Source organism: Ochotona princeps, chromosome 15 (assembly GCF_030435755.1).
Source record: "Ochotona princeps isolate mOchPri1 chromosome 15, mOchPri1.hap1, whole genome shotgun sequence".
Classification (NCBI taxonomy): domain Eukaryota; kingdom Metazoa; phylum Chordata; class Mammalia; order Lagomorpha; family Ochotonidae; genus Ochotona; species Ochotona princeps.
The window spans coordinates 38,778,907-39,067,264 of NC_080846.1; the positions used below are offsets into that span (position 1 = coordinate 38,778,907).

Genomic DNA, 288,358 nt, shown 5'->3' on the forward strand with positions numbered 1-288,358 from the left:
TTGTTTGTTTGAAAGAGAGATTTCCAGAGAGACAGAGAGACAGAGAGACAGAGAGAAAGATCCATCTGCTGGTTCACTCCCCAAGTAGCTGTAATGGCCAGGGCTGAGCTGATCTAAAGCAAGGAGCCAGGAGCTTCTTCCATGTCTCTAACACAGCTGCAGGGTCCCAGGGTTTTGGGCCATACTCTACTACTTTCCCAGGACAGAAACAGGGGACTGGATGGGAAGTGGAGCCTCTCGGACATGAGCCAGTGCCCCTTTTGGATCTCAGTGGATGCAAAGTGAGAATTTAGCCACTAGGCTATCACATGGGGCCCAGTTCAAATACTTCTAAACAATTAATGGGGTAAACATACGTCCAGTTTTATATACTTTTAATTTATATTAAGTTTGTCTTCAGATATAGCAATTATTTTAGGAGCTGGTATTGCAACATAGCAGGTAAAGCCACAAGCTGCTGTACAAGCATCTCATAAGGATGCTGGTTCTAGTCCTGTATTCTCCACTTCCACTACAGCTCTGTGCTAAATGTTTCCAGTGCTTAGGCCACTCATAATGGGAGACCTGGAAGAAGCTCGTGTCTCCTGGCTTGGGCCTGATCCAGCCCCACCGTTGGAGTCATTAGGGAATGAAACAGCAGATAAAAGATCTCTCTCCCCCACCCCTATCTGTAACTATATCTTTCAATTAAATCATTTTGAAATAAAGCAATTATGTTAGAGATCTGAGTATATTCCAATAATTTTCATCAGGATTTTTGATAATGCACTAGTGAATGTTATAGGCAGAGTGCAGTGAACTTGTTGGGTTATAGCTGAATATGCTTCTCTTTTTAGAATACCTTCCATAACCTTTGACGTGACAACATGCATTATGAATTTCTAAAAGTTATGTGGAAAAAGTAATGTTTTTCTATGTCATTTGGCAATAGTTTCCTTTTTTAAAAATCAATGTTTATCTTAAGGACCCCAAACATGATCTGGAAGATGAAGATAGTTTTAAAAAATTTTAGATTATGTAAGAATGAGAAAATATTGTTAGTTACCTCCACAGACAATAAACTCCAAATTTCAGAAATGAAGTAGTGATTTGAACAATACTAAATTAAATTTAGATTTTTAGTGGAAAAGGTATATGATACAATGTTATTCTTACACATGAAACACACCGAGTCCTCAGAGTAATACACAGTGAATGAAAGGAATGGTTAACCTAAGACGTGCTTCTTGTGGCTATACACAATCACTTCAAAAGGAGAAAGAGACAACATTTGTGAACACTTTCACATCAGTTGGTTAGTGGTCAAGCTGGAACTTGTATTTAATGAACACACTGTGATAGCATTTCCAGAAATAAAAAAAATAGGAAACATATGAAACTTGAGTACCTTTTCAATGGAAATTGAGGGGTAACAAATGAGTTTAAACATGGAAAAACGTAACACGGACCATTGCCTCCAGATTAGGAAACTTTAATAACAAGTTGATCCTAGAAACAGAGGCATTTCTCAAACGTTGGTTACAGAGTATAGCAAGGAAACAAAACCAAGGGAAGAAAATCCGACACAATCTGCTAACTTCACAACTTTGTGTATGAGTAATTTTCTTCACCAAAAGCAAATAATAAAAACACTAAAAGACATTTTTGGGTCCTACATTGTGAAGAAAATTGTTAAGCTGTCACCTGTGATAGGGGAACCCATATGAGTACAAATTGGAGTCTTGTCTCCTCCACAGATTTGTTTGTTTGAGCTCCAGAGAGAGAGAGAAAGACTGATTGATGGTGATTGCATCTGCTGATTCACTGCCTAAAAGGCTGCAATGCAGAAGGCAGAGCCAGGACCTAGCCAGGAGCCATCAACTCCCCATGGGTGCCAGGGACCCAAGCACTAGAAACTGAGGCCAGCCTCCACTCCTTTCCCAGGTGCCTTAGCAGGAAGCTAGGCCAGAAGTAAAGCAGATGGGACTCAAACAGGCACTCATTTACGGTGTCATTGTCTTAGGAGGCAGCTAACCACAAAAGCCTTTAATTATTTTTGATGTATTTCAAAAGCTAATGGCACCCACTTTTGCTCACTCTCTATCGTATGTCTGGATACGCACAATTGGTTTTTGTTGGTGCAAAAGTCCAGAAAGCAAAGTGATTATTCAATTCAGAAAAATGATATAATGTGGCATATAGTGGCAGGGGTTACTAGACATTTAAAACAAGCAAAAATATAACAATATTAAAATGATAATTATAATAATGAGCCTAACAAGAGCAATATTTACTGTGTGGCAGGAATTATTATACTAGAATATATGTTAGTTGATTTAACTATTAAGAAAGTTCTAGGAATTATATATATTTATTATTTTCATTACAGATGAAGAAATGTACTCCGGATAGGTTAAACATATTCTCTGAATTTAGAGATAATGTTTGCCCAAACAAAATTAAAGCACATTGTTGGATTTTCTCTTACCTATAATCATTCTTAAATATTTTCTAAAGATTAAATCTAAATACAAATTTAAATAATTAAGTTTTTAACTCCTAGATGAATCATGTGTCTTTCTCAGATAGTGCAAAACCTGTAAACGATATTCTGAAATCAAAAAGCAATGACCAGGTGCTGCTGGGGGTGGTTAGGCCCTTTCTCACAGAGTGGAGAAGCATTTTTCTTCTGGCAAGATGAAGCTGAAATGGAGAGACAACACGGGAGAAGTTTGATTTGTTTTTGGTTTATCTCAGGAGTTCTCCGACAATCTGCTTAGCTGCTGTTCTATGCAGGGAGACTTTGCAGACCGTGACAAGGCAGTGCGCAGCCAACTCATTTCTTATTTAGGAAATGTGTGCTTAATGGCTTCTGTGTCTGTGCTTGCCTTTGAATCAGATTGTGCAGTCTGCTTGCTTTGGTTTCATTTCATTTGGAATTTGGCAGAAGAGGAGTTGGGAATGAAGACTCCTTTTGTTTTGGTACTCTTCTCTGAACACAGGAACAGGATATGAATTAATGATAACTCCATGTGAAGCCAACACCTTGGTGACTGAAATCTTGATGTGCCTTCATATATTTTATTATGGTAGCATGCAGAGTGATCGTGTTCTTCCTGCTTTCTCTCCCTTTATAAAGGTATTACAAAAAGATAATATTATCATAGTTTAATATTTTTTACAGTTGGTTATATAAGTTTCTCTTATGCTGACAGTATATTTTAGTAATAGCATAAATATGCTTCACAGAGTCAGGGTGATTTAGATCCTAAGATGAGTCTTTCTTTGATTTTTCTCACTTTAAATGTCCTTTACACACTAACTGAATTATAATATTATATCCATATTGATCATCCATCCAGTGTCTACTAATCAAATACATTTTTATGTCCACTCTTATTCTCAGTGGTATACAAATTACATGTACTTAGTAATACTCTGGAGGCATTAACAAGCGTATCTCATTTCATCATCGGAACCCTCAAAACTGCTTTTGAAGTCAGCGAGTCCTTACTATAAATCTTTACTCAGAAATATAACAGTGGATAAGGAATGATCCCAGGGACTTTTGGCATTATTGATCACAGCTTGTCATGATCATTCAGTTAGGGGCTGGATCTTACTTGTCAGAGGATATTGTCCTATTGTAGCTGATGTGAATCTTTCACCTCAAGTTCTTAAGTTTCGAATGCCTGATGTGAATGCTTTGATTTGTTTTCAAAGACATGGAGAATCCTCTCCTCACTACTATGCAGTTAGAACCAGAAAATTCAAATGATTTTAGAAAATGGAAACCAGGTTCTATAACTGATAATGCAGCCACAATAACAGGCCATAATACTTATTGAGTTACTAGCACATGGATGGATATTATTATGTGAACTTAATGCACAGAAAATAACAGAAATGTGATAGAGAATAAAGACACATTATTCACTTTGATCCAGAATAATAATCAAATCACATTTATTGCCAATTCACTCCATACAGTTAACAGCATGAATGTGGATTCTGTATTTTTTTATCATGTACTCCTGAAGTAGAATTTTACCAGACGTCTTCACTGTTACATATCACAGACAAAATATTCCCTAAGGTTTAAGATTATAACGGATGCCAAACTTACCTCAAGATGGGAAATCACACACAAACAATTTTAGAGTTTACATAGCAATTATCTGGCCTGTTGATTTGATTGATTTTTATATATGATACTTGATTTTTCTAATTAAACACTTATCTTTTCATTCAGTTACTTAATAATAAGAAACAGAATAAATAATTCATGAACTACACAAGGAAGCCATTTTAGGACATCTACAGAATGCAGCATTGCTATCATATTCATTATGAATATGAAGAAATTCTAGCCGCTTAATGGCAAAATGTAATTGATAAATTTAAATTCAACTTGGTCTTTCTCGTCTTTGAAGCCCTCATTCATCAAGGCAGGAGCCCACATGGTCATACTTCTACTTTCTGAGTTTATTTTTCAGCAACTGGCAAAAACCACACAGGTCAAAATACACAGATTTAATACCACTTATTTCCAGTAACCTTGCTGTTCTCCATTTTCTCTGGCTGATAAGATCCTGGTCCCTGCTCCCTGTAATGTTATCATCTCTGTTTAATTTCAGAGTCCATTTCAGTGGGACAAAAATTCCCATTGAAATCTTGCCTATGAAGAACACTACAACTGAGCTTCTCTCCAGAAAACTATCTGAAAAAAAATAAAAGAATATGAATGGTCACTAGCCATTTCTTCCATAGCATCTTGAGAAGAAAAAACACTTGAAGGGATATATGAAAGTGTTACACATTCACCTTCAAGACTATAAAGAAAAATCAGCATTAAATAGTTTCATTATTAACTGAAAAAGAATGAATACATCTATGTTAGCCAAAAATGTTAGAAGAAAAAATCATACTAGAGAATATAAGAGAAAAGAATAAAAATAAAATAAAAATAAAAGCAAATATGATAAATTAAAAATATAGAATCATGATAGAGTAATTCTAAGAACTACTATCTTATGACCTGTTAATCAATCCTTCTATACTCTTTGTTGCCATTACTCTTCCCAATACCTGGGAACTGCCATTTCACAGTCAATGGCTATGAGATCAATGTTTTTAGACTCTACATGTAAGATCATGTAATCCTTTCTTGTCTTTCTCTGAGCACACTCATTTCATTTAACATAATGATCTGCAGTTTTTTCCAAGCTCTTGAATATGGCAAGATTTCATCCTTTCATGGCCAAATAGTTTACCATTGTTATAGGTACTAAGTTGTTCCATTAGTCTGTTTTTATGTCTGATCGTGGTTTGTAGTGTATTTTATTTTATTTTATTTTAAATATTTTTTTTATTATTGGAAAGCCGGATATACAGAGAGGAGGAGAGACAGAGAGGAAGATCTTCCCTCCAATGTTTCACTCCCCAAGTGAGCCGCAACGGGCCGGTGCGCGCCGATCCGAAGCCAGGAACCAGGAAACTCCTCTGGGTCTCCCACTCAAGTGAGGGGTCCCAAAGCTTTGGGCCGTCCTCGACTGCTTTCCCAGGCCACAAGCAGGGATCTGGATGGGAAGTGGAGCTGCCGGGACTAGAACCGGCGCCCATATGGGATTCCGGGGCTTTCAAGGCAAGGACTTTAGCCGCTACGCCACGCTGCTGGGCGCTGTAGTGTATTTTAAAGTCAGGTGATATAATGCCTCCTTTTTCTGTGTGGTTGTTTTGGTGGGTTTTTTTGTTTGTTTGTTTGTTTGTTTGTTTTACTCAATGTAGTTCAAGCTATTGGGGACTTCTTTAGTCATATACAAATTTTAGAATTTTTGCTTCTGATTCTTTAAAAAATATCATTAGCATTTTGATAAGTATTGTAATGAATTGATAGAAAACTGGGTAGGAGGAGTATTTTAACAATATTGATTTTTCCAACCCATATCTGCAGAATGTATTCACATTTTTCTTTCCTTTTTCAGTTACTTTCTTCAATGTCATATGGTTTTCTTTTTTTTAATTTATTTATTATTTTTGATTCATTAATTACATTGTATTATGTAACACAGTTTCATAGGTACTTGGATTCTCCCCACCCCTCCCCAAACCCTCCCACCATGGTGGATTCCTCCACTTCGTTGCATAACCACAGTTCAAGTTCAGTTGAGATCCCCCCATTGCAAGCATATGCCAAACATAGAATCCATCATCTTGTTGTCCAGTCAAGTTCAACGGCTTCTTAGGTATACCCTCTCTGGTCTGAAGGCAGAGCCAGCAGAGTATCATCCCGATCAATTAAAAGCTCCAACATACCATCAGCAAAAATTTACATCATTATGGAATTAATTGACATAGTAATGAGTAACCAATATGGTAAAAGTAAATGCGAGTTCTTAACCACCTTCTGTGACCATCTCATTGACATTTCAATTTTAGTTTATACACAACATATAACAAACCTAACATAACATGTTATACATAACATCGTATCATCTTAAATTAAGGCAAACAAACAGATGGCTCTACAATCAAAGAACATTTAATTCATCATGGTACTGCTTTGTTTAAATTTATTCTTAAGGTTTTTTTGGTAAGTATTGACAAAAGTTTTGTTTGCTTTTCAGGTAATTCATTGGTTTTGTATAACAATGTTGCCAATTTGTATTAATATTTATAATGGAATGATAATGAGTAAGATCTTTCAAGGACATTACTTTGAGCCATAAAAGAAAATACTAATATTCTTAACTATATATCGTCATAATTTTACTATTAAACGTTAAAGAAAATTGAAAACATAAGTCAATAAATATTTTAAATATTTGTGACAGACACAAGACCAGCTTCCCTACAATAAAAGCACTTGTATAAATTGATAAAACTTTACTTAAAAGCAAGCAAAGAACATTACAAATGCTGCACAGAACAAGCAAAATAATAACCAATAAACGCGGTATATTCTCAATCTCAATCATAATTAAGAGATGTACAATAAAGCAGAAATGAGCTACAATATGTCACCTGCTAGATAGGTAAAATTAAAATAATTGCCAGACACAGACACATGGTGTGGCAATTAAGACACGATTTGGAACGCTCACTTTTGATATAGGAGTCTCTGTGTTCAAGTTTCAGCTCCACTCTTCCTTCCAGCTTCCTGTTCTGTTGAAATGTGAAAATGTATGTATTATACATATATATAATAATTTATAGACAAAATCTTACAGATTCCTCATATATACAGATAGCATTAAGGGCCTGTGTAGAGGTATAGGACATCGATCTGCTGCCTATGGTGTCCGTATCCCATGTGAGCTCTGGTTTAAGTACCAGTTGCTCTATTCCCAATCCAGCTTCCTGCTGGTGGCCTAGGAAAGTGGTCAAGAATAGCCAGAGGTCTTGGACCCTTGCACCATATGAGAGAGTGGATGTGGAAGACTGGTGGAAGCTCCTGGCTCCTGCTTTTGGATTTGACCAGCTCTGGTCTTTGAGACCGTTTAGGGAATGAGCTAGCTGTTGGAAGATATCTCTCTCTCTCCCTCTCTCTCTCTCTCTCTTTCTCTCTCCCTCCTTGTCTTACTCTCTCTTCCTCTCTCTGATTTTTAAGTAAAATAAACAAACTTAAGGTGGGGAGGAGTGGGGTAGTGGAGGGACACAGACAAAAAAGCCTACCAATTCTATCAAGGCAGAACAATAAAAGTTTCATTTCTAATCATCTTATATAATTTTCTAGTTGAATTTTATCTTTCATTTACCATTGAGATTCAATGTAAAAATTAAGTTTAAAAAACTCTAGGCTATATAAAAATATTACTAACATAACATTTATTTTTCATTTAAAAAGCAAAGCAGGCATTGTGCAGAAAAATATTTCCATATGGCATGCATAAACACCCTGGTGATTGATCCCATAAGAGTTTTTGCACTGTAATATGTTTGAAGACTTGGAGATATTTTTTGTAACATTTCCCATGTTATTACATTTTTCCTATTACTATGATGTTTTTCATTTTTGTTAAACTTTGAAACATAGGCAATTTCCATAACTACTTTTTATGTCATATGTTACACTTAACTACTATGGAACTTTCTTTAATATCCCAGGTTGACACATACCATTTGCCTTAAATTGTTTTTTTTTTTAGTAAGAAGCAAAAAATATATGTATTTATGTGTGTGTGCTTGTGTGCATGCATATCTGCATATGTATGTATATGTATGTGTATATACAAACACACATGCATGTATACACCTTGTAAATACACATACATGCATATGGACAGAAGATATGGGATTTATTTATAAAAATAAAATAATCTATGGCAGAGTAAATGCAGGAGAGGGAAAAATGCAGCTTGAGCAGAAAACGATTTACAAGAGGGAGAATCAATGCAGATTTCAAGTAAAATGGGTGAAACTGAATTTTGATGTCACCACTTCCCCTTCATTTTTGATAGATCTCTATTACCATGATTGGAACTCTAATGATCAACGCATTTGTAGGAAAGTATATATATCTTCCTTATGTGCATCGGAATATTAATGGTTAGGGCCAGAGCGGTAGCTCAACAGGCTGACCCTCTGGCCTTGGAGAATAGTCAAGAGTGATTGAGGTGCTTCAGCCTATGCACCCACGTGGGAGATATGGAAAAGGCTCCTGTCTCCTGTCCTCAGAACAGCTCAACTCTGGCTGTTAGGCCATTTGAAAGTGGCTAAAAAATGATCTCTCTTCTGTCTTTTTTCCCTCTGTAAATCTGCCTTCCAAAAAAATTACATTAAACAGTATGAAAAATCATGTTGAGTTTTTTTTCTAAGAGTGTATGGCAATAGAGACTTTTAAAAATAATCTTTAACAGCATCTGTAGAAAAACATTATCTAATTTTTTCCTTTCCACGTCTAAATAATTCACAAATATTCTAATTTTATCATTTAATTTTCTAAATTTTCCTCTCATTTATTTATGTATTTATTGCATCTTTCTTGTGTTTGATATTCCTCCGCTTACTGACATCTTTTTAAACTAACTCATTAAATTACTCCATCTACAATGTTTAAGATAATACATTTATTATGTATTTTTCCCTAACATATTTTTAACTCCTTTTAATTTCTCTCTTCGTTATTGGAAAACCTGAGCATTTGCGTGGACCTTCCTCACATCTTAACTTTTTTTCCCACCTACTTAGTCACTGTAACATGTCTTACTTACACACACACACACACACAATCACGCACATCCACAAATGCACGCCCACTTAGGCTCATACTCACAGGTTTCAGAGTAGTCACTGTGTTTCACCTTAGTTCTGACTGTTTTTCTTTGTAACACTATTACATACCTGACCTTGCTTTACTTCTCTCATTAAAAGCTTTGAGAGGTGTCAATTTGCTCTTACACATCTACTACAGTACCCAGAATAACATACATTTAATTGCTGATTGAATAAATGAATGGATAATATATTCTGCCAACATGCCTTTATTCTCCAAAGACATCCGAACATATCTAAACAAAGGTTTTACTGTAAGTACTTCTTCATTTGAATGAAGTTGCTGATGCAATCAAGTTTGCTGCTGAGTAGGTCAGTATTTTTCAGTCTTGACTAGTAATTGATTTATAGAGACCACAGATTCCATGGAAATAAGTAACTGAGTTCTCTGGATTTAACAAATATTTTAAAAATATTGATCTTGTATGAATCAGTGCTGAGAAATAACTTTTCGTGGATCGACACGCATAGCAGGAAGAGTAAAATCATTCAAATCCATTTTTGAGTAGAGCAGAAATGTTTTATTTACTAATACAGCATATAACACACATATATCTCAAATGTGAATTTAAAATCATATTTGAGTGAGAAATGTGTGGTTATTGAGTGTATGATATGCCTGACTTACTTAAAATAACAGTCAATATGATACAAAGACCAAAAATGTTTATTTAATTATGACTAGATTTTATCTAGTTGCCATACTCTACTAGAAATTTTAAGCTCACAAAATGACAATATGATAAAAACTCTTTAAGAAATGTATCACTTCATTTCAAAATATATTAAAAATTCATTATGGCATGATAGGCTGATTCATTTGGGTAATCAATAATTAATCAGTCTGAAAGTTTCAGATCCTTTATAAATATCAAAGACTCTTAATAATTGCTTCACAAATCCTGCATAGCATAGTCTACAGACTTCTTGCATCAAGGGAAATGAATACAAGTTAAAAAGATGGGTGCTTTAGAATGAATAAATTAAATCCCAAAAGTTCACATTTTTAAATGTTTGCTCTTAAACACAGTGATATCAGGAAGGTAAAAGTATCACCACTAGGCACAGACAGGGCATATACATGAACGATAAGGTCAATTCCTCTTTGGAAAATATTAGATAGACATCCTACAAACAAACTGGACAGACGAAATAACTTACACAAATGAAATTCACAGCTTATCACTTCAACAGTATATACTCACTCTATTCTTCAATTATGTAAAGATATTAACACTAGTCACAGTTGGGTAGGCATTATGGGTCACCAGTTAAGACCCCAGTTGGGATGTGTGCATCCCATCCCAGCCTGCCAGACTCTCACAGCAGCTTCCTATAACTATGCCAGGGAACAGCAGATGATGGCCCAATCACTGGGTTCCTTCCTGCTGACAACAGAGCAGACTTGAATAGAATTCCTGGCTCTGGCCTTCTATCTAGCCTAGGATAAGAAATTGAGGGTTTGGGGCAGTAAACCAACAGATAGAAGCCTTCCCTCAAGTCCCTCTCTGTCACTCTGCTCTGCCTTTGAAATATATCAATCTTTTTTTTAAGCCACATGGAATTCAATTCCTTTATGGATTCATACTCCAAATTATAAAATCCAAATTTTCAAGATGATTGATATCTACATTACATCCACCAGATGTGCAAGATCCCACACCAAGAACATGCCATACTTTTTCTCATTTAAATTCCTTAATAGTTTACTGATTTACTTTAACATCATAAAAGTTCATTGTAATGTGATTAGATACATATGTAAAATTCTTAACAGGTTCTGCTCTTTTGGAATACTATTTACTTATTTATTTCTTTATTTCTTTATTCATTCATTCATTCATTTAAAATAACATCCAGATTGGTTCATACCCAAGTAAGAAGCTGTAATACATTCCTGGCCTGTAGGGTGGGGAGACGTGGTAGGGGCCTTACTACATGAGACATATTCCATTGTCTTACAGGGTACCCATCAGCAGAAAATGGGAACAGAGTTAGACACAAATCCAGTTCTGTGATGCAGGATGCAGGCATACAAAGCAATGTCTTAACTGTGACAGCAAATGGCCACTCAAGTTCTGCTCTGATTGTCTCAATACTGATAGTATTGAGCCCATTCAGGATAATGAGGATTAGCTGTTTTATGAAATATCAACTGGTTAGTCTTTCAAGTCTTTCATCATGAGTACAAAATGTTTTCAACAACACCTAGACTGGGTTTTGACTAAATAACTGAGAAAATAACCCAGACAAGCAAGTAGACAAATAACTGCTTATCATGGGGAACGTGGTGGAAGCAATATACTCCTACGAAGGGTGCTATGAGAGTATCCATAAGGAATCATATTACATTCATTTTTAAAAATTAAGGAATTCTCTTTCCATACCTTTCAATATAGGTTTGTCCTGAAAATAAATGATAAGGAAACACATGTCTGCCAGTTTAAGACAACAAATTGAGTACACACCTTTTGTCTTCCTTTCCTTCTGTCTCTATTAAAGTCATAATAAAGTAATGTTTTAAAACATAACACTAAATATATCAAGAAAACAAATACATTTCTAGGTGTTTCAGGGAATTAATACAGGAAGAGAAGTTTGCAAAATAGAAGGGATTGAAGGGCAAACGTCAGAAACCGGTCCCAAGGAGAAGAATCTGATAACCAGAAGTACAATCACCAAGAGCAAAGGAAGAGAGAGAGGCATAATGAATATTACTGAAGACTCCCCTGCAAAGGAACACAACCCTTTGCCAAACTGGAGAAAGAATTGGGAAACAACATCCAGGAGGGGCACAGACTCCCAACAGGGTTGATCAAAAGCAATCTGCACCAAGACACATGATAATCAAGCTCTCTGCAATTGAACATAAGGAAAAGATCCTTAAATGTGCACATGATCCAGCTCTGAGATAATAGCCTGGAAAAAGCAGGGGAAGAAAAGACCTAAGTACTTGAGCCCCTTCCTCGGCAAGGTGGAAAATGAATCATGTTTACCTGAAATGCTAACTTTATGCTAAAATGAGTAAAGGATACACCAAAGCTTTAGCATCTTTGTCAGGTTGGGAAAGTGGGGCAGAAACCAAGTACTACACGTTGTAAAAAAATATATATATATATATATATATATATATATATATACACATATATATATGTATATATATATATATACACACACACATATATATACACACATATATATTTATGTATGTACATATCTCCTGGGGCCTGCCCTCAATCCCTCCCAATCTGCCCCCCACACACACCTTGTAGGCTCACCTGAATGACATAAAAGGCCCCCTGGTACCTCACTCTCTCTTCACTCTCCCACCAACCCCATCCCATTCCTGCCCTGCTAGAATAAACCTCGTAAAGTAAAAAATAAATAAAAAATAAATAAAAAAGTCTTACTTTGTTTGCATATGTATGTCTTCTCCGTTGATGGCATGCAATAAAATTTGGAAAAAACAAAACCTATTATGTGAACATGTATATTTCTTTTCTCAGGGATGATAGCATTATGAAGTTTCACTTCTTGCTTACTGCTATATCCTATGGTACATATTCATTTACTATTTTTTTTAATAAAGAATCAATTAAATAATTAACCATTGAGTAGTGCCTTTGTATTCATGGCTTACTAAATAGCAAATGCATCACAATTAGTCAGTTAATTGACTTAATGAAATTAGTTGGTTTTGATAAATGCAGTTAGACCATGGAGACAGAGTGAGCTTATAAGTGTTAGGCTTTTTCAAGAATCCACATTTGGATAGAGTGATGTTAACAGAACATATAAGGATAGCAACAGGCTGGCCAGCAGGACTCTTCCTCTACAGTTGTTCAGCTCCTGTAGGTTGTCGCTAGGAAAAAAGCTCTATTTTCCTTTAAAAAAATTCCTATGATAGTAAAGAAATATTAATTGTTGTTTAATATGGCATGATATACTCTTCTTCTCTATTAACAACATAAAACTTCATGTTGCTTATTAACATGTATTTGAAAAATAACTATACTTGTTACTCCCAAAAGTAAAGTCCAGATTTTGATGAGTTTTGTTAAGAAAGCTCACTTTGGATGATAGAAAATTCATCTCTCCATTAATGTTAGACCTTCTGAAAAATATAGCTTTTAATTTAGTATGTTCATTTATAAAAATAATAGAAAATATCTAGCTTTGCAAATCTTCCAACAGTTAAATTATTAAGAGGATTTTTAACAGAATATATTGCAATGAGGTGGAGATTATTAAGTGATTTAATGGAGTCATTCATTTGGAAGAGAGACTTTCATCTTACAATTAATTTTCTAGTTACAAAAATGCTAAATGAATAAATTGGTCATAACTTACTTGCATAATTAATCATATAACTGAAATGCACAAAGCTCAATGTCTAGTGTGTTTGTTTCTTCATGGCCTATTTTCCGATTAGGCCAAGAATATATGTTATCCATGAAAAATGAAAAGAATGAAGTGCTCCCTGAAAAGTGATATCCCTCTAAGTTTCCCATTTTCTTGACATAGTGCATGTCACTGTTAACAGCACTTACCTGCTCTTTGTCGCATCACATTGCCGTCATTTTAAACGATATTTCCAACCAGTTGAGAGAAAGTGTTGCTGCTGCTAAATGATTCCAATTCTGAAGCAAAAATGTTTTGGTGAATACTTTATAGCTCTTTTCCCTAAGCAGAACATTCTATTTTCCTAAGATAAATTCTACAACTAGTGAAATGCTCCTCAACAACATTGTAAGGGCTTTTTAAAAGATTTATTTGTTTTTATTTAAAAGGCATATAGGCAGAGTGAGAAAAAAATTTTTTTTCTTCCACTGGTAAACTTCACTCCTCAAATGCCCACAATGTGAGCTGAGTTAATCCAAAGCTCTGGAGCCAGGAGTTTCTTCCAGTCTCCCATACGGATGCAGGGTCCCCAAGGCTTTGGGCCATCCTCCACTGCTTTCACAAGCCACAAGCAGTGAGCTGGGTCAGCAGTGGAGCAGTGGGGATTCACACCAGTGTGCGCATATGGGATGCTGGCACTAGCATGTCAGAATTAGGGTGTTGAACCACAAACACCAATACTCTAAGGTGTTGTTGTTGTTCTAGTTTTTTAAACATGATTTTGGCAAAGATACAATGCAACATACCAAAGACTCTTAAGGCAGTAACATCTCAGAATTTTGAGAGACCAACATCACGCTATCGTGGGTTAAGTCATCACCTGTGATGCCAACATCCTGTATAAGAGTACCAATGTGAGTACCAACTGCTCTGGTTTGGAAATATTGCCCTGCTAATGTGCCTGGGAAGTTAACAAAAGATGTCCTAAAAACTTGGGCCCTTGCCATGAATGTGGGAGACCCAGGTGGAGTTTCTCGCCCTTGGATTAACCCTGGCAGTTACAGCAACGGGGAAGAGAACCAGCAAATGGAAGGTATCTCTCTCACTTTAACTATCAAACAAAAATACAATAATTTTTTCAAAATGAAACAATTTCTTTTCTTATGAAAAACTCAGCATACCAAAGGGTAATAAATATAAGAAAGGGAGCCAATCTATTAGGAGTGTGTGCCACTATTTCAACTCAATGTGTGCACCAAGGAAAAGTTTATGGGATGCATGTCTTCACTGAGCACAAATGCAAGCACACAGAGACTGCAGCATGAATAATGCCTCATGATAGTCTGGTGAGGGGAAGGCTACACAAAGCCTATGCTTCAGTTTGTAATTCTTCACAGAACAGGAAAAATAATCGAAATAAGAAAAATAAGCCAATAATCAAATAATGATGGGAGTGTTGGACTTTGAAAAAAACTGGAAAGCCCTTTCCAAAGAGAGATTGTTACAAGTATGATGTTTGATTTTAACATACAATGTCCTGGGCGCAATGCCACAGCCTAGTGGGAAAGGTCAGCACCTGTAGCACCAGCATCCCATTTAGGCACTGGTTCGAGTCCCAGCTGCTCCACTTTCAATTCACCTCCCTTTTAATGTCTGAGAAGGCAGAGGAAGATGACTCAAGTCCTTGGACCCCTGCAAACACATGGAAAACCCAGAAGACCCTGGATCCAGACAGGTCTGGTTCTGGCTTTTGCAGTCCCTTGGGGGAGTGAACTAGCAGAGGAAAGAGCTCTCTGCCTCACTCTCTCTGTGAAACTCTGTTTTTCACATAAATGCATCTTTCAAAAGTATACAATATCCTGACGTTTAATAATGAAATAAAAATGTTTAAATGTCTAAACTATTAAAGTACCCCAAGTGTTGAATCACTAATGCGCAATCTCTGATTTGCAGCTGCTTTATTCAAATACAGCTTCCACTTACTATGAGAAGTGGTTTTTAATAACAATTCTGACCTTTAAAAAGGAAAATTGGAAAGACTGTAACTAATTTGATAGCATAAACTATACTTTCCACATAAGCATAAATATATGCTCATAACTTGCTTTTTATTCCACCATGAAAATGAAAACAGTGAGAAAAGCATTCCTCTAGTGCTTATCACAAAATTGCCATCTATCCCCCTATTTTCCTATTTCTTATGCCTATCCTGCAGTTACAATGGATGAATGATTCATGCACCTCTAACCACTCCACCTGTATCTTGAACCATATTCACTTTCACTGCTCCAATAAAGGATTCCTGGGGAGGGGGAACTCCAGAGAGAGGTGACACAAAGCCTAGGCTTCCAGTTAATCAGCTTTGCTGTAGGATGAGATTAATGGTAGAAGAAAAGAAGTTCAGCAAGAGACCCATGATATGCTTGATTTTTACCATCTAAAATATTGTTCGTTTTGGGATTTATGACAGCTGACTTCAGTTAAGAAAGCTTTTAATAAAGAATTCCTTTTAGCTTTGAAGAAATGATAAATGTATGAGGAAATAGATATTTAAACATGACATAATTCACTCATGTGCCAGCATATCACAAAATGCCCCATAAATATGTGATTTTAAGCACAAGCCAAAAATAACAAATTAGTCTTAAAAAAAACTAGCTCCTCCTCATTTTTAATGTTTGAACCTTAAAATCTTTTTAGGAACTATCTCTGCCCTATCTTTTGGCCCTATATTTTTGTTAACTAAGACCCAGAACCACTTCCTTTTTTGTGTGTGTTAATGGAAAAATTCAAACCATGCAAATTCTGAATCTTTCACAGGAAACTTCAAGAAGGACCCACCCCTAACCATAATAAAACTCAATCATAATAAGTCCTTACACTCATACCTTCCCAGACTGACTTGAACATCTACCCTAAAATCCCCAGAAATATTTCTCATTTGAATATAAATCTTTGTGCATTTTCTAAGAAATGTGCTGTACCCTCAGACACCCCATCAAAACTAGACATGGAGAACATTCATCCAAGACTTCCAGAGGCAGCCACGCAACAGCAGTAGTATGATAGAGAGCACCAAAAAAATCATGTAAATTATATCTGCCTTGAACAAAGACAAAGGAACTGAAAGAAAATGAAAGAACATTTGGAATATAGTTGTCAGCTCACATCTCAACATTTCTGAAGGGAAACTATAGTTGCATCTCATTTATTAATATTAAGTTAGTTATAAATAAAAAATTCTTGGAAGATCTTTCCAGTGACCCTTCTAAAGACACACACATTCTTCAGTAATTCACAAGGTATTTTCACTCAGTTGCCATCAAAGTTCTTAAAAAAAGGAATGAGGTATAATAAAATGACTATATTCCAATGACATTTCATCACCCAAAGAAGCAATTCCCTTTCATATAGAGTATGTTGTTTGTCAGATGCTGTCCAATAGGAAGTACTCTGATTGCTGAAAATATTCACACACTCACCATGTACACTTGCCACATTACAGTTGGTTGCTTGCTGCTGCTATTCGGAGTAGGGCAAGTATGGGGGAAAAAAAACCTTATGTGAGTAATAAGAATTTTAAAGGTTTGTTAAAAGGTAGTGGGGGAGAGAGTCTAGTACAATGGATCAATGGCTAAATCCTCATCTTGCAGGTGCTGGGATACCATATGGTCCCTGGTTCATGTGCTGGCTGCTCCACTTCCTTTCAATCTCTATGCTTGTAGCCCTGGAAAGGAGTAGAGGAAGGCTCAAAGCCTTAGTATCTTGAACCTAATTGGGAGACTAGATAGATAGATAGATAGATATAGGTATAGATATAGATGTGTGTGTATCACATTTTCTGTATTTTGTTTTGGATTTTCATAGCTGATTTGAATTGGCCTCTTATAAACATGGGGGTACAGATAATAATTTTTGCACTGACTTTATATTCTTTTAATTGGTATTTTTATCAGTATCACATTGAATTTGTAAATTGTTTTGAGTAATGTGGTCATATGGTCAAATTAATCCTCCCAGTCCAGAAGCATGGAAGGCTTTTCCATTTCTTTGTTTTCTTCTATTTCTTTTCTTAATGTATTGCACTTTTCACTGTAGAAATCTTTAATATACTTAAATTTATCCTAAGATATTTGTTGTTTGCATTGTGAATGAGACTGACCTTATGAATTCTTTCTTTGCCACAGGATTGTTTGTATATGTGAATCATCCTCAGTCCCAGGTGCTCCACTTTGAATCCATTTCCCTGTACATGTGTCTGGGAAAGCAGCAGAAGCTGGCCCGAGTGGCTGCACCCATGTGGGAGATCTGGACAAAGTCCAGCCTTCCAGTTGCAGCCTGGCACAGCGCTAGCTATGGTGACAATTTGGGGAGTTAACCAGCAGATAGAAAATCTCTCCCTTAATGTCTCTCTCTTCTCTCTCCCTACCCACTTTATCTTTCAAATAGACAAACAAACATTTAAAAAAACAAAGTATTTGGGTTGATAGTATTTTTTTTCTTTTAGAATTTGTTAGGATATTTCTCGATTCTCTCCTAAATTCTAGAGTTTCTGATGAGAAATCTGTAAATATAAATGCAGTTCTTTTTAAATGTATTATAGCATTTCTCTTTTGCACATTTTTTTCTTTCACATTTGAGAAGTTGACTATAATATACAGTAGTAAAGATCGTTTCTATTCGTGTCTATTTGGTGTTCTATAAACTTCCCGTAATCAAATGTCTATATCTTTTACCAAATTAGGGACATTCTGTAATATTATTCCTCTAAGCTTTCCAAGTCATTTTATTTTTCCCTTCCTTTAGGAACTCCTATGACATGTGATTTGGTCATTTGGTCTTTTGATAATATCCTATTGATCTCAAATACTTTTTGTTTTTGTATTTTTATCTGAATGAGATATTTCCAAAAATGTGTCTTGTGGCTCAGATATTCTTTATTCTCCCTCACTGAGTCTGTTAATAATGCTTCCATTTACTTTATATTTGACATGTTGAATTCTCCACTTTTAATATTTCAGTTTGATTCTCCATTAATATCTATATCTCCCAGCAGAATTTCTCATCCATGTCATGTAAAGAGTTCTTTAACTCACATAATTGCTTCTCTGTGTTTTTCAGTAATCTTACAATCAATCTTTTCAATTCCTATTGTTTTCCTTTTGGAGAGTTATATTGTCTTTATGTTTCTTGCATTTCTATGTGTGTAGTTGTTGGTATCTCCTTGGAAGGCTTTGTTCATTTAGCCTGTGCCTTTTTGGCTTACTGTGATGCATGTGCCTGTAGTGGATATCCAGATGTGTGTACTGGGGTTGGAACAGGGTACTCTGTCCAGCATGCCTGGGTGGGGAAGAATCCAGTGTGACAGACAAGGTGGGTGTGGCCCATCTCTTTTTCAGTGAGGACAGAACACAGTCTCAGTCCTTCTATGTGTCAAGGGGGTGTAATTGGCAAGGAAAAGTCCACAATGTCTGTGTATCCTACCCATTCAGGTGCATGAACCACAGAAATGATCTATGTGCTCCACAGTGTGAGTGCACAGCCCTCCTGGGAGACCTTCTCCAGCACCCAGAGAGTTATGAACTTCTGGATTCAGACCCAGGAATTGCTAAAAGACACAGCCACTGCTCATGCTATTCTGAGTTTCCAAATCTATTGAACAGTCACAGAGCTCCCACAGTCATGGGGTACAATAGATCCATTCCCTTGAGACAGCCACCCTTGCTGGAGCTAGCAGCCTGCCAGACAGAGGATGGTTGGTGCTCTGCCTCTGCAAGATTGTCAGTTGCTTTGATATTAGAAAGGAAGGAAGAGGCATGCCCCCCCCAACACACAGAATACCACATGGTGTTCCTTGTACTGTATGTGTCACACACAGTAACTTTATTGCTTAAGAAAGTGCTTTCTAGATGTCCTCAAATAATAGCAAAGAGTAAAGTCTTTGTCAGAGAGGAAAGTGCTTTGCTTAGTGTTTTGAAAATAAACAAGTCCTTAATAATAATAGGATGCTAACAAGTGAAGGATAGGATAGTAAAATGGCTAAATGCTGAACACCATTAACAATAATTGAAAATTCAATACATTATGTGGTAGTTCAAGAAATACGGCTGTTAGAACATCCTGTAGAAAGCTTTTCTGTGGATGTTATTTTCTTATTGAAAAAGAATATATAAAATCTTCTGTGGTTTAGGCAAAGAGCTATTTTAGCTGTCTCTTTTCCCTGCTTTAGTACATCACTCTCTGTGTAATCATGTCAATGACACCAAATTGTAATGGGAATCAAGAGGACAAAAGGCTTTTATAAGGAATAAGACAAAAACTTTACCATTGTCTCTGGACAGCTTTTAATGAGAGGAGTCATTTCTCTGCCGTCTCCATTGGCTAGACATGGCAAAGAAGAATGAAAGGGGAAACATAAAATGAAAAATCTATTGTTTCAGGGTAAAAGCCTTCTTGACTATTCAGAACTATTTCTGGTTTGGTTTTCCTTTTTTACTGATTCAATAAAGCAAGATTAATATGAGAGTATTCTAAGAACCTCACAGAAATGGAATTAGAAGCTCAATTTTTCATGCAAAGAATATACATTTGTACATGTAACAGGTCTTCCAAAAGTTCATAGGATTTTTTAAAATTCATGAAAAATGTTAATTGTGGAAAACTGCACAATAAACATGTCTTCTAATCTCTTTTTCCATAAATCTTTTGAATTGCTCTTGTAAGATTTTCTAGGATTCTAAAATGAAATAATGGCAGACTAAATGAAACAACGGTAATACTGGCTATGGGATAGGATCAAACTCAAAAGAAATCAACATGTTGCTTTTTTTGGCTGTAAAAGTTAATAGGTATAGAGGCATTTGATGGTAGCCTCTTCAGAAATCAGTATTACTCAGTTTCCCAATACTATAATGAAGTATCTGATGTTGGTACTTTATAAAGAAAAGTTCGTCTGTCTCAGAGTTTTAGATGCCAAAAGTACAATGCCAGGTACATCACACCATGATTGATGGCATTGTTACAGGAGACCTTGCAAAAAACAAGAGACAATACTGTGATGCAGTAAGATAGAGCAAGGGGTGCAGAGGCACAAGTTAAGTCTATTTAAAGATAACCTTCTCTCCGGAGCAAATCATGGGACTCAGGAGAACTGGAGAATTTTCTCAACTCATTGTGAGAGCAGTGTCTCCAGGAAGTAACAATTTCCATTATACTCTGTTAAAGGTCCCATCACTTCCTAACTAAGACTAAGCTTTCAACGAATGAACTCGTTGGAGACATATTTAAAATCATATTTAAAATTGCACTGTTATTTCTTGATAGTTTGCAAATTACTTTTGTAAATTAGGTAGATCGTGGTAAATGGACTCCAATCCTGATTCCAGGATAAGAAATCAGCTAACTGCTGTTACTCCCAAAACTTTAGTTGAAAAACAGACAGAAGGCCAAACCCAGTTCATAAAGGAATGATTGTCTTCAACTTTATTCTAGGAAGTCTAAATCCAAACCTGTTTCTTTTCATTCTTGGCCACAGACAAACTGCATCCAGATAGCTGGTAGCCATTCCAAGAGTATGGAAACACCAATACTAGGGAAGTCTGGATCATGTGGCAGATTGGGCAAAAATCCAGCTATTGTTGTTAGTGATATCTGAAATCTGTCTACAGATACACTTTTCAGTTATAAGAATCATTAAATTTCCTTCATTAATGAGTGTATTGGAAGTATTTTTTTTGCTATTGCTAAAGACAACAAAGACTGGAGTCACAATAATTTTAGTCAAATCTCGCAAAATTTATTTATTACGTTCAGAATATGTATGGTATGAGAAGCAAGAGGGACATGGTATTTGTCTCCCAGGAACTTAGAAATCAATGATGCATTTATGGAACTATTTGGATGAGAGAAACATAACCTGACTGAGGGACCATGAGAAGATAATAAAATGTACATTTTCTATTTTCAAGGACACTTTTATGATTCTCCCCCCCTAAAATTCCTGGTTTCTCTTTTTAAAATTAGCTTTAGTCAAACTGTAATTTCAGCTGCCTGATTCACACTGTAGAAATGAAAAGATGTCAGTTCTTCCTTTTCAAAGCCTAATTCAGGACATAGATATACTAGCATGGCTCAGCTAAACAGGCACTCTTTACCAAAGCATTTATCTTGAATGAATATAAAAATTATGGAAGGAAAGATTAGAATTCCATTATTCATCTCCACGAAGCAGCTGAAGTCAACACATTCTGTTACAAGATACACTGAACTTCTTGCTCTCATAGCCTCCAAAACTTTTTCCCCAGTAGTCAATCCTAAGAAGACTGCTTGTCACCCCATCCTAGTCCCATTAGCTGGTTTTATGTGAGGCCAAGGAAATTTCACGTATAGTTGAATGTTAAGGAAGACTCCTAGTGAAAGTGGTGACCAGTTTTATATCTTTAATTTACTATAGCCAAAGAAAATTTATTACAAAACTGGTATGCCTATGGTTAGTTTTAAGGTACCAGGAACAAAATTAAATTATAAATTTCAGATTCTAAAACAGGGAAACATATACAAAATAAAGACAATTAAAAAGCAATAAGACAAGATAGTAGAACTCTAGGTATGGTCTTGTGCTACACCAAACTGGGAAAATGCAAAAGAACTTAGCTCCTACATTCAATCAATGAGAAACAGTGCATTCCAGAAGTGACTGGCAAGAGTAAATGGTGGCAAATAGAAGAAAGGTAGAATCTGAGTAACTGGCTTAAGCTGCTCATACTAAGAATATTTTAATCCATCTGTGAAGAAGGATTTGTGGTGAGTCCAGAGTATTCTTGTGAGAATTATCACCAGGATATAGCATAATAGCAGTAAGTTTGTAATATATGCACATCAGTTAATTTTTAAATACATCTACACATGGTTAGTTCAAAGTTTGTAGATTCATATAAAAGCCCTTCAAAATGTTAATGGAAATAGACCTAAAAGTTAGTATTGTGGCAAAAAATATTTTCCAAATCGAGGCATAGTTTTATTAAGATTCATAATTGTCCACCAGCGGAATTAAAATACTCCTGACATCGAAATCCAGCAACAATCTTTTCTTAAAACAAAAATTGATTTACTTCCTTTTATTGGAAAGGCAGATCAGATTTAGAGGAGAAGGAGAGACAGAGACAAAAATATTCCCTTTACTGATTCACTCTCCAAATGGCTGCAACAGCTGAGGCTGAGCCTATCCAAAATCAGGAGCCAGGAGCTTTCTCTGGGTCTCCCAATTAGGTTCAAGATACTAAGGCTTTGAGCCTTCCTCTACTCCTTTCCAGACCTACAAGCATAGAGATGGAAGGGAAGTAGAGCAGCCAGGACATGAACCAGGGACCATATGGTATCCCAGCACCTGCAAGATGAGGATTTAGCCATTAATCCATTGTACTAGACTCTCTCCCCCACTACCTTTTAACAAACTTTTAAAATTATTATTGTTACTGACATAAGGTCTAGTTTGAGAACCAAACTTGTCTTTATAATTGGCTACTCACTGGAATAACTTGAGGGACTTTCAAATTACTACAGCCTTGGTGCTATCCAAATAGACTTAGACTTCATTTTATCCAAACGGGAACTTAGACTTTGAGATATATAGTTTTTTATCTTTTTAAGGGTTTGTGAGTTCTTTTTCAAAAAATTATTATTTTTCATGTTGCAGTTCCATAGTCTCAGAGACTCCACCCTTCACCCTCCACCCTCCGATAACTCCACCCCTGCTGTTTCCTTATAGAGATTTATATATTGGACTGCGAAACTTTTTGGTGCTGTTTCTGAATGTAAACTCATTTTACGTGTACTCAATGCTCTCATTTAAACTTCTAACCATTCATTCGGCATGTAAATTGCACAAAGCATTATGCCAGGTGCTAAATGAGAGTGGCTCCCTAATGTGAGTCATCAACATGGTGAGAACAAATAACTAAATCGCAATAACCGTGGAAGCCTTTAGATGCTTAGATTCCAAGTCTCCATGCACACATTCAGATTCAGAAGGTCTAGAGTAAGTGGGAAGCATCTGTCGTTTTATTTCTAATCTCACAAAGTGATTTCGGCAGAGTCACTTTTAGGAATTCTGCTGTGTGCCAGTTAAGGATGTAGAATGATATTGTTTCTCCTTTAGGGAGCTTACAATCTATTATAGTGGACTGCATAGTTTCATAAGCAGATTATGGGGAAATTACAGAGAGTACTTTGAAGAATTACAACTGAATCTCTGAGCTTCAGATCTTTCAGATCACAGATTATTCTTGATATTATCATAATACCCTGTGACAATAGTTTACAATCTGGAGTCCGAGATGCCCCAACTGATAATCTACAGATGAAAGTCAGGAGATTCATGGACTGAGATGGGAAAAGTAATGACGTAACTTCATTTTGTTAACCTCTAACTGAAATTCACACTTTTCTGAAATTATGAGTTTAGGCAAAAATCCACAGTGCTACTAGCAATGTCTGAAATCTCAATAGAGAACTTAAACTTCGGCTAACTTTCATCACTACTTCAAAGTTAAAATCATTCTCTTTCTTACTATCTCTTTGTCTCTATCTTTGTCTTTAAACAAATTTTAAATAACAAGAAGCATATTCAAATAGTAATGAAGACAGAGAACTGGATCAAATACTCTCCTCTGGCTCTTAATTCTAGTTTCCTGCTAATGCAGTTTCTGAGAGGCGGTAATGATATTCCAAATGAATAAATGAATGGCAGATAAAGGGATTACAATCCATTATTAGTTCCTGGCCCTCTTTCTGTCTCTGTTTAATTCTGCCTGCTTCTCTCCTTCACCTTCTCTCTAATAAGTAAAAACATAAAAGTTACTATAAAGTCTATGGTTGAAAAATGGTTGATTCTCTACTCTCTGACAGAAAAAAATCACAGAATATTAGAACTGGAAAGAGTGCTATCAATCATTTAATCAATCCATCTTGTTCACTTTATCACTGAGAAACAGAATATACTAAATACTGATGTTGTAGGACTAAGAGCTTTAGTTACTCCTGGCTATTGGCCCCAGGACACTTTCAGATTCCAGAAGTCACCAGCAGTACCTGAATCTGAATTTCTCCATTGTGGTGAGGAAGACAGAGCATCTAAAGATGTGTCCACTGGTCCTGAGTTCAGAACAGTCAGTGCATATGGAAAGAAATGGAGAAGCATGAGCTACCTTAGTTTATCTTGGATAATCTTGCCCTGTTTGCATCACTTGTGAACTTGTGTCAGATTTACTTACCTGATAAACAAAACATCAAAATTTTACCCTCTGGTGAGATTCATTTCTTGTGTAAGACCTGGGATTTTAAAAATTGTCTTCTCTGCCACACACTGGTCATGCATTAGCTGTTTACTCTAAGTAGCAAAACAGACGTGGAAAGAAAATTTCACCCTCTGGACAGTGACTTTGAAGACATACTTTAAGTACCAAAAAAATGGACCAATGAATGCCGTGCTCTCCAGCAGCACTAACAGCAGGCATTAGTCACAGTCCTGGCACTAGAACAGATGCTGGAGCTCTGGAGCATCACTTCCAAGTGGCTAAAACCAGGCTCATCATTTCACTATGTCACAGTTATTTGACATTTCAGGGAAAAGATTACCAATTAGTTTAAGTATGTTAGGCAAAACCGTTGGAAATATTTCCAAATTATTTTCACCTTCTAGCACTGCTGCATGTCTCCAGTTTCTACTTTCCTATATATTTCCTAAGTGTGTTATTATTCAGAGAGATCAAGAGCTTGTTCAAATCATTTGCAGAAATCCCCAAAGCTTTGGCAGCTTCCCGAGCAGTTAATATGAGTAAATTAAGAATCTTTCATTCATCTTCAGAGCTGAAAGTTCAAATTCTCAAGTGTTGATACAATAAGAGAATGCAAAGTATTCGTCAACAAAAGGATCAACTATTGCTTTAAATCGATTTTCCATATAATTGCTATTATATAAGAACACAAACGGCTATTTCATGTATTGGCACTGCTGAATGATATACATTTGAATTTTAAATGCGTTCTTGATCAGCGATGTTGTGTCAGACATGAAAACTGAATTGGCCCACACAAGCACCACCATAGCAGGTAGGTTCAAAGCAGAGACAGAATGCTGCCCACTGGCATGCTGGCACTATACAGAGCAGCTGCTGCCTACTCCATGCTTGCTTTCCTTATTAGACTTTTATTTTCTCCAGCTTGCTTTTCCTTCAGGCAAGACACATGGGTGAGGGAAGTGAGTGATGCTTTCAGTCCACCAGTGTAAAACAGACTATAAGAAGTAATAAATAAAGCTAACAAACTTGCAGGTTTCTTTTCTTAAACAAAGACTTTATAGGACCATTGTAACAGTAACAATGAATATACTATAATTGTCATTGTGGAACAATGACAGATAATGATAATAATGGCTCATGTCTGGGTAGAAGGTATGGGCAGTTCAGGGTGTGGAAGGATCGAGCAGCCAAAGATGGTAACAATGACGATTATGTTCACCCGAGAAAAGAAACTGAAGTTTAGTCTTGTTGAAATGCTTGTTCTGAAGTATGTCACTCTGACGTAACAAAGGCTGAATATACATGCAAAGATGAGTACCTTCTTCGAAATTCCTAGAAGATATTAAAGAACTGCAACTGGCCAAATTCATTCTAACAATGGGGAAAAAGGATAAATAAATAAATCTGAATAGACTTGTCAAAATAAAGGAAAATTTGAATAAAAATATACTTAAGAATCATTTCTAAATGCGCCTCATCTTATGCTAACTCAAAAACATGGCATTATTTTACTGGAAATCACAATTAAAATAAGAATGCAATTGTGCATTCTGTAACACTGATAAAGGGTTCTGGTACGCTGTATATAAGCATGGTGTGTTATTTCTTTGAAATGTTTGTTGTGCTGCATTTTCCCCCTGAGATCAAACATAAGTCAGGTCAACTGGTTGACTATGCCTTGCACCTTTTTAATTGCTCCCTTAGCACATTGTATACATTTTCTCTTTATTATTATCTGTAACAGAAAATACTTCTCAATGAAACAAATATCACATAATCTCAATAAGAATACAGCACTCAACTCACAGCATTTTTTTTTCTTAGCTCAAATTCTGGACACATAATCGTACACTATAAATACTGCCTTGGGAAATGAAAAAGCAGAGCCGTTTGTGCGCTGCACCAACTGACAATGCCAGATGACAGCCAACTGCATAACATTTAGACTAATAAAGCAAACAGAAACCACATTGAGACTCCCATAAATGTGGGAAGATTGCAGGCATATGTTCACCATTCCTTTTTAATCAAAGGTGCTCAGCTTATTCTAGGTATTTTATCTGTTATGTTCTATCCAGAGCATTGCAGTGAACATGACTGAGTACAGAAAACTGTAGGATATTTGGAAGATGTAAGCAGCTTTCACTGTGACATGAGTGCTTCTCTCTCTGTGTCTCTCTTTCTGTCTCTCTCATCCCCTATTGCTATAATTTGAATAATTGGTTGGCACTGTGACACAGTAGGTCAAACCACCACTGGCACCCATTTGGTGACAGTTCCAGTCCCAGCTGCTATGCTGCCAACCAAGCTTCCTGTTAAAGATCCTTGGAAATCAGCAGAAGGTGGGCTAATTACTTGAATTCCTGTAAACCCATGGGGAAGAGTGGAAGGGAGTCAAGCTCGTGGCTTTGGCCTGGGCCAGTCTTGGCCATTGTCTCAGACACAAAACAAAGTCAATACTTTCCATATATTCACAGCTCCCTCATAAACTCTTTCCTGTTTATTCTAACCCTTTTCTTCTTCATCATTGGATAGTCTATGGTCCACAGCCTAGTCGAGAAACCTTGTGCACTTCACAGGATCCGTTACCATTTCCACACAATCAATGAAGACAAGCACCTATTCGTAGAGAAAACGCTTAGCTTAAACCCATATTACTCAATCCTGCTTCACGAAGGAACTCTTCAAATCACTCTTTTGGACATAAACCACTACCATGTTCAGCTTTGACAATAAGGGGTATGAAAATGAGGCTGCAAGGTTGGAGGAGGAGGAAGGGACTTACTCTCTTCTTGTTCTCTCCTGACTTCTGGTAGGCTTCCTGACTGCTGTGGTCTTGAGCAGCATGATATCAAAAAGCTCATTCATGTGGAAGTCAGTTCCCACTCAGAAGATTGAGAAGCTGAAGATTCAAAAGGAGATAGGCGGGCCTGGTGGCGTGGCCTAGTGGCTAAAGTCCTCGCCTTGAACGCGCCGGGATCCCATATGGGCGCCAGTTCTAATCCCGGCAGCTCCACTTCCCATCCAGCTCCCTGCTTGTGGCTTGGGTAAGCAGTCGAGGATGGCCCAAAGCTTTGGGACCCTGCACCCGTGTGGGAGACCCAGAAAGAAATTCCTGGTTCCTGGCTTCTGATTGGCGCAGCACCGGCCATTGTGGTCACTTGGGGAGTGAATCATCGGATAGAAGATCTTCCTCTCTGTCTCTCCTCCTCTCTGTATATCTGGATTTGTAATAAAATAAAAATAAATCTTAAAAAAAAAAAGATCATGTGTTGCCAAGGGTCATACTCCATAAACTCTAAAGATTTGTTCATTTTTATTATAAACATAGATCAGATGTTATGAGAAAAGGAGAGACAGAGAAAAGATCTTCCGTCCACTGGTTCACTCCCCAAGTGGCTGCAACAGCCAGAGCTGAGCCCATCCAAAGATAGGAGCCTTCTGGGTCTTACATGCAGGTGCAATGTTCCAAGGTTTGGGGCCATCCTCAACTGCTTTCCAGGCCACAAAGAGAGAGCTATAAAGGAAGTGGAGCAGCTGAGAAACAAACTGGTACCTATATGAGATCCCAGGGCTTGCAAGGTGAGTATTTAGCCATGGAGCCACTGTACCAGGCCCCTCAGCTATTCTTAATTGGGAAATTTTGAAACTATTTTAAGAGGACTGTCATATTGCTGCCATTTTCATTAGGCTTCCTATTTTACTCTCCATGAAATCTTGTATGTCTTCAGAGATCAATATTGTAAGCTTGAAGAGAGGGTAGGAAACTTCTGTTTTCTATGCTTAGTATATGGATATGTGTTCAACATGCCTGGAAAGACAACAAAGGTGTTTCTTGGCTTTTGCTTTCCTCATTTGTGAACAGCACAATGCTGCAGGATTTCTACCTATAGTGTTTAGAGATAGGGTTGTCCCAAAGGAACATAATGGTAGGAACCTTAATCCACAATGACAGCAGGAAAGAAAACTACAAATAGCAGCAAGAAATGGCAAATTGCAGCTCTATAGAACAAAGAGGGGCGATTGGGAGAACCAAGCAAAATTTTCAAAAACTTGGGAAACTCAGGAGAGTTATATACTAGAATTATACAAGAGTAACACCTTAAAACAATACTCTCTCTGGAGCTGGCTTATTGGCTTCATTAATATCATCAGCCAGGAACAGAGAGGTGTGAAACCCTATGAAGCCACCAAAACGGGAGGGAAAACTCAAAGGCTGAATAATACAATGAAGTGTAGAAGTGCAAGGCTGGTGAGGCTGTTTATTCTGTCGCAATTTCATCACAGAGCAAGCTGATTGCTTCTCTAATGCCTTATATCAAACAGCAGGTATCCTCAGCCTCAAAGGAAGAAATATTAAGCATTAGCCAGCTTGCAGGCTTGAAACATTGCAGAGGCAGAACTGAAAGATTCCTCAGTCATTTATCTTCCTTTCATTTTTTTTTTTTTGCTACCTTTACCTTACAATCCTAAAAACTGAGAGGCATATAATTATAGTCATCCTTCCTGTACAAACAAAGGTAGTTTTCACAAGTCATGGCCAAAGTTTCAGTAGAAACCTACGTAAGTGTTTTAGAAATTATTACACATAAAACACTTCTATTCGCTTGCTTTGCTAATGAATATGAGTTAGAGACTCAAGATGAAGACATAAAGAGCTGTGGCTCTTTGTCTTTCTCTGTAGAAATGCTGAATCAAAAGAAGTTGTAGTTCAGGGGATATTTTCAGAGAAAAGTGTCTTGCACTCTAGAATGGTACAATCATAAATCTCAGAAGAGCTAAGAAGCTTGTTTAGATGAAGAGAAAACATTTTACATAGTTAGATGGTGGATATTTTAGGCACTGTGTGACAGAGTTTCTATCACATATTCAACTCTGTCATTGTAGTTTGTAAATACAAGAGATACTGTGTTTCAGTAACCCTGTGTTTACAAATACAAGCAGACAGCCAGATTGGGCTCATAAGTTACAGCTCAGTGACCTTTTATCTAGTCTGTGCAGCCATGAGACAGAAAACAGAAAAATGAAAACTCCCTTAAGTCGGGAAACAAAAGACTTTTACCATTATGGGAAAAAGTGTGGTGACTCCACATAATATTTGAAAGAGTACTACCAGTAACAAACCCAACTCTGGGTATATATGAAATTAAATCAGTAGGCTGAATACATGGCTTACTCCCATGTTCTCTGCAGCAGTTTCCCCAAACCAAGGGAAACACAGAACATGAGAGTCCTTCAGTGGAATGACGGATAAATAAATAAATATGCATTTTAATTTATGTGTGTGCACACAAATACATACATACATACATACTAAACTAATATTTATAGCCTCAAGCAGGGAGCTGGATGGGAAGTGGGGCCACGGAATTAGAACCGGCATGCACATTGGATCCTGGCACGTTCAAAGCGAGGCCCTTAGCCACTAGGCTACCACCCTGGGACCATTATACCATTATATGTGCCAAATAAAGTAAATATCTACTTATAGGATCCTGTGTTTATTACGGCTCAAATTATATAAGAAATTGCTTGATTCTCCCATTTAACACATTGGCAAAAATTTTGTCATTATACTCCTAGGAGTCCTGTTCTTTCAATTATCCTATTTCCATTCCATCACACCCAAGACACTTAAGGGTTTTATTAAGTGTAATTGAGGGGTAAACCAGACTTCCTTTCCCAGGCTCCAAAAAGGCAATGTCTACCAGTCCACAGTTCCTTTTCTTGAAATTCGTCCTATCAAACAAGTGTGCTATGTGCAAGATTAAACCACAGCCCTCATAACCCAGGCCACGGTGAACTCTCCCCCAAAGTCCAAGTGTGTCTTTCTGAGGCCTCTAATCAAGACAGAGCCTTTCATGGTGGCAACCCGACCGGCTTCATTTTTGGTCTCAATAGGTAACCAACATATGAGGTCTCTAATAGCGTAGCACTGTTCTTAAGGCAGCTACACAATTATTTGTTTTTGAGGAACATAAGTCTAAGACTCTGAGAGACAGTGAGTGTGATAGTTAACATGAAATCTACATTCATACAACTTCGATTTCCAACCTTTTCATATCTATTTTTGCATATACAATACTGTGATTATAACAGCATCTTTCTTTTAGGATTGAGACCAAGAAGAACATATGGAATAATTCCTGACATAGTAATCTAGAGCTTATAATAATAGAAATGAAATACGAAGTAGCAATTTGTGATATAAAAATGAGTGAAACAGACCAACTACTGCCCTCCAACATTTCAAATATAGAGAAATCTGGATTTATTTTTTTAGTATCTTAATTTACAATTTATAGATATTATTTTCATGAGATGCTTTTAAATATTGTTTTTGATGTTTTACACAACATATGGATCCCTATACACACAGACACACATGCAAACTTCCTGGTTTTGATTTTTCAAACTGGCAAACCAATCTGTGAGTTTGAAGTCTGTTCCATTAATTCATTACTCAGTTTCAAAATTTATGGACACAAATTTGTTCAACAATAAATGGTGAACCTGGAAAATAATTTTTAGGAATAAGTCAAATGCAGTGAGCTCCTCACTTTCTTCTACTCTAGCTACAGCTCTTCTTAAGAAGCAGCAGAGCAAGCCAAGTGTGGGACTGTCTTCTTGGAACTATACTTACGAAATACATAAAATCTGTTCTCTTTGTATTAACAAAAATTATGAGACAATTTCCTTTTAAAACACCTATTAATAAAAATGAAAATAACCAAAGCAGGACTTAATAATTCTTTCTTTGCTCTTCTCTTTATTTCACTTAAAAGCAATTATATTGGTGACCACATTGAAATTTAAGACTGCAGATTTAAAATAACTTTTTGATTTGACTTTTATCAATCACCATACCACACTTCCTCAAAGTCAGAGGGCCACAACTGACCATGTCATGTGGCAGGTTTGGGTGAGAGAAAATAACTGGACATTGAGCACCTCAACATATGTCCTGGCGCAGCACATCGTCCCCCTTTGCTCACTAACTGTGCGAACCCAGTGGTCACCACCTTTTCTCTTGGCTTCAATTTCCTAAGCATGAAGTAGAAAGTTAAATAAACGCAAAGATGACCATTTTTATTTGTCCAAATTAATCATTGTCAATGGATGCGAAATATTATTTCTCCATTCATTTATCTTACAAGGAAGTCATAAAAAGGTGAAGAAGTGATTAAAGGAGCTAATTTACCTCCTTCCTGGGGAACACCATCTGGAAAAGGAGAAGCAGCAGGAATGCCAGTCATTTCAACCCTGTGAATCAGCCCTCAGTGTGGAGATTGTTTATATAGTGAGGTTATTTCTGAAATGTCCTTACATTCTTTAGATACCCCTGATATCGCTGTGGCAGGATTGCTTATGGTGAATGGGACCCAGGATCCTTGTTCTCACATATAACCTGTGCAATTCAAGGGGTTAAAATATGGAATTGTTTGGTATCAACCACAATGCTCATTGTGGAAAGTCAATGAAACACACAGATTTCTTCTGTGCTAGACCAGTGGGGCGTAACTGACAAGGGAAGACGGCGGCTGGACATGGAGCCTGGTGCTCAAGACTGCTCTCAGCCTGGGTCTTTTGCAGCCTTCGTCTTCATACCCACAAAATGAAAACTGATACCCGGTCAGATCTCTACTTCATGTGATTCTTATCTGGCAATTCATTCCGAGGTAGAAGTATTTTATCAATAGCAAAAATAGCCATGAGGATAGCAGCTCAATCTTCAGTTTCTGTAAATCACATCATTTTGCCAACTACAAAGGTTCAAAACCGTGGATGAACCCTTCCTTTTCATTTGACTCTATATTAATTAGTCCAATTGTGCTATAGTAAAGGTAAGCACCCCCAAAATAAGTAGCTTGAAGAAGAAAAAAATATGTCTCTTGATTCTAAGAGTTCCAAGGAAACATTTCCTACTCACATTGGAAATAGGGTTGCTTCATATAATTATTCTAGGACCCAGACATACGGAGACTGCCATCTTCAAAATATGTGGCTTCCAGATGGACGGGGGCCTAGGATGTTCAGCCAGAAGGAAGGGATAGATGAAAAAACAGCTTGGAGTATTTTATATGCCATGCCTGGAAGTACATCCATCACTTTGGTTTCTTCCTTTGCCTGGGGCTCAGTCACATAATGCCACTTAGCTACAAGGGAGGCTACTCAGTGTCATCCAATTTTATGCTGCGGAAGAAGGGAGAATGAATCTACTAGGAGAGCTAAGAGTCTCTGCCACAGGCCCAAAAGATGCATTGATCCTTTTGTAAAAGCAAAAGACTACAGGTATCTGACCATTAAGAGAAGTCAGGCAAAGGTGTTTTGTTTGTTTGTTTTTTCATTTAGTTTTTGACACGTCTCTTTTGTTTTCTAACCAAGATTGCAATATGTAGTTATCATATATTTTCTCCACTGATTTCCTAATGCTCTGCTGACAAGTTTCCTATATGTTTAATTATCTAGAGTATAATCCTTCCCAAGTCCCTGTCCATCTTAGGCAAAAAGGAAAAAAAAAAAATCACATTCCACAGATTGCACAGGGTACATACATCGTAACTCCTAGCCAAGCACAACCCTGTTTTTAATAAGCTTGTTGATCAGTGGTGCTAAAATCCAGAAAAAGCTCTTTTTCAAACTCCAGGAACTGAGAGGAAATGACAGTGAATCTGTTCTCTAATAGAAAAATCAAAACACTAGCAAGTGGCTGACACAAATTCTGAACAGAGAGAGATGTAGAAATTTTAAAAAACATAATTCACTCCCATTTTCTCCCCTTGTGGTAATGTGGATTAATTATTTCCTTAGATGGAACAGTTGGAACCCACAGGCTGCACCTTAGGGATGGCTGTGACCACGGGTCAGTGTGGAAAGCAAAGAATTGCAACAAGTTAAAAGTTCTAAAAGGCTTCTCAGCCCATGGACAAGCTCACCACCTTGGATCTAAGAAGAGTCAAGTGCCCCAGTTACATTTTTTAGCACAAAAATAGACACTTTTGTGTGCTTATTGAATTTATATCTTTCAGACACATTCAATACCAACCTTTGTAATAGCAGGTTCCTAATATTTTTGTATGTGGGTTTAAATTTCTTTTAACTCACCTTCTAACCTGCAGTGGTTTGTACAAGATTTGGTATACAGGAACCCTATAATGTTTGGTAAGTGCAATGAGGGGCAGACACTGTGCTGAACAATTCAAAACTCCGGAAGAAAAATGGACCATTTCAAAATGAGCAAAACTTGCAATATGAAAGTAGAATGTTTGGAACTCGTCTCTCTCCTATTGTTTGCTTACAAAGCTCAGTTTTTATAGAAATACCATGAATCCCAATCCTAACAAAAATCATATTACTGTTCATTTTATTGTTTAAACACTACTTTATAACGGTGTTTCTCAACTTTAATACTATTGACACTGGAAACCAGGCAACTTGGGGCGTGATGAAGGGCTGCCCTATGTTTGCATCGTAAGATGGTTTGGATTACACTCTGTCCATCAGATGTCAGTAGCACCCTCCTAACTCTGAGACTTAAAATACCAGCCAACATTGTCAACTATCTCCCAGAAGAGCAATAAGAGCCAGTGTTTTAAGGAAAATGGATACCAATTTTTGTAGTTAGCATTATTTTTCACAAAGTCAGAAAAGACACAACCATACTTTAAGGGCCTTGGGCAGTAATGTCACCTTTTTGAGAAGGCACAGACTCCAAAGCCGTATTATAGCCCTTGAGAAAAATACAAAATTTGAACTGGGGCAAACAGAGCTGTGCTCTTCCCTACCTTAGCACAATTCATCCCTGCCAGCATGACTTCAACAAGGGTAACAAGAGGAACAACACCGCGAAGTGTCCCCTGCTTTAGCTGTATGTTTCCATCTTCAAAAACTATTAAAGTCCCCAAACTATATTATAGCTTCTTGGAATCTTATACATCAAAAAGCATTATTTTTTCTTCCTATAAAATATCTTCAATGAAAAGGCTATGCTTTGTTTATTTTCATTTCTGAAGATCCCACTATTACCATAAGTGACTTAGAAATAAATGTATCCAAACAAAATGACTTCTTATTAAGACTCTCCAGATTGGTCTTCTATTCCTGTAATGGTGCTGACCTCTAGTGTTCAGAATACCTAGATTTTTTTAAAAATTTCATTCTTATTTTCAATTTTTTAAATGGATATTTCTCTTTTATACAAAGTCTATATTGAGTAATAAACACTGAATTTTAAGTGGAGAACTGATATTAGAATAAAAGTTTGAGGACTTTTTAAGTTGGCAATTTTAGAATACACATGTATGTATATCTCTCTATATATAGATACTAAATATCTATATATGTGTGTGTATCCATATACATATATACACATACACCCATTTTGGGAATGGGCATTTGGTGTTGTGGCTGAGATGTTGCTTTGCATGCCTGCCTCCAGTACCTGAGTGCCTGGGTTCAAGCCTCAGCCCTGTTCCCAGGGTCAGCTTCCTGCTCTTGTACTCTGGGAGGCCGCAGGTGGTGGTTCACGTAGTTGCTTCCTTGCTGCTCATGAGAGATCTGCACTGAGTTTCTGGCTCTTGAGCTTGCCCCGGCTTAGCCTTGGCTACTGTGGCCATTGGGGGAGTGAACCAGCAGATGGCACTGTAGTCTCTTTCTTCCCTCTCCACAAATTTAAAACTCTCTCTCTCCTCTCTCTCTCTCTCTCTCTCTCTCTCTCTCTCTCTCTCTCTCTCTCTCTCTCTCACACACACACACACACACACACACACACACGCATCTATCTACCTATCTATACATACAGAGAAAGAAATAGAGAGAGAATAAGTGTTTTCTATGTCTTTACAGGCAATCCCTCTAAAGTTTCTGATCACAGTCCAAAATCGAACTCCTGTCTCCAACCTTCCATTTGTTCAGATGAAAAACCCCTGATGTTAATTTGTCTTCTTTCTCTCATCCTACAAATCCAAGTAAAAACCCGTGGGCTCTCCTGTTTAATAAAACATCAGAATCTAGCCGCTTGCTATCCCCTGCTGCTGTCATCTTGATCCCCTCACCAGGATTAGGGTGGTGACCATCCAGCTGCTGTGCTTTGCGGGCTCGCAGCTAGCCTACAGTGGGAGTCTCTGAAGAGGGAGGAGAGTATGATGACCTTAGAATTGTGCCTATGAAATGCATGAAATCTGTTCTTTTTATATTAATAATTTGAAAAAAATACGAGGTTAAGCCTCAACAGCCACAGTGACCCAATAGACAGAATGAATGTTGTAACAGCATTCCTCTGCTTAAACTCATATAGGCTTCCCACCGTTCTCAGAGAAAAAAAGCTGAAGTCCAGAACCAGTTTTTAAATCCCTACCTGACATGCCTCCTCACCCTACCTCCCTAACCTCCTCATTTACAACACTTTCCTTTTCTGTTTCAGACCAGGCATGCTGATTGCTGGGTTACTTCTTGCAGCATTAAGACCCCTCCCTACAAGGTTTAAAAGCTCTCCTCAGCTTGACTAACTTTAAACAGATTTCTCCTAACCCCGGGGCCCTGACCTCACCTTTCTTGGTGCTCTGCCTTTAGAATTACTTACCATTGTAAATTCTATCTCTACCCTTTCAAATGTAAATCTTTTGAAAAGCTCCTCAGGACTTTCTCAAACCAGGAATATATTTTTTCAGGAACTAGGGGCTAACCCTTTGAAATACAATCATCAAGGGAAACCACAGACCTCATGGCCCACCTTCTGCAAGACAATAGGTGTCTAACTTACTGGATCTTAATTCTAGCTCCTAACCTGAAGATACAAGAGTTTTTAACCTTTCCTTTGGGATGGATCAGTTAACAGACACAGGTGAAGTTGGGGTTCCCTCCATCCCACTCCACCCCAACTCTTAAATTCAACAACCCTTTGTGGACTTGAATTCAGTCGCTCTTGTCCATTTGTCTTCGGTGAAAATTGTCTTTGCCAATGCCACATTGATGTACATCAATTCCTTCAAGCTTGGGTATGTAGCCTTTCCTCTCTAAATGTGTTGGCCCCTACGTATGCGCAAGTATTCTCCTAGGTAAACCTGCTTGATGGTCTTTACCTCTTTCATAGGCTTTTGGTAAAAACATTGGTCTTCATTTAACATGCTGTACTATCAGTGAGCTTCACTGCCCCACATAAAATAGCAAACCTGATCCTTTCTTCCTCCAAGCCCTTAAATGTTTTTCATAACTACCTAATGAGCTAATCAATATCTAAGTTCAACTATTTATTTATACACTGTCTCTCCTTTCCTCCCATATAATGTAAACACTTGATGGCAACATTTTTTTTGCTCTTTTTTTATTTTGTTCATTGATACATGTCCAATATTTTAAAATGTAGTATATTTGAAAATGAAAATGTATCTGTATTCATGCTATACAATGAGATATTTTCAAACATAGATGCATAAGGAAATACAACATAAAGCCAGTTAACATATTCATCACCTCACATTCTTATCATTCTTAGCCATTTTCAAGTATACACTACCATTAACTATACTTATTATGTTGTACAGGAACTCTCCAGAGTTTATCCTTCCTGTCCGAAACTTCCGATCCTTTCAGTAATATCATCCCAGTCTCAGCATCACACATTTTCAGCCTGGTTTCTATGAATTTTTTTTCATATTTCACATAAGAAGAGATGAAAATAGTATTTCTATAAAAATAGGATTAAATGATAAGTGCCTTTTGGTACAAAACAATTTAAAACTTCTGCATAGGGTTTTATCATCATATGCATGTCAATTGAACTTTTGGAAAATCTCCTGTGTGACATACAATATTTGTTATTCTATGGTTTATTTTCCTGAAATACTTTCCTTTGGATTTATCTTACTATTACAAATGACAAGATTTTCTTAGTTTTTAAGGCTGACAAAGATTCCATATTTTCTTTTCCATTCATTCATTGATAGGCCTTTAGGTTAACTCTGTATCTGCTATTGTGAATAATGTTGTAATGACTGTGGGAGAATAAATAACTTTTGACACACTGATTTCACTTCTTTTGGATGCATACCTAGAAGTGGAAACCCTGGAGGCATAATTGTAATTTGTAAGGAATTTACATACGATTTTTCATGATGGTGTTATTATGTATTGTCACCAAGACTGTGTAAGAGTTCCTTGTTGCAACATATTGTCAATACTTGTTACATTTAGCTTTTCTGATAAAAGCTTTTTTTATCATATGGGGTGAGAAATTATAATTTTGATTTGCATTTCCAATGATTAGCCATGTCAATCACCTTGTCAAATATCTGTTGCTTTTTACGTATCTTCTTTTGAGAAATGCCTATGTAGGTTATTTGGCCATTCTCAATTTACGTTGTGTTGTCCTGCTATTTAACTCTTGGATTTCCTTGCATATTACAAATATTAGCTCCATTTCAGATGTATGTTTTATAAATATTTTCTTCCATCCCATAGTCTACTATGTTGACAATCTCCTTTCCTTTTTTTTTTTAAGATTTATTTATTTTATTACAAAGCCAGATATACAGAGAGGAGGAGAGACAGAGAGGAAGATCTTCCATCCGATGACTCACTCCCCAAGTGAGCCGAAACGGGCCAGTGCGCGCCGATCCGAAGCCTGGAACCTGGAACCTCTTCCGGGTCTCCCACGCGGGTGCAGGGTCCCAATGCATTGGGCCATCTTCGACTGCTTTCCCAGGCCACAAGCAGGGAGCTGGATGGGAAGTGGAGCTGCCGGGATTAGAACCGGCGCCCATATGGGATCCTGGCGCGTTCAAGGCGAGGACTTTAGCTGCTAGGCCACGCCGCCGGGCCCAATCTCCTTTACTTTTGGAAAATTTTTAATGTTCTCTAATTTTGTCTATTTTTACTTTGGTGTCACATGTGGAAAAGATAATTACTAAGACCGTATCAAGATTCTTCTGTCTTCTAGGAGTTTGATGGGTCAGGTCTTATATTTTAGTCTTTAATGGATTCTAAAGGGGTAAAGTAAGGATCCAATTCGTTCTTACACTATGATACACAACATCACCAATACTTTTTAGAGAAGACTGTCCTTTCCCTCATGACGTGATCTGGACTCCTTTGTCAAAAATCAGATGACTGAAGATGTCTAGAATTATCCCTAGATTTTGTACTGCTCCACTTTTTAACTGATTATTTTTTTAACTACTACCAAGTTGTTTTGATTACACGAGGTTTGTACTAGATATTGAGGTCAGGCAGTTGGATGTCTCCAATTTTGTTCTTTTTGCTCAACATTTATTTGGCTATTTGAGACTTGTGTGTTTCCATATGAATTTGATTATTTTTCTATGTTTGTGAAAAAGTCTGTGGAGCTTTCATTGGTATTGCACTGAATCAGCAGAACACTGACAGAATATATGAATCATTTTTGAAGAATTAATTTTTCCAATCCATGAACATAGAAAAAACATTTTCATTTATTGTTGCTGTGTTCAGTTTCCCTTGCAAGGTTTTCAGACCTTTCATCTCCTCAGCTAAATTTCTTGCCAAGTATTTTATTCCTTCCATTTTGGTAGATGGGAAATGTTCAAAGAAGTATTTGTTTCATGAAAGAATAAATTTAAAACTAGTGGCAATATAGTGTCTATTATTTACTTAGACACAAAACCTCAGATTGAACTTTAATAATTCAGTTATCCAAAGCATAGAGGGTGCTAACTTAAACCGGCTGAGCAACTTTGTAGGTACCATTACGTATGTCAGTGCATTCCAATTGGGAGTTTATCTAGAATCTCAATACATACAAGGTAAAGTAAGATACATCAAAGGCATGATTTTAAAAACAGATTCCAGTGAGGAAACAAACATTTGATTATCACTGTCCATTGCTTTTGTGTGATTTTCTGATCCAGCAACTCTATTGAAATGTTACTAAACTGACACTTAAGAGGTCAGAGCAATGAATAATATACAGGTTCTATTATGAGTGATAGTATTCTAATGAGAAAGAAAATAGTTTCAAAATGAAATTAGAGGGCTTACTAAAATAGAAATTGAAATGAATAGCTGGAGATTTAAAGGGAAATATTTTAACTTGTGAACTACTAATTAACTGGAAGGTTTAGGACAGAATATAGTTTTGAGTAGAAAACACCTTATCAGAAAAATTTTCTCCCAGAACTTACTCAGTCTCTTATCAAACCTGTTTGCAACTAGATTTCAATTTTGAACTTCTATATGCCTTCCTTGGCATCGCCTAGTTTTAGTAAGAATCCATCAAGTCAGTTTAATCAGAATCCATCATCCGTGATATCTGATGACCCTTGATGGATGAATGATTTCTTCATCTTTCACCATCCCCATAGTGACATTTCATCATACTGGCCTGCCTTCAACAAGAACCACGTTAGGTCAGTTAGGGAGAATTGTCCCTTCTCCTTCATATTTCCTCTTATTCACTGGCCATCCACTGTCACCCTGATCCCTGACTATATAAATCCCCATTTTCTTTTAATGCATTCAGTTGAACCCATCCTCACTCCCCTACTGTGTTGCCTCATTGTTACAGTCCCTACACTTACTGTGATATTCTTGAAGAGCGTAACAACCTGGTACTCATGAAACACTGGAAAGGTTTTCTTCCATTAACTTTCTCTAATATGAGCATTGCTCAAAATAAACAATAAAAGGCAATATAGAGAGTTTTACTATAAATCAGATTTATTTAAAATGGTATATATGGATAATCTTATTGATTCCTATCAATTTTACTATTTCCATTTGCTTACCAGTGGTCAAAGTGCCCCTAAGTAGAACAGTTACCCTTGTACTAGAAAACGTACCCAGATAAACACGAAAGACAGGCCAGCCACTCATCTAAGCCAACAGAATATTTGTATTCCCATCAAAAGATGGAAAGAAGGACAGTTTAAACAACACTGCAGGCCAGGGTCTACAAGAGGCTGCTAGGTCTATGGGCACACTGAGGTAGACAAGGACAGCCAGGAGACCTCAGAAAGAGCTTCATACCTCTGGTGTAACAAAGCTGACATCCTCTCAGAACAATTAGACCACTCCTGCTCTTGGAACATTCTTCCCCATTTTGGGGGTTGGTGGGTGGGGAGTGTGGGGAAGTCGCAAACAACCCAATCCTCTCCTCTCCAGGTGCTAATATAGTCGGACAACAAAGAACAGCATAATTGCCTCTTTCTTCCCCAACTCCCACCCACCACATGGACACAGGAAGGAAAACTGAAACATTTATCTCACCCGCCATCCACCACCTGAGCCTCTCCATCCTAATCAGAATCATCAGAGGCACACATGGGGTTATAACTTTCCTCACTTCTGTAAGTAAAATAAAAATTAAAACAAAACAACAAACACACAAAAAGGAATCAGCGGGTATCATGGGTTAAATTATCACATAAAAATGCGTAAGTACCAGATAATAGAGCTGAAGTGATCAACATAACAAAATGCATTTTTAAATTTTTTTATTAATTACATTGCATTATGTGACAAAAATGCATTTTTTACATTAAGTTCCACTACAAGTCCTCCAAATATCTGCCTAAATAGAACTGCACAGTTAATATCTACTCACAGCTTTCCAGTGAATATTTAAGGACTTCAGGAATATAGACAATATATGATTGCCTCCTCTTACAACAGAGGGAGCTCATTTAACTCCTGTAGCATGAGACTTGGCCGCACTTTGCAGAAACTCTGTTGTCAACAGTGGAACGAACATCTTTTACTTTGAAAAATTACCCTAACTGCTGATCCTGCAGTTGCACATTAAAAAACATTTCATCAAAATGAAAATGTCAGCCTTCCTGGACTTACCATTTTGAAACAACAAAGAGGAGAATTAGTGTTTAGAAGCCTGATCAGAGGTTAAGAACATAAATTCTAGAATTGGAAAGACAGTTCAAATGGAGCTTGGCACTTACTAGCTGTTGACTCCAGCTAGTTACTGAACAACTTGATCTGAAGCTTTCTCATTTATAAAAATGAGGAGGTAAAGAAGTTGTATGTTTGAAAGACTGTCACAAAACTGAAATTAAATAATAAATGCACTTCACTTAACATATTCATGCCATGAAACAAACTCTCCATAAAGCTTTGTTATTACCATTGGCATGGTCACTATCATACTTCACAGGATTGCAATTAACATAGATTTCAATGAAATATGACCTTTGCTAGAGAAATAAATAAATAAGTAATAATAACAGCATCCTGAGTAGAAACTGGTTCACATAGTCACAGAATCAATATAAATGAAGTTTAATGTAATCATCTCAACATGATTTGGAGTAGGACATTTGACATTTTTTCCAACTGGGCTGCCTGTATCCTTATCAGACTATTCCACATTTCAACTTCCTGCAATGCACAGAAGCTGTTGACAACAGCGAAGCTCTCTATAACTCATGTGGCTGACATGAAATGAGCTTCAGGATCCAGGTTTTGGCTCTGCTGAAATTTGTTTGGAGAGTTAATAAGCAAATGACACATCTCTTTGTGTCCATACTTTCATTGTTTTATCTGAATCTCTCTGCTTTTCAAATAAGTTATAAAAATAATTTATTAAATGCAGGTTCATGAAAGATTTTTTCTAAAAGTATGTTATTATACAAATTTCCCAGGGTTGAATACTAGAGAACTATAAATTATTAAATCAGAATTCTAAAGAGAAAAATGAAAACATTTGAAATTCTACCACGACATACGCCTTAATGTTTAACTTTTAGTGGTGTAATATGACAAGTTTGCTTTGTTTTGGGTGTGTTTTAGGATATATTCTTGTTAGGATTATTAGATCTTCATTGGTTTCTGCAACACCAAAAAAAAAAAGGAGGAAAACATTGGTGAGTCCTTAGTCACCACGGACCCTCGGAACCTCTTAACAAGAAGCAAGCAGGTCTGAGAACTGACATTCTCAAACTCCACCTCTAACCCACGCTGAGCAGTAACTTCCACACGTTACATTTACTTTAATATTATGCAAATAAAATATCAGACCGAGCCTTAAAAGTACAGTCACGTCACCCTGTTATATTGAGTAGTGAGTGGTGATAACATCCCAGATATTTCTCAGTCGTAGTAAACAGACATCATTTGTTTACAAACCACACATAGCTCAGACACAACTTAGGTAAGGAACCTCATGATGTGTCTCCAATGCCCATAGCAACCCCATCAGAAAGTCATCATCTCGAACAGGGAAATTAATATTCAGTGAGTTTCACTGTTTTCTCCAAGGTCAAACAAATAACTGGCAAATGGCAGCACCAGGAGTCTCAAAAAAAAAAAAAAAAAACCCTCTGTTTGTGAAGCCTATGTGAGTGTGCTGAATCTATTGGTAATTACACAGCCTTCATGTTAATTGCCCTTAATTTGTTCTATGGCAATTCTTCCCTAGGGGTAAAGAACATAAACATCATCCTGGCAACAAGGGCAATTATCTGCACAAACACACCAAGCGAAGCCAACTCAAAGCAGATTGAATTGGAACCCAAAGTTCTCCCTGCCTTATTGCAGAAGATCTGTTTTGATTAGCTTACAAATGGCACAAATTGTCCTTTTGAGTTCATGCCAAAAGCAAAGAAGTTGTGGCTTATATTTTTGCAAAGCAATTTATACTCCAATTTTTTGACAAAATAATTGTAAGTGGAAAAGACTATGCTAAAATTTTCATTTATGGATCAAATGACAGCTTCTGATGAAATGAGCCAAAACCATTTTCAAAGACTGAACAGACAATACAGATGTATCCTAAGACCACAACTGAAACCAAGCTAACGGGATCCCTCCAAGAAAACTAAAAGAGAATTTAGGTTAATAAGTATGATAGTTGCACTCTAAAATAAGATGTACTTGTGTACAAAGGGCTGATGAATGGAGCAGCATCACAAACAGTGAGAACAGACTGAGTGAGAAGATAAACATAAGTGAAAACACAGCCTCAGAAGTGATCGGTGCTTCTTGTAACTGTGCATTTCTTTATTCGCCAAGTTTCATGACGGGGATTCTGCGTGTTAAGAGAGGAACGTGCTTGGATGCCTCTCTGTTTGCTTTCCCTTCTTCACGCAAATATTGGCAAGCAAAATCAAACACAGTAAAGCTTATCAAACTTTTCATTCTGTGGGAGTATTTTCAAGCTTGTTATGCCTTATGCATACAAAAATAATAGTTTTGTAAGCTTTACTATTTTGTCTGTCACATTTAAGTATTTGATGCATCTGAAATCCACTGGTTATGAGAGCTCATACAATTAACCGTATTGTTCGGCTTTGGGTCACTATAAATAAGACAAGAAAGGAGGTTGATTTTAACTCAGTTTTTAAAAAATTGTTTTTAAAAAAGTCATCTACAGACAGAAATCTTCCATCTACTCCCTACATGAACCAGTGAGCTAAGCTAAATCCATGAGCCAGGAACCCAAATGAGGGCAGGGAGACAACATTTGGACCATCTTCTGCTGCTTTGCCCAGGCCATTATCATGAAGCTGACTTAGGCGTGGAGCAACCAGGACATGAGCTGGCCCCTCTTGGGGATACCAACATCCTAGGAAGTGGCTTTACCCAATAAGCTACAATGTCAGACGTGAGTCATAGTTTTGAAGTAAACAGTCGAAGCTTAGGTGGCTACCACTGGCATCACTGTTTCTCACCTGCTAAGAGTGACATTGGTGAGGCCATAGGGTAGCAATGCTGGAGCATATAGAGAGAAATAACGGAAGAGTGACCCAGGGAGGTGATAGAGCAGCTGGACCCTATTCCAATCCCATAAAAAATCACCTTCCAAGAGCACACTCCCCAGGGGCTAAGGATCCTCCACTAGACCCATGCACAATTACATTAAGTCTATGTTCATTCAATACTATAAATTTATAACTTTGGGTATTAAATTTCTGCCTGATTTGTGAAACAAATCCTGCTCAAACCATAGCAGTATATTTCCCCAACAACATTTACTTAATGTATCACTATGGTTGCCCCATTATATTGTGTTATGCTAGGAATTTACTACTAGAGGACTCTGGTTTGGTACCTGTTATCCAAACCCCATGTATCCATTTCACTTGTCCCAGCCTCCAGTAATCACAATTGAACGTTCAAGTTGAGTTGTGTTTTTTCTTTTTTTTTGGTATTAGAATATATGTCTTTCTGTGTCTCCCCTATTTTATTTCACATGATCTACTACAGCTTTTTTCTGTTTTGCTGTAATTGACAGAAAAAAAAAAAAAAAGACAAAGAGAGCCCCTATTCACCAGATCAACTCTCCCCACTGTACACCAGCAGCTGTGGGGACTGGACGGGGACAGGCAATGCTAGGATTTAGGAACGCAGGCAGAGTGGCCCCTGTGTGACACTCAAGACTTAAGGCTCACTGTGGCATCCCAGAGCCTCTATTAGCAGCAAGCTGGACAGCTGAAAGCAGATAGAAGCAAATGAACCCAGGCACTCTAAAGATGAGATATACTAGGGCAAACACCTTCACGGTTTTTCTTCTAACCAAACTGTATTAACATTTTGAATTTTGTTGAGAAATGATACATGATCAAACTTGTGATTATTTTCTAAGTGATTCATTTATAGGCTTTTTTAAAAAAAAGTTCTCCAGTTATTGAATAGTAGTTTTTCCATGGCTGTGTAATAAATAATGATAAACTTAGTCACTTAAAGGTTGTCAGCATTTCAGAACTATCGAAGCACTAGAGTGGAACCCTCGGAGCAGGCCCCACATCGGGGACCATGGGGTGGTATTGGGTGGCTGTTCCTCATTCCTAAGTACTGAGGTGGCTGGTGCAGTTTCTCTTCTAATTTTCCTCCTTCCCCCAGATACAGGAGGACGAGGGGAAGATTTGGAAACAATGATCTCACCCACACTCCCTTAGTCTTCAACAATTCCTACCTTGGTCAAATATGTAAATATCAAAATTTTTTTTGGAAGACTCTCCTGGCTCCTTGCTTAGGATCAGCTCAGCTCCAGTCATGGCGGCCACCTGGGGAGTGAATTAGCTGACCTAAGATCTGCCTTTCCAATTTAAAAAAATCTTTTTTTAAAAAGCCTGTTTTTGGTTTATACTTTGTGCTCTGTTCAGAGGTCCCTAAGCCTCAGGCAGTAAGACTGCTGTCCTTTCTGGAGGACCTCAACAAGAATCTTCTTCCAAGATCGTTCAGGCTGCTGCTTCAATGCAGTTCTGTGGTTGCAGGGCTCATAGCTCCATTTCTTTGCAGGCTGTCAGCTCGAGGCAACTCGCAGCTCTTACACGTCACTCACACTGCTTACCAAATGTTCCCCCCATCTCTAAAGCCAGCGGGGAGAAGAATTTCTCTTGTACTGTTTCTTTTCCATGATTTTAGTTTTATCTGATTAGGGCTTCCTTGCTTAGACCAGCATACTCAAGATAATCTCCATTCCAGTTCAATCGATTCTGCCACGTATCACTACCTAATCACAGGGCACATGCTCCGTCATAGTCACACTCAAGGGAATACAGAGCACATACATCAACAGAAGGCAGGAACCAAACAGCACAGAATTCTATCTACAACAATAGTCTATGTGTCAACGTGCTGTTTGGTTTGAATCTTTTATGTGTTCATGTTTTTGTTCTCGGTGAGTTGGTTACCCTGTGCAGTGTTGAAGACTTTTTCTATATTTGGGATTTATTAGTATCCCCTTTTAGGCCCAATTTGGCTTTATACATATTTACATACACCACTCAATGCCTACAAACAATACTGTTCATACTTGATTTTAGAAAAAAACTTTTACCCACTTGCAGTAGCCTTATAGAATGTGTTTCTATCATAAGTTTTTACATGATATATCATAACATCAGCTTTCTTTTGATTAATATTCAGTATTATGTTACTGGAATGTCACATCTTTGTTTTAAGTGGATCCCTATTAAACAGCATGCAAATGGACATAGACATTTATATTCATTTCAGTTCTGCTATTTTATTCTGCTTTAATTTTTTCCCTTCCTTTTAATTTCTTTATTCAAATTCCATTTTGCTCTTTTCCACCATTTTTTTGTTTTCCATACAGTTCTGTAGGCTCTGGAATTTCCCTTTTTCCCTCCCCAAATTCCCTCTTTCCCCACTGATTTCCCATTTCATTACAACAGTGTAGTCCTTCATAAACAGTCATAAGTTCATCATTCTGCTATTTAAGTGCATACTGACTTTGTAGGTATGGACAATGGCAGAGATTCCATTTTTCATTTATTCTTATTTGACAGATCTTACAGGGAGAAGGAGACACACAGAGAGAGGTTTTCATTCCCTAGTTCACAGGTGCAGTGGCCAGAGTCGAGCCAATCAAAAATCAGGTGCCAGGAGCTGCTTCTGCTCTTCTGCAGTGTTCATGGGCCCGAGCAATTGATCCACCCTCTCCTGCTGCTTTCCCACACCATAAGGAAAGAGCTGGATTAGAATTGGAGCATCTGGGACTTGTACTGGAATGCTAGCACTGCAGACAAAGGATTGGCTGATGCGCCACCAAACTAACCACTTATTTTTACTTTTAAGTGTTCTGTGTTTCCTTTTAAAATTATTCTGCTCAACATTTATAGCTTTATCAATTTTTCCCGCATTTTCAATTTGTCATTTACCATTAAGCATTTTTGCTTCATCTGGTTCTGTCGTTGACTCATTGACTGTTTCTGCTTTCACTTTTGCTTATTTGTCTTTTAGGATATAAAGTCCATTTACCTGGAACATGATCTTGGCCAATTCCCTATGGTATCCGTTGAGAGGCCTGGGAATAATTATCACTGCTTCATTCAGCTTCCTGGGGCATTGTATTAAAATTTAAGACTCTTCTATAATGAATTTTTTGGCTCAAAGTTTGTTGGCTCCTAATCATGTTAATGAAGTACAAAATTCACCTGAAAAATGTCAGATCTTTATGAATTCTAAGAGGAGATTTAATACTATATCTGCAAAATGATTTTTTCTAGTTTCTTCCTTTATGTATCTTCCATGGGGAAGATGGCTTTTATCGGATTTTCAATTCCACCCCCACTCTCTTCCTGCCCTGGATTATGACATTACTCCATTTGTGAATCACTGGAGCATAAACTCTACGGCACAGATCTGCAGATACCTCAGGGCAAGCTCTGGCTCTAAAGCTTACTTCCTCTGCATCCTTGTACCCTGGCCTCTGAGGAAATCCTTTTCTTTCCCACCTCCTCAGACAAGCACTGGAAAAGACACTTTATACGTAAATATGGCGCTCTTGAATGTGCTACTCCAGGAAGAATTTCTCTGATTCCTGTATCTACCATACAGTTAGAAACTGAAGCCTCATATTTTCCTTCTTGCAACTCATTTTCATAGAAGCTTCAAGGGACACAGTGTTTAGTGTGTGCAATATTCAGTGTTTGCTCGGGATTCTTTCCTTGCAACTCATACTTATCTAGGTACCAACTAACATACCTATAATCTCAAATGACAACAATCTGATATGAGAGGAAAGTAACATTGAAATACTTAAGGAAAAAAAAACACTTAAGAGTTATATTACCTGTCACTAGACATGAGCTATACATCTATTTTAGATCTCAAATTTATTTTGCTCCAGATTTTCTCTATTAGAAATCAGCAGACAGACGGAGAAATTTTGAACAGCTTCTCCAATTCATTCTTTGGTTAACAGCCAAGGACAATGTCATAGATTATTCTTCACAGAAGAGCACACAGATCTAACGATATTTTCCCCCAAGGCTTCCTCAATAACTACAACATTTCCATGTTATAATAATTCCCTGAATCATCTAGGGAGTGTCTAATAAAGGGATGGTAAATTATCTAGAAATAACACTTTTGTCTAGTATATTATCCATGTGAAATATTCTAGGATGTATTCTAATACATCCTACACAGAGTAGCCTCCACTGTTGTAAAAAATCTCAAGCAAAAGGTCATTTTGTCTAGAGTTTTCATAAAAAAAGGAAACTCTAAACGATCCATTGTAAAATTCTAAGTGGTACAAAACTGACATAAAAAATAAGAACTGGGTGGAAATTATTGCTCTTCAGTTTGTATGTTCCGAGTGGACTAGAAACATCCTCAACATCTTTGGAACCTAGGGAAGGATTAGGTATTAAGTAGTACATATCTAAAGATCTAAAACTTATAAATCAGGCTAACAAATCCTTATATGCTCCAGAAGATCAACTTTAAATTTAAAATTCTGGAACTCAGAGTTCCATACTAGAAACTAGAAGCATAAACTCTCAGCCTCCTGGAATGAAGTACAGCTTGCACCTCTTCCCACTGTCTGGTATTGGAATACCAGGAATACCAGACAATGGATAGAACATTGTCTGCCTTCCTTAACATCCTACAAACAGCTCCCCCCCTAAAAAAAAATGCTCTTTAAAACAAGGTTCCTATTTAGCAGAGCTATCCATGGGAAGAGGTCCATACTTCCCTGGAAATGGCCTCAAGTGACAGCAAAATCAAGCATCCTTTGTATTCTGGAATGCTCCAAAAAGTCTCCTGAGAAAAATCTATTTCATGGCAGTGCTGCTGCATTCTAGGCCTAAGAGCGACAAGTCAAGGAAAAAAATGAGACAAGTACTAGCACACTTTGCAAATATTGTATGCCAGGTGCAAGAGATACAAAGAAGAAATAGGAGAAGAAACAAGCTAATTAATATGCATAATTTAATTGCTTAAAAGAATTCAGGTAGTTGCCCAAGTACGAAAGTTCTCTCTAAAACAAGTATTCTCAACAACACCTTTTTGGGAATCACATGAACATAACTTCTTCATGCTGAAACCAAAAAGAACTGATTCTCAAAATGTAGCAATTCACCCTTCAAGTCACCATGGTTCCAGTCTTGGGGGACAGGCCACTACTTCTGGCATTGTTGTAGGTAGGCTTGAGGAGGATTGTTAGCAGTACAATAACGTTTAAAATTCCTGTAACTATTCAGTACCAACCCAAATTATCAGCTGAAGTCTATTTGATGCATGCCTTAACCATGGCTCCAAAGCTCCAATTCCACTTCTCTGTAGTGATACAGATCACACCATATAAATGCTTCAATCACTTGTATGCAACACTCATTATGCGAGAAGCATCCACTGGGAAAAATTCACCATTGTATTTTAAACCCCTAGCAGAGGGCTTGACTTTGAAGGATGTGCTTTGAACATTTGTAGAATAAATTTCATTTAGGTTTACAAAAGATGAGTTCCACATTTAAGGTAGTAGAATCATGGCTTTGGTGGGGTTATAATTTTTTGTGATAAAATTATGTTTTCTATCTTGCTTTTCTGTCTTGCTTGAGTTGTCAAAAGATACAAAATTAAACGTTGCATTAATAATACATAGACTTTTATCCTTACTTGAAGGACAGATTTGAGGTAAACAGCTATCTATAGCATTCTTCAAGATAATGGATTTTAGGGCCCAGCGCCATGGCCCAGCAGCTAAAGTCCTCATCTTGAACGCCCCAGGATCCCATATGGGCGCCGGTTCTAATCCCAGCAGCTCCACTTCCCATCCAGCTCCCTGCTTGTGGCCTGGGAAAGCAGTCGAGGACGGCCCAAAGCTTTGGGACCCTGCACCCGTGTGGGAGACCCAGAAAGAAATTCCTGGTTCCTGGCATCGGATTGGCGCAGCATCGACTGTTGCGGCTCACTAGGGGAGTGAATCATCGGATGGAAGATCTTCCTCTCTGTCTCTCCTCCTCTCTGTACATCTGACTTTTTAATAAAAATAAATAAATCTTTTTTAAAAAGATAATGGATTTTAAAACAGAAAAATTAACAATTTTATTGTAATGACTCTGAGGTTGACATCTCTGGGCTTGAGCAGTCCAGGGTAGCTTCAGGATTAAAGAGACTAAGGGTATCAAGTATAATCAAATCTTTACCGTCTAGTTAAGTGGATGGGCTTGGAGACATATGTATGATACAGCGTCACTTACAGGTTACATGACCATTTGATATAATTAATAGAAAATAAGTTTCTCATTAATGAGGACAGTAATAGTTCAGAACTACCATTGTGAGGCAGGAGTTAATGTTTAAAAGTTATTTTATGTGGCATGGTGTCTGCTATATGAAAACTACGGTTAACATTTTGCAAGTGAAATGTGGTTGTAGTAGACAAAAAAAAAGGCTTCCTATAAATGACTACATCTGAATCCCTGTAGCCTGCGAACATGTCAGGTTACATGGCAAAGGAAAACCAAGGTCCCCAATAAACAAGTCCAAAGGCAGTGAGACAATCCTGGATTCTCAGGTAAGCCCAGAATGATGCTAATTTCATGTGTTCCACTTGCTTGACCATGGTACTCAGAATTAGTCAGACATTATTCTGGATGTCTCTATACAGCAGTTTTTAGATAAGACATTTAAAAGGCTAGAGTTTTGGTAGATTATTCGCCATAACATTGATGGCCTCCTCCAATTAGTTGAAAGCTTTACTAGGAAAAACAAAACAAAACAAAACAAAACAAAATACTGAGACACTTGTTCCCTAAGAGAAGGGACTTCCCAATAGACTCCTTTCAAGTATGATCTGCAATACTGGTTTTTCCTAGGGTCCTAGCAAACTGCCTACAGACTTCACTTAAACTCTTCCTGATGGTGACTCATCAGACTGAATAGTCTAGCCATCTCAATCATACAAGCTTTTTCCTTCAAGTAAACTGCTTATATAGACACACACATGAAGGTATAATTTAAAGATGAAAAGGTAGGAATCAAAAGTGATGCAAACGGCCTGGTATAGTAGCCTAGTGGCTAAAGTCCTCGCCTTGAATGCGCTGGGATCTCATATGGGCGCAGGTTCTAATCCCGGCAGCCCCACTTCCCATCCAGCTCCCTGCTTGTGGCCTGGGAAAGCTGTAGAGGACGGTCCAAAGCCTTGGGACCCTGCACCTGCATGGGAGACCTGGAAAAGGCTCCTAGCTCCTGCCTTTGGATTGGCGCAGCTCCGGCTGTTGTGACCACTTGGGGAGTGAATCATCGGACGGAAGATCTTCCTCTCTGTCTCTTCTCCTCTTTGTATATCTGACTGTCCAATAAACATAAATAAATCTTTTTAAAAAGTGATACAAAAAATTGAATTCCATAGTTTTTCATTATATACATTTCCCATGATTTTTTTCAGTATCTTGTGTACAGATAAATACACACAACACAAATATACACACATCTTTTTGGTTCTGTTTCTCTGGATAAAACTTGATGCGCAATAACACAACCTTTTAGAAGAGTTTTTGAAATTTTTGTGGGTTTTCTAGAATTGGGTTCTATAATCTGATTAAACACAAAATTTAATAGTTTCAGTAGTCAAGAGGAGATTGATAATGTGTGTGATATCACAATGGAAACCCACAAAAACGTTACCACTGGACAATCCTCCATCAGTTATGTCAGGCAAGGATCTGGGTCATCAGGTGTCTGATACCAATGCACACTTCCATCACAGCAAAGATGGGATGTTCATTTGGCTTAGTGTTTATGATACTCATTGACACTTCCACAACCCAAACTGAAGAACCTGGGTTCAACCCTTGGCTCAATCTCCTGATTCCAGCTTCCTACTAATGCAGACCCTAGGAAGCAGAGTGAACTCAACTATCTGAATTTCTGCTGCCCACATGGAAAACCTGAAATGGCTGTCTGCTACCAGCTTAGCCCTTCCTCCAGGTCACTGCAGGCATCTGGAGAGAATACCAAGGGATGGGATGTCTCTCTGCCTCTCTCTCTGCCCCTCAAATAAAAATATAACAACAATAATGTTGATAATGAGATGACATAGTTGCTCCTACTGTTCCTGAAGAAAATGGAACAAAGAAATATGAGCCTAGAACTTTTAATTTCCAGCCCCAGTGCTTCATAAACGAAATGTCCCTCAAAAACGAATGTCCCTGCCATGAGGAGGTCTTCATCTTGCGTGGCCACAGGGACTGAGCATCTCAACCTGTAAGCAGATGAATTACCATACAAATTGAATTTCCAGCTGCAGGCTTACTACCATTCAAGTAAAAATACTGCCTTGGAAGGCATTTGATCTTGAAAGCTGGGAGGGGATTTATGGGAAGACCTCCATGAAACTGGCAACATTAAGTTCCAAATTCTGATGTCTTCCTTACAGCGGAATATAACAACTCCACCCACACCAGAAGCAGCCTCTATACGCTCATCTTGGATTAACCCTTCCTGGTGCATTCAAAGACACTGATTAGCACCCTCAGGACCCATCTCCATCACATCTCTTTGCTACTAGATCAAAAATAGATTCATTCCCCTAGACATGAGACATAAAATGTGCCCAGGAGGAGGTACACTCTGCAATAACTACACAATTTTCCATATCTCCCTCAAACTGTGTATGTTGAAATCATAATGTGCAGTACTCACCATGTGGGAAAGTCTTCAGAGAGGTAATCAAGTTAAGATTATCATCAGGATGGAAGAATGGGTGCTGCCTAGCAGGGTTTGTGTCTTTATAAAAGGGGAAATTGGGATGTGGAGACAGAGCTAGAGCAAAGACAGAGGAGACACAGAGGAAAGATGGCAGTGAGCAAGACAGGGAGAGAAGCCTAGAACACATCATTTCCTTGACAGCTTCCAGAAGGAATCAACCTTGCTGGCACATGAATTTCAGACTTCTAGCCTCCAAAAAATGAGAGAGAATGAATTTCTCTTGTTAAAGACAATTCTGGTATTTTATTTCAGCAGCCCTGACTAATATGTTAAAGATCAAATAAATGCTATTTTTACTGTCATTTTTAATACCAATACCTTTTAAAAAGAGTAATATCATAGAATGCCAGTGAAATTTATCAAAAACATTTGGATATACCCGGAAAAAAACTTCCAACCACTGGAATTATGAAAGTTATATTTAAATGCCAGTTTTCTATGTTCAAGAGATAGCAGCATAAGTTTGTGCAGGCTAATTAATTATTTGATTGGTTGTTTATTTGTCATCCCCTCTGTTTACTTATCTAAGCATTTGCTATATTCCTCCTTAGTTAATTTACCTCTATTTAAAGCCAACTGTCTTTTCCATAAATCATAAGTATAAAAATACTTGTTAATACTTGTTGTTAGTATCATTGATTCTTCAGAAAAATACACAAATATTGTTCCATTTATTTAGGAACAACACATGTGCAGTCACATTTAGGCATTCCTTCAGACTTTTGCCATGCTTCATTGATTCTTCAGTACTGAACATGCGATAAAGACAAACACATGGAGTATTTGCACTTAAAAAGAGACTTCTTATATTATTTTTCTCTAACCTTCCCCACTTCATCTCTAGTTGAAGTTCTAGAATGAAACAGATCTATTCATTAAATGGAATTATATGATATCTCTTAATCAGCTTCCATCAATTTCTGTACTTTTTTTTACCTCTACCTAGTTTGCTAACACATTTCAGTAACATGATTTTTATTGCTACTTCTTGTGTATAAAACAAAATGACTTCATTACCATATTCCTGAATGTGAATATACAGAGCACCATGAAAACCAAACACGAAGGCTCATTATTGTACAGCCTGAAATCAAATCCTACAAGATATTTTAAGTAAATATTTCTAATAACCTTTATTCTCTCCCCTCAAAAAGTAAAGAATAAAAGGCTACTAATAACCATGAGATTCATGCAAATATAAACACAGGGTATCTCAAAATCAATGAAATTCTAAGGTTTAATAAACTCAAAAGTATAAATGGTACCTAAGTTGACAAAAATTATTGGAATGTAATTTCAATACTGATTTCATATTAGCTTTTAAGTTTGAATAAAATATTTCATTTTGTTTTAGTAATGCTGCATACGGTTAATTTTGACTGAAAGCTTTATAGTTAGTAAATCAAAATTTGCAATTATAAACAGTTGTAAAATAAATAGAAATAAGATTTTCAAATGATCTCTGTTTTGGTGTACTTACACAGGGTACTTACTGTTTTTTAAAGTCTTATAGTTTCGTTAAGATCTTTTGGGACAACACAGTATTAATTCAGTTTTCTGTTGTTAAACATGTCCTTTCCTCAATATGATCCTACAATTTTCATTTGCATGCCAAGAAAATATTTATTTTTGTGAATATAGCATATCTCAGCAGATCTTATATCTGCCAATTAAAAGAAATTGCCCTGCATAATAAACCAATCCCTGTCTCCTTCTGTAACACATCAAAGTCTTCTTCTATTAAAATTCCTCTAATATTCTCATCACCAAACTGTAACCTTCGAATTGCATTGAATTTGTTTACACTTTTTATGTGTTATCATTGCTCACAGCCCAGCTTAAAAGCTAGATGAAGACAGAAAAAAACCCCTTTTTTCCCAGCCCTTCATTTACCTCGAGAAAGCGAGTTTTCTTACATTAAGACATTGCAAAACCGAGGTCAAGGGCGTGGTTTTATGACTCAATATGTGCAATTCAACTGGGGTCACATTTAAAGAATGATTTTTATTGTCAAACTTTTAAATTTTATTAAATGTTTGTAGTAATGCATTGAATGAATTCCAGACCTACATAAATTCACAGGCAGCTGTTTGTAATTTGCATATTTATCAGTGTTGAAAGAGCACAATGTACTTCCTGCATCTTATTTTCAGAATTTGCATTTTATCATCTTTGGCTATCCCGATTATACTATGGGGTACTTGAATATCTCATTCTTTGAAGTTTCATTTTCGATTGTAAATCAAATGATGTCTGGCACTTTCCTCTTTTCCCATTTTTCTCTTCTCTCAACCTCCAAGTTTACTTACTTCCATTTCTTCGTTGCTCTAATAATAAAATACACAAAATACTGATTATTTCTTTTTCATCCTCAAAGGTACTAATATTTCACATTTCCTTTACTAACAGCCACAAAATCCAAAGGCAAAACAGAAACTAAGCTTACTATTTTCTTTCATAAAATTTTAAAATGTCACTCAAGCTCAATTTACATCATTGTTGCTTATCATGTATTGCATTTGGATGAAGGGGTGGAAAGGAACAGAATTAACATTATTTGTAAGTCTGCACAACTGGGCACTTAGAATGAACATTCAGTCACACTGAGACAGCCACCTCTACTGCATCAGTTATACCTACATCAGAAAGGACATGTGGCCCCTAGGGGAGCCCAGGAGCGAGAATGACATCTCCAGGCCTCTGGAGTTCCTGCCCTTGCCTCTCACAAGCACCGACATTTTCCTCTTATTGTACTATCATCACAGCATCCAACAACACTTTCCCAAAAGGCTCCCCTTGCCCATCTACACTTCTGTGCCCATGACTGTCAAAGACTCCGCGAAACAAGCCAGAGGCAACTGTTTTCTGCCCCCCTTCCTTCCAGCAGCCCATCTATCTGTCCACTGGGAAGTGTTTCTCCCACTTTGCCCCCAAGAATGCATGCTGTCCTGCCACCTGGAAATCTCAAGAAGCAGTATTCAGTCCTGTCAGATTAGACAGGATCAGTTTTCCCCTCCACTCAGATGACCCTGGAAGGTTCTCTCCAAAGCTTTTCTCCATCAGATCAGAAAGCTGCAACACAGCCACTTACAGATGCACAGATCCTGTGCTACACATGGAAGCTACGTGTTTTCTATTCATACATCCATATTTAGATTCTGTGTTATGCCTAAACATCACATGCTTCCTGATCATGCATGGATGCACAGACTCTGTACTACACAGGAATGGTACACGTTTCCTATTTGCATGTCGATGCACAGATTCAGAGTCATGCATATAAGCTACATTTCCCTGTTCACAAAGGATGAGTAGATTCTGCACTACATATGGATAGTACATCCTTCCTGTTCACATATGGATGTACAGATGTGGTCGTCAACAGGAATGGTGCGTATTTCCTGTTCACACATGGACACACAAAGTCAGCATTATAGATGGATGGAACATGCTTCCTGTTTGGAAGGAATCTGTATAAGAATTTATTATTTGAAACATTCTAGATTATGTATTTACATATGAGCTCCCTTTTTGCAATTTTTCTGAAAAGTTCAGCCACATAGGAAGTCACTGAAACCGTTTCACTCTGTGTGGGTTTCCAAACTTAATTTGTAAAACCACGTTAGCCTGGGAGGAGGCACAATGATGTCCAGCAGGATAGCCCAGGTCAGGGCTTTGCAAACCTTTTATCCCAAGAAATTCCCACAATCTTTCCAACCTCCTAGGTTCAACAATCAGTGGGCACAAACACTTAGGATTTCTTAGACAAGAAAATTCATCTTGGATGCCATGTTAGCCTGTACTAGTCATACCAGCCAATGTTTTCCTATTGCAATACAGTAAGGCTTTAACATGTTACTTATGTCAAAATACAGTTAATATATTTACATTGTAGCACAGCAAAGACTGTGTCTTAACATATTACACAACTGCTTCAATTACTATATTTATTGTCAAGGAAAGATTCTATCAAAGGTTTTTTTTTTTAGTAACAAAGGCAAAAAAGGAAGATAACAAAAAATTAAATTGATGATAGACAACATAGTAATCTCCATGAAATTGAATCTGCAACTATCTCATGGACATTTTATTTTTAATGGTTTCTAAAATATGTTGCTTGAACTTTAAAATGTGTCATTCATTTAAAAAAGTACATAATACATTCAAATCACCAGTAAATGTTTACCTGGATAAATCTTTTCATTTTTTGAATATGTTTTTGAAAACGGGATTCTTTTTCTCCAAGCTGAACTATTATACGATGTCGACATATATTTGTCTGAAAAAAAAAGACCAGAGTTAAATATTTTATAATTTGAAAATAACTCTCCAAGGGTGTTTTAAACCTAAAAACAACTCAGAGGTGAAGTTACTCCATAAGTATTTCATTTTATCATTTAGAAGCTAGGGTATCTGACATTGTCTGTACCAGCAATGTTGGGGGACACTTAAATAACACACTGATGGAACTATAATTCCTCATGAAGGACTGTGCTATTGTAATGACATGGGGAAAATCAGTCGGGGGGGTAGGAGTTTGGGGAGGGGAATCCCAGACTCTGTAAAGAAGCCAGGGTATCAGGGATACAAGTGAATTCCTCAAATTCCTCAAATAAGCCTCTCTTCCGTGAGGTTAAGTTAGAGAGTATGATACCAAAATGTAATTAAAAACATTAATTGTCCATAATTTTGCATACAATTTCACTCATATTTGTAGTGCTATAAAATATGATATAGCTTAAGTTCTAGTTCTATCTTCCATGCATTGATGCCCCTGCAGTGATGCACGCATTGCCCTGGAAGTCAGAACATCTCTGCATTTTGGTTGGTATCCAATAAGGTTACAAGTGTGTTTTCTCAAGGATGTGAAAGATCTCAGCAATAAATATTCCAAAATATTACAGAAAGAAATAGAAGACACACAAAATGGAAAAATGCTCCATATTTGTGGACTAGAAGAGTTATTATAAAGAAATCATCCCCATGTTTCCCAAAGTAACTTACAAATTCCATGTGATTCCAATGAGAATATCAGTGACAATCTGCTCAGATTTAGAAGAAAAATGCAAATATTCACATGGAAATGCAAGAGTGCTTGAGCAGCTAACGAACCCTTAAACAACAAAAGCAGTGAGCACCACAACAGCAGACTTCAAGACATACCACAGGGCAGCTATAATCAAAACAGCTTGGTACTGGCATTAAAACAGACACGTAGACAACTCAGAAACAGAACCGAATAGAAACCTCAGAAATTAATCTACATATCAACCACAAACCAATACTTGACAAACAAGTTTAAAATAAAACCCTGAATAAAGGACAGTCTCTTGAACAAATGATGCAGGGAAAATTGGATCTGCACATCAAGACATATGAAAAAAGACTCCTACCGTATATCTTAATAAAAAATCAGCCCAACATGAATCAAGGATCTAAATAAACATCCTGACACCATCAAATTACTAGAGGAAAACCTCAGGAAAATTCTGCAAGGCATTATCATCAGCAAAGACTTTTTGGAAAAAACCCAGAAGCACAGGCAATAAAAGCCAGGAAAGACAAACTGGGGTTACATCAAACTAAAAAGATGCTGCTCTGCAAAGGAAACACTCCACAAAATGAGTTGGCAACCAACAGAATTGGAGAAATTAATTGCAAACTATTCAACTGATAAAGAATTAATATTCAGAATTTATAAGGAGTGCAAGCAACTCAGCTAAAAAATCAAGCTAAGAAATGGACAAAGGGTGCAAACAGGCATTTTTTTTTAAGATTTCTTTATTTTTATTGCAAAGTCAGATATACAGAGAGGAGAGACAGAGAAGAAGATCTTCCGTCTGATGATTCACTCCCCAAGTGAGCTGCAACGGATGGTACTGCACCGATCTGAAGCCAGAAACCTGGAACCTCTTCCAGGTCTCCCACACGGGTGCAGGGTCCCAAAGCCTTGGTGCAGGGTCCCAAAGCCTTGGGCCGTCCTCAACTGCTTTCCCAGGCCACAAGAAGGGAGCTGGATGGGAAGTGGAGCTTCTGGGATTAGAACTGGCGCCCATATGGGAACCCAGCGCGTTCAAGGAGAGGACTTTAGCTGCTAGGCTACACCGCCGGGCCCGCAAACAGGCATTTTTCAAAGGGACGAGGGATGGGAGCATGATTGGGAAGGGACATAGGGTACGAAGTCTTACGCTGTTAAATTGGTATATATACGAAATATTTGGAATTTGTTTAACTTACATAAAAAATTTTAAAAATTAAGCACGCATAAATACTTAAAATACTGCACTTTCAAGAATTACTAAGCAGCTATGAATTTCAAAGATTGATACATAACAATTCCAAGAGTTTGATATTTTTTTGTGTGCTGACACAGGCACTAACAGTGCAGAAGAGTGTCATGTGTAACTGACAATATGTTTACCCACTCTATATACTGGCAACAAATCATTCTACTACTTACTGTATTTTTAAAGCCATATATTTAAGCTAATTTCTATTCAAATGAAGAATCTAAGACATAGGGTCTTATGTTTCCAAAGGTTTACAGCCTTCAGGACTGCAAACAGAAAATTAGAAACATGAAATTTACAGAAACAAGCAGCATTTTGTTAAGTTGAGGGGAGCTTAAACTCAACTTCAAAAGAATAAAATTTATCTGAGGTGCAAAGAAAAAGAAAAAAAAGAGTTGGCTCTTTTCTCCCCTGTGGCCTTGTACTTCCAGACATATAGTATGACTCTGACTATTATATGATGAAATGATTTAGAAGCAATCTGTGCATGGTGGGAGAGATGAGAGGCTGTCAAAAATATTACAGCCAACCCCCAAACTAACCCTTTTCAGAAAGTAATCATGAAGAGCCTAAAGAAAAACTAAGGTGCCAGTCTGACAGTGATAATTGAAGAAAGCAGTCAGTGGAACAAGAAAATGTCAACCATTTAAAAACAATCCTCCGGAGTCAAAGAAAGCTAGCCAGGGGCATCAAAGAGCAGTGCTCTGACCCAAAACTCCAGGGAGGAACACTAGCTAATCATCTGCACCCCGCATCAGCTTTCCTCCAAATCTTTTGAATCACATACACTCCTGCCCAGGGGAAGAAATTCTCTCAATAGGTATTACGGTGATGATGGCCTAGGAACACAAGAGGGGACTGGGTAACACCAACCATTTACCAAGTCATCAAGCAATTCCTTAAGAAGGCAAACTAGAGGCCAGAGTAAGCCACAGTGGTTAAGACCCTCACCTGGATAGAGGTTGAGTTTGGGTTCCTTGTTAACATCAGCTTTGTTACAGGACCCGTTGGTGGGCTTGCTGCGGGGCGGGGCGTTCAGTGAGGCAGCCCTGACGGCATCTCTTTGCATGTGGATATAGGATGCATTCTCGGCATTTCGGTTCTTATTATTGCGGTGGTAACTCATTTTATTTTTGGGATTTGGTGCCTGTACTGCTGTTGAAGAAAGGGAAGAGAAGGTGCATTAAGGTTACAATAAGCTGGTTTCATATTCATAAGTACAAACATTAGTGTAACATGAGGACTGGATGGGACAATGAAAGACAATACAAACTGATCATTGAAAATGACATTTATATTGCGTGACTGTGATTTGGTTTCAGGTGGAAAATAAGTAGTATTTAATCAGTTTTCAGATTAGAATATGGAATATCAAACATAGGGGCACTTTACCTCGTCGCATTCCAGGACCAGAAAAGTTCTTTGGTTCATCATAAATCCATTTTCTCTTTTTCACACCCTTCAAATGAGACTTCCTCACTGGTGGGGCATCATTCACTTAGGGAAAATATAAATTTTTACATTTTTTAAGAGATGCTTTCATCTGAAAATTACTGTGGGAGGTACTCACATATGTGTGCATTCACATGTCAAACAGGATTAAAAAAAAATGCACCTTTCTAATACTTCACTATTTAGAACAAAGGGTGATTTATTTTTAAATGTCAAAAAAATCTATCTTGGAAATAGATTGATGAAATTTTTAATAAATCTCTTTCCTCCTACAAAAATGCTTTTCTCCAAAGAAATATGTAGACTCTGGTAAAAGAATACATAATCTCATTCCAAATATAATTATGTAATCATCATTGTTATTAAGTACAATTATTATTTTCAATATAAATCTTTTTGTATTTTTTTTAGCTAAAATCACTATATCTTACTCAATTAGGTTACCATAAAATACTTGGAGAGAATCTTCCTTTTAAGGTCTTTAGAATTTGCATATATAGATAATTTAGTCAGAAGAGCTAAACAATCAGAATTTGTAAGTGCTAAGACCATTATTTTTTCACTTTAATTTGCATATTACTGCTGCAAAACATTTATATTCATTCTCAATTTCCCAGGAATTTCTAAGGTATATTTCTCCAGAAAAACTTAAAATAATTTCACAGAAATTGCTACTTATAAAGTAACATTCAGCAAGTTGTTATTCACAGTTGATGGTACACAGAGAGAATGAGCTTCCGGTGCTCCGGTGCAGCTGAGACGAGCTTTGGGCAGTGAGGTCAAGCTGCCTCTGTCTGAGGCTTCACATTCACTTTCAGCTTAAGTCCTCAGTGAAGCTCGGAAGAACCATCGCCTCCTTTAACATCATGCCTCAGCTTCACACTAAATGCCCAGTCATGACTGGCATATATAACATCTCAGATATAATAATCATATGTATGCATGTGTGTATAACATATGTACGTCTCACCAAATAGCTTTCTTTGGGAAAGCCATCATGGCTCTCCCAGCTGGGATCCAAGATTATCAGAGGGTTTCAATAAATTAAATAAGTAACAAGTAAAAAACAGAAGGATGGAAGGAAGGAATCAGAAAAATTCAGAAGTTTTAATGTGTCAAGAGAAATAGCTGCACATACTGAAAACAAAAGGCTGCCAACATATTGCACTGTAGGTGAAATCAAAAGTCTGAAAAGGCGATACACTAATAATATTTTAACACCTCAGTTAAACTAGTGGGAAGACTACTTACTAGAACTTGAATCACAATGAATGATCAGGGGAGAATTTGTCTTTAATTCTTACAACTGAATAATTTTCAGATTATTTTTAAAATTCCATTTTATATGAACAAAACAAATGCATCCAAAAAAATATATTTAATGCCACAAAGTGATAAATCAAATGACTCACTTAAAGAGCGGTCGTCTCTACACTTCATACCAATGTTTTCAGTAGCATTTAACACATGCGGTGCAGGTGCTATTCGTGTAGTTAGGGAACGCTTTGGGTGGAAATTGTCCTTGATATCTGTTAAAGCAAAATGAGAAAATATCTGTGTCAGCAAAGGAAACATTTCAGTTGGCATTTCTCTTTTTAAGCATTAAATGATACACACACCTCTTTAAAATACAAATGTATATGGATTTTTTTAAGAAGGAATCATTACAATGTCCTAGTTACACATTTACTCACAAAACCAGAAAGCCAGAAGTATAGCCTAATATTAATGTAAATAAGATAATTGTGTCAAAACAAAAGAAGCAAAAAGTGATCATTTAACATGATGAGGATCATTTAAATGAGGGTTCTGAAAATGTTTTAAATGGAACTTATTCCATGCTCTGCAGCAGAAATATCCAATAGTCCTCCCATGCAAATATAAAACTGTGCTGTCCTTCACAGGAGCCACTAGACATATGTGGCTATGGAACACTTGGAAAATGGTACGTGAACTAAAAGACTTTAAACATTTTTATTGACCTTGAATTGAATTTAAACAGCTTCCCATCGCTGCTGGCTACCACATTAGAAAAGATCCAAGAATTGCTTAAAGGAGTTGAGCACAACGTTTCCACTTCCGAGGACAGAGATTCACATAGAAGTTTCCGTTACAATGTTTCAATTTACTGACATGCTTGAGATTACTGAATGATGCAGAACACATTTCATGAAACGGTTACATTTTTTTTTCAAGGCCCAAATCTCTTTATTATTAATAATCTTGTTAACTGTAGCATAATAAAACTTGTGTGTTCCATTTCAGTATTCAACATGCATATTCCAGGCATCCTGCATTTTTGTTTTTTGTAGATGCCTCACGGCCTTCAGATTTTCTTTTTTTTTTAAGATTAATTTATTTTTATTACAGAGTCAGATATACAGAGAGGAGGAGAGACAGAGAGGAAAATCCTCTGTCCGATGTTTCACTCCGCAAGTGAGTGCAACAGCCGGTGCTGCGCCGATCCGAAGCCGGGAACCAGGAACATCTTCCAGGTCTCCCGCGTGGGTGCAGGGTCCCAAGGCTCTGGGCCATCCTCGACTGCTTTCCCAGGCCACAAACAGGGAGCTGGATGGGAAGTGGAGCTGCCGGGATTAGAACCGGCGCTCACATGGGATGAAACGGGTTACATTTTAATAGAAAGAACATAAAGTCCTCTAATGACACAACAGTGTGTGAATGAGAGGTGCCCTAGCAGAGGGTGCAATCCTGCGCAGAGCAGGGCTGAAGGAAGAAGCTATTGAGAACACATTTGGTCATATTTTTTCATCATTATAAAGTGGAGGATTCAACAAAAGACTAATGCTCTTCATAGCATACCTAAACAAAATTTTCTAACATGAGTCTCTCTTATTGATAGAAACACAAAAAGTCTCGGGAGGACTAGATAGGACAGACAGTAACTTAAAACCAGGAAGGTTCCTAGCAAGTATGTAGGCTAAAACTTTAGACACAGAAAGCAAAGATTAAAAAGATGAAGCCCTGGGCCCGGTGCCATGGCCCAGCAGCTAAAGTCCTCACCTTGAATGCGCCCTGGGATCCTATATGGGCGCCGGTTCTAATCCCGGCAGCTCCACTTCCCATCCAGCTCCCTGCTTGTGGCCTGGGAAAGCAGTCAAGGACGGCCCAAGGCTTTGGGACCCTGCACCCATGTGGGAGACCCAGAAGAGGTTGCAGGTTCTTGGCTTTGGATCGGCACAGCTCTGGCCCGTTGCGGCTCACTTGGGGAGTGAATCATCAGACGGAAGATCTTCCTCTGTCTCTCCTCCTCTTTGTACATCTGACTTTGCAATAAAATAAATAAATCTTAAAAAAAAAAAAGATGAAGCCCTATGGTCCAACAACTGGAGATGAGTGCCAGGCCTGGAACCCCAGGACGCTTCACTTGTACTCAGTGTGTATTTTCACTTACTTCCTTGCTTTTACATTGGATTTTACAAGAAAGCTTTGTGTTTAACATATCGATAGAAAGTACAAACGGGTCTAACTTACAGAATGATTCATTACCTTTAGTATTTGAACATTTTGACAGGGTGGTTTCAGATAAAGCTTCACTTTCATCTACTCCAATATATATGATCCTCTGTGGAATGTAACAGTCACCTCCTGTGGAAAGCTTACCATCAGTGGCAATGCAGAAGGTCCTACAAAATTACCTTTTAGGATAGGAATATGTTCTACAAATCCCCGTTTACCACTTCTGTTTAAACATCCATCACAGATACTACACCTGTTTATTTACATAAATCATAAATGCTTATATTAATGCAGGCATAATAACATATGAATACCAAACATGTTAACTTTCACATAGGTATTTAAAAGAAAATTCACATATTCAACAATACTGATTCTACTTTAACTTAAAACAATCTTTAGCTGGCATACTTTATAGACAAAGTAAATGAACATTTTCTTCCTATTATATAATCAGATATATGAAAATAGGTTTTGTGGTCTTTTCAGGTCTTGAATTTCCCAGGATAAGTTTCCATAATTACTTTAAATATCACCTAAGTACAAAATGCCCAAATTTTCACCACACTAGTTACCCAGTTCTAACATAATTTTGTTTTCAAAAAATGACACTCCACTACTGAAAATCTATTAAGACCTTAGGAGAACTAATATAATAATAGTTGATGTTCATGAAACATTTTTCTGTGGGCTGGACACACACTGAGAAAATGACAATGATTTGTTATGTGCCTGTACTACTCCTAGTTTTCAAGGTCCTTAGTTATTTCACAATGAAACACATTTGTCCAACAACAAGCACTAGTTTTAATCTTACAGACATCAGGGTGTCAGATTTTTCCTAACCTGAAGAAAACCCACCTTTCATGCTCTGAACCTAAATAGAATTTAGATAGAAGACATTATCACTGTTTTGTGCTTACCTCGTTATATTTGGCTGATGGCCCTGCAATATTGACTTCCACTCATTGGGAACTGACAAACCTAACTAAGCCCGGCATCCCAAATGGTGGAAAAATTTTAACATGTTCTTGATAGGGTAGTTTACCCAGCTTAATCCTCTAACAATATTCAAACACATATTAATGAAGGTGAATGGTGATTTTTTTTTGCACTAAGTCCCCCCAAATTAGAGAATCTAGGATTAATATCACAACATTAATGACAGTGTTTTTATGTGAAAATATAAGTTTATCATTGATTGAAAATGATCTTTTATTCATTAATAAGGTAATTTAACATTTCACCAAAATGGTATGATTTGAACTGGTCAGGTTACGTAGAACTCAGTTTTGTTCTCCGTTATATTGTGTAAACTGTGTAAGCTCCATTGGGAAATACTGTCAAAATTTGTTACAGCTAAAGCTAACTGTTTAATGGAAGGAAAACAATGACAGACAGTCTGGAACTGCTGCAGACACAATAAAGGAGAGAAGACAATCTAATTACTTCAGGACTAGACACTGCAAAATCATGAACGAGCCACACTCCCAGGGATACATCCCGGCACCTTAACTTTCTTCTCTCCCTTCACACACATTGTTCACATCAACACACTATTTTTCTTCCTCAAAACTGTCCCCATAATAGGCTTAGGAGTGGGTGTTTTGTGTTTCAGACAGAGGCTGATACACATGTGTCCTACACATGAATGCCTGGATTTTATGATGGGCTCAGGCTCCTAACCCAGCTCCATGCTAATGGAGACCACGGGAGACAACGATAATGGCGCCAAGTTCCTGCCAAGCTGCTTGGGAGATGTGAATTGCATTTTCATCTCCTGTTCTCAGCCCTGATCCATGCTGGCTGTTGCCAGTTTTTAGGGGTGAACCAGCAGACCATAGTTCTGTCTTTGCTTCTCAAATAAGGCTTAGAATACTCTATCAGATGATAGGTTTTCTGAAATGTTTATGCTCAAAATCAGATCAGGATATTTTAAGAGAGAATACGCAATTAGAATGTGTGCTTGACACAAACAAAATAGATATTTGACTATAGCAGCCCAGCAGTAAGGTAGATCTATTACATACTTTTCTCTGTTTATAGCTGACAGTATACCACAGATATGATTAACAGATAAATTCATTATTTCCAGATATGCTTGACAAACACACACACACACACACACAGAGTCCCTCATTAAAACATGAAAAACAGAGCATCTTGTGCATCAAGTAAAATTCTCACAAGAAGTTTGGTAGGGATACTAGCTCCTAAAAGAATTTGATTTTGCAATGCACTACCATCCCCTTGTGTAATACATAAAATAAAAAATGAGACAATGTAATCAGTCATGAATGAGGAAATTCCAGCACATTTTTATTCATAATTGACCAATAATATATCAACTCACCTCCATTTTCAAAAGCAGCAATGTCAATCCTGGGTTTCCTATCCAATGATATTTTTATCTCGCCTTGCCTCTCAAATACGCTAAATTTTGTTGGAACTGTAAGACCATCCCCTTGAAATAAAGAAGAAAAAATAAGTCCAGGAGGTAAGTTTATGATACAATTCAAAATGAAAACAGACATTTTCAAGTATATAAAGGGCAGGCCTTTGGCCTAGCAATGACCACGGTGATTAGGAGGCCTGTGTTCCATGCGAAGGTTTAGACACGATGCCTGCCTCTACTCCTCATACCAACTTCCTGCCTCCTGCCCTTGGGGACGCTGCTAGGCAGCAGAGAATGTCCCTGGGACTGGGCTCCTGCCAAGACTGTGCTGACATCTGGGGTGGGTTTAAGCGGATAGGAGCTCTATCTTGGTCTCTCTTTCTCTGTGTTTCAAGTAAATCCTTCGAAAAAAAATTTTAGTTTCAAGTTTCACACACGCTCATAAAAAAGCTTTAGAAAGCAAATGCCAGTCTTGTTTGCACATTAATCTTGTAACCAATATACAAATAAGTGAATTTTAAGCAAATTTTAAAATTAAAAATAAAGGAGTAAGTCTTATATTTTTCATCAAAGGACAATTTAGTCAATTAAATCAATCTAATGTCTTTGTAAAACAATGTTTATTTGATGTGTCTTGAACATTACATCTATTTTTCTTTTATCTACTCACCATGAATAATCAAGAAAAACTATTAGAGTCATTACTGACTAAAAGTGTCACTTATAATGTGATAATTAAATTTTTCTTTCATAGCTCTCCTTGTAGATCTCTGGGTAATTCTAAGATCAACTGTTAAAAGTAGAATCAAAGAGATATGCTAAACCAACGAAAGCAATGTGTAATTCTGGAATGGATCTCAAATTAGTGGAAGAAAATACTTCTGAAAAGGACTGTGATGTTGTCATTGATGAAACACGGAGTAGAAGCTATAAACAGTACCATTCTGTCAATGGCAATACACAAACTGTAACATTTATACTTCAGCACAGAAGAGCAAAAGGAAACTATGTTTGTAACCTATCCTCAAACAGTTCAGAAAATAATAATGTGCATTTTTACAGACAGAATGAATGAAAACTCAAATGCAGTAAAATTCTATAATTTGAGGGAAAGCTGGGTAATGGGAATTTAGGAATTAATTGTATGTAAAGATACACACAATTGTCTTCCATTTTTAATATATGTTATTTATTTTGCTTCTGTTTGAGTGTGAATTTTTTTCTTTTTGTTTTGCTTTTTTTCTTGTGTGAAAAACCCAAGATTGCAATTTGTTTTCCCTAAAGCGTCCCAGGCAGGCTAGCCTGACTGTTGTATCATTTGAAATGTGTTGCTGCCACCTACAGGCATATGTTGGAACAGTTTACTACACAGACATTTGCAAAAACATGTTTAGATGCTCTTCTGTATGTTACCCTGTACTCCTCTGGATCCTGAGACTTTTCTTTCTCCTCCCCACTGCTCCCCAACCAGCTGCCCACTTCCCTTCCTCTCTCCATGTGCCCCTGCAAGAGATGTAGCATTCTGATCCTGGAGAGCCTTAGTTTCTGGTTCAATACCCCAAATAAAAACTCTTGTTTCCCAGGACAAGCTAACAAAGGGCAAAACCGATTCACTAAAGCGTAATTCCCACGGGAGACACTCCTTCAAGAAGCAAATCTATCTCTTTTCTGTGATTTCAATTCTGTGATCGTCTTCTGCCTCTCTTGATGGGCTCTCTTTTCTAACCAAAAAGAAAAATCCAGACCCTTTCACAGGGGGATTAATCACACAGAAAAAAAAATGCAGAAAGACAGTTATTTTCAGGATTCCTATTTCAGCTGGGTGGCATCACCACGTGTTTACGAAGCCTACTCATCTTCCGGCTCTTCTAGGACAGTAAAATGGCATTAAAAGCAGCAATATTCCACACACAAAAGTGGGTCATCCTCTATTCAGATGTATTATTTATCACTTAATCCTATTCTAGTGTACATCATAGTAAAGAATTCACAGTTCATCACATCAAATATCTTATACATCAGTAAGAATTCCTGCCTTTTCATTTCTTACCTTCTTGTAATTCGCTGCCATTCTCCAAAGGCTTCTCTAACTCCTTTTCCAGTATAGGAGTAATGCTTTTTGATGATGAAACTTCTTGAAGAGTATGACATCTATAGTATTCACCTAATCTCCCAGGAGGAAAAGAACGGTTAGTAGATTTGTCACACCAAGTACTCGAAAATCCATCAGATGTTTGATGTCTTACCAGATTTATTACACATGTCCTTTATTGCTCTTTTTTCTTCAATTTCTTCAGCAGTCTTTGTCCATAAACAAGAAGCATCTATAGGACACATTTGGTTTAAATTAAATTTTACCAAATCAAAATAATCTGAAAACAAAAATCTCACAGATTAATCTTTCTCAATTTTTAAAATCAGGAATTTTGCATACTAGCAAATGGTTCCCATTGCTGCTACTTTTTAATATTGGAATTTGTCAAGAGAAAATAAATGTCAAATTATATATTAGGTTATCTTGAAATGCAAAACTGGAAGCACAGACTCCCATGTCAGGGTGGTTTTTAGAGGAGGATGTAGGCATGAGAAACTTGGAGCTACAGAGACAAAAACAACTAAATGGTTCTGTGTATTCCTAACTATAGGAATGATGGTAGCCTGCAGTCCACACAAAGATGCATTCCAGGGAAAATGCATAGTGAATATTTTTTCTGCATTATCTATTTTGTAGATACTGACTGGCTGGCACCACTGTGCTGTAATACATGGGAGGTGAAGTGTGGACTAATACACAAGACAGCTTCCTGCTCCGTTCATCTTCTCATGGGAATTCCCCAGGTAACACATTTGACAGTGCTTTACAAATCACCACTGCACCTGAGATCTCCATAACATCAAAGACTGTGAAGCCAACAGATGATTACTAGATATGGATACAAATAAGACTGACATTTTCACATTGATGTGAGAAACACTCAAACAGTTGTTACATATAAGTAAGGTAGGTCATTGCTATCTGTACAAGCACTAGTGCATGTTTAACAAAAGATGTCTCCCAGCCATCAAATGACAAAAACTTTCCATTCCAAATGGTAAACGTGTGCAAAGAATAAATTAAAATATGATGAATTAAACTTATTTAATAAGGTTACAGTTATTTTCTTACCAAAAACTGGTTTATATATCTCTTCATAAGTCCCTAACAGTTACAATGATGAGAAAATACTATCGGGTATTTGGACACTGCAACTCTGAGAAATGCTTCACTAACCGTTTTGATCCTCTCCTTCATCCTCTTCTTCCTCAAAGTTAGTTTTTAAAACTAAAGGCTGGTGAATTGGTCGAGATATATTCTCCTGAGGCTTCAGAGGTTCTTGACTCTGGGTTGGGGTTGGAATTCCTTCCTGACTTTCTTTCTGTAGTGTGATATCTACAGAGAAAATGCAACATTTCATTTATTCAGAGATGCGTATTACAATGAAAATGTTCAATAACCAACTATTGAATATACTAATTATATATTTTGCTTAAAGGGATCTCTTGGGAAAAACAAAACAACATTTTGCCTTCAAAGCATGGAAAAGATGCTAGTTCACAGACTCTGAAGAATAATCCTGACTTTGGATACCACAACTTTTGGTATACAAGAGGTCTCTGATTTAACAATCATTTGACTTTATGATAATGCATAAGCAAAATGCATTCAGTGAAAACCATAAGTGGAATGTTAATCTTTTCCCATGATAGTGACCTCTTTGCTTGTAATGCTGGGTGGCAGCAATGAGGCAGCCACATCATTATCCGTGGAAACAGCCCTCTGTGTTGCTAAGCTGTGATGTCAAGAAGGTTAGGGCAGTAAATGCATTTGCAACTTACCATTTCAAGTGAAATAGTTTCAACTGAAAATAGGCCTAATGGGATGTAACTCCATCATAAGTCAAGGAGAATTTGCAAATTTAAACACAATTGTATTTTCTTTAAATATTTATTTTTATTTATTTGAAACATATTTACAGCGAGAGGGAGAAAGAGAGGGAGAGGTTTTTCACCCCCTGGCTCACTTCCCAAACAGCTACAATGACTGTGGCAAGACCAGCCTGAAGCAAGAAGCCAAGACATTTTCTGGGTCTCCCGCAAGGGTTCAGGGGCCCAAGCACTTGAGCCATCCATTGCAGCTTTCACAGGCACATCACATGGACCTGATGTACAAGTGGGGCATCTGGAACTAGACTCAGTACCCATATGGGATGCTGGCACCATAGGTACAAGCTCACATCATTACTCCTATATAACTCTATTCTTACATTGGATCTGTGAGTTAAGAATGATGATCCTGGGGACAACATTGTGGTGCAGCAGTTTAAGCCACAACTTGAGATGCCAGTGCCCCATACTGAGTATCACTTTGAACCTCTGTAGCTCCATATCCTTTCCATTCCCTGCTAACGTGCCTTGCAAGGCAGTGGGAGACAACTCAAATACTTAGGTCCCTGGCACCCATATGGAACACCAAGATGGAGTTCTTGTCTCCTGGCTTCAAACTGGCACAGACTTCGCTGTTGTGGACATTCGAGAAGCGAGCCAGTGAACTCATCACTCTCCATGCTCTTGTCATTATAATTTTCACACGAATAAATCAACCTTTAAAAAAAGTAATTGTAGAGGACTTGCCAAGATGGCAGCATAGGGAGCAGACACATTTGGGATGACGGTGAATCATTAGACAAATGAAACACAAGGAGCAGATTACAGAAAAAGCTAGGATTCAGGCAGCTGGCAGGGGGTCCCTGGAGACCCCCCTGGACACAAGGAAGTAGCAGGGATGGCGGAGAGGTGCTGCAATGAACAGAAGACCTACCAGCAGCTGGTGAGCAGCCATCCAGATCACAGACAGCCAGGGATCCAGTGGCGGCCATGGCTCAGTTATTGTGGCAGCCAGGTGGGAGCTTGGATTTGTGCAGGGATCTTGGGAAGTGAATGCAGACTGAGACCTGCCAATCCTGCTGAATAGTTTGGCCCAACAAGTGGAAAAAGAGTCTTGGACTCTAGGGGGTGGAACAGTGGCAGAAAGGAACTCACAGTAGGGATCGGGGACTGTCCTGTGTGCTGGGGTAGACTGCAGAGTTGAGGGAATGGCCCAGAGTGTGCTCATTTCTGGCTAATTGCACTGAGCTAATCCCACGAGGGGGGCAGTGTTAGCTTTGGGTCCTGCAGGGTCTCTGTGGTCCACAGAACTGAAAGCCAGCAGTCCCCAATTCCCCAGCAGTGTGGTGGGGCAGAGTGTATGGATGTCAAGGGACAGCCTGGAGTGGGCTCATCTCTGGCTATTTGCACTGAATTGGACCCAGGGGGAAAGCAGCATCAGCCTCACATCCTGCAGGGTCTGTGTGGTCCCCAGATCTGATGGCTGACAGCCCCAGATCTGTGTCGGTGTCCCACAGGGCACATCCTGCACAGAGGAGCAAGGGCTCAGAGGAGCAGGAGTAAACTGCATTCACTAAATCTGTAGTGCTCAGATGCCATTTTCATGGGACAAAGCACTGTTAGACTGAAGGGAGGACAGCTGAGCTGCGCAACAGCTAAGCTGGGAACAAAATCACTTCCAGCTTAGAGCACTGTACAAGCTCCTCAGAAAAAAAAAAAAAAAAAAAAAAAAGAAACAGTTCTGTTGTGGCACTCTACAGGTTCCTCCCAAAATAGCTCCAGGTGGCCCTCAGACTTAATGGCCAGCGGGAGTCAGCAAAATCAGCTCCATCGACAAACCAATTATTTGGTAGCTGGCATCTTCCTCATCTGAAACAATGAATGGACATAAAAATCAACTTGTAGACCTGTAGGTAATACATCCTAGAAACCTGTGCTAAGGAGAATGATCTGCCAACCAGAATTACAATCACAAAAGGTAAAAGCAGAGACAGAGGCACTATGAATGTTACTAAAGACTCTCCTCAAAGGAGCAAAAGCCTCCACCAACCTCAGAATTAACTGAAGAAGACATTAAGAAGATGGGGGACACAGAATTCAGAAAACTCCTTATAAAGCTTTTTATCAATAATGAGAAGCACATAATACAGGAGGAATTTAAGGAATATGCCACACTGGAAATGAATCAAATGAAAGCTGACATTTCACAAGTTAAGAATACAGTGGAGGAAATTAAAAGTACAGTAGAGAGTCTCTAAAAATAGAATGAATGAAGTACAAGAAAGAATCTCAGGATTGGAAGATATTTCTGGGCATGCTTATCAATAAAGTACAAAATGCACTCAGAAATACCTAGGTAATCCTTTAATTACAGGAAGTATCAATTTGGTTTTTTTAGCATTCTCAATTTGTTTACCAGCTATCTATGTTTAAGTGTGCAAATGATAGCCAGAGGAATTCGACTGCCTTAAAAATCCATGATTTACTGGGCCCGGCGGCGTGACCTAGCGGCTAAAGTCCTCGCCTTGAAAGCCCCGGGATCCCATATGGGCGCCAGTTCTAATCCCGGCAGCTCCACTTCCCATCCAGCTCCCTGCTTGTGGCCTGGGAAAGCAGTTGAGGACGGCCCAAAGCTTTGGGACCCTGCACCCGCGTGGGAGACCTGGAAGAGGTTCCTGGTTCCCTGCTTTGGATCGGCGCGCACCGGCCCGTTGCGGCTCACTTGGGGAGTGAATCATCAGACAGAAGATCTTCCTCTCTGTCTCTCCTCTGTGTATATCTGGCTGTAATAAAATGAATAAATCTTTAAAAAAAAATCCATGATTTACTAACTTTTAAATCTCTTTCAAGAGACTAAACCTTTTTTATAAATCACTAGCAGGTTAAATTTTAATTGCAAAAGTCTAACTGGCAGTTTTATCAAGCCTTCTGATAACTGGGCTTATTGGTGAAAATAATACACAGTGACAATTAGGAAATATATTTGGCAAGCACATCATACTGAAAGAACACAGCTGGTGATGTAGATGGCATTGCTGTGGCTCCAGTTTACCAAATTAGTACGGATTATGTAATGGGTCTCAATTCGTCAACCAGGACTCTATTTTTACAGGTTGCATGCATAACTGTCTAAATCTTTTTTATATTTCATGAGACAACATCACATTCAGATTGCATAATGTTCGGGATGAACTGATACTTAGCAAATAACTTCAATAATTCTACAATGAATTTATCGATGGATCATATGCACTTATAGGACTACAGAAAGGGCAGATTTTACATTAAGGTACAGTATGCTTTAAATTTAATCTTTGTCTAAAAATAAATATAAATTTGGGTGTCAATGACTTGCACTCAAATTTAAAACTGCAGGGTGAACAAGATCATAAAAAATTACAGAAAAAAGAGAATTAAAGACTCAATTCCTAGAACATGACATATATAAAGACTGGTTTGCATGAGCCAGGGATGCTAGGCCACAGCATCTAAGCCAAAGGCCAAATCAGGTGAGAGGCTATGCCAAGTTGGATCAGAAAAACCACTGGCATGCGTGCGATCTATGGCTAGGAACAGGCCTGGGTGGGGAGCTAAGAGGACACCCTGGATGGTCTGGGGTTCTCACTGGTGAGTGCAGAGGCCAGAGTGGAGACTGCATTCTGGTCTGGATATGGCTGCAGTGTCCCTCAGCACAAGTGTGGACTAGGACTGGGAGCACTGATCTGGGCTAGATTCCAGCAAAAGCTGGTTCACATGAGGACCAGGTTAGGTGTAGGACGGTCAAGGCTAAGTCTCTACCCCTACTGGGCCATGTGTGAGCTGTGTCTATGGGTGGACCAAGTTTGGCTGGGCTGAAACATCCAACAGTAAGAACTGGAATGTGTTGCAGGTCAGTCCGGAAAGGCCACTGTTTCTGTCAGGACAGGATGTGGACTAAGTAGGGCTGGCCCATGGACCCACCAGTATGCATTGGGAGAGGTTCTGATGGAAGAGCTTGGGAAACTCCTCTGTCAGGTCACAGTCCCTGTAGGTGAGCGCGAGAACCACGATAGGGAACAGCCCAGACCAGGTCAGGAAAACATACCTACTGGCATACATTTGGAATAGGTCAGGGGCGGATCAGGCTGAACCTGTTCACATCACCCACTGGCGAATCCGAGCACCAGAACACAGTGTGGGTTGGGTCAGGTTAGGCTGCAACACATACCAGTACACATTACAGCTGTGATTGGGTGCCTGCTGGGCTGGGCTAGGTTGTAACCCTCACCAGTGTCAGCTGGAATTGGAGGTGCACCAGACCGGGCCAGGCAACAGCACCCACTGGCAAATGCTGAGGCAAGGGGACCATGCCAGACTGGGCCACAGCACCTAACCAGCACACATGAGAACTAGGGAGGGAGGGGGCAAAGCTGGCAGGGGAAATGTGGGCTCCTCTGCTGGACAGCCACTCTGACTGGAGAGTGAATCAGGCTGTGGGCAGATCAGACCAGGCAAGGCTACAGCACCTATGGGCCTCATGCAAGCTAGATCAGGAGAAAGCCAGGCTGGGTTGACTATTCCTACTGGCGCAAGCATAAATCAGAGTGGGTGAGGGTTGATTGGGCTTTGCAGCAGAATCTGCTGGCAGATGCTAGCATTGGGGCTAAATCTGTCAAGTTAAACCACAGAACCACCCGGAGAGTGCATAATCCAGGAGTGGGAGTGGCCTAATATGGAAAAAAGTGGGCACCTCCCTCTTGGGTTTCCATTCCCACTGGATAGCATGAAAACCAGGACTGGGGCAGGGATGGCTAGACAGAACGGCACCTGCATATGAGTGGTCTGGATAATAGCACAGGTTGGGTTGAACTAGGCTTCAATGCCCATTGACATGTATGAGAGCCGAATGGGATGTGGGATAGACTGAGCAAGTATGCGGTACAAACTGGCAAGCATGGAAACCAGGGTAAAGGGTGGGCCTGGTGGGGGTTATTGCGGGTCACTCTGACTAGGCTGCAGCTCCCACTGGTTTGTGTGAGGACCGAATGAGTGCTGGGTAGAATCACACTGGACTGCAACACCCACTGGCTCAAGTGGAACACAGGGCTAGAAACAGAACTGACCCAGCAATTGCAACCACCAGCTGATTGGGTGACAAACTGTGCCGGACCCTGTACTGGCAAGCACACATAAGAATCAGGTCTGGGATCACCCCAAAGTTTCTGTGAAGATTCCTCCAACCGAACTGTTGGACTCAGAGCCCCACCATGAAGAGAAGTGCAGGCTTCATGGTCTGACTGTGGAGTGCAAGTATCAAAGCTGAGCCTACTCAGAGGCTCAGACCGAGCCGTGGACAGCATATCCAGGTGCACATGGAGGATATGGCAGACCATAGGAACCAGCAGAGCACATCTAGTATCACAACAGAGGATTGAGAACAGAACAAATCATTTAACAAATCATTTACCCAAGCCATGTGTTGGCAGTGAAAATCTGGGCAAATGGAGACGCTAGGGTGAACTATGTCAGTCAGTGGATTCTGGAGAAATTTCATGGCACTTGGAATGGCAATTCAGAACTGTTGAACTATCAAAAACACTTGAGCAGGACCTATGGAGCATGCCCCACATCAGGGACCTGGGGAAGGTGGGAGGCTGGATGGTGCTTCTCCCTTTTTCTCTCCCCTGACCCCAGATACAGAAAAAAAATAATAACGTGGAAACAATGCTCTTACCCACTTTCCTATAGCCCCTGAGCCCTTGTGCCCTAGTCAACTGTGTAAAGATTTTCAGAATAAAAAAAAAAAAAACACAGGAACACCCAGGGGCTGGTGCCGTGGTATAGCAGCCTAAGCATCTTTGGCACTAGCATCCTACATGAACAGACTACTAACTGGATAGAACATATTGGAACAATGTTTCTCATAAAATCATTCCACAACCAAATCAGTGGTAACAAGTTATTCACTTAAATATGTGCAATAATTTTATCACAGTAAGTTACCTCTCAGTAGTGATTAATTCATCCCTCTTTCATCTATGCATACATTTATTTTTATGGGGAATCTGTATTCCACGCACTGAGCAATAATGAGGCAAGGAAGCTATTTATGGTCCCATTCTTTTGAGGTTTACAATGTAATGAGAAACACTGGTCAAGGTATTACATTTATGATATGTATACTAAAGGCCAGCGTTTTCCAGAAGTGCCTAAACAAGGTGATCTGATTTTTATATAATAATCTTTCTGAAAAGTGCCTGAAGCTAAGTTTTCAAATCACAAAGGACTAACGTCATGTAAGCTCATTTCTAAAAGCCATGCTATCAGAGAGATTTGGCGGACACACAGAGGACAGCGTGTTTACAAAATCAAGGGAACACTGACTGCACCTACATCTAAAGCATAGTTCCTGTCATTCATTTTAGCAGTATGGTCAGGGCCAGCACCATCTAGTAGTAGGTTAAGTCTCCACCTGTGGTGCCAGCATCCTTTGTGGGTACTGGTTTGTATCCCACTAGCTCCACTTCCAATCCAGATCCCTGCTAACGCCCTGGGGAAGCAGCAGAAGACAGTCCAAATTCTTGGGACCCTGCACCCATGTGGGAGATCTGGAAGAAGGCCCAGGTTCCTGGCTTTGGATCGATCCAGCTACAACCATGATGGCCAGTTGGGAAATGCACCAGCAGATGGAAGATTTCTCTAGGTGTGTCTCTCTTCTCTTTGTAAATCTGCTTTCAAATTAATTAGTTATTTTAGTTATTTAATTATTTTAATATTAAATATTAAAATGTTTAAATTATGTAATTATTTTTAGTTAAAATGTATGTTGTCTTTCACACACTAGTCTCAGTATCATTTACTTGGATTGAATTGTCTCCGTTTTCATAGCAATGGCATTTCACCACAGTTAGCATCCATCATATCACATCATATGCCCTTCTCTGGCAGAAGCAGTGGACTGCCCTTGTCCCCCCCATCTGAGACAGGTGTCCGACTGTTCACTGAGCGCACAGTGAAGGCATGACCACAGAGCTCAGCTGTAGCTGTTGAGAATTTCCTTCTACTTACTGAAGACAGAAGTCATCTCATTTTTCTATTAAATAAAAACCATTTTAGAAACATGGAGAAAATTTAACTTGCTCCTGTTCCCTTCCTTTTGTTAGTTACTTATTCATTCTGAGCTTCATTTGTATTTCCTGATACAATCACCCAATGAAAATAGAGATTGAACCACAACATTCACCTTGTCATACTTATTTAAAATGTGATTCTATACATAGCATTCCAAAACCAGATGTTGATGTGATGTGTTCATATTGATTAACAATGCATATATACTCACTGCTACTTGGTGGTAAAAACAACCCATTGATGTTTCGAGGTTTGCTGTGATAAAAGATACAGCTGATCTTCACGCAACCAAGAGGCTGAGTTTCCCAGAAGCATGAAATGCTACAGTTTTGCTAGACAAAGCAGGTGAGGAGAACATAATGATTACATGGCATGCTCACAATAAATACAATGTATGCAATATGTACAATAAAACACAATGTGACAAAAATAACTGCAATTAGTTTCCATTCATGTGTGTTTCATGGTATTCAGTTTTCTGTTATATTATTTAAAAGATGTAGCAGATACTTCTAAATTATGTACCTTCACTTTTATTGGGTTTTAAAAAATATTTATTTATCTTACCTGAAAAATCAGAGTTACAGACAGGGAGAGACAAAGAGAGATCTGTCATCAACTGGTTCACCACGTAAATGGTTGTGACAGCCAGAGTGTCTGAAGCCAAGATCCAGGAGTTTTCTCCTGGTGGCCCACGTGGGTGGCAAGGGCCATTCTCTACTGCCTTTTCAGACCTTCAGCAGGGAGCTGGATCAGAAATGGAGTAGCCAGGAGTCAAACGGGCACCCATATGGAATGCCAGTGCTGCAGGAGGAGGATCAACCTACTATACCACTGCTCCAGTCCATGATTTTTTAAAATAATTTAAGCAAAAATAAAAATGAATAACATACAAAATTAAATAATCGAATAATCATTTCTTTCCTGTGGTGTGGTAGAAATATAATTCAATACTATTGAATGGGGATGCTTTTAGATAATGATGCTGGGTAGTTCTACCTGCATTTCCATGTGTCTAAATCTGCAAAGTGGATCTAAACATTTTTTCTCTCTCCATAATGAGCACACAGTATCGCTGCCAAGAGCCTTTTCACAGTGTCGGAATCGGCACTGGGAACCCTAAAAGAAAGGAGTAAACAGTGTAGAAAACCCAATGTATTGCATTAGTGTTCTACAACAAAGTGGCAACGAAAGAAAATATAAGTAAATAGAATTACAATCATGAAAATATACCCTACTGGTACAAGACTCTAAGTCAACATCTTAGCAATTGTTCTGGCTTAGTGAGATAGCACAAAGTCATTTAATTATTAAATGGTATTACATACCATGAGTCACTGATAAAATGATATGTCCTTTATCATGATAAAATGACAGTACAATCTAATCTGTTTTTGAAGAAGGAATACAAAAAATTTTTAAAGTTATCAGCTGTATTATAACTGTGAAAATGATCTCTAGTTATCAATCATTTTTTAAAGATAATTTGGTTTTCGTCTAAAGAAATACTCTTTATGCTTATATTAAGGAAAGTAAATGTGAAACATTAAGAAATTAGTATACTAAATTACATATACTACATAAGTCTTATGCCCTTAGCCTATAATGCCTGTACGAAAACACATGGACACCTTTAAATACTAACAATAGAGAGGTGGATTACTTCAACAGGCTGCTAAACCTTTTCGTTCATTCCACGTTCTTTTACAAATAAATACCCACGTGAAAAAACTGCAGGCTACCTTCTTATGGGCAGAGAAACATAAACATACACTAAAACATTGTTAGATTCTTCCCTCTTGCAACACACTTTCCATGTTCCTTCATCTCCTGCTACCTCCTTCCATCTTCACTCTGTCTTTTAACAATGGATCCAAGCAGTCCTGGCAAGGGTCTTTGGAGTCAAGTCATTAATACTTGAATCGTGACTACATTACATGTCCATTGTAACAATGTAAATAATCAGCTTGCCCCCCCCCCTTTGCCACATTTTCCTTATTTATGTAACAAGAATAAAATACATATTGAAATCCAGTATTTAACTATTGGACCTACTATATGTCCATATAAACAAGGTTAATAATTAGCTCATCTTCTCTGTGCCTCATTTTCACAAAAAGGGAATAAAACAGCAAACTTCTCAAAGAATGTTATAAAATTACATGAGATAAAATAGCATGATTATTTTTATTTTTATGTGTTTATATAATTATTTACTGAGAAGTTAACTACCAAAAGTCACTACCCTAACTGCTTGGCAACACAAGAGTGAAACTGACAAAACTTTGTTACCCTAGAATACAAATTATTTTTCATCCTTGAGTTAAAACTAAAGATAGCAATGAAAGAGGTAGATTTAATCCCTTTGGTCAAAGAAATTGAGTCCATTCAAGATTCCCAGCAGAGAACAAACACATTGACCAAGATACATAGTCTCTTTGATTGGGTTCATCCTGCCATGACCATGGGGCTCTGAATATCTAGTTTCTGTATTTAATTGGTTTACTGAAATACACTAATCCTAGTCCTTGGATTAAACATTTTTTTCCATTTAACTTTATCAAATTTAACTCATCTTTGGATGATTTGATTTTATGTTTTGCTTTTTTTCTTCTTCCTTGATGTTTACATATTTTGTCATTTAGATCTTTGATGGGAAAATTCAGTAATCACATAAATGACTATAAAATACAGAAACAAGTAGATGCCACTGTTTACTATTGAGTTAAATTGAGCCATCTGAATTTGTGTGACTGGAATCACATTCTCAGAGAAGTTCAGTGTATCAAAAACACATGAGAAGCCTTTATCTCAGAGTTTAACAAGGTAAAATGTCGTGTGGGAAAATAATAAACGTTGATTCAACAAATTACTATTTTATCTTCTTTCATTCTACTAAACACTTAAGCATGTGAACTGTAAATTATACAATATTTACCTTTATGCATGTGGAATTAAAAAAGTAATAGCAGTCATTCCCAACTTCTGCCATTTTCAACTCTCTTGTTGAAATGATTTCTCAACTCTCCTGCTAATCCAATTTTTGTTTAATATAAGAAATGCAGGAATGCAAATACAAGAACTATCAGTGAGTAAAGGGAAAAGGATTTCTTTTCCAGTCTTTCAGGCTATCCGTAGTTTTCCGTTAACACTGACCTCTTGCTGACAGTATATTATAAAACAGACAATCTTAAATAAGTGAAATTAGAAGATACCTTCTCTAGCTTTGCAGAAATGTTCAAAGTGGTTGCTAGTAAGCACACAAACTCAAACTTCCAGAATTTTCCTCATTGTTACCTAATCCATTGTTTGCTCATCATAAATGACCTCACGTGTAACCGTAGGTTAGTTTACTTTAGTGAATACTGCATTTTCCTGCCTAATTAATACATTAACAAACGACTTAGTAAAAAATAAAATGAACAATTTTATCCCTCAGTGTTCTGATTGAATATGGGAGACACTAGTTCCTACTACTTCTGCAATTGGAAAAATAATATATATTTCACATTACTTTCTAAGTCTTCTTGATACCAGATACAGTTATGAAACAAAACTAAGTATTTTTTTAAACTAAGTATTTTTAAAGTTAGTAAATAAGCTAAACATAATCTAAGAACATGAATACAATAAATCCAATAGAAGATTGTCTCTAGTCACTGACTGGAACAAAAGTCTATTCAGGTTGAGGTGTGTTAATAGGTCTTGGCACAAACTGGCCCAGGTATTTATCTTGTAGCTGCATTCCACTGCTTGCCAACCTTAGTGACAGGAAGGTTAGCCCACTCCCACAACAGAAAGGATTCCGAATTCTTGAGGATTTTGAGAACTTGTTGGAGACAGCATGAAACATTCAGATTTCCAGAATGAAACATTCAATTATAGGGGTCTTGGCACCTTTGCTAAAAAGAATTAGAATCTATCAGATACTAATAAAAATGTTCATCATTGGTTACTTAGAAGATAGCATGGGGATGGTAGATTGCACGTCAGAAAATATTTGAAATGGCAGTGTCCTTTTAATTAGAAATTTTAAAAATGACTATGAATCTGGATCTCCACTTAAGTAAGACAGGCTAAGTTGGCATAAATACTTTGAAAGCAATGCTTCAGGATAAAAATCTGGTATGAAACAGAAACAAACTCAGAAAATGCTTACCTAGAGCTATGCATAAGAGGAGAAAAGAACTAGATGGTAGTACTACAAGCAAATGAAGCAGAGAATACAGATTTACCTAATTTTTTCAAAACACTAACAAGGACTTAGAGGACTTATCACTCTAGAATGACAAAGCACCCATCTTAGGTGCAAAGTTGAATGAAATGTCTCCAAGAAATATCTTTGTTTTCTGCTCTACAGACAAATCCCCTCTCCACCTGGGAGCCTGCAGCTCCACTGGGACTTCGGTCAATGACAACAACCAAACACCATTATTGCACGTTTACATGTACGATCATGATCAAACCCATAGTGAGAATCTATATTCTATATACAGGAAACAGTGAAAAAAATTTTTACCTTTTGGAGACAAGATGTGAACAATTATATTCCATTAGTAAAAACAAATCAAATCCATGGGAGGTTTTGTTGCTGTTTCAAAAATCTATATATTGCGGTAGTCTCTAAAATTACTGAAACTCTGCTTTCTTGCTTTTAGCCTTCTAGTCTTGGTCTCCCTTTCATTTCTTCCCAACATGCGAGCCTTTTTACAGAAAGCCATCACTCTCCTCCCGAAGAGGATTCACTCTCTTTAATGCAGAATGATGGATGATAAATGTGTCTTCACAACTTGGGGATAGGCCTGAAAATGTTGTCTATTTTTTTGTGTCATCCAAAGCAGAACTGCATTGAGGGTCTTTCTCTGACGCATGCTACAAAGGAACCATCAGAGACTCAAGGTTTCCCTGGCAGTTTCTGTCCTGTGATACAACTTTTCAACACACTGGATGGTAGCAACTTCAGAATTGTAACAGTCAGGAAAAATATCACGGGTCCTGTTTCCCTTCTAGTTTGTATCCTGTGACACCACTTGAAATACATGGGTTGGGAGCATCTTCGGAATGATGACAACTAGGCCAAGTTTTGCTGGCCCTCCTCAGAGTGGCAGCCCAGCCGTTCACAGCCAGGAAGTGATCTTGTGGTTCTTCCCTGTGATGCAGGAGGTTTTGTTCCTCCAGGGACCTATGGCTCGAGGAGCCTGGAGGCTACTCTTCAGAGAGCAGATGAAGAACGATCCTTCTCTGAAATGACTCAGGGCGCTGGGCTTAGAAAATTCTAAATTCTGTGGCAGTTTGCAAAGTGACCCTTGTGGTGTTAACTGTTTTTCTGACTTAAAAAGAGAAGCTTTCTCGTTCGTTCGTTTGTTCTTCTATTTTTTCCGTTTAATTCCTCCAAAGAATAGTCCCAGGGGCTTGACTGTAAAGTACTAACACATTTCAAGTCCCCAAATCCCACAGCCAGTGTCAGGGTTCTTTGCTTTGTTCCTTTTCTTGTAAATTGGAAGAGGGGAATTTGTATTTACCTGTAAGAAAATGAAAGACAACGAAAAAAGTAAACACTTCGAAATGGCAAATCTTTACCTCCCTCCCAACCTCTCTGAATCTAGCAAACAATGAACTTTTTTAGAGGGAGATTTTATTACTTGGAACTCCTTCATCCCTTCATAAACTACAAGTGGAATACAGCGGTGTGACATCTTTAAGGCATAAATGCTGGAAAGCTTGATACATGAAGGCAGTTACATAAACGAGAACTAGGCCTTGTCCGTGTACATGGAAGATGACCAAATAAAACCTAGAAGCCCCTATGACTCTTGGCAGGGAACTATTTAGCTGAAATGAGACAATGGCTACCACTGTAACGTATCCAGTATTTTAAAATATTGTAAAACCTGCAGGCAGTGACTCATTCACCAGCTATTCGTTTGGGCAGCAAGCTAAACAAAGCCGTTTTAAGCCCTGCTGGTCCTCGACTACTACAACTACTCAAACCATTTGACATCGTTTGCAGTTCGCTTTTAATGATGGTAGTAAATAAGTCTCATATGAAAACTTTCGGAGCAGATTCCGCGTTTTCGGCATTCACTCGTGTGGCTGTGGACACGTCTCAGGCCGTGTCTCCTACTCGCTCCGGAACGACTATCTACATAAACCTCACAAGTTCCAGGCTCAAGGACGCCCATGGACAAGCAGGCTTCACACAAGAGTGGCAAGTGGCTATCTGAAATGACTCCTCGCACCTCGTATCCGTTAACTTTCGAAAACATCTCCGGTATGTGTGGAAAGTTGACACACTCGGGAAAACGGACATTTGTTTCTTCACGGTTTTCAAAACTCGGGAGGACACGCACGTGGATGCGCACGTCCTGGAGCCTCGGGGAAGCACTACAACTCCCAGAAGGCGGCGCGCGGGTCAGGAGGCCACTTCCGGGCGTACGTCGCTCTGTGGAGTCCGGGGTTAGCCGCTGCGGGGAAGACTCCCGGGTGCCGAGCGCGTGCAGGCTGAAGCGGGTGGCTGGCTGCGCGCAGCAGGGCGTCCGCTCGCCGGGATCAGGAACTGTTGGGACTCGCGCTCTCCCTTTTGAATTGCCTTGTTGGGGCCACCATGAGGCGCCTGGGCTCGGTGCAGCGGAAAATGCCGTGTGTGTTTGTGACGGAGGTGAAAGAGGAGCCCTCCAGCAAAAGGGAGCATCAGGTACCCAGGAGCGCTGGCGCCATTTGCAGCTGGCCTGAGCTGCCAGGCAGGCCCTCGCGTGGTGCGGATCCGTGGGGAGGTGCCGGGTGCGAGCCCCGCCCGCCTTGAGCTCCAGGTTCTTGTCCCTTCTTAGTTCTGAGGGAGGGCACCTGCGAGCGAGGTTTGCTGGTGAGCGATTCAGAGTTGACTCTCGCCAGGAAATTGAACCCTCCCAAACATGCTGCTTTCTTCTCCCTTTTGCACCTCTCAGTGGCCTTCCCCCCAGGGCCGAGGCCATCACCGCAGCCCAGGCGTTGCTGCTTTTCGAGATCGATCCAAAGTGGAAACGGCGGATGCACTTTAGCTGTGGTAACCTGGGAACCCAGGGCAGCGTTGCCATCCTCCCGCATTTAGGTCACTGAAGATCAGAGCTCATTTATGGTTAGCTGTTAATTATCTACTAGTATGATTCTGACTTTTGTTTTACTAGCTGAAGGTTTTCCATTGGCCTAGCGACGTGTTTTACACAATGGTGGGGCTTTGCTGTGTGGTAGTGCGTGAATACTAAGCACTGCGTTATCAGGATGATTCCTTGATATTTGGCAAACTCACTATCAGCAGAATCCCAGTTACGGGGTGTGTGCTGTCAGTTCGCAGGACATCAGTGTCGCTTGCAGCATCTCCTTCCTGCGCCTCGTCATTGACAACAGGCCTTGAGCTAATACACCCAGAGACCTCTAGGGCAGAGCCCCTGCTGTTATCTTTATTCAGCCTATCTAGGGCTTGACACTTGGTCAGCAGTAGGTGACTGCATTTGTTGGATTTAAAAGTGAACCCTGATGTCACTTCATGCTTGAGGCCTCTTGCTTCTTACGTCTGTTCTCTATATTCTCTTTTGCGATCACTTGACCGTTTTTTAATATTTCATGCCCTGATTTATGCACTGCCTCTTTCCTCTTCCGGAATGATCGTCACGTTCTTCTTGCCTAGTTGAAACCCTGCTGTTGCTGACCTAGTGGCTCTGGCTTTAGTCAGCCTTGTGCTGTGCATTGTTTACTGACGGAATCCATAGGAAATAGTGTGCTGGGGTAGTGGTACGGCTTTGTTAGAGGACTGTATTTTGCAAAAGTGCCATGTCTCCTCAGGGAACACTGGATCGTGAGGATGTTTGTAGCCTAGCACCTAACTGCTAAACATCCATGGCCCTCCGTGCGTCAGGCTCAGTCTCTGTAACCTCCTCAGAGTGAAGTCGCTGTGGCACTGGTCTGTTTCCTTCCAGAATACACCAACCACAATCCTATCTCCACACTCTTGCTCAGGCTATGTGTTTATTTTTTCCTCCTGCATCACCTCCACAGGGGTTTTAATGTTCCAAATAGGACCTTCTTCATAAAAAAAAAAAAAAACTTCAATCAATTTAATGATGCTAGTGATTTCTCTTCTACCCAGAAAATATAATGGGCCACACAATTGATACTCTTGAAATTGACACGTCTTGCTTTTCCAGTAGTAAATTCTTTGATGACAGAGAAGATCCTTGTGTACCTGTTAAAGTCTTCTGTAGTGCTTTGCACATGTCGCCAAGGAGTGGTAGATAACGTTCTTTTTTGTTAAAAAGATATATTTATTTATTTGAAACTCAGGGTTACAGAGAGAGAGACAGAGATCTTCCAGCTGCTGGAGCTTGATCAGTCTGAAGCTGGGACCACCTTCTGGGTCTCCCTCTTGGGGTAGAGACCCAAGGACTTGAGCCATCCTCTGCTGCTCTCACAAGCAGTAAGCAGGACACCAGATTGAAGTGGGAAGACCAGGACAGGAACCAGTGTCCATATGGGATGCCAGCACCAGCAGTGGAAGCTTAGCCTATTACATCATGGTGCTGGCCCCAGAACAGTCATTTATATACAACAACATGGTCATAGAAATCTGCTCCAGGGGATCTTTGATAAATATGCACACACACTTGCCTACACACAAAAGTTGAACACTATTGTTGGGTCAGACCTTCTGGTTGTAGCCCCACGTTATGCTGATGTGATACCCAGGCCGTAAGTTACTGTTTCCATTCAGAGTTATCTTAAATGTACTGAATCAGCACATGAATGAGACTGTTTTATAGTTTACCTAATTCTGTTTGAAATAGTGCTTCCACATTATTGGCCTTGAGTTTGTATAAACCTACATATTTATATTGTGCAGTGTTTTTCCACATTGTAAGAGTAAAGTTACTTAAAGTTGTTCATTAATAAAAAAATGTTCCTTTTTAGAAACGAAAATTCAGTTTAAAAAGTCATTAGGAAACCTATAATCTGGCTTCATACCCCTATAGCTACAAAACTATATCATAGAAAATAATAATTTTAAAAAGAAAAAAAAAATAGAAACTGTCTTCATCTTGGATGCTTTCTTGATGTGCCTTTTTAGTAGTAAAAAACAGTATCTAATTAACTACCAAAAAAACCTGAAAGGAACAAGAAGTGAGTACTCTGAATATAAAATCAAAAGACACGTGGAGTGATTCATAGTATTTTTAATAGAAGGAAAGTGAGTGAAGCAAAATCAGCCTCAGCTGTTGAGTACTCGAGGAAAAGATCTGAATTGAAATAGCACTTGGGTTTGCAATATGACATATCTAAGATGACATGGTAAATCGGCTTGGGCCATTAGAGGGCCATATTTCCTGGAGTACTCATTTGAGGTCTTACCACAAAGTTGTGCCACTAAAACTTTACACACTGCCTGCTTAGTTAAGGACAATTGCTTTTGTAGTCTAGTTGTTCAAACTTGGCTGCATCGGTACCCACAGAAACTTCTGATTTTGATATAAAGGGACTTGAAAATACAGCACTAACATTAACTAAATGGGGAAATCAGGTGATGAAAGAAAACTGTTAACAGACAAGACTTACTCAGAATCAAGAACAGTATTTATTTTATAGAGGCATTTTTTTGATTGCTTTTGAATATTTTACAAGTAAATAATGGTAAAAAAAAAACTTGATTGATACAGCTCAGAAATTTTAAGTTTGTTAGAAGGTCTTTCCAATATAAGAAGTCTCAGTTCGTGTAAAAACCCACCAGGGATTGATTGTCCTTTCAAACCAATCATGTATTTCCCCAGAGAGTGCTTGTTGAACTTTACAGCGTAGTTTATCACCTTAGAATGTAAAGCTGAATTTAAGATACCATACTGGAAATTAAGATGTTAGTCTTTTTTTTTTTAATTATTTATTATTTAACTTCATTAATTACATTGTATTATGTGACACAGTTACATAGTTACTTGGGTTCTCCCACCCCTCCCCAAACCCTCCCACCATGGTGGATTCCTCCACCTTGTTGCATAACCACAGCTCAAGTTCAGTTGAGATTCCCCCATTGCAAGCGTATACCAAACATAGAGTCCAGCATCTTATTGTCCAGTCAAGTTCAACGGCTTCTTAGGTATACCCTCTCTGGTCTGAAGACAGAGCCAGCAGAGTATCATCCCAGTCAATTGAAAGCTCCAACATACCATCAGCAAAAATTTACATCATTATGGAATTAATTGACATAGTAATGAGTAACCAATATGTTAAAAGTAAATGCGAGTTCTTAGCCACCTTCTGTGACCACCTCACCTACACTTCAATTTTAGTTTATACACAACATATAACATTCAAAACATAACATGTTATACATAACATCATATCATCTTAAATTAAGGCAAACATGTGGTATTTAACCTTTTGTGATTGGCTGATTTCCCTTAGCATTATGGTTTCCAGTTTGGCCCATTTGGCCACAAAGAACTGCATTTTGTTTTTTTTTAATAGCTGAGTAGTATTCCATGGAGTAGATGAACCATAGCTTTCTTATCCAATCCTCTGTTGATGGGCATTTTGGCTGCTTCCATGTTTTTGCAATTACTGATTGTGCTCTATGCTAGTCTTTGATGTGAAATTTTTAGATAGAGATGCCAAAATCCTTCACATTGGGTCTTAATATCACTTCAGTTTGGGCAACCAAGCATGATGGCAGCATTATTCAGAGATGGAATATTAGGGAAAGGCTTTTTTTTTTTTTTAATGTTATGCAGTTAATAAGGAAAAGCATGTGAGACAAATAAATCCAGAAAGTACAACTCTGATTTCTAAAGAAGCTATCCTGGGGCCAGCATTTTGGTGTAGTGGGTGACATCTCATGTGGACACAGTTTGAGTTTTGGCTGCTCCACTTCCTATCCAGCTCCCTGCCAATGTGGGTGGGAAAGCAATGGATGGTGGTCCAAGTTCTTAGGCTTCTGAATCCATGTGGGAGGCATGAAAGATACTCCTGGCTTTGGACAGGCCCAGCTCCAGCTGTTGGGGCCACTTGAGGAGCAAGCCAGCCAATGCAAAAACCTCTCTGTCTCTCCCTCTTGCCCTCTTTCTCTAACTCTGCCTTTCAAGTAAATAAATACATCGCTTTTTATAAAAAGATGGAAATGTCCTGGAAATTAATGTCAAGTATTTGAAGGTGAAAACTGCACTGAAAACAACTGGAATCATGCTGAACACAGATTGATGGTTCCATCTGAATGGGGAAGATGGTGGGTGATTTCTTGTTTATGCTTTTGTATATTTTTACAGATTTTGTCTAAGAACCATTTGTGCACTAACTTTGCTAACAAAAAATAAAAAGTACAAAGAAAAATTAGAAACAAACTATGACCATTCCCCCATCTGTACCTGCTGCTGTCTGAGAGTGGCTCAAGCAGAACGTCACCAGATCCCTGCTAGGACTCGCCAAGAACCAAACCGGAAGTGAGAAGTCAATTTTGTGTTTATGGAAGGAAGTCTCCTATATTGAAGAGTAGGTTTATTGCTGACAGACTGAAAATTATGAGTGGCAGATACTTGTATCGAGTTACCAGGAGCACCAAAGGAATCACTTGTTAGTCAAACACACGTTTTGGTTTTACTGGCAGTCAGCCGCAAGTGCACTGGCCTGTACTCTGTTGATCAAACACCTCGAGGGGATCATGATTGGGTGCCCTCGGTATCTGCGTGTTTAGAATTTAGCATTCCTTCCCTTCCGGTCTGCTACTGTATTGCCTGTTCAGAGAGTTCTTTCCTGCCCACCACTTCTGAGGCAGCACCTCACCCCTCTCTTCTCTCCCTTTGTTTTTCTCTTAAGCACTTAGCAGGCCTAACACATTTTTTTTTTACACATTTTGTTTCTTTAGTCTTCTTCACGTTCCATGAAAAGTGGAGATAATTTTTTTGGTTACTTGTGTATTTGAGAACCATGCGTTTCACACGTCTTTCCATATACAGCAGTGCTAAGGGTGTAGTGCCGCCTAGGACATGCGTCCTGGGTCATTGTGGAAGGCGAAGAGACGTAAAGAACACAGTTTCGTGGGATAATCAGGTATTGATCTGACAGTATAGATGGGAAGGGATGATTGGAGAATTTGACGGAAATGTTTATAAATTGAGTTGAAGGATAAACAGGAGACCATCTCTTGGAATGATAGAATCAAGAGCATTTCAGGTAAAAATGTCTGAAGACATAGAGGGTTTTTATCTTAAACCGATTTTCTCTTTCTCTTTTAAGCCATTTAAAGTTTTGGCAACTGAAACTATAAGTCACAAGGCATTAGATGCAGATATATACAGTGCAATTCCAACAGAAAAAGTGGATGGAACATGTTGTTATGTTACTACCTACAAAGGTAAAATATAATAATTCATTACAAATTGTACTTTTTCTTAATCACTTTGCAGATTTAAAAGGAGACATTTTATCTTCATAAACATTTAAATGTAAGAATAGTAGCAGACTTATTTGTTATGTATTGTGTTTTTTTCTCTAGGTGGAGGGAAAGAAAGTTTTATATACTTAGTACTCTTAAGGAACAAGGGGTATGATAAATGTTCCACACATGTTAGCTCCTTCCGTTTTTCAGATAAGGAAACTGAGGCTCAGTCAACTCAGCTAGGTTATGACCGTGTAGTTACTGAATGGTTTAACTGGTGCTGGAACCTCAGTTTGTCTCACTCTCCCTCTTGTTCTCCTTGCACTTATCCCACTATTATTTTCATCAGTTTTATTAGTATATTTTCATCAGTTTTTATTAGTAATATATTCATCAGTTTTTTTATTAGTATTCATCAGTTTTATTAACTCCAATTAAGTTCATGTAAATGTTCTTTTAAAGAGGTTGACACAAACAGAAATGATCAGCTATGTTAATAAGAAATGGATTGAAAAGAAAAAATATTCATCCTGATTGTTTCTGGCTAATAAAATTGTTTCTCGTTGCCAGCAAAGAAGCAGAACAGTTGGGCTGGCCCCACCTTTTGGCTGTTGTAGCTAATGCTGCTATGTGTAGGACAAAACGCGTAGCTCTTAGAGGCCCTGTCTGCAGGCCTTTTGAATATGTGCCCAGAGGAAGAATCAGTGGATCAAATGGTCATCCAGACTGACCCTTAAAACAATGCTTTAACTGTGGCAAATATACACAGATTTACCATGTTAACCATTTTACATGAACTGTTAGTTGTGTTCATATTGTGCTCTCTCACCAGTATCCATTTCCAGAAGACTAAATAACTTGCTGTGTTCCTTCCCCATTCTGCTTTTTGTCTCCATTAATTTCACTATTTTGGATACATTTTATAAGTGGAATCATGCAGTATTTGTCTTTTTGTGATTGACTTGTTTCATAGTTTGTCTCTGATATTAGCTTGCACCAGAAACTCATTTTTAAAGCTGAATAATATTCTATTGAGTGTACTTAGCACCTTTTGTCTATCCATTCAGCCATCAATGGACACTCGGGCTGCTCCCAACTTTTGTCTATTGCAAATGATGGTACGTGAATAGGGGTGGCTAGGCAACATGGCTTTTTGAGGCCCTGCTTCTGATTCTTGTGGGTATATTTGCAGAAGTATAACCACTACATCAAGTGGTAATTCTAATTTTAATATTCTTTGAATAATTTTATTTTTATTTGCAAAGTGGACTTAAGAGAGAAAGAGAAAGAGATCTTTCATCTGCTGGTTTACATTTCAAGTGATGTCAGTGGCTGAAGCTGAGCCAATCCAAAGCTACAAGAGCTTCTTGTAGGTCTCCCACATGGGTGTGGGGGCCCAAGGAGCTGAGCCATCATACCATTGCTTTCCCAAACCATAAGCAGGGAGCTAGATCAGTACTGGGGCAGCCAGGATCGAACCACACTGTACTACACCATAGTGCTTGTTCTTCTTTCTTAACTTTTCTTTGCTTTTTTTTTCTTTCTTCTAAGATTTATTTTTTTATGCAAGGTAGAGTTACAGAGAGAAGAAGCATGAAGACAGAGTAATTTTAATCTTGTTGCTTATTTGAAGGAGTGATGGAAAGAGGGATGGAGCTCTTCCAATCAATGATTCGCTCCCAACTAGCTCCATTGGCCTTCGTTAGGCCAGGGAGACCTGGGAGCTGGGCACTAGCTGAGTCACCCATTCTGTCGTAGGCTCAAGCACTTGGGTCGTCATTGGTGCTTTTCAGTTGCAGGGTGCAGGGCTGAGAAGCAGAGCACCTGGGACTTGAATGGGTCTCTGGTGCATGCATTGCATCATGCCATGGTTACCAACAGTGGCTCAATGCACTGTGGCACGGTGCTGGCCGACTGTTGTAATTTTTTGAGGTGTGACTACTGTTTATACTAGTTGCACCATTTTACATTCCTCCAGTAGTGTGCAGAGGTTCCAGTGCCTCCATATTATCATCACCACCTTTATTTTTTTTGTATTTTACTTACTTATTCTGATGATAGTAGGCATGGATATGAATTCAATGCATTATTTAGGTATTTACTAGTAAAAAGAACAAATGATTCATTCAACCTATGTTGACAATTTTAATCATTTTCTCTATATTATTTATCTGGAATTATATAGACCTTTATAGGATATATATAAATATATATATATATATATAATTTTTACAAACCTTTATATTTGAAGGAACTATAAAAGGTTTTTCAGGTCATTATATATTACTAAGAAATGTTAGCATGCATCACTATATGTGATTTTGCATTATGATAGCAGTTAAACAAGGTCGGGATTAAACTTCAAAGAAAGACTCACAGCTCCTGAAATCACCATGCCTGTAAATCCACATTGTATCCTGGTAAAATAGACATAGTATAGCAAGTATATTAAAAGTAAGCATGTGAATCACAACCCAGTGACTGTCTCAGGGAAGGGAGTCTGGCTGCCTGAATTGGCCCCCTGCTTTAAGGTCCTAGCAGGCCAGATGTGCAGATTCAAGACCCACTGGTGGTCGCAGGCAGCATCTTGGAAGCAGGGAATCTGAAAGCTGTCTCTGGTGCGGCATTCTGTGCTTCTGCTTATTGTGTGGGCATCTTGCTGTGTAGCCACCCACAGCTCCTGGGGGTCTCATTGTGGTCAGGTGCAACTCCTTGGTCTTACCTGTACCAGTAGAGGAGGCTGATACTGTGTCCTGGATCATGATGGGAGCAATAGCATTGATCAGTATGCTTCAGGCCTTGACCTGTGGTTGATCATGCAGGATACTTCAGCACCATGTAATGTTCGGGGGATATATGAATGGAATTATCTGGTTACCTTTTCATGTTATATAAGGGTAACCTGTGTTTCTTACAATGCTAGTTACTAATAAAATATTTTGAGACATCTGTATGAAAGAATATTATTTTTACTTTTATCTCATCATTTTTAATGTCATTTCATACTCATTAATTTTTAGCCAGAGAAATCAGTGTTCTCATAATGTAAATTGCTAGTTGGAATGTGTCTTAGACCGGGCACTTCCCTTAGTTTCCTAGGCTTGCTTTTTCTATTGAAGAAATGACCTACCATTTATTGGAAAACTTTTAGTCTGAAATGCCTTTTAAGATAAGTTTTGTTTGCCCCCTATACTTTTATTTTTTTATTACTTTTTCAGGTCAACCATACCTCTGGGCTCGACTCGATAGAAAACCCAACAAACAAGCTGACAAAAGATTTAAAAATTTTCTACGTTCAAAAGACAGTTCAAAAGGTTGGTGTTTTAGCTTTTTAAATAGCTGAGGTTTGTGGCTTTTTTTATTGCTATGGTTTTTCTATCCTTTGTATCCTGTATGGTTTTAACAATAAGCAAAAAGATTTTAATTAAACATTTTTATACATTAAAGTATATTTGAAAATATTATTTTGAAGTATTTTGCTGCTATTTCCTTGACTCTCATTGCAGTGTGAGTCTATTTTATTAAAGCATACAAATTATTACACTATAGTATGCTGAGTAACATTTTGATTTGGTATAAGAAAAATATGTAATTTTATAAATCAGATGCAAATCTCAGTATTTCTAGTAACAGTGAAGTGCCTTGGAATAGTAGATACCCATGTAGTTGTGAATCTGTATGTGTTTGTGAATATAATTTATGTTTATTAATAATGAATAAATTCATACACATTATAGAATATTGGCTAGTTTAGGTAGCCTGTTAAACTCTACATACAAAACATAATATGTTCAAAATTGGAAATTTAAACTGTTAGCACTCCAAGAGTTAATATTTGTTTTGGTGAATTGAACAATATTTTTTCATATCCATATATGATGTTATGAGGTTTTACCATCTGTTCCAACTTTGCATAGATTCTGTATATTTTTAAACTATAACTACATTTGAGGTGGTCTCTGTTTAGAGTTTTTTTGGAATATTGAAGAGGACTTCAAACCTGTTCCAGAGTGTTGGATACCAGCAAAGGAAATAGAACAGTTAAATGGGAATCCAATTCCTGATGAAAATGGACACATTCCTGGTATGAGATTTCTTTTTAAATGCGATTTGTGTGTTGAAAACATTTATTTTACTTGAAAGTCAGAGTTACAGATAAAGAGAGGGAGAGACAGAGAGGTCTTCCATCTGCTAGTGGCCTCCCAAGTGGCTGCAGCGGCCCGAGCTGGGCTGAGCTGAAGTCGGAGCCAGGTGCTTCTTCAGGACCTCTCGTGTGGATACAAGGGAACAAGACGTTGGGCTCTCTAAGGCCATCAGCTAGATCAAATTGAGCAGCCAGGAGTTGCACCTGTACCCAGATGGGATACCAGCGTTGCAGGTGTAGTACTAGCCTGCTGTACCACCGTGCCGACCCAGAGCACACACACCATGTCCCTGAAATTGGAGGGACGGTGAAAAGAAGACATTAAAATGTGTTAATGCTGTGTCTTAAAACAATTTTCAATCCTTACAGAGATAGGGTGAATTTGTAAGGAAGAGACTGGTGGGTACTCTGTCGTGGAATAATCAAATGATTAATCCTAAGAAAATCATCTTAAAAATTCTGTGGTTTTTTTTTTTTTTTAATCTTTAAATGATAGGCTGGGTGCCAGTGGAAAAGAACAACAAACAGTATTGCTGGCATTCTTCTGTGGTTCATTATGAATTTGGAATTGCCTTGGTGTTAAAGCCCCATGCTGCAGATCCTGGGGTCTTGGAAATAAGCGCAGTACCACTAGCAGACCTCTTAGAACAAACACTGGAGCTCATAGGAACACATATCAATGGAAATCCATATGGTGAGTGAACTCTGTCCCATTTTAATAACTTTTATAGCCAGATATATAGAAGATTTTTCTGGACAACTTTAAAAGTATACACACTGTAGAAAAGTTTCTCTTTTCTTTCCACATTATTTTTTGTCTTGTTAAACTTTTCTATTTATATAAAGTGAACAAATTTCATATATTTCATGTATAGTTTTACAAGCATAATAGTTCTTCCCACTCTCCACTCCATCCTTTTGGGCTATGATGAAATACCTCATTGTGGTTTTGATTTGCATTAATTTACAATTTATTTGAATCACCAATGTCCACTTTTTCATATGATTGTTGGTCATTTGCATGTCTTTGAGAAATGTCCATTCATATCCTTTCCCCATGTTTAAATTTGATTATTTGGGTTTTTTTTTTTTTTTTTTGCTCTTGAATTGAGTTCCTTATTTATCCTGCCTCTTAATCCTGTGTAAGTATTTCTCTCCTATTCTATTGGTTATGTCTTTGCTCTTGTTTCTTTTGTTGCACAGGAGCTTCTTTGTTTGACATAATCTCATTTGTCTATTTTCACTTTGTCACCTGCGCTCTTGGGGTCATCACCTGAAAAAAAAGTCTGCCTGTAAAATGTCTTGAAGGTTTTTCTCTTATTTTCACAATAGCCTATTACATACATCAAGAGCAAAATAAAGAGGTCATGGGGCTGTTTTGGTGACATAGCACACTAGTCCTCTGCCTGTGGCACTGGTATCCCACATAGGAGCCAGCTTGTGCCCTGGCTAGTCCACTTCTGACCCAATTCCCTGCTAATGGCCTAGAAAAGCATCGGAGGAGGCCCACGTCCTTGTACAGAACAGAGAACAGGAGAAGCTCCTCCACTTAACTTGAGACTGGCCCAGCTCTGGCCATGGTGGCCATCTAGGGAGTGAACCAGTGTGTGGAATTATCTCCTCCCCACTGCCCTTTTTCTTCCCAGTAATTCTGACTTTAAGTAGGAAACAGCAACAACAAAAAACACACTATAACCTGAAGGCTGCAAACATGACAGAGTACTCTGATTTGATTAGTACTTTTTTTTTTAAGGATTTATGTATTGAAAAGGCAAGTTAGAGATAGAGAAATACATGGAGAGATATCTTTATGGACAGATTCACTCCCCAGATGGCTGAAATGGTTGGAACTAGGGTAGTCCAAAGCCAGGAACCAGGTGCTTTTACTGGGTCTCCCATGTGGCTACAGGGACCCAAGGAACATCCGCCACTGCTCTTCCTGGTGCATTAACAGGGAGCTGGATTGGAAGTGGAGCAGCTGGGATTTGAACCAGCACCATATGGGATGCCAGGACTGCAGGCAGTAGCTTTACCCACTATGCCACAGTGCCAGCCCTTGATCAGTACATTATACCTTTATCGGAATGTCACACTGTACTCCATAAACAATAATTTTTAAACAGAAGTTTAAGAAAGTTTGAGATGGACGGGTTAACAAATATTTCACATATTAACTGGTTATATCAAATTATACTGTATCACCTAAATCTGTACCATTAAAGTAAGTTGTAAAAACCACACACTAAAAAATGACCAGTTAAACATTGTTTCTCAACATTGTATCTATTTTTTAACTTTATCTTCATGAAAGCATTTATATGACTAACATTTTGATCCTTATTCTTTCCTAAAAGAACTTTATACAACTATAATTACACAGGTGTAGTTTTCATTGCTTTTCATAAGTATGGTGAGAAGCCCAAAAATACACCTACCATGGCTGGGTAATTGTTTGTTACTTAAAATAGGCAAAAGTAAAGAATTTGCAGTGAAGCACTATTTACCAGAGCTAAGATATGTAGTGAGCCTTGGTGTTCAATGATTGGTGAATGAACAAAATGGTATGTGCAGTATATTTCGACATGAAACAGTGGAAGTCCTTGACAACAGTACAAATGAATGGAACCAGAAGTCATGTTAAATGAAGTAAGCCGGGGAAAGAGAAATACTGCGTGTTCTTTCCCATACGTACAAATGAAGGGGAAAAAGCTAACAAACTAGAGGCTGGGAGCTGAACAGTCTGTACCAAAACAGATGGAAGTAGTAGGTTTTACTGTTAGAAAGCACATGGGCAACTGAAATTCAGAATGATATAGACTGGAGGGCTGGAAGGGAGAAGCTGCTAACTACAGACATGAGGAAACTGTACCATTACATCACTTCAGTGCATCTGTGTGTAAAAGATTGCACAGTAAGTGGTAGAAAATGGATAACTTTGTTAATAGAACTTTTTTTTTTTTTTTTAGATTCATTCATTTTATTACAGCCAGATATACACAGAGGAGGAGAGACAGAGAGGAAGATCTTCCATCCGATGATTCACTCCCCAAGTGAGCCGCAACGGGCCGATGCGCGCCGATCCGATGCCGGGAACCCAGAACTTCCTCCGGGTCTCCCACGCGGGTGCAGTGTCCCAAAGCATTGGGCCGTCCTCGACGGCTTTCCCAGGCCACAAGCAGGGAGCTGGATGGGAAGTGGAGCTGCCAGGATTAGAACCGGCGCCCATATGGGATCCCGGGGCTTTCAAGGCGAGGACTTTAGCCGCTAGACCACGCCGCCGGGCCCAATAAAACTTTTTTTAAAGATTTATTTATTTTTGGGGCTTTCCAATAATAATAAATCTTAAATATATATATATATATAAAGATTTATTTATTTTTTTGGAAAGGCGAATATACAGAGAGGAGGAGAGACAGAGAGGAAGATCTTCCTTCTGCTGGTTCACTCCCCAAGCAGCTGCAACGGCTGGAGCTGAGCCAATCCGAATACAGGGGCCTCTTCCAGATCTCCCATGCGGATGCAGTGTCCCAAAGCTTTGGGCCATCCTCGACTGCTTTCCCAGGCCACAGGCAGGGAGCTGCATGGGAAGCGGAGCTGCCAGGATTAGAACTGGCGTCCATATGGGATCCTGGTGCGTTCAAGGCGAGGACTTTAACCACTATGCTATTGCGCTGGTCCCATGTTAGTAAAACTTTTTAAATGAAAAAAGAAATTGGCAATACCATATCAGGTATCAGGATATATATGATGATGAATTGAATACTCCAGGGACTCAATGGACTATTGATAGGGGATTGAGAATATGGACATAGGTCCTGAGAGCTGTAGTACCAAAATTGTATACAGAGAGTAGAGGAGCTTGATTGGCAGATGTAACGAAGCTAAATTAGTAATTATACAGGTATCATAGGGGGTGGCTGTTGGGCAAAATGATAGCTGATTGTGACTAATGGGGTAGAACAGGGGTTGGCAGACATTTCTGCAGAATGTCGAAGAGTAGTTACTTAACCTATGTGGGCCACAGGCAGTACTTAAATGAATGGATGTGACTGAGTTCCTTTGAAACAATCTGCAAAAACATGTTTCTCTGATCTTGGTGTGCAAGTCACAGTTTGCTATCTCACTGCAGAGTACATACACAGAGGTGGACTGTAGATGTCTTGGACTTCGGTTCCAATTTGATAATTTAAGGACAACAGATGAGAACAGGACCCAAACCACTGGGATTCTATTCTCTTCAGGAACACCAAGTAAATAAATAAATGTTTTGTTCCTAAATGTTTAGAAGACTTTTGATTTAAGGGGATTTTTTTAGCCTTTGTTAGATCCTTTGAATGAATATGGCTAATGGCAAATTTTACCATTCAGGGATAGGAAGCAGGAAGCATCCGTTACATCTTCTTATACCACATGGAGCATTTCAAATAGGAAATCTTCCTGCATTGAAGCACAGTGATCTACTGTCCTGGTTTGAAGGTTGCAGAGAGGGCAGAATTGAAGGAATAGTATGGCATTGCAGTGCCGGCTGTTTAATTAAGGTAAGAACAAAAACTAATTTGTGTATTTAGGTGTTGGTATCATGCTAGAGGAAGTAAAAGCAACAGATTCTCTCCAAGCTGCAGCATTGCTAACTGGCGATAAAGAAGTGTAGTATCGTACACTCACATTCCACCATTGTTGTATGCCACGACGGTGTTTCCTGACGTATTGTGGGCTCACTGGTTACAGATGTGCTTCACAGTTAAAGTGACACTATCTGTCCCCTTCTGGAAATTCATGCTATACAATAGTGTTCTGAGATATCCCGTATTTAACTTTAATTCAGTATCTGCCACACTTATTTGATAGGATTTTTGAATAACAACAGTGCCAAGAAGTATTTCTGATTAAAAAATCTGACACTCAAAAAGTTTCAAAATTAAAACTTTTTGAGACCAGATATCCAACTTTCAGATTTCAGATTTTGGATTTTTGGACTAGGGAATACTCAACCTAGTCTCTCTTGGGTTTGTTTTTGGATGTCTTACAGGGAGCTGAATTTCATCATGTTCAAAATTGCACCTAACTAACCCCCCTGACTCCAAAATTCAGTGAAAAAACAAACACCACAAACAACCAAAACCTTTGTTTATTATTTCGAAGCACTCCTTCTGTTACTTTATACACACAGGTATCGGTTCTTAAAGGTTCTAAGCTGTCCAGTCCATGGCCTTCTCAACCACTCGCTATTTAATCCATGACCTGTGCTTGAATGTTATTCTCCTACGTAGCATCTGTCTTACTCCGTGTATCGTGCACAAAATGTGTATCTTCCTTGTATAATACTGTTGTTACTGTAAAAATTTTCATGATCTTATCCCTGTGTAATTTTCCAGAAATACTCCATATATATCCCAAGTCCTAAACACACTCAGTTTTATGTTCTAACCATATTTAACCACTTGCAACTAAAGCAGAACTTATGGCTCTGTCATAGAATATTCCCTTTGGTTTGAGTGCCTCTCTTCCTGCTAGCTTCCATAATCACTAGTGAACTGTACTAAAATTTTATGGTGCTCCCAGTTATTTTCCTGGCTATGTTTTCAGATACTAGAAATAGAGTAAAAAAAAAAAAAAAACAATTCTCTGCTTTCATAAAACTCACATTCTAATGGGGAAGATAGACATTAAACAAGTAAATATGTAACATTTTAGTAGAACAGTTATAAAAACAAGCAAGAAACAAATTAAGACAAAGTAGAGCCTTCCACAGTGCCTGGCAAATAATTAAAACTTTAACTGTTTATTTAAGTCAATGTAGATACTATGCAGAGGCTATACCTAAGACCTTTTTCTCTCTCTACAGGTCCATCGGCATCATCTTGGTTTAACCTGGCCAATTCCAGATACTTACATGAATTCAAAGCCAGTTGTTATCAACATGAACTTGAACGAATATGACAGTACCTTTGATACTAGATGTTTGTTTAGTGACTTTTCAAAAATAGATAATCAGAAATTTGGTAGGCTCAAAGACATAACACTTGATGTATAAACTGAAGTGCAATTAAAATTAGCTTTGGTACTATATTTGAATCCTAATTCTGTGCTCAAAAAGGTGTAAATATTGTGAAACATCAATATGTCTTCTAATTTTTGAAAAAATGATTTTTCCAGATGCAGATACTCATTCAGTCTTTTATTTGACATTGACACATTTTAACCCCTGGACATACAAATATAAGTAACAGTAAGTCCCCAAGGCTGTATAAAAGGTAAATTCTGTTCACTTTAAGGACAACAAATGAAAGCATCTGAGAATCTTTACATATATATAAGTATATACAAATCATAGTTGTGAATGTTACAGATGTTAAAGTTTACCTTCATACTATTAACAACAAAAAACCTTAATGCAACCATTATGAACATAGAAAAACTATTTTATCCTAGCTTAATGAAAAATCTAAGTCCTCAAAATATACTTTTCCACTAAGATAAAATTCCAAAAAATTTTACTTAATAAAAATTTCAGTTCACATCTGCAATGATATGGTATAGAGATGAAGAAATTCTTCAGTCCAGATTTGCTTAATATCCTATAAAATTTTAACTTATAAATAAGTAAAACTACGATTATTGATGGACCTTAATATATAGGGAAATTATCAGGACTTTCTTCATTTTCATACTGTTCAGAAGTAACAGGGCTAGTTAATTCAACACCAAACTGCTCAGAAATTTTTTTTAATTTTTCTTCTAAGAGAATATTTTTTTTAACTTCTTCCTTATAATTATATTTCAGATCTTCAATTTCTTCAAAAAACGAAGGATCAAAATTTTCCAGTTCTTTCTTCAGCTTTTTAACTTCTTCCTAATGGAAATATATTATCTTTAAAAGTCATGTATACGAATACAATTTTTAGTTCAACTAAAGACATTTAATCGTAAGTAAGAAAGCCAAAGTAACCTAAATAGTCAGTGTTATAGATGCAGTATTTTCTTAAGATTGTTAATAAGGTGTCACTGTACAATATAAATAAATAACTTATAATTGTCAAACAATGTATGCTGTAAGTTTGACTAACAGTTGTACAGTTTTTAGAGTATAATAGCATTCAATGTAATATATTCATTGAGAAATGAAAAATGTTCAACACAACATGGATATTTTGGTTGAGATTTTATTTAAATTAATTTATATTTCCTCTTTACAAGATGCTAATTGTTAATGAGTAGTGGTCAACTTTCCTAAATTTATTTATGATCAGGGAAATCCTGGTACTTCTGACTGTCCAAGTTAGGCATCTGGTTTGAGCATTAATGATTATTTAGAAGAGCCTATTCCATGCTGTTTGGTTCAATTACATTGCCTTAAAAGGGGAAAATCATAATAAAATGTTTTCAGGGAAAAGTAAACCTTAAGAAGCCTAAAAAACAACTTGAAGGCACCACCCGCAAAAGTTAAATTAAAGAAAGTATCCAAGTAATGAGCTATATTTGTTACAATTAAAAAATAAATTTGCTCTATTGTTGCATGCGATTTTTTTTTTGTTTAATATTTTAACATAGGTGAACATAAGGAAATTGGCAGTAGCAAAGTTGAACACTTTTTAGTATAATATGTACTTCCAGGACTTGACAGGATATGTCCTTAAAACTGAAAGATAATAATAAAAATAGTTTTCTACAGTGTTTTTCATAAAACAGTATACAAAATTAGATATAATTATATAATTACCTTTAACTGTAGCTTTTCTAGATTTTCTGTTTTAAGCTGTGCCTTTAGGTCTTTTACCGTTTCCTTTAGTTGATCAGTATCTGTCAAAAATGATAAAGATTAGACTCAGCTTTTTCCCAGGTGGAGTAAGATCAAGACAAAGAATATGTTTTGGAGAATAAGCAGAAAACTAGAGCCTGAAAAATATGATTCTGGCAGCTGAACCCCTCTTCAGGCTGTGACGTGTAGAATTCCATAGCAAGTTTCCTGCTTCGGGCGGGCCATCCTCCCGAAGCATTGGGAGAATGTGCAGCGAGTGAGAATCTCTCTGGACCTCACTCTGCCTGCTTTTCATGTTAGAAAAGTAACTAAAACGTTCATAAATGAAGCTATAAAGCAGGAGACATTTCCCCACAAAGCAAAAATCAAAGAATTAATGGTCCTAGTACTTGAATAAATTATATGTACTGATAAAAACAAAATCTGATAGACAACTGAAATGACAGTAAACCAATCAGGAAATATAGATGTTCAGGGACCAATGTTGGGGCCCAGTGGATGATGGTACTGTCAGTGAGACTGGCATCTCTAGGAATGCCAGCTTGTAGTTTCAGCTGCTCCATTTCTGATCCAACTCCAGTACAGCACCTGGGAAAGCAGTGGAAGATGGCTCAAGTAGTTGAACCCAAGTAGAAGAGCTGTTGGGGCCATTTGGGGAATGCATGAGCAAAGGGAAGACGTTTCCCCCTGACTAACTGCCTTTCAGATAAATTACGAAACATGGGTGTTGAAATAAAGGCACCCGAAAGTAACTTGAAGTTCTTTTCCTGACACCTACTCCTAGAATCACAATGGGCATGGCTGTTCAAACCACTAACAGTGCAGAGTTCAGTTTGCTCACTCAAGTGTTAATGCTTGCTCTTTCCAGATCTTCCTAGTGCCTCTAAGGAAAGGACAGTCCTGATTTCCTTCTACTCCCTCCTCAGCAATCCTGAAGGAAGGAAGAGAAGAATATGTACTCTAATGGTCAGGAGACTACCATTCCTTGAGCCATAATCCCCAGCAGAGTTCGTATGTTAGAGGTCACTAAGTAAACAAGATGAGGATTCTTCCTCTCTGGGAGCAGCATGTGTGTGTCATGTTACAAGAGATGCTTTGCACATCTCCAGTCTCGAAAATGGCAGTAATCCATGTCTGCCCCACTGCCATTGCACCTGCTGTTCAGTCCATGACTGGGATGAGCCACAAGGCCCTTCAGGAGAGTCTCGTTTTTACTTCCAAGAGGAAAAGAAATAAGCAGCCCAGCTTGGCCACAAAGCTAAGCTTTCACCTGAAACTCTGTTAGGTGTTGGGAACTTGCCTACGTCAATGAAGTTGGTACTTTACCCCTCATAACAGAAACAAAAACAATGGAACATCCAAAAACCAAATGACTTTGGTCTGGAGGCTTGGGCCCATTGGTCTGTCACATACTTGGAACCAACTGTTGTAAATCTCTGAGTTTTGGTGGTGCTGGTCTTGCCAGAACTTGTTTGCTATTAGTTCTGAGGGCTACCTGAGCCTATTTAGGGTGGAACCTGCAGGCTTTTAGATCAGCACTGTTTTCCCTGTGGGATCAGTGCAATGCTCTTAACCATTAAGTGATTTTGTTTCTGGCTTAGTACATACAAAAATGCTTGCTCACATAGCCTTTGTCCCAGTATACAAAATGGTGTCCAGAGTGGCACTGCTAGGGTTCTAGGCCATGAAATTCACCCTTTTCCTGCACCACCCACCTCAGGTCTGCTGCTTCATTCTGCTCGCGGTTGGATCAAACAAATCAGCAAGATGGGCAATTCTTTGCCTGGGTTCACTTTTTGAGCTCTCTTTAATACCAAAACCAGACAGAGATACCATAGAAAAAGAGAACTACAGACTGATATCCCTGATGAACACAGATGCAAAGATCCTTAACAAAATGCTAGCCAACAGGATCCAGTAGTACATCAATCAGATCATTCACCCAGAACAAGTGGGATTCATCCAAGACATGCAGGGATGGTTTAACATACACAAGTCACTAAATGTGATTCACCATGTCAACAAATTTGAAAATTAAAAACCACATGATCATCTCAATAGATGCAGAGAAGGCACTTGGTAAAATCCAACACTATTTCATGCTTGAAAACCCTAAGAAAGATAGGCATAGAAGGAAGATTCTATAACACAATCAAAGCAATATACAAAGAATCCAACACCAGCATCATACTAAATAGGGAAAGACTGGAAGCTTTTCCACTAAGAACTGGAACTAGATAAGGATGTGCACTTTCATCTCTGTTCTTCAATATCTATTGGAAGTCCTTGCCAGAGCTATTAATCAAAAATAAGAAATTAAAGGAATTCAAACTAGAAGTGAGAAATTAACATTATCCCTGTTTGCAGATGACATGATTCTCTACATAGGAAAACAAAAAGATTCAATCAGGAGACTAGAGAACTCATAAGAGAATTTGGAAAAGTAGCAGGATACAAAATTAATGAGCACAAGTCAATGGCACTAGAATATACAAATAATTCCATAGCTGAGGAAGAAGTTGTAGGTACAGTCCCCTTTAAAATAGTGGAGAGGCATCTTAAATACCTTGAAATTAACTTAACCAAAGACGTGGAAGACCTCTGATGAAAATTACAAAACATAAAAAAAATAGAAGATGTTAAAACATGGAGAAACTCTATTCCTAGAACAGCAGGATCAATAATCAAACTGTCACAACATCAAAAGCAATACACAGAGTCAATGCGATCCCAATCAAAATCCCAACAACATTTTTCTCAGAAATAGATAAAACGATACAAAAGTTCATCAGGAAGCACAAGAGACCACGATTAGCCATAGCTATTCTGAAAAATAAAAATTAGGTTACAAACATCACAATTCCAAACCTGAAGACATATTACTGGACAGTGATCATCAAAACAGTCTGATAATGGTACAGAAACAGAACAGAATCAATGAAACAGAACAGAAACCCCAAGAGGGAGCACACACATCCAGCCAACTAATCTTAGACAAGAGAACTGAAAATAATCTAGGAGAAAAGTCTTGTTTCTTCAAAAATGCTGTTGGGACAGCTAAACAGCAGTCTGCAGAAGTGAGAAGCAAGACCTCCACCTGTCACCTTATACAAAAATCAACTCTACATGGATTAAGGACCTAAATCTGCACCCAGAAACCATCGAACTATTAAAAGAAAACATAGGAAGCACTCTCTAAGACATAGGAATTGGAAAAAAATCTTAAAAATCAACAAAGCGAAGAAGCAACCAACAGAATGGGAGAAAATCCTTGCACACTAAACAACCAATTTGGGATTAATATCCAGGATTTAAAAGAGTTTCAGCACCCCAGTGACAGCAGAACAAACAACCCTGTGGATAAATGGGTGAAGGAAATAAACAGTTTTCAAAACAACAAATTTAAATGGCTAATAGACATATGAAAAAATACTCAAGCTCCCTAGCTGTGAGAGAATACAAATAAAAACCACATTGAAGTTCCTCCTAACTGAAGTGAGATTGGCCTACATTCAGAATTCAACTAACAATACCTGCTGGCATGGATACGTGAAAAAGGTTACTCTCTTTCACTGCTAGTTGGAGTGTAGGCTATTACAACCACTATGGAAGTCAGTATGGAGAGTGCTAAGAGAACTTAAAATGGATCTGCTGTATAACTCAGATATCTCATTTCTGGGAATATATTTAAAGGAAATCAAATCTGCCTATGAGAAATGGATATTTTTCATCCTATATTTACAGCAGCACAATCTACAACAGCAAAGACATGGAAACAACCCAGATGCCCATCCTACGAAGAGTGGATAAAGTAAATGGTACATCTACTCCATGGAATATTACTCAGCCATTAAAAAAGAATGAAATTCTACCATTTGCAACCAAATGGCCCCAACTAGACACCATTTGCTCAGTGAAATAAGTCAGTCCCCAAAGGACAAATATCACATGTTCTCTGCATATGAGGCAACCTTTACGCAAAATATAAGAACAATTCAATTTTTTTTCTTATTAATTTTTTCACTAACTCATAGGTCACACAGTAGCGTTTACTTCAAGAAGGCTTTTCATTTCTTAAGTGACACACAGGCATTCATTAGCATGGTATTTAACTTCATGTTTTTGTAAATTTCCTATTTTTCTTACTACTGTTGATTTTGTTTTATGGCTTTTTGTTTAAGCGGATGTATAATAACTGTGTAATAGGGACCATCATACCCAAATGTGAAGATACAATGCAATATATATCTCTAGTTCCAAATCAAAAATGGACTCTCAATGAGACTATTAAATATATCTTGACAATAGGATGATGGATTCTATCATTGTCAGGATATAGAACAGAATGATCGACTTACTACTTTTTATGAAGGATTATAATGTGAGGGGAATCAGTGAGGTGGAGGGGATCTGTGGAAGCGTGCAGGAAAATCCCAGTTCCTATGGAAGTGTATCAGAAAATGAAAAAAAAAAAAAAAAAAGGAACTATATTGCAACTGGCAAAAGTTGACCTAATATTCCTTCCTTTCTTTTATGTTGTGATTAAACCAGTAACAGAAAGAGAAAAACACTTGGGTATTCACTATTGTTACTGTAACGATAATTTAAAGGGCTTAATAGAAATACTTTTTAAAAGATTTATTTTTATCTGAAACACAAAAGTTATGGAGAGGGGAGAAGAGAGATAGAGATCTTCCAACCTCAGTTCACTCCCCAAATGGCCACACTGGTGGGAGCTGAGCCAATTTGAATCCAACAGCCTCTTCTGGATTTCCCAAACGGGTGTGGGGCTCATGCACATGAACCATCCTCCGCTCCTTTCCAGGCTATCAGCTGGAAGCTGGATTGGAAGTGGAGCAGCCAGGAGATAAGCCAGCACCAATATGGGATTCTGGTGCAATAGGCAGAAGCTTAGCCCACCACCCCATTGCACCTGCCCAATGGGAGTCTTTTTAAAGCAAGGTGATGATGGTTTTCTAAACTTCCTATCAGGGATCCAAGTGAAATCTGAATAAACAAAGAAATAGAAAAAAAAGGAGAGTCCTAATTCAAATTGCTAGGATAGCTAACATTTTGGAAGACATATTACCAGGCACAGCACGTTCTGCTCCATGTTGGTCCCTGTTAGCTTCTATCTGAAGAATCAAATCTGCTTTGTCTTTATCCAACTGGCTATTAGCTAATCTGCAATGCAATGATAAATAACATGTTGAAAAACACAAACCAACAGACATTGCTGCAGAAATTTCACTCACTTCCTACGAATTAATACAGTGTGGTACACAGAATAGGCTACTACGTGTTCATTTATTTACTCATCATGCCGAAATACTGCATTCTCGATCAAAATCAAAAGTCTTCATGTTTTCCTTGATAACTGATGTGACTTTATTTTGAAGAGTACTTTTTTCAGTAAAAGAAGTCCAATGAAAGTGGCCGGAGAGACTCCTGACAGTGAAGAAATACTTGTTCTCTCTTTCATTAGTATTTACCTCTGGAAACCTAAGGCTCAATTCATGCTATGCAGTTAGAAAAGTTTAAACAGTATTAGAAACTGGAAACTCAGATTTACTTTCTTTTTTAGCACCCATTCTGTACAAGATAGACTGAATGACAACAGAAGGATGAAATAAAGACCTGGAGAACATTACAGGTAGCAGAAGAGAATTCATGTCTCAATTGAGCAAATCTGGTTAGCCAAATTTGTTTTTAAAAAGGAAGAAAACAGGAAATCAAAGTAGACATGTGAGCTTTTAACATACCTAAGAACTTGAAGCTCTCGTTTAAGGTCTTCCTCTGTCTTGATATCATCAGGAACACATTTGAGAACCTCAATCTGTGGACATGATGAAAAACAAGATAAAGCTTGATAGGGAAATAAGAGGTTTTACAAAGACACTCATTTTAATAAAGCATAGTATTAAGCTGGGCTTTCAGAAACATACATATGCATATTCCTATGTTCAGTTCATTATTCATTAGTGCAACAAACGGTTCCTGAGGAAATGATTACTCAGGATAGCCCTGGGCACAGAGGGTATAGCAACAGGTAAAATCTCTTCTCGCACGGTCCTTAACATTCGTAGAAGAGAATGATAAGCAATGCACATTTGTTGTGCTAATATTGCCAGAATGGAAGGAAAGGTACAGCTGCCATCCAGGGGAAAGGGGAAGATGATGCAAGGTGCCAGAGGATTAGTTAGGGAAAAGAACTCCGAGGAGCCATCACTGAGGAAGAGATGTGAAGGGTGGGAAAGAGCGATCACTTTGGGAGTTAATAGTGTTTAAACAAAGGAAATAAGCAAGCACTTGAAATTTGAACAAAGCTGTTTTGTTTAAAAGAGTAGAGGAATGTTAACGTGGTTAAATGGATGTGAATGAGGGTGGAGGTAGAAAATGAGACTGGAGAGAAAATTAGGTGCCATTTATGTGTTTCCTTATGGGTTATGAAAAGAACTTGAAGTTTTATATTAGGGACATGGCAAATCACTGGATGATATGGAGGATGGGACTGACATGGTTTGGCATGAAAGTGAAGATAATAGGATATCATCAGAAGTGTTCAGGCATGAGAGAGCAGCCTGCATAGGTCTGTTAGCTATGGCAGCCAGCATCGTGGCGTAGTGGACAAAGGTGCTTCCTGAGACACAGGTATCCCATAAAGGCACCACTTCAAACACTGGCTGTTTGCTTCTGACCAGCCTCCTGCTGATGACCTGCCAAAGCAGCAGAAGACAGCTGAAGCCTCTGGGAAGTGTTAGCCACATGGAAGATGAGGAAGGAGCTCCTGGCTCCTGGCTTCAGCCTGTCCCAGTCCTAGGCATGGCAGCCATCTGGGAATGAACCAGTGGATGGAAGCTATCCCTCTAGCTGCCCCTCTTAACAGTAATTCTGACTTTCAAATAAATAAGTCTTTCAAAAGAAGAAAAAAAAGATTATTAGAGACAGGCAGGCTAAGAAGTGGTCAGATTTGGGATCTATTTTTTAAATGCCATGATTTAATGGTGAAAATGTGGCAAATGAGAGAAAGAATGAAGTCAGTGACCATCAAAACTGATGCCTTAAACAAATGGGCAAACAGTCCTATTATTCAGTTGGATTGTGCCATTCAATTATATGTGCTTTTGTGGGAAGAATTAAACAAGGATTCATTTTATCTATACATAACAATTCATAAAGAGGCTTGAGATATACTCTTCTCAAGTAAGGAGAAAGGATATCACTTGCCTGTCTTTCAAGGTCTTCAGCGTATTTCTTGGCTTTTTGTTCTCTCTCTGTTGCCTCTTTCACATGTTGCTTAAGTTCAGTAATAGTTTGATTTTTTTGGGCAATATCGGTTTCCAATTTCTTCAACTTAGTTTCATACATCCTGAAAGAAAGTATAGAAAAATAAAAATAGCATAAACATGGGAAATAATTTCTTTCGCTGACTTGTAGGTCAGGTGAAATTACTGTCCTAAATTAAGGATCCTAAAGATAATGCTTGTTGTAGTCAAATCTTGAGCTGTATATATATTTAGCATTATAGGGACAGGAAGGGGTAAGTACACTTCTAGGCCAGTTGGGGCTGGCATTGTGGTATGGCTTTCTCTGATCATTCATATCTAAATCAGCCTCCTATTATTTTTGCCCTATATCTTAGCAGTGGGTTAGAACTGACAGAAAAGATGTGTAAGTTACTTTAATAACTAACAGAGTAACTATAAGGCGTTTTGCATGACAAGACCTATTTCACGGATCCCAACAGAGATGTCTTGAGCTGATTTATGAGTTGTATAAAACCTCAGCTCCGGACCTCAAAAGAGGCCAGGGTCAGAACAAGCTTTCCTCTGTCAAGCGGGTTCTATACAGACTGATGTCTTCTTCAGAACGGTTTATTGACGTCCTACTAAGTGGTTTACTGACATTCTACGCTCAGTAAGCCTGTTCAGTTCTCAGATTAAAAGGACATAAATAATATAAAATGCAGTCATCTTCCTCAATGGATACTGTCAACAGTTAACCCAACTGTTTATAAACCTTATAAAATGCTTTTTATATTTAAAATTTATTTTACAGCTACACAGAGCCTTTTTAGAACAGGAAGGGCAGGAGTTATCATTCCCATGAATAAAAACCTCAGGTGGGGCTCGGTGTGGTAGCCTAGCGGCTAAAGTTCTTGTCTTACACACGCTAGGATCCCATGTGGGCGCCAGTTCTAATCCCAGCAGCCCACTTCCCATCCAGCTCCCTGCTTGTGGCCTGGGAAAGCAGTCGAGGATGGCCCAAAGGTTGGGACCCTGCACCCATGTGGGCGAAACAGAAGAGGCTCTGAGCTCCTGGTTTTGGATCGGCTTAGCTCTGGTCGTTGTGGCCACTTGGGAGTGAATCAGTGGACAGAAGATCTTCCTCTCTCTCTCCTCCTCTCTGTATATCTGACTTTCCAATAAAAACAAAATAAATCTTAAAAAAAAAAAAAAACCTTCAGGCTCCAGGAAGAGAAAATTTACTTGAGGTCATAGTCAGACTTCAGTCTTGCAAAGCATGGAAGCTACCTGGTTCCCTGCAGGAATCTAGGCAAGATGAGCTTTTTAGAGATACATCCAACAGGTAACAGCAGGTACTTTACAAACATCTGCTGAACAAATAAAACTCAAAGTGACTTGAAATATTTTCTGGATCCCCAAACAAATGAACTGACAACAAGCTGGCTGTTGGGTGGCTGGCTGAAAGCCAGTCCCAGGGTCCAGGAAGGCAAGGGACTCCTCCCTCACTCCTAGCACCCTTCCTTCATTTATCCCACTGCTAATTCTAATAGAACAACTCTACTTGTTTATAGGCAGCAAAAGTCAGGGCTAGAAGTTGGCCGAGTACGTTTCGGTATCAGGGCCCCCTAATGTGCTGTTTAACCTGTTTTTTTTCTCCTTACACTTGGTTGGCAAGGCACGTGGAGTGCAGTAGCCCCACTCTGGGACGTGGCTGCTGCCTAGCAGTGCTGAGACATTTGCTCCGGCTGCCATCCTACTCCTCATCAGAACCATTCCGCAGAACAGCTATGGACCATGCAGTTCTCAAAGACACCTCTGGAGAGGGAGGGAAGCAGCAGATATGCTGGGCGGATAGTGGAGAATACAGTCTCATCCAGGAAGGCTTTATAATGAGAACCTGGAAAGGCTCTCGCTGATCACCATCAGCTTCCTTGACAAAGGCATTTAAGACCAGAAACAGAAATGACATCAGAGCCGTTCTAGTGATGCATTGGTCATGAGGAACCACTTCTGATTATAGTGGCAATGGGCAGTGTCACGTCAGGTCCCCAACTGACTTCATTATGCAAACCCACCTCCAAGATATTAGCCCAGCCTCAGTTCTGTTCTCTCTATACTCAAGCATTTTAAGGAAGGAAAAAAGAAAGGAAAGAAAGAAGGAAGGAAGGAAGGAAAAAAGAAGGAAGGAAGGAAGGAAGGAAACTAGCAATTCTAGGACAGGAAAAAAACGAGTGTCATCATAATGCAATGTAATAAAAAAAAATGTAATATGGCAACGGGGTGGGGCGGTCCACCGAGAAGGGAGGGTACAGGGAGGGGTAGGGCAAATAAAAAAATGAGTGTCATGTTAAACAACCAAAGTTCATGGAAAAAGGAAAGTAAAACTAGATTATTTAGAATAATGCCACCTCCTTTTAAAGCAGTGATATCAAAATCAGAACTGATTGAACTTCCTGTAAGTGGTAAACTCTTTATTCCTACCTTGTTAAGACAATTGACTTCCAACTCTTCCTGTCAGCACCTTCAAGCTGCGGTCCTCGACTTTCTGCAAACTGTAATTTCTTCACAGTCTCGTCTAGTTCAACCATCATTTTCTCATTTAAAATCTCTAAATTATTCTTGGCTATCCGTAATTTCTCTGCAGCTTCAGTCTCCTATCGTTATTATAAGTTAATTAGTGACTTATGACAAAGTGTAACATTATCCTTATGAATGCAATGTATTAAAAACATATTGCTATAAACCACAAGGGAAAGCTAACATGGAGTTCTAAATTAATACGGATTCAAATTTCACTGAAAATCTAGTATTTCTTTTCCTTTAAAACAGGAAACAAGAAAATTATCTGATCATGTAAATGTGGTTAGAAAAATATGCTCATAAGTATTTTACTCTAGTGTTTCTTTAGTCACTTTGCTTCTCTATAATATTTTAGAGTACTGGCATTTTGTGTCTTTTACACATTAAAAAATTTTCTAATTTCTAAAAACTTAGGAATAAATCATGCATAAGTTGCATGGAGTAATTTGTACTATCCAACTTCCATATTACACTGCTTCTACATATGTATTTTTTCATTATTATTAACCCAACAAAAAAAACAAATGTAATAGGTATGACAGGTATAAACATCATCAGCTGCTAAATTTATTAATGTGCGCATCAAAGAGCTACTCTCATCAAGAATCTACTTTGTGGTTTTAGGAAAAGTTACTTGATTAAATTAAAATTAGGTTCATCATGTTGGGTCATACTTTTTTAAGTTCTTTACGAAGCCTCTCGTTTTCAGCAACAATCTTCTCTGTGCCTTTTGTCTGGGATTCATAGTGCATGCTCAACTGACGTCCAAGGTGAGCTTTAAGTTTTTCTAGTTCAGTCTAGCAATAAAAGCAATAACATATATATTATAAAATAATATAAACACTATCAAAGAAGAAAGTAAAAGTTAATATTTTAAATTTATAAAACAATTCAGTGTCATTTTAGAGGTCAAATGTGATAGAAACAAAGTCTCTTCTTGGACGCTTATAATCTTTTACAGAATTTTCCCACTTTGTAGGAAAAAAGTTGCTAAGTCCATGAACAAAACAACTCAACATGTCACTTGTGTTAAGATTCACCCTGAAACAATCAAGTGAACTCTAGGGCTGGGGACTTAGGTGTCTGTATTTTAAAAACCAAACACAAGTAATTAGAGTTAGAACCACTGCTCTTGAAATATTTAGGAATATGAGCATGAGCTAAGCTATAACCACCCCTAGCTGGTAACCCAGCAAGTTTTTTTGTATGCATAAACCAATGCTACATTCACTGAAACCATTTCACACAGTATTTGTAATTTTCCTTGAAAAGTAGAATCAACATCTTATAAATATGACCACATTAATAAATTACCTTCAACTGTTCATTTTCCGTCTCAATATTTGCCATTTTCTCACTGGTCAGAATTCCTGATGCTTTTTTCAACTGTTCATTTTCTCTTTGGACTTTCTCAACTACTCTTTTCATCAACCCAATGGTTTTTTCTAGCTCTGGGATCGTCTTCCCACTTCTTCCAGACTACAAAAGCAAATATATTAACTACTTAAGCAAATATGTTAGAGATGATGATACAACATAAAATGCTTATTATTAAATTATTATGAATAATTCTGACATCTGACACCAATGGATTCTGACAATTCAGTCCAACTTTAACAAAAGTGTACAAATGACACAGAAGTGATAATTTTCACTTTCTATATCAGAAAACCAAGTCACAGATAATCTGATATTTTGAAAATCACGGCTAATAAGTAACTAAAGCACACTAGCCTTGATGTCTGATGCAAGAGAGTGAACTGAAATAATCTCTTTACCTAGTGTTCTTTCCAGAGTATCTGAATTTTCTTTACATGTAATAAAACCACAAAAGAGAAACTGTAACTTTAAAGAAGCTAATGAGTAATCAAATTTTAATTACGGCATAGTATAGGCAATTTTTTCTAAGAATAGTCATTGCCTGGAAATGTAGTCTGTAACCAATGTTATAGAAGAGACATCTTAAGTAAAAAAAAGAAAAACAACTGTATAAAAGATATCAACCAAGATGGATCATCAGGCAGTACATTTAACTGCTTACAATATAAAATAACAAATATTAATAACGCAATAGTGTACCTATTTGTTAGCAGTTTAGTTGCAATCATGCTATGCAATGGAGTTTCCTGAAATATAAATTCATATATAAACTGAATATACACCTTCACAATTATATTAGTTAGAAAAAGCTAAATTAGCACATATCCTCTTTTAAAAAATTATTTTTGATTGACAGATAAAATCGTATTATGGGATACTTTAAAAAAAACTTCATGGAAAAATGTTGATTTTCATGCAAGTTTGAAATCTATGCAGTTTTTTCATGGATACTTTTCATGAACTTCTTGAAGCCCTCTTGTATTTATCATGTATATATAGATTTTCATTTATGAAACAAATTATGTTAGTAAGACATCTGTTCTCAAGTTTCCAAACAATATTCAGCATTTTCACAGAATCCATCACTCATTAACATTAGCACCTGAGTGAGTCGGCATGGTTACTTCTGTTTATCATACCACAATGGAATCCACTGTGCTCTAAATCTTTGCCTTGGCCCCAGAAGTAACGTTTATTCATTATACAAGTGAATGCAAAATTGCATCAGAAGTAAAACAGAAAACAAAAAACGGGAAACACATTTAGAAAAAATTATACATAGAAGTGGGCATAGATAAAACAAAAAGAAATTGGGTTTAAAATGTTAGAACAATTTATCAATAAGTACAAAATTCGTGAAAATTGTAACTATCAGAGCTCAGAAGGCTATGCAGACAGAAGTTTAAATAACAAGTCTGTAAGAGCACATGACAGACACACGGGAGCTCGGCAGGGCTTCACACTTCAGAACACTGGAAGGAAAAGCCTTGTCACTAGTGTTACAGCATCTAAACTTTCCATTTTTTGTTGAAGATTTACTTACTTGTATTGTAAAGTCAGATGTACAGAGAGGAGGAGAGACAGAGAGGAAGATTCTCTGTCCGATGATTCACTCCTCAAGCGGCCGCAATGGCCAAAGCCTATCTGATCCAAAGCCAGGAGTCAGGAGCCTCCCCCAGGTCTCCCATGTGGGTGCAGGGTCCCAAGGCTTTGGGCCGTCCTCAACTGTTTTCCCAGGTCACAAGCAGGGAGCACGATGGGAAGCGGAGCAGCCGGGATAGGAACCGGCACCCGTATGGGATTCTGGGGCATGCAAGGTGAGCACTTTAGCCACTAGGCTACCACACCAGGCCCTAAACTTTCCGTTTTTCATAATTACTTTCAAAATCAAAAGAAATAGATGGCATGTCCTCATATACTCACTCCTCTAACATGGCCAAGTTTCCGTTCAGCTTCAGTTTTTTCTTTTTTAAGAAATTCACACATTTCTTTCAAATCTCTTACTTGATTCTGAAAGAGAAAATAAAAATTTAATAGTTTAACATATTTGTAATTATGAAAACGTAAAGGCAAGTAATTTTTCTGAACAATTAATTGTTCAAATAGCCAAACAAAACACCTGGGTCTCTACCCCAAAAGGAAAATTTTGAAACAAAATGTATGTTGAATTGGTACCAGTGTTTTGGTACATGAATGTCAACAATTATTTTCCATATTACTATCTTAGTGTATAATCTAAACTTGAGTTTAGAAATCTTATTTCAACTGACCCATAAATGTAACAGGTCGAGTCTGACCCTTGCATTACAAAAAAGAAGAAGAAGAAGAAGAAAGAAAACTGAACACTGAACATTTAATATGAGTTCCAACATGGTAAAAACTAGAATGAGAAGAAGGACATAACTTCATTAATACAATCACTGGTTGGAATTAACTGCTAGTACTTTGGATTAGAAAACAGACCTTATAGATTCTTATAAATAAAGTAATATCTGAAAAACAAAAATCAAATATTAAAATCTTAATATCAGAAAAAAAATAATGTGAAATGCCTAAAAGAAACAATATCTCTTATATTTTAATGTGTGAGAACGTTATAAAACACATCCAGTAGGGTGGGGGCAATGGTTATGACTCCTAGGATACTTGTGTCCCCCCGCACCAGAATGTGTGGCTCAAACTCTGGCTCCACTTCTGAAGCCAGCCTCTTGCCAACACACTGTGAGAGGCAGCAGGTGATGAACTAGGGCCCTGCTATCCACTGAAGCAACCTGCAGAAAGTTCTGGGCTCCTGTCTTTTGCTTGTCTCAGACCTGGCTGTTGCATGCCTTTGGGGAGTGAACCAGCAGATGGAAGACCCTGCCTTTCTCTGTCTCTCTCTGCCATAAGAAATAAGATGCAAAAGAACTGAAAATTTAAAACACATCAAGAATTCTCCTTTCCCCGAGCATCTGTACTTGCTGACTATTTGCGTCCTCTGGGATGCTGTTCCTAGTTTTTGTGATTGGAATTACTTCATAAGCAAGCCTTTCCTTACTACCCTATTTTAAATTTGAACCACGCCCTTCCAGCCACCTATCACACCAGTCTTGTTTTATTCTTTTCTTCTTTATTGAAGATTTAATTTATTTGAAAGGCAGAGTTAGAGAGAGACAGACAGGCAAAGGGAGTCTTTCGTTTGCTGGTTCATTCCCCAATTGGCTGGCTGCAACAGCTAGGGCTGGACCAGGTCTGAAACCAAGAACTTGGAACCAGGAGCTTCTTTCAGGCCACCCACTGGGTGACAATCAGTTGGACCACCCTCTGCAGTTCTATCAGATGTATCAGCTTGGAAGAATTGGAGCAGTTGAGACTGGAACCAGGTGCTTAGGTCACCAGGCTGTGACATAAGGCTTTACTATTTCTTAGCACTTAATATCAGCCGACATAACAAACTGTTTATTATTGATCTTCCAGACTGGATAATACGTTCTGTCCCTGTATGGAGGCCTTTCTCATTTTATTTTGTTTTTCAAAATTTATTTATTTTTATCTATTTGAAATTAGTGACAGAGAGAGGAGAGAAAATAAGAGATAAAGGTGGTGAGGGAAATTGAATGGTGGTGGTAAGAGAGAAAGAAAACTAGAGAAGGAGGAGACAGAGAAAGACAAAGACTGAGGTCTCTCATCTGCTACTTCATTCCCTAAATGCCTGTAACAGCTGTGGCTGGGCCACACCAAAGCCAGGAAGCTAGAATTCCACTGGTTCTCCCATGTTGGTGACGGGGACCAGGCACCTGGCCCATCATCTGCTGCCTCCAAGAACACATTAGCAGGAACCTGGACTGGAAGCAGAGCAGCCATGCCTAGAACCAGCACCTGGACTGGGATGCACACATTCCAAACAGCAGATTAACCTTCTGACCACATGCCTGCTTCTATTTTAAACTTTTCCCCTGTTATTTCCAAGTACCTACTGCGGTATTTGGTACAAAGTAAGCCACCAACAGGGGCTGGCATTTTAGCAGATCAGGTAAAGATGCTGCAAGCAATAGCAGCATCTCAAATGTGCCAGTTTCTACCCCAGCTGCTGCAATTCCAATCCAGCTCCCTGCAAATGGCCCGGGAAAGGTAGTGAAAGATGATTCAAATATTTGGGCCCTGTACCCACATGGGTGATTTGGAAGGAGCTCTTGGCTTCTGTCCCTGGCCTGGTCCAGCCCTGGACATTGTGGCCATCTGGGTAACGAACTAGTGGATAGAAGAACTTGGTGTGTATGTGTGTGTGTGTGTTTGTCCTCTATAAATCCTTCAAATTAATTTTTTTTTTAAAAAGTAGGCAATCATGGGGCCCAGCGCCATGGCCTAGCAGCTAAAGTCCTCGCCTTGAAAGCCCCGGGATCCCATATGGGCGCTGGTTCTAATCCCAGCAGCTCCACTTCCCATCCAGCTCCCTGCTTGTGGCCTGGGAAAACAGTCGAGGACGGCCCAATGCTTTGGGACCCTGCACCCACGTGGGAAACCCGGAAGAGGTTCCTGGTTCCCGGCTTCGGATCGGTGCGCACTGGCCCATTGCGGCTCACTAGGGGAGTGAAACATCGGATGGAAGATCTTCCTCTCTGTCTCTCCTCCTCTCTGTATATCCGGCTTTCCAATAATAATAAATCTTTCAAAAAAAAAAAAAAGTAGGCAATCAGAGGCCTGGAGCGATGGTTTCATTGGCTAATCCTCCCCTTGCAAGGGCCAGCATCCCACATGGCTGGTTTGTTTCCTGGCTGCTCCATTTCCCCTCCAGCGTATGTACTGAGAAATCGATGGAGAATTTTCTAAAGCCTCAGGACTCAGCACCCTGCAGCAGAAGAATGTCCAGGTTCCTGGCTTCAGATCAGCTCAGCTCCAGCCATTGTAGCCACTTGGGAAGTGAACCAGTAGATGGAAGATCTTTCTGTCTCTTACTCTCTGTAAATCTGCCTTTCCAATACAAATAAATAAATATTAAAAAAAATTTTTAAAAATTAAAAAGTAGACCACCAACAAATAACTGTTACAATGTGTAAAATACAATACCACAATAACAATTTATGAATATGCATTTTTTACTTTATTTCATAATTATAATAGCCAAACGGTGACTTTAGACATTAGCTTTCTTGGTTGTAATAAATAATAATATTTTTACCTTTAGTCTTGGCAAATCTTTATTTGCTTGTTCCAGCTGAAATCTCAGCTCAATATTTTCAGCTGACAACTTTAAGTTTTCTTTCTGAAGCTCCTGTTCTCTTTGGCAGTGTTCATCAGACTCTACTGAAGTCTTCAAGAAAAAAAAGTTAGAAATATGCTAAATCTTTAATAAATAAATAAAAGCTGTAAAAGATATATTGGTTAAGAAAACACTGTGACAAAACAGAAATTCTGTCCTTAAAGGTGTAAGATAATTGGAGAGTTTGAAAAATATTAAATAACAATTAAGCTAGAATATAAAACTTACAGGAGAAAAGGTAATGCCATTTGTTCTAATTAAAATAGAAAGCAAATCAAAACCAAATATTTCTTAACATTTAAGTACATAATGTGCTAGTATACACTCTCATAGTGGTTAAAACTAACTTTGAGATTAGTTAGATTTTGTTAGTCCATAATAAGCTGTGATTGTTATTCATTATGAATGATTCCCCACCTCCTCCCAAATTCAGATACGAAAGCATTAATTCCTCATAAAAGTAAATAAAGTCATATAAAGTAAATAAAGTCACAATGTTCTATAGCAAAAATAAAAGATGAATTCACTCTGTTCATATTAATGAGAAGAATCTAATGGCTTTGGCCAGACAGAGAAGTTAGCTCCACTTTTACTCACTTAAAAACAGAAAGAGGAAAAGATGTACACTTACTGAAGGCCCAGAATATGCATCTTTTGAAAGCTGTTTTTCTAAAGCATGAATTTTTTCTTGGAGATATTTGTTCTGTAAACGTAAATCTTCTATAACAGAATCCCGAGGAAGAGCTTGCTGGGTCCTATGAACAACCATCACACACTCTTTAACTATTGAAACCTCAACCTTCCCCGTCTTACTATAGTAAAATACAGGTAGGACGGCACGAGGAAAGGAGGGAGAAGCCTGGAGCGGAGAAGGGAGAGGACAGGGAGGGCAGGGAGGGAAAGGCAGGGAAAGGAGAGAGACAGCAAAGGTAGAAGCAGAAGAGGAAGGAAGGAAGGAAAAGGAAGACAAAGAAGGAAAAAGTAAACAGAGATAAAGAAGGAAGGAAAACACTAACACTGTATTAAATCCCTCAAAACTTCCTAATATTATATAAAGCAGGAGAACACAACTTACGTTTTAAAATAATCCTCTATAGGGAATTCAATGAAGGACTCATTTAAACTGAGTTAAAAGACACATTTAGATTTACAGAAACAGCATTAACATTTTTAAAAATATCAATTTATATGGAATCATGTAAAATGCCCTCTAATTTTAAAATGTTATGTAATATAAATTACATATTATCCATGGCCATCTTATGAAGTTCAAGAATGTGCTAAGGCTCGTAATCTGGCACTAAACACGTCTAACCTGGCCCCGAAGACAACCAGGCACAACCACACCTATCCCCCGCACTGTCCGTGAGTACACCTTACTTAGAATAAAGCTTCTCTTACACATGAAACATTCAGCCTCCTCTCTGTGTCTGCTAAGGTTCTTTTAATCTCTGGATTTGATATCTAGATGTTCAAAACTTGTTGAATTTTGACAGAATACAATTTTAATGTCTTCTATGAAATCTTCTCCAATTATAAAGCCCACCAGTTTCACACTATCAGAAAAAAAAGCCTCCACATCAGGCTTCAAAACGAAGATGATCTGATCACTGTCGAAGCAGCAAGAGACTAGAAATTCTGTTTAAGCATACATCGAGACTCCCAAACACAGGAGCGGAGCATCCACTGCTGTGACCACCACACAGCAACTTCACACAGATGTCAAAAACAGTCCTCAACCGTGCTCTTCTTTGCTATCAAGAGAAGTTTTCAAAGAGCACAAGATAGGAACAGGGCTGAATTTTTGGCCTACTGTTTAAAACTCTGGGTAGGCAGTCATATTCCATGAAAAGGCACCTAGGTTTGGTTCCTGGCTCTGGTTCTCAATGCTAGCTGCGTGACAATATAGAGCCTACATAGCAACAAATAATCTCTCATGTGGTTGGGTTTCTGCCTCTCATGGGAGACCTGAACTGAGTTCCTGGCTCCTGGGTTAGCTGTGGCCCAGTCCTGGCCACTGAAGGCATTTGGGAAGTAAACCAAACAGAACACAGAACCTGTCTTTCTCTTTTTCTCCCTTCTCTCTCTCTCTGCTTCTTAAATAAACACACACATACACACACACACACACACAGAAGGAACATGTTAGAAGCTTCTGAGAGTCCGCCTTTAAAGTTGAAATTGGTTTGTCCATAACACATTAGTACTGATAAAATAGTAGACATTAATATAGATGCTAATATTTTGAAGATGAATACAGAAAATTTATGAAGGGTAAATAACCTCAAATCTAGATACTACAGGTAGGTGCCAGATCTTGACAACGATATAGATCATTTGTAAACACAAAATAATTATATAAAACAAACGAACCAAAAAAACTATGTTAATCTTAGAAGAAATGGTTTTCATTATTGCTAGGGCACAATTTTATTTTACTTTACAATTCTCTGTCAGATTAGTTTACAAAGAGACAGCAAAGGGGCCAGAGTTGTGGCATAGTGGCTAGGGGTGCCACACCTACTGCCAGCATCCCGTATGGATGCTGCTCCTCTTCTGATCCAGCTACCCGCAGGTGGGTCTGTGAAACAGCAGAGGGTGGCTCAAGTGCTTAGGCCCTAAGCTCACATGGGAGGCACACGGATGGAACTCTTGGCTGTGATCTGGAGATGTCCAGCCACTTTCTGTAACTCCACCTTTGCAATTGATAAATAAATCTTAAAAACAACATAAAGTAAAACATTAAAAAAAAATCTCAAGGCCACGCTAAGAAATGACATGGGGTAGGGGGAGGTGGTTCCAAGTACAATAAATATACTCATCTTCATCTTTGTCAAATGCAAGGAGTAATTATTTAAGGAGTTTGAAAAGTAAATAGTGGAGAACAGACTAGAAAAGAACACCAGCACAAATGTAGCTTTCTTTCTGTTATTGCCAAGCCTAAACACATTATTAGAAATCTGAAAGTGGGTGTCAGTACTGAGGAAGAGATGTTCAGGAAAGCCTTTTAGAATAGCACACGTAAGGTAAAATATTAACTTATAACACACTCAGCACCTCCCTATTTTCCCCTATGAGATATCTTCAAGCAGTTCCAATTTGGTGATGTTAAAATGGCCAAGACAATTCATAGAAGGTAAAACTCTGCAGGGAGCAGATTCAGCTTCCCAAACTGGGAACATTATTTTTGGAACATAGATATGTGCAATTGCTTGAGTGCATAACCAAACTGGATAACTACAACTCTGGATTTCTGCCCAAACATCAAAAATGATAAGTTGTAGGGAAGCACAGTGTATCAAACACATCACGGACAGAGAAGGGCTCACAAAAAGGACACGACAGAGTTGTTCAAGAGCTTCTTGGCTCACTCTCACGCCTTACTCAGAATATCAGTGACTCCGAGAAAGAGTACAAATACTCCTTGAACACAGCCTGTCAAATCTGACTGTCCAATGGGAGGTGTGCAGTCAGGACAAATGGAAATGGAAATGTGAAGACATGAGAAACAAAAACATTCACATATTCCCCATAACTTAAATAAGACTCAAAGTTTTATAATATAGTATGAAAAAGTACAGGAATATAATCCAAAATCGCAGAGCATACAACCAAAACAACTTGGTTCATCATGGGCAAACAATGCAATACAAGCTTCAAACAACATATATTATTCCATTTCTGTGAATCAACCAGTTTTTAAAATTATAATTGTATCACATCTCAGTGTAATTTATTACCTCAAATGCAGTATGTCATTTTTTAAGTCAAGATTTCTCTTCTTTAATTCTTCCAACTCTTTTTCTGTCTCCAAAGCTCGCACTCCCAAAACCTGATCAACAGTTACGCCAGCTGATTTTAGTTTCTTCTGCAAAGTAAGTTTCTCTTTATCAGCTCTGTAGAATTAAATGCAGAATCATGAAAATATGTCATTCATTGGTTGGCTTGATAATTATAAAACCTCAGCTCACATATTATTAAATGCGAGATAATTATACTATTCTTGAATTGGTAGCCTCGATTTTCAAAAGTGACAGAGGACTGCATTTTTAAATCGCTTTAAAATTTTTTTTAATTCCAAAAAATTTTTAATTGCATTTAAAACTTTTAAATTGTTAAAATATATTTAAGACATATTTTAACAGAAAATAAAATATACATCATCCTAATAAACAATTTAAACTAGAACATTTCTCATATTACCAATTAAGAAAACTATTTAACCTTCCAGGTCAATACAAAATTTTACATATAACTTTATACTGACATTTGAACTCACTTGGCAAAAAGATCCTTTAAAGTGTTTAGCTGCTTTGTCAGAGTGTAGATTTCCCCCTCTTTCTCTTTTAACTTATTTCGAATTCCTTCAATTTTACTTTGCCATTTTTTACCTTCTTCCCACCTAATTAATTCTTCTCTGGCAGCCTGTAAGTAACAACAAATTAGTAACAAACTTACCAACATTAGTTTTAATTTCCTTTAAGATTTATTAATATAAGAAAGCCATTTTTAAAGAAGATGAGCAAAAGAAACTTTTAGCTATACTAGCAAAGAAAAGCACAAGGAAAAAAAACAATTAAAATTAGAGATGAAAAGGAAATGACTCCAACTTTCTGGTTTATTATTATTTTTTACATAGGTCATGTCACTATTGCTATAGGCAATGGCACAAAGTCTAATATTTTGCTGTCTAGGTATATTTAGAAGTCTCATTGGCAGTCTACTTTTATTCTGTAGTAGAGATGCATTTTAGCAATTTTCTTTGATTCCTGCTACTCTGAACTCCATTACATCCTTTGTTTGTGAGATTACATGTATGTGTTTATTTAAGCTTGTTTTTTGTTTTCTACTTTTGATGGAGGCTATCTCACATTAGAGCAAAGATGACATTTGTCCTTTTGGGATTGGCTGATTTCATTTTTTAATAAATCCTTGAGATGCATTATTACATCATTTATTCGAGAAACTTTATTTGTAAGTACCTGACATTATAAATGTCCCTGGAAATACTGTCTTTGCTATGTCTCATGGGTTTTGATAATTTTGTTTTCATTATCTTTTCTTCAAATTTGTTTTTCTGAGGGCCTGGCGGCGTGGCCTAGCAGCTAAAGTCCTCGCCTTGAAAGCCCCGGGATCCCATATGGGCGCCGGTTCTAATCCCAGCAGCTCCACTTCCCATCCAGCTCCCTGCTTGTGGCCTGGGAAAGCAGTCGAGGACGGCCCAATGCATTGGGACCCTGCACCTGCGTGGGAGACCCGGAAGAGGTTCCTGGTTCCTGGCTTCGGATCGGCACAGCACCACCAGCCGTTGCGGCTCACTTGGGGAGTGAATCATTGGACGGAAGATCTTCCTCTCTGTCTCTCCTCCTCTCTGTATATATGACTTTGTAATAAAATAAATAAATCTTTTTAAAAAAAATAACATGCTACAGAATGACCTATGTGTGACTGAAGACATGAAAAAGAAAACAAAAAACCCTCTTGAAGAAAACAGTGCTATTCTGTGACTTATGTGTCAATGAAGAAATTAATAAGAGGAAAAAAAAAAAGAAAAACAATTTTTTTTTTTTTTTGGAGCACAGACTCCCTTTTTTTTTTTTTTTTAAGATTTTATTATTATTGGAAAGCCGGATATACAGAGAGGAGGAGAGACAGAGAGGAAGATCTTCCATCCAATGATTCACTCCCCAAGTGAGCCGCAACGGCTGGTGGTGCTGTGCCGATCCGAAGCCGGGAACCAGGAACCTCTTCCGGGTCTCCCATGCAGGTGCAGGGTCCCAATGCATTGGGCCGTCCTCGACGGCTTTCCCAGGCCACAGGCAGGGAGCTGGATGGGAAGTGGAGCTGCTGGGATTAGAACCGGCGCCCATATGGGATCCTGGGGCGTTCAAGGCGAGAACTTTAGCTGCTAGGCCATGGCGCGGGGCCCTGTAGCATCTTATGTAACTTCATATTGCAACAAATTTTCTATTTTTCTTCTGTTTTTGATTTGTTTTATAGCTTCTCATTTAATGGGATATATAGTATTTATGTAATAGAGACTATAACAGCCAGATGTGAAGACACAATGCTGTATGCATCTCTACCTCCAAATCCAAGATGGACTTCCAATGAAATTGCTAAATATATCTTGACAACAGGATGCTGGACTCTCTGTTACTGCCCATACCTACAGTGTCAGGATACACTTAAATAGTGGAATGATGGACTTATGGCTGTTTATGAAGGACTGTACATTGTAATAATATAGAGGGAATCACTGCGGTAAGAGGGGCTTGGGATGGGGGGAAGGGAAATCCCAGATCCTATGAAACTATATCAAAAATTTTTTTTAAAGATTTATTGATAGCAATTTACTTAGAAAACATGTAAATTAGGGCATGCCAACTTATTGGCAAACTGCTCCTCAGGCTGAAAATACTCCACCGATAAAATTCTGGGGCACAGATTTGACTAATACCAGCAACCTACTACAGATGATCACCGTTCACAACAAATTTAATTAAATGCCTTTTGACCAATTTCAGATTTTCTTTAGGTTATTTATATATGCAATTTTTAATTACAAAACAGTTTACCTATTCATTTATAAAATAATGTAAGCAATGTATCTCACATTGCATACTCAATCTGTAAGTAGATGGGGCACTGATAGAGCCTGCACTGGGTAGTAAATTCTACATAAGTTATGTCAACAGGTGTCTTCTCAAGTAAGCTCTAAATTCCTAAAAAACAAAAAAATTGGCATACTTCTCTACATTAGCCAGTAACAGTATCACTTTTAGCAGATATAAGACCCTTAAATTATGATAGCACATTTAATTGATATGTTTGATTTAGCCCAGAACTTATTTAAATATATTAATTAGTATATTTTTACATACCTTTTCTTTCACAGGTTTTATTTCTTCTTCATCCACCTTTCTTTCCAATTGGCTTTCCAGTTTTTTAACTTTCTTTTGAAGTTCTTCAATTAAATTTTGCTTATTATCTACCAGACATTTGCTCTGAGAAAATAAAATGAAAAATTACATTCTACAAGTAAACATCTAACAAGATACACAATAAATATTCCCACTATTGAAACTTACAGAGACTATCATTAATCATGTGTCTAAGTGACACTCTTAATACATTACTATACCATGACAGCTGTTTCTGTATTTTATATTATATGCTCGAAAGCTGTAAATACTTTAGAAGGGACTAGAGTGAATAAACATAACAAAAATAATCGAAAAGCCTGTTTTGGCAAATATTAGCAATAAAATTAAAATGTGTGACTATATTGCTAGCTATATATTACAATGAAAGACATTATCACAATTCAATATAAAATTACCTGTAGTCCACTGGCTAATCTTTTAATTTGCCTCTTGAGTTCTTCATTCTCTTGATCAATTTCATCCTTCTCTCTGAGTATTTTAAGATAAGCTTTTTGTTTTTTTTGTAGTTCATTGTTTAGCTCATTCAAATTATCGTTTAGTGAGTTTTCTCTGTTTTTACTTGTTTTAAGAGATTCTTTCAATTTTGAAAGATTTTCATTTAAATCTTCAATTTTTGACTAATGAGAAATTTAAAAAGGTCTTGAATTAAAAAAGGTCCTGAATCTTCAAGTATCAATGCCAAAACCAACACCAAACAGCAAGCATACTCTTAATCCTTATTAAAAAGAACAAATATAAGCTCTAATTTTAGTACACAAGGAAAAAAAATAAAAACTATAAATATTTTTCCATGTTCGCAGCAAATGAATCATGTTCATTTTGAGGCAAAAAAAAACCCACTTGGTAATCAAATATTTCATTATTAATTCAATACATGAATCCAGCTCAGTAGTACACACTCATGCATACATATGAATTTTGTTGAATAAACCATTATAGGACAAATAGAATTTCTGGTAATACTAATGAGAAATTAGTACCATTATAATGTTATTAGAAGAAAGGTTCAGCTGTCTTAAAGAAGTCAGAAAAGGTTTTGAGAAAAAGAATTCAAAGGAGATGACATTTTAGGCCAAGGGAAAGAAAGGTACTGAAACAGATACCAAAACAAAGATATTTTTTTCTCCATACACTTATTTACGCAATGGATTTTTCATTGTCAACAACGACCATAATCTTTGATATGTACAGAGATTCGAAATGCTTGAGGGGCCAACACTGTAGCAAAGCAGGTTAGACCACAACTTAGCAACACCTGCATCTCACAGCAGAATGATACATCCAGACAATTTAGGACAGTCAGTGTTAGAAAGAAACACATCACAAAGTGACAAAGCCAATGATTGTAAGAGTAAGAAATTATAGAAACAGTAAAGCTCTGGAGACAGAAAAAGATGAATGGTTCTCACAGTTGGCAATGAGTAGAGAGAAATAAACAGAACAGAGGATCTCTATAGTATGATTAATCTAAATTGACAGACACATGTCATTTGTCTAAACCTATAGATTATTCAATACCAAGAGAAAAATCTAACATAAATCCATGTATAGGTTGATCACAATGTTGACTCATTACTTGAAACAAACATGCCACCCTGGTAGGACACTGCCATAGTAGAAAAAAAGCTATTCATGTACTATGGCAAGGGATATATCCTGATAATCTCTGTACCTTCATCTCAATTTTCCTGTGAACCTAAAACTGCTCTAAAAAACAAAAAAAGCAGACTAAAAGGAAAAAGTCAATAAGTAAATATTTCTTAAATCTAATTCTATTATTAGGAAGAACAGTTCATAATGCCCTAGTCTTTTCTATTTCTCAAGATGGCAATCAGTACAAGAGTATCATAAAAATACTTATTCGGGGGGAGGTGGGGTCGGAGAAAAAAACAATTATTTTCCAAAGTGGGTGTGAGTGCTATGTATATGGGACTGTTATATTTATTGTAAAATTCCAATAATCAAAATACCATATATCAATGTGAATATCTTCCAATGGGAACTGTCAAAAATGTCGTTATATTTGTTACATTAACTAACACCGACATTCACCTTCAGCTCTCTAGTATGGCGATCGACAATTTGTTGAACGTTGAGGTTTGCCTCTTTCTGAGAAGTTACAGAAATGATATGTTCTTCAGCTGCTGCTGTCATCTCTGCCCGGAGTTCCAGAAGAGCTCGACTAAGTGCCTAAAAATTAACATCATCTACAAGTTTTTGAAGGGAAACTGCTCTTTTAAAAAACAATATAGAGCACAAAAAACAAATGAGCATTATTGCTTTCATAAAATATACTGTATTCAATCAAACACAATTTACACTAAAATTTTTCAAATAAATTCCCTTCAGTAATAGACTTAATCGTGCATACACTGAGTTACAGAGTTCAAAGTCAGCACAGTGATTTTGAGAACCCATAATTAAACGAAGCAACTTTTATCACAAAACCCAGGCCATGTTTTGTTTTATTATTGATCTTAACCACACACTTTGAACATCCTCCCATGTGAAATTAATTGAATTTAGACACACAAGGAAAGTTACAGGAGTAGAAAAATCTTAAGTTTGCCTGTAAATTTTACCAGTTAGCAAAATACAACTACCATACCTTCTAAAACATAGTCAGTACATCTACTCTGAGCTTAATGAAACCCTAACAGACAATCCACTGACCAACTTCTCTCCACAAAATCACCGCTGGGCCTCTTACATATCTCCTTCTATTATCAGATCTCCCTCTTTGCCCTTTAAGTCATTCAAATGATAAATTGTCCAAACCTAAAATATAATTAAGATTTGCCCTTATTGCATAACAAAATACAAAAAAATAAAAAATTGTTCCACTTGCTTTTTGTTGTTTCTCTTTCAGAGCTAGCTGGCTCTTTAGTCGTTCTACTAGGTTTTTCATTGTAGTTGTTGGAGCTCTTGAATTTGCTTCCTTTTGAGCCTGAAGTTCAGACTTTAAGCTCTGTGACTCTTTCTGCGACTTGGTCAGGAGACCCCTTAAATCCTCCACTTCTGCTTTCATCTTTTTCACTTCATCAGCATGGGTTTCTTGAAGCCTGATGTAAATAAGCTTGTGTTTAATAGAGTACTAGAATGAATACTTCAATTGATGTACATTTTAAACAGTCATGTTATTTCAAATATTTCATGTGACAAAAAGTTAAATGTATGAAGTATACCAAAAGATGATTATCTTTATGCTTAGGAATTAGATGCAGAAAAAAATTTATACTCAAAAACAGGATATAAAATTAGCATACCAAAAACAATTAATACCTGAGTCTTGAGTAGGAAAGCATTCAACTAAAAATATACCATACGCTACTGCTAATTTAATTTTCTTCTGGGAAAAAATGGTGATTTCTTATGTTAATTTTCTCAGAGGCATCTTGGATAAGCAGTAAATAATCAAAAGGCATACTAAGGGCTTCCGTACTGAAATGCAATTACAAATCAAGTAGGTCCACCTTCTTGTTTGCTTCAGAAAAGAGAATATAGAATTACTTTATAGAACTGCCATTGGGCTGGTGTGGCACAATAACCTGGTGACTAAACTCCTCACGTGGCATGTGCCAGGATGCCATATGGGCACCAGTTCATATCACAGCTATTCCACTTTCCTTCCAGCTCCCTGCATGTGGCCTAGGAAAGCAGTAGAGGACGGCCCAAAGCCTTAACCCTGCACAAGCACGGGAGACCTGGAAGAGGCTCCTGGCTACCAGCTTCAGACTGGCTCAGCTCCAGCCACTGTGGCCACTTGGGGAGTGAACACCAGCGGATGAAGATCTTTTTCTCTGTCTCTTCTTCTCTCGGTAAATCTGACTTTCCAGTAAAAAATAAAGAAATGCCGTTAGGCCTTCATACAACCACCTTGAAAGGTCTAGGGTGAGTATTGTCATTGCCGTTTTAAAAATGGTATCACTAACACTCAAACAGGTGAAAACAAAGATTCTGGAAGAGACCCTTGATAGGCTCTTGAATCAGATTGATGGTTCCAGCTTTCCTGCTTGGTGGGCATATTACTGAGTGTGCCTGAGGTCAGCTTCCTATGTGGACAATGGGGAAAACAACATGGTGTCAGCAGCCCTAAGGAAAAACATGAGATACCATGTAGAAAGATCTTAGGATAGGTCACACCACAAACAATTAATAATAGCTTCATTATATCATTATCACACTTATTTTGAAAATAATATTTCTCAGACTTACTGTGATTTGATACTTTCGAATTCTTTGATTTTTAATTCAGTGATTTCCTTTTGTCTCTCTAACTCCTGTGATACTTTCTTCAGTTTGGCCAAAAGTGAAGAAAGTGAGTCATCCTGTTCTGCTACCATCTGTTCCATCTCAGCCAGACGAGTAAAGTGCTTGTTGGTAGGAACTGGAGTGGGAGACTGGTGTATTAAATCCTATGAAATATGAACATATTAGCAGTAGGCAAGTATAATTCAATGTCAGAAACATTCTGTAATTTTATTCAGCTTCTCAAATGGTAAGAAAAAAATATTACCTAATACAAAATTGAACAGTTAAACAGGCTAAAGGCTTTTAAAGACAGGAAACACTTGTCTTATTTGTTGTATTGCTAGCATCCTGCCAAGTGTCTGTATGCAGTAAAGCATGAATAAATGTTGACTTGGTTTAATGAGGTAAAGCTCAAGGATGATAGGGCTGCATGTTAAGAGTCAATGCACTGGACAATAAGATGTTGGACTCTATGTTTGGTATACGCTTGCAATGGGGGAATCTCAACTGAACTTGAGCTGTGGTTATGCAACAAGGTGGAGGAATCCACCATGGTGGGAGGGTTTGGGGAGGGGTGGGGAGAACCCAAGTATCTATGTAACTGTGTCACATAATACAATGTAATTAATGAAGTTAAATAATAAATAATTAAAATAAATAAATAAATAAAATAAAATCACACAACAGTAGAACTGAAAAAAAAAGCAGATTTACAGAAAAAAAAAGAGTCAATGCATTTCATATATACAAAATGATCTAAAGAGCCAATTATGAGATGAATCTGGAATATGGAAAGCACTTAGGTAGGCAAATTTCTAACTAACAGAACTTGCAAAGACAGACTTTGGTCAGATCATGGAAGACTTTAGGCCCATGGATGTGGGGCACAATCATGATTCTGTGAGCAGTAGTGAGTAAACAGGAAGACTTGGATGAGGAAACAAAAATAATCAGAGGTGTGTTTCCAGACTAGCCTGGCAATAAGATGATGAGGAAATATTTACTCTTTAAAAAAAAAAAAGAGCTAAATTTCAAATTACATCATCACAAAAATTAGTAAATAGGGCAACAAAGTTCTTAGAATCTTACCCAAGCTGTTTGTTTGAATTTATTGAGGGAACTATCAGCCTGTAGCTCTAATTTATGATGAAGAATATGCAGATCTTCCTCGTGTTTCTTCACAAGTTCCCTTTGTTCCTGGTTTTCAAAAATTCAAAAGTAACACTTATACAGTGATTCAGATTTGCATTTCAAAGATCTTACAGATTTGATTATTTTCAGTGTTTTAAAATCTCTATGAAGTATGAAAGACACAATTTTTGCATGTATGCATGTTAACCAGTATGTATATTGACAAGCTGACAAACAGCCTTAGATCACATTACACTGGAAAAACTTGCGCTACATTACAGTGTAGTATTTTAAAGTGCCACTAACAATGCCACCACCCGATACTGCAGAGCCATTTGAGTACCAGAATTTCTATCAGCTTCCTTATTTATGTACATAGGAAGACAGCGGAAGGGACCGCCAATCACTGTTTCTGACACGCATTTGGGAGAGCAACATGGAAATTCTCATTCTTGGTTTCAACAAAACTAGTCTTGGTTGTTGCCAGCAACTGGGGCATGAACGAGCAGATCATCTCTCCCTCTCTATCTGGGCCTCTGCCTTTGGAATAAACAAATACATAATTTTTAAAAAGAATAACATGTATCTGTCATCTTTTAACCTGTCTTTTAGAAAAATTTTTACATGTTATTTTTTGTGTCAAAGTTGTAATACATATAATTTCATTGATTTAAAACATTTGGGGAGGCAAAGGAGGTTAAGCCTCTGCCTGCAGTGCTAGCATCCCACATAGGCACTGGTTTGAGTCCTGGCTGTTCAGCTCTCTGCTAATGTGCCATGAAAAGCAGTGGATGATGGTTCAAGACCTTGGGCCGCTGCACTCACATGGGAGACCTGGAAGAAGCTCCAGGCTCCTGGCTTCAGACCAGCCCAGCACTGGCCATTGAGGCAATCCGGGGGGAGAACCAGCTGAGAAAAGATTTCTCTCTCTCACCATTTCTCTCTGTAAATTTGTCTTTAAAAGTCAAATCTGATTGTTTTTAAAGTTTGACAGTTATAGTATGAGTTGTATAGAAAGGTTTGATTCCAGCTTCTCTCCTCAGTCCTCACCTATAAACATATTTTTTTCAAAATCACATGATTTCACCACAATATCTATTCCTAATTTAGTTAATTCTTAAGAGAAAGATATTCAAACACAAACTGCCATGCATGCAAGTTAAGAAGTCCTAAGTAGAATCATCTGAAAGTAAGAAATGAACTACTGCTTAGGACAGAATAACATTTGGCATTTGGCTAAAAATCACATTAATAAATACAATAGCATAGTATAATTAGATAAGGCACCTCTCTGGCTTTTTCTAGAAGATGCTGGTATTTCTTTAGTACTTCCTCCTTCTGATTTAGCCTTGCTTGCATATTTGCAATGGTTTGGTGTGCAATTTTCAAAGTGTGCTGAGACTTTGGCTCCACCTCTTTTCTGCTTAATTCGGTTATAAGTTTTTCTCGTTCTGCCGTAGCAGGCAAGCGAAGCCTTAGTTCATTGATTACTTTGTCTCTTGACAGAATATTTTGCTCTGCTAACCGTAAAGCAGATTCCTTTTCTTTTAGTTTCTGTAATCAAAAACCAATAAATTATTAACTTACATTATTGCCTTTAGAATAAATTATCTTTCATTTGATAGCCATCTGATATTAATATGAAATTGATTATATTCATGGGAACAGTTCAACTCCTGGGTGCTCCACTTCCAATTCAGCTCCCTACTAATGTAAGAAGATGGTCCAAGTCGCTGGCTCCTGCACCTACATGGGAAACCTGGCAGAAGCTACTGGCTCCTGACTTCAGCCTGGCCCAGCCAAGGTCATTGTAACCATTTCTAAAGTAAACCATCAGATGGAAGGTCTCTCCCTCCTCCTCTCCCTATAACTTTGCTTTGCAATAAATAAATAAACCTCAAAAAAAAGTCAACGGATACAAAACTAGAAATTTAGAAGAGCATGTTCATGAATCACTATTACGAAATCTAGTTAAAGCAGAATATGATTAAGGCAAACATTTAAAATTAAGAAAGTCAAACATTCGTATAAATAACAAATCTCATAAATACTGAAGACAATCTAATTTTCTTAAACGATTAAAAATTCACAGTATACTTGAAAGATTGTAATAAGTTATAGCCTGCAACACATAGTGTATGAATAGTTTAATAGACATTTAAGTTTACTAATCATTTAAAACCTAGATTAAATATGTAATTTCTACTGCAGTTTCAACTGTTACATCACTCATAAAAATGAGCCAAAAATTGACCCAGAGTATGCAATACATATTTCAAAATAAAGCATAAAAACAAGTATGAAATGATCATACAACAGAAAGTAATAAACTGTCCGTAAAACTTAAACATTCAGTTTGTTTCCTTTCATGCCCACTCTTACTAAAACAGAATGCCCCAAAGTTATGAGTGCTAATTACATCAAAAGTGAACTCCAATTAGCCGCCTCTGTGCTCTCTTCAGCAGCACATATACTAAAATTGGAACAAATTAGCCTTCCTCTGGTGTCCACTGTCAACTATTAGAAATTTAATAAGACAAAGGGAAAGACAATAGAATAAGAAATAGATTCAATGTTTTATGTGACATTATCATGAATATTAACAAATATCACTTAGAAGTCAACAAGCATAACCAATAATACTCTAATCAACATGCAAATTCTGCTAATTACCTCTTCTAGTGATCTGCAAGTTGCCTGTGTTTCTAGGATTATCCGAACATTTTCTTTAATTTTTCTTAGAGCAATCTCCAGTTGATTAGGAAGGGGTAAACTGGGATCTGGCACTGGTCCTGTAGCTGCTTCAAACTATTAATAAATATAAAGGTTTTGGAAAAGTAGTTACAGCATCGAGAATACCAGTATTATACGACTTCACAAATTAAAAGAGGTTAAACTCCACTTATATTTTAAACATAAAAAGGTACTATCAACTAAAATTACTTTTGATTTAAAAATATTTGTCATTTAACACTCTCTGGGCCAGGCTGCAGAGTAGTATGCAGGACTAATTGTGCATACCTTTTGTGCTGCGCTGAGTATTTCATTTTGCTGTCGATCAAAAGCATCCAGCTGACGCTCCAGCTCAACCTCTCTTTGATCCCAGGCCATCTGTCTTTCCTCATGAAACTGAAAAATACGATGTGTGTCACACACTGACATCCACACTTACACACACACACCAGGCACTTTAACAGGTATTTTTCATGCATCTTCTTATTTCATCTCACAACAATCTTATGCAGTCACTGACATCATTCCCATTTTATAGCAAAGGATACACACACACAGAGGTCAAAGAACTTGCCTAAGAAACAGAGGCAGACATGAAGTCAAGATTCTGATCTATTCACCCATCCATCTACCCCTCCTTATTTGGTGAAAAATAAGCATAGAGTCTGCTAAAGGCTATTCTAGGCAATCCACACTGCAATGAACAAAATAAAGTCCTCTTCACTACAGAATGTCGATTCTGGTGCGGGGAGGAGTGTCAGTGATGACCAAATGATAAAGTACACCAGGAGAATGCAGAAGAAAGCTCTACTGATCAGGCAAGATATTTAAGTTAAGATCTGAAAGTCCGACCATCACAGGCATCTAGAATAAGAGCAACTGAGGCAGAGAAAATAACGAAGTCCATGAGGCAAGCTTGTGTTTAATGAAAATGGTCTGTCTGTTTAACAATGTGCTTTATCTACACCAAGATACCAACTTCCTCATCAGTAAGAACCAAGAAAAACTTACTTTAAAAAATCAAACAACCAATATGAAAATGAAAGCTAACATAGCAAGGAAATCTATGTGTAGATTGTTCTTGTTAGTTGGACATTACCATCAAAACGAAATATATGTGTATTTTTAGAATAATTAAAATATAAGCACAGATCATTTTATAATCTAATAATACTCAGTGCTAACTTCAACTAGGAGAACAACGGTCACTCAAGTCATGTTCTTAGCTTAAAATCTCAGCAAAAACAAAAAACAACAACAAAAAAACAGCAAAAATAAATGAAACCTTGTTTTGCTGCACGATTTCCTCCTCCAAACTGCTGATTGTTTGCTCATATTCAGATATTATATTATTCAAATATTTTATTTCTTCTTTATCCTTGACTAATTCTCTATTTAGCTTAAGTTCTTGAAGGCGAAGTTCTTCTATCTTTACATGCCAATTAATTACCTAAGACATATAAATTGTACATGTAAAAGCAAATGTTTCATCAATATTCTCTGTCACATCATAATTTTAGTTGAAATTATTGGATATCCTGTAATAAGACAAGGGATAAAGTCATCTTCTGGGTTGAGCTACATGGGAATTCACTTACGATTTCCACAGACTTTCCAAGAACACATGGAGGATTAAAACAAAACATACTCCAAATTACAGTGGAATGAATATTACCAACACCATTTTCATTTATTAATTCACTATTTCAATTGAGTACTTACAGTAAGCATGTGGCTGAAAATTTGGTATTGTGTTAAAAAATGGAAATAAAATATACATAGAGTTTACATGAATTAATTTGCAAGACAATTATTGCTAGTTTGAGTGCAGCCAAATATAAGTAAGATTTAAATCATTTTTAAAAAGTAAACAGAAACATATTATTGCAACCAATTTTAAACAAACAATAATGATGAACCGAATTAAACTGACAGTCACACTAAAACGCTCAAGATTTTGACTAATATTTAATCAGTATATGGTCTTTTCTGCAATGTTTAAATTTCTTTGCTATCACATTAAGGATTTCTACTAAAATTTCTGCCTAGAAAAGTCTCTGTTTTTACAAGGCATAAATAGTCAAACAGCCCAAATGCCTGATATGCAAATCTAGGTTAATGAATGCAGTTGGAATTTTTGTTGTAGATCAGGCATTTTTACATAGGAATATGTCAAACACTTGAAATTATTATACATCTCTTGGAAATCTGAAAAATTACTGTTTACCTTTTGGGCTCCCCTGGCATCCTTTAAAGTGCTTATTAACTCCTCCAGACCCTTTAACTTTAATTCCAACTCCAATGTTTTGTTCTCCATATTTCTACGTTCTTGTTGAGACATTTTCATCTCTTGCATTATCCTGAGTTTGTCATTCTGAAGCTGAATCATTGTTCTGGAGAACTTTTCCTGCTGAGCCAGGGGTAACGCCCCGCTGAACTGGCGGCGCAGGGCCTGGACAGTTTGGCGCAGATGTTTCGCTCTGTTTCTCCCCTCCAAACGAGCATGATAGAGAGCCTGTTCTTTCTCATCAAGTTTCTGTTCCAGCCGCAAATTGTAGGCCTGTATCTTCTGCAGTTTGGATGTAACTGACTCCAACCTTCCAAGAGCAGCAGCTTCACTAATTTGAAGAGAAACAATGTGTTGGTGCAACTTGGCAATTAGTGCTTTCTCATCAGACTGTGCCTAAGAAAAGAGAATACACATTTGTTGTATGCTTCAAGCTCATTCAGTGGAATTCACAGATTTAAAACCAAAACTTTACTTAAAAAAAGCTTTCAAAGTGAGTACATGGATCATTTAAAAACCTACTTTTTTCTTTAATACAAATGTTTACAAAAGACTTGTAAGAGAAGGGCCCAGTGTGGTAGCTTAGTGGATAAGGTCCTCGCCTTGTACATTCTGGGATCCCATATAGGTGCCAGTTCTAATTCCGGCAGCCCCGCTTTCCGTCCAGCTCCCTGCCTGTGGCCTGGGAAAGCAGTCAAGGATGTCCCAAAGACTGAGACCCTACACCCACATGGGAGACCCAAAGGGGGCTCTGGCTCCTGGCTTTGGATAGATGCAGCTTAGGCCGCTGTGGCCATTTGGGGAGTGAATCAATGACTGAACATATTCCTCTCTGTCTCTCCTCCTCTCTGTATATCTGACTTTCTAACAAATATATATATACACACACACACACACATATATATATATTTTAAAAAGGATAAGAGAAAAATCTTACAATCAAAATGCTTAAAATCAAAACTTCCGCATTTAAATAATAGCATTGGTATACTACTAATGCAAGAAATGGATGTTTTTTCTCAGTGCCACAATTTAAAATGTGTGAATATGTGGAAAGCTAGATAGAAATACAAGATTAAATATTAATAGTACCCTAATTCATTGCCAGTCAGCATGACACATTTGTAGGCAATTAAATGTTTTTCTGGATTATGAATGTCACTTTAAAATCAACCAAAACAAAAACAAGAACTTTTGCTTGAGATGTCTTTTTATTATAGCTATAATATCTAAAGTGAACTCAGTAAAAAAGCCAGTTCTATGTAGATGTGCCCACAGTGCACGTACCTGGTAGTCTACTAGTTGCATTCTGAGAGAATCTACTTCCTTTTCCCTGGACTGTTGTTGTGCGTTCAAAATTTCAACTTGCCTTTTGGCAATATCAGAAATTTCTCTTAATCTAAAAGATGGTAAAATATTTCAAAAATGAGTAATTTCATTATCTAAGTGGTACAAAAAATCAAAGTTCTTACACCTCTTCACAGAAAAGCCACTGTTTTCCCACATCTCTTCTTCATGTAAAACACAGATAGCTCTGTGTTTTCTGAAATGTTTCAGGAAAGAAAGTTCATGAGAGATTACACTGCATTCTTCATGTTCCTGCCTTTTGAAATTGCAGAACACGGTGTCACAGTACATGGCCTTAGGAGGTCTTCTGCAAATAATTATCTCACTGTACTTAATACACAACAGTATTTCAAAAAGATCATGAGCAATAGCTATGAGATTATTTGGAGGCAGAAAAAATGGAAAATGCATATTACAAAAGACTATGCACAGCCTTCAAAACTGCCTTTGCATTAAAAGCTGACACCTTAATTGCATTTTGCATGAATTTCTGAATAATTTTCATGTTGCATCTTCCAGACGTATATGGACAAATAACCCCTGTTGACATATCTTTTTTATAACATGCTTATCTGATTAATTTGGGTGATCTAAGGATAGGTGTTTTTGACGTAAGTTTTCAACATGGTTTTACCACGCAGTTAAGAATACAGAAACTCAATGTTCCTAGGTTTTGCAGATGGGTTAACGTATGTTTTGCTTTGTTTTAATTTACAAGATTTCAGAAAGTATGCATTTACTAACATCAAAATAAAACAGCAATGCTTGACGGCATCAAAGTCTCCAGTGTCCCTTATGACAACTGTGATGAACAACAGAGGCAAAGTAAAAGCTTCTCTCCTTTCTGTCAGAATGATTTTAATTCATTGTAACAGTTAGCCAACCTTCTTCACACTGAGCAGAAGCTGCCAGTGCCACTGGTTTTTGCTATTAGAATTAGATAAAATGAATATTTATAATTTATTTCAAAAGCTCAGATGCACAAGGGAGTTCTTCAGAACAAAAATGCTGGCTATAAATAATACCCCAACAGAACTATCAAGCTCCAAAAATGGCTTTAATTTTATGATTAAACTATAAATGTACATTTACCGACTATTTGAGCTTGACAATCTTTGCTACTAAGGTTCTATCTCATCACAAAGGACAGTGTGAACACAGCCTCTACTCACCACATATTTACTATGACACAGATTCTTGTATCCTAAATTAGTTGGGCGTGTGTCCTCAAGTCAAATACAAATGGTAGCTCAGAGCTATTAAGTATTATCATACAAGTTAATACATGTTTAATACCTTGCACCGTGCCTAGTACACAGCAGATGACAAATAAATGTAAATTAAATTCTGAACTTTTCATTATATTTTTACACCAACTTTATGAAACCGTAGCAATACTGTAACTCACTGATTACAGTGAAGAAATCTAACCTTAACGGCATTAAATGACCTTTCCCCCTCTGCTCCATTCCCCTCTCCCCCAAAACAAGCAAGTACAAGCAGACTTCATCGAGGTCTTGATTCCAAAGCACTACTTTCTGCAACAATATCGAAAATATTTGAGAGGTCATTTTCTCTTCAAAATTATTGTTTAGTTTTGTTGCAAATAAGTATTTGTATTGTTATTGATCTTATTCTTACAAAAAGAAATCAGTATCAATTTTCAGTAAGAATGTATCCCATATACCTATAATTTTCTTACAAAACAAATTAGAGCAACCACATCTAATCAAGAGACTAAAATGCTTGTATGCACTTACTTTGACACTTCAACTTTTAGTTCCATTTCATTCTTCTCTAACTCTAGAATCCGTTGTCTGTCAGCATCACTCACTGCCTTGCTCACACTATCAGCTAATTCATCTCTTAACGTCTGTTCCACCTTCTGCGCATCTAAGTTGATTTTGGTAAGCTAAGAAGAAATGTTCAGATACATCAGTTTGATTAGATTTTTTTCCTTTAAATTTAATCTTAGAATTTTGCGAGCCACTTTATTTTGTCCTAATCCAAATAGAGTTATGAAGCGTTAAGAGCAGATTAATGAGGGTAAAAAGGGAGAGATGAACACATTACGTTCACTCTGGTTAAATGTCATTCACCAGTAGCCATTGATTCTGGGCAAGTCAATATCTCATAATATCTAAACTACTGACATTCTTAATTTGCCTGGAATACAAAGTATGATATTTGATTTCAACTATATCACCTACAAATAAAATTTAATATGCTCTTGGCACCTGGCTTCCTTCTGGCCCACACGTCAAGTCCCAGCCACTTGAATATTGACAGAGCGGATCGAGGTGCTCTTTCTCTTTCGACCCCTTGCTATGGAACTCTGCCTTTCAAATACAATTTTTTTTTTAAATCTAAAAATGTAACCCTGATAGGAATGAAAACTCAAAAATAGCTTGCTTTAGTTTTAACAACTCAGATTTTACAATAAGTCTTTTATTTATTCATGACATGAAACATTAGCACTATATTAATATTTATAACTTTAAATAAACCATCCTTTTCAGCAAGAATATAATGCCTACCAAGACACTTCTTCACTCTCCAATTATATGACTAAAAATATCAAACCTCAGCAAATTTGGATTCCAATTCAAAATTACGTTCTTCCATCTGTTTCAATGAAGTCCTTAGGTGTTCATACATTTTTTGACAATGTTCAGCTCGCTGCCTCTCGTTTAATTCCTTCATTTCCAACATGGTGATTTTTTTGGAAATAGAAACAATTTCACTATTGGTTAGTGACTTCTTTGCTTTGTCCATGTTAGCTTCGTTTCCTAAATTCAACAATATTGAAGTTAATCTCTTGTTGTTTGTAACAAGGCTTTAGGCCTCCCCGAATGTTTTCCCAGGCCACAAGCAGAGAGCTGGATGGGAAGTGGGACAGACGAGATTAGAACTGGCACACATATGGGATACCAGTGCGTTCGAGGCAAGGACTTTAGCTGCTAGGCCACTGTGCAGAGTCCAAAACTACATTTTTGCAGCAATCAGTACATGGGATATTTTCAACAACTTCCTGTCAACTTAAACTATTAGGAGTTCCTTTTTTAACCAATATTTCACTTTCTTTTTTAATATTTCACTTTCATTTGATTTAGAAACAGAACTTCAATGAAGAATATTCATTATTACATCCTAGTCATTTTAATAGAGAAAATCCAAAGATTTACCTAATTTAGTTTCTTGTTCCCAGGCTTGTTCAACGGTATGAAATTTTTCCTTGGTAATTTCCAGTTCTTTATTTAGAAACTCCATTTGTTCTCTTAAAGACGCATTTTCACACTGAATAAAAGAAAAACATCACTGTGAAACTACACTGTAATTCAGACCAATAATGCAAAAATCACCTTATCTTAACTGTAAGAAATGTCTCCTATAATTTGTAATCTAGCTGTCTACACAATTAGGACCTAAATTATAACATACATACATAACATATGTATGTATATAATTATTTTTAAGCAATCAAAAGTATCTAATATGTGGCCCTAAGCTTTTGAGTTCAGTTACTGCCAAATGAAAGAGTAAGTAATAAGTTCATTTTGGTCAAACTGTAATGTTAACAACCTTCACAGACTATGCTTATGTCATTACTGACCACTCTTGGCATATTATTGGTGATGGGTACAGGATGTCTGTGGTGGAAAGACAAATACAACATTCTGGCCCACCTAAACCTCATTATTTAGTGTCTTTGTGTTTACATGTATATGAAAGGAGCCACAGAGGATAAGGAAGCCAGCTCCCATGGGACAGATTATAAAAAAAACTGAAAATGTCAAGATACAGAAAGAAAGAAAACAACAACAACAAAACAAAACAAAACAAAAGCAAAAAAACAGGGCAAACTGTCCCAAAAGACGAGAATAATAAAAGGAGGTAAATCTAGAAAAAGTCACTGAAGAAGGTCTTTACCACCAAAAAGGTGGTACTTAATTGACACTTAGGGACTGAGGGGGAGCTAATCTCAGCAGGAAATCAGACATGGGCAAGAGCTGATTCTTTGATTAACCCAGATGCCATAAAACAAGAGCACACTAGGTGGATTAGAAGACCGCACAGAGTCCAGTGGCCACAACAGAACTATATTTGAAGGACATGGATCATACTAACAGAATAAAATGTAAATTACTACACTTTACAAAGGATGAGGACTTATAGCTGTCCCATGCTCCTTTTAAAGAGGTTGATTGAAATTAATTGGAAGCAAGCCTTATGGTAGGGCAAGTTAAGCAATCTCCTGCAACACTAGCAACCAATCTGGGCACAGGTTCAACTCCTAGCTGGTCCGCTTCTGATCTCGCGTCCTGCTAATGTGCCTGGGAAAGGAGTAGAAGACAGCCTACGTTTGACCCAGGCCATAATAGTTACTTGGGAGTAAATCAGCAAACTGAAGATCTTTCCCTCTATCTCTGTATCTCTGCCTTTCAAATCAATAAATCAATTCTTCAGTCTTTAAAGAAAGGAAAAATCATGGCCTCATCTACGAAAAGCAAGTCATTTATATCTACCTTAAAATAAACGATTCACCTCAGCTATATCATGCAAGAACATTAGAAAATGATCTAGGTGAAGTCATTCTATTCTACACCAAAGATCAGAGTAATCATACTGATATTCAAATCCTAAACGTTTAAATTTTAAGTTATAACTTAAAATGTACAAAAAAGGAGGCAAACTGAAATAAATTAAAATCAGCAAAAATTCTCCCACATAATCATCAAAGAAAAATTACTGACGTTCCAAGGATCAAGAATTAGACAAACTTACCTCTAGCTGTTCCAAGTTACTTGTTCTTTGAACAAGCATATTATCCTTTTGTAAGATGTCCCTGTACTTAGCAGTCAGGTCATTGTATTGCTTATTGGCCAGTTCTAGTTCAGATAAAGAAACACTGTTGTCTATAACTTTTTGGAGAGCTGCAATCTTGAAAACGGCCATTTCCTGCATGAATAGGATATATTGGATTACAATGGTGAATTTATTTCAGGTGAAGCAAGAGCCACTTTTGAGAAGACTGCACATGAAAACACAATTGAAAGCAAAGCAGATTTTAGAACAATTAAAATATATAAGAGGTACCACCTAGGGAAAAAAACAAAAAAAATATTACTGGAAAAATTATTGTCACAATAAATTTTTAAGAATATTTGTATGATTTATGTCATTGTAAAAAGAAATTCAATTTGAGAGAGTGTAATGAACGACATCAATGTCCTTCCCACATTTTGAATTTTTCATTCATGTTCAAACTCTTTCACTATTGCCTATCTCTGAACATTTCAATGTGGTGATTAACAATTACTTTTAGTCTTGGGGCTGGTGTAATGGCTCAATGGGCTAATCCTCTTCCTTCAAGTATAGCATCATGTATGGGCACGGGCTCATGACCCGGGCTGCTATATTTCCTATCCAGATCCTTGCATGTGGCCTGACAAAGCAGTGGAGGATGGCCCAACTCCTTGGGATCCTGCATCCACATGGGAGACTCAAAGGAGGCTCCTGCGTCCTGATCTGCTCAGCTCCATCCATTGAAGCCATTGGTGAGTGAACCAGTGGATGGAAGATTATTCTGTCTCTCCTTCTCTATGTAAATCTGCATTTCTAAGGAACATAAATAAATCTTAAAAGCCACATCACACATAACCAGTTCCAAAAATGGCACAGAAACATTAAGAAACCCCACTTATCCAGATACCAATCATTTGGGGTGGCAAGACTCTAGTTTCTGGGGTCTCCTAAGAAGCAGAAGAGTCAGAACAACATGTAGGCCAACAGTGCCAGGACAGTGAGTGCACTGTCAAAGCTCCCAAGGCCATGGTTCAGTCTAAGAAAGTTAAGCCTACAAACCCAGACTGTCATGGGCAACCTTGGCTAAGTTGCCTCCATTGTCCACAGCAAACTTAGGAAGTAGGCCTGTGCCTCCATTGTCAAGGGTCTCAGGCTGTCTTAGCCAAAGATTAAGGCAAAGGCCAAGACTGACTCAGTGCTCAAATCAAGGGTATAATTCTGATTGAAAGTAAGGCAAGGCCCCAGGCCCAAAGCAGCCCAAGACTCCTGTCCACACCGAGGTCTAGGCTGTGTGCACCTGCACTAAGTCTCAGCTCCTGCTCAGGCTCCCGAGAGCCACCCAGTCCCTCAGGAAGGCTCTGCAGTGCGGGCTTTATCTGGAGGACGGGAAGACTGGTGTGACCTCTGGGCCTCTATCTGCACAGGGCCAGTGTCCGCTTTTGCTGCTGTACACATAAATCTGAGAAAAAAATCTCATAGAGGAAAAATATATATATGCACACATACACATTGAATGACTAATCTACGTGACGAGTGTTGATATTCAACTTCTTACACACTTGAAAATTTTCAGAGTCAAAAACAAAAGCCAGATGTACCTTAAATCTTTGCAAACATCCAACTTTTTCACAAACTTCAGCTTCCATTGACATCAATTCATTCTTTTGTTTGTTGTTTTCTTTTCTAAGTTGCCGTTCCATTTCTACTAAGGTTGTATACTGCCTTAGGAGTGATTTTTCATTTACTTGTAAGACTGTGAGCTTTCTACTATTTTCTGAAAGTGTTTTCTTCATTTCATCTGAATCCATCTGAAGAGCATTCAGTAAATTCTGTACATACAAAAAAATATTCTTTATTGAATCTAGCCATCCTGGTTTATTCAGTGTATGCCACTACTGAAAGAGTTATACTCACATTATATTCTTTCACTTTTATAGCATCTTGTTGAATTTGATCCTCGAGTTTTTTCTTTTCCTCTTTAATTGCTTCAGATTCTGTTTTCCAGGTCTCCTTTTCACTAACACAAAACCAATAAAAGTTAAAGACAATAAAAATGAGCACAAAATGCCTAACCAACTGACAATTTCAGATGATACAAATCTACAGTTATTTTTTTAAGATTTTAGCACTGGCGTTGTGGCATAACCAGTAAAGGTGTCATCTGCAGTGCCAGCATCCCATCTAGGTGCTGAAGCCCCTATAATTCAGCTCCCCTTTAATGGCCTAGGAAAAGCAGTGAGAGACCTAGAACAACCTCCTGGCTCCTGGCTATGGACTGGCCTAGTCCCAGCTGTTGCACCCACGTTGGGGAGTGAAACAATGAATGTAAAATCTCTGTCTCTTTCTCTCTGTCTCTGCAACTCTACCTGTCACATACATAATCTTCATGATACAGATACATAAAACGGGTTTTTAAAGGACATAGAATTTCAGTTAGAAAGAATGAATGAGAGATATATTGTAAATCACAGTGACTAGAGCTAATAATAATATATCGCATACTTGAAAATTGCTGACTTGCAAAATAAGTGAATACATTTTTATGGGTTAAAAAAAGAGGGAAAGAGGAAGGAACAAGCCAAAACATCTGAATTCTCAAGTTATTTTCAATATGGTCAAATACATTTGTAAAGTTATGCTAACATCTATACCTCAGTACCTTAAGTACTCTTTATATAATAAGCTTTGCTGATGACGAATTACTGCAAATTTTCTATTATAGTCTTCAAGAGAATCTTCTAAATTCTTCAACTTGCATTCTTTGTTTTCAAGTTCCTAAAAATTGTTTTAGATATAAAAACTTAAAAATTATCAGCACATACTTTTAATTTGAACATGTAAATTCATATTATAGAATTATGAAAATAGAAACAAAGAAAATCATACAATTTTTAAGTAGCACTGATCATTTCTATGACTTCTGAGCATTTTGGTTTTAGGCATATGGATTAAGGTGATGTGCATGGAAAAGGAGTACTATTCCACAGGGAAACTCATTGTTCCCATATCAGCACAGCAAACATACAAACTAGCGGCAAACATTGATCACGTAAAAACAAACCTTTATGAAATAGGCCAAAGAGTTACAAACTCACCTCCAATCACTCAGATACACACCCATTTGTGAAAATATAATTTCATACACCTCCATTCAAATTATCCTTTTAAATTGTTTGCAGATGAAGAAATTGAAACTTAATTAAATAAAATAACTTACCAAAGCATCCACTAGAACTCACTAATAGATCCAAGGCAATGTTATCCCAAGCACATACGGCAACCTTGGGTGCTGGGCGCCTTTCATTCTTGTAGATCCAACATATGTTGTCGGACTCGAAAAGTCTTGCTCCCTCTACCCCTTTCTGCTGCCTTAGCACAGAATCCGAGTGCCTACTGGCCACTTTAGATAAGTTTTCACATTTCCCAGGAGTACACACTAATCAACCATAATGCTTCTCTGACTTTTTATGTAAGGATGGAAAAATATAAAATGGCAATGTGAAAAGGCCATTACTTGCTAACAGCAGCCCTACACTGTAAGAGACCTGGAGAATTTTAGAGTGCTAAAATTAGACATTTAAAAGTAGTGTTATAACAACACACATTGCAATGTTCTGATAACTGATTCAAACTGTCCCTACCTTACCTGGATAGCACATACAAACCAATGGTAAAAACTGTTCATATACATATATATATTTCCTTATATCAAAATTTAAAAATATATTTCAGCATTAATATTATGAAGAGCAAAAGGAATACATAAAGAGTAAATTAAGAAACATACTACCCAGCAGTTTTGATATTCACATGTAAAACAGTACCTGTAAAAGATGTATTAAGTATTCATTTTGAGAATTGATGATATTGGCACTAGATGGCGCTATCCCCTCAGGTAAGTCTACTCCTTTAAAAACCACATTGGAACTTTTTGACTGCAGTAATAGACTGGTTTCTTTTTCAAGATGATCTATCTGTGAACAAAAAATTCAGGATCAGGCTCACAACTCTGAAATCCAAAGAAAGACAAACTAAAATGCAGCAATTTACATTTCATGATTTTCCTAGTGCATACTTTTTGCAAGATAGAAATGTGGCTGCCCTGCCAAGAATTAATTACACTTTGATTTCTATTTAGAAATGCCTTTGAATTCCTGTATCTGTTTTACATTATAACCAATTCATTTTCTAATTAATGTCATAAGCAAAATCCCGTTTCCTTAGAGCTAACATAATTAACTCCAAAGACATTTTCTCACAACAGTCTTTAAACCCATATTAAAAGTTTCCCATCACCATTCTTAGGGTTAGCATTTTTTTTTTATTTCCCCAAATCCTTACCTTTAAATTTGCTTTTGCCAACTGTTGAGAGTAATTTATAGCCTCTTTCCGAGATTGTCTGAGCTCCTGTCTTAATTCTTCATTCCTTCCAGTAAGTTGATCAACTTGGGCTTTCAAATGCAGACTGGTATCAAAGATTCCTTCTGCGCTCTTTGATTCTATAGCCTAGTATTTTTATGTATTGGAAATATGATAAAAGCAGTGAAAATCAAATTTTATACCAGATTTACTTCATGATCTCTAATTCTCCAATAACAGCATAAATATGTACATATATCTTACACACACACATATACATACTTAGATTTAGTCATACTTCCCAAGAAATGCATAGAAGAAAACTGTTAAATATAAAATAAATACAGAAAAAGGAATATAGAATACAAATAAGGCAATAGAAGCAAAAGCAAAACTAATCTACTCAGAACTGTGTTTAACTTCCCAGGAAATAGTAAAGGTGAAGATTTTAGACATCCAGCAAATCTAAAATGAACAGGCAAAATAAGGTGAAGATCAAACATGAAGAGACAGTACTGAAAACAGCCAGAGAAAAATTACACACTGCAGGCATGACAACATTTCAAACAACTGCAGATACCTCATCAGAAACCATGGGGACCAGCACACATCCTTAAAGTGCTCAAGGGACAGAAGGTGATTAACATGAAAAAAATTACTCACATTAACTAGTCTTTCCAGACTTGGGATAATTAGAGATGTTTCTCCTCCTTTCATATCAGGATCTTTTTGCATTTCCTTAATGGCTTGCAGTATTTCTTTCATGCCTTCTTCAAGTTGCCTATTTTCTTCAACTAACTGTTTTACTGTAATTAAAGATTTTTCTGATTGGATGATCTTTTTCAGAATTCACACCGTGACACAAAGATGATGAACAATTTACACAGAGAAAAAACTACCACCAGAAAAATTTAAATGAAGAAAAAATTCATCTATAAAGCTAACATGAACAGATCTATAGTGTCTCACAGCTGAAATACACTGTAAGCATATCTGTTCCATAACTTAAAACTTACTGTATGTTAGCAACCGTTTAAATGTGAATACATAACTGCTTTAGAGGTCAACAAATAAAACCCAGATATAGATCTTCAAAAACAAATTCAACTACCACTTTGTGACAATGAACTAGCAAAGCAAATCAATTGGCTGAGTGAGACAATTAAGTATACAGATAACAGAAGAAATTAGAACAGATTTAAAAGCTTTCAAACTTTTCTGACCCATAAGCTTAAACACAGGAATTCAAAAAGGTATAGCTCAGGAATAAGAAACAAAAGACACTTACATTTATTCTGAAACTTGCCTATTACTGTCCTACATCTTTCCAAGTCTCTTTCCTTTTCAATGAGTTCTCTTGAAAGCAATTCATTCTGAACAACACATAGAGAAGAAAGATGATTTTTTGAACATAAATATGACCACAATATATAATTTTCCGGTTTAAAGAAGTTTGATCCAGTAAGAAATAATACAATTTAAAAAGCTACAGAGACACAGTAGAACATAACAATAAAGGCAAAATACATGGTGATGCTCCTCCCACCTGCTCCCTCCCCCAACCTCCATAGCAGGAGGGACTGCAAGGACCTTTAGTGTGACAAGAATCTCAATTGTCTGCCTTTACGCTCCCTGTTCTGCCTGGCTTCTGCAGCATCAAGCTCTATTTCTACATTTCTACTCTCTGCTTCTTTGATGAATAAATTCTGTGCTATGACTTCTTTCTAAAGAAACATTCAATAGATTAGGCAAATAAAATCTACCACAAATATATTGCATTTTTAGATTAAAAAAAAACAGAATGTGTATAAAATAGTGCACAAAAAAATTCTCATTTTTTTAGTAAAAACATTGTTAGGAAAGTTGCAATAATGGAATCCTAAGAAAAAGTAATAATAATTAGAAGGAGAAGAAAAAAAAAAGAAAGAAAAAGTGATTAGGAGGAAAGCTCACCTGAGGGCTAAGGATCACTAGCTCTCCTGTGGCTGTTCTATAAGCTTTCCAGGTGGATCATCTGAGATAACTGTGCAGGAACAGTAATCAGCCCAGTCTGGAAGGTTAACTTCACGTTCACTTTTTTAAATTACTGTTTGTGTGGGTATTTTACTTTTTCTTACACCCTCTTTCAAACTGACATCAACTTACTTTACTTGGGTGTGAACCTGTTCATCTTCTGATGCCACTACTTTCTTATTCATCAATGTCTGCTACATTATCAGTAATTTGCTGACAAAATACTGCAGATCTTTTCCTAAATGATAACTTTCCTGTCAAATCTGAAGCTGTTGATAGGGCTTGAAAAGATGAATCATTTTCTGTTTCCACTTAGTCTTTCCTAAGGCTTGATGACTTCGTGAAACTTTCTTCACACATTCATCAGAAAGAGAATATGAATAGTCATCTATTTCTCCATGGCTTTCCCTACTAACGGTACTAATGATTCTAGGTTTTTCAAAGGTTGCAGATGCAGTGCTTTGAAAATCTCTCTTATTGTAATAGTTTCTGCAGTTACATTATTATCTTTTGCTCGCATGGATGAAGGATGTCTAGTTAAAGACAGGAAGTGATCCACTCCACTTTCTGTATTATGATGAATTTCAGATGACCTTGACTCAGGTCCCAGAGTCTTAGTTTCCTCTGGCTCACTCTGTGGAATGCTGAATGACAGTCTCCTACGCAGCCTCTCTATTGGATCTGAACTCCTAATCTGCATTTAGAGTAAATAATGTCTCACTAATCAACCTTGGCATCAACAGGTCATTTAAAGTAAAAAGAGATTTTTTTCCTGCTTACTTAACAACTACAAAACATGTTCAAAATAACATAATGGAGAAAGAAATGAAAGCATTGACAAATTTGTGTCTTTGTAATAGCAATATTTTATTGTTTACCTTTGACTGCATTTCACTCACACTTCTAAGGCTCGTGAAATCCAATTTTCTTTCCCCTATTCTATATTCTTGGGGAAAGCTTTCAGGTAGGCTCGAGTCTTCAGTGGTTAATCCTACATTAAAAAATTTAACAAAAAAATTGTTTTTAATCAGTTTTAAATTCTTAAACTTGGGATCAAGGTTTAACTGAAACAAAAGATAGAATAATAGTTTCCCAATCTTTGATCTTTGTGTAGCAAATACACTCTTCTGATTCATCTCACTTTTAAGAAGCCAGTAGTAATATGAAAAGTTCATCTGAATTTTATGGTTCTTTGTACATTCTACATTAAAACTGTCAATGGCACATAAACCAAGTAAATGCTAACCACTAATATTAAGCAAATTGGTTATTGCCATAACATAATACATTTCACTCTTCTAGAACATTTTTGGTATATAGTAGAAATCACAATGCTAAAAATATCATCTCCTACTATTCATATATATGTACCAGTGGATGCGGGCCATGTAAGAAATAAATTCCTTCTCCTGGTCCTTTTATAAAACAAGCACTACAAGGGCTATTATATAGCTTATCTGCTCTCTTTACATTAAGGAAGAAAAAAAATTTTAAAGCAACAGGTAATATCCAATAAATTACTTTCATTTAGTTTAGGATAGTTTACCAAGGAGGTTTTTGATATCTAGCTTTTAAGGAAAAGAGAAAACATCAAGACAGCAGCTTGTGAGGTCTAATTATAAGAACACGGTTGAGGTATCTAGAACTACATCAACTATAGCACTACAAACTCAACATCTGTGATTCCAAGGATGATGGCTTTGTTCACTTACTTTTTTCACTTTCTCTTTTTAAAATATTGTTTAAGACTCAAGATTGAACAAACACACATTATTCCTATTTTCAAACTGCTACTAGTTTATTAATCTTGATAATATAGCTGAAATATTTCTAATATATAGACATTTCAGATTCAGGGAACTCATTCCTGAATAAGTTTCTAACGGTCTGGAATAACTGAGGGTACCTGAAGTTACACTTCTTTTTCCTCTTTCTTGAGCCATTTGACGGATTTTTTTTTTCAAATCAAGTCGTTCTTCCTCTAGACTTTCAATCTGCAAAGAGAGAATTATTAGTATTTCTCCTTAATTTAACCAAGAATACAATCAATTAAATGCAACACTTGCCTCTTTCAAAAGAATCTGGTTTTCCGCTCTATACTGCTGCTGCTTTAACCTCTTACTGTTTCTAAATTCAGTTAAATCAATCATTGTCTTTGGTTCAAGACCTAAAATACAAATCGACAGAATTAAAGGTTTAATAAAATGTTCAAATGCAATGCAAAAATGTTGCACACCACCAAACAACTAGCTACCAGTCATTAAGCCAGTATTACAGAACAACAGAACACTCGTTGTGCAAGATTTTTCTTGCCACGTAAATGAAGTTAAAAAGCTATTAAAATTATTAATGAAAATCCTGAGAAAACATTACCAGGATATTTTTCACCATGTGATGCTATTTTAAATGTTCTATAACAGAATCTATTATTTAAAATATATACAATATAGATATAAATATTAATTTTAATATCAATTTTATTATGAGTTTTATAGTGTGCCTGTCACTTAACTTGCTATCACTAAACATCTATACTCTAAAAACCACCTATTAAAATGGTCTAATAAATGTGATTACAAACAAAATCTTAGGATCTTTTGAAAAAACATTTCTGGCATTTTTGAATACTGCTTTGAGAAGTCAACTGCAGATTCCTGGCTGTCCCCTGAAAGGCCAAGGTGAAGTGATGTTTAATGTGCGCTCCCAATACAATAAACCAATTATCAGACACTTCTCACACATCATACGTATAAAATATTTTCTTTCCCTTGCTTTATAGTCAAACAGTCATTTTAACTCTAAGAAAGCATGGATTGATATTTAGTAATTATAATGAATTTAATATGTAAGGTTTTATTTTTAAAAATTTTGAAAAAGGTTTTATTTTTATCAGAAAGGTAGATTTACAGAGAGAAAAATCTTCCATCTACTGGTTCACTCCCCAAGTGGCCACAATGACCAGAGGTGAGCTGATCCAAAACCAGGAGCCACAAGCCTCTTCTGGGTTTCCCACGTGAGCGCAAGGCTTTGGGCTGTCCTTACTGCTTTCCCAGGCCACAGGCAACGAGCTGAAAGTGGAACAGCCAGGATATGAACCGGCGTCCATATGGGATCCTGGAGGTTGCAAGGTGAGGACTTTAGACACTAGGTCACTCCACCAAGCCCGGTTTTTATTTTTTCAAAGAAGGAATTTAGATTGGACAAAAAAACTTACCACTCAAATTAGTAATATTCACTAATGATTACTATGAAATCATACTTCTGAGTTATGAGTTATTTTTTAGGATGAATGTAGAGCCTGTACTCAACCAAAGTGAAACTTAAAGCAGCCTCAACAACTGTCAGAGGCTGCAAGTATTAGAAGATTTCTCTTGTACTTCTGCTGCTGCGTGGTCTCATGAATTCATCTGGAACAACACCATTTGCAAACTGGGCTATACAATTGCTGCTTTCGTCTTAAAAAAAGTCTCTACGTTCTTACACGTAGTAACACACAGGCTTTCACTTATTAAATAATCTGTAATTATTGAGAAGGTATTAGAATTAATAAAGCAGGTCTTAAGGCCTACCCACCTACCATCTCAGCCAACGAAATCTCTATCCCATTTCAATCAGAAGATACATTTTCTTTCACTTTAAATATTTTTCTAAAAACACATATTTTAAAAAAACTGAAACAACTTGAAAATAATACTAAAGAAATAATAAAAAAAAAAAAAACCTTGACAATTAGGGCTGAGAAAACAATCAGAAAAGCCAGCTTACCCACTCGCTCTCTAAGGGCCTCATTTTCATCCAAGATATCATTGATTTTCAATTCAAGTTTATTTATTTCCTTTGTCAATTCTTCAATCTCTCGATCTCTTATTTTAATTTGATTTTTACAATTCTTTATTTCAGCAACAGCTTCTTCTAAACCATATATTCCCTAAAAAATATTCAAACTATTTTAAATATAGCACGGTAATTTGAAGTAATTTGGCTTCATAAGTCTAATAAGAAATCTACAATATCTGTGATATCTATCACTATTTTTTCTAGCACTTTTATAAAGTATATCCAGTAATAATAATAATACAGGTAAGATGGAACATTTGAAACTTCACAATGTAACATACTAATAGCAAATTGATTCAGAAAGTTCCATATAAAACTCTTAACAAAATGCTGCAAGAAGAACATACCAACAACACCAACAGAACACGTAAATTAATGGATTATTTGGTTGTAATCATAAATATAATAAACAAAAAGCAGTCTGCAATAACAGTAGGCAACACAATTGTCTGTCATCAATTCTGTCAAAGTATCAAGTGGAGTCACATCTAAGTGGTGGTACAATGGACACAAAGCAAAGACTCAAATCCTGCTGCGTCACCAAAGCTGATGATCTGGGGGAAATGCCTTGATCAAATTAATTACGATAACCCTTATTTTAACTTAAGTAACGTTTCCTAAACGGTACTCAGTAAATGGCACCGAACAGTCTGTGAGCAGCCAGAATCATCCTCTAAGATCCTTGATTGACAGGATAAAAATACATACCGATTCATAATCTTTTAATCGCTTCAGAGCCTCAACTAATTCTTTATCCTTTTCCCTAGCATCAGCCTCAGCCAGCTCAGCTGTTCTCTCAGCCTGTTTCATTTTCTCTTCTAAAATCTGTAGCTTTGATTGAATCTTCATATAATGAGTCTGATGATAAAGGGTAGAAGCACCTACAGGGCAAAACAAAATTAACGAATTAATTCCACTGATTTCATTCACTTAAGGAAGTAAATCCGATAATAAGCAGAGGCATAGCATGCTATTAACAGAGCATCCTTAATGTTACCATTTTATATTTTTAAAACAAACGTTTCTTTTAAAACAAACGTTTTATTACGAAAATTAAAAAGCGAAGCTTAGTAAAGTTATCTTAGCTGAAGGGGTAAGGATTCCAGAAGACTGTGAAGCACTGTCGTGTGATGACTGATAACGGAGGAGACTGTCTGCTATTCCTGATATTCAGATTCCATTTTCTCCACTGTAGTAGAGCTACGGAATCTTAGCAAGACATGTGGCCTCTTGAAACAGACACAAAATTTCCAACTACGCTCTAGCAACTGGAAATTAGATACAAAGATCATGTGCAAATTTCAGGAATATTTTATTTATTTAAAAGCAGAGCAACAGAGACAGAGAAGGTGAAACAGACACAGAGATCTTCTATCCATTGTTCACGTCCCAAATAGTTGCTACAGCTGCATCTGAGCCATACTGAAGTCAGGAAGTCCATCCTGGGCTATGTGGTTGATAAGACGTCTGTCACTTTCCCAGGATCATAAGCAGAGAGCTGTGTCAGAAGCAGAGCAGCTGGGACTCAATCAGCACTTCCAGGATGTCATTTCCCTAAGAGGTGGCTTAACATACTGCACCAAAATGCCAGCTCCAGGAAAAAAAAAAACTCTTAAAGATTTCCATATGGGCACCGGTTCTAACCCCTGCAGCCCCGCTTCCCATCCAGCTCTCTGCTTGTGGCTTGGGAAAGTAGTGGAGGACGACCCAAAGCCTTGGGACCCTGCACCCACATAGAAGACCTGGAGGAAGTTCCTTGCTCCTGGCTTCGGATCAGCGTAGCACCAACCATTGCGGTCACTTGGGCTGTAAATCATCAGACTGAAGACCTTCCTCTCTGTATGTCTGATTTTGCAATAAAAATAAAATCTTTCAAAAAAAAAGAGGATTTCTTTACCTTATTGAAAGGGCAGAGTTACACACAAAGATAGGAGAGGAGAAGAAGAAAAAGAGGAAGAGGGACAGGAAGAAGAGACAGAGACCTTTCTTCTGCTGCTTCACTTCCCAGGTGACCACAGTGGCCAGGGTTTAGTCAGTCCTAAGTAAAGCACTAGGAGCTTCATCTGGGTCTTCCATGGGGAAGGCAGAGGCCCAAACATATGGGTCACCTTCCACTGCTTTCTCAGTTGCATTAGCAGGGACCCGGGTCTCAAGTGGAGCAGCAGGGATTTGAACTGGCACCCATTGGGTGAGCAGCAGCACGGGGGGCAGCTTAAGCCACCATACCACAATAACATTGCCCAGAAAATATTTTTTTTAAAGGAGAGGGAATGTTTCTCTTTCTTTCTTCCTGCTAGCTGGAATATGGGTATGAAAGCTATCAATCATTCCTTTTAGAACATCAGATGGAAACCACATTGTTGAGGTAGGTTGAATCATAATGTAGGGTGCCACTGGAATTTGCTATTTATACAGTCGTTACACTGTTCAACTAGTTGCTTCAGTTTTGCTTTTTTTTCCTATCATTTATATCATTAAGTGAATATAATCCTAACAACAACAAAATCCCTAAATCTCTAGTTGTTTTACATCCCGAAAGTGTTGCCAGATTAAAATATAGCATTTTTATTACTTTAAAATCTCTTAATATCCCCTCTCTTACATACATAACAAACATGTAGACAGCATACATTTACACTAGATACACTGAAGTAGAAATGTGAGATCATATACATTTCCTAAGAAATTAACCCTGCTCTCTGGAACTAACACCATAGCCGTGCAAAGGCTGAGATACTCCCCCACGGTCTATTCTCCCCTTCTTACATAGAACTCCACAAGCAATACTACACCTGCCTGCCATACACTCTTTGCTTCTTGCCCACTCCTCCTCTAAAATTCTACTTTGGATAGGGCAGATGAAGTTAGACTCCCTAATTCTAGAGCATAACACAAGTGAGAAATAAATTTTTATCTTGATTTTTCCTTTATCCTCCAGATCTCTGTATGTGCCATCTAAATCTAATCTGGGTTTAAATGTTAAATCAATGCAGTAGAATTATTGAGCATAGTCTAGCACACACACCTGCGAGCCTTAGGGATTAAGTGATCATTATGGACAGACAGACTGAAGTATCATTACATAGGACCTCTTCCTTATTTGATAGCAGAAATTAACTGGTACTTTCTCTCCTGATGACTGGAATGTGAGAAATGTCAATCAGTCTCTTAAAGCAGCTTAAACTACTGTCAAGGTATTTTAACAAATATAATAAGCACAAATAGAGAAATATGGAGATCAAGCTGGTTCCTGACACTGATTATAACATACATATTTCCTAAGTCTTCATCCCGACCATTCTGTATCTTTCTCTAAGCCATGTCCCCACATTCAGCCTAGAACTGTTTGCTTCTTTACTAAAACCCAACAGCAACCAGAAGAGAACTTGTACAAGCTAGCACCAACATAATTTACACCCAGGACTCTACACCCTCCGTCTTCCTTCCTGTAATTATGAATAAACTGTGTTGTTAAGACAAACTTGTCCACTGGTGCATGAGGTTCTAGCACTGCCTTCTCTAGCGCATTGTTCCCAAACTCCTTCTATTTCTTTGGAAACTGCTTCATTAATTTATCAATTGGTTTTTATTTAATGGAGCCTTCCCACTGACCCAAATGCATGAGTTATTTCTTACATCTTAGAGAGGGGAAACAATTTTTTCTAATTTCTCTTTGCTTTTAAACAAGGCCATTTTCTCCCTTTCCCTTTATGCAGAGTCCTAAGAAGAGCTCCGTATTTCTTCTCTCCATTCCCTCTCTGCTCATCTGGAGAAACAAGCAGCAATGGACACGGCTCCCAGGCCTGTTTATTCTTCCTTGATGATATTGCTTTTGTGATGTTCAGGACTCCCTTTGCTCCTGCTTTCCTCCCATGTCTGTGGCCAATCCTCTGTAGTCTCCTCTGGTTATTCTTCATCTCCCTAGCCCCCCAAGAAGCCGTCTACATTTTTTTAAACCTACATTCATTTCTTTGATGATCTTATCCAGCCTCATGACATCAAATAGCACCCTCACGGAGATGGTTCTCAAATTTTATCTTGAGGTTAGATTATGCTTCTGAACCCCAGGATTTTGTATGTAAGTGTCTACTCAGCATTTAAATTTGGATATCTAATAAGCATCTGAAAGTTAATATATCTAAAACTAAAGTACCTGGTTACCTCTAAATCTGCTCATACTACAACACTACACAGTATTTATCATAACCAAAGGTACTGGAAACTTCTTCCCACATCCAACAAACAGGATCAACTTTTGGTTATCTTCTTAATGTACCCAGAACTGGTGACTAATAATTTCATTGTTACCATCATGCTCCAAGTCATCCACATCTCTCTGTGATTACTAAAATAGTTCTTTACATCTCCCCACCTTTTCCTTATGACTCTGTCCTACAAGTGAACTGCAGACAGCCTGTCAAATTATAACACTCAGGTCTTCAGAAAGTTCTCTGATGCCCCCTCTAACTTAAACACCAAAGCCCTTAAAATGAAAGGAGGTCCCACATTATCTGGCCTCTGGTCATGCCTCTGATCGAATTTCCTTTTCCTGTTCCATTTGCTCACTGATTCCAGCTGGTTCACACTCCTGTTTCAGTTTCTTTGAATTCATTCCCACTGCCTCGAGCTACTGACACATTTCACTCCCTCATTCCCTTTAAGTTCTTGCTCAATTATCTCCTAACTTAAGCCTTTGCCTCATAATCTAAATCTCTTTCTCCAACACTGCCACCATCATGACACTTAAAAATACACACAAAGATGCTCTACATCCTATTCGTGCCTGCTTTTTAATCTTCAAGAATTTTCAGGATAAAATGTCCATGAAATTATCAAGAATAATTTATTGTGCTCTGGTGAAATCACACTAGGCAGTGCTATGGAAACGTAACACATGGGAGTTACACTCAGGGTGTCTGCAAACTAGCTGCCACTGTTGCTACAATAGTCAAAATTCCCTATGCTTTGAAAACTGTAAAATGAAAGCTAAATGAAGGTACTGTATTATATCACCATGTATCGTTTATTTCATACTACTCATGTCATGCAATGTTCTTCAAAGGACAAAAATGATACAAAATACACTGAAACATATGGCAACCAAAACGTCATGTACAATTAAGCACAATAAAACAAAAATTTGAAACTCAATAATGTACTTGTATTTCATTTTAATTAAAAATTTTAATATAATTTATATATCTATAAAATATTAAATTACCTTTGTTTCTTTGGAGTTCATTTTTCAAATCTTCAATAACAAAAGTATTCTTTTCCATTTCTTTTGTATATTGTTCCACTTGTTCTGTAAGCATCTTAATTTGACTATCTCGTTCCTGAATACCCTAAAAAATATTTTTAAATATTACATATTTCTTGTTGAATACTACTATAGAATGGTTAAAAAAAGAGTAAATCTAGTTAATTTCAAAAAATTGTAGAACACATTTTCATTTGGGTAAAATTATTTCATTATTTGTACATATCTGCCAAAGGTCATTAGAGAAACAATTATGCAGCTTGAGGTGGAGTGAGAAGGAAGTGAACGGGCAATCTTGGACGGACGCTCCTCAGAGCGACACCACATGCCAAAGTCTGTGGTTAGCAAAGACAAGCCTGTGGCCATGCCCCTGATAAAGTCAGGCTGCTGTGAGGTGGACATCGACCAATGGAAAGTTCCAAGAGCTTGTTTACTAATATGCTTTAAAGTTAGCATACTGTGATATTTCAAATTCCGTTTTTAGGATTTTCTTATTCATTACTTACCAAAATAATGTATTACCCAAATGAGATAATTATCTTCCTGACTCTAACCCCAACTTTAAACTTATGTCTGTTTTACTGGGACTGGGTGGTCTGAGGAAGTTCAGAAGACCTTTTCAGAGGACACACCATGAAATTAGGGGAGGTGAGGCAGTAAGTAAGCCACACAGCAGAGTGGCAACTTTAACAAAACTGGTCGATAAGCCAAATTCTGAAAATGTTTTACCTGCTGTAGAGCCATGACATTACTTTTATCAGCATCAAGCTGGGCATTTTTAAGTTTCTCGTTGAGGTTATATAACATATGCTGATATCCAATAATCTCATCATCTTTAGAAGACAAAATTGACTAGAAACAGAGAAGTCACAATTGGTTACATAAAAGGAAACTCAACAAACTACTCCTCATGTATACTACATAGCATACACCATGGGAAGATTTAACAAAATACGTAAAATAGTTTTTGAAATGAAGTATCAGCAATTGCTGGTATAATGTGGGGTTTTTTTTGTTTTTTGTTTTTGTTTTTTAGCAAACACAATTTGAAGTTCAACTAAAAAAGCATTCAAAATATACATTACATTTTATCTTTCTTTAAATTCTATCTTGAAAAAAACTTAAGATTTCAAAAAGGCATTTTTAAGACAGAACGTTTCATGTATTCTCATACAATTGCAAAATCTTTGAGGCCCGGGGCAGTAGCCTAGCCCTAAGGTCTTTGCCTTACACATGCCATGATCGCATATGGGTGCCAGTTTGTGTTCTGGCTGTTCCACTTCCCTTCCAGCTCCCTGCTTGTGGCCTGGGAAGGCAGTCTAGGATGGCCCAAAACCTTGGGACCCTGCACCCATGTGGGAGACCTGGAAGAAATTCCTGGCTCCTGGCTTCAGATCAACTCAGCTCCGGCTGTTGTGGCCACTTGGAGAGTGAAACAGCGGATGGGAGATCTTCCTCTTTTTCCCTCCTCCTCTCTGTGTATCTGACTTTCCAATAAAAAAAAAATCTTAAAAAAAAAAACTTCGTATAACTGATTTTTATTAAACACCAAAATACTAGTGAGAAGCATAGATTAGCTTTTTTTTTTTGAAAAGCCTAATTTTTTTTCTCTTTGTAATTTAATTGAAAAGCAGATCTGTGGATAGAAAAGGGAAGCAGAGGTGAGAACCATCCAGTGGTTCACTTCCCAAACAGTTGTAACTGCTAGGCTGAGTCAGGAGCTTGGAATCCCTCAGGGTCTTCCACTTGGGTAGAGATGCGCAAACACGTGGGCCATTTTCCACCGCTCTCCCAGGCAAGGACATGGATGATAACTGAAGTAACTGGGATTTGAAGCATCATCATCTAGGACGCTGGTGTCAAAAGTGGCAGCTGAAGCCACTGACCACAATCATGGGAGATCAAAAAGCATAAATATGTTATCCATCTATAAATCAAGTTGCAGCTTTATTATACACACACAATTTTTTTTAAAGAACTAGACAAATTATTCCTACAATTTGTGTAAAAAGGTTCATAAGAAGGGTAGACATTCGCCTTAGAATTTTAGCCACTGGCTGGATGCTTCCCAGCCTGCTGGCACTGTCAGAGTGATTAGTTTCAAACAACAGCTCTGTTTCTACTCCTGGCTTCCTACTAATGTGCATTCAGAGAGGGAGCAAGTGACAGCTCCTGTCATTAGGCGCCTGTCACCCATACGAGAGACTGAATTGAGTTCTTGCTCCCAGTGCTGTCCTAGCTCAGCTTGGGCCACCAAAAGGACATCAGGAAGTAAGCTGGAAGATGCGTGCTCTCTGCATGTGTTCATATGTGTCTGTCTATTTCTCTGTCCCTCCAATAAAAAATAAAATTTGAAAAATATGTGTTCAAAAAGAAAAATCTGAAAAATAAAACAAAAAAGCAGCTTTTTCAAATCATGAAACACAACAATTAAAATATATACAGTTAAGAAATAGATAATTAAATTTAACAAAACAATTGAAAATCAATTCAAATTCAACATAACTTCTACATGTTAAAAAGAAAACTCTATTTCTGAAGAAAAAGGAGAAAAATAATAAATGAAGTTTGGATAATAAACGTAATTTGGCAGACTCTGTTTACTTTGGTCAACCTTTTTCTACTGAAATTCTCAAAGGTTAATCTGACATGAAAAATCAGAGACAGCAAAACTAAGTAAACCCAGAACTTGCACATAGATAGGAAGACACAGCAATTGTAAGTGAAGTGAAAAAAACTTAAGTTTTTAAATTACAGATATGTAGATTTGGAAGATTCAAGAACAAATAGGGAAGAGGACTACCTAACACATAGCTTTAGACCTTTGCTCAGTAAGACATATAACAATTAAAAAAAAAAAAAAAACTCTTACACTAGTTGCTAAAAGGTATAAGGACTTTAAACAAACAACCCTAATGTTTAAATCTAAAATACAAATGAAAAAGTTATTACACCAACTAAGAACAGCACCTTCCATTCTTCTACTTTTGCACTGACAGCTACCATGACGGGATCATCTTCTTCATTTTTTGCTTTCAGATGATCTGTAAGCTCTTGCACCTAAAAGCAATGATTATTTCAACAATTACTGCATATTGGTACAACATAAACAGTTATTGCATGAACATATTTACATATACACATAGAAACCTATACTTTTTACATACATAGATGACGCACATTGATGACGGTTCTATAGCTAAACATGACACTGGCTTCTTCATCTTCATATACAATTTACCTGTGTTAACCAAAGACCTATATATTTTAAACTGTATACTGCTTTTAAAATATTATTCTTGTCATTTAAATAGTGAGTAAAATATTGGTTTCTCACATTTCTAACATTTTACTTGAAGATATAAATTAAACTTCAGAATCCATAGGACTTTCACGAGTCTTTAACAGGAAATACCCACAAATGTTTTGCAGAACTGCTGTGTACATCCTCATTCAAACATCATTTGCATAAATCCTAAATGTCAAAAATTACAAGGTATCTATGAGGTGACCACAAAAACACATACAGACCTATACATCAGTATTACATAACATTTTATAGTATTAATAATAATACAGTATATTATAATATTAACACAGGAGACATCCTAGAAAATTAAAACACTTTTCTAATTTCAAATATATAGCAATGAGACAATAAGACAATAAGAAGCTTGTGCAAGTAAGTCAATCTGACAATAATTCTTACTTGAAGTCGATAATGTTCATTTTCTTTTTTTAACTGATCCATTATATTATCTGTCTGATGCACGATAGCTTTCATCCTATTATATTCATCAGTCATCTTCTCCATTTCCTGTACTGATTCTTCTAGGTTTTTACGCATTTCTTGATTCTGAACTTCAATTTTCTCATTAGCTTCAGTTAAAGTCTAAAAAAGTTTAATGTAAAAACTTCATTAAATGGAGCCCTAAGTGGGGAAAAAACACTCTTTACAGATTTTAAGTGAAAATTGACATTAACCAATGAAGTCAAACTAATAACAAGGAAATTACATAAATATATATATATATACATACATATGTATTTCAATTCTAATGTCAAGATACATAAAAAGAATAAATTAAGAACTATAATTTCCAAGAGAGATGAACAAGTTTTAACCAGTACATATTGCAGGTTTAAACTATAGAATTTACAGATAGGCCTAAACAGTAGAATCACAGAACAGTAAGAGGCAAGTCCTTATAAAGTCATTTCTCTGAAGTGACTTCTATCCATTTTACCTGAATTTCATCCAGATACTGGACAAGTTCATAGTTTTTTTTAGACAACTGTGACCGATAATCACTGTCTTCTCCTCTTCTTGACAAAAGTGTTTCTTTTTGTGAATCTATCTGTTTTTGGTAGTCAATAATATCCTGCCGAAGCTGTTCATTCTGAAGGCAAATCAAGCATAACACTGTATCAGGAAACCACTGGAAGCAAAATGCTATACTCTGACCAGACTAGTGCTCTGAGAATACACCTTCACATTCCCAATGGCTTACTACCCACAATGCCTCACCTTCCCATTGGCTTACTACCCACAATGTCTCACCTTTTTCTTTAGACGTTTGCTCTCCAGACAAGAACAGAAAAAAAGTAATGAGAAATGAGAAAAGCAATACAAAACTGAAAAGAACAAGAGAAATTACAGAAAAACAAATACATAAATGTGAGAAAATGAAATATGTGAATTTAGATGGCCAAAAAAGTAATCCTATTAATTATCATCCAGAACAAAACACATTTATATTATTTTAAAATTAAATACATTAATATTTTAAGAATCGGGATAAATAATGTCTAAACAATATTAAACTCTGAAGAACCATAACGTATTAAATTTCTAAAGACCTTATAACAGAAGAACAGAAATTCAGTCTATATTCAATTAGAAAACAGGCAAAAAATGCTTATAATTAGAAAAGATTTATTCATACAGATTTACAAGCCAAATATAACACTGAATAGTCTCACATTTTAGTCCCTAATTCCTTGAGATAAACTCATTATCAAAAATCACTGAGTTTGAAAGCATCACTTAGAAGATTCAGTTCTGGTCACAGTGTAAATTTACATTACATTTTTTAAAAACAAGTATAGGTGGAGTCATCAGGTTTTAACCAACCTCTCTTCTTAGTTTGCTGTTTTCATTTTCTGCTTCTTCGTTGCGAAGGGCGAACTAAAATAAGAAATAAGAAAAGAGTGGCAGTAAATCAACATAAACCCAGTGTATACCCCAAATCCTCTCTACAAAAGTACAGAACATTTAACTGCTAAGGAACTCTAGCAATATAAGATATAAATAGCAAGTCAACATTTTTGGAAATGAAAGATCAGGAAGGATAAACAGGTGAAAAAAAAAAATCCACAGAAAAAAATGTGAGAGCCAGTTGGCTGCCTCAGCTCGGAAGAGTCTCCCTGGGATACCTGGGCAAAGCAGTGCAGGGGCGGCCAGGTACTCGGCCTGTTCCCCACAGGGAGGACCTGGAGAACCGTCCTGGCTCCTGGCTTCAGCCTGGACCACGCCTGTCCAGTGTAACCATGGGTGGGGGGAGCCAATAAAGGAAGACTATCTCCTTCCCCCTCCTCCTCCCTGTGTCTCTGGTCTCTACCTTTCAAATAAATAAATAAATACATACATATTTGAGAAAAAATTAATTAAAGGATACAGAAAGATTATTTTCTCCAAATCCTCTCCAAAAAAACTAAAATGTGTGGTTTCCTGTTCAAGATTTTTATATCTCACTATTCTTCTGTCTCATGGCTAGAATATTCTTTGCTCTTAGTGAATATTAAATTAGAAATATGAAGTATTTCAACACAATAATTAGAAGTCATATGAAATCAGACTACAGGAGGTTTTAATGCACGATCAACCAATTTCTAATAAAATGTTAACTTCATCTATTAGATCCAGTTATTCTACTAATATGTTGAAACAGAGACTTTCATTTCACTCTTTTCTCAAAAATCTAACGTTACACTAACTTTTCTGTATTCAATAATAACTATGCTTGTGACCTATAAACCTCTGAGATCTGTCCAGTATCTCTAGTTTCTGATACACAAGCATTCTTAAAACTTGTCTGTAAGAATCCCAAACTCTAGATGTGCAGAAGTGAAGCAGAATTTCAAACATCCCAACTGCTCCTTTGTTTCTTTATAGTGAATGGCACTAACTCATACACAATTTGGCAGACTGTCTTTCCCCTCTCCTCCAATAACCAGTCATTTACCATGTCCTGTTAACATCTTCCCTCAAACAGGTCTCTTAATCCCTCTTTTGCATAATTAGGTAATTAAGAACACTTGCTTGAGTTAATGCAAAAGTCTGCTTACCAGTCTTGGCTCCTTTCAACCCATTCACTATAAATCGTGGTGTTCAAAAATTTTTCATCTTCTCCTTTTAAGGAAAGAAACCAATTCCTCAAGAACTGGCCTGTATCCTATCTCTCAGGAGACTCATGATTGTGAAAATTAACAAGGCAGGACAGCACAGAAGTAAAGATCACAGATTCTTGAGCAACAACGCTTATATTTAAATTCTAACTTTACCACTGGATAACTGTTTCATTATTGGGAATTACATTATCTGTGTCTCAACTTTCTCATCTGCAGCATGGTAGAACTGCAGCACGGTAGAACTGACATATTTCATATACCAAGTATCAATTAAGGAACAGCACAGTGGTGAATGTAATGTACCCTGTACATAGTAACAGGTCTATGAAGCTAGTTAGCTAGCTAGCATGTTTGTTTGTTTGTTTATTTATCTGTCTATATTCCAGTTAAAATGCTCAGTCAGAGTTCCTTGACAACACCAACACATCTCTCACCTTAGGCTTTAGAAATGCTGTGTCCTCTACAGCATGCTCTTTCCTGAATCACTGGGTGCATTCTCATTCCACTTCCAGGATAACTACTACTTCAAGTCCCGGTTAACATCACCTCTGATGTTATCATATATATGATGCCCAGAGTAACCACACATATTCATGTATGTTTATTCCTCTCCAAAGCATCAAATAATGACTAGGTTATGCCAACTACTGACTACATATCCTTTGGAACGAGAATAATCAGCTCCTTACTACATTCCTAGAGACTATCACAGTCTTGGGCATGATCTAAATACTTGATAGAACTGAACAAATAGTTAAGCCAAGAGAAGGAACTGCCAAAGTAATGCATATCAAATTTCTATCTCAAGGAAACTAGAGAGTAGAGTATGCCATATGTTCCACAATCAGTCATTCTAGGGATAGCATGAGTTCATACACATTGAAAAAAAAATGTGCCTTACTTGTTCATTGACTTTCTTCTCCTTCTCCAGTTCTTTCTCCATGTCCTCTAGTTCTCTGTCTTTTTGTTCCAGTTGCTTTTCAAGTTGGCGAATTTCGTCACGTAAAAGCCGGGTGTCCCGTCCACCAGCGGACTGCTGAGCCATCTCAAATCGACCAAAGTACAAATCAACTAACAGCACCAAAAATAACAACTCTCTGGCCTTAAACTTCCGCTTCAGCACTAGCTATTTCAAAGCCTATTCGCTGAAGGACCATTTTTTTCAAGGATTGAATTTATTTGAGCTTTAATTCACAGGCTGACAACTGCTTAAGCTTTTCTTAAGCCACTTGGGCTACAAACAACTTACTGTTAACCACTCAGGGTCTGTTCTGACTGCTGAGCCACAGCTTCAGCTTTATAGGCTGGAGTGCTCGGACATAGAATGTTTTGGAGGAACTACCAAGGTTGCTCTTGAATCTCAAATCCTGACGCTCCGAACTGTCAGAGGTTCTGCCATTGTCACTGATCCCTGTGACTCTTCCTGCCCTTCCTGCCACACGTGGACCGTTTAGACCATTACTATCCAACAACTTCTGGAGTAAGCAGATGTTCTCCACACTGTCCACAGCAGCACTCATTACTCTCCTTCTGTAGCTACTGAGCACCTGAAATGTGGCTAGGAGAACTGAAGAACTAAATATTTTGTTTTATTTTAGACTACTAAACTATAAATGTAAATAACCGTAACACTTCATGCTACCACATTGGACAAAACAGATGTAGATTACCTGCAACATTTGATAGTCCACTAAATTCATTTAGGTTGACATTTCTGTTAACACAGGTTACAGCTCGAAACATCAAACTAGGGCTGGCATTACGGCACACTGGGCAAAACTCACTTTTATGTAGGCATCCTAAATGTGTGCTGGTTCAGGTCCTGACTGCCCCGCTTCTGATCTAGCTTCCCACTAATGGTCTGGGGAAACGCAGCAGCACATGGCCCAAATGCAATCACACTGGCCACCGGAACAAGCTCCTAGTGTAGCTCCAGCCTTTGTGGTCCTCTGGGTCGTGAATCAGCAGAAGGTAGAAATTTCTCTCTAGCTTCTACCGTCTTTGTAACTCTTTCAAATAAATACACTTTTTAAAAGATTTTAAATCTTTAAGACTTTTAAAAAAAAATTTTATTTTATTGGAAGTGTAGATTCACAGAAGGAAAGATCTTCTTACCACTGGTTCACTCTCCAAATGACCATAACAGCTGAAGCTGAGCCAGGGCAAAGCCAGGAGCCAGGAGTCTCTTCTAGGCCTCCCACATAGATGCAGTGTCCATCTTCTACTGCTTTCCTAGGCCATAAGCTGGATTGGAAGTGAGCAGCTAGGACATGAACTGGCACCAGTATAGGATGCTGGCACTTGAAGGTGGATGGCTAGCCAATTGAGCCACAGTACAGGCCCTATATAATTTTTAAGTCAAATCATCTGTTCATCTGACTCTTCTCATTTAAGTCTTCACCATACAGGTCAATTACAATCTACTTCAACCATTTTTTTTTCTTTTCTGTGCCCATTAAAAGTGTTGACACTCTCACACAATATTTGGGTTTTCCATCTCTAATTATGGTAACAGTGAAACAACTTTCCAAGATTTTTGTCTTAAAATGCAGGTGTGTGGCTCATGGTCTTCCATCCAGAGCACACCCAGGGGCTCCGTGTTGTGGCTCAGAGGTAAAGCCACCTACTGTAATGCCAGCATCCCAGCTGGGTGGTCGTTGGCGTTCCACTGCCTCAATTCTAATCCTTGGGCTCCTATCATACACGGGAGAAACGGAAGAAGTCCCTGGATCCCAGCTTAGCCTGGCTCAGCTCTGCCACTGCAGCCATTTGGGAAGTTAACCAGCAGATGCAAGAGCATGCTCTCTGTCTCTCTGACTTTCCACTATATCCTTTACCCTCACACATTTCTATACTCGCTTAACATCTCTTGCCCCGTGTTTAAATCCTCCCAATGTTGACTTTCTTTCCTATTCATGTAAGATTTTATAATCACTTTTCTACTAGTAATTTCAACTGCCATGGACTTCTATATCATACCAGCTGCCCGGCTAAACACTAACACAATATCAATCCAAAGTTTATTCATTTAATAACTATTACAAAGGCATTTTCTTGAAACTACACATACAGCAGAAGATAAGACATAACTCATCCAAGTTGACAAAATCAACATGATAAGGAAACAGGACTAGAATCTAAATCTGAATCTAAATCTACTCCAGATTTCTAGCCCTTTCTTCAATATTGAAGTATTTCCACCTTTTCCTGAGACCTTTAAACTTTAACCACCCCATTTCCCATCCTTACTTTTAGCACAGAACATTGTTTCCAACTTCTTCCAGCTACCAAACCTACCCATGTAAAAATTCTCTATACAACCACTCGTCCTCCCTTCCCAACACAAAGACGATCTTCCTCCATTCAATGGAACAGATTAATATCACATTTCTTCCTATATTCTTCAGAATCTCAATATATTTACTTCTTCAACAATACTTATTTTTGGAGCCTGGCTTTAGGAAAAACTATGTTTTCTATAATATCCCTATTAATCATTTGTCAAATCTCCACCATTTCTGTCCCTCAAATACACCTTCTGCATATTTCTTTGGATTCTAAGCTCCATCCAACTAGTACTATTGGGTCACAATTAGTTCCTTAATCCTTATAAGAGCTCAAGATACATAAAAGGTACACAGAATCTATATTAAACAGAAACGAGAACAAGGTTATCGTTATAATTTTTCCAGCCAAAAATCACCCAAATATAATCAAGTAACATGACAATTAACCCCCAGGGAATCCAAAAAAACCATACCTCCAATTCATTTTCCAGTTTCATTACTTTAGTTTTTAACTGATTTTCTATGAAAAAAAAATAGAAGTGTTTCAATTAATCAGACTGATCTCAAATAAATGGATCCCAATAAAATAAATTCTTTTAACAGCCCCACCATGATTTTAAGCTAATGGAGGAAAAAGTGACTATCATTTAATGGACCCGTACAGGCCTTTTAGAAATGTCTCTCGGAATAAGTAACACTTTACACATTAAATCTAATTTTATACTGTTTAATGAATACATAGAATACTTTCACGCTATAATAAACGTTGTAAGGCACTGACCAAATTTTGCTTGTTCTTCTCCGGCTTTTTCAACCTCTTCCAAAGCTAGTTCTGCTTCTTGAGCTTTCATCTAAAGAAACAAAATCACCATTTGAACACGCCATGATTTAAACCTTGAGAATAAAGGCTTTATCTAATTCACTGTCTTCATCCCTAACATCTACTGAGTCAGACTTGAACACATTCAGTATATTCTTGTTGAATGAACAAACCAATGATTCTCTTACCTAAGCCTCTAATTTTAAAATTTGAAATTTTTGATTTTTTTCTCTTCCCTCAAGTTTTATAGCTAGTGTTACAATTTCAATTTTTGCAATCTTTTCCATTGTTTCTTTTTGCTGTTCCAATTATTATTATTCTAACTCATAATTTTCCAGGTAAACTCCTTTGTAATGCTACATTCATTTTTCCACCATACTGTTTGTTTTCCCTACCCTTCCTTCTAGGCATTGTGGAGTAAAACTCCCAAATCTTCCACTCTGTTTACATTCCATTCTCTTTTGAGGCTGTCATCTTCGAGTGGCTATCCAGACACTGCCACAGGCTTTCACAGAGATTATCTATGGTTCTGCAATCTCTAATGGGCAAAGCTGCTGTTAAAAACAACTGCATACAAACCTTCATTAGTGACTGAGTAATCCGGAAAAGGTGTACCACATTTTCCTGACTTTCACTTTTTAGCTCATTTACTTCCACCTAAACAAACAGAAAAGCAACTATTTTATCAGCTTTCGGCCACAAGAACTCTTCCAGTTGTAAAAATCAGACATTTTAGGGACACCTTAAATTAATCATAGTTGGGTGCATTGTTGACTAGCTATGCGATATTAGTTAAGCACCTTGGACAAGGAAACCAATAAATTATCTGCAAGTTCTTCTTGCCGGGGCAGGTCATCTGGATCGACTTTCATTATTTCTTTCCAGTTTATGCTAGGTGGCATCTTGAAATCTTTCCCTGTGTTGTTCCACCTTCTGTAACAAAACAGGAGGTGTTAGCATTTTCATGGTTAACAGCATTATTGTCTTTACAGTAACGTACAGTGTTTACAGATTGCGTCATTGTAACTGTGGCTCCTTAAACTCAAAACAAGTTGACAAAATAGCCTTGGATCTAAAGGACTGCAGTCAGCACTTTGCATCAGACACTGTACAGGCAAAACAAAGCATGACAGCTACATTGCTAAGCCTAATCTAGCTCAGACACTCATTTGGGTCCCCTCCTCCAAGCCCTTCACCACCGAGGCAGCACCCAGCTTTTTGCAAAGGCTGAAACCGACTCCCAGATTCTGGGGGTTAACAAGTGCACAAATAAAGGGCTGGAAAGAGTAAAAGCTGTGTCACGGGGACGGAGCAGGGAAAGGACAGCAGGAGGACTGGGGGACTGGAGCTCGGAGGGTACGGGGAACCAGGGCGTTGTTTATGGGCCCTGAGGCTAAAGAACCTGCTGGCGAAGAGATGCTGTTCCGAATACAGTGATCCTTCCACCCAGACCAGCGGCGGGCCCACACGCCGGGCCCCACGCGGGCTCGGGATCGCTGCCCAGCGCGGCACGGCCCAGAGTCCGGCTCCCGCCAAGCCACAGCAGCGTCGGCTCCTAGGCGACAAGCTCCCCCAGGCCAAGACCCACGCAAGGCCCCGGATGCAAGCAAGCCTACATTTCACGACCGTGAGGGGGCATGCTTTACGTTTAGACTTCCCCCGCCAGATTCCCCTGAACTCGAGGGTGAAGGTCCAAGAGAAGGACTTCAATTCCCAGAATGCAGTGCTGCCTGGACGCCTCCCGGCGTGCCGTGCGGCGGGGAGGCGGAGGCCGGAGCGGGAGGCGGGAGCCGTGGTGGCCAAGCTGAAACCGCGCCGGCACCCTCCCGGAGCGAGGTAGATCATGGCTGAGGCTCGGCGGCCTCCCTGCTTGGGCCGCGCTTCCTGAGCGTTCCCTGAGCCGCCGCTGTGGTGGAGTCGCTCCCGGGTGAGGCTGGGGAAGAGTTGAGAGGCGCGGACCCGGGTGGGTAGGGAAGGGGCGGAAGGGCTGGGCCGGAGTCTGCAGGACTGTGGTAACTCTCACCTCCGACTCGGGCGGTGTTGCAGGGCGTTTCTCTCCGGAAAACACCGGCGTTCGCTTGCTTTGGATCCTGAGGGGGCGGAGGGCGGCCGGGAGGACGGTCTGGGGGTCAAGGGGAGGGTTGAGGCGAGGACAGCACTCACCTCCCCAGCCCCCGGTCCCGCTGGCCTGCGGTGGCATCCTCGCATTCCTGCCGCGCATTGGCGGGGTTTCGAGGCGGTGTGGTGTCGAAGAGGAGGGCTCCAGGGAGCAGGGCCACCGCGGGGAGCAGGGCGAAGGTCCTGCGCTGCCTCTTGCTTGGTCACGGAGGGTGCCTTTCCGTGAAAGTGACTTGGCAGATGTTTTGCCGCTGCTAACCGTGCAAACTGTGCTGCTGCCGCCGCTCTCAGCCATCCTGCAGAGTGGGTCACCCTCGGATAACTTCACCTGTAGACTTGGAATCTAGCTGACATTTCCAGCTCACAGGACCAGTTGGCCTCCCATCGTCACCCGTTTTTGTTGTTGTTTAGGCTCTTGTTTTCATTGGTTTTGTGTTGCTTGCTATGCTGATTGCTAAGTTTTCCACATTTGAAAATAGATAAGATGTATCTTTGTTTATCTTGGGGAAGGGGGCGTCTTCTTCTAGAATTAGATTTCTTATAAACCAAGTTGTTTGGGATACATTTAGAAGCATTTGTTAGATTTGTGGAAGTAACAGTTTTTGAGTTCTTTTAAGAAGAATTTTATGCCAAATACCATTTGTTATCTCCGTCTTCGCAGCAGGCGAACAGGTTCAGGTGTCAGCATTCTCCACTTAAACTGTGGCTGGGAGAGGCAGAGTTCTGTGCTTGAACTTAAATACTGTGGTGTGACAAGGCACCCATGGAGGACATGTTCTCAGGTGGCTGACTGCCACCTCAGGCCGCTGAGGGCCAGCTTGTGTGGGAACCTGGTTGTTCGTGCTAGCTATTTTTATTCAGTATCATTCTAATCCTGTAACTTGGCTTACTCCCGAATCGAAACTATTCTTCATGTGTAGTGTTCCTAATATACAATTTAACAGAGAATGGCAGAGGTGAAATGTGATATTTATTGAATACATTGGCGGGATCTTCAAAAATACATGGAAATTGTGTATTAGAAAAAAGCTTAAGAGTAATTTTTCATATTATGCATCAAAATAAGCTGACTCTGCTTGCCCTGAGCTTTTTGAAATATCTTCATGGTATGCAGTACTCTTAATACTACGTACTGATTTTCATAAAAGAACCTGTGATTTTCACTGATACACCTTGGTTTTCACTTTTTCATTCATTGCAGCTATTATGTTTTAATCATTTACTTGTCCTCCTTTTGGAGATTTATTTATTTATTCTTATTTGAAATATTTACCGAGGAGGAGAGAGAGCTAGATCTTCTGTCTGCTAATTCACTTCCCAAGTGGCCCCAGTTCCTAGAGCTGAACCAGTCTGATACCAGGAACCTGGAGCTTCTGGGTCTCCTACATGGGTGCAAGGACCCTGGAATTGTTCCAGCTCCCACTGCTTTTCCAGGAGCTTTAGCAGGGATCTGGATTGGGAGTGGAACACCCTGGACTAAAATCTGAACCTGTACAGGACGTCGGCACTGTAGGCCTGGGCTTAACTTACTGTGCCACAGCTCCAGCCCCAAGTCTTGTTGTTTCAGAGAAAATAAATAATTTCCAAATGATTAAAGCTAGATCTCAGTGACAGTCTTGATTAAAGGCAAAATCTTGCTGAAGATATTATTACCCAGCATTATTTTCATTAAATTTTCTGTCTCAGTTCTCACCAATGAACAGGATTCTCTAATAGTTTTATAAATGGCCTTATTTGTACTGAAACACTTGCCTGGACTTGCAGCCTCTCTGCTTGGCTTTTAGGAGTGGCTTTATGTAACCAAAATCAGGTAGACACCTTACCTGTTACAGTTGCTACCTCTGTTTTTTTTTTTTTTTTTTCTAATAGTCAATAGATACATGTTCCTGAAAAGTTATTTCCACTCCTTGTTGGGTAAATGAGTGATACCTTTCTCTTCCCTGGCCCGTGAGATCCTTAGTATCCATAGTGCGTAATTGAGTTTTGTCTGTCCCTTCTCTCCTGGTTACCAGCATTGTGAAACAAGCAGGTACTTGCCTTCTTTCATCACCAGGAGACTGAGTCAGCCTTAATACAGGGTTGCAAACTGCAGGGCAGCCCAACTTTTACATAGTTTACAATAGTAATAATAAACCGCTCTTAATGTGTAAGATAATATAGAAATGAAATTAGGAGATATTTGCTAGTTTTCTGTTGAGAGAACTTTCCAGATTAAATCTCAGGAAGATCATATAAATTTTCCTATAGGTTTAACTTTTTCACAAGTGCACTAATCAGTCATTATAAAAAGTAAATTCTCAGTGGAGTTTTGTTAAAGGAATTAAGTTTTGTGTCTCTTTGTTGTAGTTCATGAGTGATTTTAACTGTAGTAGAATTTTTTTTAAAGGTTTATTTATGTTTTTGGGCCCGGTGGCGTGGCCTAGTGGCTAAAGTCCTCGCCTTGAATGCCCCGGGATCCCATATGGGCGCCGCTTCTAATCCTGGCAGCTCCACTTCCCATCCAGCTCCCTGCTTGTGGCCTGGGCAAGCAGTCGAGGATGGCCCAAAGCCTGGGGACCCTGCACCCACGTGGGAGACCCGGAAGAGGTTCCAGGTTCCCAGCTTTGGATCAGCGCAGCACCGCCGTTGCGCTCACTTGGGGAGTGAGTCACAAGTGAGCGAATCATCGGATGGAAGATCTTCCTCTCTGTCTCTCCTCCTCTCTGTATATCTGACTTTGTAATAAAATAAATCTCAAGAGATTTATTTATTTTTATTGGAAAATCAGATATACAGAGGAGAGAGAGGATGATCTTCCATCCAATGGTTCACTCCCCAAGCGGCTGCAGTGGCTGGAGCTGAGCCAGTCTGAAGCCAGGAGCCAGGAGCCAGGAATCCTGGTCTCCCACATGGGTGCAGGGTCCCAAGGCTTTGGGCTGTCTTCCACTGCTTTCCCAGGCCACAAGCAGGGAGCTGGATGGGAAGCAGGGCTGCAAAGATTAGAACCAGCGTCAATATGGGATCTTGGCACCTTCAAGGTGAGGACTTTAGCCCCTCTGCCATCCACGCCAGGCCCAGAATTTTTTTTCTTTTTGGAATAGGCATAAATGAGTTTTTCCTTCTCTCAAACTTTATGAGTATGCTTTTGTGCCTAGGAAAGAAGTTATAAGTTCCTACAACTAGCAGCAGTGTTAGATTGCTACAGTAATGCCCCTTAATGAATCATGTCTGCTTCTCTGTCTATCCTGGTATAATGCTTCTGTATCTTCCCAACCTCTACCCTAAAGATGAGTCTTTTGGCTAAGGGTTTAACATGGCTCCATAACTGAACTAGTGGCATGCAACAGAGCAACTTTACTCTTACTTTTTTTCCTCACTCCCCTGGCAGTGTTTTAAAAATCTTTTTTCTTGGGACCAGCATTGTGGCGGAGCAGACTGATTTCCACCTGCCTCACTGGCACCTTACCTGGATGCCAGTTCAAGTCGCGCTGCTGCACTGCCAATCCGTCCCCCGCTACTGCGCCAGGGAAGACAGTGCGGGATGGTTCCTGAATTAACATGGGAGACCGGCTGGATTCAATGTACTTATCTGGGGAGTGACCCAGATGATCTATCTATGTCTGTCTCTTCCTCTCTCTGTAACTTTCAAATGAACAACTTTTTAAAAAATATATTTTTTTCTTAACAGTTTTATAATCTTTTTCGTATTGATTCTGCATTCTCTCCCCCATTTCTTGATTGATAATTTTTAAGAAATCATTCAGAGACTCTTCAAGTTTTTTTCTTTCTGATTTTTTAAAAATCATCATTCAGATTCTTTTTAAAAGAACTTGTACATTGGGATTTGTTTTCTTAGAGTCTTAAGATTGCCATTTACAGCAATCCAGGCTATAATACTATGGATGTCTTTTAAAAAAATGTTATGTATTTATTTGAAAGAGTGACAGTGGGAGACCATCCATGTGCTGGTCACTCCCCGAGTGACTGCAAATGGCTGGGTGTGATCTTGTAGCAGCTAGGAGCGCAGAACTCCATCCAGGTCACCCATTTCGATTGCAAGGGCCCATGTGCCTGAGCCATTGTCTGCTGCCTTCCCGACCCATTAGCAGGGAGCTGGGTTGGTGCCAGGCAGCTGGGACTCCAGCTGCGCTCTGATAGGAGACGCTGCCATTCCAAAGAACAGTTTAACCTGCTCTGCTGTTGTGCTAACCCCAGAGTGCCTTGATTTAAAAACCGCATCTGTTGGACCCAGTGTGATGGCTCAATTGGTTAATCTTCCCTTTGCAAGCACTTCCATCCCTTATGAGCACAGGTTCATGTCCTGGCTGCTCCACTTCCCATCCAACTCTCTGCTTGTGGCGGGAAACACGGCAGAGGATGGCCCAAAGCCTTGGGTCCCTGGCCCTGGGGGGCCCAGCTTGCCATCTCTTCAGCTCCCAGAGCATGACTCCAGCTGTGTAATGCACCAGCGTTTGGCATTGGTACAGCCATGCTCCAACCCTACCCTGCCTGGAACCCTGGCTCTCACACCTTAGGAGGCCCCTGGTGCCAGCCCACCTGTTGCCCCTGCACTTGCCAGCAAGCCACCAAGTATAGTGACATGGCCTGTGGAGTACACCCAACCCCAGATCTCAGTATAAAATTTATTTATATCGGAAGGGCACATTTACAGAAAGGAAGATCTTCCATCTGTTGATTCATTCCCCAAGTGACTGCAATGGCCGCAGCTGAGCCGATCCAAAGCCAGAAGCCAAGAGCTGCTTCTGGGTCTACCACATGAGTGTGGGGTACTAAGGCTTTGGAAGTAGCACATTTTGTCATCTCTTGATGGCCTCAAACATACTAAAATGATACATGGGTCTCCAGTCTCAGGGACCGGAGCCTCTGGATGTGTGGTCTAGACTCCGTGCACAGGTTGCACCATTAGACCACCTACATTGCTGACCTCCATGCAAAGAAGCCAACAACATCTCACAGTAACCATGGAGATGTGGGGACCATAGCCGTTGACACTGGGTGAACGTTCCCCAGCTTGTGAAAGGGAGCCATTAAATGAAAGAGGGTTCCCAACTAGGACAAGCAGACCCTGCATCCCTGATCAGCAGGAGGTAACTAGAGAAGATGTGGTGACTGCACCCTTCAGCAACCTCAGGTCAAAAATCTCTTGAGGGAGGAATGAGACTGAGAGGTGGGCAGTTAGTTTAGGGTCACTAGTTGGAAGCCGCGCTCGCCCTGTGTTTTGTAAATCCCACCTGCCTGTCAGTGAGTGACCCTGCTATTCTGTGCTTCTCATCTGAGTTCTGAGGGCCTATCATGAAACCACTCCCCTTCCCGAGGTCACATGAAGACTGGCGCTGCAGAAGGGCCTTCTTTCTTCCTGTGGACACAGAAAGGAGCGCAGAAACTTTTCTCTCTCTCCTACCTTTTCCTTCAGATCTGCACCACCCCTGAGCATGCTCCACGTGTAGCTATGATAAACTCACCTTTTAAATAAACCTTAAAAAAATAGAGTAAGAAATTATTTTTAATTTTATCCAGATACTTGATCTAATAGGCTCTTCTTAATGCTTAACAACTCTTAGAAAACTAGTAAGTCAAAGTTGCAGCAACTCTCAAATTCTTGGGAAAAAAAATTCTGATACTATTTATAAACAAAGCTAAGTTTTATACTTTTCAACTAAAAAGGCCAAATCCAGAAATTGCATTGTCAATAATTACTGTGTGTATGTATAAAATATTAATATATAATACTGTATTTTAAATTACAGTTATGAAGCAAATATATCAGTGTCTTTAATACATCAGATTCTTTTCTGTTGATTTTAAACTATTTTGTGGGTGGAACAGTTAACCAAGCAGTAGTTTGTCACCCCAACTGAATTGGTTCACCAGGTAAGGGACATGAGGTTATTTATGAAAAAGAGGTTTCTAACCCACTCAGGACTATATGTTTGCATGTTGCTAATGATGGATGCCTTGAGTTGCTGGTTTTTTTCCCCAATACAGTGTGTGTGTGCACTTGTACTCAGTTGTAAAGATGTGAAGTATAGATAAGTGTGTTGTAGACTGGGTCCAAAAGGGCATTGGTGAACTAAAGGACTGTATTAGAGGTCAAAAACTGTACTTGAAGAACAGTTCTGCCTTGGATTAGGCTGTGAGAGGTAATCAGCTGATACTCCTCAAAGGTGGATGGTATGCGAGCTGTGGTTTTCTCTGGCAGAATTACAGTACAGTCTTCTTTTTTTTTCTATCAATACTAAAATGGTACATGGGAAAAAAACGTGTCGCTTAATTCATCTGTCTTGTGTGGTTTTTATTTCCAGTTTTTATCCACAAGAACTTCTGAAAAAGATGGCTTACATTAACCTCAAAGAAATAACCTTAATAGTAGGTGTGGTTACTGCCTGCTATTGGAACAGCCTCTTCTGTGGATTCGTTTTTGATGATGTTTCAGCGATCCTGGATAATAAAGATTTACATCCATCTACGCCCCTAAAAACATTATTTCAGAATGATTTCTGGGGAACTCCTATGTCTGAGGTATGTCTTTATGTATTACTTCTAAGTGTTAGATTTTAATATATTCAGGTAGTTTGTTACTCCAAATTCTTTATTTATCAACATTGTTATCATAACAGTTAAGGGATTCCCCTTGCAAAAACTAAAAAGTGATAAATAACTTGTTTGGAAGAAAAGTTGAAGATTTCATTATCTTCTTTAAAGCAGGACTTGAGTATTCCCTTGTCTATGTACTTTGGCTTTCTTTCATTAAAAGTAATATATTATGTAAGGACCAAATTTGTAGGGAGAGCAATAGAATAAAAAAAAAGTATCTTTGCTCATTGGCTGTTTTTATTCTTTTTAACTTGTGAGTCAGACAAAAGAGCTGACTGATATATTTGGCTATTTTTATTGTAGTAGCATCAATATAAATAGGCCTTAGTAGTAAAAGTGAAAAATAAGTCCTATTGCCATTTCTCTGTAGGAAAAAATGATTATCAAATTAATTTTTTAAATTTACCTAATAGTTATTTTGATTTGATATTTAGAATACAAAAGTTTAGTTCTTTTTCGGAGGCGTGCTTCTACTCTTGCAGTAACTGTTTTGAAGGTTGGTGTAAAAATATTTAGCCCCGCATGGTGGCCTAGTGGCTAAAGTCCTCATCTTGAATGTGCTGGGATCCTGTATGGTTGCTCGTTCTAGTCCTGGTGGCTCCGCTTCCCATCCACTTCCCTGCCTGTGGCCTGGGAAAGTAGTCGAGGATGGACCAAAGCCTTGGGTTCCGGTGCCAGGGTGGGAGAACTGGAAAAAGCTCTGGGCTCCTGGCTTCAGATTGGCACAGTTCTGGCCATTACAGTCAGTTGGGAAGTGATGGAAGATCTTCCTCTCTGTCTCTCCTCCTCTGTATATCAGAATTTGCAATAAAAAATAAAATGCATCTTTAAAACAAGATGTTTCATGGTAGCCCCCAGTGCTATGTGTAAGTGACTAAATCCTTGCTTTGGGAGCACAAGGATCCCAAATGGATGCCACTTTGTGTAGTGACTGCTCTACTTCCCATCCCGCTCCTGCTTAGGGCCTGGGAAAGCAGCAGAAGATAGGCCAAACTCTTGGGTCCCTGCACCTGTGTGGGAAACCCAGAACAATGTCCTGGCTCCTGGCTTCAGATCTGCTCAGGTCTTCTGGCTGTTGTTACCAATTAGGAAAAGAAGCAGTGGACTGGAGATCTTTGTCTCTACTTGTCTGTAAATATGCCTTTCCAATAAAAAGAAATCTTTAAAAGAAAAATTGTTTTAGAGTAAGCCATTGTGAACCTGGGATGCACAGGTTAGGTTATAAGTTTAATTCTGTCATAAAATTTGGTATCACATATCCATGTGATGCAGAGAAAAATATTTTTTAGATATCAGGTGATTTGCCTGATGCACATAGGAGAATAATACCTTTAGGATAAATATCAATTATTTGTTTACAACATCTGTTCAGTAAATTGTTATTAAAACTCTGTAGTAGTTTACTTCTCAATTTATCATCTTTTTTCCTATTCTCCAAATTTGGTAGGGATATAACGGATTCACAAGTACCAGATAAACTTTTTATCTCTTAATTTTTTTATGGGAAAGAGCTCTACTAAGAGACAAACTGAGAGAAAGATCTTCTGTCTGCTGGTTCATCCACAAGTGGCCACGATTGCTAGAGCCAATCCGAAGTCAGGAGCCCTTTCTGGGTCTCCCACGCAGGTGCAGGGTCCCAGGACTTTGGGCCATCCTCCGCTGCTTTCCCAGCCCACAAACGGAGCTGATGAGAGGTGGCTCAACCAGGATACAAACCAGCACAGGTGGAGGCCCAGGCTGCAGTGAAAAAAAGAATGTGTTCTTTTGTATAAAACTGAATATTAAGTAATATTTTATTTAATAAGCAGTTGTAAAATGCCAACAACAGATTTTGTATGAGTTTAGTAAATAACGTATTTAGAATATTTACTGAATGCCTCATATATGCCATTTATTTGAGAACTAAATACATTGGTAGTTGATCTTTTTTATAAGAAGATTTTATTTTATTTTTATTGGAAAATCAGATATACAGAGAGGAGACAGAGAGAAGGATCTTTCATCTGTTGATTCACTCCCCAAACTGCTGCAACGGCCACAGCTGTGCTGATCCAAAGCCAGGAGCCAGCAGCTTCTTTCCAGGTCTCCCACACGGGTACAGGACCCCCAGGCTTTGGGCTGTCCTCCACTGCTCTTCCAGGTCACAAGCAGGGAGCTGGATGGGAAGCGGGGCTGCCAGGATTGGAATGGTTCCCATATGGAATGCCAGTGCATCCAAGGTGACGACTTTAACCACTAGGCTACCGCGCTGAGCCCAGAATTTTACAGTTGTACAGATATTTGCCAGATGAGGACAATCTAAGTGCTTAGTGTATGTCATCAATATCAACAGAAATATTTAGGTGCTCCTAAAATCATAGTGATGCTTACATCTTTTATTTCTTAATGTTCACTAGTAGATGGTGTGACTTTAAACTCTACCTTTGTGCCAGAGAGGTAATACATACATAATATGAAGTTTTTATACACCAACCAGTGAGTAACTTTTTAGGTTATCTCAGTTTGAAGGAAAATGATAAACGTTCTGTTTTGATGTTTCCTGTTGAAGATCTATCCAGAAACTATATATCGTACTTTTGCCTTAGTGTAAGGTGTAAGAGGTAGGAAGGCAAGCTGTGGAGACACAAGCTACACCGCCTTAACTTGACTAGTACCTCCATTATCCTAACCTTTCTTCAAAACCGTCTGTGTGGAAGATGAATTAATACTCTAATGTTCTTCCTCTACTCTAAACTGTCTGCACCCTGTTTGTATCTGTCAGTCGAGAAATCACTATGCTGTAGGACTCAGGATGGAGAGAGCAATATTAAGAAGGGGTCTTACATTTCTAACGCCTGGGCTGATTCTTTACTTCGTTGTTATTAATCAAATGTCCAGCATGGATAACAAATGCTGTGATTACTTTTTGTGTTCTGAAGGACTAAAGTAGTTTACTAATGAGTGATTGTATTTCCTTTTAGGAGAGAAGCCACAAGTCTTACCGTCCCTTAACAGTGTTGACATTTCGCTTAAATTACCTGTTTAGTGAACTCAAACCAATGTCATATCATCTCCTAAATATGATTTTTCATGCTATTGTTAGTGTGATATTTCTGAAAGTCTGCAAGCTTTTTCTGGACAACAGGAGTAGTGTGATTGCTGCTCTGCTTTTTACAGTGCACCCAATACACACAGAAGCAGTAAGTAAAACTTCAGGTTGCTGTTGTTGTAATGACTATAACATGTATGTTAAGAAAGAAACCTTAACTGTGATAATGCAATTGTTTACACTCTTCCATTGGTACAATAAATATAAACTTTATAATTCTATAGAGCTTCATCTTGTATCACATAGTTTTTAAGTTTGTTTTTGAAACCTAAATATTTATTCATTCAAGAATGTAATCTACTAGACTTAATTATATAAGAATGTTTTCTAATTTTTTATTGATAGAAATTTCAAATATTATCTGCAGATCTGCCGATGTTTGTGTTTTAAAGGATAGAAAATAACGAGAGACATTTAAGGATGAAAATATATAAAAGTATGTGCAAGTGTGAGAAGACATCTTAACATTATTTTCTTTTGATAATCTCTAAGCTCCAAAACTCCCAAGAAGAGCTTTCAGTTGCTTGGTTGCTGGCTGTCAGTTTTAAGTAAAATGTGAATGTGTGTGTTTTGAGGGAATTTTGCCTCTTTCTCACTAACTCACTTGAGTCTTTTGATGTGTAACTCAGGAGGCATTTTCCATATATTACAACCATGGTAGATTTTTAGAACTTTTGCCATAAATTTAAAACACTTTTTTAAAAACCCTTTTAAAGGCATTTTTTTTAAAGATTTATTTATTTTTTTGGGAAGGGAGATTTACAGAAAGTAGGATATTCAAAGAGCAAGATCTTCCATCTGCTGGTTCACTCCCCAAGTGGCCACAACAGCCAGAGCTGAATAAATCTGAAGCCAGGAGCCAGGAGCTTCTTCTGGGTCTCCCAGGCGACTGCAGGGTCCCAAGGCTTTGGACCATCCTCAGCTGCTTTCCTAGGCCACAAGCAGGGAGCTGGAAGGGAAGTGGAACAACTGGGATACAAACCAGTGCCCATTTGGGATCCCAGCCAGCATATGTGCAAGACAAGGAATTTAGCCAGTAGGCTACCACGCCAGGCTGTATTTAAAACACTTTAAAAGGAGAAGTTTGGGAGTTTTATATTTATTTTTTAAAAAATATTTATTTTTGTTTGAAATGCAGATGTACAGAGAGGAGAGACAGAAAAAAAGAAGAAAATGAGAGGTCTTCTCTACATCTGCTAGTTCACTGCCCAATGGCTGCAGTGGCCATAGTTGAGCTGGTCCAAAGCCAGCTCCAGATCTCCCTCTGGGTCTCCCATGTGGGCGGAGGAGCCAAGTGCTTGAGCCATTCGCTGGTGATCCCCAGTGCATAAGCAGGGAGCTGGACAGGAAGTAGAGCAGCTGGGACTAGAACTAGCGCCCAAAGGGAATGCTGGTGCTGCCAGGCAGAGTATCAGCCTGTTGAGCCACTTTGCCATGATTTGGAGTTTTGTATGTAATCTTTTGTGATTTAAAATGATCTTTTACATTTTATGGTCTTCTTAAACTTGGATTTATAGATTTATTATAAGATATATCTTACAAAGTCTGTCATTTTAGGAGTGCTTACCTTTTTTAGAAAATAGATTTGAAGTACTTTTTAAGTTGGGAACTATTCTAGAGACTTATAACAATTATATAATGTGCATCATTGAACAAAATGGTAAAGAATATACAAGAATTCTTTGTACATGCTTGCAATTTCCTTTGAGTCTACACTATTTCAAAATAACATAAGAACTTACTAAGGTTCTGTATGGAAATACACAAAATCATGACCTGAGGGCACCCAAAGGATACTTAAAATGCAAAAAATGTTCCTTAAAGAGTTAAATTATTTGGTTGCTAAAGTGAATTGCTCTGAAACTATGTTTAAGTTCGCATGATGCTTTTCGTTAATGCCAACTTCCTTTTCCGTCCCTGTTTTGATTTCTAGGTAACAGGAGTGGTGGGAAGAGCAGAACTTTTGTCATCTATCTTTTTTCTAGCTGCATTTTTGTCATACACCAAATCAAAGGGACCAGACAACTCCATAGGTAAATGTCCAACATTTGCTATGTTTTGATAGCTGTAAATTTTGTAAATTTTTATTTCATATTCTTCTTATAGAATACTATCTGCTATGCCTAGATTTTATGTTTTTTTTGCCAATGCATGAAAATACAAAGTAATCTGCCATCAGTATCTTTAAAGCTTCTGTGTAATTTCTATTTTAAATGCATATTATGAAAAATCTGTGCATGCACTTCAGACATTTTTTTCACCAGAATAAATGTAATGTTTAATTCCATTTTCCGTGATGTTTTTGAGGCTCCTCATAATTTGATTTGAAGGACCAGATAGCACTTGGATGCAAGTGTTTTGGAGTCGATCCTGGCTCCATCTACTGTTAATCTATAGTGATACTAGATTTAGCACTTCCGTTGTCTTTGTTTCAACAAGTAACGCAGGTAGGCTGTGGTATTGCTTAGGCAAAGTTAAAATCCTGCTGGAGTGTAACTTTTCTTATATGTTGATAGTAGTTCAGCTATTCACTGAACTCCCACGCACCTGCCCTGGAAAGTGCTTTGTATGCATGATTTCATTCATCCTAATGAAGCCTGACATGGCCAGAAAACAAAATGGAAACAATGGGAAACCATCATGTAAAGTGAAATAAGCCAGACTGAAAGACACAAATATCACATATCTTCTCTGTATATGTCAGTTAAGATAGACTGCCAAAAAAAAAAAATGTACGGCAGCCGGGTGGTTGTTTGGGGGATGATTATCATCAGTAGCCCTTGTTTATACTCATTTTTAGGCCTTGTTAATACTTCTTTGGAACTGGAGTCTTACTACTTTTTACTTGTTCAAAGTTAAGAATTTTGAAAACTTAAGCCTGTGAAAGTTGAGTAGATAAAATCATGTCTTAGCAAAAGCTGATAAGAAAGGCGAGAAGGAAGAAATAGAAGAGAAGCAGGGGAATCGAGGATGCGGGATTGTCTTCTTGAAACTGAGACAGTGGAACACATAGATCTGCACCTCTTCACACATTTTTTAAAAAGTTAATAAATTAAAAAATCTTATTTTTTAAAAAAAGATTTATTTTTATTGGAAAGTTAGATATACAGAAAGGAGGAGAGACAGGAAGATCTTCCGTCCGATGCTTCACTCTCCAGATGGCTGCAGTGGCCACAGCTGCGCTAATCCAAAGCCAGGAGCCCAGAGCCTCTCCAGGTCTGTCACGTGGGTGCAGGGTCCCAAGGCTTTGGGCCGTCCTTGACTGTTTTCCCAGACCACAAGTAGGGAACTGGATGGGAGGTGGGGCTGCCGGGATTAAAAGCAGCACCCATATGGAATCCCAGCACATGCAAGGCCGTTAGACTCCTGTGCCAGGTCGTAAAAATCTTATTAAATAATTCCAGGCAAAAAAAAAAAAAAAGAGCAAGAGAGAGAGATTTCTTTGTGAGCCTAGTGATCGCTGAAGGGACTTCACTTAATAACCTGAACGTTAGGTTATTTCTAATAATTTACTCTAAGTTTTTTCTTCCTAAATTGTTGGCAGATTTTCACTGTTGTTTGAAAGAACTTGTAATGTATCTATTTTTATATGCCTGCAACCTGAAGTTTTAAAAAAATAAGTAACTCAACCAAATAATTTATATTTCTTAGAGTTGTTATACGAATAGTCTTGCCGTTTGTTGCTATATGCTTTACGCTTTAAGAGTTTGAGCATAGAATAGTGAGTAACAACCTGAACTCTAGATTCTAGTTTCAAATTCCAACCCTATTGTTCACTTACTAGCTCCACGTATTGCCTTAGACAAACTAGTTAATCCCTCTGTGCTTTAGTTTGTTTATAAAAAATGTAGTCAGAGTCCCTAAAGATGTTACAGGCAAGCCAGTAACTGGTAAGGAATTGGAAGAGACAATAGCCTGTGTAGGTACCATCCTAAGCAAAGCGTAAATGGTAACTTGAAAGCTAATGTGCCCTTCAGTACCATGATCAGGCCCATGTATTTCTCTAGCCATGTCCCCTGTCATTTTTCCCATAGCTTGTTTCATTATAACCGAATAATCCAAACCTTCTTACTATTCTCAAACAGGTGACCCAGCTGCATTTACTTTTTATCTTGAATTTTCTTTACTTAAACCATCACATAGTTGTCTCATTCATATGCTTCTTTTGATCACCACATTCAACATCATGCCTTTGTTTTAAAAGTTAGTGTTTGGTATTACCTCTCAGACTTTTGGCTAAGATCAAGTGTAGTAAAAGTTAATGCTTGGTTAGTTAAGCTTTAACTGCTCAGAGAGGTTTAGTGCATATTGTATATCTTAATGCTTCACCTGGAGAACGCAATATTTGCTTGGAAAACTTAAATGCATCTTGAAGTTGAAAGTATTAACAGAAAGGAAAATAACAATGTGGATATGGAATTACAAGTAAGGTTTAACATACCTTTTATCATATTATAAGATTGTTTTTCACAGTGCTGTTTATTTCTAGCTTTATTTCTCTCCTTCAATTGCAGTGTGGACTCCTATTGCATTGACAGTATTTTTAGTGGCTGTTGCAACACTGTGTAAAGAACAAGGAATAACAGTGGTGGGGATTTGCTGTGTGTACGAAGTGTTTATCGCCCAGGGGGTAAGGGAAAACATGTTTTCTTGTTCCTGTCTTTTGTCGCACTTGAATCCGATCTTCATAAATTTATGTTCTAAATGTAACATTGCAGAAATCAGTTTTCTTACCATTCAAGATGCCAAAGAGCTTCTAGAAATATGTATATTTTTCTAGTACCTACTGAGAACTGCTAACTTGTCATTTTAAGATATCTTTAATATTTTAATAATTCTTTTCCAGTAATGGAGTTGTCCAATTTTGGAAGTAATGGAGTTGTCCAATTTTGGAAAAGTATGTAATAATATGAGATTATAAATCATTAGATTAGATTATTAAGCTGTTTTGTTGTTTATCAGTTCTGTGAGTGATTTCATACGTATTTTGTAATTATATTCATTTCATATTCTTATATTTAGAGCATATCACATTATTCAAAATTTTGTGTACTATACTGTTACTTAAGATTTTTATTCTTTCTTTTCAGTATACTTTGCCATTACTGTGTACTACTGCTGGACAGTTTCTCCGAGGAAAGAGTAGCATTCCACTTTCTATGCTGCAGACACTAATCAAACTCATTGTCCTGATGTTCAGTACATTGTTACTTGTTGTGATTAGAGTCCAGGTTATTCAGTCCCAACTTCCAGTATTCACAAGGTATGAAATTCTGGCTCTTTTTTTCTTTTTTTATTTTGTGTTTTTAACTTTGGGTTTTAAGTGCACATAAATGTTGCAGAGCCTACTTGAAATCCAATCAATAGATTTTTTAAAGTACGTATTTTTAAAATATACAAATTAGTAGGTTTTGGCATACAGATATAAGGGTGCTTGAAAAAGTTCATCTAAAATGCAATTTTTTAAAAAGTCGATTTTGATGTTGGGAGTTTTAAAGTTGGTTAGATGGGTCCTGTGCAATGGCTCAGTGGTTAATTTTCGCTTTGCAAGTGCCAGGATCGCATATGGGTGCCGGTTCAGTCCCTGCTGCCCTGCTTCCCATCCAACTTCCTGCTTGTGACCTGGGAAAGAAACAGGAGATGGCCCAAAGACTTAGAACCCTGCACCTATGTGGGAAAACTATAGGAAGCTGTGGGCTCCTGGCTTTGGATCCGCTCAGCTCCAGCCTTTGAGGCTACTTTTACTTGTGGAGTGAATCAGTGAGCAGAAGATCTTTGTCTCTGTCTTCTCTGTAAATCTACCTTTCCAATAAAAATAAACTAAATGTTTAAAAAAAAAGTTCATGGGAAGTACATATTATCTGAAAAAAAAAACACAAAGTGTATATTTTAACTTGTATATACTTGAATCTTAGTGATTTTTGTCTACTTGTTCTATTAGTTATGTGAGAGCTAATTTTAATTGCAATTTTGTCTGTTTTTCCTTGCAGTTCAATCAGTTTTGTCTCATGTACTTCGATGCTCTCTTACTAGTATATAAACATGTAGAATTGTCAAAAATGGTTTTTGCCCATCTGATCAATTAAGAGTAGGTTGGGATGGGCCCTCTGGGTCCAATTATTGCTATCTTTTATATATATATAAAATATAGAAATATGTATGTATAGAAATATGTATGTATAGAAATATGTATGTATAGAAATATTTATGTATGTATAGAAATATTTGAAAGACAGAGAAACACCTTTTCCCTGCATGCCTGTAGCCAGTGGTGCTGGGCTAGGCTAAAACTAGGTGGTATTAACTCCATCCAGGGCTGCCACATGGGTAGCAGGAACACAGATACTTGGGCTGTCTTCTGCTTGCACCCAAGGCACACATTAGCAGGAAAATGAATCAGAACCAAAAGTGACACCTCATCTTAGGCACTGTGTTGGAATGCAGACTTCCCAAGGGGGCGATTAACCCACTGTACCATATTGCTCACTGCCTTATACACCATTTTATTTTAATTCTGTTATTTACTTTTAGTTGTTTAATTGTTTCCTATTAAATGTTCATGATTTAGCAGTCATTCTGCTGAATCCTTACAATGTATACATCTGAATTAGTCTAATGATCAACCACAAGTATGTGTTTGCCCTTCAAAGAGTTCCCCATTATAAAAGCTGTTGTTTTTCAAGTGTAGCTAGATTCTGAGATAGGGATACTTTATGTTTGGCCTTTTTAATGCAATATATATACTCTTTTTACTATTGTTCAGTATTTTATTTATTTGTGTCTATCAATTTTGTGTTTAGAAGTATTTTAAGTAGTTTCTTTTTCATATGCTGTGCAGGTTTGACAACCCAGCTGCTGTAAGCCCAACTCCTACAAGGCAGCTAACTTTTAACTACCTCCTTCCTGTGAATGCTTGGCTTCTGTTAAATCCTTCAGAACTATGCTGTGATTGGACAATGGGGACAATACCACTGATAGAGTCATTCCTGGATATCCGAAATCTTGCCACATTTGCATTCTTTTGTCTTCTGGGGACTTTGGGAGTGTTCAGTCTCAGATACCCTGGTGATTCTTCTAAGACTGTTTTAATGGTATGAAATTTCAGATCTAGACTGTGTTTGATTAAACAAGAGTTAATTCATCAAAAGAATCTTTTTAAAAGAAATGTGCTTTGTTCATTACCCTTCAAATTGATAAATTTATTTAGGTAATCATGAAATGTGTCAGAACTTAATTTTTAGGTATAATTTGATGAATATATTCTGCATGTAAACTCACAGTGTGATTAGTATTTCCCTTATTTGGTAGCAACTCTGAAATCATGAAGCATTTCTTTTGTTTTTGTTTTCTTTATTTTTTTTTTTTATCTTGATCCAAGATTGATCCTATCTCTGGATTTTAAACTTTCTGAAGCCATGGACCGTGTTGTACCCTCACTTGTTTCTCGGCCACAGAGAGTAGTGTCATACTTCTCATTATTGAAGCTGCCACTGCTTCCGAGGCTCTGTGTTCTGAGACCTCCGCTTACTTATCAAGAAGGCTTTTTTCAAATTGTCTTCTGGGGTTTTTTAGTTCATTTTTTTTGGTTTTTGGTTTTTGGTTTTATTTTTTTACTATGCGTTTGCCTCTTTGTGATGGTCTTTATATATGTTAACATCCCTAAATAGGCTTATTTGTGTTTGAATTACTATTCCTCAAGATGTTAAATGTGATTCATCAGATTATCCAAATGAAATTATTAAATGTTTGGATTTCAGTATTGAATGTCCTTGTATTTTTTAATTCGTTCAACTGTCTGTTTTCTTTCTAGGCACTTTCTTTAATGGCATTACCATTTATTCCTGCATCGAACCTTTTTTTTCCAGTAGGGTTTGTTGTTGCTGAGCGAGTATTATATGTTCCAAGCATGGGATTCTGTATTTTGGTAGCACATGGATGGCAGAAAATTTCGAACAAAAGGTGAATCAAGATACTACTTTCTGTGATGCTTACTAACAAAAAACTAAATCTGACAGTAGGAATTTTAGATCCATTCTTATTTCAGTTTCATAAGTCATACTTCCGTATCTATTGGGTATTCATCCTGATTCTAATTTGTCTCTAATTCAGGTTAAGAAACTTCCACAGCACCTGTTCATCCTATGTTCTTTCTCCTGTTTATATAATTTTACTTTACAGCCTGAAGCAGAACAAACTTTATGAAAATAACTTTATCTTTAAAACTGAATTCACAAACGACCATTACCAGTTCCATATGCAGTGAAATGATAGTCATCCTACATAAGTGAGTCACATGGAATAAATGCATGAAAACTGTGTATTCTAAGCAGTTTATACTTCTTACTGGCAAAAATATTCTTCCCCATAATATTTGTGTCTTAGTTACCATAAGTTAATAGTTACGTAACAGTATTCTTAAAAACTACAATTGCAATAGGTATTTTCTCATTGTACAGATTTTGTTGTGGTACTAAAATGATCAGATTTTATTGGTGAATTAATGCTAATGTAAATGTAGTAAATTTAGGTTTGCAATTTTTAAAGGAAATGATCACATCTCTCACGTTTTTTCATTTTCCAGTCCCCTTTCAATCCACAGAATTTTGATTTCTCTCTACATTACTGTGCTAACACACGTAACAATTGCTTCCTGGTAGCTAAATCCATTATTGTTGTTTGAAATTTATTTCCCCTATGTCATATAAAGTGTCTCTTCTAATTCAGTTTCTATTTCTGTCCATTTCTGCTGATTCTTCTTTCTGTACCTTCCCATTGAATATTTGTATTTTTCAGTTTTACTCAAAGCCTGATTTGTCAGATTGAATATGCTTCATAGATAATGTTTTTCCTACTATTTTTATCACAGTCTACTAGACCTTTTCTCTGACTATCCATATATCCAATTTTAATCACTATTAATTTTTAGTGCGTATCTAATGTCAAGGGCCATAATGGCTATTAACCTTTATGCTTCTTATCTGCCTACCGCTGACATGAAAGTTGAAACTTATACAGGTCACCTCAGTTAACCAAGATCACACAGCCAGTAAACAGCAGTTTTAAATTTTTTGCCTGACTGCATCCAATTACCATGTACTTTCTGATCCATACTCTTGTTGTGGTTAATTGGGTCTGTCAGTGATGGCTTAGTAATTAAGATATCGTCACCCGTGTAGGAGACCTGGGTTAAGTTTCTAAGGTGTGGCCATTATGAGCATCTAAGCAATGAACCAACACATGATAGCCTTCTCTGTCTCTCAAAGAAATTGAAAAAAAAAAAAAAAAAAGAAAATACATACTGAACTTAACAGGCTTTCTTGTTCTGTAAATAGTAGTCAGCTTTTTACATAGCATTTACCCTGTATGCGGTGTTATGATCCGCTGACATACTTGGAAGTATAGCAGAAGACAAATAGAGTATTTGGAAATACTGTACCACTTTATATAAGCATCCTGTGCATCAGCAGTTTTTGGCGTTTCTGTGGTGTCCTGTAACCAGTCTCCAACAGATACCAAGGGACTGCCTGATAATGTAACAGAAGTCTACATTTGAAGATCTTACCTAATTCTTTTCATTTGCAATTAAACTTGGATGCTTGTTAAAATGACTTAGAATATGTACAGAACATCTCCTAAGTAAATTGCATAGGAATAAATTTATACAGAAAATAAACCCCCAAAATAAATAAATCAGACTTAATGTTTAAGAACATTTAATATATTTCTTACTTTTGAGAACAAGAGTAACATTTTTTTTAATGTAGATTTTTGTTTTGTTTTGTTTTGCTTTTTTTCTCTTACAGTGTATTTAAAAAGCTTTCCTGGGTTTTTCTGTCCGTGGTGATACTCACTCATGCCTTAAAAACCCTTCACAGAAATTGGGATTGGGAATCTGAATATACATTGTTTATGTCAGCCTTGAAGGTGAAGTATTACTTAGAATGAAATAAAGTGTGTCACAATAATTTCTGATAGATGTTTTAATCTGTCTCTCTGCCTTTGTAATTAGACACTTAGATGTCAACATTAAAAAGTCAAACATTAATGAAAGTAATTACTATTTTATTCATTGTATACCACAAACATAAGCTCTATTTATGCTCAAAGCATATGAATAATTCCCTAAATGCTTTATAAAATGACTTCAGAAATGGAAAAATGGATGCTTAATTTGATGCAATTTTTCATAATACACAATATTTTATGAAATTTTTAAACACTCCCTTATATGTTTGAATGTATAAATTGATAAAAATGTTTTAATCACAATGCCAGAATTGTTTTTTAGTTTGTGTTTTTGTTTTTGTTTCAAGATTTATTTTACTTGTTTGAAAGACATGACTGCAGAGAGGGTTTGAGAGAGACAGCCAGAGAGGTCTTGCTGGCTTCAGCGGCTAAGGCTTGGCCTACCTGGAGCCTGCAGCCAGGACTTGGGTGCAGGTGCCCAATGACCTGGTCCACCTTCTCCGCCTTTGTAGGTACTTTCACAGGGAGCTGGATCAGGAGAAAAGTTAGCTGTTAATTGAACTGGTGTCCATATGAGATTCCAGCATTGCAGGCAGTGGCTTTACTCATTACACCACAGTGCTCACCCCTCCACTGATTCTCAAGATGCACGTTATTACTTTCAGTTATCTCTGAGAAAGAGTTTCAAAAAGCACAAAGCACTAAGCATTAAAATTTGAAGTTAGCCAGTGTAAATAGAAGAGTATTTGTCTCAGTGATTAAACCACTTGGGATGTCCGCAGCTTCTGATCTCAATTCCAGCGTCCTGCTAGTGTACACGCAGGAATACAGGTGATGGCTCAAGTACATGGGTCCCTTCTACCCATGGGAGACAAAGGGATTGAGTGTCCGGCTCTTGCCTTCATTGTGACCTAACTCTGGCTATTGTGGGCATTTGGTGATTAAAGCCAGGGATGATCTCTTCGTATTTTTCTGTGTACTTTCATCTGCCTGTTTCTTAGATAAAACGAAAATAAGTAAACGTTTCAAATGATATTTTTAAACCTTAACCTTTAGTATAAAAATAAAAATTATATGCAATTAGACTGTTGTGATTTTAGTCTGTTAATTTCATAGGGTAGGAGGAAAAATAAATATGGCTCCTTCCTAACCTTTTGGAATATCTGAGAGGAAAACTATTCCTTACAGGTTACTCAATAAATGTCTGTGAACTGAAGCCCATTTGTTTATTGTAACTCATTTCTGTCTGTACTTGTATTTAAGGTAAATAAAAATAATGCCAAATTATGGAATAATGTAGGTCATGCTCTGGAAAATGAAAAGAACTTTGAGAGAGCTTTGAAATACTTCTTACAGGCCACCCATGTTCAGCCAGGTAAGCATTGCTAATAACAAATTAATGAAGAGCTTATTTTTTTTTTTAAGAAAAAAATATTGTTAGGGGCAATTAGGTAGAATTAGTTTGCAGGATTTATTCCAAGTAACTTAAATGCTAGCGTTTAATTGCTTGACTCATTTAGATCTGGACTCTTTAAAAAGCCACTTTTTTTAGACATAGGAGATTTTTGTTGTTGTTGTTATTGTTGATTTTTAAAGCATACTTGTTGGGCCCGGCGGCATGGCCTAGTGGCTAAAGTCCTCGCCTTGAAAGCCCCGGGATCCCATATGGGCACCGGTTCTAATCCCGGCTGCTCCACTTCCCATCCAGCTCCCTGCTTGTGGCCTGGGAAAGCAGTTGAGGATGGCCCAAAGCTTTGGGACCCTGCACCCGCGTGGGAGACCTGGAAGAGGTTCCTGGTTCCCGGCTTCGAATCAGCGCGCACCGGCCCATTGTGGCTCACTTGGGGGAGTGAATCATCGGACGGAAGATCTTCCTCTCTGTCTCTCCTCTGTGTATATCTGGCTGTAATAAAATGAATAAATCTTTAAAAAAAGTAAAGCATACTTGTTGGCATGAATAAGCATTTTTGCCAGGAGCCAGGGGCCTATCCCAATTCTAAGCCAGGAGCCAGGAGCCTATCCCTGGTCTTCTACATGGTTGCAGGGTTCCAAGGCTTTGGACCGTCCTTGACTGCTTTCCCAGGCCACAAGCAGGGAGTTGGATGGGAAGCAGGGCTGCTGGGATTAGAACCAGCGCCCGTATGGGATCCCAATGTGTGCAAGGCAAGGACTTTAGCCACTAGGCCACCGTGCTGAGTCCTATTGTGAGCATTTATATACCTGTATGTATGAATATTGGTTTTTGTTTCTATAAAGTAGTGACTAGCACGGTCATATAATTTATGTATACTGAATTGTTTTAAGATTGCCAAGTTTCTTTCTGCAGAATGTATCTTATTTTACGTTTTTACCAACAATTCATGCTGTATAGGAGCTCTCCATGTGTTTCATGTTTCTGTTTCTTAAAAGATGACTTAGTTTTATATCCTGAAAAACTATGATTAGCAATGCTGTTATGTTTTATGTTGTTGATGACGGAGTGCTGAAGGAGGGAAATCAAGAGATGTCAGGACTACATAGAAGCATTTGGGGTAGCAAGCAGGTGGTATTTAAACTCTGCAGAAGTATAGAATTATATCTGTAACATTTTAAATTTTTTTGAAAACTTGGAAGGCTTTTGTTGGTTAGTTATGCTAGCCATATAAAATACATAGTTTTCTTTGAATAGGCAATATGCATGTCATATAGATGACCCATTGATTTTGGCTATTACTTTGTTTTGAAGGTTGCAACTGTGTGTAAACATTTATGAAATCAAAGGTAGACTTTTCTCATCAAATACAAAAACGATCCAGGAATATTTTTCTTGCTTTGTTTCATTTTTGTCTATATTTTAAAATTCTGGAAATAATGTTTCTAGATGTTCCTGAACTATGGTTGTTGAGGGCCAGCTCAGTGGCATCCTATATAAGCACAGGGTGGTATCCCAGATGCCACAGTTGGAGTCAGCTTTCTGCGAATGGCCTAGGAAAGCAGTGGAGGATGGGACACTAAACCCACATGAGAGACCCAGAAGCTCCTGGTTCCCTGCTTTGGACTGGCGCAGCCCTAGTATTACACCTATTTGGGGAATGAGCCAGTGAATGAATATCTATCTCTCTCTCTTTCTTTCTCTCTCTTTCTCTAATCTAATTTCCAAATAAAAGTAAATGAATCTTTATGAAAATGTGTTTTTGATAGGCAGTATATGACTAGAATGTATTGGAAAACAACACAAATGGCTGACTTTTGCCAGTGTAAGCATACTTCATATTTTGGTGGCTGAAAGATTAGGCAGAAACAATTACCTGGTACTTGCCAGTTCCTTCACATGTGCATCTGTAGATAGGATGGGTGAGATCATATGACCTAATAATGTACCTAATAGCTAAAATTGTTTCAGAGAATTAACTGTCAAGGCCATCACTGTGTCCAGCACATTAAGCCACTGCTTGCAACATCCTCATCCCTTAAGAACCCTGATTCCAGTCCTGGTTGTTCCACTTCCAGTTAAGCTCTCTGCTGCTGTACCTGTGTGAGATGAAAGGTGTCCAAGTATTTGGGGCCCTGTCACTGCATGGCAAACATGGATGCAGTTCCAGGCTCCAAGCTAGTCTGGGCCACCCCATCATTGTGGTGAGTTGAGGAGTCAACCAGTGGAGGAAGATCTCTCTCTCTCCATAGCTGTGTCTTTCAAATAAATAAATCTTGAAAGAGAGAGAGGACAGGAGGGAAGTGAAGGAGACTGGGTAGATGACAAGAAGAGGGCAAGAGGAGAAAGGAAAACTGATTTCAAAGGAATGATGAGTAAGTTTCAAGATACCTACATGATATGGAAAAATCTGATTTCATGGTAACTTATCATTCCTTTGAAATCAGTTTGGTGCTTGTGTGTGTAGTTAAAGAAAATTCTTTCTGATAGAGGTTTGTGAAATTAAAATGCAGTTGTTTTCCCTGCCAGCTTCTGAAGTCTGTCTCTTACTTAGTTGGAAATGAGGAAGAAAAAACTAAACAACTGTTTTACAGGGAGGCTAAGGAAAAGTACAGATTTTTAATAATAGGGAGATGAGTTATTACAAGATAATAGTTTGAACCAAAAGTCCTTAAGTGGGAAAAGGGAATGTGATTAATTGCAGTCGGTTACCCTTGGATAAGAGGTGTAAGAGGGAGAGCAGACTGTGTGTTATGCACACAAGTATATCTTCATATGAAACACACGTACATATGCACACATTTTACAGGTAAGTTCATAATTTAACTGTATTTAACATTATTTAACAGTAGGGTGATAAGTAAGTTCCCTACTGATCTCTTGTTACCCTGATGAAAATAAGGGAATATTGGAGTTTTGAGGAAACAAAAGGAATGGAACACAGAAATTAGAAGTCAAGAGAAATGAGTTGATTGAAGTACCCTAGTTGACTGAAGTAACCTAGTACTGAAGTACCCTAGTTGACTGAAGTACCCCAGTACTGAAGTACCCTAGTTGACTGAAGTAACCCAGTACTGACATACTAGAGTACATTTGAGTTGTGAGGTTCTCACTTACATTGAATTACAGGAAGATTTTTTATTCTTGTTGCTTGATTTTTAAATAGCCTGCCCAGAAAAGCAAGCTTATTCTTCATAATACTCTCTCTTTAGTCAGTGAAATATGGATTTGGACATTTTGCCTTCTATTTTTGACCCTTATTCAAAATCAGATTTACCTTAGAGGTAATATTACTTCACCCTCTAGAATCTTGAGAGTTTGTACCTTGCAGATATTTAATTTCTGTCTTTGTTCTTTGAAAATGTAGAGCTAGTTTATTCTAATGTCTGAACTGTTCATTGATGACAGTATCTCCTTGTCATACTCTAAGAACTCAATTCCAAGGAGTAGTAGTTGTATTACCTTTTATCTAAGTAGATAATATCCTTCTTTCATAAGTTTTTATAACCTGATTTGACTGTTATTTAAAATATTCAGCTGACATAATTACAATCTTATTTATTTATTTAAATTTCATCTTTCTTCCTGAACTTTTATTGTATATATTTTTTTCAGGGTCTAGGTATCCTTAGTTTCTCCTCTAAATAATTTTCTAAATTCTGTAACAAATGATATGAATTTATCTTTCATAAAAAAATAAAATCTGTTGTAAATACAAGAATTTACCTTTTGTAATTTTAGACATTTAGTAATGCATTGGCTTTCCCCTCTGATTTCATATCTAAAAACATGTTTTTTCCAGATCCCATTTTTAAAGATCATTTGATAGAATTGGATGGGTCTAAGGTGTCTTGATCATTGGTAAACTATAAGTGTATTCTGATTGTTAGCCAGGAATAGGAGTGGCCTAGCCTAACCATTTTGTTTTTGTTTCCCTGGACCCATCCTGAGACACAGCAGTGCTTCTAAAAATACTAATAGACCACCTTATCCTCAGTCTTGTCCCTTCCTAATTCTCTGACGAAATCTGTGCTGCATCTTTCAATTTTTGTCCAGTGCACACAGTTGCCAGCCTGAAACACAATGTAGCAAGATCTTAGGAGTGTTACTCTCCTCCTAGGAGAATGCCCAAGACATATATACTTGGCCCTTTTGTGTCCTGAGAATTACAGGCAGAGAACTATTCCACAGTTGCACAATCATCGATGTCACAGGCAAGTAGTAACCATAATTTGAAACCTTGTCATGTCTGTTAGATATTCATGTTGAGTAAAAATTGTCTGATTTAAGATCTCCCTTCATTCTATATGTATTCCACACCGTTGAAATATTTAATAGTATATGATGAGTCCTTGTATTTCCTTTTTTTTCTCCTTTTTTTCACTTAAATATATTCTTTTCCATCACCAAACAGATTTGATTTTCCACATCAGAAAATGACACTTAAGTTCCACCATTATTGTAGATTTTTAAAACCTTAAACAAGTTAAACAGTAATCCGTCAAATAATATTACTCTACTGAGAGTCTGTTATGTTCTGTGAGGTTCACATTCACATTTTCAAAGCACCTGTTTTGTTTTATTTTGTTTGTTTTACAATCTGTGGCCCTATGGTGGTGCCTTTCTGTTTGCCTTACCATTTAAAGTAATCCGAGAAATATTCCTTTTCACTTACAGAGATGAGCCAGGCTTTTGAGTGGATTCCAAAGCTATAAGAGTAAAGAAATGCAAGCAGTCCTTAGGATAGTAAAATATACTGAAGAAAAGTGATACAGTTTTCTTCATTACCTCTTTCTGTTTTTATGTCTTAGCTGTTCAGAGATCCATTCAAGTGGTTGTTGTGTGTTATTTGCTGTCCACATAGTGCTTTCAATAATTTTATTATAAACCATTGGTTATAATTATACAAGTTACATTAGTAGAACTTAAGGATGTAGATTCTGTCTGCTGTTTTTGCTTTATTGCCTACTGTGTTTCTAAGAACGTACCCTCTCAGTAGTTTACATTAAGTATTACCTAGAGTATTTGCCAATGATCTCCTTTTTTTTTTTTCATTTCAGATGATATTGGTGCCCACATGAATGTAGGAAGAACTTACAAAAATTTAAATAGAACCAAAGAAGCTGAGGAATCATACATGACAGCTAAGTCACTGATGCCTCAAGTGAGTTGTCTTAATTCATGTTCTGTATGGTTTCTGTTGGACCACATTGTCTCTATCCAAAAAATAGGAAAAGTATATGGGATGAATTTAGTTAATATATCTTTCCATATTGTGTGCATCAGTTGTTACATAATGACACAAGCACAGATTCAGTTGAAGTTCTGAACAAGCCTTTACCAGCTAGATATGTGTCATCAATAAAGACAGTTTAATCTGGTTGCATTTTTTTCACTTGTAATAATATTGAATAGTGGTAATGTTAATAATAATTCTTAGTTTAGAACATTTTCTAAAAGCAAGATTGGACCTTATGCTGTCCCAAAGAAGTAACTCATTCCTAAAATATTGCAGTTAAATTACATTCATTACAAGCATTTTTCAGTTATAACTTCCAATGTTTGTTGCAACTTTGGATCTATATATGTCATGTATATTAATATTCACTTGACTGAGTCTTTTAGTTAGAGAATTTTAATTTCCCTGCTTAACCAGACAAGTTTCTAGTGTAAATCTGGAATAAAACTGACTGTCGTTGTCAAAGCCATGAACTGTTTTGCTTTATTACATAAGTTGACAAAGTTACAGAAAAAATACTAGACTGAGGACAGGAAGTCTGAATTTAATTTTTGTTCTGATATACTTACTGAGACACATTGACCTCTGAAAGTTTGATTTATCTGGCTTCATAAAAATGTGGGTGTAAAAAAAAAGCTAATAGCGATCAGTTGACCACTGTGAATGAAAAATATAGCCTTCAATGTTACTGTGTACTTCATGTAAATAGTAAGGATCTTTCTTTTACATTTTTATGATTTAATGCAGTAATAAAACTATTAGTATAATCTTATGTTCTGTGTCATTTTAAGTAAACACTAGAAATATGTAATTTTTATTTTTATACCAAAATACAATGTTAGGAATATATGTTTTCATCCAGATAATTCCTGGTAAAAAATATGCAGCCAGAATTGCCCCTAATCACCTGAATGTGTATATCAATCTGGCCAACCTGATCAGAGCAAATGAGTCCCGACTGGAGGAAGCCGACCAGCTCTACCGACAGGCAATCAGCATGAGACCCGACTTCAAGCAGGCCTACGTGAGCAGGTATCAGTTACTTTTTAGTTGAATTTAATTAATTGTAACAGGTTGAATTTGCATCTGCATGTACATTTTGACCATTTTGAATGGGACTTATTTTTCTTTCAGTGATCTTCCTTACCAGCCATGGGCATGGAAGGCCATAGCTTATTTTTAGACTAGTAGTTAATCATTTGAAATTCACAAGATTCTCTCATTTGTTATAAGTAGGGTTCATTTTATATGGATGAATAGGTAGATGAGGCTTCCATTTTTCTATTTCATTTTCTTATCACTAAGATCATTTTTCCTACTTAAAGTATCTGAGACTTATACTTTATATTAGTTATGTCTAATGTCTAACTCCCTAGCTCTCTTAAATAGATTTTCAGAATTCACTGGTTGTTGATGTTGTCTCTTCCAAGAAAACTTCTCACTTCTTAGCAAAAGTTTTTTGGCATGTGTTTTCATTTCTATTTGTACTTTTTTAATATATCATTTATATTTTTTCTTGTGTTATCATTTGTATTGTATCTGAGGAAAAAGTGTATGAAAACTGTTTTGTAGCCTGATGCAGAAATTTACTCACAATTTATTATGTCCATATGTGAAAAAACATTAAAATTTTTTAGATTACTTTTTTAAATTAGATATTGCCTTTGTTCAGTCTTAAGTGCAGTCCATTAAGTTTAGCAAATCACATCTATAAATAAAATGTTTGAGATGTTAGTACGTAAAGATTGTTTAAATCTGCACATGCAGAAGTACATATGAGCAAAAATTCATACTAAAAGTTTCAGTAATAAAAAATTAATGTTCCTTTGATTTCACTCCTGTGCTGGATCCTACAGGAAAAGTAGTAACATCATAGAGTAACTTCGATTGTATCTCTACTTAAATGTAATGTACGCGTATGTCATGGTTGGTTTTTTTTTTTTTTTTTAAGATTTATTTTTATTGGAAAGTTAAATATACAGCGAGGAGGAGAGACAGAAAGATCTTCCATTGGTTGATTCACTCCCCAAGTGGCCACAATGGCCGGAGCTGCACCAATCCGAAGCCAGGAGCCTGGTCTCCCATGTGGGTGCAGAGCTTAGAACTGGTGTCCACATGGGATCCTGGCGCATGCAAGGCTAGGACTTTAGCCAGTAGGCTACCATGCCAGGCTCATATTTTTTTAATGGATTATTAAAAGATTTATTTTGGTGTAATTTTTTTTAATTCTTGCATATTTTGTATAAATATACACAGAAAAATATCTCTTCATAAGAAAACTTGTAAATGTTTTTTAAGAAGGCTAACAAATAACATCTTTTTTTTTTAAGATTTATTTATTTTATTACAAAGTCAGATATACACAGAGGAGAGACAGAGAGGAAGATCCTCCGTCCGATGATTCACTCCCCAAGTGAGCTGCAACGGCCGGTGCGCGCCGATCCAAAGCCAGGAACCCGGAACCTCCTCCAGGTCTCCCACGCGGGTGCAGGATCCCAATGCATTGGGCCATCCTCTCCTGCCTTCCCAGGCCACAAGCAGGGAGCTGGATGGGAAGTGGAGCAGCCAGGATTAAAACCGGCACCCATATGGGATCCCGGGGCGTTGAAGGCGAGGACTTTAGCTGCTAGGCCATGCCGCCGGGCCCAACAAATAACATCTTTTTAACACAAACTATTTTAAGTTCAGTAAGACAAAACAGAACCATATTACATTTGTAAGGTGGTTTTCAAGCCAATTTCCAGTTGCTCAGATGTTCCACAAACCTACCTGTAGGTGGCACTAGTGCTCTTCCTCTTGATTTAGCTGTTAACATTTAAATGAATGATCGTTTTGTAGAAATGCATTTCAAGGCTAACATTGGAAAGAACTGCAAGTTTCATATAATCTGCGTTTTTGCCCAGTGAGACTTTTATATAGATTTTAAGTTGAGTTTTCCTATTATGTTGTATATATTTTTTTCTTTTTCAAATGCTATTACTTTATCACGTAACAAATTCATTTGACTTTTTTCACCCTGGGTAGTGGTAACTTTAAGATGTACTCAAAGAATGTATTTTACCCTTTTTTAAAAAATACCTTCCCACATCTTAATCTGTAGAATTTTGCATGCTTTTTTCTCTTTTTAGTAATAATGGAAAATATGTGAAGTCAAATTTGCTGGATTAAGAAGTTCCTAGTTAAGAACAGTTGGAAAGTTATTTCTGAAAGAAAAAAGAGTTCAAGTTAAAAAGAGAAAATAAGCCATGAACAAATGTATAGTATTTGTCAAAAATGGTGTCCACAAATTGGCATGGTAGTATTGTAAGTAAAGCTTGTGTTTTATTTTTCCACAGAGGAGAATTGCTTTTAAAAATGAACAAACCACTGAAAGCAAAGGAAGCATACCTTAAAGCACTGGAACTGGACAGAAATAATGCAGATCTCTGGTACAACCTGGCAATTGTGTATATTGAGCTTAAAGAACCAAATGAAGCTCTGAAAAACTTTAATCATGCTTTAGAACTCAACCCAAAACATAAGCTAGCATTATTCAACTCGGCTATTTTAATGCAAGAATCAGGTAGGTGTTCTCAAAATAATTTCTTATCTAAACCAATTGTAGTTAAGAATATGATAAATTTTCAACTTGAACTCTTTTACCCATAGCAAATATTTTATGGAAAGATAATTTATAGCATGAATGTGCATAAATTATTTATAGTCAAGGTATTTAAATACTTAAACTCTTTCCAAGTAACGTGAACTAACCTGGCATTACTAGTTTTTCATTCTTCTGGTATGCATTAAGACCACTTTTTCAGAAAGTTAACAGCACCTGCTTAATTACTCTGTCATATGCACATAAACATAAAATAACTTCTTACATATAAATTTACTGTTCAAATAATATGAACTTGTGAAATTTTTCCATAATTTGCTCTTTACGAGCCAAGAGAATATCTTCCAAAAAATAGTGCTTTTTAAGTTATTTTCCTTTGATTTACATCAAACACTCCCCAATGTCGTTTTATATTCAGTTTATAAAGTTTTTTAAGGTGATTATGATTCTCTGACTATTTACTATTTTAAATTATTCATTAGTTATGTTTCTCAAACGTTAGAAAATGAACAAATAATAAAATAAAGCTTTTTTGAGCTGCAGAGAACTTTTTAGTTTAGGGGAGCTTTTTGTTTTTGTTTTTCTGCTTCTTATATTAGAGAATGAAAATCAGATCTAATGACAACTTCAGAAAGTGGCTACTTGAGTAGGTATTCCAAGATCAAAAACTGAAGCCAACTGATTCTCAAATCTCTTTTATTAATCATTCTGTCAAGAAAAGAAAAAAAAAAACTGTCTTTTCAAAACCAGGATTACTGTATGGAGAAGTTAGTGTATTTTTATACAGTTGAAACCATCAAAGATGCTCATTGTGAAAAAAAAAAAACATTCTACGATGTGTAGTTGGAGAACATGAACATTTTGTTTCCTAAATGCTGATAGTTCTATTTTGCATGGTGTATTTTTGTCCTTCAATCATCCAGAAACTTTGACATAACATACCTGACATAACATACCTGACTTAGAAGCAAACATTTAGCTGAGCAGGCAAGATGTGTGTGTGCCTCTGTGCTCCTGACTTATTTCCTGGTAACACAGAGAGGTATAATGAGGACTTACATGGTTGAGTTCTGAACACTCATGTTTTGACCCAACTGTTGGTGAGCTATTGAAGAGTGAACCAAAGAAAGATAGATAACACATGTGTTCTTTTCCCATCCCTTTCTCTGTCTCATTACTGCTCAAAAAAAACTTCCTAATTTTGAGTACTTGCTTATTTTATAGTAGTCAGCACTTGCTGTACTTCTAGATATATACACCATGTAATCTTTAAGAAAAATGAGCCATGAACCCAGAGAAAGTAATATAACTTATTCACTGTGTAGCTGTAATGTTAACAGAGTCAAAATTAAAACTATGCCTTTATTGGTAAAATCCCAAGTCTCCTCTTCTTACTTTAAAATTGTATTTATTTATTTTATTTGAGAAAGGGCTCCCTCACATTGGCTGGGTCACTTGCCACATGTCTACCATAACCAAGACCCAGAGTCAGTGCTGGAGCTAGGAATCAGAAATTCAGCCCAAGTCTTTAGTTTCTCCTTACTTTTTGTCTTGCTTTAGCTATTTCTAAATAGCTTTTAAACTGTTAGGAGATATTTCTCCACTTTTAGTGTCTGAATCACTTTTACTGCTTTAAAGGAAAACAAATGAGCTACTATTTCAGTGTTTCAGTCAGGTTATCTTTCCCATGAGGTATGAGATTTTTACTCTTTTTTTATCTGTAGAAATTAGTAATGTCATCTTTTTGTAATCACACTAAATTATTGAAGATAGTTTTGTTCCTCAGACTTTATTCACTGGCTGATAATGTTTTTTTTTACCTTAAAAATGAAACTTTCCTCAGGTGAGGTTAAACTCAGACCTGAAGCTAGGAAACGACTTCTGAGCTACATAACTGAAGAGCCACAAGATGCTAACGGCTATTTCAATTTGGGAATGCTTGCCATGGATGACAAAAAGGACACTGAAGCAGAGGCTTGGATGAAGAAAGCCATAAAATTACAAGCCGACTTCAGAAGTGCTTTATTCAATCTAGCTCTTCTGTACTCTCAGACTGCAAAGGAATTACAAGCTTTGCCAGTTTTGGAAGATTTACTGAGATACTATCCTGATCATATCAAGGGTCTCATTTTGAAAGGAGACATTCTGATGAATCAAAAGAAAGATATACTTGGGGCAAAAAAGTGTTTTGAGAAGATTTTGGAGATGGATCCAGCTAATGTGCAAGGAAAGCACAATCTTTGCGTTGTTTATTTTGAAGAGAAGGATTTACTGAAGGCTGAAAGATGCCTGGTGGAAACGTTGGCGTTAGCACCACATGAAGAATACATTCAGCGCCATCTGAGTATAGTCAGGGAGAAAATTTCCTCATCTGGTTTTACAGAACGACCAGTAACTGGTAAGGTATCAGATACAGTACAAGGAGACAAAATTCCACCTGAAAATGTGAAGAAAATCAATACCGATTCCAAACCAACACAGATAGGGAAAAAAAGTGATAACAAAAGTCAGTCTAAATCGAATAAACAATTAAGAAAAATGGCAGAGAAAGAGGTGCCCCAAAAGCCAACAAAAGATATCAAAGAAATTGAGAAGAAAAGAGTTGCTGCTCTAAAAAGACTAGAAGAAATTGAACGGATTTTGAATGGAGAATAAATGTTGTTACCATGTGACCGTGATGTCAGAACTGTAAACGTTGGGATTGCTTTCACTGGGAGTTCTGAAAACATCAAGGATACATAACAGTCTGTCATGAGCTGCCTCTTTGTAGACTCAAGATAAAATATTTGTTAAAGGCCGCTACCCCAGGATATATATATTAAGATAAGGCAGAAATTTTCAAAGTTGGTGGTGAATGTAGCAGAAATACTGTTACAGGTGGAAAATCTGCATATTTTATTAAAGAAGAAAGTTTTTCCTTACCGAATAACCTTTACTACTCTAAAAAATAATTTCATGTCTGAATGATAATGCTTGATGGCAAATCCAACTTGTACTGTTTTCTATGAATTCCCTGTTAATCTACATCATCTTTCCCTTACCTCTTGAGATTTCTCTGAGTTTGGATTCAAAACACTAAACATGTTTTTTTTTTTTTCTTCAGTGTTTCCTTCAGCTAAAGCAGAGATTTAACACTATGGAAAAATTCTAGCTTTCTTTATTTTGTGTTCTTTCATTGACTTTTACAAGGAATGCTGGATGAAACATTTTGAAAGAAATCATGTGATACGTTAGCTTAAGAATGTGTTTTCATAACTTCATGCTTCTTTACTTTGAAATGCAATTGTTGACGAGGTAACATTTACACACACACACACACACACACACGTAGTTACACATTTCTAATGGTGCTCATTTATTATTATTTTTTAACACATTGGAAGTGTCACATGAACCACATAGTCATGGCCTTATTTTTTTGGCTTTTGCTCTCCAAACTACGCATGCTTCGTAGAGCCATCATCCTATTGAGAAGTCCTTTTAACTCTTAATTTATAATATAGTAAATTTCTGTTTTATCTGTTAGTTTTCTCATCGTATTTGAGTTTTTTAATTTTATGTTTGCAGAGTCACACTTTAATTCCTCTTATATACTTTAAGCCACAAAATTCATTTCTGTTTAACAAAAGGTAAAATAATGTGAAAAATTTATTTTTTAAAAATTAAATTCATGAAGTATTGCTATGGAATGTATTTTATGAAATATTTATTTTGACTACTGAGCTTTCATAAAAAGTTTAAGCTATTTTAATTCCATCAGTGTGGAAGACAAATTGCTATTACATTTTCCTATGTGTGCATCATTTTTCACTTAAAGTCCAATTTAAAGATAATTAGCCTCATATAGGATTAGTAAATTTTTCAGTTGGTTCTGGAGAATTTAAAGTTGAATGATATAATAAGTTGAAAAGTAGATACAACTTAAACTTGTAACTTAAATTTGTTTTTTTGTTCTTGAGTTGGAATACATTTTAAATGAATTTTGTAATACTAAACTTGGTTTTAATTCAAGCTATAAAATTCCAGTATCATTCTGGGATTATGCCTAATTTCTAACTATATAATAATTCAGAAACTGTATTTCTCTTATTCCTTTGAGATAACTAACTTCTAATTATGTATGTTCAAAAATCCTGTTCCTGCAATTTTTTAAAGAAGTGTTTTATAAATAGGTCAAAAGAAACACGGTCTGTATTAAAGACCCATTGTTACTAGGTTCCCTGAGGATCTGTCATAGATTTTTAGGCAATTTAAAACAAGCACTGATACCAGTGGGAGTTCATTCTTAGCCCAGGAGATTCTGTTAAACATCAAAGCAATACCTAATTGCAGTTATTAATTATGGTTTTTATGACTCTATATAAAGTTGAGAATACCTCATACAGTACAACTTGAAAAATGAAACTGTTCCTTATGATTTTTATATGTCTTGAGAGTGATCTCCTTTGCTATACTCCAGAGGATCATGCAGAAGAGTACAAAGTGATCTATAAAGACAACAGACCAAAATGAAAGTTCAAGTAATATTTTAATGAAGTGATATGAGTATTCCATGGTAAGAGTTATCTATTAGTGTTATCCAGTGATTTTTCTAGGAAGCAAAATTATCTTAGCAGTTAAAACAGTGCCTGTCACTTTTGAAATGCTCTTACATCTTATTAAATGACTTATTTAAGTTAAAGCTGTTCTAAATAATCAGTAGCTTAATATTGATAGTGAATCAGTGATTCTTAATTCATTCCATTATCGGAATCCTGATGAGGGATGCCTTTAGTATGCATACTATCACATTTTTTAAAAAATCTGGATTTCTGGTATATGGAGCCATGCTTTGTTTTTTCTAGAAGGTTTCTGAGAAGTTCTAATTTGAAGTCTTAGTTGAGGGGACTGGGACACACTAATTCTGAAAAACAAAAATCCTTTTATCTGTTTTGTGTTATCGTTTTAAATTTAAAGTAGAATCCAGGTGAGTTTTATTGGTTTAATATTTTACTAAGAAATAATCTCACAATTAATGTTCTTTGGAATTTGAGATCTTAGGTTCCATCAATCCAGTAGCTATTATTACTACAACTATAAATTCAAAATAAAAATTTTATTCAAACTGTTAAATAAAAGCAACATTCTTTTCCCTTCTGTGTGGCTGCCTTTTTGAAGGCATGAGGTGGAAGACCTTTGGGTCGCTAATCTGTGACTAGGAGTTGTGAGCAAATATAAGTTGGGAACAGACTTCATTCATGCATGCTGGAGACTGAATGGGTACTGTTTACTTGTAAAATGTCAAGAGTACAAGAAAAGCTTTGACAATCTCCAAGGGGCACTGGTATGTTACTCCCTCAATGCTTCTCAGAAGGTGCAATTTAAGTTTCTGGAGTTGCTCTTATGTTTATTATTATCAACATTCAAAAGTGGAAACTGTGGGAATTATTCCAGTGAGTCATTTTCTGGAGTTGTTGACTGGGAGAATTAAAAAATATGTATTTTGTAATTTTCTGTTTACTTTTATGTAAATATTTTGTATGTGAATTGCACAACTCTTAATAAACATCATCTCTTCCATTTCATCTGATTTGAACTCCATGTTATGGAATCTTTCTTTAAAGATGCTCTAATGAAAAATACTAAGAATATAGATTTTTATGTCAATTTATACTTTACAAATGCATATATTTGTCATATTTATTTTTTTGAGGCCTCATAATTGCATAACTAAAGATTTTAAAATAAATGCCCCCAAATCTGTGGTACTTTTGTCCAAAAGCTTACCTGTTGGAAGCTGTCAGCTGTTTGTGTTAAGGGTTCATAAGAGAATGGTTTAAAATTGTATGCATTTTACATTATACAATGTCTGTTTTTAAATATTCAGTATTAAACTGGTACTTTTCAAGCTCTGACTTGCTTTTTAGTTTTAAAAAAAATACAAATGCCTGACATATAGCAGTTATCTGTGAAAGGTGTACATTTCTATTAGTTCCTTGTGATATATTTTCAGTTATGAATGACAAAAGAAATTAAGAAAATGTTCTGTATCTCCCTGAATTCAAATCCCAAGATCAACTATGTTATAACCTAAGGAAGTTTTTTTAAAGCTATACGTTCTGAATCGTCGTCTGCAAGTTGTAGAAAACACTTTGCTCTTAAAGTTCCTAAGAGTATCAGTATGTTATTTATAATTTAAACTACTTGAAATTGTTTAGAAGAATCCTTATTGTAAATAAGTTATTTGCTGATAGCATAAGGTTAAGTTCTTACATAGGATGTGTGTGATTTGACCTATTCATGTGCTGACATAATGTCAGTAATGAGGAAAGAGCAGGTGATTAAAAATTTAATATCAGTGCTTGCTTCTTAGCTGTCTATGCCAACAGGCACCTTCATAGAATAAAATATGAGAGGTTCTCAAAATGTTCATATAAAATATGTTTTTTAAAGAAATCTTCATGAATTTCAAAAATTTTTTGGCCAACATGTAATAGTAGACCTTGCAAGTTTCAGATGTGATTCCTTGCACTAACGCTGTCTGTCTGCCTTGAGATGCCTGACAGGAGAATGTACGTGAAGGAACAGATTAGGCAATACTGCTTTAATAACAACAAAGCCCAGAACCCCAGAGTTCCGTTTTCATTTCATGAGGATCACACAAGGATCGTTTGGGGAGTCAGTGGCCTGGATTTACATGAGGACAGATAGAAGGGTGAGGTACCTAAAAAAAAAAAAAAGGGATGGAGGTAAGCAAAAAGTTTCATTTTCTTGACTTCCTAGCCTTCATTGGTTGTTTCTCAAGCTGATATTTCATTCTCCAATAACTTCCTCATGGAGAGCATTACCATAACTGTATGTAATAATAAATTTGGAAAATGTACTGATTTAAGCTAACATATCATATGTCTAAACTCATACATTATAAACCAAAGTAATCTATATACATGTTTATGCTACACTGACAAATTGATAAAGGAAATTAAAGGTGTAAAAATGATCGCACCAAAAGCAAAGTATTAAAGGCAATGAAGTGTTATTACACATATATGTTGCTTTATTAAAAGGGTGATCACGTTTGGTTGACTTCTAAAATCCACAATGAAATAATCCTATTTGTACACGTTATAGTGACTGAAATTTCAAAATCTCTTATGTACATACGAAGTAACTGACTCCAATACATTACTGATACAAAGACAAAGTAAGGCAACCACCTTGATCAACAAATTTTTTAAGTTTCTTCTTAAAAATAGAAAATATATATATATATCTTGTTTATGGAAATCAAGCATTCATATGGAAAGTTTGTAGATTAATCATAAAATTTGAGGATGTGAATCATACTTGTGTGTTATGTCCACAGAAGAATATTATGAGGCTCTTCCAAAAAGCCATAGAAAATAAAATTAAAAGGTAAGTTTATTTTGGTACAAAAAGATTTTGAAATGCTTGTGTAGTCTTAGGTGATAGTTGCCATTAACTATTTGAGAGCTAGTATATAAATACTAAGCTTCCTTACTCATAGTAGCACATAACTGGAAAGAACCCATAGACCCTCAATAGGTAAATGGATAAATAAGTTATGATATTTTCAAGCAGTAAAACACTAAACTGTTAGAATTTTAAGTGGATGTTCTTCTGCACAGGCAAAGCCAAAGCCATACGTGGTAGTACTTTTACATATGAATTTTTTTTATATAAAGTCCTAAGCAAATTATTCTTAGGTGAAAACCTAGAATTTCAGTAGGCAGGCAGCAGCAGAGCTACGTGAGTGAGCTTTTTGAAATAATGATAATACCCATGACCCAGTAGTTCCTCCCTTGGGTATGTACAGAAGGAAACAGACATGTGCAACAAAAGAATATTCAAGGCAGAATCATTTGTAAGGACTGCAATCCCAAGATAAATGTAATATTGGATTAAAACACAAAACACAAATAATATGCTTTTATATGTATGTATGTGTACACAAACACACACACACATATATATATACACACATACATATACATATGAAGCTAGAGGCTTGATAAGACAAATCTGTGCTCTTATGAGATAGTGGTTACCTTGGGATAGGATGCCAAATATTTATCCAGAGGAAATGTGAGGTGGGTGTCTGCTATTCAATTTTATTTCTTGATCTAATTGCTGAACAGATAAATTCATGCTTTTTGAAAATTCACTGTATTTACTTTTCACTAGATGTGGAATGCATTTCAGAAAGTTCTATAGTTATTAGATCTGTATTTAAGGAATTGGAAAAATACAACAAGTTAAGTAAAAAGTTATGTAACAAAACCTCAAATTTCTAATAAATAAATACCAAATGATGAATAGTTGTTAGAATATGCAGTAAATACTAATTTTAATCAGTTTTCAACAGATTTAGTGTTTGTAGATATAATTTTAAAAACTTACTGCTGTTTTATTCTTCCTTCTCTCTGTCTCTGATTGACATAAAATGAACTGATTTCATGTAAAGTGCACAGTGTGCTGTTGTAACACACACCCGTGAAGTTAATCAATATCACCACAATGATGACAGCAAAAACGAATCTGTCATCCCCCCAAATGTCTTCATGCCCTTTATATAATCCCTCTATCCCACCACCTCCTCTTCCAAACCCCCTCAGGCTACTAGTCAGTGTTCTTTAAGCTACCGATTAAATTTTCCAATTTCGTATAATCTAACCCTAAGTGTCTGTGTGATTTTTTTTCCATGATGTCAATGACTGTATATTTGCAGCTACACTTCTCAATGTAACATGTTGAAGCTCTAATCCCTAAGATGATGTGTATGTCATTAGGGCCTTTGGAGAGTAATTAGGTGAGTTCTTGAGAGTGGGGCCTCCACGTATACAGAAGGCGCTCACCAGGAACCAAGCTTGGCCAGTATATTGACTATGGGCTTATCAAGCCGCAAAACTGTAAAATAAATAAATAAAATAAATAACTTGCTTAAGCCAGCCAATCTGTGGTGTTTTGTAGTAGTAATCTGAACACAACGAGGCAGAGTGCCAAGAAATTGGAAAGCCTTTGTAACTACCTAAAAATGTGTGGCAGTTTTGAACTGAGTTATCATTAGATGCTGGAGGAGTTTGGAGATGATAGAAATACAGATGTTAAGGATGACTGGTGAGAGCCAAGAGGAAAGAGGTGCAGAGAAAGCTTTCATCTTGTAAGATAAATAACCTTGGGCAGGAGGTTGGTAGAAATATGCAGCACATTGGCATGTGGTCTTAGACATTTTGATTTTTTTTTTGTTTCATCTCTTCAAAACACTTTCTTCAGATTAAATTATTTTTTTTAAAGATTTATTCATTTTATTACAGCCAGATATACACAGAGGAGGAGAGACAGAGAGGAAGATCTTCCATCCGATGTTTCATTCCCCAAGTGAGCCGCAACGGGCCAGTGCGTGCCGATCCTAAGCCGGGAACCAGGAACCTCTTCCAGGGTCCCAATGCATTGGGCCGTCCTCGACTGCTTTCCCAGGCCACCAGCAGGGAGCTGGATGGGAAGTGGAGCTGCCAGGATTAGAACCAGTGCCCATATGGGATCCCGGGGCGTTCAAGGCGAGGACTTTAGCCGCTAGGCCACGCCGCCGGGCCCTCAGATTAAATTCTTTAATGACTCATAGATCGTACATTAGCATCATTTTCTTCAAGAAGTTTCTTGATTTTCTTCAGCGACACTTCAGTCATTCAGTAGCATGTTATTTAACTTCATGGCATTGTAAATTTCTATTTTTCTCCCTGTTGATTTTGTATTGTGGCTTTTCATTTAAAGGGATATATAGCAACTGTGTAATGGAGTCTATCATATCCAGGTGTGAGGATACAATGCAGGATGCAGCTCTACTTCCAGACAAAGATGGACTCCCAATGAAACTGTTTACTATATCTTGACAATAGGAATCTGGCCTCTGTGCAGTTGTCCATGCCTGCAATGATGGACATATGATTGTGTATGAAGAATTATACTATAATAAGTATATAGGGGAAGTTAGTGAGGAGGGAGGGATTTGGGGAGAGGATAAGGAAAATCCCAGGGCCTATGCAACTCTATCATAAAATGATAATAATAAAAAATAAAATTTTTAAAAAAGAAAAAAAAATTAAGAATGTATCAGATAGTGTAGAAAAAAATGATAACATCATCCACTGGGACAAAAAGAGAAAAAGAAACTAGTTGAGTTGTGCTGTTGTTCCAGTGTTTTGTGGAAGGTAGAATTTCTGAATTATAAAATTGAATAATTGACATTTCTAAGCCAGTGCTAAAGGAGATGTTGGTTTAATTCTTCCTGACTCGTGAGAACAGACAAGAGAGAAGAGTTCTTCAGCATAAAGAAGCTGGAAGTAAAATACTTAAAACGTCCTCAGACTGTCCATATTTGAAGAGAAAAAGCATGGGCAGGAACACCAATGATGTGGCTGGATTACGCCACAGAGAAATTGTAAAGCTATATGATTAGAAATACTGATAGCTTGAACTGAAAGGGGCAGAGATGTTGGACATTTTAGCCATTTTGAGCCAGTAGAGCAGTTTGGCTTTAAAATGTGATATTCTTCAAGATGAGAATGACCCCAGAGGTGATCAAAGAGTATCCAAGCTACTGCTTGAGTTTGCACAGAGGGGACTGCTGCTTCAGTGTTAACAAACCAGAGCCTTGCACTGTCTACTGACTCAGACCAGGGGTATATATTTGGATTATTGGGTCTTGGGATTTTCTGAGTACTCAGACCAAGTGTTGGAGTCTAACCTCTTTATCTCTTTTTCCCATGATTGGAAATTACCTCTCTTGCACTATTATCTTGAGATGAGAAAGAGATGTTGCATGTAACAAAACTCTTCTTCCTACCATCTTCATGTTATTTTGTTACTGTGTTCTAGTCAGGTACTATGATTTCTCACATGATTTACTTACTTGTAGCGGAAGTACTTTCATATATGGATAGTTGTCTAAACTCAAGTTCTATAGGAAGATGATTGCTGGAGTCCATCATCTAGATCAGTCGCTTCTATTATCTAAAATGCAAATTTTCTAGTAAAATAGCTAGAATTTATTCTACTTTAAAACATACCCATATTAATACTTATTTTTCTTCATGATCAGCCTGTGTGACTGTAAATGTGGAGGCCAGAGCATTTAACTCAGACATACATCATCCAGCACATGTTATGGCCCTTTTCACAGTGATTGATTAGAAATGAAAATTTAACTAAATCAGTGCCAGTGAAATTCTCATGGCTTTGCTATACCTCTTTGCCTTAAAATAGACAGGATGTAAGTTTAAAATTGTGAAACTATATTGCCACCAGAGATCCTTTGTAAGAACAAAATCAGGTAGGAAACATCTTAGCTGTATTGTTTAAGACCTGGTCAAGCCACATAAAGACAATAAAATAATGAACAATTAAATCCGCTTCAGTTGCAGCTGAGTAATTATTAGAACTTGAAAGATTAAGCTCTCGCCCAGCTCATGAGGTTGCATGAAGGTTACAATTGGGCTGCGTAATTTCAGTGTTGGAGTCTGTAAGTTTTTATTAAGTGTCAGCAAAGCAACTAGTTATATATTACACTGTATATCTTATACTAAACAGAGCAACATAATGAGAGAATTTGTTTAGAAAAATCCAGCATAATAGAGCCTTTGGTAAGGTCAAATGAAAATGAGAGTTTTAACATGGATTTAATTCATCTGAAAGCAAACGGATCACAGAGTGCCTTTCCTAGTAATACCATTGGGAATAAATTGTTGATGTTATGCTGAATGAAAGCATATAATTCTTTCCAGTGTAATTCTTATGGGACTCAATCAGAATTGGTACCTCTTGCTTTTTCCTCTTTGGATTGCATTGAGAGATTATCTGAGTTTGTAGTTAGAATAGCCATCTCAGAAAGGAAAGGCACATGGTATCTCACAGAAGCACAATGGATAAACTGCAAGATACTGCTTGAAGTGTCATTAGTTGCTCCCCTGAAGCTACAGTAAGACACAGTATGACCCTTTTACTGTTTTAAGGATTTATTTACTGTAGAGGCATAGGTGATAGGGGAAGACACAGAAGTGCATACAAAGAGGAGAGAGAAATCTTCAGTGTAATGGTTCATTCCCAATATGATCCCAATAGCCAGAACTCAGTCCCAAAACAGGAATTCCATCCTGTGCTAGAGCCTGGGTTTAGGGGCTCAAGCAATTGGGTCATTGTCTGCTGCCTTCCCAGGCACAGTAGTAGAGGGCTAGTTTAAAAACAGAGCAGCCAGGATTCAACCAGCACTCCAATATGAGATGTTGGTGCATTTGATGCCCTAATGTGTTACACCACAAACCCAACCTTTAAACCCAGACTTCCTAGGTAGAAGAAGCAATTATTTATCTTTTAAAACTAAGTTCTTTTGAATAAGGCTCATGTCACATGAAATTGAATAAAAGCAACTAATTTAATGTTTAGGAATTCAAATGTGTTTTCAATACTTCGTAATCCAAGAAAAATGTCTTTCAAAGCAACATGCTTTCCTGGCAATTGCCTGACATTAAGCAAAGACAGATTGAAGCTCATAAGGTTGCACGACATGAAAGATGATAGACTCTCCCACCCACATTTTCTAGATTATATATCCTATTTTGAAAATATTTTTAATTAACTGAATTAGTTGATCTGATTAATGATTTGCTTTAAAAGATTCTTCATGGCCCTTCTCCCATCGTATCTCCCACAGCTTTCATTTCTACTCATTTTGTTTTGCTAGGATAGACCCAAAAACTCCCTTCTTTAGCCCCTATGTCATCCCTTTCCCTTGAGGACTCCATTGGGCCAATAACTCTTTTTACTTATTCTAGAATTTAGTGTGACAGTGGTGGGCTGGCACACCATGCTCTGAAACATGGGTGTTTTAGTCTCTACTCCATGTGATAGCCTAGAGCCCAGCCGCTCATCATGTGGCTCCATCCAAGCAAGGGAAGTAGAAGGGATTAAGTAAGTCTAGAACCATTAGAACTTTCAGCATGAGAGCAGCTTCCTCTGCTTTGCATACTTTGTTGGACTGTAGAAAATGAATACACACGGAATTCTGATCTCTGGACTATGATCAACAGATGGCTAGCAAGACTAGAAACCTTAAAGGCATGAGGTAGTAGCTACGATGTTTAAGTAGGTTATTCCCAGTTCTGACATTTTTTCCAATCCCCCTGAATCTCTCACTCCCATCTTGTGTTTCTGCATTCCACACAGTTATCCCTGCAAACATATCACCCTCCATTCGTTTTCTCCATTACTGCAACCACCTGTTGTTGAGTCTGCTCGCATGTTGATAATCAACAGCCGAAGTATAGAAAACTATGCCACAAAAACTAGGAAAAATAAAGACCCTATTTACTGCAGACAATAAAAAGCCCAGAACCATATCCCAACGTATAAATAACAGTTTGTCATCTACAGAGATCCACTGTGAGCCAAACACTGTGTTAAGTGCTTTAACTGCACTATCTCATGTAATACACGTATATATACTAATAAAATATGATTTTGATCTCTGAGTTTAAAAAGACAGAGATTAAAGTGCTAAAAGTAAGCATTTAGTAGTGGTACATCCAATGCATTTATCCACCATAGTGACTTCAGTAATTTTAACTGTGATGCGTCACATTTGAAGTGACTTACCATTTCATTTAAAAAAAAGATTAACTAGATGTTAGGATGATTGCTTGAAGTCCTTTGTCACATCATGCATTACAATTTAATCATAGAAGCACTACCTTAAAAACATTGATGAATTTTAATGCCTAAAAATTAAAATTTTGCACCATAGAACATCATAATGAAAATAAAATTCAAAAAAAAAATTGAAATTTGTATTTTCTCTCCCAATAAAGAACTCTTGCAAATAGAGAAGAAAAGAAAATTAGTCCAGGCCCAGTGTGGTAGCCTAGTGGCTAAAGACCTTGCCTTGCATGTGCCAGGATCCTACATGGCACCAATTCATATCCCAGCCGCTCCACTTGCCTTGCAGCATCCTACCTGTGGCCTAGAAAAGCACTGAACGACAGCCCAAAGCATGGGAGGCTTGGAAGAATCTCCTGGCTCCTGTCTTCATAATGACTCAGCGCCAGCCATTGTGGCTAGGAGTGAATCAGTGGACGGGTGATCTTTCTCTTTGTCTCTCCTTCTCTCTATAAGATCTAACTTATCAATAGAAACAAATAGATCTTTAAAAAATAAAAAGAATAATTATTCCAATAAAAACAAAGCATTAAATTAAGTTCCAAAGATGAAAAAACTAAAGGCCGATAAATATATAGCTGTTTAGCCTCAGGAATAATCAACAAGTGTAAAATAAAATTATAGTAAAATTGTTCATGCATCAAGTAGCACCAAATACTACAAACGTAGGAGGAACATACACTCTCATAGATGCTATAAGAGGTGGCAATACAATCTTTTTAGAATGAATAATTAGAAAATGGAGTCATATAAAATATGGACAATTTGATCCATCAGTCCCATATATGTGAATTTCTCCAATAGAAACAAACACATAAAAGTATAATACAGGGACCCACATTGTGGTGTAGCAAGTGAAGCTGCCACCAAAAATGCTTGCATCCCATATGCAGGCTACTCCATTTCTAATCCAACTCCCAACTAAGAGCCTAGGACAAACAGTGCAAGATGGACCACTGTCCAAGTCCTTCCACCCACATAGGAAACCTGGACGCACCTTGAATTCCAAATCCATCCTGGCTCAGCCCTGGCATTGCAGTCATCTGAGGAATGGATCAGTGGATGGAAGAGCTCTTTCTCTGCCACTCTTTCAAGCAAATATATAGCCTCCTTTTAAAAAGATAAATACAAAAATATCTCATCATTGTTTATTATACTGAGAATTAGAAAATAAGGTTTGAAAAGATTCAAAAGATGACAAAATCAGATTTCAAAAATCATATATAATCATTAAACAGCACAGTTATTGTTACATGGTACACATACATCATGATTTTATTTTTATCATAATTCGTAAGAACAGGTACTTTATATTAGTCACTAAAATGTTAACAGTGATTTATCTCAGTAAAGGGAATGGCAGATAATTTTTATTTTCCATTGTATCACATTTATTTTATCATTTGAAACATAAATATACATTGTTTCTCATTAAGAAATATAAGGAAAGCTTAAAAAAATCATGTTACACCCACCCCACTCCAGATCTGATCATTCATTTACTGCCCAGCTTAAAAACCTCTACTGACATTTCCAACGTCGTTGCACATCTTTTTCAAAGTGCTTTAATTTTCTTTTAAATTTTTCATGATCAATTTCAGAGTAGGCACGTGAATTTCTCCTACTCACCTTTCCCCCCTTCCACTGTTTTTCCCCATATTATTACAATAGTATAGTCTCTTCAGCAACAGTCAAGTCCACCAATCTACTAGTTAAGTGTATCATGACATTGTAGGCATAGACAGTAGTAGAAAGCCCAGCATCCTATTTTCAAGATATATTTAACAGTTTCACCGGGGGGAGTCTAATTTGTAAGCAGGGATGCATACTGCAACATATCCTCAGTTTCTGGTATGATGGCCTCCATTATACAATTCATCTAGGTGTATACATGTTTACCTATATGTCTATTGATCTTGTGTTTTTCATGAAGGTTGCATTATATTAAAAAATATATGATATTTGTGCTTTTGGAATTGGTTTATTTCACTGAGCAAAATGGTCTCTACCTTGGGACCATTTTGTTACAAGTGATAGATTTTTTTTAACAGCTGAGTGTTATTCCTTGGGAGTAAATGTACCACAGTTTCTTTATCTGTGTCTTGACCACCCTCTCTGTTGAGGGACAGAGCAGAAAGTGACTTACACACCAGTCCACCCGTGCCCCTCCCTACAAAGCTGCTCTGTGCAGCAGCTGATGTGGCCTAATGACCCAGCTTGTGACTCCACTTGCTGGGTAGGGCAGAATTAGGGTGCAATCTGTCTGGTGTGAACAAGTGACCAGGTCCCAGAACCAGATGCAGCTGAACCACCTCGCATCAGGCAGATTCCCCCAGTACCTAGGGCTGTAATGACTTCTGCACTGATGCAGGGTCTGGAGGGAATCCCAGACCAGCTGGGCTAACTATGTTGAGGGAGGGTACAGTGTTGTCTTTCTCCAGGGACCTCAGGAAGATAAGCAGGTGGCCAGTGTTATCACCAAACTGGTCGGCACAGCCTGTGGTTTTGAGCTGCACCATGGCATGAACTTCTGCAAGTAGCTATCTGTTCTTTGGAGGGCATACGCTGCTGGTAACCATGTGGGGACAGAGTATGTTTGTGGTGAAGTGGCAGAACTGAAGCCAGGATCCCACTGACATCTGAGCCTGCCCCCGCATGAGAGCCAGAGCAGTGGAGAGGGACCGCCAACGAGGACAACACTGAAGTTCTCACTTCTCTCTTGGCTTGCTGCTAGAACCAAGGCCTTCTGCTCACCCACCTCACACTCCTGCCTGCAAAAGCAGTGGAACAGAGACTGCTGTGTTTTGGAGACTCAGGGCAATGAGGCCTACATCTTCCTTTTCTCCTTCCCAAGAAACTAGAGTCAGATGTTCCTGGGAAGCGCAGGGAGCCACGTCTGTTTTTCCATGAGATAGTGACTTTATTATCCATCTCTGTATCCCCTGGACTTTCTAAATACTTTTGGAAAATTCCAAGTCCTTTTTCTTCTGCTTAAGTACTTCTTTTTGTTTTGTTTTGTTTTGTTTTTCTTCTTTTTTTATTATTTTTTTTTTCTCTGCTTAAGTACTTCTAAACTTCTTTCCCATTCATGAAGATTTCCAGTTCTCAAAATGTTGGTGTCCTTCAAGCTTTGCTCTCAGAGCATATGAAGGTGTTTCGAAAATTCATGGAAAGGAGGATTAACAGGTAATTAGCATTTTTCATTAATTTTCTGAAGGTGCTTTGTATTTTTATGTGAGGTAACCATTATCTTCATATCTCCTACTGGAATTATATTCTTCCATTTATTCCAGGTAAGTGTGAATAACAGAACACAGCAGTATTTTCTCTGTTGCTAAGGAACTGAAGGAGTTCTTCCAGGAAATATTACATGTCATATCAAATAAAACCAATATAGAATCATTACAAGTGTAATTAGGTTTCCTTGGCATGTGGTTAGAATGTGAAGAAAATTAAAAATTACAATTTAAGGCTCTTCCTAATGCAGTAGTTTACAGGAACCTGTTATAGGCAGAAACATAACTAAAACCAAAAATGTATGTCTGGATAAATGGATAAGAAGATGGACAGATGGAGAGATAGGTAGGCAGGTAGGCAGGTAGGTAGGTAGATAGGTAGATAGATAAGCAATTATAGGTATTAGATCAAAATATCTCTCCTTCATTATGGACTCATGTAACTACAGTCATGTACTGTTCTCAGATACTTTAAAACAGTCTCAGACTTGTTCTTGACAAGTTCAAATGTATTGGGGATGGCAGTTGTTTTCAAGATTATGCAAACTTGATTCAATAAGTAATGATTAGTTGCAGTCCTATAGATGATGAACCAACTATAATCGGTTGACAAACAGCAAAGCATAAGGGAGTGGCACTACATGTCAAGTTTGTGTACACTGACCTGTAAAACACTATTGAGATCATGGGAATTTAGTGGTAATAAAACTATGTAAGCTTCCTTCTTTTACTTTTGCATTCTTTGATTTTTGTCTCCTCAGCAAGAGTTTATATCTTGGACAGCATCCCAAAATGATTTTTTCTTAGTCAAGTTCCATATAAGCTTGCATTGATATATTAAAACACCTCTAACCTCCAGCTACTATAATGTAAATAAGAGATTGGATTATTGCGGTTCATTTTAATTAGTACACAAAATCACTTAAAGCAACCCAGTTTGTGCCATTGACTTGATTAGAAATGTTTCTTTGTTTGTTACTATTGTTTGGCTGCCATCTTACACTTACCAACCATTTTAAAAAATAAGAAATCTGGGGATTTATTTGACTTGGGGTATGCAAAAAGTGATGTCATTCTAGGGTTTGTTAAAAGTAACTCTGGTTACATTCAAACATATACAGTATTAGTAACTATGTCTTGACAGCTCATTTAGTCAAAAAATTCTGGTTTATTTAATCCTCAGAAACGACAGGAACCATTTAGCTTGCATAATGTCAAAAGCTACCTGACCCAAAGGAGAATGATGAGGAATTTCATAGAACACATTATTTTACGAACAACAACTCATATGCAAGTGCAAATAAAATAGATTGCTTTAGAAGCCCCTATTAAAGTTTACAAAACTTCTTCTTTCATTTCCCTCCATTTGCTCTTTATCTTAATGTGTTTCTATTTCTGTTCGCGAGAATTTGTTGCTTACTCTTTGTTCCTTTCTTTTAATGTTTATCAGAGTTTCCTCCATTCTGAATGTGCCAATTCTCTATGGACCGATTACTAACTGTCCAGGTAAAGTTCCAGCTCTACAATTACCTGTAGTTCAGTTGTGTACATATTGAATACTGAACTGTCATCTTTTCTTCCAGAGAATGATGTGCTCTGAAAATATATTCAGTAATAAAAGGTAGGACTTCCATTGTAATCATGCGTGTGGATGGCAGAAACCCAACTACTTGCACCATCATCTGCTGCTTTCCAGCTAAATTATCACGAAGCTAAATCAGAAACAAAGTAACCAGAACTAGAAGGAGCATTCTGTTAGAATGCAGATGTCACAAACAGCAGCTTAATCCTCTGTGCAACATTGTGCCTTCTGCTTCCAGAAGTCATCCACCTTCTTTATGTCAGAGGTAGGAGTTTCAGAATTTTCTCTTATTATCGAGCAGAACTCTATGCAAAGCATGTTTGACATCTTACTCCTGAATTATAATTATACATGCAGATGAACCATATGCTGTTAAGGAGAATATTCAGTTCATATGATTTTTATATGGATTTCATTTGAAGTACATTGGGATATTTTGTTTTATTATTTTTTATTTTATTCACATTTTTTACTTTATAGAAAATTGCTTTGGGTTTTGTTTCCAGGAAGCCAACATGACCAGAAGATCAATCTTTCCTCTATGTTTCCTTTATGCTACTTCTTCCCATGATGTGAACTTCCAGTTTTTAATGTGCTTTCTAATATTTATAAATCTTGATGTTTGGTTTTATGCACACAGTGAAGTCTGAGAATTGCAATGGATTGAGTATATACCACAAACACCTTTAGTGCAATTGGTTCTTAAAAATTTCAATTAGAATAGTTCATCATTGCACTTTGAATAGTATTATCTATAAAACTGAGAAAAAAATTGATTTTGTGGTTTTACTGTGGCACAAGTTTCTCTAATACTTAAGTCTCTACAAGATTATTTTTTAATATTAGAAGGAACTTTCTTTTGTATCTTGGGATTTAAATCTGATGAAGACAGAGCTGATTGTCTTTGTGTGTGAAGATTTCTTATATATAATATTATAAACTCATGAAATATTTAAATTTTTGGTTGGCTTTCTAATGTGAAAATAAAATATGTTTTGACAAAGGTAGAATGTTAAATACAAGAGTTATAAATTTTTAAAAATTTTAGCATTAGCTTTTTTATTGCTGATATAACAAATTACCATTGAAACTACACAGATTATCTTGTGGTCTTTATGTTCAAAGCTCAATATATGTGCCACTGAACTAGAAACCAAAGTGCCAGCAGGCTGTGTACCTTCCTGGAGATTCTGGAGCATATGTTGCTTCACTTTATCCTGCCCTTTGAGGATGAACACATTCTTTGGATTGTGCATCCTCTTATATTGTAACTTCCCCCCAGCTCCAAACCACCAATGGTGGGTCAAATCTTAATCATATTCCATGTTATTGGGCCCTTTTATATTCATTCCATCTCTCTGGCTACAGCCAAGAAAGATTATCTATGTAGCATCGTGTGATAATATTGGATCCCCGAATCTGCCACTAATCTAATCTTTGATCTGTAAGAGTTTAATTTCCACATATAACATTTAAGAAATTATGACATATTGTACCACAAAGCCTCTAAGACCAATCCAATTTAGGGACTGAGAAGGCATTCAGTCTAAACTTAAACTGATCCATTCCATTGAAGAATTTAATGATTTCCTTATTAGAAACTGCATTTGGATAATTTTTTTTCTGTGAAAAGAATGGAGAAGAAAAAGCATATGAGAAAATACAATTTCTGCTCTTTGAATAGTAGAAAGAATATTTCTCTATGCTCAAAGAACATTTTCAGGCCATAAATTTGGATAATAATTGAAAGTGTCAGTAAGTTTAGTATGTATAACTGTTAGAAGCTGTTAAAATAATTGCATAAAATGTGTATCTACCTGCACCATTATTTATCTAGGTAATTTCATGCATGCACAGAACTCTGCTTCCCATTGAAATGTTTAGAATGAATTTTAAAAGTTATTCTAAAATTTTTATTATGTTAACCATGATCATTCAGTCTGTGTGTGTGTGTGTGAGAGAGAGAGAGAGAGAGAGAGAGAGCGCTCATGCATACATGATGGTTTAAGGAGGTTTGACTAGCAGCTTGATAATGATGAAAAGATGTATTTGTTTTAATTTTCCTTGAAAGATAGAGTAATGTCTGTTGATTGATTCCCTGAACATCTGCTAGAGCCAGAGCTGGGCTGAGTTGAAGTTAAGACCTCAGGACTCCCTCCAGATCTTTCACCTGAGTGGCAAGGACCCTGATACTTGAGTCATCATCTATTGTTTCTGTGGCTGTGTGTTACCAGGAAGTAACCCAGGCACTCTCATATGGGATGGGACATTCCAGGTGAACACTTGACTGCTGTTCTGAATGCCTACCATGAAATATTTATATATTTATTATTTTGCTTTTGCTCTTCAAGTTTCAGATTTAGCACTTGGGCTTGTCTGATGTGAATGCAAGACCAATGCCTTTATGGTTCCAGGGATTCTGTACAAGGTTTCAGAGTCTCTGGGATGTTAAACACACACACAAACATATTATACATTTATCCCTGGTCAAGGGCTTTTTGGTGGGAGTTGGTCTATAAGACTTTCACAAGATTCCAAAAAAAAAAAAAAAAAAAACAGCAAATAAAAGGAGAGAATAAAATCAACAGCTAATCCAAGTAAAGTGACATTTTACCACGCCCACATGATATTCAAAAGTCTGCTCTGGCTATAGGTTTTTACATTTGTTTCTCTAAGCATATGTCAAATTCTTTGGACATCCATAGGAAACTCCACTAGCTATCTCCGAGTGTAAGCACTATTAGAAATATCTTTAAAATGCAGAAGATAAGAAGAGCATAACAGTAATAGGTGATTTCTGAAATGACATCATCCATATATATTATTTGTAAATATATTTATACATTAGATATTAATATTACATAAATATATTTATGCACATATATTGCATATTAACTTAATATGTTAATATATTAGCATAGATTACTTCCTGGTGTGTGTTTATATATTATCCATGCAGACACGCAAATATTGCATATTATTAACAGTGGCATCTTAGCATTTGCACCAATGCTCACCCCTTTTCATCCCTCGTGATTCTTTTTAGTTCATTCTCCTCTACTTGTGTGGTTTTAAGCACCTTGTTACTGAGAGCATCAATTCTTCCATTTGACCTGTTTGGCTATTAAGGTCTTCTGTTACATTTTAGATCTTTCTTAGAGCACTTTTCAGTTGAAGGAGTTCTGCTTGCTTTAATTATCTGTATTTATCAATCATTCTGTAAGAGTATTAAAATATTTCTCTGTTCTGCCAAAGTCTTTGAATTTCCTTCAAAAGGTTATTCTGAAGTTTTTAATTCATGTATTTAAAAATTTCAGTTCCAAGATGGTTGGCTTCTTGAATCTATTTTGTTTTGTAAGTGAGGTCATGGTTATCTGGAAGTTCTTCATTAAAGGATTTATTGTTTGAAAAACAGTACAATATAAAGAGGCAGAGAGAGAGAGAGAGAGTGAGAGAGATCTTCGATTCGTTGGTTCACTAGCTGAATGGCTGTAACTGTCAGGGCTGGAACCAAGAGCTCCAAATTCTGTTCAGGCATCCAAGTAGTTGGGCCATCATCTGCCACGCTCCCAGACTCATGAACTGGACGCTGTATCAGAAACTGAGAAGCTGGCACTTGGCCCAACAATTTGATATAGAGTGAGGGCATCCCAAGTGGCTTATAATCTGATATATCAAAGCTCCTTGAAATTTCTTATTGAAGATGCTTACTGCTGCTTCAAATAGTCTGTGAGTTGAAGAAGTAGTAATATGATTTATTCTGCAGTTATCTTTACAGAAAATCAAGCAGCTTTTTAATTTTCTCTGACACTGTGGACACTTCTACAAATTCATTACTAGATGGCACTCTAAGTCAAGGTTTGCTACATGTCTGCTCTTGGTACATTTTTGTTGTTTTGTTCCTACAATACTCCCCATGCTAAGAAATCCCCAAGGTCATAGTTGGTGTATTGATCAAAATGAATTAGGGAGTTGCTTAAAGTGGTAGTGTCTGTCCCTACAGTTCTGTTCCTGGCACTGAGGTAGGCTTGAGGTCTATTCCTGTGGTAACCACTGCCAGAGCTAGATTATACTCAGAGGGAACAATCCATTGAGACTAGCTCATCCTGCAGGTAAAACCAATGCACATTCTGCTGTCATCTATCAGCTGCTAATGTGGACTCACTGCTTGTTGCCACTGCTACAAGATATTGGTGTTGCTGGCTAGGGTGTAAGAAAGATGACCTGAGGCTGTGGAACTCTACTTGACAACAAAGGTTCTGTTTGTTTTACAACTTGATATCATTTACATAAACTATGTACTTTAGAAATACTTACTGGGACTATAGATAGCAATACTAAAAGAGATTTTCAAAGTCCAAAAACATTTATTGGTAACACACTATTTTTTTAACATTTTAAATTATTTCATTTATAGAAGGTTGATAATTTTTGTGTGTTACACAATGCAGATCTAGGAGCAGAGTGATAATCTACACCATTCATCGCTCCAGCTGACCCCCCACCCATACTCCTCCCTCCTGACTTTTAAAACATATTTTAATTACATTTCAGTTGGCTTCATAATCAGGTCTATCACTTCATTAGGTAAGAAATTCAACAAATAGCAAGTACCAAAAAAAAAAAAAAAAAAAGCAAGCAAAACAAAAAAACCTTTTCCACTCCTCCTTAAGAGTGTATTCAAAATCTGTAAACAGTAATCAAATCCCAAAGTATCAATTTTGCTCCGATGGATTCCATTTTTTTTGATGTCCTATTTCAGGCAACACAGTTCAGGGAAAACATAAGATATTTCTTTTTGAGACTTGGCTCCAAATGCTCCTTTTTTGCTCTGGAGATAGGAGCTGTTAGGGTTTGCACAACTTTGAGTTTTACAGTTCTTGCACTGACCCTCAAACAGTGCCTTGGCTCCTTCATGTCTACATAAGGTTATATAAGAAAGGATAGTAGTGGCAGTTCCTCAGCTGTGCAAGCAGAATCTCAGTCATCAGTCAAATCCTTCGTAATCTTGGCTATGAAGGCCAGACCCATGTGAGTTCAGTGGTACACACGCTAAAACAAGCCCATCTCGTCAGGGCATGGGTATCCAACTGATGCTGGGACAACTCTGAAGACTCTTCTCAGATACTGGCCAATGCACTAGAACCGGTAAACCCCGCCCATTGTTGGATTTTACAAGTGCAAAATGAATTCCAAGACACAGTCCTGTGGTTCTTGGTGGGATAAAGTTGGAGGAGAGGTGATAAAAGTGGCAGTTTGTCTGTTTAGAACATCATTAGGTGAGGTCACATCTGGATCTCACAGTTACCAGGCCTTATTAGAAATCAGCAACACGTTGATCTGACCTACTTTGTGTAGATCTTTGTCTCACAGCATCATTTTATCATTTGGTCTTCAGAAGTATTCTACAGGTAGGTTGCTATAATATTCCAGTCTTAGAGTGGAAATGTCAGGTTATAAACCCCAACCCCTAAGAAACAGAGCCATCTGATACCTAATCACATAGGTATGCTTGGTGTTAACATTCCGGTTGAAATAATTTGTAGCCAATGATTTTTCTCTACTTTATGTTACTTTTAAGTTAGTTGTTGTTGAATTACAGACACTGCTCTAAAGTCACAAATAATTGCACTTATTGTGTCAATCATCCCTTTTTAACCCTTGTTCATCTTATTTTCTTTTTGATGCAGGAAGCTTCTGGTCTCAGTATTTTATTAGGGTCTTTAAGTTTGATTGTTTTTTTTTTCAATGTTAATCTTGAGATTAAAGTTATCTCATGAAGAAAATTTTCACTTAACAGTTTAAAAAATATTGACTATTATACTTAGCATCCAGAAGGTGACTAATGGCCCAGTTCTAATCTTTAACTTCTTGAAAATCTTCTTCTTTCACATGATCACAATGCAGAAAAAAATCTGGACTTATTTTTGAGTATAATTTAGTTCAGCTCTACATTGAATACAAATTTCACTGAAAGGTGTTTAGGAACATCAAACAGGATTGTTTCAAGAAATAAGTAATAACAATTTGTTTTCATGGGATCTGAATATAAAGCAAGTTCTAAATACTTTTAAGTGGCCTTTAATGCTAATTTCCAACTTCAGAAATTCCCAGGGTCACAATTTTTCTCTCTTGCAATTCAAACCTTTAGAGATGATAAGCCATACCCAATCTTTCTTTTAAAAAAAAGTTAAAAATTTAACAGATAAAAACTATATATATGTATATATATATATGTTTATATACATTTATTGGGACCTACAGTATGTGTGTGTGTAAATATATATATATACTGTTATATATACTGTTATATATATATATACACACACATATATATACTGTGTGTGTGTGTATGTGTGTGTACATTTATGGGGACCTTTGTGATTTTTCATTGTATGTAATATCCAATCAAGAGCAGATAACATTACTTTATATTAAAAGCATTCAAGAATCCTATCATCTAATTTTTATACAATAATATACAATAAATTAGTACTAACTATCTTCATCATAGCATGCAATAGAACCTGCAAACTTCCAATTCCTGTCTAAATATAACCCAAGTGCCTATCTGTTTTAGTCCCTTCCTTCTGTTCCCCTCTCCAGACTGTGGTCATGACATTTGTACCCATTTTCACATGTATATGTACCACTTTTTTTATGTTACTAGTTGATGGACACTTATTTGCATTTCTGTGCAGCTATCTCTGGTTTGAAATTTAGTTTGCTAGTATTTCGTTGGGATCTTTGCATCTGTATGCACTAGGGAAATAGGTCTGTAGTTTTTATGTTTTGTCTTTGTTCAATTTTGGCATCATAACTTTGTTATGCTGGCCTTGTAAGGAGATTGGAAGTGTTACATCCTGTTTAGTGTTTGGGAAAAGTCTGAAAAATTTTGGAGTTCTTTAAATGTTCTGTAGAATTCAGTAGTAAAGCCATCATGTTCTGGACTTGTTGATGGGAGATTCGATTATGGTGTATCTCATTGTTATGGGTTTGTTAATTTATCTATATCTTCTTGATTTAATCTTAGTAGGTTATATGTATCCAGGAAATTATCTATTTCTTCAAAGTTCTCTGAGTTCTTTTGATCTGCTCAGTGTCAGTTGTGTCTATAATAACACAATGATCTAGTCTGCATTTTTAAGGGTAGAAAGGTGGCTTTGAAATGAATGTAGATTTTCGAGGGTATCTTTGGTCCACAGAGATTTCAGTGTCAGTCTCTCCAGATGGTGTGAGCCAGAGTTTTCTTCTTCCTGATGAGGTAAGTAAGAGTGGCTGTCTCCTTAAACCACAGGCAAGCCATAGTGATGCTAAAGCTTGTGACACCAGTTACCTTGGCTCTAGGATTGTGTGATGCATATGGGCCTTTCCTTAGTTCCTGCTAGAGGAGTCTAAATGCTGCTGTGGCTTATGATATCAACAGCTCTGGTCCTAAGGCTAGAAGTCTGAATATAACTTTGATCCAGTCCTTAGGGTGAGTCCAAGGAGACTGGGCTCTGATGATTATGAATCCAGAGAGGTGAAATGCAGGTAGGTTCTTGCCTACATTCACCTTGTAGATTCCATTGTGATCAAGAAATTCAGAACTGACTATATGATAGTCTTTGTATTACAGATTATATTGGGGTCATTACCCATATCTCCCAAGGTAGAAACTGATTTTTTTTCAGGCTGCTTCTGGTGCAAGCCCCCAAGAAAAGTAATAGGAATATCCTTGGCTCCTCTAGGTGTATGTGTGCTACTGTGGGGCCAATGCCCTAAAACTCCTGCAGTTCAGAATGTAGAGAAACTGCTTTGCCCCACAGATTTTCCTGACCTTGACTGATTGAATGCGGCAGGAGCCCGCTGCATAATGTTTTGCTGCTGAGTCTGGTACTCAGCAAGAGTGCGCGAAGTGAGGGAAGCAGAGAGTGTGGTTTCTGTTTTCCAAGCAGTTGTTCAGACACCAGTCAGCTTCCTGGGCTGCAGTGAAAGTTCATGGATGACTGTCGAATTCCTTCTCAGCTAAAACATCTAGTGGTGAAGCGTACAGCAATTGCTTCCTACCTTGACATGGTAAGATGATGGCTTATAGCCACCAGCTGGCTGCGGTGCGTGCCTGGCTGCTGCCGTGACTTTTCGCTCCTCGTGTCTTACAGTCTCCGTTGCTTTTGGAGTTTGTGGTCTTGTATATATGGTATGTACTTGAGAATGTTCAGTTGCTCATAAAAATAATACATGGAATTTTCTGTAAGCGTCTGCTGGGTCCTTCAGCTTGACTTTGTCCCAGTGCCAGTCAGGCCTTCCTCAAGTGCTAGTGCTGTTCACATAGCTGTTTCCTTGCTTGGCTGGTGGCTAGCATAGTTGGCGTGCCTAACCTGCTTGCAGTGCCACAAGGGTCTGCTTCCAGCACCAGTGTAACTCTCGTGATTAATTCCTCCCTCTTGACGCAGCTGAGAGCTATTTGGGAAGGTTCTGAGTGTGCCCTGTTATCCCTGTTATGGGCCTGCATATCTGACCCCCACTCTAGAGAACCTAGCACACCACTGGTGCCAGCATGGGCCTGGAAAAATGTACCTTTAGCAGCCACCTGAAGCAAGAAAAGGATCCCTAGTATCATGAGGGGATGAGTGGCTCTTGAAACTTTCAGGCTACTGCCCGTGGGAGGGACCAAAGCTATGGGAATGATGCTGGGGCTAGGTGTGTGCCAGCTACAGGCACAGTTGTGAGCACATGCACAACTCTGAGTGGAACTGGCAGATTATATGGGGTCACGGGAAACCTGAGAGTCCCAGTTTGTGTGGGTCCTAGTTCTAGCAAGTAATGTCCTGGGTGGCAGGGAGACAGCCCAAGTAGGAGAGGGAGAATACACACCCAAGATTGAGGTAGCAGACATCCCTACTGCAAGAGTCCTAGGGGAAGAATTTCCCTTCAGTTCCGGTCCACTTATCTCTGTCTGTGGTTGTGCAGAGACCTTAGTCGTGTGCTTGGAATCTAGGGTCACTGTTGCTTTAGTGGGCCTAGTTGGATAATGAATTTGTAGTCTTGCTTGCTACTGTGTATGGTGCAATGTCTATAGGATTCCAGGGATGGGGACGTAGAGATTTTATATCCTGACGGCAGTGTGGGTTCCAACAGTGACTGCTTTCTGAAGACAGGGACAGACGGCCTCAGACTACTCATGGAGTGCTAGGGTGGTTACGACGGTGGAGACAATGAGTTTCTCTCTGAAGCAAAGCTACTGTGTGTATTGTGTATTCCAGGTAATGCTTCTAACTGGGTTCCTTATCTGTGATGAATTTGGATTCCTCCCTGGGATAAATTGTGTGAATTGTTGGTACAGGGGAGCTCTGCTTTGACTTTCTAATTGTCATTTCCCCTGTGACATGGATTACCAGAATATATTGCTGGGACTGCAGCTGCTGGATGACTTTTTCTTTTCTCTGTGCTACCATCCCTGATCTATGCATCCTACTTGGGTCCCATTATCTTTTTGCTGAGTCCTCCCTCACAGTTACCTCAAAATGCAGCTTTTTACTTGTTTCACTTCTCCATGAAAGAGTTGATGAACACTGGACACCTCTGCCTTTCTTGTGTATTTCCTCATCTTTTGATAGCAGCTGTTAAGCATAAAAATATCTCATTTGCATTTGCTGATTAATGGTGTTGAGTATTTAAAAATATACTTGGTTTTCATTTGTATATGCTATTTGAGAAATGTTTAGATCTTTTGTTCATGTGTTTAGAGTGTGTAGTTTAGGGTAGATGCTCACTTTTTTTTAAGATTTATTTTATTTTTATTGGAAAGTCAGATGTACAGAGAGAGGCAGAGAGACAGAGAGGAAGATCTTCCACCCGATGTTTCACTCCCCAAGTGAGCACAACGGGTTGGTGCTGTGCCGATCCAAAGCTCGGTACCAGGAACCTCTTCCGGGTCTCCCACGCGGGTGCAGGGTCCCAATGCATTGGGCCGTCCTCGACTGCTTTCCCAGGCCACAAGCAGGGAGCTGGATGGGAAGTGGAGCTGCCGGGATTAGAACCGGCGCCCATATGGGATCCCGGGGCGTTCAAGGCGAGGACTCTAGCTGCTAGGCCACACCGCCGGGCCCGAGCTTGCACTTTTATTACATAAAATAAAGTAGCATATATGCTACTTTAAAAAAACATAAAACGGGTCCTGGAAAAGCAGTCGAGGACGGCCCAATGCATTGGGACCCTGCACCCGCATGGGAGACCCGGAAGAGGTTCCTGGTACCCAGCTTTGGATCGGCACAGCACTGACCCGTTGCGGCTCACTTGGGGAGTGAAACATCGGGTGGAAGATCTTCCTCTCTGTCTCTCTGCCTCTCTCTGTACATCTGACTTTGTAGTAAAAATGAATAAATCTTAAAAAAAAAATAATAAAATGAAATACATAATCTTAAGACAGCAATAGATTAGAGAAATCTGTTTTCAAAATATCCAGGTGTATCTTACAAAGTCTGGCATTTTTTGAAAAACACCCACCTCTCTGATCGTATTATTTCTATCACATCCTCATCTGTCAGGATTCTTGATGGTTTAGCTTCAGTTTTGCTTCCCCTCTGAAATGTTTCAACCCCACAACTATTCTTCACGCTCTATTCTTCAAAGCCCTGCAGATTTTATTTATACTGTTTGGAAAGATTAGAAATTTGTCAGCACACTGAAATATCAAACTAGCCTTTTACATTTGAAAACTTGCAGAAACTTGGCTTGACATATATTATGCTGCTTTATGTAACACACCATGTGTAACTTTTAGGGAACTGACAAAATGACAAAGTAATGCCGACAAGCACATATTTATTCAGGAAAAAATGATAAGAAAAGTTGCCACCTACTGCAAATATACTCCTTTTGGAAGCTATCCTTTATCTAGGTAGCTAATATTTTCACATACCTGCTAAGTACTTTCCTGCTTTCTTTTCAACTGTAAATTATTCTTCAAAAGTGGGCATACTTCCCATTGTCAGAGTTTACACCTGAAATTATAATCTAGAATGTTTCCTTTACCTTGCTTGGTAGATTTATCCGAACTCCGCACCATTGACATTATCCAGCTAATCATATAGCAGTGATTCCTTTAAGATTGTCGCAGAAGAGAGAGTGATGAGTCAGACAATCATAGTTTCACTTTTAACTTATTTTTATTTTTGTTTTTTAATTTGAAAGGGATATTAACAAAGACAGAAGGAAAGACAGAGAGGTCTTCCTTTCGCTGGTTGAGTCACCAGATGGCCACCACAGCTGGAACTGGATTGTTCTGATGCCAGGAACCTCGATCTTTTTCCAGGGCCCCCATTTGGGTGCAGGGCCCCAAGGACTGGAGCCACCATTCACTGCTTTCCCAGGTCAGTAACAGTAAGTTGGATAAGAAGTGGAACAGCCTGCGCTCCAGCAAGTGCCCATATGAGATGTCAGTATCAGTATCGTTGGTGAAAGATGAGCTTGCTGCACCACCACGTGTGGCCCCTAGAATTTTGTTTTAAAGAAGCAGAGGTAGCAAGTTGCTGTTGTTGCCGCTTTGTTCACACTATATGTTTTATGTTTTTCAATGAATCAGTTATTTCAAGCTTTCTGATTCCAATTCTTTTTTTTTTCTTACTGAGATGTAATGGTCTTTTGTTATTAATTTGTAATTAATGAAATGAATGCTTTTAGCATCTCTAAAATAACAAAAGCGAAAACTACATTTAAACTCTTTCCTTCTGCATTCAAATAAATTGAATCATTGTTTTGCCCCATGTTGCTGCTTCTGTGAACTCTTGTTATAGAAGCTGTTTTCCCCCTATTCTCTCTTACATACCTTCAACCACCAAGTCTTCTCTTGTCCTGCCCTCCCCCACAAAAAGCAAAATTAGTGACATGATACACTTGATGGAGATGCAATTCAATTCAATTAATACAGAATACAATTTTGAATAATGTAATGGCGTTTAGTGATATTGTTATTTTTATTTCTTGTTTATACCCGTGGAATTGTAAGTCTTCCTACTTATTACTTGCTGACTTTTATGGTTACTTTTTGAATTAATCCTGTGAATATACAGTAGATTAACATTATGTCTGCAAAAACTGGGCCCGACGTGGTAGCCTAGCAGCTTAAGTCCTCACCTTGCACACACTGGGATTTCATATGGGTGCCAGTTCTAATCCCAACAGCCCTGCTTCCCATCCAGCTCCCTGCTTGTGACCTGGGAAAGCAGTCAAGGATGGCCCAAAGCCTTGAGACCCTGCACCCACGTGGGAGACCCATAGGAGGCTCCAGGCTCCTGGCTTCGGATTTGCTCAGCTCCAGCCATTGCGCTCACTTGGGGAGTGAATCAATGGATGGAATATCTTCCTCTCTGTCTGTCCTCCTCTTTGTATATCTGACTTTGCAATAAAAGCTAAATAAATCTTAAAAAAATGATGTCTGCAAAAACTGATGAAGAGGGGAGGGAGGACAGGTGATTGGAATGGGAGGGAAGAGTAGTTGTCTTCTTGGAGCAGTACCTATGGAATGCGTGAAATCTGGTCTCTATGAATCAAAACTAAAAGAAAAAAGCAACTCGTAACATGAATGGGAAAATAATTTTCCAAATAGTTTACACATTTTGTAACAGCATTTTAAATTTGCATTTAGATATGCAAAACAGATATGTCTATATAAGGGGCATCTTGAAAGTTATTGTCAATTTCCAAAACTTTTGTAAGCCTTCTTGCATATTCCCCATTATTACTGAGATATAATTAGCAAATAAAATGGTATGCATTTAAAGTATATAATGTGATATGTTAATATATGTTATGAGGTGATTATCAAAACAAATCAATACATATGTAATCTCATATAATTGCTAATTTTTGAACTGACAACATTCAATCTCAACTCTTTCAAATTACAAGTGCATAATGCATTATTATTATTAACTAGCATCACTACACTGGATGTTTTATTTCTAGAAGTTACTCATAATTTTGTATCCTTGACTTCATTTAAAGGGTTCAAACATATATTAAATAGAATACATATAAAATGTTAATGATGCTTATTTTGGGCTTGCATAATTTCTTTATATTTTTCATTTTTTTCCAAAGAATAAAATTAGAAAAACAATACACATTATAGAGCTGAATGATTATGTAGGTCACTGGCTTCCTCCCTCTGTTGTATAGTGCTTCTCACATCATAGGTGTTCAAAAAATATTCATCAATTGTTTTGAATATTGGGCTACAGGTTTGTTGGCAACTTTTTAAAACTTCTGGTCATTCTACTCCTACAAACTTTCTGGTGAGTTGATCTGAAAATATGATTTATTTAAACATTTTTCCAAAATAGGGTACCAGGGAGTATGACTTCTCGTATCTGTTTTTTTTTTTTTTTTAATAAAAAATACAACATAGATTCTGATCATGTGGGAGACAGATCTTCATGTGACTGGTGCAGCTGACCATCTAATTCTTAAGTCAAACATGCCTTATTAATTTTTACATACTCAGATTGGAAGTTTTAAGCTGCTTTCCTAACATCTTTTATTTCCTTTTTCGGTGTTTAGTTTCTTAGCTACTCCACCCATCACATGCAGATTTCATTATGGATATCTGAACCAGAATAGTAGATAAGGAAGATAAATATATCTAAACATAATGAGCCCAGTTTCCTCTTTTTGGAATTGGGTTGTCTTCTTCTTGCATGAAACCCAATCCATCATTTTCCAAAGAGCTGAGAGTCCAATAGTGATTGAACTGCTTTACCTCAAAACATTTTAGAATTCATGTAAGTTATTTAAGCTGTTGTTTTTTTTTTTTCTCACTATGCATCTTTAGTCCAGCCTACAAATCTATGACATTTGATTGATGAGTTTAAGCCGTTTACCTTCAGGGTTAATACAGATAGGTGATAATTTGGTTTTGTCATTTTAGCATTGGATTGTTCATTGATTTTATCTTCCGTTGTCATTTTACTGGGATGTTCTTTGCATTTGCCTTTGGTTTTGGTGGGTGCTATTCCTTTTCTCTGTCAAGAGAACATCTTTAAGCATCATTTTTAGGACAGGCTTGGAAGAGGCATGTTCTTTTAACCTTTCTTTCTTTTTTTTTTTAAAGATTTATTATTATTGGAAAGCTGGATAAACAGAGAGGAGGAGAGACAGAGAGGAAGATCTTCCACCCGATGATTCACTCCCCAAGTGAGCCGCAATGGGCCGGTGCGCGGCAATCCGATGCCAGGAACCTGGAACCTCTTCCAGGTCTCCCACATGGGTGCAGGGTCCCAATGCATTGGGCCATCCTCGACTGCTTTCTCAGGCCACAAGCAGGGAGCTGGATGGGAAGTGGAGCTGCCAGGATTAGAACCGGCACCCATATGGGATCCCAGGGCTTTCAAGGCGAGGACTTTAGCTGCTAGGCCACGCTGCCGGGCCCTAACTTTTCTTGACTGTGGAAGAATTTTATTTCATTTTCAAAGACAAAAGAAAATTTTGCTGGGCACATTATATGGTTTTAAATTTTCCAGCAAACAATTATTCGTTTTTTTCTAATTGCTAGTGGAAGCTACAGGCCCGCAAAAGGCAGGTCTCCTTTACTTGTCAACAAGAAATCAGTTTTCAGTTCTTATGAAGCATTTGTGAAGAAAGGCGAAACATGAAATATGCTTCTTGGGGTTGGTGATGTGGTAAAATGGTTAGACCACCATTTGTAATGCTGGCATCCCACGTGGGTAACTGTTCAAGTTCTGACTATTCTATTTCTACTTCTTTTTTTTTTTTTAAGATTTATTCATTTTTATTACAAAGTCAGATATACAGAGAGGAGGAGAGACAGAGAGGAAGATCTTCCATCCACTGGTTCACTCCCCAAGTGAGCCGCAACAGCCAGTGCTGCGCCGATTCCAAAGCCGGGAACCAGGAACCTCTTCCGGGTCTCCCACGTGGGTGCAGGGTCCCAAAGTTTTGGGCTGTCCTTGACTGCTTTCCCAGGCCACAAGCAGGGAGGTGGATGGGAAGTGGAGCTGCCAGGATTAGAACCGGCGCCCATATGGGATCCTGGTGCGTTCAAGGTGAGGACTTTAGCCACTAGGCCACGCCGCCGGGGCCCTCTACTTCTACTTCTAATCCAGCTTTTTGCTAATGTGCCTGGGAAAGCAGCAGAAGATGACCAAGTACTTGGCCTTTGCCACCCACATGGGAGACCCAGGTCTAATTCTTGGCTTCTATTTAGTCCAGCCCTGAGCATTGTAGACTTTTGGGGAGTGAGCCAATGGATGAAAGATTTTTTTCTCTCTGATTCTGATTTTCAAATAAATAAATATCTATTCATGAAAACTGAAAGAAGACAGAGACATGACCCTAATACTCAATTCATGTCATTGGCTAAGACCACAGGATATGGAAAATTACCGTTTCATTTATTCAAGTCAAATATGACCCTATCTCTTGGGTATGACATAGAGCAAATCCAACAGTGCGGAGGCCACAATCCAAGAACAATCCACGACTATCTGCTTCTGCCCCAGGGAACATAATCTGAACATATGTGTAACCCATTGCAGCCACATGGATTAGGACAATGGTTCAGTTCTTAGCTTCTGCCCTGCGCTGGCCCTAAACACCTGTCCTGGCCCTAAACACCTAACAGGATGATTAATCAAGGAGTGAAAGCAACTGATATCAGTTGAGCAAAATCATCCTCTTATGAATAGGACAATAACTGAGAGCCATGGGGAGAATGAAGATTATTGGGGCTGGGATTTCTAACATTATTATTTGAAAGAAGATCAGAGACTTCTGATGCTGAAGACCTGGAACAGCCTTTTCCCCCTTGCCTTTGTCAAGGCAGGGAGGTAGTTTAGGATTTTTTTACTTCCAGTGCTGTATTACTAATTGAATGTATCTAACTTATGTTAAGTTAGTCAAAATACCATAGCTTTTACGTATAGTCCTGGCTGGAAAAAAAAACTGTATTTTCTTTTTCCTGCACAAGTAAGTTTAAAAAGAAGCTAAAAGAGGAGCAGGGGTTTTGTTTAGTGATTGAGATACCTACATCCCAGATCATACTGCCTGGACTTGGTTTTCAGATATGGCTCCTGACTCCAGCTTCCTGCCAATGCAAGTGCCAAGAAGCAGCAATGATGGTTCCTGATATGATGCTCTGGTGGGAGACCTGGATTGCATTGCTTTTTCCTGGCTGTGGCTCCTGTTAAGCCTCAGATATTGTGGTCATTTGGAGAGTGAACCAGGGGATCTGAGCTTTTTCTGCCTGTTTCTGTGTCTCTTTTTCTCTGCCTCTCAAATTAAAAAGTATATTTTTTTTGCTAAATTAGCTTATGATTTTGATGAGTTTATATCTTGACAACAAATATAGAACTAAAGATGTGAACAATATTTTAAAAAGACAGGCCCATAGAATTGCAATTCATTCTAAAACCCAGTGGAATCCTGTGACCTCTGCAAGCATAGGACACAGCTGGGACAACATCTGGGTAAAACTGTACACTGAATAATTGATTATCTGAAGTAGCTTTTGTGCTTTCTTATAGGAGGTGACCCGAGTCATCACATCTTTGATTGAATCCGTGACTTTAGCATCAGAGATGTTGTATTTCCATTCCAATGATTTTGCAGCTATTTATAAAAGCAAAACAATACTTTAGTCTAATGTTGCCTTGCACTGAGAATGCTTTATAATGTAGTCATTGGGAAGATTACTTACATCCTCCTTAGAAAAATATTCCATCCAATGCAATGATTAAAAAATGGGCTTCTCAGTTATTTTAAATCATAAGTCTCTTGGCTTCTCTCGGCTCCTGTATGTTAGAGATTGGTTTGGTTCATCCTGGCAGGTTTCCATATCAGTGTTCCATTCTAAGGCCCACAGAATTTTTCCTTGATGGATGAATATTTATTTATGTCTGGTTAACTTTGCTCTGTGGCTGAGCAGCTGTTCCCTCCTGGTTATGAAACTAGCTTGGGTTAAATTAAAATGACATGGCCGTTTTGTTTCTCCTTCCACTCCTTCCATTATGTGACAGGGAGAACAACTTCAGGCATTTATTCAACAAATATTTATTCAGCCGTTACCATATGCCAAAAACTGGGGATAAAGCTGTTAACAAAAACATTATGGTTCTTGACCTCAAGGAGTTCGTGGTCTGGGGAATCCAAAATGGTAACCTACATTTTTCCTAAAACCTGTCCTTATTGCAGGGAGTCTTATCTCTCCATATGAGTTCTCAGTGTTTTCCTTCTCCAAAGCATCCCAGTCTTTATGATGGAATACAGGCATCCAAGCTGAGAATCTTCTATTTTGTTGAATTATTCTTATAATTGACAAATACATTTTAGAGTCTATAGTGAGGGACTTTAGTGGTTTACCAATTTCTCTGTAAATGGAGCTTCCATTATCTTTTGTTTGATGCCTGTTGTTCACTTAGTTTGATGTGCAAACAGTTGGTCATATCGTCATCTTTCCTGGAATTCTTTGCACATTTACAAAGTAGAAATACTTCCCTAATCTTTGACACCTATCCTTAGTCACTCCTTCCATTTCAAGAATATTTCATATGAATTCAGAAACAGTTTGTGCATCTTGTATAATTTTTATACCTTTAAATAAAATAAAAGATGTATTTGTTTTTGGGCCCAGCGCAGTAGTCTCTCATCGATAGTCCTCACCTTGCATGTGCCAAGATGCCATATGGACACCAGTTCTAATCCTGGCTGCCCTGCTTGTCTTCCCATCCAGCTCCCTGCTTGTGGCCTGGGAAAGAAATCGAGGACCCTGTAACTGTGTGGGAGATCCGGAAGAGAGCCCGGGCTCCTGGGTTCAGATTGGCGCAGCTCTGGCCATTGTGGCCATTTGGGGAGTGAATCATTGGATGGATCTCCTTTTCTGTCTATCCTCTTCTCTGTATATCTGACTTCACAATAAAGATAAAATAACATCTTTTTAAATATTTATTTATTTTTGTTGAAAAGTCAGATTTACAGAGGAGGAGAAGCAGAGAGGAAAGACCTCCATCTGCTGGTGGCTGCAATGATCAGAGCTGAACTGATCCTAAGCCAGGAGCTTCTTCTGGGTTGCCCACATGAGTGCAAGGTCCCAAGGCTTTGGGCCATCCTCGACTGCCTTCCCAGGCCACAAGCAGGGAGCTGGATGGGAAGTGAAACACCAGGACACAAACCAGTGCCCACATGGGTTCCTGGTGCATGCAAGGTGACGACTTCTAGATGTTAGGCTACTAGACCCATAAATCAAAATTTTTAAATGAAAATTTTCCATGGCTTCTCTCTCATGCCCCAGAAAAACAGATTTATGAAACATTAGATAAGAATAATTGGCTAATTTTCTAAAAGATCAGTGTTGATTTTATTTTATGAATATGACTACTTTTTTTGAAACTTCTAAAAATACTTTAGTAGACACACATGCATGATCAATACATTCTTGCCATTTCTTTAATTAATAGTTATAATCATTTAATAATACCAATATATTTATGTTTAATCTAATCTAATATTTATATGAGCTGCATCATAGTCCCTTTTGTGCCATAATTTACCTATTCAAATCTTTTGACATTTAATTTTCCTCCAACTTTTTATTCTTAGAAACTATTATTTGGGTACTCCTTAATTCAGGTTGCTAGATTTGAGGGTAATGATATAATCTCCTTGTTGACAAAGCATCCTTTTAGTTGATAAATGAGATAATCCTGTTTCAAAAGAAAAAGAAACATACTTTTTTATAACACAAGGAGATGTATGTGCTAAGACAAACTTGAGCTTGTGTATTTTGCGTTCGTGTCTCAGCAATGCCGTTCTGTCCTTCCAGGGCTTGATCTCTGCTATAATTTTTTCATTTACTCATGCTTCTTAATTGTTTCATGAAGTATCCATTAAATTAGACAAAATTACACATCCTTATTCTGTCATGGTGTAACATTAATTTTTACACTTTTTCTTTTCTATGTGTAGCAAACATTGGCAATGTAGATATTGCGTTTTTCTCTGGTAGCTTTCCCCTTGTTTCAAACTGCTGCCCTTCCAAATTTAGTAATGTTTATTTCAGAATGAATGTATTAAATTTGAACTGTTGCATGAAAGTAGGCAACCCCCAAAGTCAGAATAGAGGGAAAGGCAAACATACCACCCGTCCTGGAGCCAGGATATTGCCAAGACAATTCTATCATGTGTCTTCTTTCTCACACAGCGTGAGATTGGGCATTCCTGCCTACTTGTCTCCCAGGCTGTATCCAGGAGAGGGAAAGACATGAAGTATCCTCCTCAACCCCCACACGCTCTTGCAGGCACATACAAAGGCAGAAGTATTGTGAATTTATCACAGACACATCTGGCCCTTGTTTTCAACCTTTCGGTACTTTGGTTATGGTCTATCTACTTTAGGGAGACAGGGAAAAATAACAAATGAGTGCTCAAAAGCTCGCTTTGATAAAGTACATAATAATAATAATTTGACTTTAATTTTCATATAGTTTCAGTTTTTAGTTAATCTTCAGTGTCAACTTGACTGGGCTAAGGCATACCCAGCTAGGTAGTAAGGCATGATTTCTGGGTGTGTCTGTGAAGATGCTTCTGGAAGAGGTTAGCATTTGAATCAATAGACTTGGTAAAGAAGTTGCTTTAGCAGTAGATGTCATGTAATCTGTTGAGCACCATAATAGAACAAGAGGGTTAATGAAGGCAAATTGGCTCGCTCTCTCTTCTTGAATTAATATAGCTACTTTCTCCTGCCTTTGGCATAAAAGCCTCTTGTTTTCTGGACTTCGGTTTCCAGGATTTTCAGCATTTTTCTGTCACTACTAACTCTTATTTCCCAGAGTTTTGGCTTCAGATTTGACTAAACCATCACCTCTCCTTGGCTCTCTGGCGTGTTGATGACCTGGGCCTCCTGGACCTAGCTGTGTGAACCGATTCCAGTATATCTCCTCTGACATATTTCTACATATCCTGTTAGTTCTACTTACTTGGAGAATTATGACCAATTGAAATACAAACCAAGCAAATTCATTTAAAACTTCTATTTACTATGTCACTGATAGAAACAAGTTCTGCTTTTCCTAGTGGGATTTCTCCTATATCATATGACAGAGTTATACATGCATATATTGTATCTCAGAAGAAGAGTTAAGATTTAGTAGAAATGCCAACTTTGCTTCTTTTTTTTAATTCTTTTTTTAAGATTTATTTATTTGTATTGGAAAGTCAGATATACAGAGAGGAGGAGAGACAAACAGGAGGATCTTCTGTCCGATGGCTCACTCCCCAAGTGGCTGCAATTGCTGGAGCTGAGTCAATCAGAAGCCAGGAGCCAGGAACTCTTCTGGGTCTCCCATGTGAGTGCGGGGTCCCAAAGCTTTGGGCTATCCTTGACTGCTTTCCCAGGTCACAAAGAGGGAGCTGGATGGGAAGTGGGGCTGCTGGGATTAGAATTGGCACCCATATGGGATCCCAGGCATGCAAGGTGAGGATGTTAACCACTATGCTATCGCGCCGGGCCCCAGCTTTGCTTCTTAAAGAAATTGAAATCTAAATTTCTAGAATTATCAGAGAACTGTAATTTTTCTTGTTAGATAAGTCTAAGATCCATGTTATAATCTCTAGAATAATCCAGAAAAGAATAAACAAAAGAATTTATATATGACATTAAAGTTAAAATCATTTCACCTGTGAAAGTCTTCAGATTCAGTATACACACACATATGGGTATGAATAGACTGAGCTAAGACTGACTTTATAATCAAGAAAGAGACAAGCTCTGAAAACTGGGTGGTTTCAAGCAGAGATTTAGTTCAATTGAACTCAATATGGTATCTACATTATGCAATTCCAGTTCAGATCTCTAGATCTGAGCATAATTCTAGAATCTCCTTGTTGATAAAACATCCTTTCACTCGACAAAGGAGCTAATCTGGTTCAAAAAGTAAAAGAAATACAGATTTTCATGATAGCAGGAGATCCGTGCGCTAACATAAATTTGAGCTTGAGTATTTTCCCTTTGTGTCTCAAGCAATGTCTTTCTGTCCAATTCAGCAAAAGCTCACACTTAGCCAGCAAGATAAGCCCATGTATATCAAACAGCGAATATTTGTGCTCTGTGGCATTGCTGTTGGCCCTTCTCTTAGCTTAACAAGTCAAGGAACAATGGAAAAACTAGCTGCCTTTGAGTTCCATAATTCATTACAGATTATTCATGTATATTTAATATTCATTGGAACCAGGTCAGCAGAGACGCTAAAGATCTGTCAGTATGCATAATATCGAAGAGTTCTATTCAAGGACAAGAGCAACAAACCAAAGTTTGGAATAAATTCAATCAGAAGTTAGAATGTGGGTTTGGCCCAAAAGTGAAGATGCCACTTGGGACACCTGCAGCTCAGAACAGAGTGCCTGGATTTGCGTTCCAGCTTCTCAGCCAATTCTAATGTGCTACGAATGAGCTCTCTAGCAGGCAACAGTGGGTGGCTTCAGTAGCTGCGCTCCTGCCACCCACATGGGAGACCTGGTTTGAGTTCCAGGTTTCTGGATTCTGCCTTGTCCAGCTCCTAATGTTGGGGTGTTTGGCAAGTGAATCGTATAATGGGAGAGCTCTGACTGTCTATTTCTCTCTGTCCCTCTCTGCCCTTCATAGGAATAAAAAAAAAAAAATTTAAAGAAGTCCTAATAGGATTGTTTTTATTTTAAAAACAACTGAATTTACTTTAAAAGTAACAAAATCTTCTTTAAAGAAATCAGTGCAGTTGAAAAGCAGTGATAAAAATTGTTAGACAATATTTTTTATTTTTAGCAATATATTAAAGTGACTTTTGCCTTTCTATACTGCCTAAAATAGTACCAAATGATCAACTGTAACAATTTGCTACCAGTAAATAAAATTTTAATAAGCAATCAAGATTTTTTCATCTGTCTGATCCCTTCTAGCCAAGAATGCACAGTTACCCCTCTGATGCTTGAGGAAACCAAACACATTTCCAAGACCCTGACATGCCAATACACATGTTACTAACTTATGCCAAAATTGAACAAACTTTCCAATTTTGGCTTTTCATGAAGGCAGTGAGAATAGCCTAGCTGTTTGCTTTCTCCTGTCTTGCTTTTTGACTGCTGAGTATAATGAAATCATAAATTTAGGGTTTCTGATCCCGTCTTTGCTTTGGTTCCAATGAAGTCATTTCCCTAGTATTCAGTACATTTTCCTTCTCATTCCCAACGTCAACTGGTCTCTCCCCATTCCCTTTTCACTTTTTTAGCCTCACTCTGACCTCACCTGAACCCAGCAGGTAACAATGCTAGCTCTTATCAGAGAAAGGAGAACGCATTAGTGATAAAGAACTGTAACTTCCTCACTCTGCTCTTATAGGCTACAACTTACATTTTTAGGGCCAAAGAATCTTCTCTCTGTGTACCACATCATGCACTGGAAAATCAAACATATACAATGTCCTATTAGATTCCTTCAGTGTTACTGAAGGTTTTTGGAATTTAAATTTTCAGTATAGCTCTCTTTTTATTAATCCTAAATTGCCCATCTACAACAATGATGGTGCTTAGCCCTTCATGATTCCCGTATCCCATTCTTTGCTCTTCTCATCTTTCCCTTGATATGAGCCATTTTGTAACTACATTCCTTTAGTTCTACCTAAGATGTGCGTTTCAATTATTTTGTCCTTTTCTTTTCATTTGTACCATTACTTCTCTCTTTCCAGGTTGTTATGGTTCTCATTTGAACTTACAACCTTTCCTATCTGGATTTCTCCATTTGTACTTCTTTTACTGCAGGTCACTTTGTACATACATGGTTGGGTAAGCTCACTTGACAGCAAGGAAGAAGGAGAGATAGAGGAGGAACGGGTGGCAGGGGCGCTTCTTTGGCTTGATTCCTTTAAAAGAAAACAATAACTATCGCATATATCTTTTATACTTTCTGGATAATTAATTTTTTTTTACTCTATTGAGTTGAAAAATAGACACAGTGACAGAGCAAACTTCCATACATTTTTTCACTACCTAATAGCTGCAAAGGCCTCAAGCTGTGGCTTTAACTGAGGGCTGGCAGCTCAAAGTCTCCCACATGGTAGGCGAGGGATAGAAACCAACGACTTGAACTATTACCTCCTACTTTCCACTGTCTACACTGGAGACACTGGAGTCCTAGATGTTTAATCTAGACACTTCAATATGGAACACAGGCATATTACCAGCTAGGTCAAATGCCTGTCTCAATGCTAATTATTTCTACTAATTAACCTGTATGACATTACCACACACCCATTGCTGTAGAAGACACAAAAGCACTTCTCTATAAAACTCTCATCTCCTCCAGGATCTGAATTTCTGTTGAAGACACAATGTCTTGGCAAAAAAAAAAAAAAAAAAAGAAAAAAACCTCTATCCCTATCTCCTTTTTTGTTTCCTTCCTTTTTTCCTTCCTTCCTTCCCTCCTCTCCTCTGATTCCTTCACTTTCCTCTTCCACCTCCTTAATCTCTCCTCATGCCTTTTCTCTCTTCTTTTCCTTCTTCTGTTCTCTCCTCTCTCCCTCTTTTCCACTTTCCCTCCTTTCTCATTCCCTTATCTTCTTTCTCCCCTTCATTTCTTTTCTCCCTTTTTCCCCTCACATCTCCTATCTCCCCCTTTCCCTCCTCCTTCTCGTAATTCCTTTCTAATTAGAGAATTCTATTTGTGTATTAGGAATATTTATCTTTAGGAGAGTTTAGCATAATATTTACTTAACTCTCCAATCATTGTATAACCATCCTCTTTTTATGATTTCCACAGAAGGAAATGAATCATCACCTGGGGAAATCAATTTCCTTCCCACGGTCCTACAGGCAAATCAGAATAATGACTCTCAGTAATATTGACCAGCACTTTGTAAGAGATAGAGAGAAGCAAGTAAATGTACTGAGATAACAGTGTATGCTCAGTTTGCATGAAATTTCTTCGCAAAAGAAAGTAATGGACATTGTGATATGCTTGTGGTTTTAAGCTATTGCTATACTCCTGTGGAACTTTGGCCATTCTGCTTTATACATTTATATTATTAGTGGTGAATTAATCCTCTGATTAGAGCAGGGATTGAAATTATGACCTTGCAAAAATTTAAGGAGGGGAAGAGAAGAATTGAGGAGAAGGGGCAGGGAGAGAAGTATGGCTATCTTAGAATTGTTCCTATGAAATACATGAAATCTGTTCTTTTTATAGTAATAAAAAATAGTGACTTCTTCTAATAAGAGTCTCAATACTGAAAGAAAAAAAAGCTTGTCTCCTAAGAGAGGTAGTAATTTTTGCAATTGGATGCCTAATTCATTATACTAATTCAGTACACTAATTCACTACTCTTACCTGTATTACGTTTAAACAGGGATGCAGTGAAGAATTGAAAAGCATGTGTATTACTAGCTGTATTGCTACAAGTACTGCTAATGGCACACTTTAAAAAATAAAGAGGATTCTTTCTTTCCTTAGACCCATATCCCTTTCCATCCACAGCATGCTGAAATTGAGAGAAATCAAGACAAGTAGTTCTTATTCTCAGAATGCCCTTAAGAGTGGGAGGCAGATGTGAGCTTCAGTTGTAACATGTGTCACGGCTGAAAATGTTGCCAACTCATAAGAAAAATTAAAAGTTTGAAAACAAGCATGAAAGTAATTTTGGAGCATATGATCATGCCTGAATGAGCCACACTTATGAATTGAGAGCAAAGAGGGGCTATTGGGATGGGTGCCTAGAAAAAGAACAAAGAAATGAGTGGAGCACCCAATGAAGGAATAAGAAGTCTTTGAAAATAAATCTAATCCATTTAGTAATTTTAATTAAAACCAGCCTTGCCTTTTGTTTTGAAGATGACTGACTTGTATTAGTTTTGAAGTTATTACTATTCTATCAATGTTAACTGCTCTTACTCTGATTGGTTTTGATCATTTGACTTTCCCCGGAATTTCTCCCTAGGTTTTAGTGTAGAAGTACTATGTTACAGGTGAGGGGGAACTCTAGTAGATACAGAGTTTCTCTATAGACTAGGAGCAAGGTTGCAGAACAAATTGTTGTTATTTTAGAACTGCACCTGACCTTCCATGGCATACAAGGCAGAGTCTGTTCAACATTCAAAATGAGACTTGGTGTGCTACAGGCCTCCAGGAGAGACTGCTGGTCTGTGGGATATCAAATCCTAAGCCAGGAATCAAACCCAGACACTCTCACAAGAAACTTGGGCCTTATGATCTATCCCATTCAGTTAAGAGAATGGTCAGGAGCAGCAATGATTCATTAAACCATGGAAAGGATCTGTTTGGGTTAGAGCCTGAGCGAACAGATGGCCAAGAGATTCATGTCACATTTATCACCATGATGTGTCTTCCTTAGGTTACTCCTGCGGATTTCCCCGTAACCGAGTACAAGACGAAATAGTCTAGGCTTTTAAGTTTTCTGGATTTTATGACAAAGTATTTAGAATTTGAGTATTAAAATGCCTTTTAATTTTGATATGGAACCAAATATAAATAAAGAATATTTCTATCAAACTTATTATATTAAGATTTAGGAAAAAAGGGTGTGGCACAATAGCCTAGTAACTAAATCCTGCCTTGTTTCTTCCAGGATCCCGTATAGGCACCAGTTTGTGTCCTGGTATTCCACTTCCCCTCCAGTTCCCTGCTTGTGGCCTGGGAAAGCAGTGGAGGATGGCCCAAGGCCTTGGGACCCTGCACCCATGTGGGAGACCCAGAGGAAGAAGCTCCTGGCTCCTGGCTTTGGATTGACTCAGCTTCAGCTGGGGAGTGAACCAGCAGATAAAACATCTTTCACTCTGTGTCTCTATCTCTGTATATATGCCTTTCCAATAAAAAATAAAATAAATCTTATTAAAGATTTAGGAAAAAAGTAATATTGATATATCCAATAGCTTCCTAAAAATATATATTTATTTGAGAGACAAAAGAGTTAAAGACCATGAGAGCACTGATTTAGTGGTTCACTTCCTAGGTTCCCTCTAACAGTGGGTTCTAGGATAGGATTAAAGCTAAGAGCTAGAGATGTACTCTGGGCCTTGCACATTGGTGATAGGAATCCAACACTTGAACATAACTGCTGCCACTCAGGGTCTACAATAGCAGGAAGATGGAGTCAGGAGCTGGAATCAGCAATCAAACCAGGCACCCTGACTGGGAATTTAGGCATATTACCTGCTAGGATGGATGGCTGTCCCCCAAATGTCTTTCTGACCTGCATGAAGATGATGAAAGCTTTTTTTTCTCTTTTCACCTATTATTAAGGAAATGATATTGCTAGACTTCTAGAAATTGCGTCTTTATTTTGTTCCTGAGACTAATTATCTGTTATTATACAGTATTATTATGTAATAGCTAGTTGAATTCTATTTGCTAATGTATTGTTGAAAAGTTTTAAGATGATACTCTATTTGAATTGTGGTTTTTCTCTTTTTGTATTCTTTGTTATGCAGACTTTAGGACTTTTTTTTTCTTTCTTTTTTTATCACCTGAAATATTCTAAAGAGTTCAAACATCTCCATTTCTTACAGCTTTGATAGCATTTGTTAGTGATGAGTTGAAATATTTGCAATTTTTACTATTTGTAAGCTTTCTGAGTGCAATGAACTAAATACATCCCTTCAATCTAACAAATACTTTTATTAAAAACAGATTTAGTTTTTTAAAGACGTTTAGTAGAGCAATAGCTAAAATCTTCTACCTCCAGAAAAGACCGACATTTATAATAAAGCATAATGTATGAAATTAAATAAAACACATTACAGTGAACTTGGAGCATTTCCAAAAATCAGAATTCCAACACTAAACATGGTTCTGCCTTACAGCTTTCTCTCAGTATGATTTGTACATTGACTTGCACTAGGCCAAAAAATGTATCACCATTAAAGCATTCTAGATTTAGGAAGCAGTTATCTATATATAGCACGTATTTTGTTTTTTTCCATGAAGGAAATATGAATAAAGTATTTCTGCTCAGGTTAAAACATCTTAAAATTTCTGTTAGCGTGTGTTTAACTGTGAAACATGGGTTAACTTTGATAATTAGCTTTGTTAAGTAGAAAATAGCTAAATTGACAGGAATAAGTTTAATACTCCTCTGCTTTGTAAATGTGTGTTCCTGAGTACATCAGTCACTTATTTTATGAGTCCATAAAAACAGTAGTACTAGCCAAACTTCTTCATATTTTTGTGAGTTATATAAATTAAATATGAAAAATATTCTCACTTTGATATAATAAGTAATATGCAGAATAATTGAAGTAATAACTATAATGATAAAATGTGTATACAACTCCGGGCCCGGTGGCATGGCCTAGCGGCTAAAGTCCTCACCTTGAAAGCCCCGGGATCCCATATGGGCTCCGGTTCTAATCCTGGCAGCTCCACTTCCCATCCAGCTCCCTGCTTGTGGCCTGGGAAAGCAGTTGAGGATGGCCCGAAGCCTTGGGACCCTGCACCCACGTGGGAGACCCGGAAGAGGTTCCAGGTTCCCGGCATTGGATCGGCGCGCATCGGCCCGTTGCGGCTCACTTGGGAAGTGAATCATTGGATGGAAGATCTTCCTCTCTGTCTCTCCTCCTCTCTGTATATCCGGCTTTCCAATAATAATAAAATCTTAAAAAAAAATGTGTACACAACTCCACAATATTTTAGCCAGCTCTTACCAAAAGAGAAATGTGAAATAAAAAAAAAAGAAGACTGAGAAAAAGAGCAAGATATGATATCTGCCTTTCCCTAGATGAGGTTAAGACTGAAGTGGCTGGGGCAGGGCTTGTAAGGGCTACATGGTTTATCTATACATCTATTCTGTTCAGCCAAATAGGTGTTTAAACATTAGTTATTGAGTGATTTTGTTTAAAAGTTTGCCAAGAATTCTTACCGTATCTGCTTTACTAGGTTTAACAGGAGAATAAGAATGTAGAAATACAGAAATTACATTAGAAATAGTTGCCATACTTGAGTAAGAAAGCAATGCCATATGAATGAAATAATTTTGTATTGGAGACAAACAATAGTTCACTTGATCAACTGGTTAGCTTGGTTTAACTTAACTATGTGCATATTGAAACTTGAATGTTGACATCACCATCTTTGCTTATTTTTTACTTCATTAAGCATTGTTACATTTTATTTGTAATATTTTGAGGGTGGTTTTTTTTTTTTTTGCAAATGTAGTTAAAAGAGTTGAGTTGGATTTTATTTCAAAATTGAAAACAACAGGTTAGCAAATGATATGGGATTTTATCACAATTACTTTTTTTTAGGTAGATAAAACCTATACTAACTATTCCTCTAGAGTATAGACAGGCTATCAACAATAATCATCTCAAATTGCTCATCTTGTTGATATAGTTTATATTATTTTCCACTCTGTGTGTTATTTATCACAGATTAGGGAAAACATGTGATATTTATCTTTTGGGAACTAATTTTTTTCACTAAGCATTTTGGCTTCCAGCTCCATCCATTTTGTTGCAAAGGCAGGGTTTCTTATAGTTTCATTTCTTAAAGGTTTCCATACTATATCTTTTCTATTCTGCTTTTTATCTTTACCATGTAACTTAAAAAGTTTCAATAGTCCATATTTTGATCAATATTACTATTTTAGAAGATGTTTTGCATTTAATTTTTTCAAATCAAAATTTGTAAGTTAGAAATAAAAGTTGTCTACCTGTAGCTCCTGCTAATTTGATGCTGTTTCACAATGCACTTGCACTTAATCTATTGAGATTCTTAATACAGTGTAATAAATGTCTACAGTAACTTATGATGGTACATGAGTTTTCATTATACGATTTTGTTTTCCACATGCTTTTAACTGTTTAACAATATTTAAAATTAAATTCCATTGGAGATCCTCTTAAGCTAATGTTTTTATCATAATTCACATATTAGCTCTATCTTTATGGCAAATGAAATTATAGGCTTGTTCTGAACAACTGGTTCCTGGGTTCAATATTGAAAAACTAATCTCCAAATATTTAACTTGAAATTCTCATGATTCAAATCCATTTAAAAACTTGTTTCATTATTTGAAATAAGCAATTGTAGGTGCTTTAATATAAATGGTTACCAAGCAGTAGTTTTTACGTGCTTTCTGGTCACATCCTTGCCGTAGATCATGTTTAGGACAGATGTTGCTGACTTGCTCTAGTTCCTGCAATAAAGCACTTGGGAAGTGAGCAGAGTTGAGGCTCTGAAACCACACTTCACATTGTAATAATCACACCTTATTCATCTTTGGTACCAGGGATTCTGATAGAAAGTCTCCTGCCATGAGGAAGCCTTTAAGTCAGCAAACCATGAGCTCATGGGCATGTCCTCAGTTTATCTCAGCATTGCACTGAATCTCAATCAGATGTTTATGTCATTCTCTTTATTGCTCTAATCTCTGAGCCAAGTAGAGGCTGTAAACCTATACTTGCAGGCATGGCTCAGAGGACTTCTTTTTCCCTTGAGTCGAGCCAGAAATAGGCTTGGCAGAAACAGCCAGAAATTCTTGTCTCTTCTCTGAACTAGTGGGTGAGTTTTTCCCATAGGCAAAGTGCACCAGCAAACTGAGGAGAGGAAAAAGATGCAAAAATGTCAGTAAGTACACACCAAGATGCAGATTACTGCACATGATAAAGCAACTTAAATTTGAAATATGACATCCGAGGTGCCTTTTTTTCCTACAAGTTTGGAAAAAAATTCAAAAATGGAGGAGCACTTTGCATGGGAGTGTGCAGAGAAAGGGACCCTGGCTAAAATGCTGATCAAAGTGAAATGATCTGTCTTCTAGAGAAGGCAGTCTGGCAGTAGATCTTGAAAGATGAATTTACTCTTCAATCTAATGACCACACTTCTTAGAAATGATCCTATATACACATGTGCAAATGCTTGTGATGATGTAATAACAAGTTTACAAACTGCAACAATGTCCATTACTAAGTAGAAAGATTTTTTTAAGTAAAAGGAAGATTTATTTATTTTTATTGGAAAGTCAGATTTAAAGAGGAGATACAGAGAGAAAGATCTTCAATCGGCTGATTCACTCCCCAAGTGGCCATAATGGCTGGAGCTAAGCTGATCCAAAGCCAGGAGCCAGGAACTTCCTCCAGGACTTCAATGCAAGTGCAGGATCCCAGGCCCATTCTCTACTGCTTTGCTTGTCCACAGGCAGGGAGCTTGATGGGAAGTGCAGTGGGACACAAACCCTTATGGGATCCTGGAAGTGCCTGCAAGGTGGGGATTTATCTAGTAGGCTGTCACACCAGGCCCAAATCATAACCAAAGGAATATTGTCTGATTTTTAAAGAGAATAAGGGAGTCTCACTTTATTAACATATGTGGCAATATCTCCAAGATGTAATCCAACTGAAGAAAAAGAAGTTATCAGGTAGGCATCCATTTTTTTTAATAAAAGGAAGAGCAAATTTACACTGGCATGTGTTTACTGTTGGCTACAAAATGCTGGAAATATACACAGTAAACACATTTATAGAAAAAATGGAGCTGTTTTATGAATATAGTGATTGCAGTAAAATATATGACATTTTTCACATTTGTTTCTTGAGTGTCAGAGAGATAAATGTTATTTAGTGGTTCATTCTCTGCACATTAGACATGGGGCGAGCCACTAACTATTCAAGTTTCTAAAGTAGGGGTAGGGAACTTTTTCGTATAAGGGGTACTGGATATTTATAGCGTCTTTCCCAGGCTATACAAAATTATCAACTAAAAACTAGTTAGCTATAGGTTTATAATGTTGTGGTTCTCTTGGCAATACTAGAACAAATGGTTTCACCGAACTTGTAGGGCCTACAGGCCAGTCATTCGCTACCGCTGCTCCATAGGTTCTGTTATTTCTGGCTGCCTTTTAAAAGCTTATTATCACTGGGCTTTACATTTTCTTGTAAGTTTTGACATCTATTCCACCCTCAGCCTTTAATTTCTTTTAAGTTCAACTCTATGTGTTTAAAACTTGCAGCTGAGGGTGTTCAGCTTGTGTGTTCTTCCAAATGCTTCACCGCCAGGGTTTTCATAGAACAATTACAGTGATTTTTTTCCAAAACTCTTGAAGCTCACACAGACGACAAACTGAGGCTTACTTATGTGGGTGTGTGCACTATTTTAAATGGTTCTTTTGGATCTTCCATGTTTGGTGAGGTACATGCGAACTAAAGTCAAAATTAGCATATATCTTAAATTTTGAAGTATGATGTTGTAACTATTTCTTGTTGTTAACAGGGATATGAGAGTTCTGGCCTTGGATCTACTGGCGTATAATGAGTATATTTAACTACATCAAGAATTAATTGTATTTTGTGAATTTTTACCCTTACATATTTTAATCCTAAGTCTTATTGAATGCTACCGTCTTAAAATAAATAAAATAGTGAAGCCAAAAGCAATCAAATTTTTCTTCTTCCAAATGGGCCTTAGGAGATAGTAAGCCCAGTGAAAGGCAAGCTGCCACTTTTTAATATAAATACATTGTGAGAAAAATATCTGGGAGGGGGCTAGAGAGAATTGTATATAGATTATACATAATAGACATTCATTGTAATCATTGTCACTTTTTCTAATAACAACTCTGATAATTTCAAGTTATACTTTTTTTTCATAGCTTTCTACATCTTTGTTAAGTCTATAGGCAAAAACATCCTTTTGACTTTATTTTTGGGGAAGTACGCAAACAAGATCCAGTGAATACAGTCAGCATTCAGGCTGCTGTAAGAAATACAACTCTATGTAGCGGCATCGAAGCAAGGTGTGCACCAGCAAGACCATTAGGGTACCTGTCTTATTTTGCCAGTATTTTCCAATTGTGTATGGACAGACACATTCCCGCGATTTTCATTTAGCTGTATAGCTGCATGTGTGCTGATGACAGTGGGATGAGTATAGGTAGTAAAAGTTCCCTTGTTTTAAGCATTCTTGCTTCCCACAGTTGCTTTATTTTTCCAACCTTGAGTGTTTGTGGGAATCCTTAACTCTGTCTAATTCAGCCAGCTGGCTTGAGTCTGAATCTATTTACACTTGGTTTTGTTTATTTCCTCAAAACTAAACCCTATCCATATTCCTCTCTATCCCAATTGCAGGCAGAATTCTTGCAATGATTCAGTCCCACGGCCCACTTTATTCCCATGAGTTCTTTCTATCAGTCCCATGAATACCATGTGTTGGATTTCCTTGGAAACTGCTTCTCTGTTGCATCTTCACCATTATGGCTATAGGTTTAAGCCATGTTTTGACAGAGATTTGTATTAATTCTACCCAAGATTGCCTGAAAAAATTGATCCTTATTATTTCCAGACTTTATGGTCAACAGGTTACAATGGGTTACCAACCTGTTAGAAGACAGTTTGTTTTCCCCAGATTATCAATCTTTCATTCCAAAATAATTATTTTCAAATAATACATTATAATACACTAATAAAAAGTATAACTTAAGTATTTTAATTTTAAAAATAGCTTATGTATTTTGAGACAGTGAGAAGATTTTCAAAATTATGGCAGCTTTTTGCTTTAGCAAACATTGTCTTTCAGTAAAAAGTAAAATGGCAAAGATTTAAAAATGTTGTCATCAGCATGATATAATTTGTACCTGCCTAGTAATTTGCTTAAAGGCAATAGCATAAGATATGAATGTGTGAATTGTTTTTATGTAGGAAATATTTATCACAGTATACTGGAAAGACCAGGGACTCACTGGGTTCCCAGTTCAGATGCAAGTGAAAACTGAGCTATCTAATTGAACTGCTTTCTTGAATTCTCTGAGACTAATTTTGTGTGATCCATAATTAGGAGAATAGATATCATCTCAAAGACTTAAAGGAGTGAAAGATACATGAACACATTTAACACAGTGCAGGTGTTTAAAATACAGGAATAGTTTTTCATTTTTTTTCAAACACAAATGTTCATCAAAAAAGAAAACTACACAAAAGTAGTCAACAATAAAGTCAGCTGAGTAATTACAGTAGAGATTTAGGATTCAAATGTTATTGATTAAGAGGCATAATTTCCACAAGTAAAGTACGAAAGAAAGAATTGGAGGCTGGCAGAAACTCCCTAATAAGAATATGTCTTGGGAATTACTTTAATTCATGTAGTTTGTGATTCAAAATAGAACAGAAAATTTCTGCAGAATAAATAGTAGTTTCAGTGGTATTTAGCCCAAGTAGACAAAAAAAATGAGAACCAGTCTAGGAGCTGTGTGTCCAAGACCTTCTCTCCAGCTGTATTTGAAAGGCAAATTTAACCATTATCCAGGAATGTGCATGGATCAGAGGCAATCCACATAATCTCTCTGTTGATAAATATAAAATACGAAAGATTTGCTTCTTTCAATGATGGATAAAGAAAAAGTAGCACGAGAGCAATAGGAAAACATTGCAGAACAAGAGTAAAGAAACAAACAAAAAAAGAGTAAAGAAACAGCCAATGAAAACAGGAAGGAGATGATATTTTTGAAAATAACCCAAGGCACAATCCATTCCACAGGTTAGAAAATGAATGGGTAATCTCAGTAGGATGTAAGAAGCCTTGACCTCTTTGTAACAGGAGCAGAAAATCAAAAGGACAAATGATGCTGCATTAAAAGTATAGTGCCAAGAGCTAAGAAGAAAGATGAATATGTAACAATTTCCAGGAAATTAAGCCAAAAATAATTTGCTGAAAATCAACTGCAGAGTCTAAGAATCAGAAAAACATTGCTGAAAATTAAATAAGCAATATAAAATTTCCAAATTTTTCCATAATGTAAGGGTAAGAACAGGCATAATGAAATTGTGATAGAGAAAACCATAGCCGTGAAATATGATTAGCGAGGTCAATATATACATATAAAATTTATTTGCTATAAAGCCACCAATATATAAACAGAAAAAAACCTTAAAAAACTCGATGCATAATGAAAAGTGTAAATAAAAAAAATCTTTCTGAGCTGAAAAACATGTTCAAAAGTTTACTATATTCTATGAAAATTCAGCAAGAGACATAAATCTATAGAAATAGTAATTTTTAAGTTGTCTTCATAAAACTATTCTTTTTATTTAGAAATCCAAAAATAAATTTCAAAACAAGCAACCAAATCCTGAACCAATTAAAAGACATTTAAACCACCTATAGAATCCAAAATATCAGAATAAAAAATAGTACCTAATAATAACAACAATATTTACCATTTAGTTGGGTACCTGTTGTAACATGCTTAACACATTTTATGTCTTTAAGACAACAGTTACTGTGAGATAGGTTACAGTAGAAATTGTGATTTTATCTATCTATCTATCTATCTATCTATCTATCTATCTATCTATCTAGATACAATTTTAGCTAGCCCAACGCCAGGGTCCTGGAATCAGTCTGAGTCCCACATGAGTTGCAGAAACCCAAATGATTGAGGCTCCAGGGAGCACATTAGCCAGGAGCTGATATCAGGAGAGCAGTTGAAGCTAAAGCCCTGAACTTCAATATAGGATGTGGGCAACCCAAGTAGCCTCTTCACTGCTGTGCCAAATGTCTGTCACGTGGAGTTAAAATCTAGCCTATGTTTATTTAATTGTAAAAGATGTTCTCTTTTTATGCAACCTCTTTGATCTAGAATTTAGCTCCTAGGTATGTTGTTTTTAGCAACAAAAGCAAAACAAACGCATCACCATAGAAAGACTCAGAAAATATACTACTCGTATACTTCCTGAATAAAAATAGTCCAGCATTGTCTCCAGCTATGCTATTATAGTTTCAAATTTTGCTATGGAGCCAAAGTTGCATGAGGATCTGCAGCAACGCAGTTGTAACCTTGCCACCGATTTTGCTGCTTTATACCCATTTTGGAAGGCCATTACCAAGATAAAAACTGAAAGCAGAGAGAGATTCTTAATTGTAAAAATGAAAGTAGTTATAAACCCGTCCATCCCATGGATTGGACTAAATAGTGAATGAAGGTTAAAGATGTGATAAATGAATAGTCCTGGTGGTAGCAGCTGAAATAGCTAATGTCTAAAAATGCCTGTTGTCCTTTGCCCATTTTTAACTGGGTTATTTCGTTGTCATTGACTTTCCTGGGCCTTTGTAGATCCTGGATATTAATCCTTTCAGGTTCACAGTTGGAAATATGTTTTTCCCATTCTGTTGATTGCCCTTTTACTTTTTTTGAGTACTTTGCTGCATAGAAACTTCTTAGTTGATACAATCCCATATGCCTGTTTTGCTTTTATTGCCTAGGCATCTCAGGTCTTATCCAGTAAGTCTTTGCCTATGCCAATGCCTTGCAGAGTTTCCCTGATGTTTTCTTTCAGTAATTTGATGGTATCAGGTAATAGATTTAGATTCTTGATTTACTGGTATGTTAATTTTTATAGTAGAAGGTATAATGTAGCAGTCTTGTTTGGTATTTCTGTACAGTGAAATCAATTTCCCAACACCAGTTGTTGAAGAGATTGTCCTTTCTCTAGACAGTAATTTTAGCTCATTTGTCAAAGAATAGTTGGTTGTATATTTGTGGATTAATTTCTGGCCTATCTGTTCCAGTGGCGTATATTTGTGCTACTATCAAGCTGTTTTGATTTTAAAACATACCCCAAAACACTGCTGATGGGAATGTAAATTAGTACAACCATTATGAAAGACAGTATGGAGAGTCCTCAGAAATTGAAGAGATTTGCCATGTGATTCACCCACACCACTCCTGAGAATTTACTCAGAGGAAATGAAAATAGCATATGAAAGTTATTTGTACCCCCTTGTTTGTTGCAGCTAAATTCGCAACAGCTAATATATAAAATCAGTCTAGATGTCTATTAACTGATAACTGGATGAAAAATGTATTGGGCCTGGTGCAATAGCCTAGTGGCTAAAGTCCTTGCCTTGCATGCCCAGGATCCCTTATGGGTGCCAGTTCTAATCCTGGTGGCCTTGCTTCCCATCCAGCTCCCTGTTTGCGGCCTGGGAAAGCAATCAGGGATGGCTCAAAGCCTTAGGATCCTGCATCTGCCTGGGAGACCTGGAAGAGGCTCCAGGTTCCTGGCTTCGGATCTTTGCAACTCCAGCTGTTGTGGATGCGTGGGGAGTGAATCAATGGATGGAAGATCTCTGTCTCCTCCTCTTTGTATATCTGCCTTTTCAATAAACCAAAATCTTCAAAAAAGAGAAAACCACGCACAAATATAAATATACACACACTGTTAACTACTTGGTGAAAAGAATGAAATCTTGTCTTTTGCAACAAAATGGATGCAAATATTGGACTTACACAAATAAGCTAGTGCTGAAAGACAAATATACATTTTGTCTGATTTGTGGTAGCTAAGAATACAAAAAAAGGCAGAAGAGTGTGCCTTTTTTTATGATCCCATTGTTGTTTATACCTCTTGTCCATAGTCCTTTGGAATGGTGGCTTTCTGATTGTTGGACATTATGGTTAATGATGCATTAAACTTTGATTATAAAGTACATTGATATTATATTATTTCAGAAATTAAAGGAAAAGGAAAAGAAAGAAAATTGATTAGAGGAAGCATGATTATCGTTTTGTAATTATATCTGTTGAAATACATGAAATCTGTTTTCTTTTACATTAATATATTTTTAATAAGGAATATCTAAATCCTCGCAAGCTTTTGGTTATCACACTTTTTTGTTTCACAAAGGAAGATTCTATTTAAATTTTTGGAAGGAAGCCTAATCTAGATAGATCTTTTTAAAACCTGACCATGACTTTTTTATTGTTAAACACAGGATTGCTTTTTAGATACGGAAAATTGCCTTGGAGATTCCTGTCATTGCAACGGGGCAGGAATAGATTGAGAAGGCACCCTGTTTGCCTCATGCTCGTTTTTCCTTAAGCCATCCTGCAAATCAGGTGGAGTATCTCCCCTCCTTTGCTACATTTCTCTTAAAAAATACAATTATTATATTTTGCCTTGAAGTTATAAAGCTTTGTGAAAAATAAATGCTAAAGCCATTTGTGATAACTGTGTGAAGTACAATAATATATTCTTCAGATCTCACAATATGTACTTTCAGAAAGCAAAGAAAAAGGAAAAGTGATAGACCAATAGGATATACCATATACAATGAAACGCTGTAAAATGAGCGTATCTGTGTTGTTCAACACTGAAAAAAAGATTCAGACTATTCTGAAATTTAATACTTAAAAATAATTTTTGAGATTAAAGGACTCTTTGCTTAGATTTGGGGTTGCTTTCACAGATTCATTTTAATGAAATCACTCACTACAAATGGAACATTTCCCTCCTCTGGGACTGTTTAACTGACAAATGATTTCCATGGTATTATATTTTTGAACCAGACAAGGACGAGAAGAGAAACACATGCTAATGTCGGAACGAATGAGACTCTTCAGCTGGGCAGAAGCTCATCCCTTGGCTCTCAAGATGGAACGGAGTAGGAAGACTGAGGTCGAGCAAGACAAATGAGGCCAATGCGCTTTATTCATGCATTCAAGAATCAGCATATTTCGTCTATCAAAGTAAAAAAGGATCATGGGTGTCAATTACTTAAAAAGAAAAATAAACAATCAAAATGAGGTTAAGAACAAGGGATAAGAACAAGGATTAGAAAACCGGTAAGTTGAAGAGAATAGTACTAATGGAGACAAATACATGGACTGCAAATAATTGAAAAAAGAGCCATGACAACCGAGTTCTAACCAGTTCTTGTGCTCCTTGTGACAGACAGGAGTCATGGAAATAAACATCCAATAATAGCCTTACCCAGGGGAATGTGTTCTCAAATTTGTGTTGATTTTAAATGATTTATTTTATTGGAAAATTATTTAGTGTGCCACAATTTCAGTTTTTGTACCAAAATAGACTCATCATTTAATGCCATTATTTTACCAACTTGCTTTACCACTGTATTATTTTGACAGCTGAGGAGAGTTGAGGGAAGAGATTGCTTAAGGTTTACTCATATTACTATACAGTTCCTAACAAAACATGGATTAAATTGTCAGAAGGTCTTTTTTTTTTTTTAGTTGATTTAATTTTATTTTAGCTATTGTTTAGGTAGTTAAGAGAGATGTACGCCCATGTGGGGTCTCCCATCAGGCTGGACAGAGTAGAAGTGTGGGGGAAGTTGGGTGGGACAAATATTTCAATTTTTTTCTTCTCCTTTGGCACTCAAGTGCTAATGTGTTTGTCAGTGATGAATGGCCCCTCTTTTCCTCCCCTGCAGATAAAAGAGAAAGAGAAGGAGGAGGAGGAGGAGGAAGAAGGAAGAAGCAGAAACAAGAACAACTATGGTAGCACACTGGCATACTGGTATACTGGCATAGTTACCACAAATTTGGCTTTAGCCAGGCTCAGAATGCCTGCCAGCTATTGGCTGCTTTTCTCCCAGCAGTGTAACACTTCTCTAGGTGCCAGTCAACCCAGGCAGTTTCTTATAGCTGGGGATATTGGGTCTTAAATGTTGAAGGTAGTTCAGTTAGGTGAATTATCAGATTTACTTTAATAAAATGCATGGGTGTTAATTCATTGAGTGTTGTCACAACAGGATATCTGCAATAAAATGTTGACTTTTAGAGTTATTGATTTGTTTCCAATAAATATGTCAACTTTATACACATGATGAGAAGGGAGTTGGTTAGGAAAGGTTAAAAATCTTCTGTCCAGCAATGCTATAATTTAGTGTGGAAAATCTTGAAAAACATATTTCATTTGGATCTATTTTATTTTCAGGGAAAAAGCACACAGTCCCAGGTTATGTTGCAAAGATCATCAAAATGAGACAGAGCCCAAACACCAGAAGATCAAACAGCATTGATTACCTGTGTTTTGTTGTATAATTTTCCTTGTAGATTACTGAGTAGTTAGTAATATTTTATATTATGAGTCATGAGTCCCTTAGGTCACATACTTTGATACTTTGATCACAGAGATGGACCCTGTCTCAAAGGCAATAAAAACATGTGACCATGAAACCTCCATACTTGTCCTCATGTGCATCCCTAGACCCCTTGGAGTTCTTGGATGGCAACATTTTTATTGCAGAATAACAGTGGAATGTTCCTTTACCATGTTCATAAATAATTAAGGTTAACCATTAATTCTCCCATCATAGTTCCATGAACCTCTCTTTCCCAAACGTACCAGTGGAAGTTTATTAATTTTGTTTATTAACTTTTGAAGCAGTCAAAAATATGTTTATGCAATTAAAATGTCTAAGAATTCTCACAAGCTGGCATTGTGGCATAGTGGGCTAAGCCACTGCTTAGAATTCCTGCATCCATATCACAGCACCTAGGATTGATTCCTATCTCCGCTTCCTGCTAATGAATGTTGGGGTTGAAGATGTTGTTCCAAGAACTTGGCTTCCCACTATATGCTCTCCCAAGAGCCTGGATTCCTGCCACCTATGTGACATACCCAAATCGAGTTCCTGACTCCTGGCTTCAGCATAGTCCAGCTCAGATCAGAAATGAACCAGTGGATGAGAGATCTCTATCTCTGTCTCTTTCTCTTCCCTCTCCCTCTCCTCCTCCAGAGCTGTCTGTCTGTCTCTCTATCTCTCTGCCTTTCAAAGGCACAAATAACTAGATCAAAGGGTTTAACTCTTTAATTGGTTGTAGATTTTTCAAAAAATTCTTTAGTTTCACAGATGTTTTCATTTCTGTTTACTTTTCAAAGTCTTTAGAACATGAATTCATCCATGTTTTTATGCACTTTAGAAAAACCACTGAGTAGTAAATCATTGTATATACCACAGTGTATTTATTCATTCAGTGGTTGATTTCACTTTCATGTTTCCAGCTTAGGTTACTGTCCGAGATTGCCCCTGGATCTCTGTCTGAATAGCCCATGTGGGATGCCTTAGGCACACAACACATCCTGTCCCGGCGGAATCCCCTGGCAATGGTTTTAGCTGAGACATCAACATGGCTTGTTCACTGGGCATCCAGTGGGACTGGTGGGCTACATCTTAGTCTGTCTTCAGACGAGTGTGCTAGAACTTCCCTGATGAGCAGCTTCCAGACGTTAAATGTGATCCTCATTCTGCTCATTAGCCACGTGTGATGAATATGCCCTGAGGCATAGCTTTCAGATCAGGTGCTAGCATTTGTGAACACAGGAATCTCAGCTTGCCTGCGTTTTGAGGCACAGCTTCCACCCTCCGTGTAGAACGTGATCTGTGATTGGAGGGTTCAGAGAGATAGGCATGTCTGTTAGCCAGTCACAATGATTGCTGGGTGGAGTGTTGTTGGCCTGCCGTTTTGCCGTGCCCCCTTTTTTTCCTATATAAAATTGCAACTTTTCTGCAATAAATGAACATTCCTCACCAGTTTGTTTCCAGTGTTCTGCCGCAAAAGAACATCCTCGCCTCACGTCTTAGTGATCTCAGAGACTGCTGGTCAGAAAACTCCCCGGAGGTTATTGCACATTAAACGGTGAGCATTCATTTCTAAGCTTCTTTGTGTACATATGCTTATATTTATCATGGAGTAAATGTTGAAGTACAATGACTAGATAATGTGGTAGATGTATGTTGAACTTTTTTTTAGATTTATTTATTTTTTTATTGCAAAGTCACATATACAGAGAGTAGAGACAGAGAGGAAGATCTTCTGTCCGCTAATTCACTTCCCAAGTGACAACAGCCAGAGCTGAGCCGGGCTGAAGCCAGGAGCCAGGAGCTTCTTCCAGGTCTCCCATGTGGGTGCAGGGTCCCAAGGCTTTGGGCCGTCCTCGACTGCTTCCCCAGCCACAAGCAGGGAGCTGGATGGGAAGTGGGGACGCCAGGATTAGAATCAGCACTCTTACGGGATCCTGGCAAGTAGGAGGCGAGGACTTTAACCTCTAGGCCATCGTGCCAGGCCCCTGTGTTTTTTAAGAAATAGAGAAAATATATATTTCGGAGCACAATGATAATGCCCAACCCTAACCTCCACCCTTCAGTTCTCATCTTCATTCCTTCTGATTTTTTTTTTTAAGTTTTACAATGACTTGGCTTCCCCCTCCACCTTCCCTTCCCATCTCTCCATTCTCACCCCCAGACATGTTATTACAATGGTATTGTCCGTCGGCAGCAGTCACAAGTCCAACATTTTGCCATTGTGGCATTGTAGGCATAGACAATGGTAGGAAGTTGAGTGTCCTGTGTCAAGGTATATCTGACAATTTTATTGAGAGTCTTCCTTTTATTCAGAGTAGAGATGCATGCTGCAAGGCATCTTCTCTTCATGATATGCTTGTCTCCAGTATAGTTCGTTTATATGAATATATGTCTATACATGTTTACCTGTACATCTATTGATCTTGTATTTTGCATAAATGTTGCCTTATATCGATAGAGAGAACACATGATATTTGTGCTTTTGGAATTGACTTATTTCACTGAGCGTAATGGTTTTTAGTTGGAACCGTTTGGTTGTAAATTGTAAAGTTTCATGCTTTTTTTAAAGATTTATTTATTTTTTTAATGGGAAATTGAGATAAACAGAGAGGAGGAGAGATAGAGAGGAAAATCTTCTGTCCGTTGATTCACTCCCCAAGTGGTTGCAATAGCCGGAGCTGAGCCGATCCAAAGTCAACCCAAGACCCAGGAGTGTTTTCTGGGTCTTCCACATGTGTGCAGGGTTCCAGGGGTTTGGACCATTCTCGATTGCTTTCCTAGGTCACAAGCAGGAAGCTGGATTGGAAGTGGGGCTGTCGGGATTAGAATCGATGCCCATATGGGATCCTGGCATGTGCAAGGTGAGAACTTTAGCCACTAGGCTTTCTTGCCGGGCCCCAAATTTCATTTTTTTTAAAGGCTAAGTAGTATACCATAGAGAGATGTATCATCATTTCTTATCGATTCATCTTTCAGTGAGCATGGGGATTGTTTCCATGTCTTTGCTATTGTAGATTGTGCTGCTATAAATATATGGTTGCAGGTCACTTTCTCAATTCTTTTGGATATATTTCAGGGAAGGGATAGCTGGATCATGTGGTAGGCCAATTTTCAGTTCTCTTAGCACTCTTCATACTGACTTCCTTAGTGGCTGTACTAGCCTACATGCACAGCTATAGTGGAGTGGCTACCTTTACCCCACATCAACACCAGCAGGTTTTCCTAGTAGATTTTCAATGTGGGCTAATCTTACTGGAGTTAGGCAGTGCCTCAATGTAGTTTTTAATTTGTGTTTCCCTAATAGCTACTGTGTTTCCTAATAGCTAGAAAGCCTGAACATTTTTTTCATATACCTATCAAAGAAATAGATGACATTAAAGGATGGAGAAATTTACCATGTTCCTGGATTGGCAGAATAAACATAATCAAAATATCCATATCACTGAAAGTGACATGCAGATTCATTGCTATCCCAATCAAAATCTCAACATTATTCTTAGAAATAGAAAAAAATAGTTTAAAATTCATCTGGAAACTCAAGAGACAATGAATAGCCAAAGTAATCCTGATGAATAAAAATAAAGCTAGAGGAGCCATAATTCTAAAGCTCAAAATGTGCCACTGGTCATTGGTTATCAAAAGAGTTTGGTACAGGTACAGAAACAGAGAAGATTAATGGAAGAGAATAGAAACTCCAGAAGGAAGCCTGCCCATGGATAGTCAACTACTGTTTGACAAAGAACTGAAAACAGCCTAGGAAAAATTTTAGTCTGTTTGATAAATGCTGTTGTGGACAATCGGAAAGGAGCCTACGAAGTAAGAAGCGAGACTCCCATCTTATACAAAAATTAACTCTAAATGGATCAAAGACCCCAAACTGCACCCAGAATCCATCAAACTATTAGAAGAAAACTTAGGAAGCACCCTTTAAGATATATGTATTGGTAAAGACTACCTAGAAAAGCCTCCAAAAACACAGGCAGTCAAAGTCAAACAAATGGGACCACATCAAATGAAGAAGCTTTTGTATAGTAAAGGAAGCAATCAACAAAGCAAAGAAGCAACCACTAGAACAGGAAAAAGTCTGCACACTACACAATAGATTGAAGACTAATATGCATGATTTACAGAGAGCCTCAGAACTCAGCAATAACAAAACAACTGCGTTAAAAATGGGTGAAGGAAATGAATAGATACTAGAAAAATATTCAAATGGGAGAGTCTTTATTACCACTTTGATCTGCATTTTGCTTGTTGCTCTGTTTAGGTTTTTGTATATTGCTGATCTATATTTGGTAGACTGAATGTGTCCATAAATCTATTTCTCATGGATTTTCCAATTTTCTGACATATATTGATTCATATTAATTGCTGATGATTCTATGTTTGTGGAATCCATTGCTATACTTCCTTTTGCCCAATAGTTTCTGAGAATCATGCATATCTTTATGTTCATGAGTATACCAAACAAAAATAGATTTATAACTAAATTGAAAGTATACAAATTGTGCGCCTGGCACGATAGCCAGTGGCTAAAGTCCTTACCTTGAACGTGTCGGAATCCCATATTGGTGCTAGTTCTAATCCCGGTGGTCCCGCTTCCCATCCAGCTCCCTGCTTGTGGCCTGGGGAAGCAGTCCAGGACGGTGCAAAGCCTTGGGACCCTGCACCCACACAGAAGACCCAGAAAAGGCTCCAGATTGGCTCAGCTCCAGCCATTGTGGTCTCTTGGAGAGTGAATCATCAGATAGTAGATCCTCCTCTCTGTATATCTGACTTTCCAATAAAAAAATTTTTTTTTAAAGTATACAAGTTATAAATCTGAGAGGAATATTGACACATTTCCTTCTCAACTCATTGAAAGCAGGAAATTTCAAAAATGTAGAAGAGCCCAATGATATTGTAAAAACGATATTATCAGGAAAGAAGACTGGAAATATTTAATGGATAGACTTTCCTTTTATATTCAGTTTGATCACATTGAGACGTTAGGAAGGTAAGTAATTGGTCATCTCTTAGTATTTCGGGAGGGTCACTTCTGGGACTTCTCTTGGATACCAGTCTATCAATACTCAAATCCTGTACGTAAAATAGGGCAGTATATTGCATATCATTTATGTAGCCCATTCTGCCTTATTTATGTCATCTCCTTTTGCTTATGATAATAAAAGGTATATGACATATAAATAATCGTTATGCTGTATTATTTGGAGAATAGCAAGAACAAACGCCTGTACATTACATGTTCTCTAATGATGCAATTGTTTTTCAATTATTTTTGATCAAATGTTGATTATTCCAAGTATATAAAACTCGTGGACATTCAGGGTTTTCTGAGTGGAGCAATGATTCCAGCTACTGAATTAAATTTCTAGCTTATATTTCCCCCTTTATAGATTTTTATAGTGCTTTGTCTAAAGAAGCAAAAGCTACTGTTGACAAAGTCTTAGACTCCTTGAAAAGAAATGCTTTAATCAACATTAATGTCTATGAGGATTTTAGTCTTATTCTAAATTTGATGCTATGATAGTGTCTTAAAAGCAATAGAAATAAAGCTGATGCTTGAGTTTCTACAATGAAGCTGTTTTGTTTGAATATTGATGGTAATGAAAGTGCTGTTGAGAGAAAACTTAAGCTAGTGATCCACCGGCGGCCTCTATTCCAAGTTTAATCCTTTCTAAATGAAAAGACAAGTTTTCGAGCTCCTGTAGCCTTTTTTTGAAGACTAATCCTTCCTGCATCAGCTTTGACTTCCAGGCATCAGCGTTAGTTCCAACCATCTGCCTGTTTTCAGTTAACTAAAAATTTGATTTATTAACTGGTATTTGGTTTCCTTAATTATTTTATACTTACTGCAAAAATTAGCAATTAATGTGTGTAATTGAATTATAAAAATGAGAAAACGACTCTGAGTAATTTTATTGTAATGCATATATTTTATAGATTAGAAATGTTTGCCTGAGCTCAGCTTCTTCTACTGCAGGAATCTTAGGCTATGCTTTTCATGAGCTATTCCAAAATTGTCTTAAAGAGTTAGTATTTTTTTCACAAGAAGCCACTTCTGATTTTGAATGGAACACCTTTGATAATTGACTTTTATTCACACATTTGTATAGTTATTTCATAAAAATGCAATTGTTAAATACAGTATGCTTTACTTTTATTGGGAGGTGAACAACTGACAAGAATACATGATCTTTCCTTTCTGTTAATTGCTGGTTAAGGTGAGGCCTGAATATTTAAATTATTGATTATGTAGGGAGTACTCTGATGAAGGTAAAATTTATGAACTATGTACTAAACTTTAGAACTATAATGTTGATTTAAAAAATAAATTCCTGAAAATTACTGAAACTATGACAACATTCTTTTCAAGTGACATATATAATCCTTTTCATTTGTAAATTTAGTGTAATTTTATTTACTTGAAAGAAAGAGATTGTCCTCCTTCCCAGATACCTACACTTCCCAGATATCTACAACATTTGGGGTCTAGGCTGGGCTGAAGCTGGTAGCCTGGAACTCTATCAGGGTCTCCCATGTGGGTGGTGTGGACCCAGGTACTTGAGTCATCTATGACCCATCCTTTTCAAAGTGTACATGAACAGAAACAAGCTCAGAAGTGAAGCCAGGACTGAAACCTTGACTCTCAGATATGGGATGCATGGACTCCAAACCGTGTGTTAATTGCTGTACCAAAAGCCCACCCATGAAAGCTCAAAAATAAGCAAAATCAAATGGGAAGGAAAAAACCTACATAAATACAACAAAATACTTGTGATAAGGAAGCAGAGAAAAGAGTTGGGGAGGGAGGAGAGGAGAAGAGGAAAAGAAGGGGAGAAGGGAGAGAGGAGGAGGATGGGAAGGAGAAAGAGTTGAATGTGGAGATGAAGGCTTTGGGGAATAATAAAAATGTTAGGTCAAGGGCCATCACTTAGAATGCGGACAACAGGGGAAGAGAGCAAATAGAACCATCTGCTGGAAATAACAGTACTGTTCTCTTTTAAAATGGGTGGTGTGGTCAGGTATGACAATTATTACAACTCAGCTTCAATATGGAGTGTGTGTAATTTTACTGAATAATTTTACTTTTACTTGCAGATAACTTTTACCAAATACAAGATGACAGAGAGCAGTAAAGTATACTTTCTTTGCTTTTTTCTAATTTTGTTTTCTAATGTTCTTTACCTTGTTGAGGGGGATGCATGCCCATGTGAGCCTCTGATTAGGGTGGGGAGGCTTGGAAAATTGAGTGAAAGCTGCCCGACTCCTTGTATTTTGCAGTGCAAATAAATTACTTTAACCTTCACCATCCTGGAATCGATAATTAGCTTGTTGAACACCACCTGGCAAACAGACGCAATTTTGATGGAAATGCCTCTAACCCGCTTGGTTCTATAAAACTAGATGTGTGTTTCTGTTCTGAATGTTTCTTCTTAAGTTACCAGGTAAGTCTTCAGTCTGTTTTTATTTTTTTTTATTTTATTTATTATTTTTTTAATTATTTATTATTTAACTTCAGTAATTACATTGTATTATGTGACACAGTTACATGTTTTTAAACGAGGCTGTTTGTTTCCTTCCTGTAGGGCTTAAGAGTTATTGTATATTTTCAGAATAGTTCTCTATTAGATGTGTTTTTTTTTTTTTGCAAATATCTTCTCTTTAATTGCTGTTTTCCATGCCATTGACTGTGTCTTTTATGGCCAATAGAGGATACATTTTTAATTTTTAAATCTAATGAATCAGTTATTTTTTTCGTTGATGGTGCCATTGATGTTGTATTTTAAAAGTCATCTTCAAGCTCGATTATCTTGATAATCTCTTGTATAATTTTCTATGGCTTCCCATTTCACATTTAGATCTGTGATCTGTTTTGTACATTTTGTGACCAGTGTGAGGTTTTATTCTAGATTAATATTTTACATGTGCATATTCATTTTGCTGAAGTGCCATTTCTTAAAAAGGCTGTTTCTTTTGTATTACCTTAACTTTGCGAAAGCTGGTTTAGGCTGATTTCTCCAGCAGGTTTGGCTCTGATAGAAATGAAGATCCTTGGTCTCCAATTAAAGTGCTAATTAGTTTCTCCTGAGAGCAGAACTTGTTAAGAGGAACCTCTCTGGTACAAATTTCAATCTGGTTCCTTTCCTCACCCCTTCCTGATACTGAGAGAATCTTGTCAAGTTTCTCCACAAAAGTTCATTAAAGGCAGGGTCCTGGCTCAGGACTGGGCCCTCCTGTAGTTTTTATTTTATTTTATATTATTTATGGCCCTAACCAAGCAAACCCTCCAGCCACGCATCAGTTCCTGTTTGGCCCTGGTTTCTGAGGACTTGTCTGCCCTAGTAAGTTGTGATTCTTTATATTTGCGTTCTCGGTTGGTATTGGAAACTTTGGCGGTACTTCTTAGATGGTTTTGAGAAAAGTTTTTAAGTTTTTTGGCTTGTTTAAAGTTTTGTTCATGGTGGGACAGGGCAGTGGCTTCCGACTTCTTTAATTCTGGGCAGGAAATTAAAAGGTCCGTTTTTCTTAACCTTCTTTTAAAGTAAGAAACGGTATCTGTTGTTTTCTCTTGTGGTCCAAAGTTTGCTTTTATGGCTGTATCCCATGTGTTTTGATGTTTTTTATTTCAGTTTTGTTTATCCCAAATAATTCCTTTTCTTTTGTCAAATTCATCATTGGCTCATGGATTACATGGTGGCATCTTTTTCCTAAGAGACTTTTGTGTCTCCTTTTTGTCACTCATGTGTTTGTCACTCAGTGGCCCATTTTTTCATGTTGCTGTAATTTGTTGTTGTTGTTGTGGCTGTTCTAACTCATACCAGTTGTTGACCTGGTTTCATGGCTTCTCACTTATGGTAATGTGTAGTGATGGAGTACTGGGGTCTATCATGTACAGACGTGGGGGAATAATGTAACGTGCATCCCTGCTTTCAGATGAAAGATAGATTCCCAATGAAACTGTTGGACATGTGTGGATGCACATGGGATGCAATGGGATGCTGGACTGCCTGATATCTGTACCAACAGTGTTGGGGTACACTTAAATAAGAGAACAATAGAATTATGATTCCTTATGAAGGACTAAACTATTGTAGTAAAATGAGGAAAATCTGTCGGGAGGTGGGAATTTGGAGGGGAATACCAGCCTATACAAAATTCTACCACATAATTCAAAATTCAAAATAAAAATATATTTAAAAGATTCACTTAGCATATTTCTCTGTACTTTGCAACTTGGTAATTAGAAGTATGAGTAATAGGCTTACTATAAACGTCTTGCATGTTTGGCAACTCTGCTTCCAGATGGTGCAAAGTAAGTCTCCAGGAGGCATGTGATGGCTGGATAGCTTTCTCTCTGTAGTGTTTTCAGCTGTGGATGTTTGCAGGGATCTGAGGAATCACTGGGGGTTACCAATGGCAAATACCCTTGAGAAGCTTGTTTGCTCTTCCTATCAGCTGTTTGTGATAAGATGCAATTAGTGCAGGCAGGAAAGAACAGAAGTCTCTTTGTCTTGCTTTATTTACCATTTTTTTGAGGAAATAGTTGGGTCCCCGTGCCTTATTCACAGATGCATTTACCTATCATTAGGGACCCAAGGATTAAGTACCTTTGACATGATACAATGTCTCCCATGCAGGTATTTTTTTTTTAAGGTTTATTTATTTTATTACAAAGTCAGATATATAGAGAGGAGGAGAGACAGAGAAGAAGATCTTCCGTCCGATGTTTCACTCCCCAAGTGAGCACAACGGCTGATCTGAAGCCGGGAACCTGGAACCTCTGCCGGGTCTCCCACGCGGGTGCAGGGTCCCAAGGCATTGGGCTGTCCTCCACTGCTTTCCCAGGCCACAAGCAGGGAGCTGGATGGGAAGTGGAGCTGCCGGGATTAGAACCAGCGCCCATAGGGGATCCCGGGGCATTCAAGGTGAGGACTTTAGCCGCTAGGCTATCACGCTGCCGGGCCTGACATGATACAATGTACAGGGTATATTACCTGCTTGAAGTTCAATGTGCTCATCTTTGACTAAGTTTGGTCTTCTTATGACTTGGCTAATAGTCCTCAAGAAAATCTTTGCAATTTGGTATGTCAAATTATCTTACTAACTTTTGTGACACAAGCCTAGAAATGCCAACCACCCATTTTCTAATTCTCTTTCTTTTCATGATGGGTAGCATTTAAACATCACAGTCTGGCTGGTGGTTTGGCAATTATTTCTGGGCCTATTCAGTGAAAAAGTTAGTCCATACATTTATCTAGATATAGGTAAACTTGTAATTAGCTTTGCTTTTTGCCACGTTTTATTCCCTACCTTAAAAAAACACTAGATGCTCAGTCTTTAACTCAGAATATTGAATTCAATAATCAGGAAGGTATGGGGCCAAGTTAGTCCAACCTAAATATTGATTAGGAACACCAAACAAAGATTAAAATGAAGTCTTAAAGGGATTAAATAGTTTCTCCTAGCTTAATTGTGATTGGTAGAAGGGTTCCAGAAGTCTAATGTGTAATTACCACATCATATGTCCGAGATTTATCATGTCTGAGCATTTATCCTAAGGAAGTGAGGTCATAATATGAGACATATGTACCCCCTTGTTTTTTTTTTTTTCTTTGCAGCTCAGTTCACAATAGCAAAGATGTAGAGTCGAAGTAGATGTCCACCAGTGGATGATTGAACACACACATTGGAATATTATTCAATTATAAAAATGATATTTTGAGATTTGCAACAAAAAAGGATGGAACTTGAAATCATCCTGCTAAGTGAAATACGCCAGACTCAGAAAGACAAACACCATGTTTTCCCTTATATGTGGAAATATTGTCCAATAATGTCCACATTTCTGGCCAATAGAAGGAAAAAAATTATGTGTTCGCTAAGGTTATCCAAATATGTGTGTGTGTGTGTGTGTGTGTGTGAGAGAGAGAGAGAGAGAGAGAGAGAGAGAGAGAGAAAGCAAGCAAGAAAGAAATAAGGAATGGATTTAACACTTATGGAGGTTGACAAGTCCCAAAATCTGTAGTCAGTCATCCAGCCATCTGGAGACCCAGGAAACTACTGGGTAGTTCCATTTGTATTCCATAGGCCTGAAAACCAGGAGACCTGCTAATGCAATTCCAGTCCAAATGCTGGGAAGCACAAGTTTCAGAGGGGAACCAGTGTTCCATTCTGAATCTGAGGATGGGAAAAATCCAATATCCTAACCCAAGGCTTTTAGTCAAGACAGGTTCTCTACCCTTGGGAGGTTTGACTTCTTTGTTTCATTTTGGCCTGCTGCAGATTAGATCATGGCATGCACATTGGGGAGGACAGTCTACACAGGCTAGTGAGCCAAGGGTTCTTCTCATCCAAAATACTCACTACGAACACACCTAGACTAATGCCTGGCCAAATATCTGTGTGCCTATGGCCCAGGCCGACTGATACATAAAAGCAACCGTCACAATTAATCCAAACCAGCACTCTTTCAAAAATCAACTTTATATAGTGAGTGCTACTGTTTGTCAAAATCTTTTTTTACATTCCCCTAGTGAGAACTCAGTCATATAACCACACCTAGCACTCAGTCATATAACCACATTTATAGTAAGCCTATTACTTGTACTTCTAATTACCTAGCTGTCCATGTGCCAATGCAGGGAACAGATTTTGGAGGACAACTATCTGCTTACCACCTAGGCAAAACAAGATATTCACCTCTTAACTCAGTGAGCAAGTCTCTGGCTCTACCTTAGTCTCTAGCTCTACCCAACTGCAATTGACTTCACATCCAGGCACTCTTGGAGTGTCACACCTTTGTCACCACAGCTACCAATGGCAGAAGCATTCTTCCCAGCTCAGGGTCTTTCTAATATTGTGGGTAGTTGGTGCTTGAGTAGGTGTCCTTGAATCTTCCTCTAATGCTGAGTAGCATGTAGCAGATTATCAGACTAAGGTTTCTAATAAGTGATTCTTGATAGGAAAAGTAGGAGTAGAATTTACCCTCAGTGTAAATAACCTTATATGAACCCAGTGCTGGGGTGGGTGATAGGTTTTTCAGTGGTAAGACAACTGGATGCGGAATGACTTGAAAATGCAGGAATTGGGGTGGTTTTCTTTTTGTCTTCACTTTTTTCCTTGTTTCGTTAGCCACCGCTGAAACTTCTATTTAATTATTGTACTGCTCCTTGCTTATCACTGCTTTTGTACTTACTCCTTTGTTGTTATCTTGAAAATTGCCGAGAGATATAAACTTTTTGGATTTGTTTTTCCCTAAATGCTACTGAAATTGATTTCTAAGCAAGCTTTTTTAAAAAGATTTATTTATTTTTGTTGGAAACTAAAATATACAGAGAGGATGAGAGACACAGAGGAAGATCTTCCGTCCACTGATTCACTCCCTAAGTGGCCACAATGGCCAGAGCTGAGCTGATCCGAAGCCAGGAGCCTAGAGCCTCTTCCGGGTCTCCTATGCGGGTGCAGGGTCTGAAGACTGGGCCGTCTTCGACTGTTTTCCCAGATAACAAGCAGGTAGCTGGAATGCGAAGTGGGACCGCCAGGATTAGAACTGGCACCCATAGGGGATCCCAGTTCATGCAATATGAGGACATTAGCCGCTCGTCTATTGTGCTGGGCCCCTAAGCAAGCTTTTAATTTTGACTCCTTCACTCTCTCTACAGATCAGCACTTTGGGTTTTGAAAGAGCTTTCTCAATTATAGAGCTAAGTTTAGATTTCTACTTTGTCAGTTTCTATGAACTTTTTATTAATTAGCATCCACTTTTTCTTCACGTAGACCATTTTCTTTCTTTTTTAAACGTAAATTATTTTTCCTTAGGCTCAGGAATTTCTCCTACTCCGCTCTCCTTCTTCCTCCACTGTTTCCCCCTATATTGTAACAATAGTTTAGTGTCTCAACAAAATTGACAAGTTCATCTTTCTATTTAAGTGTATCCTGATATTGTAGGTATAGGGAATGGTATAAGTCCAGTATTCAAGTATCAAGATATATTTAACAGTTTCAATAGCATCTACTTTTACTACATTTATCTTATTTGTGGCAACATGCCTATAAAAAACATGATTTTCATTTCAGTTTTAGTATATGTGCTGCCGAAGCAAGCACAATGATTTAAAAACTAAACACCATTCTAAGTTGAAAAACCTTTCTCAATTGGCACTCTGTGACAGCATTAAAAAAATTGCTTGACGAGAACCAGCTTGGGTTGAAGGCCAGTCAGGACAAGCCACTGTTCCTACTAGGACAGGAGGTGAACTGAGTAGGGCTGGCTCATGGACCCCCTGGTATGCGCAAAATCTGGCATTGGGAAGGGGTTCTGATGGAGGAGCCTGGGCAACTCCTCTGGCAGGACACAGACCCTGCAGGTTAGCGCAAGAAGCATGATAGGAAACAGCCCAGAATAGGCCATGGAAAGTTTCCCACTGGCATACATCTGGCATGAGTCGGGGTCAGACCAGGCTGAATCAGTTCACATCATCCACTGGCGAATCCAAGCACCAGAACAGAGTGTGGGTCAGGCCGGGTTAGGTCGCGACAAAAGCCAGTGCACAATACGGAATGCTAGGGTGAGGTTGCCTGTACCGGATGTGACTGCAGCGCCCATCTAGCATGCGTGAGAACCAGGAAGGGAGGGGGCAAAGCCTGTAGGGGAGCAAGGGGTGGTTCCCTTGCTGGACAGCTATACCCACTGGAGAGTGTGAGCTGGGGTGGGGGCAGCCCAGACTAAGCAGGGCTTCCACACCTGTGGGCTTCATGTGGACTAGATCAGGGAAAAGCCAGAATGGGCGGATTATTCCTACTGGTGCAAACAAAATTAAAGTGGGTGAGGGTTGTTGGGGTTAGCCGCAGCATCAGATGGCAGAAGCTGGCACTGGGGGCGAATTCTGTCAAGTCTAACCACAGAACCACCTAAAGAGTACATAATCCGGGAGTGAGAGAGACCTGGAAGGGAAATAGTAGGTTCCCCCCTCTTGGGTTACCACTCCCTTGGGAGGGCATGAAAACTAGGACAGGGGCTGGGGTGGCTAGACAGAGACACCCAACAACATCCGTGAGGGCTGGATAGTTGAGCTGGTTAGATGGAACTATGCTTCAATACCTATTGACATGTACAAGAGCCAGATGCGATATGGGGCAGACTGGACTAGTCTGCTACATATAGTGGCAAACCAGGGTAGGGGCGGGTCTGGTGGGGGTTATTGTGGGTTGCTCAGACTGGGCTGCAGCTCCCACTGGTTTATGTGAGGGCCGAGTATGTGCTGGGCAGAACCAGGCTGGACTGCAACACCCATTGGTTCTAGTGGAAGACAGGGTGAAAACAGAACCAACCCAGCAATTGCAACCACCAGCTGATCAGGGAGATGGACTGTGCTGGGCCCTGTACTTGCTAGTACATATAAGAATCTAGTCTGGGAACACCTCAAGGTTTCTTTGGGGATCTCCCCAATCAAAATGGCGGACTCAGAACCCTAACCAAGATAAGACGGAAGACAGAACAGGTCAATCAACTACCTCAGCTAAATGTTGGCAGTGAAATACTGGGCAAATGGAGACTCAATGCTGGACTATGTCAATCAATGGATTCTCCAATGACCAAATTGTGCTTGGAGTGGCAAGATTGGCAGTGATTCATAACTGATGAACTATCAAAACCACTTGAGCAAGTATCTCAGAGCATGCCCCACATCCAGGACTTGGAGTGGGTGGGAGACTGGGTGTGGCTTCTCCCTCAATATTCCCTTTACCTCAGATATATGAAAGAAACAATGTGGAAATAATAGTCTTACGTACTTTCCAATTAAAAAAAAAGAAAAGTAGTAAGAAAAATAAAACAGCAAGATGGAGAGACAAAAAATAATTGCTTGAGTGCCTATGTCCAATTTTCCCATGAATGAAATATTGCTAGGACTGTTCTTGATACAGAGAAGATAAATTAAGGCATTGCATATGATTAGAAACATTGGGACATTTGGGTTTACTTTTCCTGGAAATTGATTTCTATTCCAAGATTTTGGCCAAGAGATTCCAAAACCTTTCTTGAGAAGGCGTATCTTATTGAAATGGAATCATGAGATTTTTAGCTTGCTTTCATCAATAAAAATAGAAAAATATGAAGTGTGAACTAAAGGGATTTATTTTGTAATTTAAACCATATGAGATTTATTATCTCTATTCATTTTCATCATGGGCAGTATTTTAACATGCACAGAACTGTTGAATGCCAATAAAGAAAAATATTTTTACAAGACTGTGAAAGCTAAAAGTTATAGACTTCTTGGAACTAAGAATAAAGATGTATTTTGAATATTTGGAACTATTGGAACTTGTAAGTCATAATTTTAGTTTAGTCTTATATTTTTCAATTTTTGAGAGCAGATGCAAATTAATATCTTTGGTTTAATATAAATTTGGATTGGATGTAAGCCTAACAACTTGGAATGTTTCAGTTCAAGTATGAGCTCACTACCTGTTGTACAGAAGCCACTCAAATATTAAACATCATTTTCTTTCTCCTCTCTTGTTCTTATTTTCACCATTTCCTCTTTCTCTTATCCCTCTCCTTCTTCCCACTCTTAGCTTTTCTTCCTTTACTCCTTCTATTATTTTTTCTACTATGAGTAAAATAGGAAATATGTAGAAATACTGAGAAAATATTATATAGAATCTTGATTTCTAAATATGTTTTTTCAACAGCCAGGGCCTCCTGTTTTCAAAATTCTGTCGTAACTGCATGGGGCTTGGAACTGTCCTAATGATCACAGAGGTTTCCACGTCAAGCAATGCTTGAAGATAATCACAGAAAGGGAATCCAAGCAAGTGTGATTGCCTTCACTATTTCCTTAAAAACAACAATGAAGGAGTAAAACAAAGTAAAACATTTTTTAAAGGAATCTTTGTTTTTTAAGCCTTCCCCAAGAACTCATAAAAATACGTTATATAACAGTTTTTTTTTTAAAAAGATGCATGTATTTATTTATTTATTTACATGGCAGAGTTACATAGAGAAAGGGAGAGAGAAACTTTCCATTACTGTTCCACTAACCACATGGCTGCATCAGCCAGGGCTGGTGGGCCTGGGCAAATCCAAAAGCAAAACGTGGGTCTGATAGTCCCAAACACTTGGGGCATCCTGTACTGCGTTTTCCCAGCCACTGGCAGGGAGCTGCTTTGGAGCTGGAGCAACCAGGACTTGAACTGGTGCACATAAGAGATGCTGGGACTCACAGGTGGCAACTTTACCCATTATACAGCACTGACACCCTTTATAAACCTGAACAATTTTACTACTGAAACCATTATTTTCTAGATTAGTTTTATAAAAAGAGAGAAAGGAAAAGAAAAAAGAAAAAAAGGGAAAAAAATCCCCAGTTATGCATGGAAACTGTGTGAAATTCTTCAGTAGTGTTACATGTATTATCTACTATTCACACTTATAAAGAATAATTCTGGAAACTCTTTGAAGGTCTGAAATATGTATAGACGTGCTAAACACTACATCTTTAATTTACGCTGTTTAAGTTGCATTCCCATGGACCTCCCCACTAAGATCCAACTTAGATAATAATAATTTCTGTGTTTCATGTGTCAATGCCTGTTTATAAAATAAACATTGTATGTGTATCTATGTAGATATAGATATGGAACTTTAAGTGTTATATCTGTGACAGTCCCAGACACAAAAGGATGTATGCAGACATCAAGGGAACATGGTATTATGTCATAGTATTATGTCATCTTTTATACATGAGAATCCAGGCTTAGTTTAACATGGAAAACACATAGTATGAAATCAAATATTGAAATCCAGGTATTGCTGGCTTTAAAATGGATGGATTTTAAATTATCATACTTCTTTCCTCTTGAGGAGAAAATACTACTAATAAGTAGTATGTTGAGTTGAAACGTGTACGTTGAAAATAGTGGGCTTTCTAACCATATCTGAAATCTCTTCTGATCTGCTTAATGTGTCTGTAGGAAGCTTTGCATACACTCAGGGACCTAGTCTGTCAGGCCACCATGTGGGCGTCACCTATCTTCTTCTATTTCTAATGCTTATCAGTGGTGTCCCTTCTAATCTCCCATATCACCCTTCTCCAAAAACCAACATGGCTCCCTTCTTTTCATCCAGCTAACCATCCATTTATTGAACATATATTTTTTTGACTTTTTTGGAATAAATGATGAGAAAACTGTCATAGGCATTCTGATCATTTATCTTATAGTTTCATGAAGGAGAAACTTAATAACCCAACATTACATGACTCGATGTGTAATTCAAACCTGTGTTAAGAACTAAACCGAGGGCTTGTGTTGTGGCCTAATGAATAAAGGCACCTGTGATGCAGGCAGTCCATGTTAGTGGCGGTTCATTTCCCAGCTGCTCTATTTCCAAACCAGTGTCATGCTAATGGTTTGGGAAATGCAGCAGAAAATACTCCAAGTGTTTAGAGTATTTTTCTTCTTATCCACAAGAGAGACACGGATGAAGCTCCTGGATTCATCCTGTCCCAGCCCTGGATATTATATGCCATTTGGGATTTGGTGACTGAAACAACAGATGAAATATCTCTCTTAGCCTGCCCTTCTCCCTTCTGTAACTCTGACTTATAATAAATAAATAAGTGAACCTTTATCTTTAAAAAAAATAATTGGAAAGATAAAGTGGGTTATGAGAGCCATACAGAAAAGAATCTGGTTTGGACTGTGGTTATTCTTTCCTGAGGAATTAGGTATTTGGTCTCATTGCTAAAGAGTGAGAAGGGGTTCTCTAGGCTAGAGTGAGAAGGGAGTCATTTCAGATAATATTTCTCAGGGCCATGCTGCAAGAAGGCTCATGGCACCGAAAGAGGGGAAAAGCATTACCAGGGTAAGGTTGGGACAAGAAGTAAAGGTCGAATTGCAAAATCTTAAGAAGGCAGGCAATAAAAAGGAGAGAATTTCAGGAAAGGATCTTGTAAAGTTGTATCAACACAATAGAAGCCAGTGGGCATTTGTTAAGTGTAAGACTATACAGAAATTATTTTATCTATTGTATCAATCCCCTGGTACAACTTACAGATCTGGAAATATACAGTGGAAATGAGAAACTGCCATGGCCATTGTTTTTCTCATTAAAGTTTAGCCACAGAGCTCATTTTGACAAGGTTATTCTGATTTGGTCTTGCAAAAATATCAAGGCCACAGGATTGAAAGGGAAGAGTACTTTCTGGAATTTTTGTATAATCCCCCTACCTCCCATTCCAAAAGCCAGGCCGGAGTTCAATGAAAGAAACCCCTTGTCCCCCAAAAAAGTTTCCCATCAGAAGATTTTTTCATCAGAACTCATCTCTACAAATTTTTACGGATTTGAATTTGTTTGCTGTTTTTGATGAGGCAGCTCCCTTTTTGATCATTGTTAAACACTGGTATTGATTCTGAGAATGACTGTGGTAAGTCATGCAAAAGCATTAATTTCAGTTATAAAGTACTGTGGGGCCTGGCAGCGTGGCCTAGCGGCTAAAGTCCTCGCCTTGAAAGCTTCGGGATCCCATTTGGGCGCTGGTTCTAATCCTGGCAGCTCCACTTCCCATCCACCTCCCTGCTTGTGGCCTGGGAAAGCAGTTGAGGACGGCCCAGTGCATTGGGACCCTGCACCCGCGTGGGAGACCCAGAAGAGGTTCCTGGTTCCCAGCATCGGATCAGCGCAGCATCGGCCCGTTGCGGCTCACTTGGGGAGTGAAACATCGGGTGGAAGATCTTCCTCTCTGTCTCTCCTCCTCTGTGTATATCTGGCTGTAATAAAATGAATAAATCTTTAAACAAACAAACAAAAAATACTGTGTACAAGTTACAATTTCTGTGAGATCTAATCAGGGAAGATCATCATTTGCTGCTCTAACACCATCTGCACTTTTTTTTTTTTACCCACTGGATGAATAAAGAAAAAAAAGTACTTAAAGTGAAATATACTGCAAGTCATTTCCTGTAGGTTTGAACTTTATCCACTTAAGCTACAAATTTTTCTGGGAAAAGATCTATAAATAACCACGTGGTGGGTGGAATGCATGAGAAATCGAAGTTAATGCAGATGCACTGCTTGTTTTGTAATTTTCAAATAAACTTTCTGCCTTGATTATTGGAAAACACATAGTTGACTGGATTAGAATATTACATAATATCAGAGATTGTCCTACTTTTTGGCACCTTATGCAGATAAGGTTCAAAATATGCTTTACCATATGCACTGCAAAAATAACCTTGGGGATGGTTAGTATTTTTCTACTACTTCCACTGAAACAGTCTCCCACTCTGAAACATTATACAAAGTAATCTGCTTTATTCAAAATGTACTGATTTAAACGTTAATAATATTGAAAATATCTTCACAGTAACATTTAGAATGGCCACATATCTCCCTCAATGACCTGAGTTCACACATAAAACTAACCAATACAGGCCTACAGTCTGGTGTGTGAGACAGAAGTTCTTGCAAGAACAACTGCAAGTAGTTTAAGTGTTATCATCACAGAGGAGTGAGAAGACCTAGGCTACTTTCAGAGAATGTTAAGGCTCCTAGAAGAAGTGATGTCTCAACCAGTTAGAATTGCCTGTATATTAATGTTTCTAGGATGGGGGAGATGTGGAGAACTGAGAGATGGATGAAGGACTTATTAGGCACAAAAACAGCATGTGCAGTCCCTGAGATAAGAGATTTTGGCTTATTCAGAGCTTGGCTGTGATTCATTACAATTGGTGCTTAGAATACAAGTAGAAGGGTTCCTTGACCTGGGGAAATAAACAAGAGCACATTATTGGCCCTGGATTCCATATTAAGTTGTATCCAAATGTATTGATTTTTTATTATTATAATAAAATATCAAAGATAGTATAACTTCATAAAAAAATGTGTTTAGGTCATAGTCCTATTGATTCAAGTCCAAGATTGGGTAACAGCATTGGTGTTTCATTATCTGATCATAATGAAAACTGAACAGCAAAGCATGGACACAGACAACATCACATGGCAACCCAGCAAGCAGAAAGAGAGAAACAGAAGGAGAGAGACAGAGTGAGAGATTGGGTTTAATTTCCAACTGTGGTAACAATCCACATAGTACTACTACCTGCTGAGGTCATACCACCAATGATGTAAGGACCTCCTGCTAGGTACCATCTGCTGAAGTTTCCACCATCTCCCAATAACACTACCCTAAAGAGCAAGCTTTTAACACAAACCTTGGGAGACTTTCACCATCCAAACCATAGCACCAGGTTAATGTTCCTTTCTATTGAGAGCCCTACTCCTTCCAAGTAGGGTTGATGCATCTTAGGAAGCAGTTGCAATAGGTAGAATCAAAACCCAAAAAAATGTGACCCAAAACTTAAGCATTTTTGATACTCAGACTTCAGAAGAGGCCTTTAGGTATCCATAGGCTCAAAGTCTGAGGTTGTAGTTTTCTAGGTCATAATCCCAGAAATGTCTTTGCCATTCATCTCACTTTTAAAATCAAAGTACAAGGCCAGCATCATGGCATAATAGGTAAAAACTACTTCCTGCAACTTCAGTATCCCTTATGGGAGTCAGTCTGCTTCCCAGGCTGTCCCGCTTCTGATCAGGCTTTCTGCTACTGGTCTGGGAAAGGAGAAGTTGGCCAAAGTACTTGGGCCGCTATTATCCATGTGGCGGATTGCATTCGAGGCTTCTGACCTCAACCTGGTGCAGCTCTGGGTAATGTAACCCTATGGAGAGTGAATTTGGGATGAGATGAAAGATTCTCTCTCACTGTCTCTCTGTTTTTCTCTCTGTCCTCCTTGTCACTCTTCCAAATAAACAAAATAAACTTTAAAACACAAACATATCCCATTCATTATAATTTAATGCTTTCTGAACTTGTACAGAGAAATAGCTTGAGAATATTTGTAACTCATTAGTCATATTGTTAGGTAATAATAAACTATAAATTAGATAAGAGAAGGTCATAATATAGGACATTTATATAAAATTAAATTTTCATGAGCTGGAATCTATAAAGCTCAAAATTTGGTTTGTAAGTTTTGCTGCAGATTGTTCAAGTTTTGAAGAAGAAATTAACTTGGGAGCTTTGATACGTGGTATCTATGCCTGTGTGCGTTGTATGTGTGCTATGTTAACATATATTTATTGTGTCTCTTTGTGTCTCTAGTAGGCAGTTTTACTATGAATTTGGTATGAAATGTAGTAGGCAGTTTTCTACTCCATGTGATTTCCTGACTCCAGTGATTGCAAGCCTCAAGTTTTCTGCCTAATTCTTCCTCGAAATGAGATGCAGGGTTCTATCCGGAAATGTCCTTGAGAAACTCGGGAAGACTTTTATTAACACTAAATACTTGAAGATGGTTATTAACTTAATAGTGTTTATATTCAGTGATAATAGTTTAGCTTTCTAAATATATTCTTGGTGTGAGGAATTCCCTTACAATATCTTATTTGCATACAGTACTGTAAAAGTAAAATCTTTTATGTAACTTAATAGCCCTATAAAGCCAGAAAACAAGCTGAGAAGTAAAATTCAAGTTAATACATTATTTGATAATTCTCAAGTAAGTCATAGTCAATTCAAGCAATTTATCATGGTAAGTTATCATTTACTCCCTAGTGTATTAGCTAATCAAGTTACTTCTTAAATGCGCCAATTGCTAGAAAATCTTTGGGAATTGTATCAGTAACATTGACATCAATGAAAAAGATGGTTACGAAAAATCACTGTCAAGGTGGACATCTTCTGTTTTATCCTAAAATTTTCAGTTTAATTTGTCAGAATTATTCAGATGAATGACAAGACTTCAGAGTCATATTGTCTTTCAGTAGAAATTTAGACTGTAGAGAAGTCAGTATGAATTTGTTAACCTCACATATAACTCATTTTCTTCTCCCATAATCCATTTCCAAGAGATCTCAACAATCCTCAAGGTGGTAAATGTTCCATTTTTGTTGATTCTTTAAGATTTGAATCTCTGACTAGAATCTGTTTGAGTTCTGGAGTGGTGTTTCTAAATTCCATACTAATATTTGACCATGAAATTTTATAAGAACTTCAGATTGAATACTTCCCAAACCAAACCTTTTTCTTCAGCTTTGACCAAACCGATTCTTACCTAGGTCCAACTCTCTCCACAATGTCAGTCATCGCAGAAATTGGAGCAAATGGTATGTCACTGCTCAAGTAAAAAATGTTGTGGGAATCATTTCAACCCCCAGAAAACTCGCTGCCCAAATCTTGATGCTAAAACTGTATTAACTCTGGTCAGTTTAATTTCCTGAGTCTATATTTCTACCTCTCTGGCTGTTACCCAGATATAAACTGTTACCCAGATATAAACTATTATCACCTCCTGATTCAGTCATCACTGGAGAATTCAAACGGATATTACTAGAGGGCTAACTTACTTGCCCTCCTCAATCTGCCTCCTATTTAGAATCTCTGTGCAATAAAGCCAGCCGTTTAAAATCATTCCTCTAATCATACCACTTCACTGCTTAAATTCCTTGAAAAGTTTCCTGTTGGACTTAGAGAGAAAAAAGACCAAAATACTTATGATCTGTAAGGCTCTACAAAATTCAGGCTTTGCCTGCTCTCCAACCACTTCCCAGCTCTCTGTTCAACTATTTCGCAATTTCCCAATAACATTAACCTTCATTAAATCCTTCAGTGGGGAAGAGATAAATGGTTTTTTAATGTAACAAAGCAAAGAAGCTGAGTGTGGTTCATTAAAATGTTGAGATGCTAATAGAAGAAATGGGAAGAGGAGTATATGGGAAACTTTTGTATTACTACCTCACAGTTTATGTTTTGTACATTTAAAACTATTCTGAATAGAATGTTAAAAAGGCATCCTCCAGTGTGCCAAGCTCTTTCTGGCTTCATACCCCTTTTCTGTACTGCCCAGCTTCTTGCCTGTTCCTTTCATCACTGATGCCAGCACACCACTGGCATATCTACAGGTGAACCTCCTATGCTAAAGAAGGCTCTCTTCCTTGTTTTTTTCACAAGACTCCCCTCTTCTGTTCCTTCAAGGAACAGGTATAATTGTTCATTTGTTCCTTCTTTTCTTCTTATTAACCTTATGTTTCATCGAAGCGGAGAGACATGGCATAGTTGCTCACATCTCTGTGGCACTGAATTTTATGTTGAACACAAAATACTCATACATGTGCGTGGATGAATAAAAAAGGAATATCCAGATAAGTGAAACAGGTAAAAGTTGACTCTGTGAAATCAAACTTCTGAGTAATATATCTGTAGTTAGATAAAATCTGTTACTGGGATCTCAACTGTGTCCATGGAATGAAATAATTCAAACTTTAAATATGTTGGGAGGAGAATGCTTCCTGTATTAGAAACACATGAGAACTGTACAGGTTTGTTTGGAACCCACAAAATAGAGGAGGGGCCCTCACCTTTAACAATAGGCGTCTCTACTTCCACGTCTGCAGAACCATTTCAAGAGAGGTTTCTCTTGGAGCAGGTTTGGGCAAAACAGTCTTTGCTCACTGGGCCTTCTATCTAGGGGCACCCTTTTCATAAATTCGCATTCACTATCCTGAAATTTTGTTTGTTCCCCAATCACTGCCAGAGGACAAGCCCTGGTATGTCTCCCTATGTCCTTCCCATCATATTCTGAACTTCAAACTTGGATTCAAAGTATAAAATTGAGTTCAGTTAATCCAAAGCATAATGCGTAATGATAGTTTGATGGAGTTTTTAAATTTGATATTTGGCAAGATATCGAGTTATTGTATTGTTCGTGAAGTGGACACTACTGGTTTATAATTATTGATGTTCTGTACTGTTAATAATACATAAATGCTTACATTCTATCACCAATACTATGTAGCAAATAATATATGGTCAAATTATACTGAACTAAGGAATTGGAGGAAATTTTAAATTACCTAAAAGATTGCTTTTTCTCTTTCTGCAAATTCAACAGATATCATTTATTAAAATAGATGTGTGTATGTTTGAAAGGCAGAGTTAGAAATAGAGGGACAGACAAATATCTTCCTTCTGCTGGTTCATTTCCCAAATGGCTACAATGTCCAGGACTGGGCTGAGCCAAAACTAGGATCCTGGAACCACCTTCAGGCCTCCCACGAGTGTCAGGGCTTTGCATTTGCACTGTAGTCTACTGCTTTCCCACACATGTCAGACAGGAGCTGAATCGGAAATGGAACATCTAGAACTGGACCGGTGTTCATATGAGGTGCCAGTGTTGAAAGTGTTGGCCCAACTTTGTACCACAATTACAGCCCCTAGGTGTCCATTTAGGCCCATGCAATTTTTGTATTTAAATTGTCATTTTTGATAGGATCTTGAGTCCCTATGAAAAGCAAAGAAAAAAAACACAGCAAGAAAAGAAACACATGATGTAAGTCTGGGAGAACCCTGAAAAAGGTGGAGACAGGGAAAACATGTATAATGGACTCCTGTGATGTTGTTGAGTCAACTGACCTGATAGAGCACTCTGCACGCTTGATTGCAAAGCTGGCTACTCTGATGCGAGTTCCCTGATTTTTCAAGTACATGTCTTATTAACTAGTTTAAGTTCCCTGATTCGCTGTTACTCTGGCCTCCTAATTGGTGGTTGTTCTACCTCTCCACCCGCTGGCGGGTGAAATCTGTATTCACTTTTCAGAAAGCTATCAATTAAGGAGAGCCAGTTTGTGCACAAAGAGCCAGCAAGCTGCTCTGGTAAGTCTTCACTTGGAATGCTGTTGCTGAAAGCTATGTCGAGAGGTTTCTTGCTTCCAATTAACTTCATTTTGTTCACTGTCCCTGCACATGTGGAAATTCTTTGTTGTGAGACAAGAACTGATATCATCCTCATTGTCCTGCAACAGTTTCATTATATGAAGATCTTTATGCATTGAGATTTTAAAATAAAAATGGTCTTCAATTAATTATTCATTTTCTTCTAAAAATTTATTTTAGAATATTCAAATTCATAATGAAATGGAAGCAATTCTGTAGCTCAACATGTCTTGTAAGTTCTGTTATGTGAGTTCTGTTGCTAGTCACAAAAAATAGTCTTTGAAAGAATGATCGTTGAATGATCATAGAGATTATTAGATGAGCTCCCAAAGTATTTCATGCTCTCTACTTTCTAGATGTTATAAGGGCATTTCTTTCTTCTCTTTTGATCTTATGGGTTATCATGACTTGCTTTGACCAATCATATGTAAATATAACATTACCACCTTAGTAGGGAAACAAAATTCCCTTTCAATTTTTGAAAAGTAGGACTGCAGAAGCTATTGCTGTGAGTTGCTGGGTGCTTAGGACATCTATATAGAACCCTGTGTGGAGTTCAAAATTCTAACAAAAATATTTTTCCCTTGATAGGCATAGGAAAAATCAGTTCTCATGACTCCTAAATCAATGAACAATTTATTTCTTAAATATTTTTTGCTGTCCTGTGAAAATCCACACAATGACCAAAGTTTCCCTTATTATCTCTGAATCATAAAATTAAATGGTAACAATGCATTAGCGGTCACCAGAAGAGTTTTGGTACAATATGATATTGTACTTGTATTTTCATGCTATGTTTTTGATATTTACATGATTTTAGAGCATTAGTTGACATATATGTTATGGAAGTATGTATTTGAAGGTTACTTTAGTGCAGTAAACTAAATTTTCACTCTTTGCATTTTATGGTGTAATTTTTAATGTATGCTCTCCTAAATGTTTCTACTATTTGAATTCATTTTTAGATAAATGTAGTATATTCATATCTTCATCAGTCTTTTAAATGGAGAAAGTATAATTCCGATCTATGTGTTTGGCTTTTCTCCAAAATAAAGTCTGTGAAAATTATGTTTATAGGTTTATAGGTTAAATTATGTTTATAGGTTGACCATAATTCATTAGGTTGCAGTGAATGTATTTTCACAAAATTCTGTATGCTTTTTAAGCACTTTGTGGAAAACATGTGGAATTATGTCCACGTGTTTCTATCATTTCCTTTCATTTCCCAGGAACTTCTTAAATACTTTACAATGCCAGCTCTGCAAGCTATACTTCAGAAATAAAACAAAGTTAAAATAACCCTGCTCCAGAGTCACTGATCTAATCCTGTGGTACTGTCGCTAACCTTTTATGTCCTTGTATACTTTTTGCATCAAAATTTAATACACCATGATTTCCACAAGGTTGAGTCATATTTTGCTGATGATAATGTATGTGAGCATTAGAATATGTTCTGGAGTCAGTTTTCTAAAATATGTTTAAATAATGCTCTTTAGTCTGAGTTCAGGGAACTAAGCAATTGAAATGCAACATTCTAGAGTGTAACTGTTTGTCAGCAAATATATTACAGGGCTGACATTTACCAAGTCACCATTTTGCTGCAGCTAAGCAGTCATTAAACCATAGTGCATATCCAGCAAAGATCATAATGTTTCAAACATTTAGGAATATCCATGGAGTCTGTAAATGGATGTTACAGCAAATGCAACAAAAACAACTTGAAATTTCATTACAATTCTGTGTATAAGTTACTCTCAGTTCAAGGTTTGTAAATATGTTTCAGGAAAACTGAAAATATATTTTTATTTTATTTTGATAAACTTTACGTAGTTGATTAGGGCGCTAAGGGCTACAGGAAAGTGGGTAAGATTATTATTTCTACTTTTTTTTTCTGTATTTGGGGGAAAGGGAGATAAAGGGAGAAGCCCCACCCATCCTCCCAACCATCTCAGGCTTCCTGATGTGGGGCATGCTCCAAGGGCACTGCTTAAGTGGTTTTGATAGTTCGACTGTTCTAATTGCTGCCAGTCTCTCCATCCCAAGCACGATGAAATCTCTCCAGAATCCACTGGCTGACATAGTCCCTTACAGTCTCTGTTGGCCCAGATTTTCACTGCCAACAAATGACTGGGGTAGTTAATTGATTTGTTCTATCTTCCTTCCTGTTGTGATACCAGGTGTCCTCCGCAGCCTCCAGTGGACTGTCCTACCCTCTGTGTGCATCTGAATGTACTATCTATTGCTCCTTCTGAGCCACTGAGGAGACTCAACTTTGAAACACGGATTCCATGGTCAGACCATGATACTTGCGTTTCTCTTCATTGTTGGGGTTCTGAGTTCAGTTCAGTTGGGGGGATCCCCAAAGAAATTTCATCTGAGGTGATCCCAGACCTGATTCTTGTGTGTGCTTGTAAGTACAGGGTCTGACAGAGTCCATTATCCAATCAGGTTATGCATATACTTGTGGTTACAGTTGCTGTCAGTTCTGTTTCCAGCCCTGTCTTCTACATGAACCAATGGTTGTTGCAGTCCAGCCCAATCCTGTCCAGCATGCACTTGGCCCTCACACACCAGTGGGAGCTGCAGTCTAGCTGGAGTGACTCAAAATAACCCCCACCAGGCCTGCCCTCTGCCCTGGTTCCCGTGTTTGCCAGTATGTGTAGCAGACTGGTCTAATCTGTCCGACATCTCATTCAGCTCTCATATCTGTCAATGGGCACTCATACATGTCAACCAGCCCCACTATCCAGCCCACACAGATACCAATGGGTGCCACTGTGTCTAGCCATGTCTGTCCCAGTCCTGGTTCTAAAGCTCACCAGTGAGAGTGGGAACCCAAATGGGAATTGCCCACTGTTTTCCTGGTGGACCCATTCCCACTCCTGGATCAATGCACTCGGCAGGTGGTTCTGCAGTTTAACTTCACAGAATTAGTCCCCTCCCTGTCCCCCCACCCCCGTGCCAGCATCTGCCAGCTGATGCTGTGAAAAGCCCATCCAACCCACACCCACTCTGACTTATGCTTGCACCAGTAGGAACAGTCAGCCCTGGCTTTTCACCGATCTAGCTCATGTGAGGCCCACAGGTGTTGCAGCCCGGCCTGGTCTGGTCTGCCCCATCCCAACTCATGCTCTTCAGTGTGAGTGGTGGTCTGGCAGGGGAACCCCATGCAGCCCCATTACTGGCTTTGTCACCTCTCCCCCTGGATTTCCCATGGTGCTGGTTGGGTGTGCGACCCAGACTGGGATGGCCCACCTTACCTTGGCATTTGCCAATGGGTGCTATAGGCTGGTCCGGCCCGGCCTACCCCCAGTTCCAGCTCTCAGCCAGCACCCAGTCCTGTCCCTAATGTATACTGGTATGTGTTGTGACAGAACCTGGCCCAACCCACGCTCTATTCTGGTACTCAGATTTGCCAGCAGGTGATTTGAACTGGCCCAGCTGCGTCCACCCCCGACCTGCACCTAAATATATACCAGTGGGTACCGTTTCCTGTCCTGGTCTGGGCTGCTCTCTATCATGGTTTTTGCACTCACCTGCAAGGACTGTGTCCCAACAGAGGAGTTTCCCAAACTCTTCCATCAGAACCTCTTCCAATGCCAGATCTCGCACACATGGGTGAGTCCATGGGCCAGCCCTACTTAGTCTTCTTCCTGTCCTGGCAGGAACAGTGGCCTTTCCTGACTAGCCTTCAACTCATTCCAGTTCTTGTTGTATGTTTCAGCCCAGCCAAGCCTGATCCAACCCCAAACACAGTTCACACATGGCTCAGTAGGGACATAGACCTAGCCTAGTCCATCCTACCTATTCTGGTCCTCATGAGCACCAGTTGTTGCTGGAGTCTAGTCCAGTTCAGCACATCCAGCTCCAGTCCATACTTGTGCGGAGGGACACTGCAGTCATATCCAGATCAGAATGCAACTCCTAGTCCGGCCACTACACTCACCAATGGGAACCACAACCCAGCCAGGGTGTCCTCTTAACTCCCCAACCAGGTCTGTTCCTACCCAAAGATCCCACATGTGTCAGTGGTTTTTCTGACCCAGCTTGGCATAGCCCCTCACCTGTCTTGATCTTTGCCTTAGATGCTGTAGCCTGGCATCCCTAGCCAGTCTTCCTTCCTGACTCTCACTGATGGGTGCTGCGACCTGGCTCTGCTCAGTCTACTTCCATCCTTGGCTCATGCAAACCAGTAGGTGTAACAGCCTATCCCAGCATGACCTTTACTCCATCCTGGTTTCTGCACTTGCCAGTGAGCTAAGGTTTGCTCAGCCCTGTCCAGTCCAACCCCTTTCAAAATTAACCCACACATTAGCCAATAGTTGGAGCTACTTTGCCCAGCTTGCCCTACCCCAGGCTTGGACCATGTGATCACCAGTAGGAGTTATAGCCCACTAGGGGAGTTACCAATATTCCTCAACTTGGCCCACTCCCAGATCCAAACTTGATACATGCCTGTAGATGTTAGGCCCTTGCCTAGCATAGCCTGCCCCTCTGTCTTGGCTTTGTATGAGCTGGTGAACTTTGCAGTCTGGTCTAGCCTGTCCTACACCCTATTTTAGGATGCACATGCTGGTGCTACAGCCTGGATCTGCACAGACTATTCTCAGTCCCTGTACCCATGAGTGATGGCAGGTTCAATGGTCAAAACTAGCTCAGTCCATCCCAACTCCTGCACTAACCAGCAGGACTTGTATTTCCATAGGGTTGGGCCCACACTTTCCTCCCCCACCCCATCCCCAGAATCTACTCCCAGACCTGGTTCTCTTGTGTGCTAGTTAGTTTCATGGCCCTGCCTACTGTGACTTGTCCCCTGTTCCAACATTGAGTTAAGTACTAGGATCTAGCCTTGCTAGATGGGCCTCTAGCCTAAGCTTTTGCATGGACCGGCGAGTGGTAGTCAGCAATGTTCCATGAAAACAAGCCCTACTCGGGACTCACATGTAGGCTGGAGTATCAGTCTGAGCCACACAGATTGTCTGGACTCTCCTCTCCAAACCGCCATGTCTCAGTCCCCTTGCTTACTTGCAAGTACAGTGACCCTGTCATTGGGATTCCCTTAGGATTTAGTCTTCACCAACGTGCACAGTGGCTTTATGCATGGATGTCCCTAGGTAGTAGTTCCATACCCCCAAGACCCCAGAGCTTGCCACTATTATAAGAAAACTGAAAATATTTTATAGCTGTTTAAGTAGATATGAAGACCAAACACTGATTAAATGAGTTGGACATTTGGTGCAATAGGTAAAATGCTGCTTGGGACATAGGGTTGCCCATATTAGAGTATCTGGGTTCAACTCCTGGCTCTGCTCTTAATCCCAGTCTCCTGCTAATGTGTACCCTGGGAAGCAGCAGTTGATGGTTCAAGTACTTTGGTCCCTGCCAAAGTACCCCTGCCACCCTTCTGGGAGAACTGAACCGAATTTCATGGTCCTGGCTGTGGTTTGTCCCATCGTGGTCTATTACAGGCATTTTGAAAGAAAACCAATGTGGGAGATATGAGTGTGTGCACGCATATGTGTTTCACTGCCTTTCAAATTTTAAAAAATTGACACTTTTTTAGATTACTCCCAGACTGATTCTTTTCAACCTAATAACATCTACGTTTTTATTAAGTAAAGACATTTTAGATCTGTCAGAGTAGCAAGGGGCAGAGGCAGGGGGAGTGTTCATTTACCCTTAGGGTTTGTTGTCTTTAATTAGCTTACTAGTAAAATCAGCCCAAAGAACAAGCCATCTGTACAGCTTGGTTTCTTTTTGCTTCTCACACCAGAGTATGTTTTAATTCAAAATGCTCTAGTTTCTATTGTGTAGGACTATCCTGTGTTAGCTTTTAAATTAAGCTAAACCCTATCAGAATCCTGTGTAAACACTTTGTAGGAGTAAAGACACTAAGGCTCTATCCTTGATTCTGTCACAAACTTGTCTTGTGAGTTGGAGCATCTCTATCTCACTGAAGGCATTTTCATG

The 288,358-nt window shown here is 37.8% G+C and overlaps 4 protein-coding genes and 1 pseudogene across 12 annotated transcripts; 3 read left to right on the forward strand and 2 right to left on the reverse strand.

The window, feature by feature from the left end:
* Nucleotides 1–55,426: 55,426 nt before the first annotated feature.
* On the reverse strand, nt 55,427–84,268 carry C15H12orf50 (chromosome 15 C12orf50 homolog). Of its 6 annotated transcripts, none has more exons than XM_012926353.2 (13): nt 84,227–84,268; nt 78,987–79,106; nt 78,199–78,319; nt 70,225–70,383; nt 69,200–69,277; nt 69,004–69,117; nt 66,912–67,022; nt 64,589–64,687; nt 62,494–62,610; nt 61,022–61,126; nt 60,581–60,784; nt 57,526–57,618; nt 55,427–55,666 (listed from the first exon to the last, which is right to left on the reverse strand). In XM_012926353.2, the coding sequence occupies exons 1-13, from the start codon at nt 84,251–84,253 to the stop codon at nt 55,641–55,643; spliced, it is 1,374 nt and encodes a 457-aa protein (XP_012781807.2). In that variant the 5' UTR covers nt 84,254–84,268; the 3' UTR covers nt 55,427–55,640. The 6 variants fall into 6 exon arrangements, with proteins under 6 accessions (XP_012781807.2, XP_012781809.2, XP_004583132.2 ...); XM_012926355.2 differs by lacking the exon at nt 84,227–84,268 and adding an exon at nt 82,507–82,949; XM_004583075.4 differs by lacking the exon at nt 84,227–84,268 and adding an exon at nt 81,203–81,298.
* RLIG1 (RNA 5'-phosphate and 3'-OH ligase 1) lies at nt 84,261–100,789 on the forward strand. 4 transcript variants are annotated; one of them, XM_058673779.1, is made up of 7 exons: nt 84,261–84,398; nt 90,237–90,354; nt 93,597–93,692; nt 94,346–94,462; nt 95,019–95,216; nt 98,891–99,060; nt 100,368–100,775. In XM_058673779.1, the coding sequence occupies exons 1-7, from the start codon at nt 84,261–84,263 to the stop codon at nt 100,554–100,556; spliced, it is 1,026 nt and encodes a 341-aa protein (XP_058529762.1). In that variant the 3' UTR covers nt 100,557–100,775. The 4 variants fall into 4 exon arrangements, with proteins under 4 accessions (XP_058529762.1, XP_004583133.2, XP_058529764.1 ...); XM_004583076.3 differs by lacking the exon at nt 84,261–84,398 and adding an exon at nt 84,493–84,681 and having other exon boundaries at nt 100,368–100,789; XM_058673781.1 differs by lacking the exon at nt 84,261–84,398 and adding an exon at nt 88,807–89,229 and having other exon boundaries at nt 100,368–100,789.
* A 23-nt stretch (nt 100,790–100,812) lies between these two features.
* Nucleotides 100,813–169,821, reverse strand: CEP290 (centrosomal protein 290). Its single transcript, XM_058673782.1, has 53 exons — nt 169,729–169,821; nt 169,017–169,149; nt 168,796–168,873; nt 168,178–168,247; nt 167,870–167,916; nt 165,011–165,154; nt 162,833–162,886; nt 161,946–162,098; nt 161,408–161,590; nt 160,669–160,758; nt 158,428–158,550; nt 157,660–157,783; nt 153,147–153,319; nt 152,367–152,529; nt 150,668–150,768; nt 150,508–150,595; nt 149,480–149,592; nt 147,877–147,961; nt 147,252–147,394; nt 146,571–146,735; nt 146,054–146,203; nt 144,889–145,004; nt 144,144–144,246; nt 143,828–144,058; nt 142,209–142,382; nt 140,609–140,720; nt 140,007–140,212; nt 139,184–139,335; nt 137,364–137,475; nt 136,017–136,472; nt 135,075–135,239; nt 134,078–134,185; nt 133,730–133,864; nt 132,344–132,610; nt 131,015–131,122; nt 129,890–130,089; nt 128,523–128,736; nt 127,727–127,864; nt 126,070–126,291; nt 125,612–125,734; nt 123,007–123,152; nt 122,468–122,623; nt 119,359–119,482; nt 118,647–118,778; nt 115,412–115,498; nt 113,423–113,587; nt 112,783–112,905; nt 112,010–112,182; nt 109,509–109,650; nt 108,044–108,117; nt 107,371–107,465; nt 102,243–102,322; nt 100,813–101,375 (listed from the first exon to the last, which is right to left on the reverse strand). Exons 2-53 carry the CDS (start codon nt 169,116–169,118, stop codon nt 101,151–101,153), a joined length of 7,413 nt encoding a protein of 2,470 aa, XP_058529765.1. The 5' UTR covers nt 169,119–169,149; nt 169,729–169,821; the 3' UTR covers nt 100,813–101,150.
* Nucleotides 169,822–169,952: 131 nt separating this feature from the next.
* On the forward strand, nt 169,953–203,210 carry TMTC3 (transmembrane O-mannosyltransferase targeting cadherins 3). Its single transcript, XM_004583079.2, has 14 exons — nt 169,953–170,143; nt 176,637–176,853; nt 179,889–180,107; nt 181,950–182,049; nt 184,531–184,646; nt 185,107–185,279; nt 186,855–187,107; nt 187,827–187,975; nt 189,820–189,940; nt 191,246–191,357; nt 196,454–196,557; nt 197,495–197,664; nt 199,968–200,194; nt 202,077–203,210. Exons 2-14 carry the CDS (start codon nt 176,665–176,667, stop codon nt 202,886–202,888), a joined length of 2,745 nt encoding a protein of 914 aa, XP_004583136.2. The 5' UTR covers nt 169,953–170,143; nt 176,637–176,664; the 3' UTR covers nt 202,889–203,210.
* Nucleotides 203,211–216,197: 12,987 nt separating this feature from the next.
* LOC118757605 (ragulator complex protein LAMTOR4-like) lies at nt 216,198–216,583 on the forward strand (annotated as a pseudogene).
* Nucleotides 216,584–288,358: the final 71,775 nt, after the last annotated feature.

What these genes read in the sequence shown, in the direction of transcription:
- C15H12orf50 (XM_058673776.1), bottom strand. Translation starts at nt 80,979, where the DNA reads ATGGCAGAAGTTGGGAATGACTGCTATTACTTTTTTAATTCCACATGC. An exon ending in TTAGACACATGGAAATGCAG is followed by an intron (nt 78,320 to 78,986) that starts GTAGAACTACCC and finishes TGCTTTGTCTAG; the next exon opens with CAAAACTGTAGCATTTCATG. An exon ending in AAAATGTTCAAATACTAAAG is followed by an intron (nt 62,611 to 64,588) that starts GTAATGAATCAT and finishes TTGCTTTAACAG; the next exon opens with ATATCAAGGACAATTTCCAC.
- RLIG1 (XM_058673779.1), top strand. Translation starts at nt 84,261, where the DNA reads ATGTGTGGAAAGTTGACACACTCGGGAAAACGGACATTTGTTTCTTCA. An exon ending in TTATGTTACTACCTACAAAG is followed by an intron (nt 90,355 to 93,596) that starts GTAAAATATAAT and finishes TTACTTTTTCAG; the next exon opens with GTCAACCATACCTCTGGGCT. An exon ending in GTGCCGGCTGTTTAATTAAG is followed by an intron (nt 99,061 to 100,367) that starts GTAAGAACAAAA and finishes CTCTCTCTACAG; the next exon opens with GTCCATCGGCATCATCTTGG.
- CEP290 (XM_058673782.1), bottom strand. Translation starts at nt 169,118, where the DNA reads ATGCCACCTAGCATAAACTGGAAAGAAATAATGAAAGTCGATCCAGAT. An exon ending in CAAAAGTAGAAGAATGGAAG is followed by an intron (nt 158,551 to 160,668) that starts GTGCTGTTCTTA and finishes CTCTGTTTCTAG; the next exon opens with TCAATTTTGTCTTCTAAAGA. An exon ending in TACTCAGCGCAGCACAAAAG is followed by an intron (nt 133,865 to 134,077) that starts GTATGCACAATT and finishes ATTTATTAATAG; the next exon opens with TTTGAAGCAGCTACAGGACC.
- TMTC3 (XM_004583079.2), top strand. Translation starts at nt 176,665, where the DNA reads ATGGCTTACATTAACCTCAAAGAAATAACCTTAATAGTAGGTGTGGTT. An exon ending in CTTCTAAGACTGTTTTAATG is followed by an intron (nt 187,108 to 187,826) that starts GTATGAAATTTC and finishes TTTTCTTTCTAG; the next exon opens with GCACTTTCTTTAATGGCATT. An exon ending in AAGCAGGCCTACGTGAGCAG is followed by an intron (nt 197,665 to 199,967) that starts GTATCAGTTACT and finishes ATTTTTCCACAG; the next exon opens with AGGAGAATTGCTTTTAAAAA.